This window comes from Erythrolamprus reginae, chromosome 2 (genome assembly GCF_031021105.1).
Source record: "Erythrolamprus reginae isolate rEryReg1 chromosome 2, rEryReg1.hap1, whole genome shotgun sequence".
Lineage (NCBI taxonomy): Eukaryota > Metazoa > Chordata > Lepidosauria > Squamata > Dipsadidae > Erythrolamprus > Erythrolamprus reginae.
In genome coordinates, this window is record NC_091951.1 from 35,976,306 (window position 1) to 36,264,663 (window position 288,358).

At 40.6% G+C, this 288,358-nt stretch overlaps 9 protein-coding genes and 1 long non-coding RNA gene across 24 annotated transcripts; 4 read left to right on the forward strand and 6 right to left on the reverse strand.

Annotated features, from left to right (window-relative positions):
- Positions 1-40,831: 40,831 nt before the first annotated feature.
- Positions 40,832-45,042, reverse strand: LOC139158351 (uncharacterized). The gene is made up of 3 exons (XR_011557682.1): positions 44,995-45,042; positions 44,607-44,697; positions 40,832-40,860 (listed from the first exon to the last, which is right to left on the reverse strand). It is a non-coding gene; the product is annotated as an uncharacterized lncRNA (long non-coding RNA).
- A 16,454-nt stretch (positions 45,043-61,496) lies between these two features.
- LOC139159359 (E3 ubiquitin-protein ligase TRIM7-like) lies at positions 61,497-65,505 on the forward strand. The gene is made up of 4 exons (XM_070736679.1): positions 61,497-61,532; positions 62,444-62,528; positions 63,673-63,747; positions 64,215-65,505. The coding sequence occupies exons 1-4, from the start codon at positions 61,497-61,499 to the stop codon at positions 64,736-64,738; spliced, it is 720 nt and encodes a 239-aa protein (XP_070592780.1). The 3' UTR covers positions 64,739-65,505.
- A 4,751-nt stretch (positions 65,506-70,256) lies between these two features.
- LOC139159360 (vomeronasal type-2 receptor 26-like) lies at positions 70,257-84,233 on the reverse strand. Its single transcript, XM_070736680.1, has 6 exons — positions 84,167-84,233; positions 83,246-83,534; positions 80,567-81,364; positions 74,823-75,035; positions 72,547-72,673; positions 70,257-71,161 (listed from the first exon to the last, which is right to left on the reverse strand). The coding sequence occupies exons 1-6, from the start codon at positions 84,211-84,213 to the stop codon at positions 70,257-70,259; spliced, it is 2,379 nt and encodes a 792-aa protein (XP_070592781.1). The 5' UTR covers positions 84,214-84,233.
- A 791-nt stretch (positions 84,234-85,024) lies between these two features.
- LOC139160180 (16 kDa beta-galactoside-binding lectin-like) lies at positions 85,025-164,691 on the forward strand. 2 transcript variants are annotated; one of them, XM_070737800.1, is made up of 4 exons: positions 85,025-85,028; positions 159,941-160,020; positions 161,828-161,999; positions 164,466-164,691. In XM_070737800.1, the coding sequence occupies exons 2-4, from the start codon at positions 159,944-159,946 to the stop codon at positions 164,613-164,615; spliced, it is 399 nt and encodes a 132-aa protein (XP_070593901.1). In that variant the 5' UTR covers positions 85,025-85,028; positions 159,941-159,943; the 3' UTR covers positions 164,616-164,691. The 2 variants fall into 2 exon arrangements, with proteins under 2 accessions (XP_070593901.1, XP_070593900.1); XM_070737799.1 differs by lacking the exon at positions 85,025-85,028 and adding an exon at positions 155,779-155,883.
- On the forward strand, positions 97,736-105,581 carry LOC139160179 (E3 ubiquitin-protein ligase TRIM7-like). Its single transcript, XM_070737798.1, has 5 exons — positions 97,736-97,790; positions 97,986-98,067; positions 102,314-102,400; positions 103,654-103,728; positions 104,269-105,581. Exons 1-5 carry the CDS (start codon positions 97,788-97,790, stop codon positions 104,790-104,792), a joined length of 771 nt encoding a protein of 256 aa, XP_070593899.1. The 5' UTR covers positions 97,736-97,787; the 3' UTR covers positions 104,793-105,581.
- Positions 111,340-126,843, reverse strand: LOC139159361 (vomeronasal type-2 receptor 26-like). Its single transcript, XM_070736681.1, has 7 exons — positions 126,770-126,843; positions 126,417-126,665; positions 125,488-125,776; positions 122,005-122,790; positions 115,571-115,783; positions 113,019-113,145; positions 111,340-112,244 (listed from the first exon to the last, which is right to left on the reverse strand). The coding sequence occupies exons 2-7, from the start codon at positions 126,635-126,637 to the stop codon at positions 111,340-111,342; spliced, it is 2,541 nt and encodes an 846-aa protein (XP_070592782.1). The 5' UTR covers positions 126,638-126,665; positions 126,770-126,843.
- On the forward strand, positions 136,944-147,808 carry LOC139158352 (butyrophilin subfamily 1 member A1-like). Of its 3 annotated transcripts, none has more exons than XM_070735655.1 (5): positions 136,944-137,005; positions 138,369-138,570; positions 140,428-140,514; positions 142,684-142,758; positions 145,774-147,808. In XM_070735655.1, the coding sequence occupies exons 2-5, from the start codon at positions 138,489-138,491 to the stop codon at positions 146,295-146,297; spliced, it is 768 nt and encodes a 255-aa protein (XP_070591756.1). In that variant the 5' UTR covers positions 136,944-137,005; positions 138,369-138,488; the 3' UTR covers positions 146,298-147,808. The 3 variants fall into 3 exon arrangements, with proteins under 3 accessions (XP_070591756.1, XP_070591758.1, XP_070591757.1); XM_070735656.1 differs by lacking the exon at positions 136,944-137,005 and adding an exon at positions 137,177-137,224; XM_070735657.1 differs by lacking the exon at positions 140,428-140,514.
- Positions 164,692-173,852: 9,161 nt separating the features above from the next.
- On the reverse strand, positions 173,853-236,558 carry LOC139160177 (uncharacterized). Of its 12 annotated transcripts, none has more exons than XM_070737797.1 (5): positions 236,350-236,555; positions 190,164-190,231; positions 188,845-188,964; positions 187,073-187,152; positions 173,853-180,465 (listed from the first exon to the last, which is right to left on the reverse strand). In XM_070737797.1, the coding sequence occupies exon 5, from the start codon at positions 177,902-177,904 to the stop codon at positions 176,498-176,500; it is 1,407 nt and encodes a 468-aa protein (XP_070593898.1). In that variant the 5' UTR covers positions 177,905-180,465; positions 187,073-187,152; positions 188,845-188,964; positions 190,164-190,231; positions 236,350-236,555; the 3' UTR covers positions 173,853-176,497. The 12 variants fall into 12 exon arrangements, with proteins under 12 accessions (XP_070593898.1, XP_070593887.1, XP_070593893.1 ...); XM_070737786.1 differs by having other exon boundaries at positions 188,845-188,950; positions 236,350-236,554; XM_070737792.1 differs by having other exon boundaries at positions 236,350-236,542.
- Positions 236,559-244,759: 8,201 nt separating this feature from the next.
- Positions 244,760-264,317, reverse strand: LOC139159362 (vomeronasal type-2 receptor 26-like). Its single transcript, XM_070736682.1, has 5 exons — positions 264,092-264,317; positions 255,637-255,796; positions 252,376-252,648; positions 250,087-250,196; positions 244,760-245,661 (listed from the first exon to the last, which is right to left on the reverse strand). Exons 1-5 carry the CDS (start codon positions 264,315-264,317, stop codon positions 244,760-244,762), a joined length of 1,671 nt encoding a protein of 556 aa, XP_070592783.1.
- Positions 264,318-277,013: 12,696 nt separating this feature from the next.
- On the reverse strand, positions 277,014-283,771 carry LOC139159363 (vomeronasal type-2 receptor 26-like). The gene is made up of 4 exons (XM_070736683.1): positions 283,665-283,771; positions 282,991-283,204; positions 280,144-280,270; positions 277,014-277,924 (listed from the first exon to the last, which is right to left on the reverse strand). Exons 1-4 carry the CDS (start codon positions 283,769-283,771, stop codon positions 277,014-277,016), a joined length of 1,359 nt encoding a protein of 452 aa, XP_070592784.1.
- Positions 283,772-288,358: the final 4,587 nt, after the last annotated feature.

Genomic DNA, 288,358 nt, shown 5'->3' on the forward strand with positions numbered 1-288,358 from the left:
CGCAACCCGCAATTTCCAGAGCAATGAGTCTACGCAGGCAAAGGCTCTCCCTGGCTATAATAGCCACTCCTCCCCCCCTTCCCTGGGGTCGAGGTTGATGCCATATCTGAAACCTGGCTGGGCAAATTTCAGAGAGAGGAACACCTCCCTCTGGGCCCAGCCAGGTTTCAGTAATACATGCCAGGTCGGCCTCCTCATCCAGGATCAGATCCCGGATGAGGAGAGCTTTATTTACCACCGACCTGGCACTAAGCAGCAGCAACCTGAGCCCAGGGCCAGAGTTACACTCATCACCAGTGCCCAAGATTGGGCTCACAGAGCCAGAACAAGGGACCGTTATTAAGCAACGGTCCGTCGTTCCCCTGGAACGGCTAACTCTGTGGCCCCCGCCATATCTGCCTCTCCCCAGCAACACAGGGATATTCCGACCCTCTGCCACCCCAGAGATCGGTGCCCCTTCCTCTCCTGTCTCCTGAGCGTCAGGTGGGCCAAATCTATCATTCACACTGCTATCAATCAACTCATCCATACCATAACCCCACCCATCCCCACCAACCCAATCATACCAATCATTCCATTCATACCCACAAGTATATTTACCCCTGTCATCCATTACTTAGAACCCCAATTATATTAAAAAAACAATTAAATTAATAGCAGTATAAAATAGCAATTAATAGCAATAGTAATATTAAAAACACCATTAGACTGAATAAAAATAACAATAAAAATACAGAAAATACAAATATAGGTAATAGTGAATAATTCAATTCATTTAGGAAATCCGGTCAGAAGCAACTAATAAAAGTGCAAAGTTTCTCAAAAGTCCCAATCCCTTGGGACTCAGAGCAGCTTACAAGTTTCTCAAAAGTGCCAAGTTTCTCAAAGTGCCAGGTTCTCAGGGGCAGAGGTAATTCAGAAGTCAAGGATCATTCAGCATCTCTCTCTCCCCCCCCAGCCTAGGGAGGGGGGCATCCATGTCTATAAAACTCTCCCCACCACCAGACCTTGATCTACCAGTCCTCCTCCCTTGGTTTCCTATCAGTCTCCTCTCTCCTATCGCAATGGTCGGTCCTCCATCCGCCAGGTCTCCTCCAGCACCGAGCGCACCCACCGCACATCTGCTCGGCATCCTGGTCTGCCTGGCTGGTCGCATTGCCCTCAAGAGCGTCCTCCTCCAACACAGTGCAACTCGTTCGGCTCACCCGACTCACCGGTTGTTCATTCGCGAGACTCACAGCAAAACCAAGGAGAGGACGCTGCACAGGAACAGGACACCGAGACAAGGAACTTTCGGTTCACTGAACATGTACACTGGCCTTCAAACTAATTCAAAATTACCTATATTATTAATGTGTGCTGCACACATAACATGATGATTTTTGCGTGTGCATGCTTGCTACACTCGTGTATGTGTACACACATCCCCTCACATGATTTTGCTTCTGTGCATGTGCAGGAAGCAAAAAAGCACTGAAATCTTGCAAGGGGATGCTCACAAATATGCAATTTTGATGATTTTTCAAAATTTCCGTGCATGCAGGGAAGCAAAAAATTGGCACAATTGTGTGCCCTCAAGTCTCCCCTTATGAGATTTTGCTTCCACACATGCATAGGAAGCAAAATAAAGGCAAAAATTCAAAAAACAATATGGCACCACATGATGGACTGGCAAAAACAGCACCAGAGCTGTCATGGGCAAATTGCACAATCCATGGGCCCCACTGGAATGGAGCTCCAGGGCACATCGGTAGGAACCCACCACTGGTTGTACCACTTCAAACAGAGCTGGTGTACTGTTTAGATGCCTTTCTGGACTCCTCTTTCTGGAGAGGAAATAGCAATCATGGCTAAGAAAGTCTGCACAGTTTAGTTTCTGGGCCACTTCTACCCATTCCTGGATCAGGAGGCCCTATGCTCAAACACATCTGCCCTAGTTATTGTTCAAACTGACTATTGTGATATACTATACATAGAACTTCCCTTAGAAAATATCTGGAAGCTTCAACTGGTACTATTTATTTACTTATTTAGTTACCTTGGTGCCTCTACTTAAGAACTTAATTTGTTCCGTGACCAGGTTGTTAAGTAGAAAAGTTTGTAAGTTAAAGCATTTTTTTCCCATAGGAATCATTGTAAAAGCAAATAATGCGTGCAAACCCAATAGGAAAGAAATAAAAGCTCGGAATTTGGGTGGAAGGAGGTGAAGGAAGAAGAGGAGGAGCACAGTCGCTGCCAAAGGTAAGGTGAAGTTAGGGGAATCAAAAAATTCAAAACTTTAAGGTTTTTTTAAAAAGAGGGACTCTGAGGCATTCAGGAGGAGCACATGCCTCCCATACACCTGGAGCGAGGCTGCCTCCCATACACTGTGCCAGAGAGAGAAACCCAGGCAGGTGAGAGGGGGGAACCTCCCACTCCTTTGACCAAAAGGTGGCTGCTGCTGCTGCTGCTGCTGCTACCTGCTTCCTCTTCCTTCCCATGCTGAAGGGCTCCCCTCTCTTCTCGCTCTCTCGCTTTGTAGCCGGCGCCTTTCCTTCACTGTGGTAACTCCTCAGTTTGGCTGAAGCCGAGTTGATCAGGCCAGGATGAAGTGCCCCCTTTTGCCTTTCCATGCCCAGATACTCCAGGGAGCAGCCTCGCTGTGGTCACCCGGAGTGACCCGGAGACCACAGCGAAGTGGTTTATTCCCTCTCCAGGCCCCCAGAGAAAGGAAAACACTCTGTTGTGTGCTGCCTAGAGAGAAGGAAGTGTTTCTTTTCTCTAGGTGCTGGCAGAGGTTTATTCCCTCTCCAAGCACCCAGAGAAAGGAAAATGCTTTGTTCACTATGGACTGTCAAAGCCTCCTTAAGTGCCACTGAAAGGCTCATCTGGCAGCCCCCTTTAATCCTGAGATGCTGGGACTAAAGGGGGAATGGCAGGAAGCTGGCCAGGCCTTCGTGCCACTCTAAAATTTCCTGGGGAATTTTTCCGGGCTTGGGTTCTTAAATATAAAATGGTTCTTTAGAAGAGGCAAAAAATTCTTGAATACCTGGTTCTTATCTAGAAAAGTTTTTAAGTAGAGGTGTTCTTAGGTAGAGGTACTACTGTATTTAGTTATTTAGATACTTACTTACTTACTTACTTACTTACTTACTTACTTACTTACTTACTTACTTACTTACTTACTTACTTACATACATACATACATACATACATACATACATACATACATACATACATACTTACTTACTTATTTCGACTTCCATGCTGCCCAATCCCTTGGGACTCAGAGCAGCTTACAACAATATATAATGCAATACAATGATAAAAAGAAGTCAAATCTAAATACAAAATTAAATGCTGCAGCCCAGACAATTTTGTGTGCTCAGAGAAATATGCATCATACCCCTTATTTCAGTGAGCAGCATTGGCTGCCAGTTTGATTCCAGATCTAATTCAAAGGGCTGGCTATGACCTTCAAAGTCATTCATGACATAGATCCAGGTTATTTGAGAGTTTGGCAAACCTTGTGAGGGAAGATTAACCAAACTCTTCCAGCCTTGTGGAAGGCTCTCAAATGTGTCTGCCTTTATGCTTTTGGATCCCAAGAAACCTGTGTGAAACCTGTTAAATGGTAAAACTGTATACAGTTAGCTTCGCATTTTATTTTTGTTGGCTATTGAATTCTGGGAGTTGATGTCCACAAAGTTTAGAGCCCTTCTCTAAATAATCAGCCAAATTTACCTGGTTAAATGACGTTGGCCATATGATGGCATTGCGGTCAATGGAGAGCTTGATTTTCAAAGATGCATCTCTTTCTGTATTTCCAATCTTCACTCCAGCAGAAGACAGGTTAGGAAATACTGCCCAGTTCATAATATCAAAGTCAGCAATAGGAATTCCATTTTCATCCAAATAAATGCCATCCGCAGAAAGATTATAAAGCTGGAAATTTCTGAGAAGAAGATGAAGCTAAAACACACAAACACACACAAATTAAAAATCAAGAAAATTAACCCTGTACCTTCCCTGTTTCCACTTGAAACTTAATTAAAGGTTCTATCTGCAAATATTGGGTGGCAGTTTGAAGTGGATGTGCTCTCCTTCCCTCCTTCTCCCTCTTTTTATTCTTTCCCATGCTCCATGTCTGCTACTTCTAAAATTCTAGGAGGTAATGCTGTCAGAACTCCCTTTATTGGGGTGAAATTCAGCAGGTTGTGACAGGTTCTGGAGAAACTGGTGCAGACATTTTGAGTAGTTTGGAGAACTGACAAATACCACCATTTGCTGCCCCAGAGTGGGGTGGGAATGGAGATTTAGCAGCATCCTTCCCCTGCCATGTCCATCAAGCTACACTCACAGAACCAGTAGGAAAAAAATTGAATTTCACCCCTGCTCTACATTTATTTATTTATTTATTTTTATTTTTTTAGATTTGTATGCCGCCCCTCTCCGAGGACTCGGAGTGGCTCACAACAAGGAAACAGTACAAATCCAATATTTAAAACAGTTTAAAACCCTTAACATAAAAACAACCATACATCGCATACAGACTATACATAAAATGGAAAAGGCCCAGGGGAATCAATTTCCCCATGCCTGACGACAGAGGTGGGTTTTGAGGAGTTTGCAAAAGGCAAGGAGGGTGGGGGCAGTCCTAATATCTGGGGGGGAGTTGATTCCAGAGGGTTGGGGCCACCACAGAAAGGCTCTTCCCCTGGGTCCTGCCAGATGACATTGTTTCGTCGACGGGACCCGGAGAAGGCCAACTCTGTGGGACCTAACCGGTTGCTGGGATTTGTGCGGCAGAAGGCAGTCCCGGAGATATTCTGGTCCAGTGCCATGAAGGACTTTATAGGTCATAACCAACACTTTGAATTGTGACCGGAAACTGATAGGCAACCAATGCAGACTGCGGAGTGTTGGTGTAACATGGACATATGCACCTGACATGGTATTCCTCTCTGAGCAATTGAGTAATGGTCTGAGGTTAAGGGGCTTAGAAGCATTGCCTTTGTCATGGCCAGACCATTTTCTACTACAGCTTGACTTCCTGGCTCCAATCCTTCCCCATAGGGAGGCGGAACCGATTAGGTTGTTCTGCCCCAGAAGCCTGATGGACCCAGAGGGCTTTCAAAAGGTGCTTGGGGTTATTCCAGATGCACTCATCCACAGTTCAGTGGAGTCTCTTCCTGAGGCCTGGAACAAGGCTGCAGCAGAGGCTCTTGACCGGATTGCACCGTCGCGACCTCTCCGTGGCACTAGACCCCATAGAGCTCTATGGTTCAACAAGGAGGTCTGGGAGTTGAAATGCCAGAAGAGACGTCTAGAGAAGCGATGGAGGAAGAGTAAGTGTGAATCTGATCGAACACTTGTAAGAGCTTTTATTAAGACTTACAAAGTGGCGCTCAAGGCGGCAAGATGCTCGTATCATGCCGCCTTGATTGCATCAGTGGAATCCTACCCGGCCGCTCTGTTTAGGGTGACCCGCTCCCTTCTTAACCAGGGGGGAGTTGGGGAGCCCTTACAGAGTAGTGCCGAGGATTTTAACATGTTTTTAACATACTCAGATCCAGGCGCACCTCGACTCCAATTGGATAACAGAGTCGACTGACAATGAGTCAGTTGAGGTGACCTGGGCCGATACTTGTCACACCTGTCTGGGAAGAGTTTGATCTGGTGACATGATGAAGTGGACAAGGCCATTGGAGCTGTGAGTTCCACCACCTGCTTACTGGATCCGTGTACCTCCTGGCTGGTCTCCGCCAGCAGGGAGGTGACATGGAGCTGGGTCCAGGAGATTGTCAACGCTTCTTTGGGGAGGGGGTCCTTTCCAGAACAATACAAGAGGCACTTGTGCGCTCCCTCCTCAAGAAGCCTTCCCTGGACCCAGACATTTTTAACAACTATCGGCCAGTCTCCAACCTTCCCTTTATGGAGAAGGTTGTTGAGAAGGTGGTGGCACTCCAACTCCAACGGCCCTTGGAAGAAGCCAATTATCTAGGCTTCTAGACTACCCAAGCCCAGTTCCTGTAACTGTTCATCGTATGTTTTAACCATTATTCAGCAACAGCCTTTCCTTCACATTCTCTTTCTCTAAGCCTCTAAGGTGAGAACTAATACTAGAGACTAGGCAACTGCTTTTGGGCATACCCACCCCATTTGTAGCCCAAGAGATAGGAGAGAAACTGAAGGAGCTCTATCAGAGGAACTTCAAAGGAGAAAGCTCACCTGCCATGGCTGTACTTTCAGAGATGTCTGATGATTTCCAACCCTCATTCTTCTATTCATTTGGGAGGAAGAGGCAACACTGAGGACTTGGGAGATAACATGGATTGCAGTGGAAATGCTAGAGCCATCCTGAGTCAGGATACTTTCAACCATATCCTGGGACAGCATATGCGACTTCTCTCGTTCAATAAATCTTACCCAAAACTTTTTAGATAACACAGGTCTTGAATAGAAGACCCAAAATGAGGAAATCACAAACTGTTTTATAGGAAGAAAAGATGTTTTTAAATCATAATTCTGTGCCCTTCTTTTTGCCTGGGATAAGAAGGATAATAGAAAATGTTTATGCTGCAAGTTAACAAATTCGTAAAAATATCTCACACTTCTGTCACTCAAAACAGTGGCAATCCACACTTTCTTCCCAAACTCTTTTTGAGTCTGTTCAAATTTTGATATTGCCGAGGTTAGGATTATTGCAGATTTTAAATCCAAATGATTTACAATAACTTTCACTTCCTTCGGAACAAAATGAAGAAGTTTCCTCATTTTTTCCTCCTCCTCATTTTGTGGGATGTTTTCTGAGAAAGCAACACAAACCCCTTCTATTATGGCTGCAGCCACAAAGGAATTTCTGAACTTTTCCCCATTTTCATTGTCTGGAACAAAGAGGCTGATCCACGTCCATCGGAAATACAGGAGCAGTTTAACCATTGCCAAGTGAGGAGGTTCTTGTTTTGAACTCAATCGATAGAAAAAAGGGAAATGGTGTTTCTGCTCAGGAATGTGACTGATGGCCCCATAGCTGATCTAGAAAGAAACAGAGAAGAGAGTTGGTTATAGGAGTGAAATTCAAAATTTTCCCCTATTGGTTCCGTGTGCATGGCTTAATACTGCAAAATCTCCATTCCCTCCCCATTCTGGGGCTAGCCAGAAGTGGTATTTGTCAGTTCTCCAAGCTACTCAAAATTTATGCTATCAGTTTTTCAGAACCTGCTGAATTTCACTCCAATTGGTTATCTTTCTCTTACAAACAAAAAGGAATGCTAACATCTGTGTTCTTTCCTCTAAGCCATGAAATTATTTCTCTCTGCCCTTTATTTGCAACCATGACTTGAGCTTTCACTGCTTTAAGAACTTGTCTGTGTTAATAATCTTAACCTCTGACCTGATTTGAAGGAAAGGGAAATGTGATATTTTTAAAATATCTTAACTTTTTAAGTCTTAATTCTAAAACACTGACTGTGTGGAAAGAACAGACAAGATACTGTAGTAATACCTGTCCAGCTTGTCATGTCTCTTCTAGATTGGACATGATGTAATATCATGGGATCTCAACAGAAAACAATGCACCAATTGAATATGGTTTTAATGTTTTTAGCTAGAAGAGGGGAACGATTCACTAAGTAATATTATCCCCTGTCATTTGTCATCTTATATTTGTGCTTCGCTGCTCTCGGACTGCCATGAACTGGGGGAGGGTGAATGGGAAACAAAAGTAAATGGTGCATTATTTATTTTTTAAATTTTATTTATTAATTAGATTTCTATGCTGCCCTTCTCGAAGGGACTAAGGGCGGTGTGCAACATTGTAAATGCAAACAATACCCGTATTGTATAAGCTCTCACCCTGTAGAGCTCTATGGTTCAACAAGGAGCTCTGGGAGTTGAAACTCCAGAAGAGACATCTAGAGAAGCGATGGAAGAATAGTAAGTCCAAATCTGATTGAACATTTGTAAGAGCTCATATTAAGACTTAAAAAGTGGCGCTCAAGGTGGGAAGATGCGCGTATCATGCTGCGTTGATTGCATCAGTGGAATCTCACCCGGCAGCTCTGTTTAGGGTGACCCGCTCCCTTTTTAACCAGGGGGGAGTTGGGGAGCCCTTGCAGAGTAGTGCCGAGGACTTTTAACACATTTTTTGCCGATAAAGTCGCTCGGATCCGGGGGGGACCTCGATTCCGATTGGATAACAGAGTCGACTGACAACGAGTCAGTCGAGGTGACTGGGGCTCATACTTGTCCATCTGTCTGGGAAGAGTTTGACACCTGATGAAGTTGACAAGGCCATTGGAGCTGTGAGTTCCGCCACCTGCTTACTGGATCCGTGTCCCTCCTGGCTGGTCTTGGCCAGCAGGGAGGTGACACGGAGCTGGGTCAAGGAGATTGTCAATGCTTCTTTGGGGAGAGGGTCCTTTCCGGCTTCCTACAAGGAGGCACTTGTGTGCCCCCTCCTCAAGAAGCCATCCATGGACCTAGCCATTTTTAACAACTATCGTCTAGTCTCCAATCTTCCCTTTATGGGGAAGGTTGTTGAGAAGGTGGTGGCGATCCAGCTCCAATGGTCCTTGGAAGAAGCTGATTATCTAGGCCCTCAGCAGTCAGTATTCAGGCCCGGCTACAGCACAGAAACTGCTTTGGTCGCATTGATGGATGATTTCTGGCGGGCCTGAGACAAAGGGGTTTATCCTCTGTCCTGGTGCTTCTCGACCTCTCAGCGGCATTTGATACCATCGACCATGGATCCTTCTTTGCTGGCTGGAGGGTTTGGGAGTGGGAGGCACTGTCCTTCAGTGGTTCTCCTCCTACCTCTCCGGTTGGTCACAGTCGGTGTTAATGGGGAGTCAAAGGTCGACCTCTAGGTTGCTCCCTTATGGGATGCCTCAGAGGTCGGTCCTCTCCCTCCTGCTATTTAATATCTACATGAAACCACTGGGCGAGATCATCCAAGGGCATGGGAAGAGGTATCATCAGTATGCTGATGATACCCAGTTGTACATCTCCATCCCATGTCCAGTCAACAAGGCAGTGGAAGTGATGTGCCGGTGCCTGGAGGCTGTTGGGGTCTGGATGGGTGTCAACAGACTCAAACGCAATCCTGATAAGATGGAGTGGCTGTGGGTTTTGCCTCCCAAGGACAATTCCATCTGTCCGTCCATCACCCCGCAACTTGAGCGTCCTCCTCGATCCACAGCTAACATTAAAAAACCATCTCTCATCTGTGGCAAGGGGGCCGTTTGCCCAGGTTCTCCTGGTGCACCAGTTGCGGCCCTATTTGGACTGGGAGTCACTGCTCACAATCACTCATGCCCTCATCACCTCGAGATTCGACTACTGTAATGCTCTCTACATGGGTCTACCTCTGAAGAGTGTTCAGAAAATTCAGATCATGCAAAATGCATCTGCGAGAGCAATCATGGGCTTCCCTAGGTATGCCCATGTTACACCAACACTCCGCAGTCTGCATTGGTTGCCAATCAGTTTCCGGTCACAATTCAAAGTGTTGATTATGACCTATAAAGCCCTTCATGGCATTGGATCAGAATATCTCCGAGACCGCCTTCTGCCACACGAATCCCAGCAACTGGTTAGGTCCCACAGAGTTGGCCTTCTCCGGGTCCCGTCGACTAAACAATGTCGTCTGGCAGGACCCAGGGAAAGAGCCTTCTTTGTGGTGACCCTGACCCTCTGGAACCAACTCTCCCCGGAGATTACAGTTGCTCCCACCCTCCTTGTCTTTCGTAAACTTCTTAAAACCCACCTCTGCTGCCAGGCATGGAGGAATTGAGACATCCTCCGCCGGGCCTACACAGTTTATGCATGGTATGTTTGAGTGTATGTTTTGCTTTTTAATAAGGAGTTTTTTAGTGACTTTTAATTATTAGATTTGTCTTACATTGTTTTTATTATTGCTGTGAGCCATCCCGAGTCTACGGAGAGGGGCGGCATACAAATCTAATAAATAATAATATTAATAATAATAATAATGACAATGACAATGACAATGACAATTATAATATAATATGTGAGAAATCTATTTTTAAAGGACATATATAAAATTAATAGAAATCTAAAACCCCTTATGCAGTAATCCACATTCATCCAATTCAATCATTCATATTGGCCAGGGACAATCTTGTGGCTCACGTTCCCCATGCCCGCCTGCAGAGGTAGGTCTTCAGAGCTTTACAAAAGACCAGGAGAAAGGGGGTGGTATGTATCTCTAGAGGGAGTTCATTCCAGAGAGCCAGGGCTGCCACAGAGAAGGCTCTTCTCCTAGGCCCCACCAGACAACATTGTTTGGCTGATGGGACCTAGAGAAGGCCAACTCTGTGGGACCTAACCAGCCACTGGGATACATGAGGCAGAAGATGGTCCTGTAGGTAGTCTGGTCCTAAGCCATGTAGGACTTATCACCTTGAGATGCTACATCAAGGTCACCCAGCTGGAAGAAAGAGGGGCCACATATCAAACTCCACTTGGACTGACCATTATGAAAATATCTTGCTTGAAACCAATTGGTACACTGTGGTAGACAATGAGAGACAGTTAAGGGAAGGAAAAGTAGAATTTGGGGATTTTGGCATGCAGTTTTCAGTTCTGGCTTTTCAATGCTGCAATATATTTGTTCTCTAATAAAGCTGTACCTTTCCTATCAAATGGAGCCTAGGATCATTTTTATTTAGTGGTCCAAGCTATGGGCAATCTGATACCCCCATTTTCAACCATTGTATTTTTTTTAGTCTTTCTATAAATCTGGATGGATTTTGATAAATAATTCTTTTGTGTTGGAAAACAGTCAGATGACTGCAGTGACTGGAAGACTGAGAGAAGAGACAGGAGGATTGCCAAGTGGGATCGGTATTTCATTCAAAGGCTGGGCTCCAATTATTCATTTGAATGCAATTCTGTTGCAATCATAGATTTATAAGCACTGCAATTAAGGAATAAGATATTGCTGGAGAGTGATGTTCTAGCCCTAATTATGTGCTGAATAAAATCTTAAATTCTTCCTCTATGGAAAGGCAGCAAAGTCTAGGCTGATTAAGCAAGCTGCAGACCATGTATGGACTTGGTATACAAGATGAAGAATAACCCATAGAAGTTCCATATAAGGAAATATATATATGCCTCACTCTCATTCCAATCCAGGAAAAAGGCAAAGAATGTAGCTTCCGTTATCCATAGGAAAGCCACAAGAAAAGTTTGCCTTATATGGTGCTGGTTTAAAATGTATGTGGCGTTCGCAATTGGTTATTCTGTACCACATGTCAGAACTGTGAAAATGCAATAAATATGAGATGTCTTGAGGCATTCAAGGTCGTCTCTACGAGAAAACTTTCTCTGTCATTTCATTCTGATGTGGCTATTACGGCACGCTGTGCCTTCTCCGAGGTCGACCCACTGAAGGAGGGCTGCATGCTTTCACAATTCAACAGCAAAAAAAAGGTATACATTTGTGAAACCAATATATATTTCGAAAACAATGCTGTAAAATGATACCACAAGAAACAAAGAATTATTTGGATGAATACTATAATAAGAAAAAATATTCCATTCTTTTTTTTATCATCTGACAAATCAATTTATTTCTTTATCTTTCTCATAGTCTACTACCTACTACCTAGAGAATGTACCCAGAGAAATTAGCATGAACCTCTCTTCATACCTGTGGAATTTTGTAGGTGCCCAGCATAGTTGAAACATGATTAAAGAGCACAGAATCAGTTCCTTCAAGCACAGCCAACAGATGTTTTTGTCTTCCACATCTGTAATTTGGCATAGTCTCATTCCCCGTGGAAAGAAAATCCAACATGGACTCATATGTCATTCTTCCATTGAAAAAGTTATCATAGATGTTGTAGCCCAGGGTGATGTTTGGTAACAGTCTTGGGTTCTGATTGATCTCACGAATGGTGAAAAAGAAGGGAAGGACATGCCACCAGGTCCGATGTTCACTGCAAGTTATGAAATATCAATAGGCCTCAGTTTGGATTTTCATTTTAGTTTCTAAATTCTTTTTGGTTCCATTCCCTTAAGGGAATTTATAATTCATCAGTTGCATTTCTATCTTTTCACTACATCTGATTAAGACATCCATAGACTGAAGTCAGCGGATGTGTGATAGAATCAATCATTCTAAAAGTTGTAAAGAAATCTCGATGGTCTTGTGAATAGTAAAAAAAGACAGAATCTCATTCTTACCAAATTGCAATTTTAGAGTTATTGCCTGTGTAAGTGGAGAACTTTAACTGACATACCATTTTTTTGTTCCCAGAGATGTTCCATCGGGTTTTGAAATAGAAGAATTTGGGGTGCCTTTTTTGAGAGAGTTGGTTGGATGCTGAGTAACTATGGTTAGAATTCTGTTAAGAATTACTTTAGAACAGTAGATGGATATTTTTCTTTCTCTCACTATTAATATACATGTAGGTTAGTTATTGGTTATATTAAGCATTTAGTGTTGTAATGCTTTTGTAATTCTGGGATCATATTTGTTTCAATTATTTAGTAAAGTTTCTTCATATTCTGTGAGGATCAGCATGAGATGATGTCATTTTCATTTTTAACATTAATTAATGAGCGGATTTGCTTTTTAATTGATTAGTTAATGAAGTTGGTGAAGTGATTGTGTGCTTGCTGGTTATATGTTTGAAATTATCCACATAATATTTCAGATCAAAACGCTCAGATTGTTTGACATAAAAAACATAGGTAATGTTGTAAAACCAGGATTGCACAGCACTAAATTCTCCCTGTCAAGTCAGGGATACATTTCCACCTCAAGATTACTCAAGATAAAATGATTACTTAGCAGAAATGACCTTTTCTTAGGGATACTTGAAACAGCTTTTCTGTGTTTGAATTTTCTTGCAAATGTGATGAAACTTTCAACGCGTCAGTATATTGGAACACCCATGGCCAGCTTCCCCTTCAAATTCTAACTTTAAAAACATGTATGATGTGCATAGAGTAGGAAAATCCTTTTTTCTTAAAATAAATAAAGAGGAAAACTGTAACATGATCAACAACAGCAAAGAACCAGGAAATGGGACTCTCTCTCTCTCTCTGCTAAAAAGAAGACAGTGGAAAAGATAAAATTAAACACCAGAGTTAAATACCTTGAATATCTGTGGAAGGGAGTCTGGGTGAAAAGATATGGTGCATAATTTCTAGCTGATGTAGACACTATTCCATTTATCAGGAAATCCCCTGGTTTGTAGAAATTGAAAACGAAGTTCTCTTTTAACATACTGAATTGACAATTCCTCATCGACTTCATACAAGGAAAATAGGAGACAAGGAGAAACAACTGCGGCAGCATTTGACACATCATGAGAGGATCTGCTGCCATAGTTCTCTTACACAACTGCCACTCTCTTTGTTCTGAGTTGCCTTATGGAGAAGCACAATTCTTTATTCCAAAGAGCACACCCACACTAACTCTAACAAGGGAAATTAAATGCACTCTGGCACATTGAAGATACAGCATTAAGTGCCAAGCTTATATAGTCTGGCCTATAAGATTCTGATCCTATGGTCAGCACAGAGCTGAAGGTATTTTGAAACTTTGGTTAACATGAAGTGTTATGGAATATTTATCAGGTGGGAAAGTATAAGCATTCTTTGCCTTGGTTACCAAGATAACTGGGAAGGCAGGTGGAGGGACAGCTCATAGGCCTCTGTGGAAATTAAAATAAATCACCATAATTTTAATAATTATAACAGAAAAGAGAGTCTCAGTGGATTTCATCTCTACAAGTGCAACTGGAGAAAAAGTTTTGTGACCAGAGTCATAATTCCAGTTGAAGAGATTAATAATCCCATCAAGGGACCAATTCTAGAAAATTTATCTTTTACTCACCAAATGTCTTCTTGAGATACTAAAAGAGATAACAAGTTAAGAGAACGGACTAGGTTGCCAATAGGATGTTTTAAATTGTTTCCCATCCTGTCTGCAGGTACCTACCTAGGTTCATGTCAGATGCCCCAAAATAATCACATCCAAGTGATAATATATATTTTTGATACCAGTTATATTCATTTCTACAGTCAGCATGGACATCTGCCCTATTTCCAGAAGTGATGATACGTAGCACAGAATCCCTTAGTGGGGGACTTCTTTTGACTCAGTGAACAAATTGAAAGCTTGTGAAGGCCATTACAAAATGGTTTCTTTGGAAGACATGAGCAGCTAGATATGTGGCTTTATCTCCAGGAATAGTAATATTACATTGTCTTACTATCTTACTGTGACAGAATCATGCCCCAAGAAAATTAATTTCACTCTCACCTCACAAGCATTTTGATTTTGTAGCCAAACCTCCTACCACTGACCCTATCCCATTGGGTTCACAACCCCTGGCTATCATAGAAAAGGAAGTGCAAGATCTATTTCACAGACAAAAGCCTGGAAAAGCATCAGGCCCAGACAAGATAACTCATTGCTTAAAAGTCTATGCTGACCAATTAGCCCCATCTTCACCCAAATCTTCACCAAATCACTAGAGATATACCATGTTCCTTCTTGCTTCAAACACTCCATTATCATCCCAGTGCTGAGGAAGCCCTCCATCAGGGAACTGAATGACTACAGACCAATTGTTCTAACAGCTGCAGTTATGAAAACCTTTAAAAGGCTAGTGATGTGCCATTTGAAAACCATCATGGATCTGCTGTTAGACCCCCTGCAATTTGCATATCAAGGAAATAGATCTACAGAGGATGCTGTTAATATAGCTCTGCACTACATCCTACAACATCTTGAATTTCCAAAGATCTATGTAAGGGTCCTCTTTGTAGACTTTAGTTCAGCATTCAATACCAGACATTCTTCTGACTAAACTAAACCAGCTAGCAGTACCTGAAAACAGTTGTAAGTGGATCATAAGCTTCCTAACAGACAGGAAGGGGCAGGTGAAGCTAGGCAAAATCACATCATACCCCCAGTGGTGGGCCTCAGCCTAAATGGTGGGGAACGCCATTCCGATGGCGGCCATGTCACGTGTAGGTTCTCGTAGGGCCGGGAATTGTACCCTCCTCCTGCATACACCTGTACAATTAGGACAGATGCCCCCTCAAAAGCTGTGTACTCTCTCCATTTCTCTTCTCTCTATATACCAATGGCTGCATCTCTAATGATCCATCTATTAAACTACTAACACAACAGTGATCAGACTCATTTGAGACAATGATGAATCCGCATTCTTTTGGCACCAAGTCAGAAAGCTCAAACTGCCCAAGGAACTGCTGATACAGTTCTACAGAGGAATTATTGAGTCTGTCATCTATAACTATTTGGTTTGGTTCTGCAACCCAACAAAACAGACACACATTTCAGAGGATAATTAGAACTAAAAAAACAACAACAATTGCTATCAACCTGTCTTCCATTGAGGACCTATATACTGTACGAGTCAAAAAGAGGGCTGTGAGAGTATTTACAGACACCTCACACCCTGGATACAAATTGCTTCAACTCCTACCCTCAAAATGACACTATATATTATGGTTCACTCACATCCAGCTCCTTTGGTCACAGCTTTGAATGAACTGGGTCCGTCTGGGTATTATAGGCAAGTGTGTTTATCAGAGGAATCTGATAGTAAGAATGAGGGAGAATTAGGGCCTCCAGAGGCTGCAGAATCTGCAGCTGTGGTAATGTCAGAGTCAGATGAGGAGGGGGATATTATGGACTCCAAATAAGACGTGAGAGTAAGAAGAATGCAAGGGAGACAAGAATACTTCCGGCAGTATAGCTCTAGGTGTAGCTTGTCATCACAGATAGAATAAAAGGGAAGAAGAATAGGAAGTTTGTTGCACAAAGTTCAGCAATCCTTTATGGAGAGAGAGAGAACTTGTAGCCGAAGTGTTTTCTCCCATTAAATCTTTTCTGCAATCTTGTAAACCTAGCCTTGAAAGACATTTGTGAGTACCTATTCACACCAAGAATTAATGGCTTGAATTTATATAGATTGTGGAGAGTAGGGGCAGGTTTCAAAAATGTTAGCAAGGCTGTAGTGCTACTATTATTCTCATCCTTCCTATTACCTATTTCCTTTCCTATTTATGACTATAACTTTGTTGCATGTATGTTTACAATTTATACAGTGGAACCTCGACATACGAGCAGCTCTACTTACGAGCTACTCGAGATAAGAGCTGGGAGGGGAGCGACATTTTTGTTCGCCTCCCGAGCTCACATTCAGGATACGAGCGCCAAGGAGCTGTCTCCTGAAGCCGAACGCTAACTTCCACGTTCGGCTTCAGGAGACAGCTCCTTGGTGCTCGTATCCCGCGCGCCGCTTCGCAGCTGTCTCCTGAAGCCGAACGCGGAAGTTAGCGTTCGGCTTCAGGAGACAGCTGCGAAGCGGCGCGCGTGTTTTAAAAGGTTGCAGCCGGCCTGAGGGGCTCGGGGGGTGCTGGCTAACTTCCGCGTTCGGCTTCAGGAGACAGCTGCGAAGCGGCGCGCATGTTTTAAAACATCGCAGCTGGCCTGCGGGGCTCGGGGGCAAGCCCCCGAGCCCCCCAGGCCGGCTGCGACATTTTAAAACACCCGCGCCGCTTCGCAGCTGTCTCCTGAAGCCGAACGCTAACTTCCGCGTTTGGCGGCAGCGGGGTTTTTTGTTGTTGCACGGATTACTTGACTTTACATTGTTTCCTATGGGAAACAATGTTTCGTCATACGAGCATTCCGACTTACGAGCCTCCTTCCGGAACCAATTAGTCTCGTAAGTCGGGGTTCTACTGTATTGGTTTTTTGCCCTCCATGAGCCTCCACACATGCCCTGTAATTATCTGCATCCAAAACTGGCTGCATGGGGACTCCTAGGAGGGTTGGGGCAGGGTGAGCAGGGCCAGCCAGGAGTGGGATTTGGGGGTTCTCCAAACTGTACACAATTTTAGCTAGAGGTTCTCCCAAATCCCTCAAACATCTAGCAGCCCACACATGGTGGGGAGATTATTCAGGGGAAAATTAAGAATGAAAGGGAGAGAGGCACCCTCAGGTTTCTCTCTCTCTCTCTCTTACACACACACACAAAGAACTTTGTAGAGTAACTAACTGGACCAAAGGAAGCCCTAAGGTTGTGTATGTGTTTGGTTTTGTGTGTGTGAGAGTCTGTGTGTGTGATAGGTGGATGGATGGATGGATAGATGGATAGATAGATAGATAGATAGATAGATAGATAGATAGATAGATAGATAGATAGCCTACAGATACTTGGGCATCTTGCAACTGGATAATATCAAGCATGGGCATGTGAAAACTGTGATCAGCAAAGAGTACATCCAGAGGACCAGGAAAATTTTGAAGAGCAAACTGAATGGTGGCAACACTATGAAGGCTATAAATACGTGGGCCATACCCATCATTAGATACACAGCTGGCATAGTGAACTGGACAACCTGGACAGGAAAACTAGAAAATTAATGATGATTCATCATGCACTACACCCCCGCAGTGACTTTGACAGGCTGTATTTACCAAGGAAAATAGGCGGCAGAGGACTTTTGCAAGTGAAGCAGACAGTGGAAGAAGAGAAGCATGTATTAGCTGACTACGTGAAGGAGAGCAAAGAGTCCTGTTCTTGTGCCATCAGTATTAGTCCTTTTGTCTCCTTTTTGAGTGTTCCACTTGTAAGCCATGACCAGGTCTTTTCTTTATCCACTTTGCCTTCAATCTTCTCCAAGAACTGGCCATGCAATGCTTTGTTCCGCCAACTGTCCATACAACATTTAGTTGCAGTTTTTCTGTACTGGTCCTTAGTTTGCTTCACCTTGAGAAGCTTCCTATTGTTGACCTCCATCAACACTGACTCTTTGCTCTCCTTCATATAGCCACCCCGAGTCTGCGGAGAGGAGCGGCATATGAATCTAAATAATAAATAAATAAATAAAATAAATATAGTCAGATAATGCATGCTTCTCTTCTTCCACTGTCTGCTTCACTTGCAAAAGTCCTCTGCCGCCTATTTTCCTTGGTAAATAAAACCTGTCAAGGTCACTGCAAGGGTGTAGTGCATGATGGACAGTCATTAATTTTCTGGTTTTCCTGTGTAGGTTGTCCAGCTCTGTTTGAGTCCAGTTCACTATGCCAGGTGTGTATTTAATAACAGGTATGACCCACGTATTTATAGCCTTGATAGTGTTGCCACCATTCAGTTTACTCTTCAAAATTTTTCTGGTCCTCTGGATGTACTCTTTGCTGATCACAGTTTTCACATGGCCATGCTTGATATTATCCAGTTGCAATATGCCCAAGTATCTGTAGGCCTCTGGCTGGTGGCACTTGATGGTTTGACTATTTGGCACTTCACGGTGAAGTACGGTCGAACTCACCGAACCCGAACTTCGTTGGGTTCACCCGTCACTAGTGCGGCCAAACCAAAGTGATAGCTGTTTGCATTAGGGGAATGTAGCTGCAGGTTGCACTCTGGGTAATGTAGTCCATGATATGTGACCTCATCTGTGTGTTCTTATTGACCATTGAGCTATACCTAGGCAGCTGGGTAATTGTGCCATGCTTGCCAATAGCCATTTTAAAGTCTTACAAAGTGCCATGCTGCAGTCTGCAGGTGGAAAAAATGAATCTCTTTTCACCTACATGCAGGGGTGGGCTGCTGCATGGACAGAGTGGAAATCAGTGGTGTAGTGAAAATGGAGTTCCACCGCAGAGCACACAATTTACCCCAAAAGATGTTGAAAGAACATGCAGGGTGTCCTCTTTGATAAGCCTCTGCGTTCTTCCCAAAGCCAGCGATTCTGCTACAAACAAAAGTGTCTAGGAAAAGTATAAGGAGATAAGATCTGGAATTAATTCTATATGTTCTGGGTTTTTGCCTCCCTCTCCATTCCAAATGACTATAGTATTCTTTAGAACAGAGGTCTTCCTAACTGGCTGGAGAATTCTGTGAGTTGAAATTCACAAGTCTTAAAGTTGCCAAGTTTGGGGATCCTTGCTCTAGATAATAAAACAAATAATGCTTAAAACCTAATGTTTTGCCAGAAACCTTGATTTTGTTTGGTAGTCTGAAGGAAGGAGGATTAAGACTTTTATGTGGAATGGAGCATTTTGGGATGTTCACTAAGTCTGTGAAAGTAGCAAGGAACACTTTAGATTGTTGCCTTTGAGTAAGTGATTATTTTGTGAGTGGCCATTTTAATCATGAAGGCATCTTCAAGACAATGTTCAAAATGTGCTTTCAAAATTCTAAGTGAGACGTTTCTGTCATTTCACTGTTCTACAGCTGCTCACTTCTAGTATGTGCGTGAATTCGATGTCCTGCTTGTCCATTGATATAGGTTTTGAGGTTCTTGGATGATCAAGCCACACCCACAAAATAAGCTACGCCCACAGTGTGGTAGTTAAAATTTTGGTAGACCTTCACTGCCTACATGTAATGGGATACATTATGGACATAAGATCTGAGGAATTTCATCTCTTAGTAATTCCCATATCATTCAATGAAGTTGACTTGGAGTGAAACAACTTTCCTTGTTCTCATGCTTCTCATTAATTGTCTGATAATTAAATTTGAGGCATAAATAATTGGGAATAAAGCACTTTAAAGAAATATGTGGTGTAATAAATTGAATAAACGTTTAGCTGATCAAAGACTCTTTATTGCTGCAAGAAAATAGGAGTTTCCCACAGGTAATCAGCTGGTTCTCTGTCCATGTAAAAAAGGCAATTCTTCCACATCTCATTTAAACCATCATATATTGGGAATAGTGCCTTCATGTCAACATTTTGTTTTCAAATTAACAATTTGAAATTTATTTATTTATTTTTATTTTATTTTATTTATTTATTTATTTATTAGATTTATATGCCGCCCCTCTCCGAAGACTTGGGGCGGCTCACAACAATAATAGAAATTCTATACATGATCTATAAGGATTTTCTTTTTAAGACATACTGGCTTCTTGGTACCTTAGTTTGTTTTATTGGATCTAAATCAAAGCTGACATAGAAGAAAGATAGACTGCTAAACAAAGAAATAAAATTATTTCTAGAGGAAAATAAGAAACAACCCACCTCAACTCAAATACTATGGGACACACTGAAAGCATATACTAGGGGAGTTACTATATCATATACAGCTAAAAAACAAAAAGAAGAGAAGGCAGAATATAATCACTACGTAAATAAAATAGCCAACCTGGAAAACCTCTTCAACAAAACCCAACTAACAAACAGACACAAATATCACTAAGGGAAGCTAAATCCAAAATAAATATATTAGAACAGCAAGAATTTATTAGAAATTTAAAACAAACGAAACAAAAATACTTTGAAACAGCTAACAAACCAGGTAGATGGCTTGCACAGAAAATCAAAAAAATGAGAAGCGAAAAATTAATTTATCAATTAGAGGATAAAGACGGGACAATACAACACATGGAACAACAGAAAAAGGAAATAATACAAGATTATTACAACAACCTATATATAGAAGAACCAATCGAAATGGTAAAAATTACTAAATACATACAAGAAAATAATACCATACAAATTGAAGAACTCGATTAACAAATTTTAAATGAAAAAATTACTTTACAAGAAATTCAATTAGCATTAAAAAAACAAAAAAACAATAAAACCCCAGGGACGGATGGACTCCCGGGGGAATTCTATAAAGGAAATAAAGATCTATTTGAACCCATATTACTGGAGACATACAATGAAATATTAGAACAAGCCAACATTCCAGAATCCTGGAGAGAATCATACATAACGATGATACCAAAGGAGGGGTTAGACAAACAGAAAATAAAAAACTACAGACCAATTTCTCTGCTCAACGCGGATTATAAGATCTTTATGGTAATCTTAGCAGACAGAATAAAAGAAATATTAAATAAAATCATCAACACAGACCAAAATGGTTTTCTACCCTCCAGACAAATTTTCAACTGCACCAGGACAGTTTTAGACGTCTTAGAATATGGTGAAGCCCATCCAGGAAAACAAATAGCTCTTGTCTTCCTGGATGCCCAGAAGGCATTTGATAATGTTAATTGGCAATACTTAAATGAGTTAATTAGAGAATTAAAATTAGGTAACAGATTTGAAAACATTATCAAAAATATATATACCACCCAAAAGGCCAGAGCAATAATAAACGGAGACACTACAAAACCAATGTTGATAGAAAAAGGAGTCCGCCAAGGCTGCCCAATGTCACCCTTATTATTTATACTGACACAGGAACTACTACTAAATAAAATAAGAAATAATAAAAATATACAAGGAATTAAAATTAAAAAAGAAGAATATAAATTACAGGCATATGCGGACGACATGGTGTTCTTTTTAGAAGAACCAACCAGCTCTGGCCCAGAGCTAATCAAAGAAATTGAAAATTTTGGGGAATTTGCAGGTCTAAAAATAAATAAACAGAAAACAATGTTAATGACAAAAAACATGAGTATACGACAAATTAGGAAATTAGAAGAAACTACTAAACTCCAAACTACAAAAAAAATGAAGTACTTAGGATTAATATTAACAAACAAAACAATTACACTTAAAAAAGACAATTATGACAAATTATTGCAAGATACCAAATTTTTTTTAGAGAAATGGAAAGACCTACAAATATCAATGTTAGGCAGAATATCTGTAATAAAAATTGATATTCTTCCCAAATTTTTATATCTTTTTCAGACAGCTCCGATTAACTTGGAACCAAACTTTTTAAAAGAAATCAATAAAATCATCTCCAAATTCATCTGGCAAAACAAAAGGCCAAGAATAAAATATGTGTATCTCCAAGATAATAGAATTAGAGGAGGCCTGGGGCTCCTGGATCTAAAATTATACTATAAAGCGGCAAGCCTAATTTGGATAAAAGAGTGGATTAACTTAAAAAATAAGAGAATACTTGTATTAGAAGGCCATGACTTACAAACAGGCTGGCATGCGCATTTATGGAAAGATAAATTGCAAAAACAAACTATATTTGACAGGCACTTGATCCGTAAATCACTACTAAAAACCTGGTATGAAATTAAAAATAAACACTACGACAAAATTCCAAGATGGCTTTCCACTATGGAAGCCATCATCTACCCAAATTTGATCGACATAGCCAAAACCATCCAGTACAGAGACATATTACACCCAAACGGGGAACTCAAATCTAGACAAGAACTGGAAAGCTTAAATCATAAAATGGATTGGTGGACATACGCCCAAATAGAATCCAGATTTAAAAAAGACAATCAAACACCCGGTATTCAAAAATCTATGAACCCATTAGATAAGATTCTGATAGGAAATGAAAACAAACAAATAAGCAGAATATACCAAATACTTTTAGAACAGGAAAGAATAAAAGATACGACCAAAACACCAATGATAGCGTGGGAAAAAAATCTGCAACACGCCATCCATATTGCCGACTAGGAAAGAACATGGACCACAATATCCAAAATAACCCTTTCGGCAGCATATAAGGAAAACTATTACAAATTATTCTACAGATGGTACCTCCCACCAGCGAGATTAGCAAAGATCCACCCAACATTATCAGACTCGTGTTGAAAGTGTAAAAAGGAAAGAGGTACGTTTTTCCATATGTGGTGGTCCTGCCCCATGATACAAAAAATTTGGACAATAACTCATACTTGGCTCACAGAGATTACGAAAGAGGAAATAGAACTCACACCGGAAGCTATGCTTTTAGGAGTTTGGAGAAAACATTATTCAAAACAAACAATGCTCCTCACAACACATATAAACACCGCCACAAGAATTGCGATAGCACAACTCTGGAAAAGTGATCAGATACCAATGGAAGATTTAATTATAGATAAGATATATGCATGTGTAGAGATGGACGAATTCACGAATTCAATTAAGGGAAATAAATTAATAGAATCAAAAAGAACATGGCAAAAATGGCATGAATGGTTCAAAAGAGAACATAAAAGCAACATAATATGAAACAACAGTACAATTGAAACGACCTGCAGTTACCGTGTATAATTAATGAACGTAATAGATTTTAGAATTTTAAAATATGAAATACAATGTATATAATGAAATGAAACCGGTCAAAACTTACTGTCAGAATGTTAACTGAGAATATGTATAATCTGTAATTCAAAATAATATGTGATGGGAATGATATAAGAAAAATTAATAAAGAGATTTTTTTTAAAAAAGAAAGAAAGATAGACTTCCTTCTAGATTACAAGACAATCTTGCTTATTTTATATTTCTAAATGTTTCTTGAGCCAAAGTGGCATAGTGCTAAGAGTACAGTAGTGCAGGCTACTTCTGCTGACTGCCAGCTGACTGCAATTTGGCAGTTCAAATCCTACCAGGCTCAAGGTTGACTCAGCCTTACATCCTTCTGAGCTGGGTAAAATGAGGAACCAGATTGTTAGGGGAAAGAGACTGACTTTGTAAACTGCTTAGAGAGGGCTGTGGAACACTATGAAGCAGTATATAAGTCTAAGTGCTATTGCAATTGCAATTGTGATTGCTAAAGATTGTGTCCCCCTCTCAATAAAACATCAAAATCAGAGCTCTCCTAGTTTCTCATCATCAGATGTGCCTTCAAATTCAGATGAGTGTTAACTATAATGATATAGCATTTGGGGACAAAGATGCATCCCAGTAAGCCCAGACTAGAGGCTAGGATGGAGAAGATTTGCACAGCTACCATGTATTTCCCATTGGTGCTTAAGTAAGTGGGGACAAAGGAGAGCCAAACACTGCAGAAGACCAGCATGCTGAAGGTGATCCACTTAGCTTCATTGAATGTCCCTGGCACCTTTCGGGCAAGGAAAGCTGCAAATAAGCAAATGGCAGCCAGAAAGCCCAGATAGCCAAGGGCAGAATAGAACATGGTGACCGAGCCTACATTGCATTGCAGCAGGATCTGTCCTTGTTGAGAATGTAAATCAGAATCTGGAAATGGAGGGGAGACTCCCAGCCATATAAGACAGATGCCCACCTGAACCCCAGAGCAAGACAAGACAATGGCATTGGTCAGAGTTTTCCCTAGCCATTTCTTCATTCTACTGCCTGGCTTTGTGGCTAGAAAAGCCACGACCACTAGAGCGGTCTTGGCCAGCAAGCAAGATACGGCAATTGAGAAAAGTATACTGAAGGAGATTTGTTGAAAAAGGCAGGTCACTTTCTTGGGGCGGCCAATGAATAAAAGGGTGGTCAAGAAGGAAAGCACAAGAGTAATCAAAAGAATGTAGGTGAGTTCCCGATTATTGGCTTTGACTATGGGAGTTTCTCGGTATTGAACGAAGATTCCCAAAATAAAGGCAGTAATTACAGATAAGACAATGGCAAAGAGGGACAGGATGAGACCCAGTATTTCTTTATAGGACAGGAAAGTTGCAATTTTGGGGATACATTTATCTCGCTTCTTATTGGAATGCTGATCATCTGGACACTTTTCACAATGAACTACATCTGGAAAAAAAAAGCAACCAAGGAAGTTAGTAGCACTTATCATTTTAGCGCCACAGTGGTGTAGTGGTTAAAGTGCAGTACTGCAGGCTACTTCTGCTGGTCACCAGTTGCCAGCAGTTTGCAGATTGAATCTCATCAGGCTCAAGGTTGACTCAGCCTTCCGTCCTTCCGAGGTGAGTAAAATGAGGACCCAGATTGTTGGGGGCAATATATGCTGACTCTGTAAAACACTTAATGAAGTCTGTATAGCACTGTAAAGTGGTATATAAGTCTAAATGCTATTGCTAAATGCTATTTATGACCAAGCAACTGCAATGTTGTAATGTGGCATAGCTAGAACATTATTTAGTTTAACTGTATCATCTCCTGCACTTTTCTTAAAGACTTGTTCAGTTTTCTGCTTCACTAATCATTGCAAATATCTGATTTCCCCACTCAGGAGTGCCCAAACACATCTCCAACACAAAAGTCTGCTTCTGAGGCATTTTGTGGGAGAGGAAACTGAAAAGATAGTAGCCATTGAGGTCCTTCAGATCATGGAAGTCTTTAACAGGCTTAGATTCAAAACAGGATGAGACCCAGGGTGGCGTCAACCCGGAACGGCGGGAATGCTGTTCCGCCAGTGGCAATGGAGTGCATAGGCTGGTGCGATTTCAGTAAAAATTACTTGTTTTTTGCTTCTGCCGCAAGGACATCAACATGAGATTTCAGCTGCTGCACATGTGCCACAGCCAAATCTCGCTACAGCACCTAGAGTAGCAGCTGAGGTGCCAAGCAATAGCCGCCTGCCCGAGCTCTGGCCGGGTGGCCTGCTCTCTGCTCTCCTACACCGCAGGCATCTCTTGGCACACGTAGGAAATCACAGAGCTCGGGCCCGCCTTCCTGCTCCCTATGACATGGCCCATCAACCAGGAGATCGAAAGTAAGTGCCGCGGTGTGGTGGAGCGGGCAGGCCACTTGTGGCAGTGTCAGGGAGCATGGGGCGGCGTGGCTGAGGCTAGCAATGCAGCAGGCGGATGGGAGCCAGCAGCTCCCATCGCTCATGCCTGCATCAGGGGGCGGGGGGCAGCATGGCAGAGGCTGGCAACGCGGTGCGGATGGGAGCCAGTAGTTCCCATTGCTCATGCCAGCATCAGGGGGTGGGAGGCGCATGACAGAGGCTGGCAGCGTGTTGGGCAGATAGAAGTTGGCAGCCAAGGGGTGATGGGCCAGGGGATGGCATGGAGATGCGGAGGCTGGCGGCACAGCTCTTATCTTATTTTGCCAGTCGCTCATGACTGGCAGCTCTTGTCTCCAATTTCTGGGTTTTTTTTGCTGCTGCCATGCATCTTTTTCTGCCGTCAGTCTTTTATGTTTCTATGTTTCTATGAAGTTGTGCACACATGTGTCTTCATGCGAGATTCGGATTCTGCGCATGCGCAGCAGCTGAATCATGTGGCAGGCATGGGCATACTCCCGGCACTCCAATAGGGCTGAAATTGGTAGCCCACCCCTGATGAGACCTCATGAATTTATATAGTGTTCCTTCTTTTCTCCTGAGCTACTTACCTTCCTTTGTGGAGATTGTTCCTTCCATACAGGGAGAACAGTCATAGCAGCAAACTGGGGCTCCCTCTCTCAGGAGTTTGTTGTGTCCTGGGAGACAACTTGGGGTACATCTAGAAACTGGCATCTTTGTAAATAAAGAATATCCTGGTTAACCAATTTTAGGGGTTTATTACATATCACAATTGGAAACTGCCCAAATCTCACACCCAGAAAAATCAAAATGGTACTGTATCTAAACTCATTAAATGTAATTCTATATGTCCATGACATATTTTGAAAATGTGGTGATCAAAAAATCATTTTCTTCTTTTTCTAAAAAATACCCAGAAGTAGTTCTAATTTAGCAAAATTTGACTCCAGAATTGGCTCAAGATTCATGTATAGCAGGGATCTTTAGCTTTTTGTTCTAAGAAGATATGGTTTGGATATCGTCCCATCAGCTTCAGCTTAAATGGTCAACTCCAGGGTGGGTTCCTCCTGGTTCAGACCAGTTCTATAGAACCAGTAGCAACTCATTGGTGACGTCATGATGATGTCACATATCCATATTGGGTGATGCCAGTTCATGGGCACAACCATGTTTTATTTATTTATTTATTTTTGAATTTTTTCCCCTTCTTCTGAGCATGTGCCAAAGCAAAGTTTCTAGCACTGTGGTCACCATCTTGTTTTTGGCTTTCTTTATTATTATTATTTTATTTGTTGATGCTGGGTGTGATAAGGAATGGCTGGGAGGGGAGGGCCGAGGCTAGGCATCCCTTGACGTAAGTGACATTGAGTTGACCACACACCCCCAGTCACATGACCACCAAGCTTAACCTGCCAGAGAGGGGTGGCATACAAATCCAATAAATAGATAGATAGATAGATAGATAGATAGATAGATAGATAGATAGATAAATAAATAAATAAATAAGTCACATGACCATGAATCCACTCCCACTCAGTCACATGACTGTAAAGCCATGCTCACAAAAGCCACACCCACAAAATCAAGCCATGTCCACAGAGTGGTAGTAAATGTTTTGGAATCCACCCCTGCCCTACTCCCTGTCTGCTTTTAACATACTGCAATGCTCTCTACATGGGGCTACCTTTGAAAAGTGTTCAGAAACTTCAGATCGTGCAGGATGCAGCCATGAGAGCAATCATGGGCTTCCCAGACATGCTCATGTTTCGTCAACACTCCGCAGCCTGCATTGGCTGCTGATCAGTTTCCGATCACAATTCAAAGTGTTGGTTATGACCTATAAAGCCCTTCATGACATCAGACCAGAATAACTCTGGGACCACCTGCTGCCGCTCAAATTCTAGTGACTGATTAGGTCCCACAGAATTGGCCTTCTCCCGTCGACAAAACAATGCCATCTGGCAGGACCCAGGGGAAGAGCCTTCTCTGTGGTGACCCCAGCCCTTTGGAATCAACTCCTCCCCGGAGATTAGGATTGCTCCCACCCTCCTTGCCTTTCGTAAACTCCTGAAAACCAATCTGTTGCCAGGCATGGGGAAATTAATATACCCTTAGCTGCTTTATTTTATGTATGGTTTGCTCGGGTTGTATGATTGTTTTTTAATAAGGGTTTTTAAAAGTGTTTTAATATTGGATTTGTACATGATGTTTTTGCTTATTGTGAGCCACTCCGAGTCCTCAGAGAGGGGTGGCATACAAATCTAATAAATAAATCTATCTCTTAAATATTTATTGCTATTTGTAAAGCATGCTCTAATTCAGAAGAAGTCTGTACTAGTAGTTAGTGATGGGCAAACCCAACAAAGTTTGGGTTCGGTGGATTCGGCTGAACTTTGCAAAAAATTTGGGTGATGTTACAGAACCCTGAACCCGAACCGAACTCCGAACTTTTTAAAAATAGAGCCACGGAAGGCAGTGCAGCCCTATGCTTGCCCACACAAATTAAATTTGCAGTAGGGTGAACAGGGACACAGAGTAGCAGGCATCACCTTTTTCACAGTAATCCCATGTGATGGAAGGCCATGCACTCTGTGATGCCATCGGTCTCTGGCCACTGTGACCAGTAGTAACAGCTTGAGACTTCAGCTTACACAGAAAAAGGAAAGGCAGAGAAAGGTGTCCCTGCGGTTGACCCAAAATTACACTTAGAAAGAGCGCTAGTGGTGGCTTTGGTCTTGCGTAGAAAAGGAAAGGCAGAGAAAGAAGGTGGTCCTGCGGTTGCCCCAAACTTACACTTAGAGAGAGTGCTAGTGGTTTTGTCTTGCATAGAAAAGAAAAGGCAGAGGAAGAAGGTGGTCCTGTGGGTGACCCAAATGTACATTACAGGTTCTCAGAACAAATTTGTGCAAAAAAAAAAAATAGGTTTATTGAACACAAACTTTAGTCAAAAACAAACTATATCCAAACGTTCACCATAAAAATATAACTGACTATATACATACATAACATGATGAATTTTACAACTGTCTGTAAGGGTGGTGTTGGTGGTGGTGGTAGCGAACGCTCTAACCACTCACTCAGGTGGTGGCACAGCAACATCCTCTGTGATCCATGACTGGTTCATTTTTAGAAATGTCAGTATATCCACGTTGACTGTGGATAAGCAGATCCTTCTGTCAGTGATGACCCCTCCTGCAGTGCTGAACACACGCTCTGACAGGACGCTTGCTGCAGGGCAGGCCAGCACTTCCAGGGCATAGAGGGCAAGCTCTGTCCATGTGTTCAATTTTTCTACCCAAAAATTGAAGTTGGTGGAGGCATCGCTAAGAACCATCATGCGCGTGGACAGGTATTCGTCCACCATGCAGGTCACGTGATGTCTTCTGCTATGGGGCATCACATCCGAGAGTGGTGCATCTGTGTGGAGGTCAAATAAGGTCTCATGCATATTTGCAACGTCTTCCAATGACCACCCCCCTGTGTTGCTGCCAGTGTCCCCACTGCGTTGCCGACTGCATCCTACTTTTGCTCCTACTCTGTGTGCCACCACTGGGTACTCCAATTGCTCTGGGAACTCCTCCAATAGTGGGTCCACGAGCGCACGCTTGTACTTGCCTATTCTGTGCTCCTGCTCAGCCGCTGGTATGAAGGAGGTGATGCAGTCCTTATAACGGGGATCCAGCAGGGCGGCCACCCAGTAACTGGCCGAGTCGAGGATGCGGGCTACCCTGGGGTTGTTCCACAGGCACTGGAGCATGTAGTGGCTCATATGAACTAGGCTGCCCGGAGTCAAGGCAATGTTTTCATCAACAGGTCTCTCCTCCTCCTCCTCCTCCTCCTTTTCCTCCTGCTCCCCCCTCCAGCCACGCTCCATTGGTGCCTGTGAGCCCCCTTGCTGCAAGTCCTCCTCCTCCTCCTCCTGCCCCAAAACTCTACACTGGCTGGACAGCAGAGTACCTGGCTGCTGTCGGCACAGTCCCCCACCCTGCGAGACATGGATTTTCTGTGAAAATGGGCCTTCCTTCGCCTGCTCCTCCTGTTCCGCCTGCCACTCTGTTTCCTCCTGTTGCACAACCTGCATGGCCTGAAGGGTTTTTTCCAGTAGGCAAACCATGGGGATGGTAGCACTGATGAAGGAATTGTCAGCACTGACCATATTGGTGACATACTGGAAGCCGTTCAAGATGGGACAAATGTCCCTCATTGGGGGTAAAGTGCTGTGGGTCTGCACTTCGACTTGAATGTGGGTTATGAAACTGATAATCCACTATTGCCTGCTGTTGCTCACACATCCTTTTAAGCATATGCAGTGTGGAATTCCACCTGGTTGGCAAATCACAGATGAGGCGGTGGGTGGGAAGGCCAAAGTTCCTCTGCAGGGAAGATAGGTGAGCAGCAGCAGGGTGGGAATGTCGAAGCTGCGTGCACACCCCACGCACTTTATCCAGCAGTGCTGACATGCCCGGATAATTGGCCAGGAACTTCTGCACCACCAGGTTGACCACATGCGCCATGCAAGGGATGCGAGTCAATCCCACTTGACCCAAGGCTGCCACAAGGTTCCGCCCGTTGTCGCACACCACCTTCCCTGGCTTCAGGTTCAGCAGCAGCAACCAATCATCTGTCTGCCCCTGGATGCCAGTCCAAAGCTCCTGGGCAGTGTGTGGTCTGTCCCCCAAACATATGAGTTTCAGCACCGTGTGCTGCCGTTTACCCACGGCCGTTCTGAAGTAGGTGGTTACCGGGCTGCGCTTATTGGATGCGGAGGAAGAAGACGGGGAAGCAGAGTAGGAGCAGGAGGCAACAGCAGGCACCGACTGATGTCCAGTAATCCTGGGTGGTGGAAGGATATGCGCTGAACTGCTTCCTGCCTCATTTCTGGCCGCCACTACATTTACCCAGTGGGCAGTGAGAGAGATGTACCGGCCTTGGCCATGTTTGCTGGTCCACGTGTCGGTGGTGAGGTGGATGCAGGAACTGACAGCATTTTGCAGCGCACACCGAATTTTCTCCACTACATGTTTGTACAGGGCAGGGATGGCCTTATGTAAAAAGTAATAGCGGCTGGGGACAGAATATTGTGGGACAGCCAATTTAAGAAATTTCCTGAAACTTGGTGTCTCAAATAGGCAGTAGGGTAGCATTTCAAATGCAAGCAGCTCTGAAATGCTGGCATTAAGGGCCAGGGCTCGTGGGTGGAATGGCCCGAACCTCCACTTTCTCTCAAAATTTTGAGGGATGGACATCTGATGAATGCTTCCCTGGGACGGTGTAGATATGCTTGGCGATGGTGGTGGTGGTGCTGCTGCTGCCGTTGCTGATGCTGCCGGTGGTGGTGGCGATCCATCAATGTCCCTTTGGGGACAGACAGGTGACCTTGTTGTTGGGGGGGGCATTGGCAGTGGCTGAGGTAGCCACAGCAGAAGAGGAAGACCCAGGCATTTGAATACTTTTAAGGTATTGTGCCCACCAAAGGTCATGTTTTCAAATCAGGTGCCTGGTCATGCAGCTGGTGCTGAGATTATTAAGATCTTCAGGGACTGGTGGCAGAGATTGCAAACAATCTTTTTCTTGTCTTCTGCTAACTGCTTGAAAAAAATGCCATGCTGGTGAGATTCTTTGTGACACATGAGGCGTGCTCGGCTCCTGGATACAGTGGGCAGTAGTACCAGGAGATTCAGCGCTGAGGGTTTGCAGCCTTCTCCCTCCACTTCTGCTGGCTGCCTGTGGCTGTGGGACTACCACAGCCTCTTCCTCCTCTGAACTTTGTCGGCCTTTGGTCCACATTGTGATCTAGCACCTCGTCATCTTATTCCACCGATGGACCATGAGGTCTTTTTCTGCCCTCAATCTTCTATGTTCCTATGTTTCTCCACAGTGCATAAGCTCTCAGTGTACATTAGAACAACAAGTACTAATAATCATGTTCATAAATAAAATTCATTACTTTGTGATAGTTTTTAACTTTTTGTTTTAAAGTTTTAATCAGATCTATGTATAAAAAATGGTTTAAAAATTTGAAAGTGGAAGTATAGGATAGAGAAATAAATAACCCAACCCCCCCCCAAATTAATATTGTTGTGCCCTTCCATGCATTTGTATACAAAATGAATGAAAGGAAAAACGTTTTAAAAATGTAAAAGTGGAAGTGTAGCAGAGAGCAACTGTCCCCATGCCTCCCCCCCATTTTTTTCTTCCATCTTCACTCACCAAAGTTTTCTTGTCTCTTCAACTTGCATGAAGTAGAAGAGTCTTTCAGGTCTCTCTTTCTGTTCAGCAGAAACAAAGTGGAAGCTAATCTAATGTATCTCTCCCTCTCCGTAAGTAACATTTACTCTCCCTAGCTGGTATCTCTCAGTCACAATGGGGCTGGAGAGCAAGGTGCTGCCTTTTATAGAGGCAGGTCAGGTGTCCTTGGGACCAATGCAAGCCATGCATACTGCTGGCCAATGGGCAGATGGCCAATCCCAGCCTTTCATTTACCTTGATGTCCGGAGACCGCATGGCTTCAGGTAAGAAGAAGGCTGTCCAATTTCGGGTTCAGATCCAGGATACCGAACACCACAAAATTTGGTATGGACCCGAATAGTGCGAGTTCGGTTCGCCCATCACTACTGGTAGTTCATCCTCCTTTATATAGATCTCCATTCCTGGTGAGCTATGTCACATTCTCTGGGTGCCTGGTGCTTGTGGGGATCTTGAAGGGGAACAATAGACTTCAAATCCACCCTGAATGGTTGAATAGCTTTGGATTTTACCATTTCTGTAGCAGGAAGGGGTTGCACCCAGGGTCAAGTTCCTCTTACCTGCCTATACCAGTGTGCTGCACACATATCATGATGATTCGTGTGTTTGCATGGTCGCTATGTTTGTGTGTGTGCACACACATCTCCTCACATTATTTTGCTTCTGTGCATGTGCAGGAAGCAGAAAAGCGTCGAAATCTTGTGATGGGATGCTTGCGCATGTGCAATTTAATAATTTTTTAAACTTCCGTTCATACGGGGAAACAAAAAAACCCTGCCAAAATCATGTGCACAGAAGTGTCCCCTTATGAGATTTTGCTTCCACATATGCACAGAAAGCAAAATAAAGGCAAAAATAATAAAAAAAAAGATATGGTGCCACGTGATGGCCCGTCAAAGACAGCACCGGACCTGTCGTGCGCAAATTTCGCAATCCACAGGCCTTACCAGAATGGAGCAGAGCTGGTGCACTATTTGGAGGTCTATCTGGACTCCTCTTTCTGGAGAGGAAATAGCAATCATGGCTAAGAAAGTCTTTGTACAATTTAGTTTGTGGGCCACTTCCACCCATTCCTCAATCAGGAGGCCCTATGCTCAATCACATCAGCCCTAGTTATTGTCCAAACAGACTACAGTATTGTAATATACTATGCATAGAACTCCCCTTAGAGAATACGTGGAAGCTTCAACTGGTACCATTTATTTACTTACTTACTTACTTACTTACTTACTTACTTACTTACTTACTTACTTACTTACTATTTTATTTTTTTATTTTATTTTATTTTATTTTATTTTATTTTATTTTATTTTATTTTATTTTATTTTATTTTATTTTATTTTATTTTATTTTATTTTATTTTATTTTATTTTATTTTATTTTATTTTATTTTATTTTATTATTTTATTTTATTTTATTTTATTTTATTTTATTTTATTTTATTTTATTTTATTTTATTTTATTTTATTTTATTTTATTTTATTTTATTTTATTTTATTTTATTTTATTTTATTTTATTTTATTTTATTTTATTTTATTTTATTTTATTTTATTTTATTTGTTTGTTTATTCAGTCAGTCAGTAAGTGACTGACTGACTGACTGACTGACTGACTTACTTACTTACTTTTGACTTCTATGCTGTCCAATCCCTTGGGACTCAGGGCAGCTTACAACAATATAAAATGCAATACAATAATAAAAAGAAGTCAAATGTAGATACCAAACTAAATGCAACAGCACAGACAATTTTGTGTGCTCAGAGAAATATGCAACCTACCTCTCATTTAAGCGAGCAGCACTGGATGCCAGTTTGGTTCCAGGTCTAATTCAAAGGGCTGGCTATGACCTTCAAAGCCATACATGGCATAGATCCTGGTTATTTGAGAGTGTGCCTCCACATTGATACATATATCGGCCCACTGGAATAGCAAACCGTCTGAGGGGAGATTAGCCAAACTCTTCCAGCCTTGTGGAAGACTCTCAAATGTGCCTGCCTTTATACTTTTGGAACCCAAGAATCCTGTCTGAAACCTGTTAAATTGTAATACTGTATACTGTTAGCTTTGCTTTTTATTTTTGCTGGCTGTTGAATTCTGGAAGTTGAGATCCACAAGGTTTAGGGCCCTGTTCTAAATAATAAGCCAAATTTACCTGATTAAATGACGTTGGCCATATGATGGCATTGTGATCAATGGAGAGCTTGATTTTCAAAGATGCATCTCTTTCTGTATTTCCAATCTTCACTCCAGCAGAGGAGAGGTTAGGAAATACTGCCCAGTCCATAATATCAAAGTCATCAATTGGAATTCCATTTTCATCCAAATAAACACCACCCGCAGAAAGATTATGAAGCTGGAAATTTCTGAGAAGAAGATGAAGCTAAAACACACACACACAAATTAAAAATCAAGAAAATTAACCCTATACCTTCCCTGTTCCCACTTGAAATTTAATTAAAAGATCTGTCTACAAATATTGGGTGGCAGATTGAAGTTAAGGATGTGCTCTCCCTCCCTCCCTCTCCCTCTTTTATTCTTTCTCATGCTCCATGTCTGCTACTTCTAAGATCCTAGGGGGTGATGCTGTCAGAACTCCTTTTATTGGGGTGAAATTCAGCAGGTTCTGAAAGGTTCTGGAGAAACCGGTACAGACATTTTGCGTAGTTTGGAGAACTGGCAAATATCACCACTGGCTGTCCCAGACTGGGGTGGGAATGGAGATTTAGCAGTATCCTTCCCCTGCCAGGTCCATCAAGCTACTCCCACAGAACCAGTAGGGAAAAATTTTGAATTTCACTCCTGCTCTATATCCACTATTCTGCTGTGATTGCAGAATATTTTCCTACTGACTGATGATGCATAAAAATGACAGATAGTAGAAATACTATCTAGTAGGCAAAGAAAACGGTGGTAGGGTCATATATGATTTGGAATCCGCAATCAGATGCAAATGAACTGACCTCTCTGTTCTCTAGAGATGTTCAGAAGTGACATACATTATTTCACACATTGTGATGATAGAAGCACAAGTGAAAACAAATTTCTTGGTTTACAAAGTCAATGTGCGATGAACAAGAGAAAAGTTGAACATGGCATTTTGGACAGAGGGTTTAATAAGCATTTAATACATTAACAGATTAGCAGAAACGGAAAACAGAAATATATTAACAGAGTTAGGAGGGATCTTGGAGGTCTTCTAGTCCAACCCCCTGCTCAGGCAGGAAACCCTACACCACTTCAAACAAATGGTTATCCAATATCTTCTTTAAAATTTCCAGTGTTAGAGCATTCACAACTTCTGAAGGCAAATTGTTCCATTGGATTAATTGTTCTAACTGCCAATAAATTTCTCCTTAGTTCTAGGTTGTTTCTCTCCTTGATTAGTTTCCACCTGTTGCTTCTTGTCCTGCCCTCAGGTGCTTTGGAGAATAGGTTTACTCCCTCTTCTTTGTGGCAACCCCTGAGATATTGGAACACTGCTATCATGTCTCCCCTGGTCCTTCGTTTCCTTAAACTAGACATACCCAGTTTCGGCAGCCATTCTTCATATGTTTTAGATTTGGCAGGGACCCTGTAGGCCATCTAGTCCAATCCCCACCCAAGTAGACCCTATACCATTTCTAACAGATGGCAATCCGGTATCTTCTTGAAAGCTTCCATTGATGAAGCTCCCACAATTTATGAAGGCAAAGCTGTTCCATTGGTTTATTGCTCTCACTGTCAAAAGTTTTCTCCTTATTTCCAGGTTGAATGTCTATTTGATTAGTTTCCATCCATTATTCCTTGTCTGGCCTTCGGCTGGAAATAGCTTGACACCCTCCTCTCTGTGGCAACACCTGAGATGTTGGAACACTGCTATCATGTCTTTCCTGGTCCTTCTCTTCTCTAGACTAGCCATGCCTAGTTCCTGTAATTGTTCGCCCTATGTTTTAGCCATAATTCAGAACAGCCTTTCATTCATAGTCTCTTTCTCTAAGCCTCTAAGCATAATGAGAACTAACACTATAGACTGGGCAATTGCTTTTGAGCATACCCACCCCATTTGTAGACCTTCCCTACTCAAAGACATAGGGGAGGAATGGAAGGGGCTCTATCAGAGAAACTTCAAAGAAGGAAACTCACCTGCCATGGCTGTACTTTCAGAGATGTCTGATGATTTCCAACCTTCATTCTTCTGTTCAATTGGGAAGAAGAGGCAATATTGAGGACTTGGGAGATAACCTGGATTGCAGTGGAAATGCTAGAGCCATCCTGAGTCAGGATACTTGCAACCATATCCTGGGACAGCATATGTGACTTCTCTCGTTCAATAAATCTTACCCAAAACTTTTTAGATAACACATGTGTTGGATTGAAGACCCGAAATGATGAAATCCCAAACCGTTTTATAGGAAGAAGAGATGTTTTTAAATCATAATTCTGTGTCCTTCCTTTAGCCTGGGATAGGAAAGATAATAGAAGGTGTTTATGCTGCAAGTTAACAAATTCGTAAAAATATTTCACGCTTCTGTTACTCAAAACGGTGGCAATCCACACTTTCTTCCCAAACTCTTTTTGAGTCCGTTCAAATGTTGATATTGCTGAGGTTAGGATTATTGCAGATTTTAAATCCAAATGATTTACAATAACTTTAACTTCCTTGGGGACAAAATGAAGAAGTTTTCTCATTTCTTTCTCCGCATTATTCTGTGGGATGTTTTCTGAAAAAGCAACGCAAACCCCTTCCATTATGGCTGCAGACACAAAGGAATTTCTGAACTTTTCCCCATTTTCATTTTCCGGAACAAAGAGGCCAATCCATGTCCATCGGAAATACAGGAGCAGTTTAACCATTGCCAAGTGAGGAGGTTCTTGTTTTGAACTCAACCGATAGAAAAAAGGGAAATTGTGTTTCTGCTCAGGAATGTGACTGATGACCCCATAGCTGATCTAGAAAGAAACAGAGAAGAGGGGTGGAATTCAAAACGTTTCCCTACCAGTTCTGTTGATAGGCATGGCAAGGGAAGAATACTGCAAAATCTCCATTCCCTCCCCATTTGGGGGGCAGCCAGAGGTAGTATTTATCAGTCTTCCAAACTACTCAAAATTTCTGGTACCGGTTCTCCAGAACATCTCAGAACTTGATGAATTTCACCCCGGTTGGTTATCTTCGTCAGGATTGGGGCCTACCTGATGCAATATTCCAAATTGTAGAGAGTAGAATTGTAGCAACTTTAACAATGTAAAACTGCTTAGTAATCTGATTGGCTGACAAAAGTATATTTACATAATGCACCTTTGCATTGGTGTGGCTTGTGGCTTGAAGGTATTGTGGCTTAGTGTGGTTTAGAGTGGCTTGTGAATTAATGTGGCCTGTGGTGGCTGAAGAATTGTAGCTGAATATTATAATGGAGAATAGTAGATAGAGAATTGTGAGTACTTTGTATAGTAACTGCTAGAGAGATAGCTCCAATGTAAATAGTTGGTGTAGGTTTGCTATGAAAGAAGTAAATATTTTCCTAAGAAACTCTGCAGTGCGTGTCTTCAATTATCTTCAAGACAAAGGTTCCTGATATCCTGGTCTGAGACAGGCTAATTAGCTGCTTTGGCTATCTGGGCGGGCTAACTTCTGCAAAACGTTACTACAACAATCTTTCTCTTACAAACAAAAAGGAGTGCTAACATCTGAGGATCTTTTCCTCTAGGCAGTGAAATTATTTCTCTCTGCCCTTGATTTTCAACCATGACTTGAGCTCTCTCTGCTTTAAGAACTTTTCTGTATTAATAATCTTAACCTCTCACCTGATTTCCCTCCATGTTGAAGGAAAGGTAAACAGACAGTGGTGGGCTCCTACGGGTACGGTCAGGTATGCAGTACCAGTAGCAAAATTTTGGTCAGGTACACAGTACCGGTATCAAAATTTTGATTTTTTTTTTTCTTTTTTCCCCTTCTGGGCTCTGGGTATGTTTTTCCTACTGCAGTAAATGAGTTTGAATGTGTATAATTTTAGAAGAGCTGGGCGTGCGTGTGTGTGTGTAGATAATCAGGATGGGGGGAATGCAGTGGGGTAGCGAAAATGGAGCTCCACCCCAAAACACCCAATTTGCACTGAAAGACATTGAAACAGAATGCATGAGCCATGCGCACAGTGTGGTAGTAAAAATTTTGGTAGCCCATCACAGGAAACACAATATTTTAAAAACATATTAACTTTTAAGTCTTAAGTCTAAAACACTTTGTGTGGGAAGAACAGACAAGATACTATAGTAACATCTGTCCAGCTAGTCATGTCTCTTCTTGATTGGACATGTTATAATATCATGGGATCTCAACAGAAAACAATGTACCAACTGAATATGGTTTAACTGTTTTTAGTTAGTAGATGTTGTGTGCCATTATTACTCAGACTGCAAATGCTCACACCACTCTTCTTTAATAAACTTTATTCATAGCAATTCTTTCCAAATTAACAAACATAATCTCAACTCTAGCTAACTTTGTTAGCTCCCGACAACATGACATTCCAATATAAGGTGTCTGATTTAATTGCTCCAGAAGCTGTGCCCAAACTACATCATTACTATCCCAGATAGATAACATTCCACATACATTACAAACACTGGCAACTCACCCCAAAGTCCAGAGAAGCTCACAGCTTTTCAGATAAGAATTCTTTCAGAGCTACAAGCCATGATTTCTGAGAAACTTCATCAGAGCACTCCATAAAGATAGCCTCCATAAAGAATAGTTGCACTTCACAAAGCATTTATCCAGACTCCCACTCTTATATACCTCTAGTGACAAATCAGCAACTCTAGAGTTACACACAGTACAGATCACTTCCTTTTTCCATACAGTTTCTGCTGTCTGCTCTGGCGTCTTCTAAATGTAGGGTCTGTTGTGGTTGGCTCTGGGCCAACTCCTGCAGCTGGGGATTTGGATGTAGATTTATGGGAATCCTCGGTTTATCAGAGACCTGTTTGATTGCCAGCTGAATCGGGCAGTGAAACTGGCTCACAGTCAGAGGCAGACAGAGGCAGACAGGGGGAGAGGACACAGACAGGGAGATGGGTGCAGCCAGCCCACCAGTCACTTCTCCAATTAGGGAGTCATTAGACTCTGAAGGGGATGCTGTTATGGAGGACCCCATTTTGGATCTCCGTGTGCGCAGGATTATGGCACGTAGGGAGCAGTTACACAGGCATCAAAGGAGATAAGAGATGACAGTTGTTCAAGAGGTAATTAAGCTAATGAGTTCATGATAAATAAGGTAGATTGGGACTGTTGGGGCATGGATGTTTATCTGTTTGAAGAGAGAGAGAGAGTTTCTGGAAGAAAATTAAAACAGCAAAAAGGGTTTGCTGTTTGTTCAAGGACTCTGGGGAACTTTGCATATCTCAAAGTCAAAGAGCTTTGAGGATTTTTCAGCATGTGAGCAGTGCTGTACTGCAGGTCACTGAAGCTGACTTGTAGATCTGAAGGTCAGCGGTTCAAATCTCATCACCGGCTCAAGGTTGACTCAGCCTTCCATCCTTCGGAGGTGGGGGCAATAGCCTAGCTCTGTTAAAAAAGTGCTATTGCTAACATGTTGTAAGCCGCCCTGAGTCTAAGGAGAAGGGCAGCATAAAAATCGAATGAATGAATGAATGAATGAATGAATAAATGAATGAATGAATGAATGAATGAATGAATGAATGAATGAATGAATAACTGCATCATTGATTCTTTTGTTTTGGCATGCTCCAGCATCAAAGGACTTTTGGGTGAGAGTAATTTGACTCCTCTGGAGGAATGTTTCTGCAAATCTGTCTATAAACTCAATTTATTACTCATGGTTGACTCAGCATTCCATCCTTCCGAGGTGGGTAAAATGAGGAGCCAGATTGTGGGGGTAATATGCTGACTCTGTTAAAAAGTGCTATTACTAACATGTTGTAAGCCTCCCTGAGTCTAAGAAGAAGGGTGGAATAAAAATCGAATAAATAATAAAATAAAATAAAATAAAATAAAATATCTAGTTCCTGGTTCTTGTTCATCATCATCCGACATTATCAAAGTTGATCTAGGTTCACTCACAACAGTAGAGGGGAATGACTCACTAAGTAATATTTTCCCCTGTCCACTGACACCTTATGTTTCTGCTTCGCTGCTATGAGACTGCCATGAACTGGGGGGAGGTGAATGGGAAACAAAAGTAAATGTTATATCTCCTTGAGTTGCAACCTCAAGGACACCCAGCTGGAAGAAAGAGGGGCCACATATCAAATTGCACTTGGACTGACAATTATGAAAATATCTTGCCTGAATCCAATTGGTCACACTGTGGTAGACAATGAGAGATGGTTAAGGAAGAAAAAGTAGAACTTGGGGGTGGTGGTTTGGCATGCAATTTTCAGTTCTGGTTTTGTAATGCTGCAATATATTTATTCTCTAAGAAAGATGTATCTTTCCTGTCAAATAGAGCCAAGGATCATTTTTATTTAGAGGTTCAAGCTATGGGCAATTTGATACCCCCCTTTTAAACCATTGTATTTTCTTTTTTTCTTTTAGTCTTTCTTTAAATCTGGATGGGTTTTGATAAATAATTCTTTTGTCTTGGAAAACAGTCAGATGACTGCAGTGACTGGAAGACTGAGAGAAAAGACAGGAGGATTGCCAAGTGGGATCGGTATTTCATTCAACGGATGGATTCCAATGATTCACTCAGTCTTCACTTGAATACAATTCAACAGCAAAAAAGGTATATATTTGTGAAACCAATATATTTTTCAAAAACAATGCTGTAAAATGATACCACAAGAAACAGAATTATTTCGATGCATACTCTAATAGGAAAAATCCTATTCTTCTTTTTATCATCTGAAAAATCAACTTATTTCTTGATCCTTACCATAGTCATTGTTTAGACTATCCAGAGAATGTACCCAGTGAAATTAGCATGAACCTCTATTCATACCTGTGGGATTTTGTAGATACCCAGCATAGTTGAAACATGATTAAAGAGGACAGAATCAGTTCCTTCAAGCAGGGCCAATGGATGCTTTTGCCTTCCACATCTGTAATTTGGGATATTCTCATTCCCCGTGGAGAGAAAATCCAACATGGACTCGTATGTCATTCTTCCATTGAAAAAGTTATCATAGATGTTGTAGCCCAGGGTAATGTTTGGTAACAGTCTTGGGTTCTGATTGATCTCACGAATGGCGAAAAAGAAGGGCAGGACATGCCACCAGGTCCGATATTCACTGCAAGTTATGAAATATTAATAGGCCTCAGTTTGGAGTTTCATCTAAGTTTCTAAATTCTTTTTGGTCCCATTCCTGGGAATTTCTAACTCATCAGTTGCATTTCTATCTTATGACTACATCTGAGATGGTTAAGACATCCAGAAGCTGAAGTCCGTGGATGTGTGGAAGAATCAATCATTCTATAAGGTGCAAAGAAATTTGCATGGTCTTGTGAAAGACCAGCGGTGGGCTATGAGCTAGAATGCTAAATTGCACTCACCACCGCGGCTCATAAGTTCTTGCAGGACCAGTGCAATTTTGTTGCTGCACCTGTGGAGGTATGTATTGCGCACGGAGCCGCAGGTAAAACCTCACCGAAACACGGGCACAATTTTGCGACCTCCACAGGTGCAACAGGAAAATTGCACTGATCCTGCAAGAACCTACAAGCCATGGTGGTGAGCGCAATTTAGCATTCCAGCTTGTAGCCCACCGCTAAAAAAGACAGAATCTCATTCTCACCAAATTGCAATTTTAGAGTTATTGCCTGCATAAGTGGAGAACTTTAATTGACATGCCAGTTTTTCCCCCCCAGAGATGTTCCATCAAATTTTATAAATCCAATTAAATAAATAAGTTTTGAAATAGAAGAATTTGGGCTGCCTTTTTTGAAAGAGTTGGCTAGAAACTGAGTAACTACGGATAGAATTCTGTTAGGGCTTTTAAAAAAAATTATCTCTCTTTATCTCTTGGTTGTGTGTTTAGCATTTATTGCTTAATTAAAAACTACATTATTTTTTAATCATTTATTTACAAGGCCTGTCAGGACTCATGTACATTCCTAAATGTTCCTATCAGAAGGGAAAGTCTCATTTACCCACAAAGCATGTTCTTGCCAAAAGGCACATGAGGAACCTTTTCTTTAGGGATTTTTTCTGAATGGTGTCTTAGACCTATTGCCCTCAGATGTGAAATGCGACCCTTATTGGCTTGCACATTTAGCTCTGTCCTGTAGGTCATTTTCTACATTAAAAAATCTCTTCAATGTTTCCCCCTCATTTAAGTTGCCAATTTTGCTCTATACCATAAACCACAAAGTTCCCCAGTGGACTGCACCAAGTTTCCTTTTTAATAAATATGTATCTTATCTCCATATAAGGAAAACTTTTTTAAAAAAAGAAAAGATGGAGGATAGATCATCCTAGAGAAGGACAATCTGTGTGGTTTTGAAGAGCCAACAATGAATTGATGGCCTTTAGTAACCTTATTATCATTAATTATTTATTTGTTTGTTTGTTTATTTGACTGGTATGTCACCCTTCTCCATGGACTCGGGGCGGCTCACAACACATAAAAAACCAGTTTTTAATATGCTGTTCACTTTGACATTTTTCTGATACGTTATAGTAACATAATGTTTCTAACTTTTGTGTATCAGTCAGCAAAATTCAGAAGGCACTCTGTAAGAATAAATTATTTGGACAAAGCCTGCATTTATATATTTGCATTGTTAGTTATTATCTTTGGCCTACTATTTAGTCAATTGGCATTGCACTTTTTACTGCTAAATATTCCTTTGGAATTGAATAAAATTTACCATTTAACTGTTTCTTCTTTTCAAATTATAAATGTTAAAGAATACTATCCTATATTATTTGGTTACTTTAGAACACTAGATGGCAATTTTTGTTTCTCTCACTATTAATATACATGTAGATTAGTTATCAATTATCATAATCACTTAGTATTGCAATGTCTTTGCAATTCTGGGATCATATTTGTTTCAATTATTTAGTAAAGTGTCTTCATACTCTGATGATCAGTATGAGATCATATCATTTTCATTTTTAATATTAATTAATGAGCGGATTTGCATTTTAGTTGATTAGTTAATGAAGTTGGTGAAGTGATTGACAATTGACATAAAACATAGGTAATATTGTAAAACCAGGATTGCACAGCACGAAATTCTCCCTGTCAAGTCAGGAATACATTTCTACCTCGAGGAATATAAAAAGATTACTTCCCCAAAATGACCTTTTCTTAGGGACACTTGCAACTGCGATGGAACTTTCATATTGTCAGGACATTGGAACACCCATGGCCACCCTCCCTCTAAAATTTAGAGTAGTAGATGCTTGGAACAAACTTCCAGCAGAAGTTGTTGGTAAATCCAAAGTAACTGAATTTAAACTTGCCTGGGATAAACATATATCCATCCATGGTATCCTTCTGCACCGGTTGGAGGGGTTGGGGGTGGGAGGCACTGTTCTCCAGTGGTTCTCCTCCTACCTCTCTGGCCAGTCGCAGTCGGTGTTAGTGGGGGGTCAGAGGTCGGCTCCGAGGTCTCTACCTTGTGGGGTGCCTCAGGGGTCGGTCCTCTCTCCCTTGCTATTTAACATCTACATGAAACCGCTGGATGAGATCATCCAAGGACATGGGGTGAGGTATCATCAATATGCCGATGATACCCAGCTTTACATCTCCACCCCATGCCCAGTCAACGAAGCGGTGGAAGTGATGTGCCGGTGCCTGGAGGCTGTTGGGGCCTGGATGGGTGTCAACAGACTCAAACTCAAACCGGACAAGACGGAGTGGCTGTGGGTTTTGCCTCCCAAGGACAATCCCATCTGTCCGTCCATTACCCTGGGGGGGGGGGAATTACTGACCCCCTCAGAGAGGGTCCGCAACTTGGGCATCCTCCTCGATCCACAGCTCACATTAGAAAACCATCTCTCAGCTGTGGCGAGGGGGTCGTTTGCCCAGGTTCACCTGGTGCACCAGTTGCGGCCCTATCTGGACCGGGACTCATTGCTCACAGTCACTCATGCCCTCATCACCTTGAGGTTCGACTACTGTAATGCTCTCTACATGGGGCTACCTTTGAAAAGTGTTCGGAAACTTCAGATCGTGCAGAATGCAGCTGCGAGAGCAGTCATGGGCTTACCTAGGTATGCCCATGTTCCACCATCACTCCGCAGTCTGCATTGGCTGCCGATCAGTTTCCGGTCACAATTCAAAGTGTTGGTTATGACCTTTAAAGCCCTTCATGGCATCGGACCAGAATATCTCCGAGACCGCCTCCTGCTGCACGAATCCCAGCGACCGATTAGGTCCCACAGAGTGGGCCTTCTCCGGGTCCCGTCAACTAAACAATGTCGGTTGGCGGGCCCCAGGGGAAGAGCCTTCTCTGTGGCGGCACCGGCTCTCTGGAACCAACTCCCCCCGGAGATTAGAACTGCCCCTACTCTTCCTGCCTTCCGTAAACTCCTTAAGACCCACCTTTGCCATCAGGCATGGGGAAATTAAACATCTCCCCTGGGCACGTTTAATTTATACATGGTATGCTTGTGTGTGTGTCTGTTAGTATATGGGGTTTTTTAAATCTTTAAATATTTTAATTAATTGGATTATTATGATTTGTTTCATTTGTTGTGAGCCGCCCCAAGTCTTCGGAGAGGGGCGGCATACAAATCCAAATAATAAATAAATAAATAAAATAAAATACAAGAAATAGTATAAGGGCAGACTCGATGGACCATGAGTCTTTTTCTGCCATCAATCTTCTATGTTTCTATGTTTCTAAATTCTAACTTTAAAAACATGGATGATGTGCATAGAGTAGGAAAATCATTTTTTCTTAAAAGAAATAAGGAGGAAAACTGCGACATGACCAACAACAGTAAAGAACCAGGAAATGTGACTCTCTCTCTGATAAAAAGAAGACAGCGGAAAAAATAAAATTAAACACCAGAGTTAAATACCTTGAATATCTGTGGAAGGGACTCTTGATGAAACGATATTGTGCATAATTTCGTGTTGATGCTGATACTATTCCATTTATCAGGAAATCTCCTGGTTTGTAGAAATTGAAAAAGAAGTTCTCTTTTAACATACTGAATTTACAATTCCTCATTAACTTCATACAAGGAAAATAGGACATAAGAAGCAGCAACAGCCGCAACATTCGACACATCATGAGGAGATCTGCTGCTGTAGTTCTCTTACACGGCTGCCACTTTCTTTGTTCTCAGAGTTGCCTTATGGAGAAGCACAATTCTCTTTCCCAACAGCACAGCCACACTAACTCTAACAAGAGAGATTAAATGCAGTCTGGTACATTAAAAGTACAGTATTAAATGTCAGTCTTACATAGTCTGGCCTATAGGATTCTGATCCTATGGTCACCACAGAGCTGAGGGTATTTTGAAACTTTGGTTAACACGAAGTGTTGTGGAGTATTTATCATGTTTGCTTGGTTGGGAAAGTATAAGCATTCTTTGCCTTGGTTACCGAGATACCTGGGAAGGCAGGTGGAGGGACAGCTCATAGGCCTCTGTGGAAATAAAATAAATCACCATAATTTTAATAATTATAACAGGAAAGGGACTCTCAGTGGATTTCATCTCTAAAAGTGCAACTGGAGAAAAAGTTTTGTGACCAGAGTCATAATTCCAGTTGAAGAGATTAATAATCCCATCAAGGGACCAATTCTAGAAAATTTATCTTTTACTCACCAAATGTCTTCTTGAGATACTAAAAGAGATAACAAGTTAAGAAAACGGACTAGGTTGCCAATAGGATGTTTTAAATTGTTTCCCACCCTGTCTGCAGGTACCTACCTAGGTTCATGTCAGATGCCCCAAAACGATCACATCCAAGTGATAATATATCTTTTTGATACCAGTCATATTCATGTCTACAGTCAGCATGGACATCTGCCCCATTTCCAGAAGTGATGATACGTAGCACAGAATCCCTTAGTGGGGGACTTCTTTTGACTCAGTGGACAAATAGAAAGCTTGTGAAGGCCATTACAAAATGGTTGCTTTGGAAGACATGAGCAGCTAGATATGTGGCTTTATCTCCAGGAATAGTAATATTACATTGTCTTACTATCTTACTGTGACAGAATCATGCCCCAAGAATATTAATTTCACTCTCACCTCACAAGTATTTTGATTTTGTAGACAAACCTCCTACCACTGACCCCATCCCATTGGGTTCACAGCCCCTGACTATCATAGAAAAGGAAGTGAAAAAGAACAGAAAAAAGCCTGGAAAAGCATCAGGCCCAGACAAGATAACTCATTGCTTAAAAGTCTATGCTGACCAATTGGCCCCATCTTCACCCAAATCTTCAACAAATCACTAGAGATATACCATGTTCCTTCTTGCTTCAAACACTCCATTATCATCCCAGTGCTGAAGAAGCCCTCCATCAGGGAACTGAATGACTACAGACCAATTGCTCTAACAGCTGCAGTTATGAAAACCTTTAAAAGGCTAGTGATGTGCCATTTGAAAACCATCATGGATCTGCTGTTAGACCCCCTGCAATTTGCATATTAAGGAAATAGATCTACAGAGGATGCTCTTAATATAGCTCTGCACTACATCCTACAACATCTTGAATTTCCAAAGATCTATGTAAGGATCCTCTTTGTAGACTTTAGTTCAGCATTCAATTCTAGACATTCTTCTGACTAAACTAAACCAGCTAGCAGCACCTGAACACAGCTGTAAGTGGATCATAACCTTCCTAACAGGCAGGAAGTGGCAGGTGAAGCTAGGCAAAATCACATCATACACCCAGTGGTGGGCCTCAGCCTAAATGGTGGGGAACACCATTCCGGTGGCGGCCATGTCGCGTGTAGGTTCTTGTAGGGCCGGGAATTGTACCCTGCTCCTGCATACACCTGTACAATTAGGACAGACCCCCCCTCAAAAGCTGTGTACTCTCTCCATTTCTCTTCTCTCTATATACCAATGGCTGCATCTATTAAACTACTAACATAACAGTGATCGGACTAACTTGAGACAATGATGAATCCGCATTCTTTCGGCACCAAGTCAGAAAGCTCAAACTGCCCAAGGAACTGCTGATACAGTTCTGCAGAGGAATTATTGAGTCCATCATCTATAACTATTTGGTTTGGTTCTGCAACCCAACAAAACAGACACAGACTTCAGAGGATAATTAGAACTCAGAAAAAAAACAATTGCTATCAACCTGTCTTCCATTGAGGACCTGTACACTGTACGAGTCAAAAAGAGGGCTGTGAAAGTATTTACAAACACCTCACACCCTGGACACAAATTGCTTCAACTCCTACCCTCAAAATGACACTATATATTATGGTTTACTCACATCCGGCTCCTTTGGTCACAGCTTTGAATGAACTGGGTCCGTCTGGGTATTATAGGCCAGTGTGTTTATCAGAGGAATCTGATAGTAAGAATGAGGGAGAATTAGGGCCTCCAGAGGCTGCAGAATCTGCAGCTGTGGTAATGTCAGAGTCAGATGAGGAGGGGGATATTATGGACTCCATATAAGACATGAGAGTAAGAAGAATGCGAGGGAGACAAGAGTATTTCTGCCAGTATAGCTCTAGGTGTAGCTTGTCATCACAGATAGAATAAAAGGGGAGAAGAATAGGAAGTTCGTTGCAGAAAGTTCAGCAATCCTTTATGGAGAGAGAGAGAACTAGTAGCCGAAGTGTTTTCTCCCATTAAATCTTTTCTGCAATTTGTAAACCTAGCCTTGAAAGACATCTGTGAGTACCTATTCAAACCAAGAATTAATGACTTGAATTTATATAGATTTTGGAGAGTAGGAGCAGGTTTCAAAAATGTTAGCAAGGCTGTAGTACTATTATTATTCTCATCCTTCCTATTACCTATTTCCTTTCCTATTTATGACTATAACTTTGTTGCATGTACAATTTATATTGCTTTTTGCCCCCCATGAGCCTCCACACTTGTCCTGTAATTATCTGCATCCAAAACTGGCTGCATGGGGACTCCTAGGAGGGTTGGGGCAGGGTGAGGAGGGCCAGCCAGAAGTGGGATTTGGGGGTTCTCCAAACTGTACAGAATTTTAGCTAGAGGTTCTCCCAAATCCCTCAAACATCTAGCAGCCCACATATGGTGGGGAGATTATTCAGGGGAGAATTAAGAATGAAAGGGAGAGAGGCACCCTCAGGTTTCTCTCTCTCTCTCTCTCTCTATCTTACACACACACACACACACAAAAGAACTTTGTAGAGTAACTAACTGGAACAAAGGAAGCCCTAAGAGTGTGTATGTGTTTTTGTGTGTGTGTGTGTATGTGTGATAGGTGGGTGGATAGATAGATAGATAGATAGATAGATAGATAGATAGATAGATAGATAGATAGATAGATAGATAGATAGATAGATAGAGGGGGTGGACCAAAAATGGAAACAATTGACTTTTTGGCATCATAATGTTTGAATATTTAAGGAAATTGCTTATAACCTTCTAGAAATGGCAGACCTCTCAGACTTTCAAAGAGACCAAATTGTTGGTGCTTGAATGGCAGGCGCTAGAGTAACAGAAAGTACCCGAATGTTTGGCGTTTCAAGAGGTAATGTCTCAAAAGTAATGACTGCTTTTGAAAGAGAAGGGAAAACGTCTTCAGCCAAGCACAGGTCTGGTCAAAAGTTGAAGTTGTCTGAGAGAGACCGTCGGACTCTAAAGCGAATTGTTAGAGCGGATCTCAAGACCACAGCTCCTAAAATTACCGCAGAGCTCAATAGATACATACAGAACCCAGTTTCCACAAAAACTGTTCGAAGGGATCTTCACAAATCTGGATTCCACGGAAGAGCTGCAAGGTGTTTCCATTTCTTTCTCCACCCCCTGTAAATAGATAGAGACATTGCACACCTGAACAATTAGTACAATTTTGCCCCCATGCCATCACTCTGCTAAAAAACTAATTCCCACAACAATCAAACTATTTATTAAGGCTATACAGTACTATTATTATTCTCCTCCTTCCTATAACCTATTTTCTTTTCTACTTATGACTATAACTTTGTTGCTTGTATCTTTATGATTTACATTGTTTTATTTAGTGTCTTAGTATGATTTATGTCGATTATTTATTTACTATCCTATGAATAAGCGTTGTATCTTATGATTTATGGTGAATGTACTTATGAGGAATATGTTTATGGTTTATCACTTTTATCTTTTATGTACACTGAGAGCTTATGCACCGAGGACAAATTCCTTGTGTGTCTAATCACACTTGGCCAATAAAGAATCCTATCCTATGCTATCCTATGCTATGCTACCCTATGCTATCCTATCTTATCCTATCTTATGGTATATCTGACAAGCAAAGTCAATGGAGAAGCCAGATTCACTTAACAACTGAGTTACTAATTTAACCACTGTAGTGATTCGCTTAAAAACTGTGGCAAGAAGCGTCATAAAATGGAGCAAAACTTAACAAATGACTCACTTAGCAATACAAATGTTGGCCTCAATTGTGGTCATAAGTTGAGGACTACAGGTATTAGTTCTTCGTATATGGATCCTGCATTGGCTACTGACTGCTTTCTAGATACAATTTAAAATTCTGGCTTTAACCTATAAAACTCTTTATGGCTTGGCAATCAGAACAAATACAACTGATCAGATCAAAGAGAGAGAAATTGTTACTGGTGTCTGTGATGTTTGGGTACTTGAAGAATGAAAGCTCTGCTTTGGGTGGCAAAATAAATTTTGTTGAATACCACCCAGTAAGAGATCAGGTTATTTGACAAATTTGATGCTGCCACCAGTAGAGGTCAGATTTGCTCCTTCTGTGCTGATGTTACAGAAGCTACTAAAACCAGAGTTCTTTCAAAGAGCTTACCATAGTATCATCAACATCTATTTTACTCGTTGTTTTTATGGAAGTTTGCGCTGTAAGTGTTTTACTGGGTTTTAATATTCTGTGTAAAGTTGCCAAGAGTCTTTGGGTTGTAATACTAATAATAATACTAATACCAATACTACTAGTGTTAATAATAAGTGGTTGAAAATAAGCAAGCAAAACTACTGTGGGACTTCCAACTTCAGATTGACTGAATTTTGAAACATAATATACCAGACATCATGATTGTGGAGAAAAAGAAAGTATGGATCATTGACATCGCAATCCCAGGAGACAGCAGAATTGAGGAGAAGCCGCTAGAGAAATTTGCGAAATACGAAGATCTGAAAATAGAGCTGCAACGACTCTGGCATAACCCAGTGAAAGTGGTCCCAGTGGTCCTTTGAAAACATCAGAATTGACAAAATCTCCACCTGTCAATTTCAAAAGGCTGCTTTAATGGGATTTGGCACAGATAATTTGCCGCTACATCACTCAGTCCTAGGTGACAAAATACAAAATCTGGCATAGTAATCTCATTTGCTGTGTTGTATTGTTGAAATAATAATAATGCAGAATTGGAAGGTACCTTGGAGATCTTCTAGTCTAATGCCCATCTCTCTTCTGCTGTCACTTGGGGAAGGATGAGCCCCCAAGTCAGGAAACCTCTCCCCACTTTCAAACAGAGCAACCACCTCTTCCAACTGGACTATTCTGAACTGGCTCTTCCTGCTTCCAAGCAGCTTTCCCAACTTGGTGTTTCTCTATAAACAGCCTGAGCAGGATGAATGCTGTAGCCCTACCAACACTTGGCAAAAAGCCAAAGCCAAAAGCTTTACCTTCTACACAGTGAAGGCCTGCTACCGGAACAGTATGATGATCCATCTCGGTAGCGATTTTGGGAATGCGTGTGCAGCTTTCAATCCTGGGCCTAGAAAGTTTAGAACTAAGACGCCATAAACAAGATCTAAGTATTGCCCACAAGATCATATGCTGCAACGTCCTGCCTGTCGGCGACTACTTCAGCTTCAACCACAACAACACAAGAGCACACAACAGATTTAAACTTAATATTAACCGCTCCAAACTTGACTGTAAAAAATATGACTTCAGTAACCGAGTTGTCGAAGCGTGGAACTCATTACCGGACTCCATAGTGTCATCCCCAAACCCCCAACACTTTACACTTAGATTATCTACGGTTGACCTATCCAGATTCCTAAGAGGTCAGGAATGGGCGAGTACAAGTGCACCAGAGTGCCTTCCGTCCCCTGTCCTATTGCTCTCCTATATCTCCTATACCTTTCCTCTATTCCTATATCTCTTCTTCTGTTCTTTCATTGATATATTCTATTCCTATATCTTCTTTTCTATTATTTCTTAGATATATTTTACTATGAGTATATCCTCTATAACCTTCATCATGTATTTTACTATGTGTATAATGATATATACCCACTAAAACCCTCATTGTGTATTGGACAAAACAAACAAACAAACAAACAAACAAACAAATAAATAAATAAATAAGCAAGCAAAATCTTGTGTTGACTGGTGCCACTTGGCAAGGCAGGGAAGCCAAAAGCTTTTTCCTTCTACCCAGTGAAGGCCTGCTACCGGAACAGTAAGGTGCTCCATCCCGGTAGCGATTTTGGGAATGTGTGTGCAGCTGCATGCTCCTGACACACAAATGCACATGCAGAGCAAGCAAAATTTCACGTAAAGATGCTCATGGAAGTAAGATTTCAGCAACTTTGGGTATTTTTTTTTGCTTTTGCACATGCTCGGAATCAAAAATATTGGCGAAAATTGCCAAAATCTCATTTGTGAAAGCATCTTCACATGTGACTTTGCTTGCTGTGCATGCACAGAAGCAAAATCTTGTGCCAACTGGTGCCCGCGTGCCGACGAAGGCATGGGAGGGCACATAGGTAGCCCCAAAGGTGGCAAGCTTTCCCTCCTTCCACCCTTTCCTGGGTCAGTGAACTCTTCAGACTTTCAGTGACATGATAGCAGTGTTCCAATATTTCAGGGATTGTAACAAAGAAGAAAGAGTCAAACTATACTCCAAAACACCTGAGGGTTGAACAAGAGGCAATGGGTAGAAACTAATCAAGGAGAGAAGCAACTTAGAACTAAGGAGAATTTTTCTGATAGAACAATTAATCAGTGGAACAGCTTACCTCCAGAAGTTGTAAATGCTCCACCACTGGAAATTTTAAAGAAGAGGTTGGATAGCCATTTGTCTGAAATGGCACAGAGTTTTTTCCCTGAGCAGAGGACTGGACTAGAAGACCTCCAAGATCCCTTCAAACTCTGTAATTCTTTATTTTCTATATTCTATATGAAAGATGAGAAGAATTAATGGCAAATAACGCAATTACAATAGGAATGAGAGCATCTTAGTGGCTCATTAGGTCCCACAGAGTTGGCCTTCTCCAGGTGCAATTGGCCAGACAATGTCGTCTGGTGGGACCTAGGGGAACAGCCTTCTCTGTGGTGGCCCCAGCCCTTTGGAAGAAACTCCCTCTGGAGATATATACCGCCCCTTCCCTGTTGGTCTTTCACAAAGCTTTGAAGACCTATCACTGCCAGTGAGCGTGGGAGCTGTGAGTGTTGAGATTGGCTCCAGCCGATGCTGTGAGTGATTGGATTGGATGAATGTGAACGATTGTGTTGCGATAGATGGAGCTTTTAGAAAATTTTTAGCTTTGTAGTATTTTTTAAATTAGATTTCTATACATTGTATTGCATTATATTATTATGTTGTATGCCGCCCTGAGTTGGTTGAGAAGGGTGGCACAGAATTCTAAATCAATCAATCAATCAATCAATCAATCAATCAATCAATCAATCAGTCAATATGAAAGAAGGTTCTTAGGCTTCCAGATCAAGCCTAAATACAGATAGTCCTTGACTTATGACCACAATTGAGCCCAAGATTTATGTTGTTAATTGAGACATTTGTTAAATGAATGTTGCCCCATTTTATGATTTTTCTTGCCACCGTTATTAAGTGAATCACTGCAGTTGATAGACTAATAACCTGGTTGCTAACTGAATCTGGCTTCCCCATTGATTTTGCTTGTCAGAAGGTTGCAAAAAGTGATCACGTGACCCAATTGTCAAATGTCCAAATTTTGATCCCATGATTAAGGGAATGGTGCAAAGGCCATAACCATGAAAAATGGTTATAAGTCACATTTTTTTTCAATGCCGTTGTAACTTTGGTCACTAAATGAACTGTTGTAAGTCAAGGACTACCTGTGATTAAATTAAGTTGGAGTTTAAAGAAGCTGTCCCATAGGCTATGGACTGCCTCTGTGTACAAAATAAAAAGAGAAATGTACCAGGAAGCCTTCAGAATCACTTTCATGATATTTTTGCTATCATGCTCTTTGGGCCTAGTTTTCCAACTTCCAAACTTTAAAAGCCCTATGCCCTGGTGGTCTCTCATTCAAGTACAAGGTAGTGGGTAGCCGTGGTGGCCTTTCCATTGCATATGGCTCATATATAATGACAAACACAATCAGATATAGTGAGAATTTTAATACTCATTAATTATAGCAGATTATTTCTGTTTCAAATAGCAAACTAGAGCAAGAAACCCATATTGCCGTCAAGAATAGGCATGTTAATAAAGGTAGCTACAAAGCATATCTCTGCTAACAATCAACTAATATAGTATAGTATACTGCATTGTAACCACTGTGCTCAACCAAAACCCACCAATAGGTTGCCTAAACACCATTATACAACAATGGCAAGCCGAAAGAGACTAGGACAATTAAGGTTGACCTTTTGACAGAATTACACACAAGAACCAGCAGTTCACACACCAGTGCCCCTTAAGCTCTCACCAAGGACCAGTCCCCTATAAAATTACCTCTCTGGACCCCATTTTCCCTGTAAAAAATCCTTCTGCTTTGGGGAATAAACAAATCTCCTGTCCTCACAGTATGCCTGGGTTTTGTTTCGATTGGTTCCTACACAGCCCTGCCTCATGTTGCAACCCCAGGTTAATTATTTGACAAAAGGAAGGATGCATTACTCACATCAGATTGTGACAGGCTTCAGATGATGTTGCTGACAAACTTGGAAAGTTCCATTGGCTGGATATAGGGCTGATCCTATATTTTAGGAGTGGCTTGACAAATCCCAAAAAGCTATTCCACCTTTAGAAGATACTAGGGTTTTCTCAAGCTGGTGCAGCCAGACAGTAATGGGTTTCTCTTATCTTTTGTACAGGTACAAGAACAGGAGTGCACAGGTGTGGGCATGGACACTGCACATGTGCAATGCTTCTGTGCATGCACAGAGTATTTTTGATATGTCCAGGTAGGTGGGTGGAGCCTCCCACTGCCACTGCCACTACAAGTTCGTCCAAACCAGTGTGAACTGCTAGCAACCCACCACTGGAGCCAGAGACAGAAAGACTTGGCTTTAGTTTTGTTCCATTGAGGTAGTTTAATTATTCTAAAAAAAAAATTTAATTAAAGTACAACTCTTTACTTTTAATCATATTGCTAACTCTATGGCTGTGCCTGTTTCCAAGTTATTTGCTTTGTGTTCCTTAATGGAAAGTTGTGCAATTGCTAGAATTTACACTTAGTAGTCTCCCTCATCCAATCTATGAAAGTCCATCTGTTCTGTTAAGTCTACTGTATGTTTGTATTCTTGTATTCTTAGCTTCATATTTTCCTATCTTGAAAGCCTTTAAGTCTTTCCCATTTCCCCAGATCATCAGCTCTTGCAGCAAAACAAGTCCATTTGCATTTGAAAATCTCTTTTTATTTTTTTCTATGTACTTGTAGGATGGGCTTTTCTCTCCATTCCTATCCTTTCCTTGTGCAGCTGTTTGGTGAAACTCTACACTTTTTTTCCCCACTGTAGAATTGTTGTGGTGGCTTCTTTGCAGATGCTGGTAGGAATCTCCTCCTTTCCCCCTGTTTTGGCTCAGACCCAGCAGGTGATTGCTGTTAAATTGCACTCCTTTGAATTAAAGGCATTTTCTCAGTCTAGTAGACTTGCAGATTTAACTTCCTTTTTATCTACACACAGGCTGGGTTTGTGGTTTATGGTGAGAGGCATTTGCCAATTAGGACCAATTTAAAATTCTTTGCCAGATGTCACTGAAGCTTTGGATTGGGGAAGGAAGGAAAAGTGCCCACTCATTCTGGGGCAGTTCCACTGAAGAGGAATTGACAACTAGTATTTTGGTTTAATGTTCAAGAATTACCTTATTTGTACAACTTACTTCCTGTGGATTGCTTAGATTATGGAAGATGCAGAGGGTTACATGGTGTAATGATTGAAGTTTCTATTGGCTTTAGCTGGCTATTTAATGATATAGATACCATTATACAGATCTTAATAAAGAGAGATCACTTGAGATGAAGAGTTTCAGTAGCCTTTCCGATTTATTTAGTTTCCTTCTGGGTATGTTGTGATTACACTATGACTTGGAATGTGGGCAGGGTAACTTAGAGAGTGGAGAAAAGTATAAAGATGCAAGTTCATGACTGTCTCTTCCATGAAGCTCAGCTTATGCTAATTCTGCAAGCAGCACTAAAATATACAAGCAATGTATGAAGCAGATTGAGACTGGAGTTTCATGATAGGGCTGTGGATCAGTTTATCAAATAGTCTGAAGCTTACATTAGGCTATCAAGGGAGGGTGAAGCCTTAATATACAATCCATAATTGTGGATTGTTTCTTTTTTCAATATATTTTATTAATTTTCTTAAAATAGACAAGACTGACAAACATACATTTAACATAGAAATGGGGTTGTATCTTCCCCGCTTATTCTAGAAGTAAAATTTCAATACAGAAAAAAGAATACATTCAAAAAATACTTAAATTCAACTTATTACTTTAAATGAAAAGAAGAAATTTGTTTTACCTTATATAGTAAATCTTCATACGTAAACTAATTCTAACGTAACTCTTAAATCATATCCCTACTAATACAATTCTCTTTTTTTTTTACTTTTAGTATTTCTTCTTATTTATCCATATATACACTTTGTTCCATATCTCATAAAATTCTGTTTCCTCTTGATCTTTTAACCGTCTTCTCATCATATCCATTTCAGCGCAGTCTAATATTTTCTTAATAAGTTATTTATTATTTATTTATTTAGATTTGTATGCCGCCCCTCTCCGCAGACTCCCTCTTCTTTGGGCATAATTGTGGATTGTTAATGTTTATCTAATCTTAGTCATAGTCTAGTATGTAATCAGAACCCAGGTGAATAGCTATTGGCTCCCAGTGTTGGAGCATTCACAACTTGAAAATACATTTTTCTCAATCCTTTGACATAGTTGTGGGTGTCTATTTTGGCGGTTTTTGTCAAAAAGACAAACAGAGCACTGTGTCATTTTACCACAAACTCTGCAAATCGTTTTCTGTAAAAGACAAGCAGAACTTGTGCTCCAACAGCCCGGCATTTTTTCATCAGATGAATCCTCTTGCCTAGCCATTCCTTTGCCTCCATCCAACTCTAGTATGATTCACACTATACCCGTTCTGGTTTGCTGCTGCTATCTCTGGGATACTTATTCAAAACAGAACAAAAAAATGGCGGGAAGGGACCTTGGTGGCTTTTTAGATTAGATTTATTGATTAGATTTATTGGATTTATATGCCGCCCCTCTCTGCAAACTCGGGGCGGCTCACAACAAGGTAAAAACAATACATAATAACAAATCCAATACCCACCAATCCATTTACAATTTTAAGCTAAAAGAAATTCATAAAAAACAACCCCAGAATATTAAAAAACAAGAACACAATCAATCTAACACCAAAACAACATGAGCAAGGGGGAGATGTTTCAGTTCCCCCATGCCTGATGGCAGAGGTGGGTTTTAAGGAGTTTGCGAAAGGCAAGGAGGGTGGGGGCAATCCTAATCTCAGGGGGAGCTGGTTCCAGAGGGTCGGAGCCGCCACAGAGAAAGCTCTTGCCCTGGGTCCCACCAGACGACATTGTTTAGTCAACGGGACCCAGAGAAGGCCAACTCTGTGGGACCGAACCGGTCGCTGGGATTCGTTTTTAGTTCTTACAGATTAACGTATTTGGAAGGGACCTTGTAGGTCATCTAATCCAACTCCCTGCTCAAGCAGGAGACCTTACACCATTTCTGACAAATGGCAATCCAGTCTCTTCTTCAAAGTCTGAAAGGATGAAGCTCCCTCCCACAACATTTGAAGGAAGCTGTTCCATGGATTAATTGTTCTCACTGACAGAAAATTTCTCCTTATTTCTAGGTTGTTTCTCCCCTTGGTTAGTTTCCACCCATTCTTTCTTGTCTTGCGTTCAGGTGCTTTGGAGAACAGGTTGACTCTTTCTTCTTTGTGGCAGCCCCTCCAATACTGCTATCAAGCCACCCCTAGTCCTTCTTTTCTCTAGACTAGACAAATCCATTTCCTGCAACTGTTCCTCATATGTTTTAGCCTCCATTCCCATAATTTTCTGAGAAGGGTGGCATACAAATCTAATTACTACTACTACTACTACTACTACTACTACTACTACTACTAATAATAATAATAATAATAATAATAATAATAATAATCACATTTGTTGCTCTTCTCTGCACTATTGAGTTCTGTCCCATTTTATGACCTTTCTTGCCTGAGTTTTAAGTGAATTACTCCAGTTGCAAAAAGCAATCACATGGATTTGTGGCACAGAAATGGTCACAAGTATGAACCAGCTGCCAAGCATTGAATTTTTATCACATGATCATGGGGATGTTGGAAAGGCCATAACTGAGAAAAACGGTCATAGGTCATTTTTTAAATTGCCATTGTATCAATAGCCCTTAGACTTATATACCGCTTCATAGTGGTTTTACAACCCTCTCTAAGTGCTTTTACAGAGTCAGCACATTGCCCCCAACAATCTGGATCCCCATTTTACCCACTTTGGAAGAATGGAAGGCTGAGTTCAACCTTGAGCCTGGTGAGATTTGATCTGCCAAACTGCAGAAGTAACCTGCAGTACTGCATTCTAACCACTATGCCACCACAGTTCTTTAAACGGTCACTAAACAAGCTGTTGTTGAGCCAAGCATCACCTGTACAGAAGTACAGAATGCAAGTACAGTTATTTAATTGGTACATAATGCAAGTGCAGCCCTTTAATGCAAAAAGAATATTAAGACTCCAGGAAAAGTGCAGAGAAGACCAACAAAGATGATTAGAGGACTGGAGGCTAAAACATATGAAGAACGGTTTCAGGAATTGGGCATGGCTAGTTTAAAAAGAAGGACAAGGGGAGACATGATAGCACTGTTCCCATATCTCAGGAGTTGCCACAAAGAAGAAGGAGTCAAACTATTCTCCAAAGCACCTGAGGGTAGAACAAGAAGTAATGGGTGGAAGCTGAACAAGGAGAGAAGCAGCTTAGAACTAAGGAGAAATTGCTTGACAGTCAGAACAGAATCAGTGGAACAGCTTGCCTCCAGAAATGGTGAATGCTTCAACACTGGAAGTTTTTAAGCCGATGTTGTATAACCATCTGTCTGAAGTAGTGTAGGGTTTCCTGCCTAAACAGGGCGTTGGACTAGAAGACCTGCAAGGTCCCTTCCAACTCTGTTATTTATTTGTTTATTTTTATTTTTATTTTTATTTTTATTTTTATTTTTATTTTTATTTTTATTTTTATTTTTATTTTTATTTTTATTTTTATTTTTATTTTTATTTTTATTTTTATTTTTATTTTTATTTTTATTTTTATTTTTATTTTTATTTTTATTTTTATTTTTATTTTTATTTTTATTTTTATTTTTATTTTTATTTTTATTTTTATTTTTATTTTTATTTTTATTTTTATTTTTATTTTTATTTTTATTTTTATTTTTATTTTTATTTTTATTTTTATTTTTATTTTTATTTTTATTTTTATTTTTATTTTTATTTTTATTTTTATTTTTATTTTTATTTTTATTTTTATTTTTATTTTTATTTTTATTTTTATTTTTATTTTTATTTTTATTTTTAATTTTTATTTTTATTTTTATTTTTATTTTTATTTTTATTTTTATTTTTATTTTTTTTATTTTTATTTTTTTTTATATTTTATTGTTATTATTATTATGAATGGATTGATGGATTTCTATGCTGCCTTTCTGAGATGTTGAGAATCTAGAAAGAGTGCAAAGAAGAGCAACAAAGATGATTAGGGGACTGGAGGCTAAAACATATGAAGAATGGTTGCAGGAACTGGGTATGTCTAGTTTAATGAAAGGAAGAACCAGGGGAGACATGATAGCAGTATTCCACTATCTCAGAGGTTGCCACAAAGAAGAGGGGGTCAAGCTATTCTCCAAAGCACCTGAGAGCAGAACAAGAAGCAATGGGTGGAAATAATCAAGGAGGGAAGCAACTTAAAACTAAGGAGAATTTTCCTGACAGTTAGAACAATTTATCTTGCCTCCAGAAGCTGTGAATGCTCCTACACTGGACATTTTAAGGTAGATGTTAGATAACCATTTGTCTAAAGTAGTGTAGTGTTTCCTGCCTAAATGGGGTGGTGGACTAGAAGACCTCCAAGGTCCCTTCCAACTCTGTTGTTGTTGTTGTTGTTGTTATTGTTGTTGTCATTGTTGTTGTTGTTGTTGTTGTTATTATTATTATTATTATTATTATTATTATTATTATTATTATCTCAATACAACACAGCAAACGAGATCACTCTGCTGTATTTTTTATTTCATCACCAGTCGGGTGCTTCCCAAGCACCTAGGACTGCATGATGTAGTGGCGAATTATGTTTGCCGATCCCAGTAAAGCGGCCATAGAGTGGAAATGGTTAAGCAATTCTCCAAAGCACCTGAAGGACAGATAAGGAATAATGGATGGAAACTGATCAAGGAGAGATTCACGTAAAATAAGGAGGAACATTCTGACAGTGAGAACAATCAACCAGTGGAACAGCTTCCTTCAAACATTGTGGGAGGGAGCTTCATCCATTGACACTTTCAAGAAGAGACTGGATTGCCATTTGTCAGAAATGGTGTAGGGTCTCCTGCTTGAGCAGGGGGTTGGATTAGATGACCTACAAGGTCCCTTCCAAATCTGTTAATCTGTAAGAACTAAAAAGCCTCCAAAGTCCCTTCCAGCTATTTTTTAATTCTGTTTTGAATAAATAGCCCAGAGGTAGCAGCAGCAAACCAGAAAGGGTATATATAGTATGAATCATGTGGGCAATGAAGAGTTGGATGGACGCAAAGGAGTGGCTAGGCAAGAGGATTCATCTGATGAAAGAATGTTGGGCTGTTGGAGCACAAGTTCTGCTCGTCTTTTGCAGAAGACAATTTGCAGAGTTTGTGGTAAAATGACACAGTGCTCTGTTTGTCTTTTTGACAAAAACCACCAAAATAGACACCCACAACTATGTCAAAGGATTGAGAAAAGTGTCTTTTCATAGCTGCATCCTCTTCTTGCCTAACTTTCCAGGAAGCAATGTACCCAGTTATGCAATGTTAAGAGAAACCTGAAAGTCTGTCAAACCTTAAATGATTTTGTCAGAACTGTTTCTTCGTTGACTAATCATTTTCAGTTCTTCCAAAAGTTTCCTTCCTTTATAGAAGAAGCTTCTGCTTTTTAAAGCTAATTCTCAAGGGGATGAATATATATATATATATATTTTAATTTTCAAATTCAGCAAAAAAACATGACACACACACACACACACACATATATAAATTATTCATCCCCTTGAGAATACATACACACCCACCCATGCGCACACACACGTGCGTGCACACACACACACACTCACACACATAAATAAAATATACGTATTCTTCATCCCTTTAAGATTTTATATATATAAAATACTGTATGTGCATATATTGACAAAACAAATAAAATAAAATAAATGCTTTTCTGAGGATTTCTTTTAAAAGGAGCGTGAATAAGTGCATCCGAGTGCCTTCCGTCCCCTGTCCTAATGTTTCTTTTTTACTAGTATCATGTATATAAATATTACATCTTTGTATACCACCAATACGTACGTGACAAAACAAATAATAGATAGGGAGGGAGGGAGGGAGGGAGGTAGATAGGTAGGGAGGGAGGTAGATAATAGATCCTAGTCTCCCTTAAAAACATTTGACACACAAACACACACAAACATGTATGTATGTATGTATGTGTGTGTGTGTGTGTGTGTGTGTGTGGGTGGGTGGGTGGGTAGGTAGGTAGATAGATAGATAGATAGATAGATAGATAGATAGATAGATAGATAGATAGATAGATAGATAGATAGATAGATAGATAGATAGATAGATAGATAGATAGACTGAAGACTCATAGCTTTTATTTAACAAATCATGTTTAAGCATGCCAAGGATTAGAACATAGTGAGAACCTGCTTACTGGGAGGGATATTTTATGACTGTTTGCACTCTTTGTAACTACAAAGCCTTGGTGGAAAGCCAGATAGATAGATAGATAGATAGATAGATAGATAGATAGATAGATAGATAGATAGATAGATAGATAGATAGATAGATAGATAGAGACAGACTGACAGACAGACAGACAGACAGACAGACAGACAGACAGACAGACAAAGAGAGACAAAGACTGAGAGAGACAGATTTTGTAGTTAAGCCATCTATCTTATTGTTGGAGATGGCCATAGAGACTTCCAACAGCACTGCCCTATGTTATAATGCATTTGTAGTACAGGTAGTCCTTGACTTATGACCACAACTGAGCCCCAAATTTCTGTTGCTAGGCAAAATAGTTGTTAAGTGAGTTTTGCCCCAAATTTATGACTTTTCTTGCCACAGCAGTTAAGTGAATGACTGTAGTTGTTAAATTAGTAACACAGTTACTAATATGTCTTCCCCATTCACTTTGCTTCTCAGAGGGTCAGAAAAGGGGATCACATGACCCTGACACCCTGCAATCATCATAAATATGAGTCAGTTGCCAAGGACCTGAATTTTGATCACATGACCATGGACAGGAGTGAGTTCCACTTACCTTCGCTACTGGTGCGCATTGCGACATTATTAATTCTTAAATAAGCATTGCATTTTCACATAGTTGCAGATAGATAGATAGATAGATAGACAGACAGACAGACAGACAGACAGACAGACAGACAGACAGACAGACAGACAGACAGACAGACAGACAGACAGACAAACAAGTCAGTCTGTCAGTCAGTCACAATATAATGTTTTGGGCTTGTGATAGGGGTAGAAATATAGTGAAGACCATGAGCTTCAGGTCTTCAGTCTTTAGCAAAGCAATTAGGGTCAGCTACAATAGTGTCTCTGTGTACCCATAGAGTGGTACAACAGATAGAAATAGCTGGCAGGTAGGAACTGAGAAGATAAGTGCCAATGGCCAACATTGCTATATTAGAGAATATATTTTCACCAATATAGCTATAATCACCAGATATATCCTAAGTCTTTGTATGTACAACCAGGGGTGGGCTACTGCCTGGATGGGGGGGGGGGAATGCAGTGGGATAGCAAAAAATGGGATTCCACTCCAGAACATCCAATTTGCCCTGAAAAATGTTGAAAGAAAATGCAGGGCGTCCTGCATAAGCCACGCCCACAGCATGGTGGTAAAAATTTTGGTAGTCCTTCACTGTGTACAACCTTAATGTTTTGTAATAGACTACAAAGGCTTAGCATGTTGGGTGAGGCCAGCTGTTGGGGCATACAAATCACGGTTTACAGCCTGTTGTGATAGGAAATAATTTATTAGATTTGTATGCCGCCCCTCTCTGAAGACTCATAGCTTTTATTTAACAAATCATGTTTAAGCATGCCAAGGATTAGAACATGATGAGAACCTGGTTACTGGGAGGGAGATTTTATGACTGTTTGCACTCTTTGTAACTAAAAAGCCTTGGTGGAAAGCCCATGATGAAAGATTAATTCCATAGGTCCTTCGAAATGCTGCAAAATCACACTGGATCATACTGGGAGGAAGCATTGCTTTGAATGTGGCCGTAATTGTTCTTCTGATAGGTAAGTATCTGAGGTCAGGAAGGGTTACAGAGATGGGTTGCAGAGTGAGTAAGAGATGAGTAATAAGGTAGAGAGGGATTTCAACTGGGGAGATAAAAGTTCAAATCTCTACTAAGCTCTAGAACCCAGCCCCTCTCTTTCCACCAAACCCACTTCCAAGAATTGGCATTGTGGGAAGAAAATCTCTTGTAGTCATCATTAGCTCCAAGACTGTTCCCCATCCAATCTCTTAGTCCTCCAATTTCTCAAACGACAACAGGTGAAGCTTTGACCATCAATGATTCCATGTCATTGTTGGTTGCATTTCTGGGTGTTAAGCTGATTCCACCAGTGGCATTCCTTCATGTGATCTTGCTGTTTCCCAAAAAACCACTGTTGTATAACTGTGCTTTGAGCTCCACCCCTTTTACAAATGCTGTTGATGACATATTGTCTGTACAAAGTGGACAGCATTTACAATGAAATGGCAAAATGCCGCTTTGTGAATATACAGTATATATCTCACCACCCACCACCTTCCATTCTGATACCACTGGCTGATTCCCACCAGGTACCAACCACTTCTCCTGTTAATATCTTCCTTTTTAAAGGTTCCTATTGCTGGGAAGATTATATTTCCCTGAAGATTCGGGGGGGGGGGGAACCAATCATTGGCCTTTAAACAGAATAGAGCACCGAAGTTTTGAATGCTAATATTACTTTTATTATATAGTTACAGTCATGGAATTTTGCAAAACTGAATGAGCTTTCTCCCTTTCCTCCCTTTATTTTCATAAGAAATAGAAAGGGTTCCATCTGAGATGTTTTCTCAAATTGCATTTATGCCTGGGTTTTAGATTTCTTTATGTGACCATTTCTTACTTACCTCTGTTTAATAGCTTCCAAGTCGGGGCTGCATTTTTTATTTTTTTACTGTTTCAATTATTGGCATCAATTTCAGATTTGTAAAATCTCTTTTTTATGATTGGGCATTTTTTGTAATCTTGTAAACCAAACCAAACCAAATTTCTATTTTGTATTTTTGTTTTATGTACAAATTGAATAGCTCATGTTCTACTTCTCAACCGAAATAACAATTGCACACACACACACACACACATATCTATTGATATTCCTATCATATAACCTAAGCTTTTTACAAAAGTATTTCAGACACAAAGTGCTTTGAACCCATCGACTTCAATCAATTCATGTGAACTGATCCCAGGTAGCTTAACAGGTAATTTAAAATTATTTATTTATTTATTTATTATTATTATTATTAAAATTTGTATGCCGCCGTTCGTCATAGAGAACTGAATCAGTCTTTTGTTCTATCTTATGGACAAATTAGATTGATTTACTGTGGCTATCGGTATTGTAAATCCTGACTTCAGAAAATTAAACAATATCCCCCTTCCAAATAAATATATGCCTCCCAACTCCTCAACAATTCTGGGAGGCTTTTTGTGGCAATTTATATAATTTACACCAATTATGGATGAACTGCTACCCTTCCCCCACTGCAAACAAAATAATGGACACAACAGCTCTGGAAATAATTTTTTTAGCAGTTGGAGAGCCCGCCAGAACTGCTGCCTCCAGAGTCTGCTGAACAGAGAAGTGAGACTGTATCATGCAGATTTTGAAATGAAAAAAGTACAAAACGACTGCAAATAAGATCACCATTTTGCTTTTGTCTTGTAGCCTCCGTGACCTTTGACCCAGACACTGCTCATCGCCGCCTTGTCATTTCTAGGGATCGGAAAACTGCAACATGGGGAAGAGACGAAAGATCACTTCCTGACAGCGATAAAAGATTTAGCTCACGGGTGTGGGTTCTGGGCCAGAATGGGTTTAAGTCAGGAAAACACTGTTGGGAGGTGGAAATAAAACATGATGGAGAATGGGCTGTGGGAGTTGCCAGGGAGTCAGTGAAGAGAAAAGGATTGACTGATTTTAGCACCAAAGAAGGCATCTGGGCCATTGCAGAATATTGGGGAAAAGGAAATTATGTAGCTTTTACAGAACCACAAGACACCAAGCTTCATTTTGGAAAGAAGCCCCGGCGAATTCGTGATTTTCTGGATTACCTCTATCAACAGGTTGAATTTTTGAATATAGAAACAAAGACTAGCATATTCCTTTTCTCAAACACATCCTTCTCTGGAGAAAGAATCTACCCCTGGTTCCGGGTTTGGGAGGGAACTGAGCTGACACTTCATCCCTAATGCCCAGCACTTAATTAAAAAGAGAGCTCCTTCTCAAACCCACTGTAATGGCTGGTATGGCAAGACATTTGGAAGATGGACCTGTGGAATGTATTACTTGGGATTGTGAATGTTATGCAATCAAGGCTCCTGCAGAAATGCTTACTTCCACCATCCATACCTGACAGTCTAACCTCCTTTCACCTACCTAATATCTTAACGAAGTTATGTCACCAGATGGAGGAAGCCTAGTCTTAGGCTGTAGCTACCTAGTTAATTCTGGGCAGTCATAAGTGTAAGAGATGCAGATATCCCTCCAGATATGAGTAAGGTTTTATAATTTCAAAGTGTGAGTCTTTCCAACAGAAGTCCATTGTATTCCCACAGTATTCCCAGCCCTATGGTCCATGATATGCAGGCTGCTTATGCCACAAACAGTGCTTGAAATCTCATAGTATTTTGGAAAAATTGCTCAGGATTTCAGTGAGCGACGTTACGAGTTCCGTGCATCACACTAGTAGTTGGCATCCCACTACCAAGTTGCTTATGTAACAATTTGTGATCAGGTTAAAGTTTGCATAGAGACAGAAGGGCTAGGAATTGCAAGCTATTCAATTTTCAGCACTTGAGTAGTCAAGATAGAATTCCATCCTTGAATCCTAGTGTGTGAAGATTCCTAAAGCTATGAGCCATGTCTGGTTTTTCTTAAATTTGGGCAGATACGTATTTGAAATACTTTGTCAAAATACAATAAACCACATCATGACTTAGATGATTTGAGAATTCAACCATGTTCTAGTATTGCAGTGATTTTAATGGCTTGAACCCAATTTTTGTCCTATTTGTAATGTTTTTCCTTGGGGCATGTCCACTACATGTGGTATTGGATAAGAAGACCTCCAAGGTCCCGTCCAACTCTGTATTGTGTTAAAAGGGCAGTGGTTTGAGATTCAAAATCCAGCCCCAAACTGAAGAATGACTTTATTCTCCTGAACCCTCATACATACAAGTGAATGAGATCTATCACATTTCCATATCACTCAGGAATGGGAGTTGAAGTCTGAAGACCCCTGGGCTGGGGTGCAAGAGTCTTCAAACTTGGCAACTTTGTGGACTTCAACTCTGATTCCCTGAGCTAGCATGACTGGAAGGGGAATTCAGGTAGTTTTACTCCACAAGTCTTAACGTTGCCAAGTTTGAAGATCCCTGGGTTAGGGGTGCAAGGGTCTTCAAACTTGGCAACTTTACGATTTTTGGCCTTCAACTCCCAGAATCACCCCTCCAGTCATGCTAGCTCAGTAATAGGTGTTGAAGTCTATGAGTCTTAAAATTGCCAGATTTGAAGACCCTTGCACCACTAACCCTTAACCAGTGACGGGCCACCATTCCCGATGCTACTGGAATGGGGCTGGGAGTACACGCAAGGAGTTGCGATTTCCAGCTTTTTGCTTCTGTGAATGCTCAGAAGAAAAAAAGGTGAAAGTGAAAAGCAGGTAAGTAATCCCCCACTGCCTGCCTTGCCCGTTTGCCCACCCACTGCCTCCCCTGCTGCGAGCAGCGACTCTGCCATGAGTAGCCTGAGCGCACCCTGCCCTCCGCCTCGACTGCCATGAGTGGTGGTTCTGCCACTCACGGCCTGACCACTTCCCTGCTTGCCACTTACCCTGCCATGAGTGGTGGCTCTGCTGCTTGTGACTTGAGTGCCTTCCTCCCCATTGCCTGCCTTACCTTTCTCGGTGCTTGCATGCGCCGTGGTGAGGAAGATGGCATGCAGCGTGCTTTGGCCCCGAGCTCCAGCCATGTGGCTTTTCTGTTCTCTCTGCACCGCAGGCATCTGACTGTGGTGTGGGAGAGCAGAAAGCAAGCCATGCGGCTGGAGCTTGGGCAGGCCGCTGTTGCTGGTGGCCCCAGCTGCTGCTCTAGGCACTGCAGCAATATTCAGCTGCTGCATATGTGCAGCAGCTGAAATCGCATGCAGACATCCTTCCAGCAGTGAGATTTGGGCAAAAATTGCCATTTTTTTGCTTCTGCACATGCATGGAAATAAAAAACCCAGTAATTTTTACTGGAATTGTGCCCGTTGCACATGCATGTCTGGCAGAAATAGAGCTAGGCTATGTGCTCCATTTCTGCCACTGGAACAGGATTCCCCACCATTCTGGGCCAGGTCAATCCCTGCCCCTAACCCTTTTCAAACTTGGTTACTTTAAGATTTGTGGAATTCAACTCCCATTCCTGAGCTAGTCCTCCTCTAACTGTGGCCACTTTGCTCTTTGAACTTCACAGCTGTATTTACAAACAGCCATAACGATTATCACCGGAGATTCGGGAAAAGAAGATCAAAGGGGGAGATAGTGAAATTATGGTACTTCTCTTGTCTATTGGAACTGGTGGAGCAGAAGAGATAGAAATGGCAGCTTCACCAGAGAAAAAGCAAGGATGCAAGCAAAGAAAACAGTTTCCTTCCTTCCTATTCACCCATGTGCCAGATATGTACCGATAATCCAAATGAGTGTACACATGATGATACTGCTGTTGACTCTTGCTGCAGCTCAGGGAATTGTCCTGTCACCTGCATGTCTTTCCTCCTTCCTTCCTACCCTGTCAGGTGGCTCGCTAGGGCAGTAACAGTGGCAGCATCTCCTCAGGCAGTCTGCGAGTAGGCTTTGTGCAGGAAGGACAACAGTGTTTTTTAGGCAGTAGTAGTGAGGAAGGCTTGCTTCAGGCAGCAACAGTGGTGGCTCTTCCTCAGGCAGGTGAGGGACGGTGGGGTGGCTTAGGCAGCAAAGTGTGGCAGGAGTCCTTGATCCTAAGATAACGTTACACAAACTCCTTTCATCTTTCTGATTGGTGAATGGCTCAATCTCCTGGAATACTGCCAATCAGCTGTCTGTGGCCACCCATTGCTGCCATTGCTGCTATTATCACCATCATGCCTCTTATGTCTCTGCCCAGCAACCAGGGTTTGCCTACAGATAACTCGTATTGGTGGACAATCAAGAAGCCCTAATTGGTTGTTACCGCTTGGGTGGTTACAGCCAGAGCGGGAAAAGTTAATGAAGTTTATTGGTTGTTCCCTCAACCAGCTGAACCTATTTAAGGTCTCAAGAAAATGTACGAGCTGTCTTCTGTCATCTGTATTGTGAACTGTTTTCTTCTCTGCCATTCCGGAAATAAAGTTTTGTGTTGATCCAGTGATTCTCCGACTTTTCAATGCCAATTCCCTCTCCCTCTCTCCTCAGGTATGTCTGATGCAGCATTAAGTGTATAAGATGCATCCAGGTTTTGACCCTCATTTTGGGAGTAAAAAGGTCTGAAAAATATGGCATTTATCCAAATATAAAAAGAAATGAGGAAGGCTTAGAATTTCTCTCTCTCTCTCTCCCTTCCTTCTTTCTTTTTTTCTTTTCTTTCCTTTTTTTTTTTGGCTTGGAAAGAAGGTTTAATGGTGGCATGAGTTCCTGAACAGAAAAGGTGGATCACATCCTACCAGATGTTGAGTGAAGTGAAAAGGGAAAAGCTGAGAGTCACTGAGTACTTTATTATTTGTTTGTTTGTTTGTTTGTTTGTTTGTTTGTTTGTTTGTTTTATTTATTTATTTATTTATTTATTTATTTATTTATTTATTTATTTATTTATTTATTTATTTATTTATTTATTTATTTATTTATTTATTTATTTATTTATTTATTTATTTATTTATTTATTTATTTATTTATTTAATTAATCTCTGTTGGGCCCTCAGAGTCTCCTGTTCCTGTATAAGAAATGTACTCTGATTGGTGGTCAGACTCCTTGCCATGCAGGGGCAACTCTTTTGACTTGTATGCCGCCCCACGGAGAGGGGCGGCATACAAGTCCAATTAATAAATAAATAGCTCTGTGTTTTTTAATTCAAGTTTGGCTGAGCTTTGCTGGGTGGTTATGTAATGAAAGGGTTGTGGGCAAATCCTACTATGGTTCTGTCTGAATGAGGTAGATCCTTGTTATGTAGAATAGATTCATCCAGGCTATTAACAAAGGTGGGGAGGATGAGTGAGCTTGGCCATTCCTTGATGGCACATTGACAAAGGTGGGGGCTACCAAGAGTGAGTCTTTTTTCTGCCTAAAAGCATGTTTCCAGGGATATTCTATATTATATTCTGCCCTTTTAATATTTCCTAGGATATTTCCTTTTTCTAGGAGTTCAGTGGATGCTAATTTCCCACAATCCCTCTTTTTTCAAAATATGTGACTGCAACGCACATGTTTTGACAAAAGATTCAAGTTGATGAGATCAGGGAGACTTGATGGGTGCTTTTAATTTTCTGGTGTAAAGGGAAGGCATGAAAAGAGGCAGCAAAATTTCTTGAATGCTAAGAAGATATAGCCAAGAAAGGTGACATACCCAACCACACATATTTTTGCTGAATTTGAAAATGTGATCCAGGTTGTGATAATTTCAGGAGGAATTCTTTCTTTGGATAAGTTCTCCTTGCACACTTCAAATTTGAAGAAGCTAAGAATAGATTATCTAGATAACGCAAGGGTCTATCTTAATTTCCCAGTGACCACCCAAGTAACTTTGGAATGTGCACCATCAGAATAAAAAAATAATGAACTATTCCAACTTCTGACTGGGTATTTCCAACCAATCTCACCTGCCTCTGTAGGGATTATTTTATAGAGATCTTTGAAACTATATTTTAGCTCCCCTCTTGTTTAACTTCTATATGAATTCATTAATGAGTTACATTATCCAGATTGTCCTCCTCCTCCTAATTTGGCTGGAGGAGTCTTTTCCATTTAGTGATGATGCTGAGATCTTGAATACTGTACTACAGATAAACTATGATAATGTGCGGCCGGTGAATCATCCCCGGCCCCGATTTGCCGCAGGGCCAGGGAGACACGGCCCTTGGCGTAGCCGCCATCTTGAGGCTGGGATCTCACGAGATTTTGCGAGATCCTGGCCATCTTTGGTCATCGGCCCTGGCCGATGATGTCATTGGGGGGCGGGGCCCTTCACCTGGATCATCATGGAGCTACGCCCATAAGTTGCCCCGGAAGCTTTTCTGACGTCATTTTCCGCCCCGGAAGTAATTGTTTGACCCTGTGGGTCCTTGTTAGGTTTAGTTAAATTTATGCTAATTTAATGAATAAATTATGCAAATTTAATTAATAAAAATGACCCAGTTTTAAATCCAGCTCTCTGTGTCCGTGTCATTACTCCGCCTCTGCTGCGAAAGTAAAACTTTGAGAAAAAGTTCCAAAAATTATTTCTGATATATAAACAAGACTCTGACATACTGTACAAACAAGAATCATATTGCACAAGGGTCATGTTTCAAATATTTGAGGTGTGGTATTTCAAGCCACAGGCTAAGGGTACTGGTAATCCAACTTCTCAGGAGAGCTCAACACTCTATTTACAATTCTACTGGACAAGGGACATTTTCTTCCAACCACACTTCAAAGATTTCAAGCAAAATGGTGGTACCAATTCCTGTCTCAAAACACACAATTTTCTACTTTTGGACTGTTATAACATTTCTAATATCTATACATTTCTTCTGGCTTTAAGCTGCTCTTTTGTATTCAGGTCTGGCCTCAGAATCATAATGTAGCACTTGGGGATCAAGATGCAGCATAGCAGTCCAGCACTGGAGACCAATATGGAAAAGACCTGAACAGCTACCATATACTTCCCTTTGGTGCTCAGGTAAGTGGGAACAAATGTCATCCAGACACTACAGAAGACTAGCATGCTGAAGGTGATCAGCTTGGCTTCATTGAAGGCCCCAGGGAGATTCCTGGCCAGGAAAGCCACTGTGAAGCAAAGGAGAGCCAATAATCCCATGTAGCTGAGTGTGATGTAGAACATGACAACAGAGCCTTCATTGCATTGCAGGATGATTACTCCAGGCTGGGAGTGGAAGTCAGAATCAGGGAATGGAGGAGAAACTGCCAGCCAGATGGAACAGATGATAATTTGGGCAGTAGAACAAGAAAGGATAACGGAGTTGACCAAGCTCTTCCCCAACAATCTCTTCACTTGGTTTCCTGGTTTTGTGGCCAAGAAAGCCAGCACCACTGTGATTGTTTTGGCCAAGAGAGAAGAAATGGCAATTGAGAAGATGATGCTAAAAACCCTTTGTCGGAGAAAGCAGGTGGCTTTCCTTGGTTGACCAATGAAGAAAAGAGGAATCAAGAAGCAAAGTAGGAGGGAGACCAGAAAGATATAAGACAGATGTCGGTTGTTGGCTTTGACAATGGGAGTTTCTCTGTATTGAATGAATATAATTAAAACAAAGCCTGTGGTTAGGAACAAGAGCAGCCCAAAAGATATGAGGATGAAGCCCATATGATCTTTGTAAGACAGGAAGGTTTTAACCTTGAGGATACATTGTACTCGGCCCTCATTTGGATACCGATCATCTGGACACTTGGTGCATTTTTCTGTATCTGAGAAAATAAAAATGCAATACTTCTTTAAATTTCAAGGAATACCTTCTTGCGACAACAGCTGATACCTGCAGCATTTTTCAAGATGTGTTTCTTAATATCTACTCAAAAAGAAGGTAGGAAAAACATTCGATAAACTATATAGAGCTAAGGTCTATGAAATTGGAGAAAATTATTGGATCAATGTGATTTCCTGTGTAATCTGCAGAATTTATGGGGGGGGGGAGAGAACATTGTTGGGAGTCAGGTTGGGTCTCTGAAGTAACCGGCCCTTGTTCTTATAGGGTCCAACTAAGTGACGGACGGACCTGGTGCCGGCACATAGACCAGCTTCGCCGCCGAACCTTAGAAGCTGCCACGCCGGCGTCACAAGCACCATCCGTCCCGCCAACCTGTACCACACCACCCAACTATACAGAGATCACTTCCTCCCTGGACAATCAATATCAAAGTCTGATACCGCAGCCATTACTCCAGGAAATACACACAGAAGATCAACCACAACCATTGTCTAGAGAAACAGAATCATCATTGCCCCTACCAGGGGCCGAACCCCGCCGTTCATCAAGGTCACACAAGCGTCCCGCTTATTTAGAGGATTTTGTGTGCACCAACCAGGTGGGAAGGGGTGTTGTGTCCAGAGGACAGTTAGGTTTTGTACCCACCCCACATTCCCTGGGCGGGAAAATATTGTATCCTGATTGGTTGGCTCAGCCTGGCAGCCCGGGATATATATAGCTGCCAGGCATGGCCATGTTTGTCTTGTTCTATTCTGTTAACCATTATATCCTGTTAATAAAGAATCGTTCTTACTCAAGTCTGCAATCTTTCAATCCGCTAAGGATCTAACAGTACCCAAGTTATTAGAGTTAAATAATGAATCAACTCACCTTACAAGGCACATTTTTGGGTTCCTTTTACATGGTACTTACTCACAATCATACTGGACTCCAAGAAGGCCTATCTTCTGAAATCTAGTTGTCTGGCAGAGAAAGGGAGTCTGGCAAATAATAGTGTCAGCTCCGGCATGCCGGCTGGCCAGGAGCTGCCATTCGTGGGGAGCAGCCACCCAAGTTCAAAGGCCCAGCCACCCTCCCAGAAGCAGCCTGGAAGCTGCCAGCATGCTGAATCTCACTGTTCTGAGTGGCAGAGGTGCAGAATGAACACCTGGAGAAGCTTGCCAGGTAGCAAGGAGGCTGTGTGCACATCAAACAGCTGAGAGACAATTGAGTGGTAATGACTTGAGTGGTAATGGCACAAAAACCCAGGGGAGCAACCACTGCTTTCTCTGGCCATCCTGGAACTCCATTCAGGACTAGACACTCCATCGATCTGGATGAATTCACTTCTACTTTCTTTCTACCCTCTTCTTTGAGGTCACCCACCTTCCTGATTGGAGATTGTCCCATCTGGGCAAGGAACACAGTCATAAGAGCAAATTGGCTCTCCTTCTCGCTTCAGCTTCACAAATCCAAGAGTGCATTTCTCCACACATTTGGACTGAGGAAGTGACTAAGTAAAAAAATAATGAATTCCAAAGAATATAAGTTAGCACCAACTCTCCTGACATGGTGGCATGTTCTTGAAATAAGAGTAAAAGCCCACTTTCTAGAACTGTAATGTTATGGGATAGAGGTAAAGTAATAAGAACCTGTCCCCCCAAAATTGCAATTCAGGAATCTTTTGCTGCAGCACATATGAGCTGTGTGGGGGAAAGTCATATTTCTAAGGCCCAATTAAGGTCCTTTCTGCTGAAGAACTACAATTAGGTAACAGCTCCTGGCATAGAAGAACAAACATATATTTATTGTTAGCTAAATTTGGAAGTTCCATTTCCCTCCCCAGAAAGACTAACAATCAAGATCAGCAATTGCAATCAAGAGTTTTTAGATGAGGTGTTCCTTAAAAGCCAAAGGCCAAATCTAAATAGCAATTCCTTTCGAATTGTCCCTCGTTGTTTCAGATATCAAAAAGGTTTTTCTTTGAGTTAGAGTCATGTTTCAGTGCTTCAGTTTCCTGGGCGAGGGAATATCAGAACAAGTTGTTAGGATTCTATGTGAACTGAAAGCCTTGGACTTCCTTCCAAGGAGCAAAAACCGAGTGCAGTGTGGGAATGGATAACTCATGTCTGGTGTTTGGTATTTCTTAAAACCTTCTTGCCCTACTCTTTAATGAGACACCGGCCCCAATCAGTGCAAGGTAAATCCTCATTCCAAAGCTTATTTCCCATTGGAACCAAATCCAGTCCTGATTCAGTTGTATTGAATATAGTCCAAACCTGAACTCATATACCGGTCAACGAATGTGTTGTTTGTTGTCTGAGGACAAACAATAAGCTGACCACGATCCTGAATACTTGAGGGCATCTCTTGTCACTTACATGCAGCTTCTCCAGTTCAACACTTTATTTATTTGTTTGTTTTTTTGTTAGTTTGTTTCTCAAAACATATACAAGATAATATGTATAAATATAAACAAAAGCAAAATAGGTATAGGTAAATTTCAACAATAGGACAGTAGGATAGGGATGGTAGGCATGATGGTGTGCTTATGCACACCCCTTACAAAGCTCTTAGGAATGGGGTGAGGTTGACTATAGACAGTCTAAGGTTAAAGTTTTGGGGGCTTCAGTAAGAAACCACAATGTCAGGTTGTGCAATTACAGGCATTGATCACTCTGTTGCTGAACTTGTATTTTCTGCAACCGGGTTTTGAGTGGTTTACATTACGTTTGAATCTATTGTGTGCTTGTGTGTTGTTACGGTTGAAGCTGAAGTATTCATTGACAGATAGAACATTGCGGTAGATGATTTTCTGACCTACATTCAGATCAGGTTGAAGGCGATGTAGCTCTAAATTTCCTAAGCCCAAAATTTCAGGTCTGGTGGAATAAGGTATTCTGTTTCAAGGAGAGGAGTGGAGGACTCTTCTTGTGAAATATTTCTGGACTCTCTCAATTGTGTTAATGTTCGATGTGCAGTGCAGGTTTCAGACAGGTGAGCTGTATTTGAGGATAGGCCTGGCAAATTTTTTGTATGCTCTGGTTAGCAGTGTAATATAGCCAGAGAAGCAGCTATGTAAGATTAAGTTAACAACTCTTAGTGTTTTTTTGGCAATGTTGATCCATAGTCCATAAACTGATCCATATTCCGTAGGCTTAGCCCAGTGATGGTAAACCTATGGCACAGTGCCACAGATGGCACGTGGAGCAATATCTGCTGGCACATGAGCCATTGCCCTAGCTTAGCTCCAACATGCATGTGTGTGCCAGCCAGCTGATTTTTGGCTCCCACAGAGGCTCTGGGAGGGTGTTTTTAGCTTCCAGAGAGCCTCTGAGGGATGGGGGAGGGCATTTTTACCCTCCCCACTTCAGGGAAGCCTTTGGAACCTGGGGAGGGCAAAACACAAGCCTACTTGGCCCACCAGAATTTGGGAAACAGGCAGTTTCTGACCTCCAGAGGGCCTCCGGGTGGTGGGGGAAGGTGTTTTCGCCCTTCCCAGGCATTGAATTATGGGTGTGGGCACTCGCACATATGTGATATGGCACACGTATGCTCTTTCGGCACCCAAGGAAAAAAAAGTTAGGCATCACTGGCTTAGCCCAATGAAATGGATCAGAACTCTATGGAAAGCAAAGAAAAGACATGAATATTTATCCTACCCTGTTGTGCAACTTTAGCCACGATATAGTATCTTGGTTGAATATAATTCTCTCTCTTTCAAAAGTTGCCAGATGCTTTCTGACAAGACGCTTCTTGGGGATAAACACCCAGCTAATGATCTTCAGATCAGCCATCAAGTCTCCATTTTGATCCACATACAGTTTGTATTGAGAGAGATTACGAAACTCATTCTTCTCCAGAAAAGGATGGAACTAGAATGGGAACATCAGGAATTTCAAAAGCAGTAAACTTAGTAACTTATCCTTTTCATCTGTTGTAATTTGAATCTTTCTTAAAAATATGAGGTACTGCATGAGCATTTGTTTAAAGGTTGTTTGATCTACTTGGATGACATTTTAATATACTCAGAGACACTAGAGGAACACATGGCTCTGGTCAGGGAGATCCTAAAGAAACTTAAAGCAGCTGAACTGTATGCTAATTTGGCAAAGTGCGAGTTTCACCAGAGCAAAATTAACTACTTAGGTTATTGCATTTCACACCAAGCGGTGGAAATGGATCCGGAGAAAGTGCTGGCGGTTCTGGAGTGGGAAGCTCCACGAACTAGGAAGCAGTTGCAAAGCTTTCTAGGGTTTGCTAACTTCTACCAACAATTTATTCCAGCTTTTTCCCAGATAGCACTGCTGATCACCAGCCTGCTGAAAACCAAGGGAGAGGGTAAGCCCAAGCCCAACGGTCCATTATCATGGTCCATGGAGTGTCAAGCAGCTTTTGAAAAGCTGAAAAGACTGTTTGCGAGTGAGCCAATTCTCAAACACCCTGATTTAGAGCGGCCGTTTGTGATACAAGTGGATGCAAGTGATGTGGCCGTGGGAGCGGTATTATTACAAAAAGATGAGGAACAGCAGTTACGCCCCTGCGCGTACACGTCTATAAAGTTAACTGAAACCAAACGGAGATGGGCTGTGTGGGAAAAGGAAGGGTTTGCAGTACACTGGGCCTTTCTCTCCCTGCCCCATTACTCATTGAGGGTGAGCAACATTTTGAGGTTAAAGAAGTGCTGGACTCCAGAAAGCACAGGGGGAAAACTCAATATCTGGTAGCTTGGAAACATTTTCCTGCATCTCATGCTGAATGGGTTGATGAGAAACACATGAATGCCCAGAGGGAAATTGACCGTTTTAGAATGAAATACCCTGATAAGCCCGAATGTTGAAATGTATATATTGGTGTTGTCTGTTTTTGTTTTCTAGGACTAAAGTTCCTGTTCCAGGGGGGGAGAATGTCAACCTTTGCTGTGCTGCTGCATTCTTTCGCTTGGTTGTCATAGAGACGTGGAGGGGTAGAGATCAAAGGGGGGTTGGGAAGTGTGCAGGAGGAGAGTTAAGTTTCGATTTCCCAGGTGCCAGGAGGAGACCGTTAGATGGAAAATTCCTGAAGAGTGACAGGAGGAACAACTTGTGCCACCTTATGCATCTGGACAATGGAGATTGGGTGAATGCCCAACAGGGGGTGGAAAGGGGTTTTTGTTATGTGTGTAACGCGCCATTTCTCCTCAGACTTTTCTTTTCTTTCGATGCTTCAAGTTCTGATTTTGATAAATTCACTTTTGAACCTTTATAAAAGGACTCTGAATTTTATTTGTCTGAATTCTGACTGGCAGCTTGACAGTGACATTCAGCAAGATTCCCCAGCTACCAAGAAATTGGAACTTCAAGACGTGAGTTTATATACAGTACCTTTTCTACTTTTTAAGTCAAAAGCTGCTTCTGGTGATGTTGAAAAATATGATTTCAACAATTGAGTTATCGAAACGTGGAATTCATTACCGGACTCAATTGTGTCATTCCCTAACCCCCAAGATTTCTCCCTTAGACTCTCCACGATTGACCTCTCCAGGTTCCTAAGAGGCCAGTAAGGGGCGTACATAAGTGCACTGGTGTGCCTTTCGTCCCCTGTCCAATTGTCTTTCCTTTCTCTCACTTATCATATATATTTTCTTTCTTTCATATATCCTCTCCTCTAAGTTCACTTTACCCTTATATATACAGTGGTCCCCTGATTATTGCGAGGGTTCCGTTCCAGGACCCCTCGCAATGATCGGTTTTTCGCGAAGTAGCGCTGTGGAAGTAAAAACACCATCTGCGTATGCGCAGATGGTGTTTTTACTTCCGCCGCAGCAGCGAGGAGCCGAAGATTGGGGTTTCCCCACCGCCCACGCAAACTCCTCGCTGCCGCTCGCCCGCCCTTCACCCGCCCACGCCGTTCGCTCGCTTCAGGACTCAGCTGGGAAGCGGCGCGAGCGAACGGCGTGGGCGGGCGAAGGGCGGGTGAGCGGCGGGCGCGCGGGCAAGCAGGCGGTGGACAAGCCGTTCGCTCGCGCCGCTCGCTCGCACCGCTTCCCAGCTGAGTGAGTCCTGAAGCGAGCGAACGGCGTGGGCGGGCGAAGGGCGGGCGAGCGGCGGGCGAGCGGGCAGGCAGGCGGCGGACAAGCCGTTCGCTCGCGCCGTTTCCCAGCTGAGTCCTGAAGTGAGTGAACGGCGTGGGCGGGCGAAGGGCGGGTGAGCAGCAGCGATGAGTTTGCGTGGGCGGTGGGGAAACTCCTCGCTGATGCCCGCCGCTCGCCCTCCCGCCAGCAAGAGGGGGAAGACCCAGGAAAGCCGCCCAGCAGCTGATCTGCCCGGCGCCATCTACGCATGCGTGCCCATAGAAAAAAGGGCGCGCATGCGCAGATGGTGTTTTTACTTCCGGGTTGAAAAATCGCCATATAGCCGTTTTGCAATGATCGGGATCGCAATACCCGGGGGATCACTGTATTACCATATGTCTATTTTTCTTCCTATGTATTTTGTATATTGGACAAATGAATGAATAAATGAATGAATGAATGAATGAATGAATGAATGAATGAATGAATGAATGAATGAATGAATGAATGAATAAATGTTTAATCCTGTGTCTATTGATGGGACAGTTTTCCCTGTTCAGCCTTGCTTGGGAGAGGAAAGGTTAACCTCTGTTCCAGAGCTGAAAAATCTGGCCAGTTTTTGTGCATTTTGTTTCAATCCTGTCAGCCTTAATTGGGTTTTGCTACCTGCAGCTGGGCTATACCTGCAGCTTGGGGTCAGGCTTATCTCAAATGTACATTCTTGTAGGTTCACAGCTTGCCTGGGGATGTAAGCTCTGGCAGTGAGCCAGACAGGTTTTTTTTTTCCTTCTGAGGCTTTATTTTAAGAATTTAAAGGATTGTGAATCAATTATTTCCTAGGGTGATTGGATTATTTGCTGTCTCATGTCTTTTTCCTTCACCTGGACAACAGTAACAACTGATGAAGAAACAAACCCATATTTGGGTTTGTTAAATTAAATTTGGAGTTTTCTTCCTAAATGATTTAATTCCCAAATCATTTCGGAAAATGATTTCCCAAATGATTTGGGAAGTCATCTTCCCAAATAACAAATAGATTCTGACTGAATAAGAGGAAAATACCTCTTTAAAAGAAGAGGAGTTTTAGTGCTGAGCCAGAGAACCAAAGAATTTCAATCTCCCCTTCTCTGCCTTAGTGAAAAGACATGGCAGCTATTGGTCAGAGAAGCTTTAAACGGAGACTGCCACCTGCTCTATTATTCTATTCTATTCTGTTGTGTTCTATCATATCCTATGCCTATGCCTATGCCCATGCCTATGCCATTCCATTCCACTTGGCCAATAAAAAAAATTCCTATTCTAAACTGAAATTTAAAGGGAGACTGCCACCTGCTAACAAAAGAGGAAACTACAAGTACATGTTTTAATTAAAGAGACACTTGAATACTATACTAGAGGATTAAATTTGCAAAGAACATATAAAGGTTTTTTTTAATAACCTCTGGGGCTACCCAAATGGAACTCAGTGCTAATGTATGGGACATAAATAATTGGAAACAGTGCACTCCTTGAAGGGAATTATAAAGACTAAATAAAGTGTACTCCTTGAATGGAATTATAAAGACTAAATAAATAATTCTTGGAATATTGGACAAAATCAACTTACTTTGTAAAAAATAAAAAATAAGATACTGAAGAAAGAGAAATGAGTGGAATTGTCCAGGAGATGGACTTTTATTTTATTTTTATTTTTTGTTATTAGATTTGTATGCAGCCCCTCTCCGTAGACTCGGGGTTGCTCACAACAACAATAAAACAATTCATGACAAATCTAATAATTTGAAGACATTAAAACCCCATTATTAAAGCAGACATACACACAAACATACCATACATAAATTGGAGACTGGCCAATAGTTGTTAAGAATGGCTGGGTCCAGGGAAGGCTTCTTGAGGAGGGGGCACACAAGTGCCTCCCTGTAGGAATCTGGAAAGGACCCCCTCCCCAGAGAAGCATTGATAATCTCCTGGACCCAGCTCCATGTCATCTCCCTGCTGGCGGAGACCAGCCAGGAGGGACACGGATCCAGTGAGCAGGTGGCAGAACTCACAGCTCCAATGGCCTTGTCCACTTCATCAGGTGTCACCAGATCAAACTCTTCCCAGACAGGTGGACAAGTACGGACTTACTTTTTCAAAATAGGAAAGACATTATGGACCAAAGATTTAAGGACATTATGGAAAAAATGGAAGACACTATGCAAGGGATGATGACTACAGACCAAGATGCTCAGGAAAAGGAGGAATCAAAAGAAGAAATAAAAAGGAAGAAGAGGAGGAGATTATAATAAAATATTAATGATTGATGAATGAAACCAGTGGGAAAACATACTAAGAGGGTTCGAATAAATGTTTGGAATGGATGCAGGGGCCTTGGTAAAATTTTTAGAATATAGGCAGTGGAAGAGGGTAGAGGTGGGAAGAACGCTTAGATTGGACATCCAAGAAATAGATATAGATGGAGACCTAACAGAGGAAAGGACAAGACAAGTAAAAAAAAAGCATAGCAATTAAAGTATGAAAGTGGAAGAGAGATGATGGGTAAATGATTTCTTTTCTTTCTTTCTTTCTTTCTTTCTTTCTTTTTTTCTTGTTGCTTTCTCTTGCTTTTTCTTTTTTCCCTCTTTCTTTTAAAGCAAACTAAAGTATAAACCAGGCAAAAGATGATGGATGAATGATTCCTTTTCTTGGTTGCTGTTTTGCATTGTCTTTCCCTCTCTCTCCATCTCTATGACATGATTAGAAGTTAGATAGGAAAGAAAGAAAAGGTTTTTTTTCAATATAGGGTGATATGATTGAAAGCTGGAACAATTGATAAAAATAAAGGGAATATTAATGTAATACATTTTATTTGATAAAATGAAAGTAATAATGAAAAATATGTGGAATAACTGAATAATGATAGACTAACATATGTGTGTACTGTGGTGGGAATTACATACTGGTAAGTTGATTGAATGTAATAATAACATTTAATTTGATAAGTTTTCTTTATATTGGAATGTATGGTGCACAGGTACTACACTGTTCATGCATTGATTTGACATTTTTATATTAAAAAACCCTTTAAAAATAAAAATAATAAAGTAAATTTTTAAGATGCTAATTACAAACCTACACATACAGGAATTTATTTAAAAATGTGCACTTCATTTAAAAAATAGCAGGGTTTAATATCAAACATTCTGTGTCATAGTTCCTGTTCTTGGAAACATTCTTGCTTAAGTGATTAGATTGGCCGGACTTGTTGGAATTCTGAAGCATAAGTAAGTTGAGATGGTTCCTCTCCTTCTCCTTTGAATTCCTATTCAACAAAGGAACTATGTTGAATGAATCTGTGTCAGGACACCATACCTGCCATGGCTGCAGCCTTGGAGCCCACAAGCCCTCTTTGTTCTCCTTCATTATCCTCTTAGATCTGGAGGCATATGCCGCATTCAAGGCATGGGCCAGAGTATTAATGGCACTGTAAAAACGGTGGTTATTTATGATCCGCACTTTGTTCTTTTTCTTTTGGGTATCCAGTGGTGATTTCTCAGTGCATCTTTTCCGGCCTTTGACAGAAAAGACATGTTTTGAAAAAGAACAGATATATGACTGATATCCAAAGGGTGGATCCAGAAAGAAACTAGTCACAAAGGCATCCTTCATTTCCCCCACTTTTTTTGTCTCAAAATCAAAAATCCAGATAAGATTCACATATTGAAGAGCTGGGTTCTCCTTCAGTGGACATATCGAATCGAGTGTTGTGATCCAGATTTTCCCTTCAATGGGTCCTGGTAAACTCCTAAGTATGAAATGAAAAGGAAGAATTTTCTCCAAAATGCCACCATATTCTATGTAGTGAACGTAGACATTGACTTGTCTCCACTTAGAGAGGGCATCAAAGAGGGGTGGTATAAGCCAAGATCTTGGTAATTGTTGTGACATAACAACACAAATCCCATTCATGCTAAGCATAGGAGTAAAAGTCTTCATGAAATTATCTCCGTTCTCTGTATCTAAAGCGAAGAGACCAATCAAGATCCATCTGAAATGGAGAAGCACTTGTACAATTCCTTGGTAGAGGATCCCCTTTTTTGGGAAAAGCTGGTGATAAAAGGGCAATTCACTTTTATAATACAGTGAATGTGGAAATAATTTGAAATTGATCTGAAAAAGCAATGAAGAATACTGTGTTATATTTATGGTGAGATCAATTCCAAAATATTAGCTTTAAAGATTTGATGCACATAGACATATTCAAATATTTATTCATTATTTATTGAATAATATATATTCATTATTTATTCGTCATTATTTATTTATTTATTTATTTATTCATTCATTCAATACACAATACATATTGAAGAGAATAGACATGTAGTAATATATATAAAGAAAAGGATAGAAGAAAAGATATAAAAATAGAGGAGAAGATATATGAAAGGAAGAAAAGATATATGAGATAAAGGAGAGACAATTGGACAGGGGACAAAAGACACACTGGTTCACTTATGCCCACCCTTTACTGACCTCTTAGGAACCTGGAGAGGTCAATCGTGGATAATCAACCCAAATGAAAATAACATTAACAAGACTCAGATTAGCAGAGTGGAAAGGGACCTTGTAGGTCTAACCCCCTGCTCAAGCAGGAGACCCTACACTATTTCTCATAAATGGCTCTCCAATCTCTTTTTGGAAGTCTCCAGTGATGAATCTCCCACAACCTCCAAAGGCAAGCTGTTCCATTGAGGAGATATTATTCTCACTGTCAGAAAGATCCTCCTTATTTCTAGGTTGGATCTTCCCTTGATCAGTTTCCAGCCATTATTCCTTGTCTGACCTTCAGTTGCATGCCCCCCCCACCTCTCTGCGGCAGCCCCTCAAATATTGAAACACTGCTACTATATCTCTTCTGGTCCTTCCCTTCCTTAGACTATGCCAAGTCCCTGTAATTGTTCTTCACATGTTTCAATCTCCAGTCCCATTATCATCCTGGTTGCTCTCCTCTGCACTTTTTCTAGAGTCTCAACATCTTTTTTATAGCGTGGTGATCAAAACTGAATGCAGTCTAGCTAAGGCTTTGTAGAGTGGTATTACTATCTCACTTGATCTAGATTGTATCCTTCTGTTAATGCAACATAGGATTGCACTGACTTTTTTGACTGCCACTACACACTGCTGGCTCATGTTTAGCTGGTTGTCCACTAAAGCTCAAAGATCCTGACAACAAATATATTGGATAACTATTTGTCTGAAGTTGTGTACGATGGGTGGTTGGACTAGAAGACCTACAAGGTCCCTTCCAACTGTTCTGTTCTGTTCATTTACATTAGTTTGAGTTTGAGTTTTATTGGATTTATATGCCGCCCCTCTCCGAAAACTCGGGGCGGCTAACAACAATAATAAACAATGTACAATAAAATCCAATACTAAAAGCAGATTTAAAACCCCTTAATATATAATTATCCAGTTGCCAAATCCCATGCACCACATATATAGCTCAAGAGAAAACTGAAATATTTTATTTCTTTATTTGTATCCTGCCTTTATTATTTGTAGAAACAACTTCAGCAGTGAACAGATTTTACATATCTTCCTCCTCCTATTTGGCCCAAGGTCACCTAGCTGATTTTGATGGCAAAGATGGCTGATTTTGATGCAATCACACTTAGCCAATAAAGAATTATATAGTATTCTATTCTGTTCTGTTCTGTTCTGTTCTATTCTATTCTATTCTATTCTACTGTACTCTACTCTACTCTACTCTACTCTACTCTACTTTATTATATTCTATATAAAGAGTGGTTGCAGGAACTGGGCATGAATAGTCTAGTGAAGAGGAGGACTAGGGGAGACATGATAGCAATGTTCCAATGTTTTAGGGACTGCCATAGAGTGGAAAGGGTCAAGCGATTATCCAAGGCACCTGAAGGACAGATAAGAAATAATGGATGGAAGTATTTCTTCAATTCCTAATTGAAAATATGGTTAGATCTATCACATACCAGCCCACCACCACATTCAATTTATCTAGCAAAAAATAAAAACCTGTGGGATTTTGTAGGTGTCTCCTAATTTTGACATCTGGATGGAGATGTCATCAGCAGCTCCATCAACAAGAGCCAAAATATTGTCCTTCCTTCCACAGCTGTAGTTGGGAACATTGGCTTCTCCAGTAGAAAGCATGTCCAGCAAGGATTCTGAAGTCATAAGTGTGTTCAAATAGTTGTCATGAATGTTGTAGCCAAGTGTAAGATTGTAAAGAAGACTGGGAATCTTGTTGACCACTTGAATGTTAAAAATGTAGCGTAGGGCTCTCTCGGTTTCAAAAACTAAACTAATGTAAAAAATGTTCAAGTTATCATCATCATCATTAACAGCAATAACAAAATATTTTTTTTAATTTAATCTTTGTTTCCACAAGCCTTCTGAATCTTAATACAATACCAATCTGTAACCAAAGAAAAATGATAGTTTACCATTAGAGTCCAGTAACCAGGATTCAAAATTACTCAATCATTAAAGAAAAAGCATCATAAGGGGAAGACGCTGTTTCATAAGCTACCCAGAAAAGCAACACTAAAATCAAGTCATTCTCTCTTCCTATGAGAATCAGGCACTGCATATGAAAGAGCAGTTACAAAATTGTGGAAGTCGGCTGGGCAGAAATAGCTACAACCTATTCAATAACTACTTTAAACCAAAGTTGATATTAATCCTCATCAGGATTAGATCAGGAAAGTGGACTTTTTTCAGGTTTTTTTCCCTATCCTAACCCATTTTTGGATTTGAGATATTTTATATATACAATAAGACGTAAGAGAGCAATGGGAAACAGAAGCAATGGAAATCAAAATGACTGAAGAAGTTATGGCTACAAAACACACATCAGTGAAAAAAGAAGAAACTAATGAGAATGTTAGAACTGAAGATAGAGGGAATTCAACTCCATTCCTGCGAATGACTTACAAGTCAAACTGGCAATGAGGAGCTGTGTTGAAAGGCAACATTGCCATATGCAATATTTTTGTTCCAGTGTTCATGAAACTAATGAGATGGTCTCCTGGCTTGTAATAGCTCCATGGTTTTTTTTTATCTTGGTGCTCAAAATTCAGTGGACACTTCATTCTAATCTTCCCAGGGATTGTCTGGGACACCAGGTGAATCAAAAACAGAAGCAGAATATCCATAAGGAAAGCAGCTGGATCAATCTCCTTCCTGTTTTTCAAAAAAAAAGAACAACAAGAAGAGTTAATTTATTCAAAGCACCTTCACAATACAGTCTAGTGACTTTCCTGATTCAGACAGAGACAAACCAAGCTTTACCTGTAAAGGAAAAGAAACTATATTCAAGAGTGCAGTCTCTGCCTGTCCCAAAACCATGTGCCACAATGTACTGTATGTTGCTGAGGCTTTTATCCTTTTCTGATGCAAGATTTCCTTCCATGTTGTTTCAGCCTGATGTTCACCTCAAAGACAGTCACTGAAGAAGTTGACAAAGAGGTCCCATAAGAAACAACTTCTCTGGAGATCCAAAAATTCTTCAGGCCTCCATTTGCAGAGGAGTACCTGGAGAAAAACAGTTAAAAATCATAAATCCATCCTTTGGGACAGTGTTCTGTAGTGGTTATCAGCCTACCTGTCAGGTCTTGTCCAGAAATCGATGCTGTGTAAAGATGGTTGAACAACAAGATAATGACTTCTGCTGTTCCGTGGTGTAGTAACTTGTCTTCAGAGACCACTGGGGAAGGTCATTCAAAAGTACATATTAGGTGACATTCTAGATTGGTGGCACTTACTTCAAGGCCTGTAAAAGCCAATTAAACAATCAGTACCTTGAACCCTGTCTATTGTTAAAGAGTTGGAGCGGTTTGTGGTATTTTTTCCATTAGATCTTCATATATGAATCCTGATTGGAGCTGATTTTAAAATTCCTTGTGACAGATGCCAAATTTTCTTTCCCATCTTTTCTAGAAATACCAATTTTGAGATGACACTTGATTAATAGCAGGAAAATGACACCTTGAGAAACTACTCCCTTTGCTTAATAGGGAGAAAGTTATAGAAGGGTTTGGTCTTTTTATTTTTTATTTTTTATTTTATTTTCTATTCATTCATTCATTCATTCATTCATTCATTCATTCATTCATTTTACTTATATGTCGCCCCTCTGCATGTACTTGATTGTTCTCTACTGTCCTTCCATATCTGTGTAAACACAGTGAGAAACTTTATATTTAAACTTTTTTTTTTCACTAAGCATACAGCAGACCTACAGCTATGATGGCAGCATTTCCCACAGGTCTGTGATATGATGAACATTATCTCTTGCCACATCCTTCCTGAAACTAGTTGAGGGGGCTTATAGCCTGTGATGTTCTTAAGAATACCAGGCTTGGGCAGAGTTATGCATGCCTTTCTTCTACCCCATTGAGAACTTGGGGACTTGCCAACACAACTGCCTTTTTCTTTGCTACTTTTGATCAGCAGCATAATCCCCAGGATTTCATGGCATCTGTAATTTTTTATGGAGTTGTTTTTTTAAAATAAAAAATAAAAAATGGAGAACCCAAAATTACCTCGATCTTTGTCGTACGATATATCTGTGGTGGGATTAAAATAATTTAACAACTATTTCTCTACCCTAATGACTGGCTGGGTAGGCATAGTTGGGTGACTGTGGGCGTGGTCAACTCAATGTCACTCACTTCAAGGGGCACCTTGCCTGCCCTCTCCTTCCTACACCCTTCTCTCCCAGCCACTCCTTCTCATGCCTGGCCTGTCTCATCTCACTTGGCCTCATCTCACTGGGCAGCTCACCTCACCAGCCCCTTCCCTCCTGGCCACTTGCCTCAAGGGCCTCAATGTATCGATACTTCTATAAAAATATTCCCATTTTTTCAACTTTATTATCTGCATCCAAAAATCTCAACTGAGGCACTCTGTGCCTGAGTCGAGGAGAACATTGCCTGAAGCACTGCTGCCAAGCCAAAGTGGTCCATCGGTGTTGGGAAGATGGAAGGCTGGGGTGGCAGAATCAAAGATGTCACCCTCACCAATGGGAGCCAATGACTTGGTTGGAAGCAGGAGATAGGAGACCTTTACAACAATGATGAACTTGAAGGAACCCCAGACCAGTCCAACCAACTGCTGAGGGAAGCCATGAACATCATTAGAAAGTGCATCTATGGCATGCAGATCCAGGATGCCTAGGCTGGCACTGCAGGCCAGTGAAGGAACTTTATTGTCCCCAAAGCAAAACTTTATTGAATATACCATTTCAGTATTGAAAAAACAAAACCAGCTCTATTTTTTTCTGTGCAAGCTTGCATAGTTAAACAATGACTTATGTTGTCCCTACCCATTTGTTGATCACACTGTTGTATTATGAATTGTCCTTTTGTTATGAGAATGGTTTGCTTCTTTGGAAGACACCTGCATTGGAGACCTTGGCTCTCACATTCTGCCTCTGAAATGTATGCATTGTTTTCTCTCCTTCCTTCCCCCCACCCCCAAGTTGAATAGCATTACTTTTCAAATGTTTCAAAAAGCATTCCTACCTCTCCGGTCGGTCGCAGTCGGTGTTAGTGGGGGGTCAGAGATCGACCTCAAGGCTTCTCTCTTGCGGGGTGCCTCAGGGATCGGTCCTCTCCCTCTGCTATTTAATATCTACATGAAACTGCAGGGTGAGATCATCCAAGGGCATGGGGTGAGGTATCATCAGTATGCGGATGATACCCAGTTATACATCTCCACCCCATGTCCAGTTGGTGAAGCAATGGAAGTGATGTGCCGGTGCCTGGAGGCTGTGGGGGTCTGGATGGGTGTCAACAGACTCAAACTCAACCCTGACAAGATGGAGTGGCTGTGGGTTTTGCCTCCCAAGGACAATACCATCTGTCCATCCATTACCCGGGGTGGGGGGGTGGGTAGGTTATGTTATTATGTTATTAATGTCTTTTAAACAGATTTAATTTTTTTATTGTTTTATTTTATTGTTAGATTTGTAATGTATTGTATTACTGCTATGCTGTGAGCTGCCCCGAGTCTTCGGAGAGGGGCGGCATACAAATCTAATAAACTAAACTAAACTTCAATCTTGACATGCCGACTCTGTTGACAAAACCCTCCTTGGCTTTCATCACCCCTCCCTTTGCTTTTGTGGGTGCATAGCATGGAATCTTTCCATAAATGTTTTGGCTCTAACAAAATGTGCTTTAGCACACACTGGCTCTGTTATTGGGTACCCTTTCCACTGCACTAGATACTTTCCTTTAAAATACCTTGAGTCTAAGATTATCTTGATAATCTTCCTCTCTTTTCCAACACTTCAAAACTACAGGACATGAAATTGATTTTGACAGTACCAAATTAATTTCCAAAACAAAACACTACAGCAAAAGAATAATCATGGAAGCCATCGAGATAGAAAAACATCCCCAAAATATGAACAAGCGGGATGATACCTCTCGCTTACCAGACATCTGGAAACCAGCCCTCAAACGTATCCCAGCCATAGAAACCAGACTCAGAACACACATTGTAAAACAATCAAGTAGCCTGCAAGTTCCAATTACTCAGGATATCACGCCTAATCTACAACCATTAACTAATCAGCATACCTCAGCTACATCAATGACCCCAATTGTTACCCCACTGACTCACCAGGAAGTTTCTACACAGCAGGCAATTGCTGAGCCATCAAACCACACCCAGCCACCAGTATTTATAGAAGGAAGGCAGCTCAGATCTCGCAGTGTTCACCTTAGAACAAGGACAGAAACACCAGCCTGAAGATGACGAGTGAGACCTCATTGAAACGTCGCCAGAAATTTCCAAATCCTACACGTGAAGAAACCCGAATATACCAAGACTGTCATATATATACATACATACATATATGTAGATTGTTCTGAGTTCGGGTTTTGCCCCGTGTAATATTTTGAGTGTCTAGATCTAACCAACCACTGTCTGACTAATACATACTTCATCTATAATGAACAAAGATATAAACAGATAGAGGGAGCCCCCATGGGATCACCCCTCTCACCTGTCATCGCCAATCTCTATATGGAATATTTTGAAAATAATGCATTAGAGCAATCTAAACACAAACCTAAACTTTGGCTGAGATATGTTGATGATACTTTTGTAATTTGGCCACATGGAAGGGAAAAACTAGACAATTTCCTCACACATCTCAATAGCCTACACCCCAAAATACAATTTACTATGGAAACAGAAGTCAATGATCAACTTCCCTTTCTAGATGTACTAATCTATAAAAAACCCAATGGCACCCTAAGACACACCATCTACCAAAAGAAAACCCATACCAACCGTTATCTAAATGCACACTCCCACCACCACCCCGCACAGATCACCTCAGTAGCCAAAACTCTCATCACCAGAACCAAACGCCTACCTGACCATGAGCACTTAAAAACTGAATTGAACAAACTCAAAGATGTATTAATTTCTAATGAATTCGAAAGGAAAACAATCACAAACCTAATAAAAAAAGAGACACCCCCCAAAAATCAAGATCAAGAACAGGACAATGGTACCACCCTCCTCCATTATATCAAGGGCACCACAGACAAAATTAGTAAAATTCTGCAGAAACATAATATCAAAACTTCATTTGTCACCAACCAAAAAATATCAAACATCCTAAGGAACCCAAAAGATAAAATCCGACTAGAACACCAAGGAGTCTATGAAATCCCTTGCAAAACATGTGCAGCCACATACATTGGACAAACCAATCGAAGAGTGAGCACACGCATTGAAGAACATAAGAATGCAGTTAAAAAAGAAGAAAAGACTTCCTCCCTTGTCCAGCACATTAAAAAAACAGGGCACGAAATTGACATTGAAAAAACTAAACTACTTTCCAAAACAGAAAATTTATATAAAGAAGAATTACTTTAGAAGCTATAGAGATTGAGAAACACCCCCTCTGCATGAATAAAAGAGATGATACGTCCCGCCTACCAGAGATTTGGAAACCAGCCTTAAACAAAAAAACATTTCATAATAATCACCATGTCAATCCTTCAAGTAATTGTGATTCCACCAACCAATCAGATCACTAAAACATAGTCACCCAATCTATTTGCTACATTCAAACCAAATCTCCACCCCTAACACTATATATAAGGAAGAAATGGCAGTTGCAAACATTCCATATTTACAACAGCACGAAGCTTAAAACTTCAGCCTGATGATGGTGAATGTGATTTCACCGAAACGTCGCATAGACACTCAAAATATTACACGAGGCAAATCCCGAACTCAGAACAATCTACATACATATACCCGTGAAAATCTACGAATATATATATAGATCTATCCTAGTCTCCCTTAATTTTCAAATTCAGCTTAAACATGTGACACATACAGATAGAATTGTCGGCTATCAATAAAATTAACTGCCTTGGAAATGGCCCTGGGTTGGGCCGAGAGGCAAAAAAGGAGCTGTGATGTTCCTTCAATATACCAGGGTGATTCGACACAAAATGTAACCCTTCCCTGGTACAGAGCTGAAGGGATTGGATACTGTAGCCTAGAGGATAATTCTCTGCCTTACAAGGCAAAGGTTGCAGGTTCAAGTCCCAGTGGGTATGGCTAGCTGATGAGGCCAAAATAAGGCCGAAATAGATCTCTCCTAGTCTCCCTTAATTTTCAAATTCAGCTTAAACATGTGACATATATATATATATATATATATATATATATATATATATATATATATATATATATACATACATACATACATATATACATACACAGACACACACACACATATCCTACACGGGAAGAAACCCGAATATACCAAGACCGTCATACCTGCACCCGTGAAAATCTACGAAAACAAATATATCACGGGTACAGGTATGACGGTCTTGGTATATTCGGGTTTCTTCCCGTGTAGGATTTGGAAATTTCTGGCGATGTTTCAATGAGGTCTCACTCATCATCTTCAGGCTGGTGTTTCTATCCTTGTTCTAAGGCGAACACTGCGAGACCTGAGCTGCCTTCCTTCTATAAATACTGGTGGCTGGGTGTGGTTTGATGGCTCAGCAATTGCCTGCTGTGTAGAAACCTCCTGGTGAGTCAGTGGGGTAACAGGCCAGCCAGGAGTGGTATTTGGGGGTTCTCCAAACTGTATAGAATTTTAGCTAGAGGTTCTCCCAAATCCCTCAAACATCTAGCAGCCCACACATAGTGGGGAGATTATTCAGGAGAGAATTAAAAATGAAAGGTAGAGAGAGGTTTCTCTCTCTTTATCTCTCTCTCTCTCACACACACACACAAAAAAACTTTGTAGAGTAACTAATTGGAACAAAGGAAGCCCTGAGGGTGTGTATGTGTTTGCTTGTGTGTGTGTGTGTGTGTGTGTGATAGGTGGACAGATAGATAGATAGATAGATAGATAGATAGATAGATAGATAGATAGATAGATAGATAGATAGATAGATAGATAGAGGGATAGATAGATAGATAGATAGATAGATAGATAGATAGATAGATAGATAGATAGATAGATAGACAGACAGACAGACAGACAGACAGACAGACAGAGGGGTGGACAAAAAAATGGAAACAATTGACTTTTTGGCATCATAATGTTTGAACATTTAAGGAAATTGGTTATAACCTTCTAGAAATGGCAGACCTCTCAGACTTTCAAAGAGACCAAATTGTTGGTGCTTGAATGGCAGGTGCTAGAGTAACAGAAAGTACCCGAATGTTTGGCATTTCAAGAGGTAATGTCTCAAAAGTAATGACTGCTTTTAAAAGAGAAGGGAAAACGTCCTCAGCCAAGCACAGGTCTGGTCGAAAGTTGAAGTTGTCTGAGAGAGACCGTCGGACTCTAAAGCGAATTGTTAGAGTGGATCCCAAGACCACAGCTCCTAAAATTACTGCAGAACTCAATAGACACATACAGAACCCAGTTTCCACAAAAACTGTTCTAAGGGAGCTTCACAAATCTGGATTCCACGGAAGAGCTGCAAGGTGTTTCCATTTCTTTGTCCACCCCCTGTAGATAGATAGATAGAGACATTGCACACCTGAACAATTATTGTTATTATTATTTATTGGATTTGTATGCCGCCCCTCTCCGCAGACTCGGGGCGGCTAACAACAATGATAAAAAACAACATGTAACAATCTAATTTAATAAAACAACTAAAAACCCTTATTATAAAAACCAAACATACACACAAACATACTATACATAACTTGTAATGGCCTAGAGGAAGGAATATCCTAACTCACCCATGCCTGGCGACAAAGGTGGGTCTTGAGTAATTTTCAAAAGACAAGGAGGGTGGGGGCCATTCTAATCTCTGGGGGGAGTTGATTCCAGAGGGCTGGAGCCGCCACAGAGAAGGCTCTTCCCCTGGGTCCCACCAAGTGACATTGTTTATTTGACGGGACCCAGAGAAGACCCACTCTGTGGGACCTAACTGGTCGCTGGGATTCGTGCAGCAGAAGGCAGTCCTTGAGATAATCTTCTCCAGTGCCATGAAGGGCTTTATAGGTCATAACCAACACTTTGAATTGTGACCGGAAACTGATCGGCAACCAATGCCGACTGCGGAGTGTTGGTGTAACATGGGCATATTTGGGAAAGCCCATGATTGCTCTCGCAGCTGCATTCTGCACGATCTGAAGTTTCCGAACACTTTTCCAAGGTAGCCCCATGTAGAGAGTGTTACAGTAGTCGAGCCTCGAGGTGATGAGGGCATGAGTGACTGTGAGCAGTGACTCACGGTCCAAATAGAGCTGCAACTGGTGCACCAGGCGAACCTGGGCAAACGCCTCCCTCACCACAGCTGAAAGATGTTTCTCTAATGAGAGCTGTGGATCGAGGAGGACGCCCAAGTTGCGGACCCTCTCTCAGGGGGTCAATGATTCTCCCTCCAGGTAATGGACGGACAGATGGGATTGTCCTTGGCAGGCAAGACCCACAGCCACTCCGTCTTGTCTGGGTTGAGTTTGTTGACACCCATCCAGGCCCCAACAGCCTCCAGGCACCGGCACATCACTTCCACTACTTTGTTGACTAGATATGGGGTGGAGATGTATAACTGATTATCATCGGCATATTGATGATACCTCACCCCATGCCCTATAGTACTATTATTATTCTCATCCTTCCTATTACTTATTTTCTTTTCTACTTATGACTATAACTTTGTCGCTTGTATCTTTATGGATTTATATTGTTTTATTTAGTGTCTTAGTATGATTACTTATTTACTATCCTATGACTAAGTGTTGTATCTTATGATTTATGGTGAATGTATTTATGATTAATATGTTTATGATTTATCACTTTTATCTTTTATGTACACTGAGAGCTTATGCACCGAGGACAAATTCCTTGTGTGTCTAATCACACTTGGCCAATAAAGAATCCTATGCTATGCTATGCTATGCTATGCTATGCTATCCTGTCCTATCCTATCCTATCCTTTCCTATGGTATATCTGACAAGCAAAGTCAATGGAGAAGCCAGATTCACTTAACAACTGAGTTACTAATTTAACCACTGTAGTGATTCGCTTAAAAACTGTGGCAAGAAGCGTCATAAAATGGAGCAAAACTTAACAAATGACTCACTTAGCAATACAAATGTTGGCCTCAATTGTGGTCATAATTTGAGGACTACAGGTATTAGTTCTTAGTATATGGATCCTGCATTGGCTACCGACTGCTTTCTAGATACAATTTAATATTCTGGGTTTAACCTGTAAAACTCTTTATGGCTTGGCAATCAGAACAAATACAACTGATCAGATCAAAGAGAGAGAAATTGTTACTGGTGTCTGTGATGTTTGGGTAGTTGAAGAATGGAAGCTCTGCTTTGGGTGGCAGAATAAATTTTGTTGAATACCACCCAGTAAGAGATCAGGTTATTTGACAAATTTGATGCTGCCACCAGTAGAGGTCAGATTTGCTCCTTCTGTGCTGATGTTACAGAAGCTACTAAAAACAGAGTTGTTTCAAAGAGCTTACTATAGTATCATCAACATCTATTTTACTCGTTGTTTTTATGGAAGTTTGCACTGTGGGTGTTTTACTAGGTTTTTATATTCTGTGTAAAGTTGCCAAGAGTCTTTGGGTTGTAATACTAATACTAATACCAATACTACTAACGTTAATAATAAGTGGTTGAAAATAAGCAAGCAAAACTACTGTGGGACTTCCAACTTCAGATTGACTGAATTTTGAAACATAATATACCAGACATCATGATTGTGGAGAAAAAGAAAGTATGGATCATTGACATCGCAATCCCAGGATACAGCAGAATTGAGGAGAAGCCACTAGAGAAATTTGCAAAATACGAAGATCTGAAAATAGAGCTGCAACGACTTTGGCATAAGCCAGTGAAAGTTGTCCCAGTGGTCCTTGGCACACTGGGCACAGTGCCAAAGGATCTCAGCAGACATTTGAAACCATCGGAATTGACAAAATCTCCACCTGTCAATTTCAAAAGGCTGCTTTAATGGGATTTGGCACAGATAATTTGCCGCTACATCACTCAGTCCTAGGTAATGAAATACAAAATCCGGCATAGTAATCTCATTTGCTGTGTTGTATTGTTGAAATAATAATAATGCAGAATTGTAAGGGACCTTGGAGATCTTCTAGTCCAATGCCCATCTCTCTTCTGCTGTCACTTGGGGAAGGATGAGCCCCCAAGTCAGGAAACCTCTCCCCACCTTCAAACAGAGCAACCACCTCTTCCAACTGGACTATTCTGAACTGGCTCTTCCTGCTTCCAAGCAGCTTTCCCAACTTGGTGTTTCTCTATAAACTGCCTGAGCAGGATGGATGCTGTAGCCCTACCAACACTTGGCAAAAAGCCAAAGCCAAAAGCTTTTCCTTCTACACAGTGAAGGCCTGCTACCGGAACAGTATGATGATCCATCTCGATAGCGATTTTGGGAATGCGTTTGCAGCTGCATGCACAGAAGCAAAATCTTGTGTTGACTGGTGCCACTTGGCAAGGCAGGGAAGCCAAAAGCTTTTCCTTCTACCCAGTGAAGGCCTGCTACCGGAACAGTAAGGTGCTCCATCCCGGTAGCGATTTTGCGAATGTGTGTGCAGCTGCATGCTCCTGACACGCAAATGCACATGCAGAGCAAGCAAAATTTCACGTAAAGATGCTCATGCAAATAAGATTTCAGCAACTTTCAGTATTTTTTTTTTTTGCTTTTGCACATGCACGGAAGCAAAAATATCGGCGAAAATTGCCAAAATCTCATTTGTGAAGGCAGCTTCACATTTGAATTTGCTTGCTGTGCATGCACAGAAGCAAAATCTTGGGCTGACTGGTGCCTGCGTGCCCACGAAGGCATGGGAGGGCACACAGGTAGCGCCAAAGGTGGCAGGCCTTCCCTCCTTCCACCCTTTTCTGGGTCAGTGAACTCTTCAGACTTTCAGTGATATGATAGCAGTGTTCGAATATTTCAGGGATTGTAACAAAGAAGAGAGAGTCAAACTATACTCCAAGGGTAGAACAAGAAGCAATGGGTAGAAACTAATCAAGGAGAGAAGCAACTTAGAACTAAGGAGAAATTTTCTGATAGAACAATTAATCAGTGGAACGGCTTGCCTCCAGAAGTTGTAAATGCTCCACCAATGGAAATTTTAAAGAAGAAGTTGGATAGCCATTTGTCTGAAATGGCCCAGAGTTTTTTCCCTGAGCAGAGGACTGGACTAGAAGACCTCCAAGATCCCTTCAAACTCTGTAATTCTTTATTTTCTATATTCTATATGAAAGATGAGAAGAATTAATGGCAAATAACACAATTACAATAGGAATGAGAGCATCTTAGTGGCTCATTAGGTCCCTTCTCCAGGTCCAATTGGCCAGACAATGTCATCTGGTGGGACCTAGGGGAAAAGCCTTCTCTGTGGCGGCCCCGGCCCTTTGGAAGAAACTCCCTCTGGAGATACATACCACCCCCTCCCTGTTGGTCTTTCGCAAGACCTATCACTGCCAGTGAGTGTGGGAGCTGTGAGCGTTGAGATTGGCTCCAGCTGATGCTGTGAGTCATTGGATTGGATGAATGTGAACAATTGTGTTGGGATAGATAGAGCTTTTAGAAATTTTTTAGCTTTGTAGTATTTTTTAAATTAGATTTCTACACATTGTATTGTATTGTATTTTTATGTTGTACACCGCCCTGAGTCGGTTGAGAAGGGTGGCATAGAAGTCTTAATCAATCAATCAATCAATCAATCAATCAATCAATCAATATGAAAGAAGGTTCTTAGGCTTCCAGATCAAGCCTAAATACAGATAGTCCTTAACTTATGACCACAATTGAGCCCAAGATTTATGTTGCTAAGTGAGACATTTGTTAAATGAATGTTGCCCCATTTTATGATTTTTCTTGCCACCGTTATTAAGTGAATCACTGCAGTTGATAGACTAATAACCTGGTTGCTAACTGAATCTGGCTTCCCCATTGATTTTGCTTGTCAGAAGGTTGCAAAAAGTGATCACGTGACCCAATTGTCAAATGTCCAAATTTTGATCCCATGATTAAGGGAATGGCGCAAAGGCCATAACCATGAAAAATGGTTATAAGTCACATTTTTTTCAATGCTGTTGTAACTTTGGTCACTAAATGAACTGTTGTAAGTCAAGGACTACCTGTGATTAAATTAAGTTGGAGTTTAAAGAAGCTGTCCCATAGGCTATGGACTACCTCCATGTACAAAATAAAAAGAGAAATGTGCCAGGAAACCTTCAGAATCACTTTCATGATATTCTTTCTATCATGCTCTTTGGGCCTAGTTTTCCAACTTCCAAACTTATTCCTTCATTCCTTCATTCATTCCTTCATTCATTCCTTCATTCATTCATTCATTCATTTATTTATTTATTAGATTTGAATGCTGCCCCTTTCTGTAGACTTTAAAAGCCCTATGCCCTGGTGGTCCCCCATTCAAGTACAAGGCAGTGGGTAGCTGTGGTGGCCTTTCCATAGCATATGGCCCATATATAATGACAAACACAATCAGATATAGTGAGAATTTTAATACTCATTAATTATAGCAGATTATTTCTGTTTCAAATAGCAAACTAGAGCAAGAAACCCATATTGCCGTCAAGAATAGGCATGCTAATAAAGGTAGCCACAAAGCATATCTCTGCTAACAATCAACTAATATAGTATAGTATACTGCATTGTAACCACTGTGCTCAACCAAAACCCACCAATAGGCTGCCCAAACACCATTATACAGCAATGGCAAACTGAAAGAGACTAGGGCAATTAAGGTTGACCTTTTGACAGAATTACACACAAGAAACAGCAGTACACACACCTGTGCCCCTTAACCTCACACCAAGGACAAGTCCCCTATAAAATTACCTCTCTGGACCTCATTTTCCCTGTACAAAATCCTTCTGCTTTGGGGAATAAACAAATCTCCTTTCCTCATGGTATGTTTGGGTTTCATTTTGATTGGTTCCTACACAGCCCTGCCTCATGTTGCAACCCCAGATTAATTATGTGACGCAAGGAAGGATGCATTACTCACATCAGATTGTGACAGGCTTCAGATGATGTTGCTGACAAACTTGGAAATTTCCATTGGCTGGTCCTATATTTTAGGAGTGGCTTGACAAGTCCAAAAAAGCTATTCCACCTTTAGAAGATACTAGGGTTTTCTCAAGCTGGTGCAGCCAGACAGTAATGGGTTTCTCTTATCTTTTGTACAAGTTCAAGAACAGGAGTGCACAGGTGTGGGCATGTACACTGCACATGTACAATGCTTCTGTGCATGAACAGAGTATTTTTGATATGTCCAGGTAGGTGGGTGGAGCCTCCCACTGCCACTGCCACTACAAGTTCATCCAAACCAGTGTGAACTGCTAGCAACCCACCACTGGAGCCAGAGACAGAAAGACTTGGCTTTAGTTTTGTTCAATTGAGGTAGTTTAATTATTCTAAAAAATAATAATAATAATTAAAGTACAACTCTTTACTTTTAATCATATTGCTAACTCTATGGCTGTGCCTGTTTCCAAGTTATTTGCTTTCTGTGTTCCTTAATGGAAAGTTGTGCAATTACTAGAATTTACACTTAGTAGTCTCTCTCATCCAATCTATGAAAGTCCATCTGTTCTGTTAAGTCTACTCTATGTTTGTATTCTTGTATTCTTAGCTTCATATTTTCCTATCTTGAAAGCCTTTAAGTCTTTCCCATTTCCCCAGATCATCAGCTCTTGTAGCAAAACAAGTCCATTTGCATTTGAAAATCTCTTTTTGTTTTTTTCTATGTACTTGTAGGATGGGCTTTTCTCTCCATTCCTATCATTTCCTTGTGCAGCTGTTTGGTGAAACTCTACACTTTTTCCCCACTGTAGAATTGTTGTGGTGGTTTCTTTGCAGATGCTGGTAGGAGTCTCCTCCTTTCCCCCTGTTTTGGCTCAGACCAGCAGGTGATTGCTGTTAAATTGCACTCCTTTGAATTAAAGGCATTTTCTCAGTCTAGTAGACTTGCAGATTTAACTTCCTTTTTATCTACACACAGGCTGGGTTTGTGGTTTATGGTGAGAGGCATTTGCCAATTAGGACCAATTTAAAATTCTTTGCCAGATGTCACTGAAGCTTTGGATTGGGGAAGGAAGGAAAAGTGCCCACTCATTCTGGGGCAGTTCCACTGAAGAGGAATTGACAACTAGTATTTTGGTTTAATGTTCAAGAATTACCTCATTTGTACAACTTACTTCCTGTGGATTGCTTAGATTATGGAAGATGCAGAGGGTTACATGGTAATAGAACCTTCAAGACAAGTCTACACGGAGGCTGTTTCCAAGAAGATGGAAGGTAATGATTGAAGTTTCTGTTGGCTTTAGCTGGCTATTTAACGATATAGATATCATTATATAGATCGTAATAAAGAGAGATCACTTGAGATGAAGAGTTACAGCAGCCTTTCCGATTTATTTAGTTTCCTTCTGGGTATGTTGTGATTTCACTATGACTTGGAATGTGGGAAGGGTAACTTAGAGAGTGGAGAAAAGTATAAAGATGCAAGTTCATGACTGTCTCTTCCATGAAGCACAGCTTATGCTAATTCTGCAAGCAGCACTAAAATATAAAAGCAATGTATTAAGCAGATTGATGACTGGAGTTTCATGACAGGGCTGTGGATCAGATTATCAAATAGTCTGAAGCTTACATTAGGCTATCAAGGGAGGGTGAAGCCTTAATATACAATCCATAATTGTGGATTGTGTTTTTTCCCCAATATATTTTATTAATTTTCTTAAAATAGACAAGACTGACAAACATACATTTAACATAGAAATGGGGTTGTATCTTCCCCGCTTATTCTAGAAGTAAAATTTCAATACAGAAAAAAGAATACATTCAAAAAATACTTAAAATCAACTTATTACTTTAAATGAAAAGAAGAAATTTGTTTTACCTTATATAGTAAATCTTCATACGTAAACTAATTCTAACATAACTCTTAAATCATATCCCTACTAATACAATTCTCTCTTTTTTTTTACTTTTAGTATTTCTTCTTATTTATCCATATATACACTTTGTTCCATATCTCATAAAATTCTGTTTCCTCTTGATCTTTTAACCGTCTTGTCATCATATCCATTTCAGCGCAGTCTAATATTTTCTTAATAACTTGCTCTTCTTTGGGCATAATTGTGGATTGTTAATGTTTATCTAATCTTAGTCATAGTCTAGTATGTAATCAGAACCCAGGTGAATGGCTATTGGCTCCCAGTGTTGGAGCATTCACAACTTGAAAAGACATTTTTCTCAATCCTTTGACATAGTTGTGGGTGTCTATTTTGACGGTTTTTGTCAAAAAGACAAACAGAGCACTGTGTCATTTTACCACAAACTATGCAAATCGTTTTCTGGAAAAGACAAGCAGAACTTGTGCTCCAAAGGCCCGGCATTCTTTCATCAGATGAATCCTCTTGCCTAGCCACTCCTTTGCCTCCATCCAACTCTAGTATGATTCATACTATACCCTTTCTGGTTTGCTGCTGCTATCTCTTGCATACTTGTAGACCTCACCTACAAAAAGTCCTCACCTTGTAGACCTCACCTACAAAAAGATATTGACAAAATTGAACGGGTCCAAAGATGGGCTACAAGAATGGTGGAAGGTCTTAAGCATAAAACGTATCAGGAAAGACTTAATGAACTCAATCTGTATAGTCTGGAGGACAGAAGGGAAAGGGAGGACATGATCGAAACATTTAAATATGTCAAAGGGTTAAATAAGGGTCAGGAGGGAAGTGTTTTTAATAGGAAAGTCAATACAAGAACAAGGGGGCACAATCTGAAGTTAGTTGGGGGAAAGATCAAAAGTAACATGAGAAAATATTATTTTACTGAAAGAGTAGTAGATCCTTGGAACAAACATCCAGCAGACGTGGTTAGTAAATCCACAGTAACTGAATTTAAACATGCCTGGGATAAACATATATCCATCCTAAGATAAAATACAAAAAATAGTATAAGGACAGACTAGATGGATCATGAGGTCTTTTTCTGCCGTCAGTCTTCTATGTTTCTACTTATTCAAAACAGAACAAAAAAATGGCAGGAAGGGACCCTGGTGGCTTTTTAGTTCTTACAGATTAACGTATTTGGAAGGGACCTTGTAGGTCATCTAATCCAACCCCCTGCTCAAGCAGGAGACCCTACACCATTTCTGACAAATGGCAATCCAGTCTCTTCTTGAAAGTCTCAAAGGATGAAGCTCCCTCCCACAACGTTTGAAGGAAGCTGTTCCATGGATTAATTGTTCTCACTGACAGAAAATTTCTCCTTATTTCTAGGTTGCTTCTCTCCTTGGTTAGTTTCCACCCATTCTTTCTTGTCTTGCCTTCAGGTGCTTTGGGGAATTGGTTGACTCTTTCTTCTTAGTGGCAGCCCCTCCAATACTGCTATCAAGCCACCACTAGTCCTTTTTTTCTCTAGACTAGACAAATCCATTTCCTGCAACTGTTTCTCATATGTTTTAGCCTCCATTCCCCTAATTTTTGGAGAAGGGTGGCATACAAATCTAATTAATTATTAATAATAATAATAATAATAATAATAATAATAATAATCACATTTGTTGCTCTTCTCTGCACTTTTGAGTTCTGTCCCATTTTATGACCTTTCTTGCCTGAGTTTTAAGTGAATTACTCCAGTTATAAATGAATTTGTGGCACAGAAATGGTCACAAGTATGAACTAGCTGCCAAGCATTGAATTTTGATCACATGATCATGGGGGTGTTGGAAAGGCCATAACTGAGAAAAACAGTCATAGGTCATTTTTTTAAATTGCCATTGTATCAATAGCCCTTAGACTTATATACCGCTTCATTATGCTTTTACAGCCCTTTCTAAGTGCTTTTACAGAGTCAGCACATTGCCCCCAACAATCTGGATCCCCATTTTACCCACTTTGAAAGAATGGAAGGCTGAGTTCAACCTTGTGCCTGGTGAGATTTGATCTGCCAAACTGCAGAAGTAGCCTGCAGTACTGCATTCTAACCACTGTGCCACCACAGTTCTTTAAACGGTCACTAAACAAGCTGTTGTTGAGCCAAGCATCACCTGTACAGAAGTACAGAATGCAAGTACAGTTATTTAATTGGTACAGAATGCAAGTACAGCCCTTTAATGCAAAAAGGATATTAAGACTCCAGGAAAAGTGCAGAGAAGAGCAACAAAGATGATTAGAAGACTGGAGGCTAAAACATATGAAGAACGGTTGCAGGAATTGGGCATGGCTAGTTTAATGAAAAGAAGGATCAGGGAAGACATGAAATCAGTGTTCTCATATCTCAGGGGTTGCCACAAAGAAGAAGGAGTCAAACTATTCTCCAAAGCACCTGAGGGTAGAACAAGAAGCAATGGGTGAAAGCTGAAGAAGGAGAGAAGCAGCTTAGAACTAAGGAGAAATTGCTTGACAGTCAGAACAGTTAATCAGTGGAACAGCTTGCCTCCAGAAATTGTGAATGCTTCAACACTGGAGGTTTTTAAGCCGATGTTGTATAACCATCTGTCTGAAGTAGTGTAGGGTTTCCTGCCTAAACAGGGGGTGGGACTAGAAGACCTGCAAGGTCCCTTGCAACTCTGTTATTTGTTTTTTTGTTTTTGTTTTTGTTTTTGTTTTTGTTTGTGTTTGTGTTTGTGTTTTGCTTTTGCTTTTGCTTTTGCTTTTGCTTTTGCTTTTGCTTTTGCTTTTGCTTTTGCTTTTGCTTTTGCTTTTGCTTTTGCTTTTGCTTTTGCTTTTGCTTTTGCTTTTGCTTTTGCTTTTGCTTTTGCTTTTGTCAAAAAGACAGTCTGTCAGTCAGTCACAATATAATGTTTTGGGCTTGTGACAGGGGTAGAAATATAGTGAAGATCATGACCTTCAGGTCTTCAGTCTTTAGCAAAGCAATTAGGGTCAGCTACAATAGTGTCTCTGTGTACCCATAGAGTGGTACAATAGATAGAAATAGCTGGCAGGTAGGAACTGAGAAGATAAGTGCCAATGGCCAACATTGCTATATTAGAGAATATATTTTCACCAATATAGCTACAATCACCAGATATATCCTAAGTCTTTGTATGTACAACCAGGGGTGGGCTACTGCCTGGATGGGGGGGGGGGGGGGAACACAGTGGGTTAGCAAAAATGGGACTCCACCCCAGAACATCCAATTTGCCCTGAAAGATGTTGAAAGAAAATGCAGGGCGTCCTGCATAAGCCATGCCTACAGTGTGGTAGCAAAAACTTTGGTAGTCCTTCACTGTATACAACCTTAATGTATTTTAATAGACTGTGAAGGCTTAGCATGTAGGGTGAGGCCAGCTGTTGGGGCATACAAATCACGGTTTACAGCCTGTTGTGATAGGAAATAATTTATTAGATTTGTATGCCGCCCCTCTCTGAAGATTCATAGCTTTTATTTAACAAATCATGTTTAAGCATGCCAAGGATTAGAACATGGTGAGAACCTGGTTACTGGGAGGGAGATTTTATGACTGTTTGCACTCTTTGTAACTAAAAAGCCTTGGTGGAAAGCCCATGATGAAATATTAATTCCATAGGTCCTTCGAAATGCTGCAAAATCACACTCTGGATCATACTGGGAGGAAGCATTGCTTTGAATGTGGCCGTAATTGTTCTTCTGATAGGTAAGTATCTGAGGTCAGGAAGGGTTACAGAGATGGGTTGCAGAGTGAGTAAGAGATGAGTAATAAGGTAGAGAGGGATTTCAACTGGGGAGATAAAAGTTCAAATCTCTACTAAGCTCTAGAACCCAGCCCCTCTCTTTCCACCAAACCCACTTCCAAGAATTGGCATTGTGGGAAGAAAATCTCTTGTAGTCATCATTAGCTCCAAGACTGTTCCCCATCCAATCTCTTAGTCCTCCAATTTCTCAAACGACAACAGGTGAAGCTTTGACCATCAATGATTCCATGTCATTGTGGGTTGCATTTCTGGGTGTTAAACTGATTGCACCAGTGGCATTCCTTCATGTGATCTTGCTGTTTCCAAAAAAACCACTGTTGTATAACTGTGCTTTGAGCTCCACCTCTTTTACACATGCTGATAATGACACATTGTCTGTACAAAGTGGACAGCATTTAGAATGAAATGGCAAAATGCTGCTTTTTGAATATACAGTATATATCTCACCACCCACCCCCTTCCATTCTGATACCACTGGCTGATTCCCACTAGGTACCAACCACTTCTCCTGTTAATATCTTCCTTTTTAAAGGTTCCTATAACTAGGAAGATTATATTTCCCTGAAGATTTGAGGGGGGGAGGACCAATCATTGGCCTTTTAACAGAATAGAGCACCAAGGTTTGAATGCTAATATTACCTTTATTATATAGTTACAGTCATGGAATTTTGCAAAACTGAATGAGCTTTCTCCCTTTCCTCCCTTTATTTTCATAAGAAATAGGAAGGGTTCCATCTGTGATTGATTGATTGGTTGGTTGGTTGGTTGGTTGGTTGGTTGGTTGGTTGGTTGGTTGGTTTGTTTGTTTGTTTGTTTGTTTGTTTGTTTAGTATGCCGCCCCTCTCCAAATACTTGGGGCGGCTATGTTTTCTCAAATTGCATTTATGTCTGGGTTTTAGATTTCTTTATGTGACCATTTCTTACTTACCTCTGTTTAATAGCTTCCAAGTCGGGGCTGCAATTATTTTTTTTTACTCTTTCAATTATTGGCATCAATTTCAGATTTGTAAAATCTCTATTTTATGATTGGGCATTTTTTGTAATCTTGCAAACCAAACCAAATTTCTATTTTGTATTTTTGTTTTATGTACAAATTGAATAGCTCATGTTCTACTTCTCAACCGAAATAACAATTGCACACACACACACATATCTATTGATATTCCTATCATACGACCTAATCTTTTTACAAAAGTATTTCAGACACAAAGTGTTTTAAACCCACCGACTTCAATCAATTCATGTGAACTGATCCCAGGTAGCTTAACAGGTAATTTTAAATTATTTATTTATTTATGTATTTATTATTATTATTACTATTATTACTATTATTACTATTATTATTATTATTATTATTATTATTATTATTATTATTATTATTATTATTAAAATTTGTATGCCGCCGTTCGTCATAGAGAACTGAATCAGTCTTTTGTTCTATATTATGGACAAATTAGATTGATTCACTGTGGCTATCGGTATTGTAAATCCTGAGTTCAGAAAATTAAACAATACCCCCCCTTCCAAATAAATATATGCCTCCCAACTCCTCAACAATTCTGGGAGGCTTTTTGTGGCAATTTATATAATTTACACCAACTATGGATGAACTGCTACCCCTCCCCCACTGCAAACAAAATAATGGACACAACAGCTCTGGAAATAATTTTTTTAGCAGTTGGAGAGCCCGCCAGAACTGCTGCCTCCAGTGTCTGCTGAACAGAGAAGTGAGACTGTATCATGCAGATTTTGAAAGAAAAAAGTACAAAACGACTGCAAATAAGATCACCATTTTGCTTTTGTCTTGTAGCCTCCGTGACCTTTGACCCAGACACTGCTCATCGCCGCCTTGTCATTTCTAGGGATCGGAAAACTGCGACTTGGGGAATAGACGAAAGATCACTTCCTGATAGCGATAAAAGATTTAACCCACGGGTGTGGGTTCTGGGCCAGAATGGGTTTAAGTCGGGAAAACACTGTTGGGAGGTGGAAATAAAACATGATGGAGAATGGGCTGTGGGAGTTGCCAGGGAGTCAGTGAAGAGAAAAGGATTGACTGATTTTAGCACCAAAGAAGGCATCTGGGCCATTGCAGAATATTTTGGGAAAGGAAATTATGTAGCTTTTACTGAACCACAACACACCAAGCTTCATTTTGGAAAGAAGCCCCGGCGAATTCGTGTGTTTCTGGATTACCTCTATCAACAGGTTGAATTTTTGAATATAGAAACAAAGACTAGCATAATCCTTTTCTCAAACGCGTCCTTCTCTGGAGAAAGAATCTACCCCTGGTTCCGGGTTTGGGATGGAACTGAGCTGACGCTTCATCCCTAATGCCCAGCACTTAATTAAAAAGGGAGCTCCTTCTCAAACCCACTGTAATGGCTGGTATGGCAGGACATTTGGAAGATGGCCCTGTGGAATGTATTACTTGGGATTGTGAATGTTACGTATCAAGGCTCCTGCAGAAATGCTTACTTCAACCATCCATACCTGACAGTCTAACCTCCTTTCACCTACCTAATATCTTAGTGAATTTTTAGGAATTACAGTTATGTCACCAGATGGAGGAAGCCTAGTCTTAGGCTGTAGCTACCTAGTTAATTCTGGGCAGTCATAAGTGTAAGAGATGCAGATATCCCTCCAGATATGAGTAAGGTTTTATAATTTCAAAGTGTGAGTCTTTCCAACAGAAGTCCATTGTATTCCCACAGTATTCCCAGCCCTATGGTCCATGATATGCAGGCTGCTTATGCCACAAACGGTGCTTGAAATCTCACAGTATTTTGGCAAAATTGCTCAGGATTTCAGTGAGTGACATTACGAGATCCGTGCATCACAACAGTAGTGGGCATTCCACTACCAAGTTGCTTATGTAACAATTTGTGATCAGGTTAAAGTTTGCATAGAGACAGAAGGGCTAGGAATTGCAAACTATTCAATTTTCAGCACTTGAGTAGTCAAGATAGAATTCCATCCTTGAATCCCAGTGTGTGAAGATTCCTAAAGCTATGAGCCATGTCTGGTTTTTCTTAAATTTGGGCAGATATGTATTTGAAATACTTTTTACCTATGTCAAAATGCAATAAACCACATCATGACTTAGATGATTTGTGAATTCAACCATGTTCTAATATTGCAGTGATTTTAATGGCTTGAACCCAATTTTTGTCCTATTTGTAATGTTTTCCCTTGGGGCATGTCCACTACATGTGGTATTGGATAAGAAGACCTCCAAGGTCCCGTCCAACTCTGTATTGTGTTAAAAGGACAGTGGTTTGAGATTCAAAATTCAGCCCCAAACTGAAGAATGACTTTATTCTCCTGAACCCTCATACATACAAGTGAATGAGATCTATCACATTTCCATATCACTCAGGAATGGGAGTTGAAGTTTGAAGACCCCTGGGCTAGGGGTGCAAGAGTCTTCAAACTTGGCAACTTTGTGGACTTCAACTCTCATTCCTGAGCTAGCATGACTGGAGTGGGGAATTCGGGGAGTTTTACTCCACAAGTGTTAAAGTTGCCAAGTTTGAAGATCCCTGGATTAGGGGTGCAAGGGTCTTCAAACTTGGCAACTTTACGATTTTTGGCCTTCAACTCCCAGAATCACCCCTCCAGTCCTCCTAGCTCAGGAATAGGTGTTGAAGTCTATGAGTCTTAAAATTGCCAGATTTGAAGACCCTTGCACCACTAATTCCTAACCAGTGACGGGCCACCATTCCCGATGCTACTGGAATGGGGCTGGGAGCATGCGCAAGGAGTCGGGATTTCCAGCTTTTTGCTTCTGTGAATGCTCAGAAGAAAAAAAGGTGAAAGTGAAAAGCAGGTAAGAAATCCCCCACTGCCTGCCCTGCCCGTTTTCCCACCCACTGCCTCTCCTGCCACAAGCGGCAGCTCTGCCATGAGTGGCCCAAGTTCTTCCCCATCTGCCACTTCCCCTGCCGCAAGCAGTGGCTCTGCCGTGAGCGGCCTGAGCACGCCCTGCCCTCCACCTCGACTGCCATGAGTGGTGTCTCTGACACTCATGGCCTGAGCACTTCCCCGCTTGCCACTTACCCTGCCATGAGTGTTGGCTCTGCTGCTTGCGACTTGAGTGCCTTCCTCCCCATTGCCTGCCTTACCTTTCTTGGTGCTTGCATGCGCCGTGGTGAGGAAGATGGCATGCAGCGTGCTTTGGCCCCGAGCTCCAGCCACATAGCTTGTTCTGTTCTCTCTGCACCGCAGGCATCTGACTGTGGTGCGGGAAAGCAGAAAGCAAGCCATGCGGCTGGAGCTTGGGCAGGCCGCTGTTGCTGGTGGCACCAGCTGCTGCTCTAGGCACTGCAGCAATATTCAGCTGCTGCATATGTGCAGCAGCTGAAATCGCATGCAGACATCCCTCCAGCAGTGAAATTTGGGCAAAAATGGCCATTTTTTTGCTTCTGCACATGCATGGAAATAAAAAACCCGGTAATTTTTACTGGAATCGCGCCCATTGCACATGCATGTCCGGCAGAAATAGAGCTAGGCTATGTGCTCCATTTCTGCCACTGGAACAGGATTCCCCACCATTCTGGGCCAGGTCAATCCCTGCCCCTAACCCTTTTCAAACTTGGTTACTTTAAGATTTGTGGACTTCAACTCCCATTCCTGAGCTAGTCCTCCTCTAACTGTGGCCACTTTGCTCTTTGAACTTCCCAGCTGTATTTACAAACAGCCATAACGATTATCACTGGAGATTCGGGAAAGGAAGCAAAGGGGGAGATAGTGAAATTATGGTACTTCTCTAGTCTATTGGAACTGGTGGAGCAGAAGAGATCGAAACGGCAGCTTCACCAGAGAAAAAGCAAGGATGCAGGCAAAGAAAACAGTTTCCTTCCTTTCTAGTCACCCATGTGCCAGTTATGTACCGATAATCCAAATGAGTGTACATATGATGATACTGCTGTTGACTCTTGCTGCAGCTCAGGGAGTTGTCCTGTCGCCTGCATGTCTTTCCTCCTTCCTTCCTACCCTGTCAGGTGGCTCGCTAGGGCAGTAACAGTGGCAGCGTCTCCTCAGGCAGTCTGCGAGTAGGCTTTGTGCAGGAAGGTCAACAGTGTTTTTTAGGCAGCAGTAGTGAGGAGGGCTTGCTTCAGGCAGCAACAGTGGCAGTGGTGGCTCTTCCTCAGGCAGGTGAGGGACGGTGGGGTGGCTTAAGCAGCAAAGTGTGGCAGGAGTCCTTGATCCTAAGATAACGTTACACAAACTCCTTTCATCTTTCTGATTGGTGAATGGCTCAATCTCCTGGAATACTGCCAATCAGCTGTCTGTGGCCACCCATTGCTGCCATTGCTGCTATTATCACCATCATGCCTGTTATGTCTCCGCCCAGCAACCAGGGTATGCCTAGAGATGGCCCGTATTGGTGGAGCATCAAGAAGCCCTAATTGGTTGTTACCGCTTGGGTGGTTACAGCCAGAGCGGGAAAAGTTAATGAAGTTTATTGGTTGTTCCCTCAACCAGATGAACCTATTTAAGGTCTCAAGAAAATGTACGAACTGTCTTCTGTCATGTGTATTGTGAACTGTTTTCTTCTCTGCCATTCCGGAAATAAAGTTTTGTGTTGACCCAGTGATTCTCCGACTTTTCAATGCCAATTCCCTCTCCCTCTCTCCTCAGGTATGTCTGATGCAGCATTAAGTGTATAAGATGCACCCAGGTTTTGACCCTCATTTTGGGAGTAAAAAGGTCTGAAAAATATGGCATTTATCCAAATATAAAAAGAAATGAGGAAGGCTTAGAATTTCTCTCTCTCTCCCTTCCTTCCTTCTTTCTTTTTTTTCTTTTCTTTTCTTTTTTTTGCTTGGAAAGAAGGTTTAATGGTGGCATGAGTTCCTGAACAGAAAAGGTGGATCACATCCTTCCAGATGTTGAGTGAAGTGAAAAGGGAAAAGCTGAGAGTCACTGAGTACTTTATCATCTCTGTTGGGCCCTCAGAGTCTCCTGTTCCTGTATAAGAAATGCACTCTGATTCGTGGTCAGGGGCAACTCTTTTGACTTGTATGCCGCCCCACGGAGAGGGGCGGCATACAAGTCCAATTAATAAATAAATAACTCTCTGTTTTTTAATTCAAGTTTGGCTGAGCTTTGCTGGGTGGTTATCTAATGAAAGGGTTTTGGGCAAATCCTAATATGGCTCTGTCTGAATGAGGTAGATCCTTGTTATGTAGAATAGATTCATCCAGGCTATTAACAAAGGTGGGGAGGATGAGTGAGCTTGGCCATTCCTTGATGGCACATTGACAAAGGTGGAGGCTACCAAGAGTGAGTCTTTTTTCTGCCTAAGAGCATGTTTCCAGGGATATTCTATATAATATTCTGCCCTTTTAATATTTCCTAGGATATTTCTTTTTTCTAGGAGTTCAGTGGATGCTAATTTCCCACAATCCCTCTTTTTCCAAAATATGTGACTGCGACACACATGTTTTGACAAAAGATTTGATGAGATCAGGGAGACTTGATGGGTGCTTTTAATTTTCTGATGTAAAGGGAAGGCCTGAAAAGAGGCAGCAAAATTTCTTGAACGCTAAGAAGATACAGCCAAGAAAGGTGACATACCCAACCACACATATTTTTGCTAAATTTGAAAATTAATGTGATAATTTCAGGAGGAATTCTTTCTTTGGATAAGTTCTCCTTGCACACTTCCATTTGAAGAAGCTAAGAATAGATTATCTAGATAACGCAAGGTGGTGCCGTGGATATTGCCTACCTGGACTTCAGCAAAGCCTTTGATACGGTTCCACATAAAGAGCTGATAGATAAATTAGTGAAGATTGGACTTAATCCCTGGATAGTTCAATGGATTTGCAGCTGGCTGAAGCATAGACACCAGAGGGTTGTTGTGAATGGCGAGTATTCTGAGCAGAGTCAGGTTACAAGCGGTGTGCCACAAGGGTCTGTTCTGGGTCCTATTCTTTTTAATATGTTTGTGAGTGACATAGGGGAAGGTCTGGTAGGGAAGGTTTGCCTATTTGCCGATGACTCTAAAGTGTGCAATAGGGTTGATATTCCTGGAGGCGTCGACAATATGGTAAATGATTTAGCTTTACTAGATAAATGGTCAAAGCAATGGAAACTGCAGTTTAATGTTTCCAAATGTAAAATAATGCACTTGGGGAAAAGGAATCCTCAATCTGACTATTGTATTGGCAGTTCTGTGTTAGCAAATACTTCAAAAGAAAAGGATTTAGGCGTAGTGATTTCTGACAGTCTCAAAATGGGCGAACAGTGCAGTCAGGCAGTAGGGAAAGCAAGTAGGATGCTTGGCTGCATAGCTAGAGGTATAACAAGCAGGAAGAGGGAGATTATGATCCCGCTATATAGAATGCTGGTGAGACCACATTTGGAATACTGTGTTCAGTTCTGGAGACCTCACCTACAAAAAGATATTGACAAAATTGAACGGGTCCAAAGACGGGCTACAAGAATGGTGGAAGGTCTTAAGTATAAAACATATCAGGAAAGACTTAATGAACTCAATCTGTATAGTCTGGAGGACAGAAGGAAAAGGGGGGACATGATCGAAACATTTAAATATATTAAAGGGTTAAATAAGGTCCAGGAGGGAAGTGTTTTTAATAGGAAAGTGAACACAAGAACAAGGGGACACAATCTGAGGTTAGTTGGGGGAAAGATCAAAAGCAACATGAGAAAATATTATTTTACTGAAAGAGTAGTAGATCCTTGGAACAAACTTCCAGCAGATGTGGTAGATAAATCCACAGTAACTGAATTTAAACATGCCTGGGATAAACATATATCCATCCTAAGATAAAATACAGAAAATAGTATAAGGGCAGACTAGATGGACCATGGGGTCTTTTTCTGCCGTCAGACTTCTATGTTTCTATGTTTCTATGTTTCTATGTCTATTTTAATTTCCCAGTGACCACCCAAGTAACTTTGGAATGTCCACCATTAGAATAAAAAAATTATGAACTATTCCAACTTCTGACTGGGTATTTCCAACCAATCTCACCTGCCTCTATATTGAAACTATATTTTAGCTCCCCTCGTTTAATTTCTATATGAATTCATTAATGAGTTACATTATCCAGATTGTCCTCCTCCTCTTAATTTGGCTGGAGGAGTCTGTTCCATTTAGTGATGATGCTGAGATCTTGAATACTGTACTACAGATAAACTATGATAATGTGCGGCCGGTGAATCATCCCCGGCCCAGATTTGCCGCAGGGCCAGGGAGACACGGCCCTCGGCGTAGCCGCCATCTTGGGGCTGGGATCTTGCGAGATTTTGCGAGATCCTGGCCATCTTTGGTCATCGGCCCTGGCCGATGATGTCGTTGGGGGGCGGGGCCCTTCACCTGGATCAGCATGGAGCTACGCCCATAAGTTGCCCCGGAAGTTTTTCTGACGTCATTTTCCACCCCGGAAGTAATTGTTTGACCCTGTGGGTCCTTGTTAGGTTTAGTTAAATTTATGCTAATTTAATGAATAAATTATGCAAATTTAATTAATAAAAATGACCCAGTTTTAAATCCAGCTCTCTGTGTCCGTGTCATTACTCCGCCTCTGCTGCAAAAGTAAAACTTTTAAAGAAAGTTCCAAAAATTATTTCTGATATATAAACAAGACTCTGACATACTGTACAAACAAGAATCATATTGCACAAGGGTCATGTTTCAAATATTTGAGGTGTGGTATTTCAAGCCACAGGCTAAGGGTACTGGTAATCCAACTTCTCAGGAGAGCTCAACACTCTATTTACAATTCTACTGGACAAGGGACATTTTCTTCCAACCACACTTCAAAGATTTCAAGCAAAATGGTGGTACCAATTCCTGTCTCAAAACACACAATTTTCTACTTTTGGACTGTTATAACATTTCTAATATCTATACATTTCTTCTGGCTTTAAGCTGCTCTTTTGTATTCAGGTCTGGCCTCAGAATCATAATGTAGCACTTGGGGATCAAGATGCAGCATAGCAGTCCAGCACTGGAGACCAATATGGAAAAGACCTGAACAGCTACCATATACTTCCCTTTGGTGCTCAGGTAAGTGGGAACAAATGTCATCCAGACACTACAGAAGACTAGCATGCTGAAGGTGATCAGTTTGGCTTCATTGAAGGCCCCAGGGAGATTCCTGGCCAGGAAAGCCACTGTGAAGCAAATGAGAGCCAATAATCCCATGTAGCTGAGTGTGATGTAGAACATGACAACAGAGCCTTCATTGCATTGCAGGATGATTACTCCAGGCTGGGAGTGGAAGTCAGAATCAGGGAATGGAGGAGAAATTGCCAGCCAGATGGAACAGATGATAATTTGGACAGTAGAACAAGAAAGGATAATGGAGCTGACCAAGCTCTTCCCCAACAATCTCTTCACTTGGTTTCCTGGTTTTGTGGCCAAGAAAGCCAGCACCACGGTGATTGTTTTGGCCAAGAGAGAAGAAATGGCAATTGAGAAGATGATGCTAAAAACCGTTTGTCGGAGAAAGCAGGTGGCTTTCCTTGGTTGACCAATGAAGAAAAAAGGAATCAAGAAGCAAAGTAGGAGGGAGACCAGAAAGATATAAGACAGATATCGGTTGTTGGCTTTGACAATGGGAGTTTCTCTGTATTGAATGAATATATTTAAAACAAGGCCTGTGGTTAGGAACAAGAGCAGCCCAAAAGATATGAGGATGAAGCCCACATGATCTTTGTAAGACAGGAAGGTTTTAACCTTGGGGATACATTGTACTCGGTCCTCATTTGGATACCGATCATCTGGACACTTGGTGCATTTTTCTGTATCTGAGAAAATAAAAATGCAATACTTCTTTAAATTTCAAGGAATACCTCCTTGCGACAACAGCTGATACCTGCAGCATTTTTCAAGATGCGTTTCTTAATATCTACTCAAAAAGAAGGTAGGAAAAACATTCGATAAACTATATAGAGCTAAAGTCTTTGAAATTGGAGAAAATCCTTGGACCAATGTGATTTCCTGTCTAATTTGCAGAATTTTCATCGTACCCAAGTTATTAGAGGTAAATAATGAATCAACTCACAAGGCACATTTTTGGGTTCATTTTACATGGTACTTACTCACAATCATACTGGACTCCAAGAAGACCTATCTTCTGAAATCTAGTTGTCTGGCAGAGAAAGGCAGTCTGGCAAATAATAGTGTCAGCTCCGGCATGCCAGCTGGCCAAGAACTGCCATTCATGGGGAGCAGCCACCCAAGTTCAAAGGCCCAGCCACCCTCCCAGAAGCAGCCTGAAAGCTGCCAGCACCCCAGGATCTGCCAGCCCAGTCCCCATGCTGAATCTCACTGTTCCATGTGGCAGAGATGCAGAATGAACACCTGGAGAAGCTTGCCAGGTAGCAAGGAGGCTGTATGCACACCAAACAGCTGAGAGGCAATTGAGTGGTAATGACTTCACCGGGGATGGCACGAAAATCCAGGGGAGCAACCACTGCTTTCTCTGGCCATCCTGGAACTCCATTCAGGACTAGACACTCCATCAATCTGGATGAATTCACTTCTACTTTCTTTCTACTCTCTTCTTTGGGGTCACCCACCTTCCTGATTGGAGATTGTCCCATCTGGACAAGGAACACAGTCATAGCAGCAAATTGGCTCTCCTTCTCGCTTTAGCTTCACAAATCCAAGAGGGCATTTCTCCACACATTTGGACTGAGGAAGTGACTAAGTAAAAAAATAATGAATTTCAAAGAATATAAGATAGCACCAACTCTCCTGACATGCTGGCATGTTCTTGAAATAAGAGGAAAAGCCCAGTTTCTAGAACTGTAATATTATGAGATAGAGGTGAAGTAATAAGAACATGTCCCCCCAAAATTGCGATTCAGGAATCTTTTACTGCAGCACATATGAGCTGTGTGGGGGAAAGTCATATTTCTAAGGCCCAATTAAGGTCCTTTCTGCTGAAGAACTACAATTAGGTAACAGCTCCTGGCATAGAAGAACAAACATATATTTATTGTTAGCTAAATTTGGAAGTTCCATTTACCTCCCCAGAAAGACTAACAATCAAGATCAGCAATTGCAATCAAGAGTTTTTAGATGAGGTATTCCTTAAAAGCCAAAGGCCAAATCTAAATAGCAATTCCTTTTGTATTGTCCCTCGTTGTTTCAGATATCAGAAAAGGTTTTTCTTTGAGTTAGAGTCATGTTTCAGTGCTTCAGTTTCCTGGAGGAGGGCATATCAGAACAAGTTGTTAGGATTCTATGTGAATACGCAGCTTCTGCTCTGGCAATCTCACACTACTCACCAGAGCCTACAAAACTTTTGCCAGACCCATCCTTGAATACAGTTAATCTGTCTGGAACCCATACCACATCTCAGACATCAACACCCTTGACAATGTCCAAAGATACTTCACCAGAAGAGCCATTCACTCCTCCACATAAAACAGAATACCCCACGAAAGCAGACTATCAATCCTTGGTCTTGAAAGCTTAGAACTACGATGCCTAAAACACAATCTAAGTATTGCCCACAAGATCATATGCTGCAACATTCTACCTGTCAATGACTACTTTAGCTTCCATCGCAACAACACAAGAGCACGCAACAGATTCAAACTTAATATTAACCACTCCAAACTTGACTGTAAAAAATATGACTTCAGCAACCGAGTTTGGTATTTCTTAAAACCTTCTTGCCCTACTCTTTAATGAGACACTGGCCCCAATCAGTGCAAGGTAAATCCTCATTCCAAAGCTTATTTCTCATTGGAACCAAATCCAGTCCTGATTCAGTTGTATTGAATATAGTCCAAACCTGAACTCATATACCGGTCAATGAATGTGTTGTTTGTTGTCTGAGGACAAAGAATAAGCTGACCACGATCCTCAGTACTTGAGGGCCTCTCTTGTCACTTACATGCAGCTTCTCCAGTTCAACACTTTATTTATTTGTTTGTTTGTTAGTTAGTTTGTTTCTCAAAACATATACAAGATAATAGGTATAAATAAAAAGCAAAATAGGTATAGGTAAATTTGAACAATAGGGCAGTAGGGTAGGGATGGTAGGCATGATGGTGTGCTTATGCACACCCCTTACAAAGCTCTTAGGAATGGGGTGAGGTTGACTATAGACAGTCTAAGGTTAAAGTTTTGGGGGCTTGAGTAAGAAACCACAAGGTCAGGTAGTGCAATTACAGGCATTGATCACTCTGTTGCTGAACTTGTATTTTCTGCAGCTGGGTTTTGAGTGGTTTACATTGCGTTTGAATCTATTGTGTGTTGTTCCGGTTGAAGCTGAAGTATTCATTGACAGATAGAACATTGCGGTAGTTGATTTTATGACCTACATTCCTAAGCCCAAAATTTCAGGTCTGGTGGAATAAGGTATTCTGTTTCAAGTAGAGGAGTGGAGGATTCTTCTTGTGAAATATTTCTGGACTCTCTCAATTGTGTTTATGTCCGATATGCAGTGCAGGTTTCAGACAGGTGAGCTGTATTTGAATATAGGCCTGGCAAATGTTTTGTATGCTCTGGTTAGCAGTGTAATATAGCCAGAGAAGCAGCTATGTAAGATAAAGTTAACAACTCTTACTGCCTTTTTGGCAATGTTGATCCATAGTCCATAAACTGATCCATAGTCCATAGGCTTAGCCCAGTGATGGCGAACCTATGGCACAGGTGCCACAGATGGCACGTGGAGCAATATCTGCTGGCACATGAGCCGTTGCCCTAGCTTAGCTCCAACGTGCATGTGTGTGCCAGCCAGCTGATTTTTGGATCCCACAGAGGCTCTAGGAGGTTGTTTTAGCTTCCAGAGAGCCTCTGGGGGGATGGGGGAGGGCATTTTTACCCTCCCTGCTTCAGGGAAGCCTTTGGAACATGGGGAGGGCAAAACAAAAGCCTACTTGGCCCACCAGAATTTGGAAAACAGGCTATTTTTGACCTCCAGAGGGCCTCCGGGTTGTGAGGGAAGGTGTTTTCACCCTCCCCAGGCATTGAATTATGGGTGTGGGCACTCGCACATACGTGATATGGCACACGCATGCTCTTTTGGCACACGAGGAAAAAAAAGTTCAGCATCACTGGCTTAGCCCAATGAAATGGATGGAAAGCAGAGAAAAGACATGAATATTTCTCCTACCCTGTTGTGCAACTTTAGCCACGATATAGTATCTTGGTTGAGTATAATTCTCTCTCTTTCAAAAGTTGCCATATGCTTTCTGACAAGACGCTTCTTTGGGATAAACACCCAGCTAACGATCTTCAGATCAGCCATCAAATCTCCATTTTGATCCACATACAGTTTGTATTGAGAAAGATTACAAAACTCATTCTTCTCCAGAAAAGGATGGAACTAGAATGGGAACATCAGGAATTTCAAAAGCAGTAAACTTAGTAACTTAACCTTTTCATCTGTTGTAATTTGAATCTTTCTTAAAATATGAGGTACTGCATGAGCATTTGTTTAAAGGTTGTTTGATCTACTTGGATGACATTTTAATATACTCAGAGACACTAGAGGAACACGTGACTCTGGTCAGGGAGGTCCTAAAGAAACTTAAAGCAGCTGAACTGTATGCTAATTTGGCAAAGTGTGAATTTCACAAGAGCAAAATTGACTATTTAGGTTATTGCATTTCACACCAAGCGGTGGAAATGGATCCGGAGAAAGTGCTGGCGGTTCTGGAGTGGGAAGTTCCACGAACTAGGAAGCGGTTGCAAAGCTTTCTAGGGTTTGCTAACTTCTACCAACAATTTATTCCAGCTTTTTCCCAGATAGCACTGCCGATCACCAGCCTGCTGAAAACCAAGGGAGAGGGTAAGCCCAAGCCCAACGGTCCATTATCGTGGTCCATGGAGTGTCAAGCAGCTTTTGAAAAGCTGAAAAGACTGTTTGCGAGTGAGCCAATTCTCAAACACCCTGATTTAGAGCGGCCGTTTGTGATACAAGTAGATGCAAGTGATGTGGCCGTGGGAGCGGTATTATTACAAAAAGATGAGGAACAGCAGTTACGCCCCTGCGCGTACACGTCTATAAAGTTAACTGAAACCAAACGGAGATGGGCTGTGTGGGAAAAGGAAGCATTTGCAGTACGCTGGGCCTTACTCTCCCAGCCCCATTACTCATTGAGGGTGAGCAACATTTTGAGGTTAAAGAAGTGCTGGACTCCAGAAAGCACAGGGGGAAAACTCAATATCTGGTAGCTTGGAAACATTTTCCTGCATCTCATGCTGAATGGGTTGATGAGAAACACATGAATGCCCAGAGGGAAATTGACCATTTTAGAATGAAATACCCTGATAAGCCCGAATGTTGAAATGTATATATTGGTGTTGTCTGTTTTTGTTTTCTAGGACTAAAGTCCCTGTTCCTGGAGGGGCCAAATGTCAACCTTTGCTGTGCTGCTGCATTCTTTTGCTTGGTTGTCATAGAGATGGGGAGGGGTAGAGATCAAGGGGGGGGGTTGGGAAGTGTGCAGGAGGAGAGTTAAGTTTCGATTTCCCAGGTGCCAGGAGGAGACCCTTAGATGGAAAATTCCTGAAGAGTGACAGGAGGAACAACTTGTGCCACCTGATGCATCTGGACAATGGAGATTAGGTGAATGCCCAAAAGGGGGTGGAAAGGGGTTTTTGATATGTGTATAATGCGCCATTTCTCCTCAGACTTTTCTTTTCTTTCGATGCTTCAAGTTCTGATTTTGATAAATTCACTTTTGAACCTTTATAAAAGGAGTTTTATTTGTCTGAATTCTGACTGGCAGCTTGACAGTGACATTCAGCAAGATTCCCCAGCTACCAAGAAATTGGAACTTCAAGACTTGAGTTTATATACAGTACCTTTTCCACTTTTTAAGTCAAAAGCTGCTTCTGGTGATGTTGAAAAATATGATTTCAACAATCGAGTTATCGAAGCGTGGAACTCATTACCGGACTCAATTGTGTCAACCCCTAACCCCCAACATTTCTCCCTTAGACTCTCCACGATTGACCTCTCCAGGTTCCTAAGAGGCCAGTAAGGGGCGTACATAAGTGCACTGGTGTGACTTTCGTCCCCTGTCCAATTGTCTTTCCTTTCTTTCACCTATCATATATATTCTCTTCCTTTCATATATCCTCTCCTCTAAGTTCACTTTTACCCTTATATATATTACCACATGTCTATTTTTCTTCCTATGTATTTTGTATATTGGACAAATGAATAAATGAATGAATGAATGAATGAATGAATGAATGAGTGAGTGAGTGAGTGAGTGAGTGAGTAAATAAGTAATTAAGTAAATAAATAAATAAATAAATAAATAAATAAATAAATAAATAAATAAATGTTTAATCCTGTGTCTATTGATGGGACCTCTGTTCCAGAGCTGAAAAATCTGCCCAGTTTTTGTGCATTTTGTTTAAATCCTGTCATTCTTAATTGGGTTTTGCTACCTGCAGCTGGGCTATACCTGCAGCTTGGGGCCAGGCTTATCTCAAATGTACATTCTTGTAGGTTCACAGCTTGCCTGGGGATGTAAGCTCTGGCAGTGAGCCAGACAGGTTTTTTTTTTTCTTCTGAGGCTTTATTTTAAGAATTTAAAGGATTGTGAATCAATTATTTCCTAGGGTGATTGGATTATTTGCTGTCTCATGTCTTTTCTCCTTCATCTGCACAACAGTAACAACTGATGAAGAAACAAACCCATATTTTGGTTTGTTAAATTAAATTTGTAGTTTTCTTCCTAAATGATTTAATTCCCAAATCATTTCGGAAAATGACTTCCCAAATGATTTGGGAAGTCATCTTCCCAAATAACAAATAGATTCTGACTGAATAAGAGGAAAATACCTCTTTAAAAGAAGAGGACTTTTAGTGTTGAGCCAGAGAACCAAAGAATTTCAATCTCCCCTTCTCTGCCTTAGTGAAAAGACATGGCAGCTATTGGTCAGAGAAGCTTTAAAGGGAGACTGCCACCTGTTCTATTATTCTATTCTATTCTATTCTATTCTATTCTGTTCTATCATATCCTATGCCTCTGCCTCTGCCTATGCCATTCCATTCCACTTGGCCAATAAAAAAAATTCCTATTCTAAACTGAAATTTAAAGGGAGACTGCCACCTGCTAACAAAAGAGGAAACTACAAGTACATGTTTTAATTAAAGAGACACTTGAATACTATAGAGGATTAAATTTGCAAAGAAGATATAAAGGGTTTTTTAAATAACCTCTGGGGCTACTCAAATGGAACTCAGTGCTAACGTATGGGATATAAATAATTGGAAATAGTGCACTCCTTGAAGGAAATTATAAAGACTAAATAAAGTGTACTCCTTGAATGGAATTATAAAGACTAAATAAATAATTCTTGGAATGTTGGACAAAATCAACATACTTTCTAAAAAATAAAAAATAAGATACTGAAGAAAGAGAGATGAGTGAAATTGTCCAGGAGATGGACTTTTATTTATTTTTATTTTTTTTAATTAGATTTGTATGCAGCCCCTCTCCATAGACTCGGGGCGGCTCACAACAACAATAAAACAATTCATGACAAATCTAATAATTTAAAAACATTAAAACTCCTTATTAAAGCAGACATACACACAAACATACCGTACATAAATTGTATAGGCCCGGGGGAGATGTCTCAATTCTCTCATGCCTGACGGCAGAGGTGGGTTTTAAGGAGTTTACGAAAGGCAAGGAGGGTGGGGGCAATTCTAATCATGGGGAGCTGGTTCCAGAGAGTCGGGGCCGCCACAGAGAAGGCTCTTCCCCTGGGACCCACCAAATGACATTGTTTAGTCGACGGGACCTGGAGAAGGCCAATTCTGTGGGACCTAATCAGTTGCTGCGATACGTGTGGCAGAAGGCGGTCCCGGAGATATTCTGGTCTGATGCCATGAAGGGCTTTATAGGCCATAACCAACACTTTGAATTGTGACCGGAAATTGATCGGCAACCAATGCAGACTGCGGTGTGTTGGTGTAACATGGGCATACTTAAGGAAGCCCATGATTGCTCTCGCAGGTGCATTCTGCACGATCTGAAGTTTCCGAACACTTTTCAAAGGTAGCCCCATGTAGAGAGCCTTATAGTAGTCAAATCTCAAGGTGATGAGGGCATGAGTGACTGTGAGCAGTGAGTCTCGGTCCAGATATGGCCACAACTGATGCACCAGGCGAACCTGGGCAAATGTCCCCCTCACCACAGCTGAAAGATGGTTCTCTAATGTGAGCTGTGGATCAAGGAGGACGCCCAATTTGTGGACCCTCTCCAAGGGGGTCAGTAGTCTCCCCCCCCCCCCTGGTGATGGACAGACAGATGGAATTGTCCTTGGGAGGCAGAACCCACAGCCACTCTGTCTTATCTGGGTTGAGTTTGAGTCTGTTGACACCCACCCAGACCCCAACAGCCTCCAGGCACCGGCACATCACTTCCACTGCTTTGTTGACTGGACATGGGGTGGAGATGTACAACTGGTATCATCTGCGTACTGATGATACTTCACCCCATGCCCTTGGATGATCTTGCCCAGCAGTTTCATGTAGATATTAAAGAGCAGGGGGGAGAGGACTGACCCCTGAGGGACTGCACAAGGGAGAAGCCTAGAGATCAACCTCTGATCCCCCACTAACACCGACTGCAACCGACCGGAGAGGTAGGAGGAGAACCACTGAAGAACAGTGCCTCCCACTCCCAACTCCTCCAGCCAGCGCAGAAGGATACCATGGTCGATGGTATCAAAAGCCGCTGAGAGGTCAAGAAGCACCAGGACAGAGGATAAACCCCTGTCCCGGGCCCACCAGAGATCATCCATCAATGCGACCAAAGAAGTTTCCATGCTGTAGCCGGGCCTGAATCCTGACTGTTGAGGGCCTAGATAATCGGCTTCTTCCAAAGACCATTGGAGTTGGAGCACCACCACCTTCTCAACAACCTTCCCCATAAAGAGAAGATTGGAGACTGGCCGATAGTTGTTAAGAATGGCTGGGTCCAGGGAAGGCTTCTTGAGCAGGGGGCACACAAGTGCCTCCTTTTAGGGATCTGGAAAGGACCCACTCCCCAGAGAAGCATTGATAATCTCCTGGACCCAGCTCCATGCCACCTCCCTGCTGGCAGAGACAAGCCAGGAGGGACACGGGTCCAGTGAACAGGTGGCGGAACTCACAGCTCCAATGGCCTTATCCATTTCATCAGGTGTCACCAGATCAAACTCTTCCCAGACAGGTGGACAAGTACGGACTTACTTTTTCAAAATAGGAAAGACATTATGGATCAAAGATTTAAGGACATTATGGAAAAAGTGGAAGACACTATACAAGGGATGATGACTACAGACCAAGATGCTCAGGTAAGGGAGGAATCAAAAGAAGAAATAAAGAAGGAAGAAGATGAGGAGATTATAATAAAAATATTAATGATTGATGAATGAAACCAGTGGGAAAACATACTAAGAGGGTTCGAATAAATGTTTGAAATGGAGGCAGGGGCCTTGGTAAAATCTTTAGAATATAGGCAGTGGAAGAGGGTAGAGGTGGGAAGAACGCTTAGATTGGACATCCAAGAAATAGATATAAATGGGGACCTAAGAGAGGAAAGGACAAGGCAAATTTAAAAAAAGCATAGCAATTAAAGTATGAAAGTGGAAGAGAGATGATGGATAGATGATTTCTTTTCTTTCTTTCTTTCTTTCTTTCTTTCTTTCTTGTTGCTTTCTCTTGCTTTCTCTTTCTTTCTTTCTTTCTTTCTTTCTTTCTTTCTTGTTGCTTTCTCTTGCTTTTTCTTTCCCCCCTCTTTTTTTAAAAGCAAACTAAAGTATAAACCAGGCAAGAGTTTTCGGAGAGGGGCGGCATACAAATCCAAATAATAAATAAATAAATAAATAAATAAAATAAGAGATGATGGATGGATGATTCCTTTTCTTGGTTGCTGTTTTGCATTGTCTTTCCCTCTCTCTCCATCTCTATGACATGATTAGAAGTTAGATAGGAAAGAAAGAAAATGTTTTTTCAATATAGGGTGATATGATTGAAAGCTGGAACAATTGATAAAAATAAAGGGAATATTAATGTAATACATTTTATTTGATAAAATGAAAGTAATAATGAAAAATATGTGGAATAACTGAATAATGATAGACTAACCTTATACGTGTGTACTGTGGTGGGAATTACATACTGGTAAATTGATTGAATGTAATAATAACTTTTAATTTGATAAGTTTTGTTTATATTGAAATGTATGGTGCCCAGGTGCTACACTGTTCATGCATTGATTTGACATTTTTATATTAAAAAACCCTTTAAAAATAAAAATAATAAAGTAAAATTCTAAGATGCTAATTACAAACCTACACATACAGGAATTTATTTAAAAAGGTGCACTTCATTTAAAAAATAGCAGTGTTTAATATCAAATATTCTGTGTCATAGTTCCTGTTCTTGGGAACATTCTTACTTAAGTGATTAGATTGGCCGGACTTGTTGGAATTCTGTAGCATAAGTAAGTTGAGATGGTTCCTCTCCTTCTCCTTTGAATTCCTATTCAACAAAGGAACTATGTTGAATGAATCTGTGTCAGGACACCGTACCTGCCATGGCTGCAGCCTTGGAGCCCACAAGCCCTCTTTGTTCTCCTTCATTATCCTCTTAGATCTGGAGGCATATGCCGCATTCAAGGCATGGGCCAGAGTATTAATGGCACTGTAAAAACGGTGGCTATTCATGATCTGCACTTTGTTCTTTTTCTTTTGGGTATCCAGTGGTGATTTCTCAGTGCATCTTTTCCGGCCTTTGACAGAAAAGACATGTTTTGAAAAAGAACAGATATATGACTGATATCCAAAGGGTGGATCCAGAAAGAAACTAGTCACAAAGGCATCCTTCATTTCCCCTCCCTTTTTTGTCTCAAAATCAAAAATCCAGATATGATTCACATATTGAAGAGCTGGGTTCTCCTTCAGTGGACATTTCGAATCGAGTGTTGTGATCCAGATTTTCCCTTCAATGGGTCCTGGCAAACTCCTAAGTATGAAATGAAAAGGAAGAATTCTCTCCAAAATGCCACCATATTCTATGTAGTGAACGTAGACATTGACTTGTCTCCACTTAGAGAGGGCACCTATACGCCAAGATCTTGGTAATTGTTGTGATATAACAACACAAATCCCATTCATGCTAAGCATAGGAGTAAAAGTCTTCATGAAATTATCTCCGTTCTCTGTATCTAAAGCGAAGAGACCAATCAAGATCCATCTGAAATGGAGAAGCACTTGTACAATTCCTGCGTAGAGGATCCCTTTTTTTGGGAAAAGCTGGTGATAAAAGGGCAATTCACTTTTATAATACAGTGAATGTGGAAATAATTTGAAATTGATCTGAAAAAGCAATGAAGAATACTGTGTTATATTTATGGTCAGATCAATTCCAAAATATTAGCTTTAAAGATATCCAATTTGATGCACATAGACATATTCAAATAGTTCATTATTTATTAGTCATTATTTATTTATTTATTTATTTATTTATTTATTTGTTTGTTTGTTTGTCTAATACACAATACATATTGAAGAGAATAGACATGTAGTAATATATATAAAGAAAAGGATAGAAGAAAAGATGCCCAGTCAACGAAGCGGTGGAAGTGATGTGCCGGTGCCTGGAGGCTGTTGGGGCCTGGATGGGTGTCAACAGACTCAAGCTCAACCCGGATAAGACGGAGTGGCTGTGCGTTTTGCCTCCCAAGGACAATCCCATCTGTCCGTCCATTACCCTGGGGGGGGAATTACTGACCCCCTCAGAGAGGGTCCGCAACTTGGGCGTCCTCCTCGATCCACAGCTCACATTAGAGAACCATCTTTCAGCTGTGGCGAGGGGGGCGTTTGCCCAGGCCCGCCTGGTGCACCAGTTGCGGCCCTATCTGGACCGGGACTCATTGCTCACAGTCACTCATGCCCTCATCACCTCGAGGTTCGACTACTGTAATGCTCTCTACATGGGGCTACCTTTGAAAAGTGTTCGGAAACTTCAGATCGTGCAGAATGCAGCTGCGAGAGCAGTCATGGGCCTACCCAGGTATGCCCATGTTTCACCATCACTCCGCAGTCTGCATTGGCTGCCGATCAGTTTCCGGTCACAATTCAAAGTGTTGGTTATAACCTTTAAAGCCCTTCATGGCACTGGACCAGAATATCTCCGAGACCGCCTTCTGTCGCACGAATCCCAGCGACCGATTAGGTCCCACAGAGTGGGCCTCCTCCGGGTCCCGTCAACTAAACAATGTCGGTTGGCGGGCCCCAGGGGGAGAGCCTTCTCTGTGGCGGCACCGACTCTCTGGAACCAACTCCCCCCGGAGATCAGAACTGCCCCTACTCTTCCTGCCTTCCGTAAACTCCTCAAAACCCACCTTTGCCGTCAGGCATGGGGAAACTAAACATCTTCCCCTGGGCACGTTGAATTTATATATGGTATGCTTGTGTGTGTGTGTGTATGTTAATATAGGGGTTTTTCTTAAATTTATAATATTTTAATTAATTGGATTATGTATTGGATTGTCTTTTCACTTGTTGTGAGCCGCCCCGAGTTTTCGGAGAGGGGCGGCATACAAATCCAAATAATAAATAAATAAATAAAATAATAAAAATAGAGGAGAAGATATATGAAAGGAAGAAAAGATATATGAGATAAAGGAGAGACAATTACACAGGGGATGAAAGGCCCACTGGTGCACTTATGTACGCCCTTTACTGACATCTTAGGAACCTGGAGAGGTCAATCGTGCATAGTCAACCCAAATGAAAATAAAGAATAAAAATACATGACATTAACAAGACTCAGATTAGCAAAGTTGAAAAGGACCTTGTAGGTCCAACCACCTGCTCAAGTAGGAGACCCTACACTATTTCTCATAAATGGCACTCCAATCTCTTTTTGGAAGTCTCCAGTGATGAAGCTCCCACAACCTCCAAAGGCAAGCTGTTCCATTGGTTGATTATTCTCACTGTCAGAAAGTTCCTCCTTATTTCTAGGTTGGATCTCTCCTTGATCAGTTTCCAGCCATTATTCCTTGTCTGACCTTCAGTTGCATGCCCCACCACCACCACCTCTCTGTGGCAGCCCCTCAAATATTGAAACACTGCTACTATATCTCTTCTGGTCCTTCTCTTCCCTAGACTATCTATGCCAAGTCCCTGTAATTGTTCTTCACATGTTTTAATCTCCAGTCCCATGATCATCCTGGTTGCTCTCCTCTGCACTTTTTCTAGAGTCTCAACATCTTTTTTATAGCGTGGTGATCAAAACTGGATGCAATCTAGCTAAGGCTTTGTAGAGTGGTATTACTATCTCACTTGATCTAGATTGTATCCTCTGTTAATGCAACATAGGATTGCATTGGCTTTTTTGACTGCCACTGCGCACTGTTGGCTCATATTTAGCTGGTTGTCCACTAAAGCTCAAAGATTCTGACAACAAATATATTGGATAACTATTTGTCTGAAGTTGTGTAGGGCGGTGGTTGGACTAGAGGACCTACAAGGTCCCTTCCAACTGTTCTGTTCTGTTCATTTACATTATCCAGTTGCCAAATCCCATGCACCACATATATAGCTCAAGAGAAAACAAAAATATGTTATTTCTTTATTAGTATCCTGCCTTTATTATTTGTAGAAACAACTTCAGCAGTGAACAGATTTTACATATCTTCCTCCTCCTATTTGGCCCAAAGTCACTCAGCTGATTTTGATGAAATCACACTTAGCCAATAAAGAATTCTATTCTATTCTATTCTACTCTATTCTATTCTAATCTATTCTATTCTATATAAAGAGTGGTTGCAGGAACTGGGCATGGATAGACTAGTGAAGAGGAGGAGCAGGGGAGACATGATAGCAATGTTCTAATGTTTTAGGGGCTGCCATAGAGTGGAAAGGGTCAAGCGATTCTCCAAGGCACCTGAAGGACAGATAAGAAATAATGGATGGAAGCATTTCTTCAATTTCTAAGTGAAAATATGGTTAGATCTATCACATACCAGCCCACCACCACATTCAATTTATCTAGCAAAAAATAAAAACCTGTGGGATTTTGTAGGTGTCTCCTAATTTTGACATCTGGATGGAGATGTCGTCAGCAGCTCCATCAACAAGAGCTAAAATATTGTCCTTCCTTCCACAGCTGTAGTTGGGAACATTGGCTTCTCCAGTAGAAAGCATGTCCAGCAAGGCTTCTGAAGTCATAAGTGTGTTCAAATAGTTGTCATGGATGTTGTAGCCAAGTGTAAGATTGTAAAGAAGACTGGGAATCTTGTTGACCACTTGAGTGTTGAAAACGTAGCGTAGGGCTCTCTCGGTTTCAAAAACTAAACTAATGTAAAAAATGTTCAAGTTATCATCATCATCATTAACAGCAATAACAAAATATTTTTTTAATTTAATCTTCGTCTCCACAAGCCTTCTGAATCTTAATACAATACCAATCTGTAACCAAAGAAAAATGATAGTTTACCATTACAGTCCAGTAACCAGGATTCAAAATTACTCAATCATTAAAGAGAAAGCATCATAAGGGGGAAGACGCTGTTTCATAAGCTACCCAGAAAAGCAACACTAAAATCAAGTCATTCTCTCTTCCTATGAGAATCAGGCACTGCATATGAAAGAGCAGTTACAAAATTGTGGAAATGGGCTGGGCAGAGACAGCTACAACCTATTCAATAACTACTTTAAACCAAAGTTGATATTAATCCTCATCAGGATTAGATCAGGAAACTTATAGAATCTGGACTTTTTTCAGTTTTTTTTCTTTCCTAACCCATTTTTGGATTTGAGATATTTTATATATACAATAAGACGTAAGAGAGCAATGGAAAACAGAAGCAATGGAAATCAAAATGACTGAAGAAATGATGGCTACAAAACACATATCAGTGAAAAAAGAAGAAAATAATGAGAATGTTAGAACTGAAAATAGAGGGAATGCAACTCCATCCCTACGAATGACTTACAAGTCAAACTGGCAATGAGGAGCTGTGTTGAAATGCAACATTGCCATATGCAATATTTTTGATCCAGTGTTCATGAAATTAATGAGATGGTCTCCTGGCTTGTAATAGCTCCATGGTTTTTGTTTATCTTGGTGCTCAAAATTCGGTGGACACTTCATTCTAATCTTCCCAGGGATTGTCTGGGACACCAGGTGAATCAAAAACAGAAGCAGAATACCCATAAGGCATGCAGCTGGATCAATCTCCTTCCTGTTTTTTCAAAAAAAGAACAAGAAGAGTTAATTTATTCAAAACACCTTCACAATACAGTCTAGTGACTTTCCTGATTCAGACAGAGACAAACCAAGCTTTACCTGTAAAGGAAAAGAAGCTATATTCAAGAGTGCAGTCTCTGCCTGTCCCAAAACCATGTGCCACAATGTACTGTATGTTGCTGAGGCTTTTATCCTTTTCTGATGCAAGATTTCCTTCCATGTTGTTTCAGCCTGATGTTTACCTCAAAGACAGTCACCGAAGAAGTTGACAAAGAGGTCCCATAAATTATAGCAAGAAACAACTTCTCTGGAGATCCAAAAATTCTTCAGGGTTCCATTTGCAGAGGAGTACCTGGAGAAAAACAGTGAAAAATCATAAATCCATCCCTTGGGACAGTGTTCTGTAGGGGTTATCAGCCTTCCTGTCAGGTCTTGTCCAGAAATTGATGCTGTGTAAAGATGGTTTAACAACAAGATAATGACTTCTGCTGTTCCGTGGTGTAGTAACTTGTCTTCAGAGACCACTGGGGAAGGTCATTCAAAAGTACATATTAGGTGACATTCTAGATTGGTGGCACTTACTTCAAGTGTTGCCTGTAAAAGCCAATAAAACAATCAGTACCTTGAACCCTGTCTATTGTTAAGGAGTTGGAGCTGTTTGTGGTATTTTTTCCATTAGATCTTCATATATGAATCCTGATTGGAGCTGATTTTAAAATTCCTTGTGACAGATGCCAAATTTTCTTTCCCATCTTTTCTAGAAATACCAATTTTGAGATGATTAATAGCAGGAAAATGACACCTTGTAAACTACTCCCTTCACTCCTCCACTCGAAACAGAATACCCTACGAAAGCAGACTAACAATCCTAGGTCTAGAAAGCTTAGAACTACGTCGCCTAAAACACGATCTAAGTATTGCCCACAAGATCATATGCTGCAACGTTCTACCTGTCAATGATTATTTCAGCTTCAATCGCAACAACACAAGAGCACGCAACAGATTCAAACTTAATATTAACCGCTCCAAACTTGACTGTAAAAAATATGACTTTAACAATAGAGTTGTCGAAGCGTGGAACTCATTACCGGACTCAATAGTGTCAACTCCCAACCCCCAACACTTCTCCCTTATACTCTCCACGATTGACCTCTCCAGGTTCCTAAGAGGTCAGTAAGGGGCGTGCATAAGTGCACCAGTGTGCCTTCCATCCCCTGTCCAATTGTCTCTCCTTATCTCATTTATCTTTTCTTCCTTTCAAATATGTTCACTTATACTTTTATATCTTATCTTCTATTCTTTACTTATATTATTACATATCTTTCTCTTCAATGTGTATTATGTATTGGACTAAATAAATGAATGAATGAATGAATGAATGAATGAATGAATAAATAAATAAATAAATAAATAAATAAATACTCCCTTTGCTTAATAGGGAGAAAGTTATAGAAGGGTTTGGTCTTTTTATTTTTTCTTTTCTTTTCTATTCATTCATTCATTATTCATTCATTCATTCATTCATTCATTCATTATTTTACTTATATGTCGCCCCTCTCTATGTACTTGATTGTTCTCTACTGTCCTTCCACATCTGTGTAAACACTGAGAAACTTTATATTTGAACTTTTTTTCCCACTAAGAATACAGCAGGCTGTGAGACATACAGCTATGATGGCAGCATTTCCCACAGGTCTGTGATATGATGAACATTATCTCTTGCCACATCCTTCCTGAAACTGGTTGAGGGGGCTTATAGCCTGTGATGTTCTTAAGAATACCAGGCTTGGGCAGAGTTATGCATGCCTTTCTTCTACCCCATTGAGAACTTGGGGACTTGCCAACACAACTGCCTTTTTCTTTGCTACTTTTGATCAGCAGCATAATCCCCAGGATTTCATGGCATCTGTAATTTTTTATGGAGTTGGGGTTTTAAAAAAAAAAATGGAGGACCCAAAATTATCTCTGTCGTACGATATATCTGTGGTGGGATTCAAATAATTTAATAATCATTTCTCTACCCTAATGACTGGCTGGGTAGGCATAGTTGGGTGACTGTGGGCATGGTCAACTCAATGTCACTCACTTCGAGGGGCACCTTGCCTGCCCTCTCCTTGCTACACCCGCTGCCCAACCCTTCCCTCCCAGCCACTTCTTCTCATGCCTGGCCTGTCTCGTCTCGCTTGGCCTCATCTCACTGGGCAGCTCACCTCACCCAGCCCCTCCCCTCCTGGCCACTTGCTTCAAGGGCCTCAATGTATCGATACTTCTATAAAAATATTCCCCTTTTTTCTTTTTTCTTAAAAATGTTTTTATTGAATATATACATTAAAAACAGGGTACAGAAAAGCAAAGGGAATATATATAATGTACATTCTAACATTTATAATTTACTTATATAGTACACGTAGCTGGGGAAGGAGAAAAGAGAAAGGGTTGGGGAAGAAGGGAAAGAGATATAAAGGGAAGGGGGATAGGAAATTGGAGCAAAAGAGGAGTAGTAAGAAGAGTGTAGAGGGCCAGCGTTAGAGCTGGGGCTTTCATGCTTTGCGGTCTGTGGTTTAAGCACATAGGTGGTATAGATTTCCCTAAAGTTTTTATCCATAGGTTTTTGATGTAATTGTTAGTGCCAACACGTATCAGTGGTTTAAAGGTTTGTTCATTCAGTTTCTTTGTAATTTAAAGTTTGTGTCAATCAATGTTTACAATTTATCATTTCAATTTGATATTATGATTTGTGACGTAGATTGCTAGTTTTACAAGTTGTTTTTGTTGGATATTTTTCTTGATGAATAATTTTTAAGTAATTTCTTTTTTTTAACCAATGGTACCATTTGTCCCATGCTTTTTTCAACATTATTATTTGCATCCAAAAATATCAACTGAGGCACTCAGTGCCTGGGTCGAGGAGAACATTGCCTGAAGCACTGCTGCCAAGCCAAAGTGGTCCATCGATGTTGGGAAGATGGAAGGCTGGAGTGGCAGAATCAAAGATGTCACCCTCACCAATGGGAGCCAATGACTTGGTTGGAAGCAGGAGATAGGAGACCTTTGGAAGACACCTGCATTGGAGACCTTGGCTCTCAGACTCTGCCTTTGAAATGTATGCATTGTTTTCTCCCCTTCCTTCCCCCCAACCCCAAGATTTTGGTAAGTTGAATAGCATTACTTTTCAAATGTTTCAAAAAGCACTCCTACCTCTCCGGTCAGTCGCAGTTGGTGTTAGTGGGGGGTCAGATATGGACCTCAAGGCTTTTCCCTTGTGGGGTGCCCCAAGGGTTGGTCCTCTCCCCCCTGCTATTTAATATCTACATGAAACTGCTGGGTGAGATCATCCAAGGGCATGGGGTGAGGTATCATCAGTATGCGGATGATACCCAGTTATACATCTCCACCCCATGTCCAGTTGGTGAAGCAGTGGAAGTGATGTGCTGGTGCCTGGAGGCTGTGGGGGTCTGGATGGGTGTCAACAGACTCAAACTCAACCTTGACAAGACAGAGTGGCTGTGGGTTTTGCCTCCCAAGGACAATACCATCTGTCCATCCATTACCCTGGGGGGGTATGTTATGTTATTATGTTATTAATGTCTTTTAAACTGATTTAATTTTTTATTGTTAGATTTGTAATGTATTGTATTACTGCTATGCTGTGAGCCGCCCCGAGTCTTTGGAGAGGGGCGGCATACAAATCTAATAAACTAAACTAAACTAAACTTCAATCTTGACATGCTGACTCTGTTGACAAAACCCTCCTTGGCTTTCATCACCCCTCCCTTTGCTTTTGTGGGTGCATAGCATGGAATCTGTCCACAAATGTATTGGCTCTAACAACATGTACTTTAGCACACACTGGCTCTGTTATTGGGTACCCTTTCCACTGCACTAGATACTTTCCTTTAAAATACCTTGAGTCTAAGATTATCTTGATATTGTAATGCTGCTGCCCTCTCATATAAATAGGGGAGGAAGGATTGCTTTCCAGGGATCTTAGCTTAGAAGTCTGGGCTGGTTTCAATAAGCTACAGTGAATACTGGATGGACCTTTCCCAGTGTTTTGGCAATTTCATCTCCACTGTAACAGGGTTTATGATGCTTACCACTTGAAAAGGTCCTATGTAATTGGGATCTAGTTTTCTGCAAGGTAGTCTTAAGTATCTCAGATACTTTGTGGATATAAATATATACAGTAATACCTCGTCTTACAAACCTAATTGGTTCCAGGGGGAGGTTTGTAAGATGAAAAGTTCGTAAGACGAAACATTGTTTCCCATAGGAAACAATGTAAAATCTATTAATCCGTGCAACGAAAAAAAAAACGCAAAAAAAAGGCGCCACCTGGCTTCTCCTGAACCCGAACGCCAAACCTGAACATCTGGGTTCGGTGTTTGGGAGGCCGCCAAGAAGCCCTCCCCGGCTGTTTTAAAAGGTGACCGCCGGGCGGTGGGGCTTCCCAGCGGCCTCCCGAACGCCGAACCCGGAAGTTTGGCAAAAGTTCGGGTTCAGGAGGCCACTGGGAAGCCCCGCCACCCGGCTGTCACCTTTTCAAACAGCCGGGGGGCTTCCCAGCGTCCTCCTGAACCTGAACGCCAAACCTGAACGTTCAGGAGGCCGCCGAGAAGCCCCCCGGCTGTTTTAAAAGGTGACAGCCAGGTGGCAGGGCTCCTGAATGCCGAACCCGGAAGTTCAGGTTTGGCGTTCGGGTTTGGGAGGCCGCTGGGAAGCCTCGCCGCCCGGCTGTCACCTTTTAAAGCAGCTGGGGGGCTTCCCAGTGTCCTCCTGAACCCGAACGCCAAACCTGAACTTCCAGGTTTGGCATTCGGGAGGCCGCCGAGAAGCCCCCCGGCTGTTTTAAAAGGTGACAGCCGGGTGGCGGGGCTTCCCAGCGGCCTCCTGAACGCCAAACCCACATTCAAGTACAAGGCAATGGGTAACTGTGGTGGCCTTTCCATAGCATGTGGCTCTTATGTAAATGACAAATCCAATCATGTAGAGTGAAAATTTTAATAATTTAATAAATTTAATAATCATTAATTATAGCAGATTCTTTCTGTCTCGAATAGCTGACTAGAAGATACAGACTAACGATGAGAATAAACAAAAAGGAGGATACAGAGTATTTTAAAATATGGGACAAACTGTATAACTGGTTAAATAAAAAGAGGATAATTCAAACTAAGCACATCGCATAGGGATGAGTTATGGGAAATATACTGGGGTAGGAAGATTTAACAGAGAATAAAAGAGTGAATAGATAGAAAAGATTAGAACTAAGGTTGAGCGAATTTATATAGGCGAAGTATATTAACTACAGTTTAAATTATTTTAAATTAAGAACTTCTATTAATATTACAAAATCACAACACACCAAATGTGTGAGACTGTAAATAAATATATGACATGATATATATAATGGCATAAGATATAGAAAAATATTAGTAAAAATAAGATAGTGAAAATAAAGATATCTCTCTTGTTTTTAAATGTTTTTTTCTTTTTCTTTTTATTTGATCATATATGTATATTTGTAATGATACTGTAGTGATACTATTATTATTATTATTATTATTATTATTATTATTATTATTATTGATTAAATTTGTATGCCGCCCCTCTCTGTAGATGCAATGATATTGTAGCGATACTACGTGTATTTGTTTTTTCTTTTAAATAATAAACTTTATTTAAAAAGAAGATACATTTTAATAAAGATAGCCACAAAGATTGCTGAAAGCATATCTCCACTAACAATCAACTAATATATAGTAATTACTTAGGCAAGCCAAAATTAACTAAACTCCTCCACCAAAAAAGTCCAACACCTGTCCAGTCACACATTTATTTATTTATTTATTTATTTATTCAGTCAGTCAGTCAGTCAGTCAGTCAGTCAGTCAGTCAATCAATCATTGCTTGCTTGCTTGCTTACTGACTTGAGCAGAAAGAGAAGGCAAAACCCTTCCTTTCCCTTGACCATCAACAAATGGTACTCAAGGGAATCCTGCCTGCCTCAACCAACATAGAGGCGGCACATGGATATCCGTTTCAATTACCACCAATACACTTGGCATCCATGAATGTGTCCAATCCTGCCTTGAAACTATCAAGGCTGACAGCTGTCACAACTTCTTCTGAAAGTGAATTCCATAAACCAAAGACTTTCTGGGTGAAGAAATATTTCCCTTTATTTGTCCTCACTTTCTAACATATGAGCTTTAGGGAGTGCCCCCTCATCCTAGTATTGTGTGATAGAGATAAGAATGTTCCTCTATCCACTTTTTCTATCCCATGAATGATTTTATAAACTTTGATCAAGTCACCCCTTAAACACTGTCTTTCAAGGCTGAAGAGATCAAGGCGTTGCAACCTGGTTTCATAAGGGAGTTGCTCCATTTCCTGGATTCCCTTTTTTTGCACCTTTTCCAGTTCCATTATATCCTTCTTGAAGGGCGGTGACCAGAACTGTACACAGTACTTCAAGTGTTTTTGACAGAGTTACACACTAGAACCAGTAGTAAAGACACCTGTGCCCCTTAAGCTCACACCAAGGACCAGTCCCCTATAAAATTACCTCTCCAGGCCACATTTTCTCTGTAGAGAACCCCTCTGATTTTGGGAATAAACAAATCTCCTGTCCTGACAGTATGTCTGGGTTTCATTTTGATTCGTTCCTGCACAGCCCTGACTCATGTTGCAACCCCAGAATAATTATTTGACGCAAGGAAGGATGCATTGCTCACATCAGATTGTGACAGGCTTCAGATGACATTGCTGTCAAATTTGGAAAGTCCCAATGGCTGTATATAGGGCTGGTCCTATATTTTAGGAGTGGCTCAACAAGTCCAGAAAAGCTATTCCACCTTTATTTATTTATTTTTATTTATTTATTTATTTTGTCCAATACACAATGAGGGTTTTAGTGTGTATATATCTGTATACACATAGTAAAATACATGATGAAGGTTATAGAGGAAATACTCATAGTAAAATATATCTAAGAAATAATAGAAAAGAAGATAAAGTAATAGAACATATCAATGAAAGAATAGAAGAAGAGATATAGGAATAGAAGAAAGGTATAGGAGATATAGGAAAGCAATAGGACAGGGGACGGAAGGCACTCTAGTGCACTTGTACTCGCCCCTTACTGACCTCTTAGGAATCTGGATAGGTCAACCATAGATAATCTAAGGGTAAAGTGTTGGGGGTTTGGGGATGACACTATGGAGTCCGGTAATGAGTTCCACGCTTCGACAACTCGGTTACTGAAGTCATATTTTTTACAGTCAAGTTTGGAGCGGTTAATATTAAGTTTAAATCTGTTGTGTGCTCTTGTGTTGTTGTGTTTGAAGCTGAAGTAGTCGCCGACAGGCAGGACTTTGCAGCATATGATCTTGTGGTCAATACTTAGATCTTGTTTAAGGCGTCTTAGTTCTAAACTTTCTAGGGCCAGGATTGAAAGTCTAGTCTCATAGGGTATTCTATTTCGAGTGGAGGAGTGAAGGGCTCTTCTGGTGAAGTATCTTTGGACATTTTCAAGGGTGTTAATGTCTGAGATGCGATATGGGTTCCAAACAGATGAGCTGTATTCGAGGATGGGTCTGGCAAAAGTTTTGTAAGCTCTGGTAAATAGTGTGAGATTGCCAGAGCAGAAGCTACGTAGGATTAGGTTTACAATTCTTGAAGCCTTCTTGGCTATATTGTTGCAATGGGCTTTGGCACTTAAATCTTTTGTTTTTAGTATACCAAGATCTTTAACCGAGTGGGGATTATTACTAGAGTTTTCTCAAGTTGGTGCAGCCAGACAGTAGTAGGTTTCTCTTACCTTTGCTACCAGTTCTGGAACAGGAGCACACAGGTCTGGATGTGCACATTGCACACGTGCAACACTTTTGCGCATGTGCTGAGCATTTTTGGTGCACCCAAACCAGTGCAAACTGCAAGCAACCCACCACTGGAGCCTGAGACAGAAAGACTTAGCTTTTCTTTTGTTCCATTGAGGTAGTTTTATTATTCCAAAAAAAAAAAAATTAAAGCTGTTAGTGTCTGGATGGGAGGCAATAGGCTCAAGCTCAACCCAGACAAGACCAAGTGGCTCTGGGCATTCCCTCTGACGGACTGTTCCATTTGTCCCTCCATTGCTCTGAGGCGGGTGGGGGGAGGTTTTGACTCCATCAGATAGGGTTCGTAAGCTAAATCTTGAACACCATCTTTCGGCTGTGGCCATGGGACCTTTGCCCAGGTTTGCCTGGTGTACCAGTTACAGCCCTATTTGGACCAGGAGGCTTTGCACACAGTCACTGAGGCCCTCATTACCTCCTATCTTGATTATTACAATGCGCTCTACATGGGGCTACCCTTGAAGAGTGTTCAGAGACTGCAGATAGTCCAGAATGCAGCCGTGCAAGCTGTTATGGGTGTACTTCAGTACAAGCATATAACACCAACACTCCGCGTGCTGCACTGGCTGCCAATCAGTCTCCGGTCACAATTCAAGGTGTTGGTTATCACCCATAAAGCCCTACATGGCTTAGGGCCTGACTATTTATGGGACCGTCTCCTGCCACATACCTCCCAGAGGCCTATTAGATTGCACAGAATTGGCCTCTTCCAGGTTCCATCAACTAAACAATGTAGGTTGGCGGGACTTCAGGGGAGGGCCTTTTCTGTTGCTGCCCCAGCTCTATGGAACCAACCCCAGATGTTTGCACTGTTCCCAGTTTACTGGCTTTTCGAAAAGCTGTTAAGATCTGGCTTTGTCGACAGCCTTGGGAACGATGCACTCTAACATCAGACATGACTGAATTATGTTTGGCTGGATGTTTGCCCAGGTTCGCCTGGCGCACCAGTTGCGGCCCTACTTGGACAGGGGGTCATTGCTCACAGTCGCTCATGCCTTTCATCACCTCAAGGTTCGATTACTGCAACACTCTCTACATGGGGCTACCTTTGAAAAGTATTCGCAAACTTCAGATCGTGCAGAATGCGGCCGCGAGAGCCATTGTGGGGCTTCCTAGATTCGCCCACGTTTCTACAACACTCCGTGGCCTGCACTGGCTGCTGATCAGTTTCTGGTCACAATGTTGGTAATGACCTTTAAAGCCCTACATGGCATTGGACCAGAATACCTCCGGAACCGCCTTCTACCGCATGAATTCCAGTGGCCGATAAGGTCCCACAGAGTTGGCCTTCTCCGGGTCCCGTCGACCAAACAATGTCATTTGGCAGGCCACAGGAGAAGAGACTTCTCTGTGGTGGCCCCGGCCCTCTGGAATCAACTCCCCCCAGAGATTAGAACGGCCCCCACCCTCCTTGTCTTTCGCAAGTTACTCAAGACCCACCTATATTGCAAGGCATGGGAGAACTAAGACATCTCCCCCAGGCTTTTTATATTTCATGTTTGGTGTGTCTGTATGGTTTTTAATTATTGGGGTTTTAATATATTTTTATTATTAGATTTGTCCCATTGTTATACTGTTTTTATTACTGTTGTGAGCCGCCCCCAGTCTTCAGAGAGGGGCGCCATACAAATCTAATTAATAATAATAATAATAATAATAATAATAATAATGATGTGTTGGTTAGATTTATTTTTGAGGTTTTATAATGGGTTCATTTGGGTTATAATGGGGTTTTAATCTACTGTTGATGTTCAACTTCTTTTTATTATTGTGTTATTTTATATTGTTGTAAGCTGCCCTGAGTCCTATGGGATTGGGTGGCATAGAAGTCGAATAAATTAAATTAAATTAAATTTTAATCACATTGCTAACTCTATGGCTGTGCCTGTTTCCACATTATGTGCTTTCTGCCTGCCTTAATCAACAGTTGTCCTATTGCTAGAATTTACACTTAGTCTTCTATCTCATCCAATTTATAAAAGTCCATATGTTCTGTAAAGTCTACTGTATGTTTGTATTTTTGTATTCTTAGCTTCATATTTTCCTATCTTAAAAGCCTTTCAGTGTATTACATTTCCCCAGATCTTCAGCTCTTGTAGCAAAACAAGTCTGTTTCCATTTGAAAATCTCTTTTTAGTTTTTTTTTCTATGTACTTGTAGGATGGGCTTTTCTCTCTCTTCCTATTCTTTCTTTGTGCAGCTGTTTGGTGAAACTCTACACTTTTTTTTTACATTGTAGAATTCCTGTGCTGGCTTCTTTGCAGATGCTGGTAGAAATCTCCTCCTTCTCCCCTGTTTTGGTTCAGTCCCAGCAGGTAATTGCTATTGAATTGCACTCCTTTGAATTAAAGGCGTTTTCTCAGTCTACGTAGAATTGGAGACTGCACTTCCTCTTTCTTTACACATGTGTGAGAGGCATTCGCCAGTTAACAAGAAGGTAGGACTAATTTTAAATTCTTTGCCAGATGTCTCTGAAGCTTTGGATTCGGGAGGAAAGGGAAAGCACTCATTCATTTGGGGGCAGTTTATTTGTTTATTTATTTTATTATTTGGATTTCTTTTTTTTTTTACTTTTAATATTTATTGAGTTTTTTAATTATAAACAAACCACATATAAACAAGATATACAGAAATACATGAAATATAAACAAATAAAGTAAATACTAACCACTTTTTACAACTATTTCATTTCCAGATATATTTACACTTCACAATATTATTTCTTCTAGCTTTACATACATACATACATACATGCATACATACATACATACATACATACATACATACATACATACATATATATATATATATATATATGTATAAACATATATCCATACTTCTCTATCCTACACCTATATTATTTACTATTTTCATTACATTTGTTAATCTGATTTTAACAATTTTCCCTGTTTATTTAACTTGTTTGTATTATCTTGTTTGTATTATCTCTTGTATTATTTCTAGTCACTTGTAAAAGTTTTCCCATACGGTAAAAAAATCTCTTTCGTGTTTCTTTTGCAATTCATAAGTAAGCCTGGTCATTTCAGCACAAACCATTATTTTATTAATTAGATTTATTAGATTAGATTTATTGGATTTATATGCCGCCCCTCTCCGTGGACTTATCATGTTATAAAAACATAGAAACATAGAAGACTGATGGCAGAAAAAGACCTCATGGTCCATCTAGTCTGCCCTTATACTATTTTCTGAATTTTATCTTAGGATGGATATATGTTTATCCCAGGCATGTTTAAATTCAGATACTGTGGATTTACCAACCACGTCTGCTGGAAGTTTGTTCCAAGGATCTACTACTCTTTCAGTAAAATAATATTTTCTCATGTTGCCTTTGATCTTTCCCCCAACTAACTTCAGATTGTGTCCCCTTGTTCTTGTGTTCACTTTCCTATTAAAAACACTTCCCTCCTGAACCCTATTTAACCCTTTAACATATTTAAATGTTTTGATCTTGTCCCCCCTTTTTCTTCTGTCTTCCAGACTATACAGATTGAGTTCATTAAGTCTTTCCTGATATGTTTTATACTTAAGACCTTCCACCATTCCTGTAGCCCGTCTTTGGACTTGTTCAATTTTGTCAATATCTTTTTGTAGGTGAGGTCTCCCAACTGAACACAGTACTCCAAATGTGGTCTCTGATGGGAGGTTTTGTTCTTTCTAGTTTTGAACATATGCCAATCTCACAGAAGTTAATATATGGACAATAAAGTAGTATATTGTTTTAATATAATGTTCTCTAATTATTTGGATTTCTATGCTGCCCTTCTCCGTCTTCTCAGGGCACCTGAATCTATGGAATAGATGGCTGAGCTCCACCGAAGAGGAATTGACAACTAGGATTTTGGTTTAATGTTCAGAAATTACTTCATTTGTATGACTTCCTGTGGATTGCTCAGATTATGGAAGATGCAGATGGTTACATGGTAATACAACCTTCAAGACAAATCTACACGGATGTTATTTCCAAGAAGGAAGGAGAAGGTAATGATTGATATTTCTGTTGGTTTTAACTGGCTATTTAATGATATAGATACCATTATATAGTTCTTAATAAAGAGAGAGAGCATTTGGGATGAAGAGTTACAGTAACTTTCCAATCTATTTAGTTTCCTTCTGTGTATGTTGTGATTACAGTATAACTCTGGAATGAGGGCAGGGTAGATTAGAGTTTGAAGAAAATTGTGAAGACACAAGTCCATGACTGTCTTTCCCATGAAGCTAGGCTTATGATAATTCTGCAAGCAGCATTAAATTATACAAGTAATGTAAGCAGCAGATTGATGACTGGAGTTTCATGACAGGGCTGTGGATCCGTTTATTAAATAGTCTGAAGCTTACATTCGGCTATCACGGAGTGTGAAGCCTTAATAAACAATCCATAATTGTGGATTGTTAATGTTTATCTTATCTTAGTCATAGTCTAGTATGTAATCAGAACCCAGGTGAATGGCTATTGGCTCCCAGTGTTGGAGCATTCACAACTTGAAAAGACAATGGAGGCAAATGAGTGGCCAGGCAAGAGGATTCATCTGATAAAAGAATGTCGGGCTTTTGGAGCACAAGTTCTGCTGTCTTATATTTGCACAGTTCATGGTGAAATGACACAGTGCTCTGTCTTTTTGACAAAAACTACCAACATAGACACCCACAACCAGTGTTCTCTCTAATTTTTTGGGGGGGTGGGCGGAAAAGTATAGTGTCTGAGCGGCAGTCCCTTCGGGACTGGGCGGCAGAGAAATATTAAATAAACAAACAAACAAACAAACAAACAAACAAACAAACAAACAAACAAACAAACAAATAAAAAACCCACCCTGTTTTGCCTCAGAGAATTTCAAAATAAAATACTGTACTGTGTGTCTATAACAGTGAGCTCATAATAGGGCAACTTTATCAATATCAAAATGCCACTTAAATAGTTGAGCTAGTTTCAAACTAGATTTTGATTTACTTTCTCTCTTCCTTACTCCCATTCTTTTTCTTTCTCTTTTCCTTCCTCTCTTTTTTCAATCTGTTTCTCTCTCTTCCTCTCTTCCTCTCTCTCTCCTTCCCTCTCACTCTTTCCCTCTCGGCTTCTGGGCAGGTTTGGAAAACTCTGAGTTAATGATGATTTTTAAGTGAGCGATTGCTCACTGCTCAGCTTAGAGGGAACTATGCCCACAACTATGTCAAAGGATTGAGAAAAGTGTCTTTTCATGGCTGCGTTCTTCCCTAACTTTCCAGGAAGAAATGTACTCAGTTATGCAATGTTAAGAGAAATTTGGAAGTCTGTCAAACCTGTCAGAACTGTTTCTTCGTTGACTAATCGCTTTTGGTTTTCCCCAAAGTTTCCTTCCTTTATAGGAGAAGCTTCTGCTTTGAACTCTGCCTTGTAAGGCAGAGAATTAGCAGTTGAGCTATCAGATCAGATCCCTTCCAGCTGTGGCTATATGGGTTTTTTTTTTGGTTTTTTTAATGTCGGATCACCCTGGTATATTGAAGGAACGTCACAGCTCCTTTTTGCCTCTAGGCCCAACCCAGGACCATTTCAAGTCAGTTAATATATTTATAGCCGACAACTATATTCTGTATGTGTCAAATGTTTTTTTAGCTGGAATTAAAAAAAAACAAAAAAACAAAAAAAACCCCATATAGTCGGGGCATACAAACCATGGTTTACAGCCGATAGGTAATCCCAACCAATCATAGCTTTTATTTAACAAATCATGTTTAAGTATGCCAAGGGTTAGAATATGGTGAGAACCTGGTTACTGGGAGGGAGATTTTATGACTGTTTTCACTCTTTGTAACTTTGCAAAGCCTTGGTGGAAAGCCCATGATGAAAGGTTAATTCCACAGGTTCTTCGAAATGCTGCAGAATCACACACTGGATCATACTGGGAGGAAGCATTGCTTTGAATGTGGCCCTAATTGTTCTTCTGATAGGTAAGTATCTGAAGTCAGGAGGGGTTAGAGAGATGGGTTGCAGAATGAGTAAGAGAATGAGTAATGAGTTAGTGAGATGGATTTCAACCGGGGAGATAAAAAGTTCAAATCTTAACTAAGCCCTAGAGCCCAGCCTCTCTCTTTCCAACAAATCTACTTTCCGGAGTTGGCATTTGTTCTATCCCGTGCCTACACAGATTGAAAACAAAGGAGGAATCCACTTGCTGATATTTCAAATCAACCTTTTTATATAGAAAGCATCATTTATACAAGCCAAATTCATGCATTTGAGTTCATCTTGGCAGCTTCTCAGTGAGAGGAGTTAAAAGATAACAGTCCATTGGCTAGGCTGCTGCCAAAGATAAAAGATAACTGCACATTCCTTTATGAGATAAAGATTCTTCCGTTTCACTGACTTACAGTTACAGCTTTCTAGATTCTCCGCAAACAGGGCAATTCTACTCCAAGGATGGCCGAAACCCCAAACCTCAGTGGACTCCATTACAAAATGTTGAAACTCCACCCCAAATTTCACAAGAGCCAACCTTAAATACCTATGGTGAACAATTCCCCAGAGTTAAAAAAAACTACAGACTACTTCTTTTTCCCATACAATTATTCTTAGTCTTATTCTGAGACTTATAAAGTGGGCCTCTAACAAAGGCTCATGGTCTTGTTCCTCCTTCTCTAAGTCAGACCCTACTGTCATTGGCATATCTACCACTCCAGTGGTCCCTCAGGTTCATCCAAGTCCATCTCTCCCTCACTCTCACTCTCTGCATCAGCTGGAAAAACCACTGGCCCAGAGTACCAAGATAGCCCTAGTTCATCCTTCTCAGAATCTGCCATTATCAGAGTTGGTTGAGGACAACTCACAACAGCATTGTGGGAATAAAATCTCACATAATCCTCATTAGCTCAAAGACTGTTCCCAATCTAATCCCTTAGTCTTTCATTTTCTCAAAAGATAACAGATGAAGCTTTGACCATCAATGATTCCATGTCAGGAAATGCATTGTTGGTTGCATTTCTGGGTGTTAAGCTGATTCCACCAGTGGCATTCCCTTACATGATCTTGCTGTTTTCAACAAAACCACTGCTGTATAACTGTGCTTGGAGCTCCACCCCTTTTACACATGCTGATGATGATACATTATCTGTACAAAGTGGACAGCATTTACAATGAAATGGCACAGTGCCGCTTTGTGAATATACAGTCTATATCTCCCCACCATCACCTTCCATTCTGATACCACTGTCTGATTCCCACTAGGTACTAACCAACTCCCCTGTTAACATCTTCCTTTTAAAGGTTCCTATAGGCAGGAAGATTATATTTCTCTGAAGGTTTGGCAGAAACCAATCATTGGCCCTTTAAGGTAGAGCAGAATAGAGCACTGAAGTTTTGAATGCTAATATTACTTTTGTTATATGGTTACAGTCACAGAATCTTGCAAAACTGAATGCGTTTCTTTCCTCCCTCTATTTTCATAAGAAATAAGAATGATTCTGTCTGAGATGTTTTCTCAAATTGCATTTATGCCTGAGATTTAGATTTCTTTATCTGACCATTTCTTATTACTTACTTACTTACTTACTTACTTACTTACTTACTTACTTACTTACTTACTTACCTACCTACCTACCTACCTACCTACCTACCTACTTACCTACTTACTTATTTGATTTTTATGCCGCCCTTTTCCTTAGACTCAGGGCGGCTTACAACATGTTAGCAACAGCATATTTTAACAGAGCCAGCATATTGCCCCCACATTCCGGGTCCTCGTTTTATCCACCTCGGAAGGATAGAAGGCTGAGTCAACCTTGAGCCGGTGATGAGATTTGAACCGCTGACCTACAGATCTACAGTCAGCTTCAGTGACCTGCAGTACAGAACTCTACCTGCTGCGCCACCCCGGCTCATTCCCTCTATTTAATTGCTACCAGACCTGGGCTGCAATTTTAAAAAAATGTTTCAACTACCTTTATTGGCATCAATTTCAGATTTGTAAAATCCTTTTTTTTTTAATTGGACATTTCTAGTAATCCTGCAAACCAAACTTCTATTTTGTATTTTTATTGTATATGCAGATTGAATGATTCATGTTCTACTTCTCAACCAAAATAAAAATTACTATCATATAACCTAAGCTTTTTTAAAAAAAGTATTTCAGAAACAAAGCGTTTTGAACCCATCGACTCCAACCAATTCATGTGAAATGATCCCAGGTATCTTAACAGGTAATTTAAAATTATTTATTTTGAGATAGGGGGTGGGGTTTGTTTAATTTTCTGAAATCTGCTTTTTCAATACCGAGAGTCACAGTAAATTAATTTAATTTGTCCACAATATTGAACAAAAGACTGATCCAATTCTCCATGAATGTCCTGGAAAATCATAGCAACTTACACTTTACAATATCATAGTAAAAGGGCTGTAATCACATTACATATGGTTTTACTAAGATACCCTAATCTTTAAGTTTCCACAACACACACAAATCAAAAAATTCATATTAGGGCAAAAGTTTTTACATCATGCAGAGGTTCTGTGAACTCTGAGATATCATGATCCCAAGAATGATAAATGGATTTGTGAAATGCCTTTGGCCCCATTAACACAATGATTTCATTGGGATTATTAGGGCTGGACAAGAAATAAATCTTTTTAATACCATAGATCAGTGATGATGAACCTTTTTTGGCTTAGGTGCCAAAAGGTGTGCGTGCAAGCGATAGCATGAGCGTTTGTGCCCACACCCATAATGCAATATTCTCCCCCTCACTTACTTGTTTGTTTGTTTGAAAGGGACCCACAGGTCATCAAGTCCAACCCCCAGCCTGAGCAGGAAATCCTATAGCACCCCAGCCAAATGGCAGTCCAATCTCCTCTTGAAAGTATCCAGAGTTTGGGAGTTCACAACCTCCACAGGCAGGCCGTTCCACTGGTTGATCGCTCTGACCATCAGGAAGTTCTTCCTTATTTCCAGGTTGAATCTCTCCATGGTCAGCTTCCAGCCGTTGTTCCTCATCCAGCCCTCTGGTGCCCTGGAGAATAGAGTGACCCCCTCCTCTCTGTGGCAACCCCTCATATACCTGTATACTGCTATCATGTCCCCCCTGGCCCTCCTTTCCTCTAGGCTATCCATGCCCAGTTCCTGCAATCTCTCTTCGTAAGTCTTGGTTTCAAGTCCCCTAATCATTTTGGTTGCACTTTTCTGCACCTTCTCCAGAGTTTCAATGTCTCTTTTGAAGTGTGGTGACCAGAACTGGACGCAGTACTCCAGATGTGGTCAGGACTCACTGAAGCCTCCAGACTCCTAGTAGGCCAATTCGGCTGTTTTTCACTGTCCCCAGAGGTCAGGAAAACCTCCTAAAACCTGTCAAAAGCGAAAAACAACCCAACCAAAAGTTCAGAAACTAACTTCTGGTTGGCCCATTGGCTCATTTTTTTTGCCATCGCCAGGTTTCAAGAGGCTTTCCTGAAGCCTGGGGACAGCGAAAACAGCTGAAAATCAGCTGTCCAGTGCATGCATGCATGCTTGAGATGACCTAGGGGAACACCTTGCATGCCCTCAGATATGGTTCCGCTATCACTGCCATAGATCATTTCTTTATTTTATTTCTTTATTGTTTGTGTTGGAAGGGACTCTGTGGATCTTCTAGTCCAACATCCTGCTGGTATAGGAGATCCTATTCCACTGATGGCAAACCTTTTTCCTCTCAGGTGCCGAAAGAGCATGCGTGCATGCTATTGCGCATGCGTGAGTGCCCACACCCACATTATTCAATGCCCCGGGAGGGCAAAAACAGCTTCCCCCATCCCCCAGAGGCCCTTTGAAGGTAGGAAAATAGCCTGTTTCCTAACTTCTGGTGGGCCCAGTAGGCTCATATTTTGCCCTCTCTAGGCTGCAAAGGCTTCCCTGGAGCTGGGGGTGGGTAAAAATGCCCTCCCCCCCGGCGGGGCTCTCTGGAAGCCAAATACACCCACCCAGAGCCTCTGTGCGAGCCAAAAATCAGCTGGCTGGCATACACATGCACATTGGAGCTGAGCTAGGGCAACGGCTCATGTGCCAGCAGATATGGCTCTGTGTGCCATCACTTCCCTATACCATCCCAGACATATGGCAGTCCAATCTTATCTTGAAGGTCTCCAAAGTTGGGGCGTTCACAATCTCTGCAGGCAGGCCATTCTACCGGTTGATCACTCTCACTGTCAGAAAGTTCTTCTATCCTTAAAGAGAGTTCTGAGACTACAATTAGTCCAGAATTTATCTATCTATCTATCTATCTATCTATCTATCTATCTATCTATCTATCTATCTATCTATCTATCTAATCTATTTATCTATTTATTTATTTATTGGATTTGTATGCCACCCCTCTCCGCAGACTCGGGGCAGCTAACAACAGTAATAAAACAGTATATGACAATAATCCAATACTAAAAACAGTTAAAAACCCATTATATAAAAACCAATCATACATACAGACATACCATGCATAAAATTGTAAAGGCCTAGGGGGGAAGTGTATCTCAATTCCCCCATGCCTGGCGGCAGGGGTGGGTTTTAAGCAGTTTACGAAAGGCAAGGAGTCATATGCAGTCATATGAGCTGTTGTGTGTTCCTAAGTACACCCACATAACTCCTTCACTCTGTGAGATGCACTTGCTCCTAATCAGTCTCCGGACACAATTTAGGGTGTTGGTTATCAACTATAAAGCCCTATATGGCTTAGGACTAGATTATTTATGGGACTGTTTTCTGCCTCAAACTTCCCAGCCAATTAGAATCCACAGAGTTGCCCTTCTCCGGGTCCCATTCACCACTGTCGATTGGAAGGACCGCAGCGGAGGGCCTTCTCTGTGGCAGCTCTGGCTCTCTGGAACCAATTATCCCTGGCAATCCGCACCGCCCCTACCCTCCTGGCCTTCCAAAAGGCCCTAAAAACATGGCTTTTCTGGCAGGTCTGGGCTGTTGAGCTATGGTATCTCGTTCCGGCCTAGCAGGGAAGAATGTTTTATACTGGGGTTCTAATTGTTTCATTGTTCTATACTGTTTAACAGCCCAGAGTCTGTCTGGAGTTGGGTGGCTTATAAATCCAATAAAATAAATAAATAAATTATATTGGCCAAGGCATGCTGCCTCCATTGTCTGCTGAATAGAGAACTGAGATTGTATCATGCAGATTTTGAAATGAAAAAAAGTGCCAAAGGACTGCAAATAAGTTCGCTGTTTTACTTTTCTCTTCTAGCCCCTGTGTCCTTTGACCCAGACACTGCTCATCGCCGCTTGGTCATTGCTAGGAATGGGAAAACTGCATCATGGGGAAGAGACGAAAGATTACTTCCTGATAGTGATAAAAGATTTAAGGAACGGGTGTGGGTTCTGGGCCAGAAAGGGTTTACATCAGGAAAACACTGTTGGGAGATAGAAATAAAAAATGATGGAGAATGGGCTGTGGGTGTTGCCAGGGAGTCAGTGAAGAGAAATGGAATGACTGATGTTAGCACCAAAGAAGGCATTTGGGCCATTGCAGAATATTGGGGGAAAGGAAATTACGTAGCTTTTACTAAGCCAGTAGACGTCAGGATTCGTATGGAAAAGAAACCCCGGCGGATTCGTGTTTTTGTGGATTACCATGATCAAGAGGTAGAATTTTTCAACATAGATTCAAGGACTAGCATATTCGTTTTCTCAAACGCATCCTTCTCTGGAGAAAGAATCTACCCCTGGTTCGGGGTTTGGGTTGGAACTGAGCTGACACTTCATCCTTAATGCCTGGCACTTAATTTAAAAGGGAGGTCTTTCTCAAGCCATTCTGCTGGCTAGGTATGTTGGGAGTTGTGTAGTCTCACATGTTTGGAAGGTGGCCCTGTGGGATGTAATACTTGGGATTGTGAACGTTATGCAATCGTGGCTCCTGCAGAAATGCTTACTTCAACCATCCATACTTAACACTCTAACCTCCTTTCACCTACCTAATACCTTTACGAATTTTTAGGAATTACAGATATGTCACCAGATTGGGGAAGTCTAGTCTAGTCTGTATTAAAGAGGGCAACCTTGTTAATTCTGGGCAGTCATAAGTGTAAGAGATGCAGATATCCCTCCAGATATGAGAAGCCTTTGTAATTTCAAAGTGTGAGTCTTTCCAACAAAAGTCCATTGTATTCCCACCCCTATGATCCATGATACACAGGTTGCTTGTGGTGCAAACGGTGCTTGAAATCTCACAGTATTTTAGCAAAATTGCTCAGGATTTTTGGGTAGAACATAAATGTTCCATGTTCCCATGAGCGACATCATGAGATCCATGCATCACAGCAGTAGTGGGCATTACACTACCAAGTTGCTTATGTAACGATTTGTGATCAGGTTAAAGTTTACATAAAGACATAAAGGCCATGAGGTTTAACATCAGACATGTCCAAATTATGATTGTTTGGTATGCATGTTTGTTAGATTGTTTTTTGGGGGTTTATAATGGCTGTTAGAGTCTTGGGGTTTTATTTACTTTAGTTGTCCGACTTCTTTTTATTATTGTATTGTTTTTATTGTTGTAAGACGCCCTGAGTCTTACGGGATTAGGCAACATAGAACTCAAATAAATTAAATTAAAAGGGCTAGCAATTGCCAACTATTCAATTTTCAGCACCTTGAGTAGTCAAGATAGAATTCCATCCTTGAATCTTAGTCTGTGAAGATTCCTAAAACTATGAGCCAGGTCTGAGCGGATATGTATTTAAAATGCCTTTTACCTAAGCCAAAACTTAGATGATTCATGAATTCAAACATGTTCTAGTATTGCTGTGATTTCAATGGCTTGAACCCAATTTTTGTCCTATTTTTTAATAATTAGTTTAGGGTAGTTAATAATAAAACCCTACCATCCCCTTCTCCAATCATTGTATCATTTACTTAAATTAGTTCAGATTGCTCAAGATTCAATGGAGATTTCCCCAGAATTGACAAAACTGTTTCTTTGAATCCTTCAGGTGTCAGTTGTGATAGTCCAGGGAGAGGGGCAGCATATAAGTCCAATCAATCAATTAATCAATCAATAGTATTTAGCCAACTTGTATCTGTTGGCCATTTCTCTATTGATTGCCTTCCGTTTTTCCAAACATCAGGAAATACTTCTGTGAATCTTACTTTTGTGTGATGTGCCCCACCAAACTCTAACACAACCCTTCTAGTATTGAAACATTATTGCAGTCCAAGGTGTTATCAACAATTTTCTCCAGCAAAATGTGGGTTCCTGCAAATGTATTAGAGAGTGCATAATATAAAGTATATAATATAATATAATATAATATAATATAATATAATATAATATAATATAATATAATATAATATAATATAATATAATATAAAGAACACCACTGAAACTGAATATGTTCTATATGTTGTTTAAGTTTATATGTTCATTTGTCTTTTATCTTCTTCTTTTCTTTGAGTGTTCTGTTTAATTTTATCCTTTTCTTTCTATTTTTATATGTAGAAACTTAATAAAAATTATTTTTTTAAAAAAGAAAAATAGAGAGTGTATAATTCTACCATTCCAAAAAGCTACTGAAATCTTTCAGTAAGTGTGTGTGTATAATCATGCCACTGTTGGAATTTGAGATGAAAGATGAACAGATGAAGATGAACAGATGAACACCACATTTGGAATACTGTGTTCAGTTCTGGAGACCTCACCTTCAAAAAGATATTGATAAAATTGAACGGGTCCAAAGCAATGTTCCCTCTAATTTTTTTCCGGTGTAATGTCTGAGCGGCACATTTTCATGCCTGGGCGTGGATTGGTTAGAAACCCTGTCGTTAAGAGAATCTGACTTCTCCCTCCCCTCCCCCATTGTCTTTGCTTGTGAGACGGTCGCAAAAGGGGGGTCACATAAATGAACCATTGTAAGTCAAGGACAACCTGCCTTCCCCCCTAGATGTTTTCTGTGGAGCTTCAAAATCTGCTGATCTGCTTCTAAAAGAGTGCACTGGTCAGACAGATAATCCTCGATTTCTATTCTAACCCCAATGGAGGCCAACGTTTCTATCTCCTGAGTAAGATGGTTATTAAGTGAGTTCTGCCTCACTTTACCACCTTTCTTGCCAGTCATTAAGTGAACCCCTGCAGTTGCTTGTCAAAAGATCCCAAAAGATGTTCACATAACCCTGGGACATTGCCACCATCATAACTACGGACCATTTGTAACGTGTCCAAAGTTTCATCCAGTAACCCCTTTATTTTTCTAACAAAGTCCTTTCTTCCTAGAAGGAAGAATATAAAGAATAAAATGGAAAAAGGGATTAAAAGGGGATACCAAAAAAAGAAAGAAAAAGGTTTGGTTCAAAGTTCTGCTCAGATTAAAGAAATGGGACTTTGAGAAAGGTTGATTAAGCTTGGAGTATTGTTTTGTTTGCTCTTATAACTTTAATTATTTTTTCTATATAGTTACCGTATTTTTCGGTGTATAAGACACACCGGTGTATAAGATGCACCCAGATTTTAGAGAAGGAAAACAAAGAAAAAATATTCTGAACCAAATGGTGTAGTATTATATTGTTTAATAAAATACCAGTGTAGCAAAAGCCGCCTTCAATCCTCCTCTAGCTCCCTCGCCCATGGCAAATGGTTGCTTGAAAAAAACCAAGATGGGAGAGCCAACAGACGTAGAGGGAGATGGAGAAAAGTAGATTGTAAATAAAGAGTTTCTTAACATTTTGATGGGTGTTTTTGTTCATGACAAAAGTAGTGCTAGCTAAACAAGTATTTATTTCCTAGACCAAATTTTTAACCAAGAACAACCCCCCCCTGCCCCCCGCCAGTGTTGTTCTGTTTTACCCATGTTAAAATCTGGTCACTTTATCTTAATAGAAAAATGAACACAAGAACAAGGGGGTACAATCTGAGGTTAATTGGGGGAAAGATCAAAAGCAACATGAGAAAATATTATTTTTCTGAAAGAGTAGTAGATGCTTGGAACAAACTTCCAGCCGATGTGGTTGGTAAATCAACAGTAAATGAATTTAAACATGCCTGGGATAAACATATATCCATCCTAAAATAAAATGCAGGCAATAGTATAAGGGAAGACTAGAGGTCTTTTTCTGCCATCAATTTTCTATGTTTCTATGTTTCACACAGACACCCCACAATCTGAAAGGAAACCTCATAAAACTCAAGGCATTATAAAGTTGTATTAACACTTCACTATTTTGGATGCAGCAGGCCTCTTATTATTACAAGGTGATGCAAAATGGTTTGATCTGCTGCATCCAAAGTTCTTTAAATGAGATTCATTGAATTCACGTCTCGGTTGTATACAGTTCCGTGTGCCTGACTGACTTTGCATTTCCTTGAAGCAGGCGGCATTCACCAATGAATATACGCAATAAATTCAGTTGATTTCTTAACTCTAGGCTGCAAAGCAGCTGCTCACAGGCAAGCCTAAGCATGTATTGTATTTCAGCCAATTGCTGATACTGTGCCATCTGGGTAGCAAAGAAGATGAGGCAATGTAACTCTTGTGCAATGTGAAACGTTTGGCCCTTTGCCATTGTTTGTTTTAATTTCACCCATATTTCCTTAAGACTTTGTGTCACCTCTCGCAGCTTATTAAGAAGTCCATATACCCTTAGAAGGGGGAATCTGGAGAATCAAAGAAGCAACCACTTAATTATTACAATTATAAGTGTCTCAACTTTCTCAGGGAGAATAAAAGAAAGTTGAAAAAGAACAGAGCAATCAGCTGCCCCAGGCAACTTTGGAAGCAGCTAGGCCCCCCAGGGATTGCTTTAAGCATCAGGTTCTTCATTTCAGTCATTATATTGTCATTAGTGCAGGTGTCAAAGGAAATTACTGCAGTCGGAATCAATCCCTGGGGAATGTCAGTTTGAGAGCACAGATGCAGAATGAGGATCCTTATTATTTTTTAAAGGCCTTAAAACACCTCATTGGTGTCTGCTCAACTTTTGTTAATATAGTTTGTTAATGTAGGTAATGCAGCTGAACAATCAGGCTTACATAATCATAAAAAATATAGTGATGGATCTCTGGAAAGACAGGTATTTAGTTCCCCTTGGAGCCACTCAAGATCTGCCTAGGAAATCTATGGATGCTCAATTGTGCCTCCTGCTGATGTACTCCAGAAAGTGCACCACAAGGCAAACATCCTTTTGCTAGAGTAAAATACAACAATCATAAACAGAAAATACTGAGAGTCACAATGGATTTATCTCTTCGAGGTTTCATGCAATTCCAGAAAGAATTGAGCCATTTCTGATAGCACCTCCAAAAATGCCTGTAAAACTGTAATTTTTTTAAACTAAATCACATTAAATTTTCATCCTGCTCTTGCTGCTTTTTGGAATTCATCCCTCACTACCACAAGAAAACCAGAAAAAAGTTTAGTTTTAGCCTGAACATTAACCCTTTGCCTTGTCTGCAAGAAGTATAAATCCTTCCATTCACCACCATCCAGTCAGAGCTGAAGAAGCTTCTTGGATGACAAGCGAAACGTCTTCAAAAGAAAAAGCAGAAAGTCTAGTTGTCTCTTGAAAAAGGCACCTTTGGGACAACCATGACCTGGATGACTGAGAATCTCCACAGACATTTAGCCTAAGCTGTAGACAGTGAATGGCTGCAATTTTTTTTACTACCACACTATGGTGGTAGTAATGTGGCTTATTTTGTGGGTGTGGCTTGCTGGCCATGTGACCAGGTGGGAGTGGCTTGAGGGATATGTGACCAGGGGGGTGGCTTAAAGGTCATGTGACTGGCTTAAAGGGGGGCAAAACCTGATGTCACTCACGGCAAGGGTTTGGTTAGGGTTAGGGTGCCTGGCCTCTCCTCGCCTCAAAGAAATACATTTTCCCCATCTATTTACTATTACTGAACATCCAAAATATACTATTTAATTCTATATATATATGCCACATGTTTACAAACATATTAAACACAGGCACACAAAAATATACATTATCTACTATATAAAGTGCATGTGTATAATTTTATTTTATATTTTATTTTTATTTGGCTTCATGCTGTCTGCTGCCAACATTTTTAGATACAGTAAACATATCGGTCTTTTCTCGTCTCCCACTGTAGTCACAGTGAAGGCAATCGCTACATTTAGGTATGTATATGGTATATTGTTTTTGAGATGTTATGAGCCTCCCCCGAGTCCTCGGAGAGAGGCAGCATACAAATCCAATTAATAATAATAATAATAATAATAATAATAATAATAATAATAATAATAATTATTATTATTATTATTATTATTATTATTACTATTATTATTATTATTATTATTATTTATTAGATTTGTATGCCGCCCCTCTCTGAAGACTTGGGGTGGCTCACAACAATAATAAACAGTCTACAAATCCAATATCTAAAAAACAATTTAAAAACAATAAGTAATAATAAGTTATAAAATAATAATAAATAATAAGTTATAAAACCATTAATTCAAACCCTAACAACACAATAATTAATCCAGCATGCATACTAAACATTCATACAATTTGACTATTATTGTTGTTGGTTCATGGCCCCCAGGCCTGTCAGCAAAGCCAGGTCTTCATGGTCTTACAGAAGGCCAATAGGGTGGGAGCAGTACAGACATCAGGGGGGAGTTGATTCCATAGAGCCAGGGCAGCAACAGAGAAGGCCCTCCTCTGTGGTCCCGCCAGCCTGCAACTATTTCTTCAGTGAACTTAAAGTTCTGGACAGAAATGAAAAAAAAAATCCCTATGCTTTCAGCAGGGGCGAAATGCTCCCGGTTTGCACATGCCTGTTGGTCGTCAGAAGGCAGGTCACGGAGGGACTGCGAGGCCCCACCCACCCAAAAAACAATAATAAACAATACAAATGCATGAAAGACATTAACAAATCATTCCATTAACTGTTTGCTTTGCATTTCTGTAGCATCAGCATAACCATTTCAATGCATTGTTATCCAACCATCTTTACATAATATTTACACGAATCTCTTATAACTGCTAATTTCTAATTATTTATATACAGTGGTACCTCTACTTAAGAACTTAATTCGTTCCATGACCAGGTTCTTAAGTAGAAAAGTTTGTAAGTAGAAGCAATTTTTCCCATAAGAATCAATGTAAAAGCAAATAAGGTGTGCAAACCCATTAGGAAAGAAATAAAAGCTCAGAATTTGGGTAGGAGGAAGAGGGAGACAGTCGCTTCTGAAGGAAGAAGGTAAGGTGAGGGGAATCTGAAAAATCCAAATCTTTAAGGCTTTTTTAAAAAAAGAGGGACTCTGAGACAGCGAGGAGGAGCATGTGCCTCCCATACACCCGGTGCAAGGCTGCCTCCCATACACTGTACCAGACAGAGAAACCCAGGGGGAATGGCAGGAAACTGTCCAGGCCTTCGTGCCATTCTCAAGTTTCCTGGGAATTTTTTCCAGGCTCGGGTTCTTAAGTAGAAAATGGTTCTTAAGAAGAGGCAAAAAAATCTTGAACACCCGGTTCTTAACTAGAAAAGTTCTTAAGTAGAGGCATTCTTAGGTAGAGGTACCACCGTACATATTTATTTATTATCATTCTTGTTTTCAAGCCATGGTGTAAAAGTATTTCCTTTGCTCGTACTGCAAATCTATAGTAAGCCTAATTTATGCACAATCAACTATTGTCTCTGTAGGGGGGGGGGGTTCATTCTTCCATGTTTGTGCAAGTGCTAACCTGGCAACTGTTAATATATGTGTTATAAAGTAGTAGTTCGTTTTTGTATGTTGTCTCCCAATTCCTAGAACGTAAGTTTCCAGCTTTACTTCTAATTTATCCAGTTGCTAATCTTGTTCCAAGTTTTCTTAATTACTGATCATAGGTGGCAATATGTTCCGTGATCAGTTTCCATTTAGGTTCTTTTACCCTCTGCACATGAAAGAGAACCCAAATGGTGACATCCGGGTGGGTGGGCAGAGCCTCGTGCTCCCTTCATGACTGGCTCTCCGAAAACAGACAGGCACGAGCAAACTGGGAGCATTTCATCCCTGGATTGCAAACATTGCAGCATCCCCATAATCATTTGACCAAAATCTGGGTGCTTGGCAAAATACAACTAATGTATTTACAAAAGTTTCAGTGTTCGGGGCTCATGGAATTGTCCTTTTGCAACCCTTTGAACTGGCTTCTGATGAACAAAACAATTTAATGACAGCATGATTCACTTATCAACCATGACAAAAAAGACCACAAAACTGGGCTCAACTTACTGAACAACTTCATTGCTTAGCAAATGTGGTTGCCAAATATGATTGTAAGTCGAGGACCACCTGGGCTTTATTTATGAGATTTGCCTCCTGTTTTATTTAACAGCTCTCCTATAAAACACAACACAAAAATAATATAATCATTAAAATAGGAAGTCCAGTCTAAGTGGCTGCTACATTCAAAAGTAAAAGCTACCAGCTAAAATTTGTTTGATAGGGTAGGGACAAAGAAGGGCTACCAAAATTTTTACTACCACACTGTGGGTGCAACTTATTCAGGACGCCCTGCATTTTCTTTCAATATCTTTCAGTGCAAATTGGGTGCTCTGGGGTGCAGCTCCATTTTCGCTACCCCACTTTGTTCCCCCCCATCTGGGAAATAGCCCACTCCTGTGTAGGGACATAATAATAATATAATAGAATACTTATTCTAGAATAGAATAATAGAATAGAATAGGTAAGAATTACTGCAACATAATAATAACTTGCTGGTTTGCTTCTGTAAGAAATGCACGATCGGCGGATTAAACCGCCGGTCGAAATTACCTGCGGAGCCGGGGGACGCTGCCGGCAGCTCTTCGGAGCTCTGTACTTCCGGGTTCCTTTGGAGCCCGGGAGTTCGGCTTCTGGCAGTGCGCCAGGAAAGCGCACTGCCTGCTGGTCCGGGGGAGGTCCGAGATCGCCCTATTTAAGGGCGATCCGGATAGAACCTCCCCCTTGCTTTGGTGAACTTCGAAGTGAACACCCGCCCACCCTCCGCTATTATCAGTGTGTCCTGAGGAGGTTGCCTCGGGGCCAAATAGGAATTTTTTGCGGCCTCCCCTTTAGAGGTGGCCGTTTTTTCGCCTATTCCACACTGGCGGTGCAGACTGGATTGATTAGGGGGTGCGGCGCACTTAGATATCGGTATAGGCCTCCCTTTGGTCACTGGGGTTTGGCAGGTTAGGGGCGGAAATGGGCAATTAGAAGCAACTACATATGCTCCTTTGAGCATCCTTAAAGGGTGATGGACCACCTCTCTCCAGGAACTAGAGGTTGGAACAACTTCGGGGATTGGAGAGAGGATGTCCATGGGAATCATCGGATCCAATTTCCCACGGGGATTGGAGGGTGAACTCCTCCCACACGACAAAGGGGCGTAGCTTGGATCCAGGTGAAGGTGGTACCTTCACCTGGTTCAGCAAGGAGTTTTTGCCCAATGTTGCCAAGGAATTTTCTGGTAGGAATTTCCACCCCGTTACTTTTGGCCTCTGCAGGTCCTTAGTTCGTTTTGATTTAAATATTTAAATTGATGTATGCAAATTTATTTAAATTTATGTTAATTTAATAAAAATGACCCTTATTTAATCCACAATATGTTTCAGCGTCTTTACTCCGCTTCCGGGGGGTAATTGCTTTGCTAAGAATTGGAACTGCCATTTGCTCTTATCCAGGGGTTGATTGCACTTACCGCTGCTACTGGGGTTGTGCAGAACAAGCCAGCATGTCTAGTTTAGGTTTCAGTGCAAACTCGGAATTAACACTGATTTAAATAAAGGTCAGTTGTGTGCACTGTGGAAAGATACGGTAGCTATAAGAATAGTCATTGAGTCCCTGCTCAAAAATATCACTGAAAAACATGTGGGTCACATCTATTTTCTTTTTTAACGGCTTCACTTCCTTGTTCTGCACTTGACTTGTATCTGCCCTTATGTCAGGCATAAAAGACCAGGAATATATGTGAAGTCCAATTAAACTGATTTATCATTAATCATGCCTATGCATCAACTAATAGGGAGCACTATCTTGGCATTAAATAAGAATCAATAAAATTCAACAGCAGTTGGACTTTGTCCGTATATGGGTACTTACTGATTGTAAGTTGACTCCTTTTCTGACTCCACCCAGGCTCCATCACTCCTTCTTCCACACCTTGTCTGCCAATGACACAAACCATTAAGCCGTATGGTATAATGAGTTCAGTTTTTCAAGGATCAGCCCATTTTCTCCTGATTATCTATGGATGTATACCTGATTGGCTGGGGAAATGGCAATGCCCCTTCAAGCCAATATTTTAAAATTTAGACAGGGACACACCTTGATCATTCTAGCCCTCTTCTGAGAACTGAATCATCAAACAATCAGTAAGTTTTTCTTTAACTAGGCCGATAGGCTGTTGGGTATAAGAGACTGTGAGTACTTAGTAAGCTTTCCTTCCCTTAATATATTTGTATAACGATAGGATAGATCGCATGCATTTGATATTATACCAGGGGGCCTGGAGATCATATGTTCTTGAGTCAAAGTTTCATGATTATTCAGATTTCAGGGGCATAGAAAATAATAGCTTTTTGTAGCTCATTATAAGAATTCATTTTTAAAAAATTATAATGTATTATTTTAGGATGATGTGGTAGTAAAATCTCCTTATTAAATAGCTAAAAATCCTACTAGAAAAATACAAATAATTGATATTCTCTTAGTGGTAGGTGTATTTTAAGGACACTTCAAGCATAATGTAATAAACCATATTGTTTAACTAACTTGTACTTTGTACATAATGCGTAGGAAAAAACCATGGTTCACAAACCATAATAGTCTTAATAATTATCACCATATTGGTGATACTGTCCTTGGGATTCGAAATTAAGAACTTTGCACGCTAAAGTTACATCTGGGTGTTTTTGCAAGTTGAGTGAAATAAATGAGTTGATAGATCTTGCCAGACATTCTTGCAGTTGGCAGAGGTGTCTGTCATGAAAGGACAGCAAAATGTTCATTCATTATTGGAATAATTGAGTCAATAGTTGACTCAACCAGCCAGCCCTGGATGTTATAATATTTGGGATGATTTAAGTGCTAATGGTCTCATTTCCCTCAGGGCAAAATATCTGACCTAACCCAGCTCAAATTTACTTTTGTGTTTAAGATGCATTCCCCCATATCAATGATGTTTTTCTAAGTCATTAACTCATACCCAGCATCTGCCTCCTAGTTGGAATGAAGATTGTCCATGTGAAGGGTAACCTTATCTGAAGATAAATATTTAATCCTGCTGTTCTGTTCGAGTCTGTGCAACACGAAATCGAAGTTTGAGACCCTGTAAAAAATTTTCCCTGCATTTCTGAAACTTGAAATTTTATGACTTTTCATCATTTCAGGGGTTCTCTCTATGAGAATTTTTTTTGGGGGGTGGGGGGCTTAGTTTTTGCTGGGCAAAAAAGGTCACATTTGTACTGTTTACGAGTCTGTGTGACTTGCACCGAAAATTCTTTATTTTAAGTGCTTATATTTGGTCAATTTGAAATCTTTTTTATTTCAATTTTTCTTTCATTGTGTGCATATATGTTCAACCTAGTTTCCAAGGGAAAGACGTTTTCAAATTGACCAAATATAAGCACTTAAAATAAAGAATTTTCGGTGCGAATCACAGAGACTCGTAAACAGTACAAGTGTATAGTAGTTTTGAACAGAGCAACAGGGTTAAGACTTCTAAAAGATGTGGCTCTAACTAGGATTCCCATAACTGGGCTATAAAATTCTTGATGGACAATAGATGATAGCAAGGAGTTAGATGATCATTAAGCAATCCTACTCAAACATACTTTGCATGACATGTAAGAGATTCCAGAATTTTCAAACTGAGTAGTCCTTTTGTCTAGTGGTTGCACAAGGCTGTATTGGCATATATTAACAAACTTGACCTTGTAGGTATAACTCTGAATTTCAAGCTTCAATAACTTCAAAGACCAAGCTAAACATTTCTTGAAACAAGGTCTATTGTGTGAGAAACCTTGGTGATGATGAGTAGTGTCAAAGAACATTGAACAAATTGCTGGTTTACTTATTAACTATTTGGAGATAAGGTTTATTACAAAGACCATCTGGAGATAAGGTTAATTGCAAAGTCCAAATAGGAGTTGGAATCTTACCCAGATAGGCAAATTTCACTCCTCAAATTTCAAATTAATCCAATTCACACATTTACAAAGATTAGATTCCCTTGGTTGGGTTTACTGCTTGATGCATGAATTCATTATAATTACAAGGTTTTCAAAAAACCATGGGTAATAAAACATGCTTATTATTATGGGTAGTCCTCACTTAACAACCACAAGTGAACCCAATATTTCTGCTGCTAAGCGAGAACAGTTGAGTTGTGCCCCGTTTTACAATCTTCCTTGCCACAGTTGTTAAGTAAATCACTGTGGTTCTTACAATAGTAACACAGTTGCAAACTGAATCTGGTTTTCACATTGACTTTGTCTCTCAGAAGTTCACAAAAAGTAATCACGTGACCCCCACACATTGCAACTGTCATAAATATTAGTCACTTGCCAAGTGTCCAAATTTTGATCTCATGATTATGGGGATACTGCAATAGTTGCGTGAAGAACAAACGTAAGTCAATTTTTAAGTGCCGTTGTAAATTCAGTCACCAAACAAACTGTTGTAAGTCAAGGACTACCTGTACGGTACATACTTCACACATTACACAAGTACTAGTATACAGTATGGTACAATACATTATATAGCTGTAGAGATTATGGATGTAATCTGGCTTCATACATTACCAAGGCAGGGGTGTCAAACTTGATTTCAAAGAGGGCCACATCAGGGTTGTTTGACCTCAGGAGGCTGGGATGGGTGGGGCCAGAGTCGTTGTGGCCTACTCGACATCACTTATGTCAGGGGTGCTTGTGGTGGCCCAAGCGTTCTGCCAGTGAAAACAGGCTCCCAAGCTATGTTTCTGGCTGTGAAGGCCTCCTGCTATTTTCTGTGGGCAAAAACAGAGCTCGGGAGGGCCACACTGTGGGCAGAGCCCTTCACTGTTTCCAAGATGAGATCTAATGGCCAAATCTAAGCACCTTGAGGGCCAAATCTGGCCTTCGGTGTCATGGCACCAGACCAGGGTATCTATGAGACCGCCTTCTGCCGCACAAATCCCAGCGACCGGTTAGGTCCCACAGAGTGGGCCTTCTCCGGGTCCTGTCAACAAAACAATGTCGCTTGGCGGGGCCCAAGGGAAAAGCTTTCTCTGTGGTGGCCCCGGCCCTCTGGAATCAACTCCCCCCAGAGATTAGAATTGCCCCCACCCTCCTTGCCTTTCGTAAGCTCCTTAAAACCCACCTCTGCCATCAGGCATGGGGGAATTGAGATATTCTTTCCCCCTAGGCCTTTACAATTTATGCATGGTATGTTTGTTTGTATGGATGTTTAGTTTTATAATAAGGGTTTTTTAGTTGTTTTTAGTATTGGATTTACATGATGTTTTTTATTACTGTTGTTAGCCGCCCTGAGTCTACGGAGAGGGGTGGCATACAAATCCAATAATAATAATAATAATAATAATAATAATAATAATAATAATAATAATAATAATAATAATAGCTTGATTTGGAGACTTTGGTCTCTACATATTATAATGTAGAATGTATTAGTGCTGTGGGAATTAGGGAGAGGCTGCTGCATAAGGGAAGTAGAGATGTAGCCATAACAAATTCCTTCTAGATTCTCAAGGTTATCCTTTGTTCGACACCTGCCTGGAAGCTGATGGGAGTACCAGACATGTTGGCAGATGGAAACTGGTCAACATGGTAAACTTGTGGGCATGGGAACAAGGGAATGAACTTTAAACTGGGTAGAGAAACCCACAGGTCTTCAGATTTGGGTTTCTCACAGATATGCCAACATGGCTCTGCTAATAAATTGGAACTTTGAGGAGCACTATGCCTCGGACTCTGATACAATTTTGGATGCTATTTGGAACCTGATACATGGGCCTTGAGTTTGACACCCTTGTGCTAAGCTATGAATTGTTGAATAGGTGGGATTCGGGTATTTCAGTAATATAGTGAAGAATCTGAAAGTTTGAAAGTTTACATGGGCCTTTCACTTTCATTAAGGCCATTCTGAACCTAAGGATCTGGGGATGAGGCAAGGAACATTGCACCATTATTTGTATGACATGATTTTGACATCATGAAATTTAGCAGATCTATCAATGCTCAGCATTTGTTGACAGTTCTTGTAACAAAATCTGGGTGGAGATGTCCCAACACAACTGAAGATAGGCAGGGGATTTCTTGGTAGAGGATTCGTAGTGGAGAATGTGTCCTATCCCATTGAGTTTGTAGGGATCGTTTTGGTCTTAAAAGCCATGGCCATCACAACAGAAACACTTGTTCATTTCTCTTTCAGATCATGAGAATCTTCGACTTGTCATTGAAACCTGGTGACTGCATCAAATTGAAGGTGAAAATACATCATGGGGCCAAGAGGTCTGTATTTTGGCTTTAGGATTTAGGCAGATCTGAAATGACATTAGGTCCTTTCTGGCTATGGTCAGATTTAAAAGTTTTCCTTCTCCACTTCTATTGCTCATATAAATATCATTCATGCAGTGTTTCCATTGGCACTCAGATTAAGAAATTCAATTTGTGAACAGAATATCCTAAAATAACCAACAAATGATATGAAATGACTTTGAAATGATTGAAGTTGGATTCTAACACCTTGACAGGCAACATGGTTTGCTGGTGTGGAGTTGGATAATGAGCCACCTTCAAATTGTTTTCAACACTGCAGCCTTTTTTAATATCCCCAGAGTTCCCCAAAATCATTTTTGTCTTACAAATCCTTGTAAGCGTGGTGGTGGGTAAGAGAATGTGGCTGTGATGAGCAAATAATGTGACTGGGTTCTTTGGTGGAGGAACCACAATAGCAGTGGTGAAATCTACTTACCTTCCCTAACAGTTCGGAAGCGCATGCTTCGCGTGCCCGCATGCTTTTTCACCTGTGCTCCACTCACGCACATGCTTTGTCACCCTCCGCGCATGCGCAGAATGCTTTGTGCATGCACAGAGGGTTAAAATCAAGAAAATGGCAATGTCCAGGCAGGTTGGAGGAGCCTTGCACTGCCACCACTACCAGTTGTCCAAACCACCAGCCACCACCGCTATCAGTACACCCGGACTGGTAACATTTTACCCCTGCACAATACTGTACTCACAACATTGGTCTATCTTCATCAGGATGCTACCCAGTAAATTAATTTTGGCCCTTCCACTGCAATAAACGCTGAAATTTCTGAAGTTGGCTTAAGAAAACAGCTAGTAGTACAGTGTTTCTCAACTTGAATAATTTTAAGAGTGGGTTTCCTATCAATGATTCTCAACCCTGTCTAAAATCTCTATTCAGCATCCCCAGTGGGCATTCTTTCAGTTTTAGGTCAGAGCTTCAGTCCCAATATTTTCCTTTGGTTTTGCAATTAAGAAGTTGGTTCAATGTAGGCTTGATGCGAGGAGGCTGGGGAGGAACACGGGCCACTCCTGGAGTCTGGGGAAGGCTCAGTGTCAGAAGCAGAGATCCAGTCCAGGATATCTGGGAGGTTTGTTCTGGCACCAGAGCCTCCAGAGACTAACATAAGTGAGGCAGAGGAACAGGGAGAGCCTGTTCCAAAAAGCGCATGTGCAGAGCTGCCAGAAGGCAAGAACAGTTACAGATGAAAAGGACTACTTGGGAGTAAGGCTTGGAGATGATTGCCCCTCTCCCATAGGATATAAAAGTGGAGTAAACTGATATGCTCATTACAGGACGCAACGTGGTTCAATTCTGATCGGTGTAACTCAGCATTTCAGTTCATTTGGCCTTGCAAAGCTCCTGGCCAATTAGGTCTATGGCAGCATGTCAAGAGAGATAAAGGTTGGTGCTTATCAGCCTTCTTCCAAAAGCTTTGGTAGACTACTGTAAGGGTTAATTAACATGATTTGGGACTTATTACAACTGGGAATGAACATAATACACAGCCAGTGAAATAAAAAGAATTTTGGGGGGGACTACATTTGTGTTTTGTGATTTATCATGAAGCCTAGGTCAGAACAGAGTCAACCCCAAGGCTTGCCTTCCCTAAATGAATGGGAAAGGAAAGGAATAGAGAAAGAACTAATCAAACCTTTTCATGGACAAAGTCCAGACTGAGCATCAACCCAACCTTGCTGCCAAATCGCTGAAGATGAGACTGCAATTTTTCAAATTGACTGTAAAAAAACCCCCTTGTGTTTAACATGTCTCCCTCCCCTTTGCCAGTTTTTCCATCAACTTAGGTCGGGATGATTCCAATCTGGCCATTCACTTCAACGTTCGCTTTGAAGCCCATGGAGATGTCAAGAAGATTGTGTGCAATTCCAGATCGAATGGCCAGTGGGGTGCGGAGGTTCGGCCATCAATATTCCCGTTCCAGGAAGGAGCTGATACCAAGGTCAGGAAGAACATTTAAGGCACTGAAGTGTCAATTCAAAAGATGTAGGATCTCTTTAAAAAAAAATGTGGCTGGGCATTAGACAGTTATCCTGTCTCTGAACCTGATCTTCCTGACTTGCTCCACGTGCAATGCCACCAGGAGCACCATATTGGAAGGAATGTTAACTGCTGCTACCAATTCACTTTCTCAATTACTTTTTTTCTCCTAAGCTAGTGAGGACTCTCAGGTTGCATCCACTGCTTAGATTAAAATGAAATATGCAGAAAAAAAACTCTCTCCACAGAACCGGTCCCTGTTGCCCAAAAGATTGAGGGCCGCTGTCTTAGCATGTTATATGAACCAGAATATTAAGATGGTTTGTTCATGTATTTGCATCAGAGGTGGGTTGTTCCCAGTTCGTACTGCTTTTATAGACCTGGTAGTGGGAATTTCCTCCCATTCGCTGAACTGGGAGTGATTGCCAGCTGGCCACACTCCTGAACTAGCTCCAGTTTGTTTTTGGCTTCTGAGCACTGCGCATAGGCATGCGTGCACACAGCACATGTGCAGCCACATGACATGGGAGGAAGCGAACCGGCATTGAGGTAAGTCAGAACCCACCCAATTTGCTTATCTATGCTCAAGCAAGCTTGTTAGTTATGGCGATATGCTCAACACAGCTTTGCACGAACTTATCCAAGAAGTTTCTTTGGCTCTTTAGCATATTATCAGATAAATTTAATAAAGACAAAATATACTCAATTGTGCATATAGTAACAGCTGCCAGAATACTGTATGCTCAAAACTGGAAATTGAATAGAATACCAACTGAGAGAGAAGTACTTAAGAAGACAATGGATTGTGCAGAAATGAATAGATTGATAATGAAAATTAAAGATAAGATGGACTCAGAATTTTACAAAGTTTGGGTGAAATTTTATGAATGGTTTGAAAAAAGAATACAGATAAAGATTTCACTATTTAATTTACTATGAATGGGATGGAAGGAAATGAGAAATGTGATTGTTGAAACCCAGGTGACATAAATAGATAAAGGAGGCAGCATTAGACAAATAGCATACTGTATACCTAAAGTTAAAATATAATAGAATAAATATGGAAATAAGGATTTAAGATTATGACTATAAAGGGTAAAAATTGAGAAAGGTTTTTTCAGTTTGTCATTTAATAGAATTAGAATTATCCATTTAGGGAAGGACTTAGAGGGCATAGGAAGAAGTAGGAAAGGAGAGAAAGGAGAGTGGAAGTGGAGGAAAATGGGAAAGAAAGGAGGAGGAGGAAAAGGAGAGGGTAATAGAAAAGAGGAGAGAAGATATAAGAAGGTAAGTAGCAGAGGTGGAATAGCCACCTTAGATAGAAAGAAGGCAGTGAGGAAAGCAAACATGGGGACTGAATAGCAGAAATTAAAATCTGGAGTGTAATTTAGATTATTGTATTATTGTTTATAGGATATGTTATACACATATGCATTGGTATTGAAAGTATATGTGATGTTATATATGTCTTTAATGTGGATTTTTGTTTAAAAAAAAGAATCACTGCGTGTGTTTAGTTAGTAACACAGTTGTGAAGTAAATCTGGCTTCCCCATTAATGTTCTTTATCAGAAGCTTACAAAAAGTGATCACATGACCCTTGGACACTGCAACCATCATAAATATGAGCCAGTTGCCAAGCGTCCACATTTTAATCATATAAACACGGGGATGCTTCAATGGTCGTTAAGTGTGAAAGACGACCATAGGTTACTTTTTTTCCAGTGCTATTGTAACTCTGGTTTCTAAACAAATGGTTGTAAGTCAAAGATTATCTATATATTTATTACTATAACTGGAGCGATGAATGAACTATGTATTTGGTCATCCATAGACAAAAATGTGTATATATTTCAAATACAGTGATACCTCATCTTACAAACTTAATTGGTTCCAGGATGAGGTTCTTAAGGTGAAAAGTTTGTAAGACGAAACAATGTTTCCCATAGGAATCAATGGAAAAGCAATTAATGCGTGCAAGCCCAAAATTCACCTCTTTTGCCAGCCGAAGCACCCGTTTTTGCGCTGCTTGGATTTTCCTGAGGCTCCCCTCCATGGGAAATCCTACCTCCGGACTTCTGTGGTTTTGCAATGCTGTAGGTGAATCCCAGCAGTGTAAAAACGGGTGATCCGCTGGCAACAGAAATCCGGAAGTGGGGCATCCCAGTGGCGGCGGTGGGTTTGTAAGGTGAAAATAGTTTGTAAGAAGAGGCAAAAAAATCTTAAACACCAGGTTTGTATCTCGAAAAGTTTGTATGATGAGCCGTTTGTAAGATGAGGTATCACTATATATGAAGGGGTGGTTGCTCTGGCTCCAAACCTAACTCACCTTTATTTAGGCTATAATTATTGATGGGTGGGGGGAAGAAGCTGGATTTTCACGTTCTGTAGCTCATCAAGGAATTAACTTGATGGCCTGTTCTTAACAGATCTGTCTCTGCTACCAATCTGGGGAGATAAAGGTGAAGACCGATGGACAGGAAATCAGCTTCCCCAATCGTCTTGGTCTGAATTCTGCCCAGTACTTCTCAGTGGATGGAGACGTCACCATTGCGTCTTTCAAGCCTTTCAAATGTTGATGAAACATAGTCTTGCTTCCACCCTGTGGATTTCCCCAAATACGATTTGAAAAAGGCGAATAAATAAGTCATCTGACTTCTAAGTTTCTTTTTTTACTCCTTTTCAAATAATAATATAAAAGAAATAACGCATTAATATAATTATTGCAAAAATGCATACATTGTCAAAAAGAAAAAAAATGCTTTTAAAAAGTGCGGGGAAATACAGTAGAAAAAACATAAAAGGTATGTATCATAACAAAATTATTACTCTAAATATACATACTTATCTAATTCCAATATTCAAGTCTATAGTCTATATTTCTAATATATACCTACTTATATATGTTCGTGTATACACATATATCTATCTGTATGTATGTGGGGTGTATGTGTGTGTCTCTGTGTGTGTATGTTGGTTTGTTCTCTGTTGAATCCTGGTAAGGGTATGTCTAACTGATGAGAGCATAACTAGCTCAATATAGATCTATACTAGGCTCCCTTCCTTTTCACATATCAGCAAAAACATGTAAGTCTCCCCTCCCCTCGCTCTCTCTCTATACGCGTGCGAGCACGTGCTCACACACAGACACATTTTCTAATTATGAAAAGGAAGGGAGACAAGTGTTTGCCCTAGGACAAGGACAAAAGCACCAGCCTGAAGATGATGAGTGGGACCTCATCGAAACATTGCCAGAAATCTCTGAAACTTACAGGGGAAGAAACCTGAATATGCCAAGATCTTCACACAGCTTTTATTATAGTATAATAAATTCCGGAGATCGTGTTGTCTATCATTTGTTCATCTATCAATCTATCTCTATCTCTATTTCTCTCTGACGGTCGGTCGGTCTGTATGTATATATAATAATAGCAATATTACTTAGACTTATATACCGCTTTAGAGTGCTTGACAGCCTTCTCTAACCAGTGTAGAGAGTCAGCATATTGCCCCCAACCATCTGGGTCCTCATTTTATTGACTTTAGAAGGATGGAAGGCTGAGTCAACCTTGAGCCTGGTGAGATTTGAACTGCCAATTTGCAGTCAGCTGGTAGTCAGCAGAACTAAACTATAATATCTATAGCTTACTGTGTTTTATATAAATGAATTCCATATTTCATATATTTATCTAATACAAGATCTACATATACAGTCAATGCACTCAATAAGAAGTAGGTGCAATCAAGTCTTTGTTGCATTGAGTTAATGGGGGTCATATATTCTTTTCGATATTGTAAAATCAGTCTTTTGGCCATAGTAAGGGCAATCAGAATTCATTTACATTATCTAGTTGTCAAATCCCATGCACCACATATATAGCTCAAGAGAAAGCTGAAATATGTTATTTCTTTATTTGTATCTTGCCTTTATTATTTGTAGAAACAACTTCAGCAGTGAACAGATTTTACATATCTTCCTCCTCCTATTTGGCCCAAAGTCACCCAGCTGATTTTGATGGCAAAGATGGCTGATTTTGATGCAATCAAACTTAGCCAATAAAGAATTCTATTCTATTCTATTCTATTCTATTCCATTCCATTCTATGGTGGGATTTGAACTTAGAGTCTCCTGCTTTCTAGCCTGGTACCTTAACCTTAATCATTTTTTGTCACTCATTCAAATTTATATAACCCACCACTTTTCCCACAAACCTAGCAAGTTTAGAACATTGTAAAAAAAGAAGTTTGAAAGGAGCATAATCCTTATTACTTCTGCAACAAAAAAAAAAATGCAGTGCTGACAATCCTTTTTATATATATCAAACAAAGTTCAACAAAATTCAATAAATAAATTTTGTTCTATAAGTCATACGTTAGGACTCACTGACACTCTTTTACAGGTATCATCAACTTACTGTCACAACTAGAGCCAAAATCTCGGTCATTGAGCAAACCGCTTGTTAAGCAATTGTGCAGGAGTGCCAGGTTAGGGAGAGATCCTGGAGGCCTGAAAACTGTCACAAGCTGTTTTTTGTTGGCTAGAGGGTCCACTGAAAACCATATGAGATGGACTTTGCACATTTGAAATACTGAAGTCTCAGGATGGAATTAGGGAAGTTTGTTAAAGGAATAGCCAAGGCAGAAAGTTACAACCGGGATGAGTGCCAGCAAAAAAGCTATAAAAGTTAGAAAGACGCTATTAGAAGGATGCTAGGTAAGCAGTGGAGGGCTACGAGCCGGAACGCTAAATTGGGCTTGCCGCCATGGCTCGTGAATACTTGTGGGGCCAGTGCGATTTTTCTTCTGCACTTGTGGAGGTAGCAAAATCGCGCACGGAGCCACAGGTGCGCCCGTGTTTCAGTGAGGGTTTTTTGCTTCTGTGCATACCGAAACACGGGCGCACCTGCAGCTCCATGTGCAATTTTGCTACCTCCACAGGTGCAGAAGCAAAATCACGCTGGCCCTGCAAGCACTTATGAGCCGCCGCGGCGAACGCAATTTAGCATTGTGGCTCGTAGCCCACTGCTGCAGCTAAGGCACGTAGACATAAATGTTGCTAACTCTAGAGCTGTGGTGACCCAGTGGTTAGAATGCAATACTCGAGGTTCGACTACTGTAATGCTCTCTACATGGGGCTACCTTTGAAAAGTGTTCGGAAACTTCAGATCGTGCAGAATACAGCTGCGAGAGCAGTCATGGGCTTACCTAGGTATGCCCATGTTTCACCAACAATCCGCAGTCTGCATTGGTTGTCGATCAGTTTCCAGTCACAATTCAAAGTGTTGGTTATGACCTATAAAGCCCTTCATGGCATTGGACCAGAATATCTCCGAGACCGCCTCCTGCCGCACGAATCCCAGCGACTGATTAGGTCCCACAGAGTGGGTCTTCTCTGGGTCCCGTCAACTAAACAATGTCGGTTGGTAGGCCCCAGGGGAAGAGCCTTCTCTGTGGCGGCCCCGACTCTCTGGAACCAGCTCCCCCCAGAGATTAGAACTGCCCCTACTCTCCTTGCCTTTTGTAAGCTCCTTAAAACCCACCTTTGTCGTCAGGCATGGGGGAACTGAGACATCTCCCCCGGGCATATACAATTTATGCATGGTATGTTTGTAGGTATGTTTGTTTAGTAAATGGGTTTTTTAAAATATTTTAAATTATAATTTAGATTTGTCACGAATTGTTTTGTTTTGCTGTGAGCCGCCCCGAGTCTGTGGAGAGGGGCGGCATACAAATCTAAATACTGTAATAAATAAATAAATAAATAAATAAATAAATAAATACTGCAGGCTACTTCTGCTGCCTGCTGTCAGAAATTTGGCAATTCGAATTTTGTCAGGCTCCAGGTTGACTTACATCCTTCTGAGGTTGGTAAAATGAGGACCCAGATTGTTGGGGGCAATATGTTGACTCTATAAAACTGCTTAGAGAGGGTATTAAAGTACTGATAAGCAGTATATAAGTGCCATTGCTATTATTGTTGCTTCTAGAAACTAGGACTTGGCCAAGGTTAAAAATGTGCAGCAGTGTAACTGTGTTTATTAGTCCTATGTAGAAATACTTTAATGGACAGAATGCTAAAACATATTATAAATTTAAAAAAATCCATATTGCTGCTCCTTATTTCCCCAAATTATAGAGATCAAAAGTGCTGCACATATTTATCCGTTTTTGATGCTTGTCTAAGTACAAAAATGTTCCTATTGATTTTACAGCCAAATACTGGTGTGCTGGACACCTGTGTAGCTTAGAGGTTAGGAAATTGGCCTATGAAACCATCTACGATTGTCTTGAATTTCATTAAGTAAATTGGATGCAAAACCTTCCTATTTGCGGGCAATTTATTTCTCATGAAAGCCAAATTCAGCATTAATGAACCTTTACTACCTTTATCAACAGAGACTGCCATCTACTGGGAAGAATTTAGAACTGTGATCATTCAAAAAGCTTTCCCCCCAAAATGATCAAACCTGCCAAAAAAAAAAGACAGAGAACATAATTATGCCATAAAAACATTAATTCAGAAGAATATGCAAAGTGTGTTCTCTGGATGGTTTAAAGTAAAATATATATTACCTGAACATTCCTCAGATCCAGTGAAGGGCTACCAAAAAATTTACTTCCACACTTTGGGCTTGACTTATGCAGGACACCCTGCATTTTCTTTCTACATCTTTCAGTGCAAATTGGTTGCTCTGGGGTGGAGCTCCATTATCGCTACCCCACTGCATCCCACCCCCTCTGGGCAGTAGCCCACTCCTACTCAGATCTGAAGGACCTAATTTGATTAGCTTTTATGGCTTGCCTTTCCTGCAGAAGTAAAATATCTCCAACAAAACACCTCTTTATTTTTATCCTAACAATTAATTGGGTGCAATATATTAAACTGGAAGATATTCTCTTCCTCTTTCTCATGTGTATATTTTCTTCCCCTTTCATAGCAGTTGATTTACACTGCCATCTCCTTTATTTTATTCCCATAAAAGCAAATAGAGAAATTATGGACAGAGGCCACCCAGTGGGTTGCTAAAGTACAAATGCTCCTTTGAAATTGTGACCACAACTGAGCTCAAAATTTCTGTGGCAAAGCAAGAAAGTTTAAATGAATTATGCTGTCCCACACTGTAAAGAGCCTCATCAATCAGTCAATCAATAAACCAAAAAGGAAAGTTTTAAAGTCTTCTCATGAGCTGAAATATAAAATAAATTGTGTAGGGTTCTCAACTTCTGGTCCTTTTTTAAAGTTTTTATGCTATTACACATTGCATTAGAGAAAAGGGGGAATAATATACGTTATACATAATATTAATTTAAATTAATGATATATTAATTCTGATCCATTATATAATCATGTGTATCCTGGATCTTATTCATAAATATTACTGTTGAACTACGGTTGTAAAACAATCTATCTAATATTTAGTGTGTTTATTATCTGTACGACTGCAATAATCTGGAATGGAATAATTCTACCAGTACTTACAACGCAGCTGCCTGCATTTGCATAAAGTACACGTACATCCTCAGAACCTAACTCTCTGAGAATCTCCAAGATCCGCCTGCAAAATCAGGCAAGCAGGTATTGAGTATCTAGATCATTGAACTTCATTGAACATTCCAGCTTCGAAATGGAACTGAGCATGCGCTCCATGCCGGTTAGCATTGGCTGATAGACGGAGATGACATTTGGAACGTAAGGGGAATTATAGAGACAGGAAACAATGGTCGTCCGCTGAAATTTCTCCTCTCTAGGAAGTAACGCTCTTTTATTTTAACACTTCGAATGACGGCCCGTGAGAAAAGGGAAAAGTGCGAAATGACGCCGATACCAGGCGTATCTTTGCTCTCAGAACAAGTGACTGTTGTATTGGTTGTCCGGAAAGAAAATCCCAACCTTGAGTTAAAGGCGAATATTTAAAGGGAATCTGGGTAGTGGGAAAGCCTGGGAGGGGAGAAATCCTCTAAGTTATCTTTCCATGTTTGGCGCAAGAAAGAAAAACGCACGGTGTAAAGTTAAAATCTGCACTGCAGCCCCAATAGTAGGGAGAGGATGCCTCCGTTTTTTAGGAAAATAGGGAGAAATCTGGTCGTTGCAAGGAGGAAGGGCAGGTCATACTTTTCCCTTGCAAAGCCCCCGAGCTTCCTCTCCAAGCTGCTTGTGACTTCAACTAATTTGCAGGCTTCTTAGTAAGATCATTAGAAACACAAGAGTTGGAAGGGACCCTGGAGGTCTTCTAGTCCAACCCCCTGTTTAGGCAGGAAACCCTACACCACTTCAGACAAATGGTTATACAGTACAACATCTTAAAAACTTCCAGTGTTGTGTGGAAAGGAAATTCCTGGTTTGTTCCAGCTGGGAAGAAACCCTCTGCAAACGTTAGAAACGACTACTTCATGTTCAACCACAAAAACACACATGAGCATACAACAGATACAAAATTAAAGTGAACCAATCCAAATTCGATTGCGGGAAATACAACTGTAGTAACCGAGTAGTTAATACATGGAACTCACTACCTGACTGTAATATCACCTAACCAGCAAAACTTTACTTAGATCAGTGATGGTGAACCTTTTTTTCCTCGGGTGCCGAAAGTGTGTGTGTACATGCTATCCTACTTGGGCACGTGCCCACACCAATAATTCAATGTCTGAGGAGGGCAAAAAAAACTTTTCCCGCCCTCTGGAGACCCTCTGGAGGCCAGAAACAGCCTGTTTCCCAACTTCTGGTGGGCCCAGTAGGCTTGTGTTTCACCCTCCCCAGGCTCCAAAGATTTCCCTGGAGCAGGGAAAGAGTAAAAACGCCTCCCCCATCCCCCTGGAGGCTCTCTGGAAGCCAAAAACGGCATCCCAGAGCTTCTGAGAGCCAAAAATCAGCTGGCCGGCACACATGTATGTTGGAGCTGAGCTAGGGCAACGGCTTGCGTGCCAGCAAATATAGGTGCCATAGGTTCGCCATCACTGACATAGACTATCCACTGTTGACCTCACCTGATTCCTAAGAGGTCAGTAAAGGGCGTGCATAAGTACACCAGAATGCCTTCCGTCCTCTGTCCTAATGTTTCTCCCTTGTATCATGTACACTGCTCAAAAAAATAAAGGGAACACTTAAAAAACAGAATATAACTTCAAGTAAATCAAACTTCTATAAAATCAAACTACCCACTTAGAAATCAATTCTGATTGACAATTTTACATGCTGTTGTGTATGTGGAAGTTGTGGAAATAAAATATTCAATGAGAATATTTCATTCATTCAGATCTAGGATGTGTTATTTGAGTGTTCCCTTTATTTTTTTGAGCAGTATATATAAACATTATTATATCTTTATATAATACTAATATGTACTTGACTAAATAAATAAATAAATAATAAAATAATAAATTGGAGGAAAACAAATAGTGACTGGATCAGCTCAAGTGTTCCTGGCAAGCAAGCAACTTCTTACTGCAGACTTTACTGTTTTTATTAAGGTGACCAGTCATCCTCCTTTAGGGAGGACTGTTTTGTAGATTCTGTCCTTATTTGAAAAGTGTCCTCCTACCTGTCCTGCTTTTCGATATTTTAAAATTAATCTGTAGGTCTCTGTATTCAGAGATGCCGCACAGAACTGTTACAGTTCGAAAAGACGCAATTACAAAACGCATGCACAGGGCACAGGAGAACTTCATGCATCTCGCACTTCTCTCCCACCATTGCCTCTATGTTATACTTCATGCTTACTTCTAGCGGAAATATGAAATTATTTCTTTCTCAGTGAATATTATACTCAGGTAAGTACAATTCATGTTTTATTCATTCATTAATTCAATTTTATACAACTCTGTTTTCAACAAAAGTGTAAAATAATTTAAATATAGATTTAGAAAGTTTTATCACTTTTGTTATTAAAGTTTTAGTGTTAATTATTTTATTGATTCATAATGACATGAATGTTTCATTTATTTATGTTGTACTTTTTTCTTAATTTTTTCCCCCTCCTTTTCATTGTAAAACAATTGGTCACCTTCTTTTTATACTCTTTCCTCGTATGGCCTGGTCTCTAGTCCCCTTATCCTTTTAGTTGCTCTTTTCTGCACCCTCTCCAGAGTCTCTATATCTCTTTTGAAGTGTGGTGACCAGAACTGGATGCAATACTCCAGGTGCGGTCTGACCAGGGCCTTATAGAGTGGATGGGAAGCGGCGCTGGTGTTTTAAAAGGTCGCAGCCGGCCTGGGGGGCTTGCCGGAAACCCCCCCGAACCCCGAACCCGGGTTCGGGGGGTGCTGGCAAGCCCCCCAGGCCGGCTGCGACCTTTTAAAAGAGCCGCGCCGCTTCGCAGCTGTCTCCTGAAGCCGAACGGCAAAGCCGAACTTCCGCGTTCGGCTTCAGGAGACAGCTGCGAAGCGGCGCGGGTGTTTTAAAAGGTCGCAGCCGGCCTGGGGGGCTTGCCAGCACCCCCCGAACCCCGAACCCGGGTTCGGGGGGGTGCTGGGAAGCCCCCCAGGCTGGCTGTCACCTTTTAAAACAGCCGGAAAGCCGTTTTTTTGCGGGGGGTGGGGGGGTTTGGTTGCACGGATTAATTGACTTTACATTGTTTCCTATGGGAAACAATGTTTCGTCTTACGAACTTTTCGTCTTACAAACCTCCTCCTTGCACCAATTAAGTTCGTATCATGAGGTATTACTGTATATATGTATATGTATATATGTATATATGTATATATGTATATATGTATATATGTATATATGTATATATGTATATATGTATATATGTATATATGTATATATGTATATATGTATATATGTATATATGTATATATGTATATATGTATATATGTATATATGTATATATGTATATATGTATATATGTATATATGTATATATGTATATATGTATATATGTATATATGTATATATGTATATATGTATATATGTATATATGTATATATGTATATATGTATATATGTATATATGTATATATGTATATATGTATATATGTATATATGTATATATGTATATATGTATATATGTATATATGTATATATGTATATATGTATATATGTATATATGTATATATGTATATATGTATATATGTATATATGTATATATGTATATATGTATATATGTATATATGTATATATGTATATATGTATATATGTATATATTATGTATATATGTATATATGTATATATGTATATATGTATATATGTATATATGTATATATGTATATATGTATATATGTATATATGTATATATGTATATATGTATATATGTATATATGTATATATGTATATATGTATATATGTATATATGTATATATGTATATATGTATATATGTATATATGTATATATGTATATATGTATATATGTATATATGTATATATGTATATATGTATATATGTATATATGTATATATGTATATATGTATATATGTATACAGTATATGTATATATATATATAAAATGTGTTGCATTTATGTAATCAATGAACTGCTAGAGAGAAAACTTTTTTTTTTATTTCTGCATGCAACAAAAACATTTTGAACTCTGAAAAAATAAGAGTTGAAACGCTCAATAAATCACGTGCCAACAGGTGTTGCACTTTGGCAGTTATGATGCATGTTTTCAGCAACAGGGAGCCACACCAGAAGAATGAAAGAGTCACATGTGGCTCCAGAGCTGCAGGCTGTAGACCCCTGGACTTGGCATACCCAATTCCTCCAACTATTCTTCATTTGTGGTTCAAATAAGCCAACTACTTTTTCAGATCTTGGCAATATAACCAATTCAGTTCTGAGCTTAGAGGAAGGATGAAATTAAAACCGAAACATTTGGAGATAGGTTCAATGAAGTATACTTTATTAAAATACACTTACAGCAGGATAGAGAGCTTAGAGCAAAATATTGCTGAGATTATATAGGTTTGCTTAATTAACATTTGAATCAGTAAGATAAAAAGAATGCAACAAAACTGTCTTCTTCTGAATGCTTTGATGATGTATTGAAATGATTTATTTGTTATTCTTCATACTTCTTGATACTCTTTAAAAAATATTTCATTAAAATTTTTAAAATGCAAAAAAAAATGTCTTAAGGAAAAATTTAAAAAGTACAAGAGAAAAAAAGGGGGAAGGGAAAAATGTATACATAAGTTTGCTTTTTTAGTATCCTTGATATTATCTATGTGTACCTTAAACAGCAATGTTGCGATCTCTTGTGATATTTTATTACTCCTTCCTAGAAGGATAACTGTCGGGATTAGGTTATAGCACTGGATATTAGTAAATATAAATAAATATTTCTTTTAAATACCACTGCCTCTTAAACTGCAATGACACAGTGGTTAGAATACAGTATTGCAGGCTAATTCTACCAACTGCGAGCAGCTTGATTATCACCATCTCAAGATTGACTCAACCTTCTATCCATTTGATAAAATGAGGACCCGGATTGTTGGGAGGCAATATTCTGACTCTTAAACTCTTAAATCAATATTCTGACTGTTAATCTTTTAATCAATATTCTGATTCTTAAACTCTTAAACACTGGGAAGCGGTAAATGAGTCTACGTGCTATTATTGCCATGTTAAGCATCATACCTAGCAATGGGTGCATGTATTTTAGCAGATTATATATATTACTGCAGATAAACTAATCCACAATAAACTGAAATTTTCATGCTTTAATTTTGACAATTGCCTAATCTGGGGGAGCTGGTGTATTTTTCATGATTATTTGGTTAAAAATGTGAAGGTTGATTTGCCTGCAGATGGGCTTTTCCTGTCAATCCTGTCTTTTCTTGGCAAGTTTTTTTTAGAATTAGTTTGCATTGTCTCCTTCCTAGGGCTGAGAGAAAGTGATTGGACCAAGGACCAAAACCCATGCAATTGGGATTAGAATTTGCACCTTCTAATTTATAGCCTAATGCCTTAAGAACTAAATCAAACTGCTCACTGCAGATGAGCTTATATTTAAGTATATATGCAAACCTTTTTTAAAAAAAAGTATCATGGTATTTACTCACAGATGAAGCTCAATCATGGATAAGTCAAATCCAATTTTGGGAGTCTATTTTGACTCTCAAATTCTTGACTTATCTGTGACTAAATACAGTCCAGCTACAGTTGTCTTACCGACAGCTAATTTCCCGACATTTACTTGTATTGATTCATCTTCCTTTATTGCGTAACTGTGTTCTTTGACCTTGTGTGCATATCAAACATTGGTAAGGAGGCACAGAAGCAGAAGGGAGATCATGGTAAATGGAATGGTTCAGGGCAGGGGTCTCCCTGGCAACTTTAAGACTTCTGGACTTCAACAGCCAGAGTAAGAAATATAAATGAATAAAAGTTTTTCCCCAAAATTATATGGTGGAGGCTGGGTTTATTTTGTTTACTCGTGAAATCACTCTTATAACCCTTAACAGCTGAAAACTAGTTTTTGTGTTGCTGAAGAAAGCAAATAAAAACTTTACCTTAATGGAAATGTTTTTGTTTGTATGTGTGTTTCCCTTAAAACCTTGTGGTCCAATCCATCGAAGAGTGACTATGCTATAACACCGCTAAATCACGGCATAGAGGCACGCAGAGCCCTCTCTATAGGCAGCACACCATTGTCAGCTGCTGTTCCAGATTCCACATGTATCCAATGTGTATGCGCTCTGACCAGCTGCTCTTTTCTGGGTTTCCATGCATGTGTGCATGCACTGGAACACAGAAAAGAGCAGCTGGCCGGTGTGCAACCACACAACAGAATGCAGAACAGCAGCTGGCTGCTACACACATGTGCACCAACCAGTTGTTCTCTTCTGAGTTCTGGTACTCTGGTGTGCACACACACATTTATTTATTTATTATTTATTTATTTTTTACAAAAATTAAAATATATTTAAAACAACAACAAAGTAAACAATGCAACAAATCTAATATTAAAAAATAATCTAAAAAACCCCCAATTTAAAAGACCAATCATACAAACAAGCATACCATGTATAAATTCTATAAGCCTAGGGGGAAGGGAAAAAATTTCAATTCCCCCATGCCTGACGACAGAGGTGGGTTTTAAGGAGCTTGCGAATGGCAAGGAGGGTGGGGGCAACTCTGATATCTGGGGGGAGCTGGTTCCAGAGGGTTGGGGCCGCCACAGAGAAGGCTCTTCTCCTGGGTCCCGCCAAATGACATTGTTTAGTCGACGGGACCCGGAGAAGTCCAACTCTGTGGGACCTAACCGGTCGCTGAGATTCGTGCGGCAGAAGGCAGTCCCGGAGATATTCTGGTCCGATGCCATGAAGGGCTTTATAGGTCTTAACCAACACTTTGAATTGTGACCAGAAATTGATCGGCAACCAATGCAGACTGCGGAGTGTTGGTGTAACATGGGCATACCTTGGGAAGCCCATGATTGCTCTCGCAGCTGCATTTTGCACGATCTGAAATTTCCGAACACTTTTCAAAGGTAGCCTCATGTAGAGAGCATTACAGTAGTCAAACCTTGAGGTGATGAGGGCATGAGTGACTGTGAGCAGTGAGTCCCGGTCCAGATAGGGCCGCAACTGGTGCACCAGGCGAACTTGGGCAAATCTCCTGGACCCAGCTACGTGTCACCTCTCGACTGGCCGAAACCAACCAAGAGGGACACGGATCCAGTAAACAGGTGGTGGAACTCACAGCTCCAATGGCCTTGTCCACTTCATCAGGTGTCACCAGATCAAACTCTTCCCAGACAGGTGGACAAGTATGTGCCCCAGTCACCTCGACTGACTCGTTGTCAGTCGACTCTGTTATCCAATTGGAGTTGAGGTCCGCCCGGATCTGAGCTATTTTATCAGCAAAAAACGTGTTAAAATCCTCGGCACTACTCTGCAAGGGCTCCCCAACTCCCCCCTGGTTAAGAAGGGAGCGGGTCACCCTAAACAGAGCAGCCGGGCAGGATTCCGCTGATGCAATCAAGGTGGCATGATACGCGCATCTTGCCACCTTGAGTGCCACTTTGTAAGTCTTAATGTGAGCTCTTACAAGTGTTCGATCGGATTCGGATTTACTCTTCCTCCATCGCTTCTCTAGACGTCTCTTCTGGCGTTTCAACTCCCGGAGCTCCTCGTTGAACCATGGAGCTCCACGGGGTCTAGTGCCATGGAGAGGTCGCAACGGCACAATTCGGTCCAGAGCCTCCGCTGCAGCCTTGTTCCAGGCCTCAGCCAGAGACTCCGCCGAGCTGTGGACGGGTGTATCTGGAATAACCCCAAGTGCCATCTGAAAACCTTCTGGATCCATCAGGCGCCTGGGGCGGAACATCCTAATCTGTTCCGCCTCCCTGCGGGGAAGGATTGGAGCCAGGAAGTCAAGCCGCAGTAGAAAATGGTCCGACCATGACAAAGGCAATACTTCTAAGCCCCTTAGTCTCAGACCATTACTCAATTGCTCAGAGAGGAATACCATGTCGGGTGCATGCCATCCCTCGTGAGTCGGACCCTGTACTACTTGGGTCAGGTCCATGGCTGTCATGGTGGCCATGAACTCCTGTGCCAGTCCAGAGGCTTCGCCGAGTGACGGCAGGTTGAAGTCCCCCAAGACAATAAGTCTGGGGAACTCCACCGCCAACCCGGCTACCTCCTCGAGTAGCACAGGCAGGGCCTGTGACATGCAGCTGGGAGGCAGGTATGTGAGAAACAGGCCCACCTGAACCCCTAAGTTGAACTTCACAAGGAGGGACTCGCAACCCGCAATCTCTGGAGCAATCAGTCTACGTAGGCAAAGGCTCTCCCTGGCTATAATAGCCACTCCTCCCCCCCTTCCCTGGGGTCGAGGCTGATGCCATATCTGAAACCCAGCTGGGCAAATTTCAGAGAGAGGAACTCCTCCCTCCGGGCCCAGCCAGGTCGGCCTCCTCATCCAGGATTAAATCCCGGATGAGGAGAGCTTTATTTACCACCGACCTGGCATTGAGTAGCAGCAGCTTGAGCCCAGGGCCAGAATTACACTCATCACCAGTACCCAAGGTTGGGTTCACAGAGCCGGAACAAGGGATCGTTATTAAGCAGCGATCCCTCGTTCCCCTGGAACGGCTAGCTCTTTGACCCCCGCCACATACATTCCACTTTTGGCATTCGGTGCTGAAAAGGTTAACCATAACGGGCATAGCGTGGGTTTGGTTAAAAAGGGGAAATATGAAATAAGCAGAACACATAGACAGTAACCACATACAAGCATGAAGGGACCTACTGAATTAAACTATAAGTAACTATGAATTGACAGATCTCAAGTTGATCCAACCTGGTCCTTATCAAAAGGGAAGGAAAAACTATCCACAGAGATCACAATTACAAGGAATTCTATGTACATGCATATTTAGCTACTCATTATTTAAAGCCAGTTTGCTGCAGTGTTAAGACATCAGACTAGAAATCTACACAGTGAGTTTTATTCCTGCCTTGGGCACAAAGCCAGCTGAGTGGCTTTGGGCCACTCACTATTTCTCAGCCTTGGGAAGAAGACAATGACAAAGTACCACTGAAATCTTGTCAAGAAAACTTCAAGGATTAAATCCAGGCCTTATCCAGGAGTCAAAACTGACTCCGTGGTACATAGACACATTCATCAGTTAGATGAAAATTAGTGCAATATATATACTGTACATAAAGGGCTCTTCCCTGAAATGAATTTCTCCAAAGCTAAGGTTTTAGTTTTGTCCAGAATGTACCGTAAAGTTCAGCCTTAAAAGAATGGTTAAATTGATCAGGTCAATTTGAAATATTTTAGTACCTCTGCCTACTGGAAGAATCAACTGAGCAAGTTCCTGTTTAAAAAAAAAAACACGTTTCTAATGCAGATTTAAAACACATAGCAATGATGATGTTCCTACAGCAACTGTTCAATACAATTTAACCCTCTTTGAAATGGCTTTACCCCAAGTAATGGCCTCAATGAAAGGGAAGTCCCAAAAATGGAGTTGATGGTGGGATTAGCTTTAAAGCAGTTAGTAAGATTTTAGCCAATCCTTTCCATATGAACCTCAAGAAGCCCATTAACCGAGTACGAGATATCTCAAACTGGACAACATCATTAAGGCAGAACATATCGATTCTGTTCTGCCCTTTGCCAGAGATGAAAACCATCTCTCCTTGGTCACATTCAATAATAAGTTGAGCATTCTTTTGCAAACATGATATTTGCTCACTAAATATGGCTATTGCTTTGTTGATTATGTTCATGACATGCTTAGGTACTTCCTTCAGATATCTGAGTGTTTTCCGCATGGCAACCAGTTTTTCCACACTGAGCTCATGTTTTTTGCCATTGTCCTCTTTTAAAAACAGCTCCCAAGTTTCTGGGTTGAAGTTAAAATCTACTTTTCCATCATTACTCTGTGCAGTGATCTCCCAATCTTTGGATTTTATATATAGTTGTTGCTCTTTGCAGGTGAAATCAATTTGGAGATTCTCCTTAATTATATAAGAATATTTAGGCAATTCATCCACTATGCGACTAAAACATGATTTTAGGCTGTCGGTGAGCAAATCCAATCGGGCTAATTCATTTTTAATTTCCCTCAAATGATCAACATCCAGTGTCTGAAGGGAACCCGAGAATTTCTCTAGTTTGTTGCCTGAACTTACATGTAATTCACGATACTGAAGTTGCTCGTTGAGATGAGTAACATCCAATTTGTAATCTCCGTTCCCTGAGGTGAATAGATATTTCACATTTTCTCCATCCATATCAAAGGTGAATTTTATCTGGGTATTATTTTGTATTTCACTCGTTTTGTTGCAGAAATACTGGAGTACCAGCCTGAAGAAACTTTTCTCAGCCTGAGTCAATGGCCCGAATGTCTTCAAGTCTTCTTCCACCTTTTTTAAATGTGCAATACTAAGGGGTTGCTCCTGAAAGCTTAATCTGGCCACATAAGCAGATTTTGATGGGGCTTTCACACGGAACTTGTAGTCTCCAGCAGAAACATTGATTTTCCATTCTTTTTTTCCTGAAGCAAAAGAAAGCTCTTTCCCATCATCTCCCTTGAGAACCATCTGGGCATTTTCCTTTACCCATGAAGGCTCATTGGGAAAATTCTTCATTACTTCTTCAAAACATTTTCCCATCCCGTTATCCATTTCTAAATTCTCCCATTCATTCTTCACCTTGTTTAAGCTTTCAATATTCAGGCAATGTGTCTTTGACAGTAATAGTTCCTTCTTGCAAAATAATAAAATATTGGCCATCGTCTTCCCGTTCTGAAATAGCTCCAAATTGTTTGAATGCACTACACTCAAAAATTACTCTTTTTTTAAAGGCTTGGTTGTTTGGGGCTCATTAATCTGTATCAAAATATTTATAGTCTCTTTTGTCTGAGATTTCAGGCCTTAGGTTTCAAAGGATAACCCTTTATATTGAATGCAGATTAATGTTCACAGTTCAGGATGAACATTTAGCATGCTGTTTATCTGGAATTGTTTCTTTAAAGGAAGAAAACAATATTTTATTATATGTATATATATTTAAAATATATGTTTATTTAACTGCTTACTTATACACTTATTTAGCTGCTTAGTGATTGATTGAATGAAAAATAGATATGCAGACAGTAGTTATAGGTATTGGTATAGATATATGTTGATTATGCTAGATAGATAGATAGGTAGGTAGGTAGGTAGGTAGGTAGGTGGGTGGGTGGGTGGGTGGATGACAGACAGACAGTAGATATAGTTTTGGCATAGATGTAGATGATGATGATAGTTGTGATGACAATGATAGAAGGAGAGATAGAGATCAAAGGTGGGTTTCTCCTAGTTCAGACCAGTAGTAACCTGCTTATGACATCATAATATGCTTCAGAACCTGATTGGTTGGTGCTGGTTCATGGAGGCCACCATCTTTTTTTGGATTTTTTTCCCTGATTTTTTTTTTTGGGGGGGGTGTGGGGGAATGTTTTTCTTCTGCACATGCCATCCTGTTTTCAGGTTTTTTGGGGAGGTTTTTTTCTTTTTTTAGTTTTTTTCTTGTTACTGTGCATGTGCGCATGCACCCAAGAGGCATGGCCATATGGCACGGGAAGAAGCAAAACGGCATCAAGGTAAGTTAGAAACCACCCCTAATGTAGATAGATAGATAGATAGATAGATAGATAGATAGATAGATAGATAGATAGGTTAAAGTGCTTCTTTCAACAGTTCATTTAGTGACTGTTCAAAGTTACAACAGCACTGAAAAAAGTGATTTACAGTTTCCACCATTGCATCATCCTCATAATCATGTGATCAAACTCCAGATTCTTGTCAACTGGTTCCTATTTATAACCTTTGTTGTGTGCCAAGGTTCCATGATCGCCTTTTGTGACTTGACTTGAAAGGATGCCCCCCAAAAGAGAGCGAGCAAGAATGTAATCGATCTTAAACTCAATCAGAACAGAGATGGACAGGACCTTGGAGGTCTTCTAGCCCAGTCCCCTGCTTAAGCAGCAAGCACTATACCTAGAAGTGGTGTTCTGCCAATTCAGACCGGTTCGACCAAACTGGTCATGGAAATCGCAAGTGCATCCACCTGCCCTGGCTCTGGTATGTTTTTTTAAGCTTGGTCACATGCACAGAAGTGTGTGCACATGCACAGAGTTGGTGCTTGCGAGTGAAGAGTGTGTGTGTATGTTTACGCTCACATTTGGCACCAGTAGGGAAGGGAATGCCACCCCTGCCTATACCCTTTTATACAAATGACAGTCCCATCTCTTCTTAAAAACCTCCAGTGATAAAGCATTCACAACTGCTGAAGACAAGCTGTTCTTCACTATTGGTTATTTATTTATTTATTTATTTATTTATTTATTTATTCATTCATTCATTCATTCATTCATTCATTCATTCATTCATTCATTCATTCATCTATTGGATTTGTATGCCGCCGCTCTCCGGAGACTCGGGGCGGCTAACAGCAATAATAAGACTGTACAATAATAATCCAATAGTAAAAATGATTAAAACCCATTAATATAAAAACCAAACATACATACAGACATAACATGCATAAAACTGTAAAGGCCTAGGGGGAAAGAGTATCTCAATTTCCCCATGCCTGACGGCAGAGGTGGGTTTTAAGTAGCTTACAAAAGGCAAGGAGGGTGGGGGCAATTCTAATTTCTGGGGGGAGTTGGTTCCAGAGGGCCGGGGCTGTCACAGAGAAGGCTTTTCCCCTGGGTCCCGCCAAGCAGCATTGTTTAGTTGATGGGACCCGGAGAAGACCCACTCTGTGGGACCTAACTGGTCCCTGGGATTCGTGCAGCAGAAGGCGGTCCCTGAGATAATCTGGTCCGGTGCCATGAAGGGCTTTATAGGTCATAACCAACACTTTGAATTGTGACCGGAAACTGATCGGCAACCAATTCAGACTGCGGAGTGTTGGTGTAACATGGGCATATTTGGGAAAGCCCATGATTGCTCTCGCAACTGCATGGTTAATTATCCTCATTGTTAGGACTTTTCTTCTTAATAATTTTATGGAGTCCCTTAATATGTTCAGGGATGTGAATCAGTGGTGTAATCCATTTTTTTTACTACTGGTTCTGTGGGTCTAGTTTGGTGGGCGTGGTGGGCATGGTATGCGTGGTATGGGGGAACTGAGATATTCCCTTCCCCCTAGGCCTACACAATTTATGCATGGTATGTCTGTATGTATGTTTGGTTTTATAATAAGGGTTTTAACTGTTTTAATATTGGATTTCTATATGCTGTTTTAATTACTGTTGTTAGCCGCCCTGAGTCTACGGAGAGGGGTGGCATACAAACAAACAAACGAATGAATGAATGAATGAATGAATGAATGCCTGGTGGGCATGGCAAGGATGGAGATATAGAAAGCATGAGCTTATTGGTGGGCACAAGATAACAGTGTATTGAAAAAGTGCCCCTAGAATAAATAATAATTGTGACTGATTGAGGCCTGGCTGAAAAACATACTGTATTTTTTTTAACTATAAGATGCACCGGTATATAAGATGCATCAAGATTTCAAAAGGTACATAAATAAGGGAGGGGGAGTTGTCCTCCCAGCCCCAGGAGCACTCTGCAAGCTTCCCCAACCCTATGTGCACCCTGTGTTTTGCCTGGTTTTCATCCATTTTGCAAAAATACAGTGGGTAGAGGATTTGGGAGGCCTGCAGAGTGCTCCTGGGGGCTGGGGGAAGGCAAAAACACCCCTGATTTTGGTAAAAATTGCCCTTTATTTCTCCAATTTTTTGCAAAAAGTGGAATGTTTTGCCTTCCCCCAGCCCTCAGAAGCACACTGCAAGCCTCCCAAACCCTCTACGCACCTCATTTTTGCATAGAATCGGCCCACTTTTTGCAAAAATGGGATGTGGGGCGGGGCTTTGGAAGGCCAAAAAATGCCCATATTCAGTGTATAAGATGCACCGACATCTCTCTTTTTTTGGGGGGGGGGCATCTTATTCTCTCATAACATGTACAGTTACTTTGGAAGACATGGTAAAGGAATGCAATCAATTCACCACAAAAGGGATTTGAGGGTTTATATATAAAAAAGATTAAGTAATTAAAATTGACTAATTAAAATGTGAGGGTGATAAGAGATTCTGAACGAAGGAAAAACAACTCTTTTCTCAACTTCTGAATTTCCAATACTTCTCAAAGTCCTTGCTGAGCTCTAAAACCACAGTCTGTTCCACCAGCCAGTTCATTCTGTAGATGACCCTCTTGGCTTGTGGACTTCAACTCCCAGAATCCCCTAGCCAACTATATTGAAGTTCACATATATTTAAGCTGCCAAAGTTGAGAAACACTGTTCTTGGCTCTCTTTGGCACCTGCTGAACCTCCCACTGCAAATTCCAGGCTGTTCTATAAGGCAGGCACTAAAACACAGAAGGCATACCTCCTGGATTCCATTAGATGGTGCTGTTTACTGCTTAACAGAAGGAACACAGAGAATATATCAGACTAGGACAGTGCTTCTCAATCATTTTCTGTTACCCCCACCCCCAAAGATGTAAACATTTTGCCTGCTCCCAATTCTCCACTGGGACAATTGTTTGCAATATTCGGCACATTTTTGCTGAAAAACTCAAATGGCTTATCAGCATGATTGTGGTATAATGATTGAACTTGTGCTTAAACCACGTTTAAGTGATGCCTTAATTTATTTGGCTTCATGCTGTCTGCTGCCAACATTTTTAGATACAGTAAACATATTGGTCTTTTCTCGTCTCCCACTGTAGTCACAGTGAAGGCAATCGCTACATTTAGATATGTATATGGTATATTGTTTTTGAGATGTTATGAGCTGCCCCCGAGAGGGGCAGCATACAAATCCAATTAATAATAATAATAATAATAATAAAATAATAATAATAATAATAATAATAACAACATACATACATACATACATACATACATACATACATACACTTCATCATATTTCATCGTCTTAGCTTTCTGGGAGACTTACGTTTGTCTCATTATCTCCGTCTCTCTCCTCCTTTCTTTTCATCCCTGTTAAATATTTTGCCATGGTGTCTCTTAAGGGTTTGTTATCTGCACTTCATATCTCCTGCTCTGTGCTGTGTACTATTATTCGGTGGAAACAACCCCTACTCCCTACAGCAAAAAAAAGCACATTCCCCAGGATCACAGCCCCCCCATCACTCCTGTTCCCTCCAGCCCCGGGGGGGCTGCCTATTTGAGAAGCACTGGACTAGGATGAAGTTTGCATACCTAAAAATGAAGCAGGGAGGTAAGCAAGTCGAATAAAAGGAAAAATTCCTGTAAAAACCCTCCCTCCCCACTAAAATCCCAACAGCAACTGCCAGTCCTGACAATCAATTTACCCACAGCCTTCTGCACTAGGCTGCCAAGCACTAGTCACAGCAGCAGTCCCCAAACTATGGCCCGCAGGACAGATGTGGCCTGCTGAGGCCATTTATCTGGCCCACGGTAGCGCACAGGATTTTACCAATAGATATAATGAGCTCCCGAATCTCCTGTCCACTCACCGTGGTCTGCTGCTGAGTGAGGAGGAAGTGGAGAGCCAAGGGGCGGGGAGGAAAGCGGGCCTGCAATTGGCCCCTTTCTTTACTGCCTTCAGGGAGAGACAGTGTTGCTGCCTTATGGCACAGCAGCAACAGTTCCTCTCGCTAAAGGCGAGAAAGAAAGGGGCCAATTGCAGGCCCGCTTTTCTCCCCGCCCCTTGGCTCTCCACTTCCTCCTCCTCCTCCCCATCTCCTCTTCTGTGGTGAGTGGATGGGAGATTCAGGAACCCTCCCGAATTCGCTCGGACAGAGGTGGCAGCGGTGGTTTCAAGGGACCAACAGCTGGTCCTTCTCGGTGCTGTGTTGCTGCAGCCTCCGAGGCCACTGCCGCAGCCTCCATTCCAGTGAAGGGTTCTCGGTGGGCAGCCTCGGAGGCTGCAGCAATGCAGCGCCAAGAAAGGCCAGCTGTTGGTCCTTTGAATCTGCCGCCGCCCACTATGGAGATCCCCTCGCGGCGGTGACAGCTTCAAGGGACCAACAGCCAGTCCTTCTTGGCACTGCATTGCTGCAGCCTCCAAGCTCCGCTGCTGTCCCCCCGGGTTGTTGTAAGTGTAATTGGAGAGAGAGAAAGAGAAAGCCATTGCTGGAGAGAGAGAAAGGGACAGAGAGAAAAAGAGTGAGAGAGAGAGAAAGAGAAAGAAAGCAAGAGAGAGATGGGGAACAGAGAGAAAGAAAGAGAGAGAAGGAAAGGAAGAGGGAGAGATAGAGAGGGAGAGAGAAAGGAAGAGAGATAGAGAGAGAGTGCTAGAGAGAAAGAAAGAAAGAGAGAGAGAGAGAGATAGAGAGTGAGAAAGCAAAAGAGAGAGGGACAGAAAGAAAGAGAGAAAGAGAGAGAGATGGAGAGGGAGAGAGAAAGGAAGAGGGAGAGAGAGAAAGAGAGAGAAAGAAAGAGGGAGAGAAAAGAGAGGGAGAGAAAGAGAGGGAGAGATAGAGTGAGTGAGTGAGAGAAAGAAAGAAAGAGAAAGAAAGAGAGAGAGAGAAAGGGGGAGAGAGAAAGAGAGAGATAAAAAGGGAGAGAGAGAGAGAGAGGTAGAGACAAAGGAAGAGGGAGAGAGAGGGAGAGAGGGAGACAGAGATACAAAGAGGAGGAGAGAAAGGAAGAGGGAGAGATGGAAAGAGTGAGAGAGAGAGAAAGAAGAGGAAGGAAAAAAGAAAAAAATGATGGAGGGAAAGAATGAGAGGAAAATGAAACAAATGAGAGAGAAGGAAAAAAGGGAGAGGGAAGAGGGAAGTGGAGAGGAAGGAGTGAGGGAAGGAAGTAGAAATGGAGGGAGTTTGTTGATTTAAGTTTACATTTACTTGTTAATAAAGAGGTATAAATTACTTTATTACTTAATTACTTTATTACTTCTTCTTTATTTTAAATATTGTATTTGTTCCCATTTTGATTTTTACTCTAAATAAGGTATGTGCATAGGGATTTGTTCATAGTTTTTTTTAATAGTCCGGGCCTATTTTAACCTCCAAATCCATGCTCCTGTGCAAGTAAGGAAAATCAAATCTATATTGGTAACCAGTAAGCTTTTGCCATTACTTTAAATTTACTGTGTTTCTGGGTATTCCAAATACAGGTAGTCCTCAACCTAAAACCACAATTGAGCCCAAATTTTTTTGTTGCTTAGTGAGGCATTTATTGAGTGAGTTTTGCTCCATTATATGACCTTTCTTGCCAGGGTTACTGAGTGTATCTGCAGTTGTTAAGTAAGTAACAGTTGTTAAGTGAATCAGGCTTTGACTTTGACTTTAAAGAAAAAAGGGCCTTGAAGCAAGCCTTTGCTTGTTAGAAGGGATCATTTGACCACAGGAAACTGCACCCGTTATAAATATGAGTCAGTTGGTAAATGTTTGAATATTGATCACATGCCCATTAGGGATGCTGCAATGATCTTGTGTATGAAAAAGAGTCATAAGTTACTTACTTACTTACTTACTTACTTACTTACTTACTTACTTACTTACTTACTTACTTACTTACTTACTTACTTACTTACTTACTTACTTACATGCTTACATACTTACATACTTATTTACTTACTTGATGGATTGATGGAAAGATGGAAAGATGGAAAGATGGATTGATGGATTTCTATGCCGCCTTTCTGAGATGTTGAGAATCTAGAAAGAGTGCAGAGAAGAGCAACAAAGATGATTAGGGGACTGGAAGCTAAAACATATGAAGAATGGTTGCAGGAACTGGGTATGTCTAGTTTAATGAAAGGAAGAACCAGGGGAGACATGATAGAAGTATTCCACTATCTCAGTGGTTGCCACAAAGAAGAGGGAATGAAGCTATTCTCCAAAGCACCTGAGAGCAGAACAAGAAGCAATGGGTGGAAATAATCAAGGAGGGAAGCAACTTAAAACTAAGGAGAATTTTTCTGACAGTTAGAACAATTTATCTTGCCTCCAGAAGCTGTGAATGCTCCTACACTGGACATTTTAAGGTAGATGTTAGATAACCATTTGTCTGAAGTAGTGTAGTGTTTCCTGCTTAAACGGGTGTGTGTGTGTGTGTGTGTGGACTAGAAGACCTCCAAGGTCCCTTCCAACTCTGCTGCTGCTGTTGTTATATTATTATTATTATCTCTCCCTCCCGGCCAAAAGAGTGCCCACTGTAGAAAGAACAGGGAGAACAAGAACAAGAGCAAGCAAGAAGCAGGTGCGCACACTACCCACGGGACTGGCTCTGCTCCTCTGGGCTGCCTCCAGCAGCATATGGAAACATGCTTCTGCCTGCGAAGAGGTGGTGAGGCCAGTTGGGTAAGCCAAGCCCACAAATGCAGGGCTTGAGTAGCAGATGGGTGCATGTAGTCCATACCTGTCACTACGCATACAGTGGCTGAGGCTTTCCAGGCACCTGCTGGGGGAGCCGTGTGTTGGCCTGGAGCTGCTGCCACTGTTCCCTGCAGTGGAGGGGCTGGTGTACAGTGACTCTCAGGCACTGGTTGCTTGTGCCTCTGCAGCTACTGATGTTGCACATCCCTTCAGTCAGATAGAGAGCGCCGGGCTGTGGGTCGGCCTCGCCGCCCCTTTGGGTCTGCCTCCTGCCTCCGCCTCCCTTCCTCGCTCACCTCCTTGGACCACTCATCCTCCATCTTCCCTCCCCACCTCCTTCAGATGGGGGATGCAGGGGAGGGCAGTGAGTTGGAATCCCTTGTAGGAACCGGCACGTATCCACTGACCCTCCCCTGCCCCTGGCTTCCAAGCAAAGCGGGAGGGGAAGAAACTCCCATGGCAAAGGCAACTGCCTTTCCTCCTTTCTCTCCCCAACCTCCTGGCAGGAACCTTTTGGCTGCACGCAAGAAATCTTTGTCTCTTCCAGACTTCACCAGAAATGAGTCAGTGAGACTCATCAGGCCTGCACAGCCTCTTGGAATGAAAGGAGAGAGAGATTTCTTGCGTTCAGCATGCAGCCAAAAGGTTCCTTCTTCTGGTGCTGTGTCTTAAGTGTACTCTTTCCTATCCTTGCCAAAAGAGAGTGGGGGGGTATATTTAGAAGGTTGCCCCTCTCCCCAACAATCTGGGTTCTCATTTTACCCATCTCGGAAGGATAGAAGGCTGAATCAACTTTGAGCCTGATGGGATTTGAAGTGCCAAATTGCAGGCAGGCAGCAGAAGTAGCGTGCAGTACTGCACTCTAACCACTGTAACACCAAGGATCATGAATGTCTTGTGATGACTGTGCCATACACTTCAGGGAAAAGGATAGTACTTCTTGTCTGGTTTGCTGGTTCTGCTGCTGATCACTTTTATCAGCCAGTAAGGAAAAGATCTATAAGTCAGGGTCAGGCTGGGGTTTCTACTTACCACCGCTACTGGTGTGATGTGCACACAGCTTCGGGTGACTTCCCGTTGAGATTTTGCTTCTGTGCATGCAATGTATTAAAATTGCTAAAAGTTGGAGACCCCTGGTCTAGAGAGAAATTACTATTAAAATGAGTATGATCATTATGGAAAGAACTCAGCACTAACCTGAAAGGTGATTTTTTAAAAGGCAACCAGACTTTCTGCTTAAAAAATGTTTCGGTTCTCATCTGAGAAGGTTTTTTTTTTTGCATTCTTCTTCACTGAAGAAGCTTCTTGGATGAGAAGCAAAATAAATTCAAGAAAAACCAAACAAGAAACAAAAGAAACAAAAGCAAAACACCCTTCTTGCCCACAGTCCTATAACAGGTCAGTGGACTCATCTCCAAGAAACAAGTGAGATATTTTAATGTCTTGATGTTGTGGTGGGATAAGATAAAGGCAAGTCATGGAAGCAAGGATAATAATTGACAAGATGACACAACAACCATTTGTTTGGAATGGTACAGGGTTGGACTAGAAGACCTCCAAGGTCCCTTCCAACTCTGTTGTTCTAGTCTCTTTGATTCTGTTCAGTTTTACTTCTATTCCTATTCCTACTCCAACTTCTACTCTACTCAACTTTATTCTATTCCCCCTACCCTAGCCTACCCTAACCTATCCTTCCCTTCTATTCTATTCTATTCTATTCTATTCTATTCTATTTCCCTCAACACTGTCAGACTTTTTACTAAATCTGCACTTCTATTTCTACTAGTTTTTCTCATCATTCCTATCATCCTTTTCCTCCCACTTAGGACTGTATGACTGTAACTTGTTGCTTGTATCCTAAGATTTTTATTAATATTGATAGTTTCTTCATTGCTTATTTGACCCCTATGACAATCATTAAGTGTTGTACCACATGATTCTTGACAAATGTATCTTTTTCTTTTATGTATGCTGAGAGCATATGCACCAGGACAAATTCCTTGTGTGTCCAATCATACTTGACCAATAAAATACTATTCTATTCTAAATGGTAGGAATGGATCAGTAGGGTTATTTCACTGTTACCACCATTCTATTCTATTCTATTCTATTCTACTCTACTCTATCTATTCTATTCTATTCTATTCTACTCTTCTCTTCTCTTCTCTTCTCTTCTCTTCTCTTCTCTACTCTACTCTACTCTATTCTATTCTATTCTATTCTATTTTATTCCATTCCATTCCCTTCCATACTGCATTGTGCCATAATTAAACTGGGGGTGGTTTAATTCACAACTTCAATAAACACAAAAACTTTGGACTTTGCTACAAAAGTAAATTGTGGTTACATACCTGAATTGGTTATCTAAATTTACTCTCCTTCCAGAATTGGACAAGAAAATTATAGTCTTTGCCTTTTTCTGCAAAAGGAAAAGCAAAAGAAGAAAAGACAACTAATTTATAATGCATTTCACAGAGCTTTCATGGGAAGTAAGAGATTAAGCCTCCTGCTGAAATGGTAATCAAATAGCCTGTTTCCTAAATATTATCATATTTATACAGCACAACACAGAACAGGACATCTGTTTCCTGCAAGAAATTGCATTATTTTCCCTTTCTTTTCTCAGCTCCAGGCAGCAAATATCTTTAGCCAAATGAGACAGTAGACAAATAAATATAAATCATCTATGTATTGTATTTACTAATCCATCCTTCAATATCACAATAATTCAAACTATCCTGGAATGTAACAATTAAGCATGCAAGTCATTTATGCAAGATGGACAACCATACACATTGAAGCAAACAAAATTTTTACATCAAGTATATTTAAATGTAAGGAGGTACTTTTAACTAACTAATAAAAAACACAAAGAAGAGGGAGTCAAGTTATTCTCCGAAGCACCTGAGGACAGGACAAGAAGCAATGGATGGAAACTAATCTAGGAGACAAGCAACTTAGAACTAGGGAGAAATTTCCTGACAGTTAGAACAATTACGGTAATCAATGAAACAACTTTCCTCCAGAAGTTGTAAAGGTTCCAACACTGGAAGTTTGCAAGAAAATATTAGATAACCATTTATCTGAAGTGGTGTAGGGTTTCCTGCCTAAGCAGGGAGTTGGACTAGAAGACCTGCAAGATACTTTTTGACTATGCTATGCTATGATATTCTTCTATTGAATACCTTTGGTTAATCTTGTCTGGAAAAACCTGCCTTTCGTAAAGTTCTTAAGACCCATCTCTGCCTTCAGGCATGGGGGAACAGAGACATCTCCCCCGGGCCTATACAGTTTATGCATGGTATGTTTGTGTGTATGCTTGCTTTTAATAATAAGGTTTTTAGTGCTTTTTAAATTATTAGATTTGTTCTTACATTGTCTTTGTTATTGTTGTGAGCCGCCCCAAGTATACAGAGAGGGGCAGCATACAAATCTAATAAATAATAATAAAAAATAATAATCTCCCATCCTTACCTTACATACACATTAATTCTGTTTAACAGGAATTATTTTTGCACAATATGCAAATAGAGAAAAAAAAATACTTGCCTCCAAGTGCCACAGAAGGAAGTTTAGGAATCCAATCTGAGTTAAAAATAAAACCACTTTCTGAAGAGATGAACAAAATATGTATATAGTGATGAGTGTTCATTTCATACTCCAAGTATTCCGAATAGAAGTGAAATGAATATGCTATGAATAGTTTTATAAGCATTCCTTTTCCCCTCCTTTCTTTTTCCCCTCCCCTGATGGTGTCATTTACAGACTCACACTAATTATTGTGTTTATTTTAACTCTTAGTTCACTGCAAAACGCCCTGGTGTTTTTAGAAGGCCAAGGGTATTGTGCCTTCTTGTGTGGTTGCTTGCCTTTCTGTCAAAAAAGGGACTCATTTATCCTCTGAAGTGATTTGATCATGGATATTGGATCTAAGAAAGGGTGACAGGGTAGTAGCTGCAAGGGACATTGGAGGTCTTCCAGTCCAACCCCCTGCTCAAGCAGGAGATCCTATACCCTTTCAGACAAGTGGCTGCCTAATGTCTTCTGAAAAACCCAAAACTTCTGAAGGGAAGCTGTTTCACTGGTTAATTGTCCTCACAGTTAGGAAGTTTCTTCTTAATTCCAGGTTACTTCTCTCCTTCATTAGTTTCTATCCATTCCTGCCCTGCTCACTGATGCTTTGGAAAATAAGTTGCCCCCCACTTCTTAGTGGCAACCGCTCAAATACTGGAAAACTGCTATCATGTCACCCCTAGTCCTTCTTTTCTCTAGACTAGCCAAATCCAAATTCTACAGCTGTTCTTCATAGTGCAATCTCACCTTCTCTTTTTGCACAGCTGTGTCTTTTGAACAATTTGTATCCATCCTTCAGTACCATCAGGTTTCTGTAATGGCAACTATGCCATACCTACTCTTGTGTACTATTGCTTCTCTCACCTTCAAGACTATGAAGGACGAGTCTACGGAGAGGGGCGGCATACAAATCTAATAAACAAATAAATAGACCTCTATAGAAACCACAAAAGATTAATTGACCCCAATCGGCCTATTCTTTCTCAACCATCTTTTGACCACCAGATATGTAATGACTCCATTTTGATCTCCCCAGTTATTCATCAACCTCTTGGATAGCTCCACCAACCCTTAGAGGTCAATATTGTCCACATTTGGAACCCTGGTCTTGCCTTTCTTCAGGGCTCCACATTCAACAGAGGTGGGCATGAGAAAAATAACCATTTTTTTTTTCTCCAGGCACAACCAGAGAGGTTACTGGGCACTGACATTATGGTTTTTTCCACTGCCTCATGAAGACCATTTCATTGTCTCAGGTTCTAATATATTAAGAGTTGGAAGGGACTTTATATGTCATCTAGTCCAACCCACCACTCAGGTATGAGAACCTAAACCAGTGATGGTGAATCTTTTTTGATTGTGTGCTGAAAGAGCATGTGTGCACTCTATTGTGCATGTGTGAGTGCCCATACTCATAATTCAATGACTGGAGAGTGTGAAAACAGCTCCCCCTCCCTGGAGGCCCTCTGGAGGCCAGAAATGGCCTGTTTCCTAATTTCTGGTGGACCCAACAGGTTGTGTTTCACCCTCCCCAGGCTCCAAAGGCTTCCCTGGAGCTGGTTGAGGGTAAAAATGCCCTCCCTCATCCCCCTGGAGGCTCTCTGGAAGCCAAAAACACCTTCCCAGAGCCTCTTTGTGAGCCAAAAATCAACTGGTCAACACACATGTGCACATTGGAGTTGAGCTAGGACAACAGCTTGCGTGCCAGCATATATGGCTCCATGTGCCACCTGTGACACCCATGCCATAGGTTCGCCATCACTGCCCTACACCCATGATGGTGAACTTATGGCACTTGTGCCACAGGTGGCAAGTGGAACCATATCGGAGGGCAGGCGAGGTGCCCTATGGTAGCTGCAGTGTGCATGCGTGCACTAGCCAGCTGATTTTTGGTCTTGGGGAAGGCCGTTTTATCTTCCAGAGGCTTTGAGGTAAAATAAACAGTACAACACGCAAACTGGAAGTCTGTTTTTCCGAACCTCTGGTTTTTCTGTTTGGCTGTTATTTCATTATCCCAAACTTCAGTGAAGCCTATATTTGTGTGTGGGGACTCAGGAGGGATTGTGAGCATGCACAAGGCAGTATGGGGGGGTATGCATGGGTGTGTGGGGAGGGAATGAGTGTGTGCATGTGCGCGCGTGCTAGCACATGTACTTTCATCCTTTTGGCACACAAAGCAAAAAAGGTTTCCAAGAGATTCGCACTGCCCCCACCCTCCTCACCTTCCGAAAGAGCTTAAAAACTCATCTTTGCCGCCAGGCCTTCTCCTGACCAATGAACCTTTAAAGTATGCTTGTTGAATGATTAGTTTGATAGGTTTCCTTTTTTAATTGATTTTAATAGTTCTTTTTTATGTACTATTAATGGGATTCACATTATTGTTCTGTTTTGTATATGCTGTGAGCCGCCCCGAATCCTTCAGAGAGGGGCGGCATACAAATCCAATTAAATAAATCATTGCCCTACACCATTTCTGACAAATGGCAGTCTAATATCTTCTTGAAAGTCTCAAGTGATGAAGCTCCTACAACTTCCAAAGGCAACTTCTGTTCCATGGGTTGATTGTTCTCACTGTCCTCTTGTTTATCAACTTTTTATCTATCATCTCCATCAGTTTTGTTCCATGGTGTGACTCTTTTGTTATTTTGTGATATTTAACTCATAGTATTTCTTAACTCATTCTTAACTCATAGTACAATGGTACCTCTACCTAAGAATGCCTCTACTTAAGAACTTTTCTAGATAAGAACCGGGTGTTCAAGATTTTTTTTTGCCTCTTCTTAAGAACCATTTTCTACTTAAGAATCCAAGCCCCCAAAAATTTCCCAGGAAATTTGAGAGCGGCACGAAGGTCCAGCCAGTTTCCTGCCATTCCCTCTGGGTTTCTCTCTCTGGCACAGTGTATGGGAGGCAGCCTCGTGCCAGGTGTATGGGAGGCGTGTGCTCCTCCTCACTGCCTCATAATCCCTCTTTTTTTTTTAAGCCTTAAAATTTTGAATTTTTTTATTCCCCTCACCTCATCTACTTCCTTTGGCAGTGACCGTCCTCCTCCTCCTCTTCCTCCTCCCCCCACCCAAATTCTGAGATTTTATTTCTTTCCTAATGGGTTTGCACCCATTATTTGCTTTTACATTGATTCCTATGGGAAAAATTGTTTCTATTTACAAACCTTTCTACTTAAGAACCTAGTCACGAAACGAATTAAGTTCTTAAGTAGAGGTTCCACTGTTCATGTATTTCCTGAATATGTCTTCTCTGCTGCCTTCTGCTGTTTTATTTTCTTAGAATATGTTTTTAGAGATTCACAGAAGGGGAAAGTCATCCCTTGAAAATATTTGACAGCTCACAATAGGAGAGCAGCTCTCCCTTGTTCAACTAATTTGGGAATATGAAACGTTTCAGTGATGGGTACTGCTCCTCAGATATAGGGGTGTGTGGTTCGCAACAGCAACATTTGGTTCCAAAAATGTTTCCCCCACTCTCCCAGCTGCATTCAGCTTCAGAATAGAAATTCCTAAGATTGAGATACTCAGTGTTCCATCTGATAAAACTGCAAACTTAGGCCAACTTTCGTTTTAAGGCCATCAAAAGAAAAATGGAATTTTTCAGTGGGAACTTTGCCAAACCTTTTGTTTTTAATACCATGGAGAAGCAGCTAGGAAACAAAATGAAAGGGAGACACAGGAAACTCCCTCAGAGTAGGTAAGAATGCATTCTTTACCCACCCCTATTTTTCCTTTTTTTGCTAAACATTAATCTCTGGCAACACACTCCATGCTTACAGTATCGCTACATTCTTTATTATAAAAGACAGGCGTTTGTTTCAGAAAGCTGTCCTTTAAATTCATTTAATTTCAGTATTTATAATCTTGATTTTGGTCTTGAATTTTCTTTTGTTAAAGCAAAACTAAAAAACCCCCACAAGTGATCAATGTTTCTGTTAACCCTTATGATCCTCTTTCACCTTTTTCAGGTTTCTCCTTTACTTTTCCAAAGATGATACGGTCACTGTACCAGGGGTGGGTTCCACTTATCTTCGCCACTGGTTCGCATCATGACATTTTGCACACATATGCTTCCCTGCTCATGTGTCACAATCCGCGCTGTAAAACAACTATGGGAAGCCCCATCCTGAGCCCAGAAGAAAGAAATATTTTGGGAATGTGTTTTTTAAAAAATACATTTAAAAATATTCTATTTCCCTAAAGGAGAAATGGACAAATATATTTTGGAGACAGAAAGCAGCCCCACCAGTCTTTCTTAGTAGTCCACAGCAGCTGCCAGCGCTTAAGAGATATAGAATTTATTGAATGAGGAAGAGAACTATTTAGATGGCTCTATTCATAAGCAAAGCAAATACTTTCAGCAGAAGCCCATTTAAGACAGGATATTTTGGAACTCCTTGTAGCAAAGTTTGACAGCTAACAAAGGCCACCCCGAGTCTACGGAGAGGGGCAGCATACAAATTTAATAAATAAATAAAATAAAGGCAAAATGGTAGGATTAGTAAGCATCCTCTCAACCAAGATCCAGCACAGCACATTGCATCACCCCCAGAACAGTTCAAACTTCAAGGTCACAGAAACCTAATTCAGACCCATCCACTCATTCAATCATTTGTTCAGCTAATCCAGAACTGCTGTTGGTTCTGTTCATCATTAAACTTTCCAATCAACCTCCAGCTTCCATTTTGTTTCCAGCGTCTTTCTCCCAGTGTCAAGCTGAAGCCATTGTTTGAGTTTGCATGTGGGAATAAAGGATGAACTTTAAATTGGGTGGAAATTTTTCCTTCCAACACAACCAGTAAAGGCAAACAGAGCACTGGCCAGTTTGTCTTTCATTTCAACTTCCTTTTAGAGGTTCATTGAACTTTTCCAATAAGGAAGACCTGATAAGTGAAGCCTATAGGTTTAATAATGCAAAAATAATGCTTTGCAGTACTGTGGGCAGGAAGCGATAGAATATTCTTTGGCATTGTTTATCAACCACAAAACTATATAACTTGAGAACGATTATTCCCAGTCTGTCACACTCAAATATAAAATATAAATCAGGAGTGAAATGCTACCAGTTCGTACTGGTGGTGGTGGCCGCCGATGGTTTGGAGAACTGGTAGTGGCGGCCGCACGAGGCTTTGCCCACCCACCCAGATGTCACCATTTTCTTTTTTTAACCCTTTGCGCATGCACAAAGCCTTCTGTGCATATGCAAAGGATGAAAAAGCAAACACAATGTGAAGCACATGCGCAAAATGCGAAGCACACACATTAAAAGCACGTGCTTCCAAACCAGTAGGGAAGGTAAGTAGATTTCTGGGCTGATATAAATATATAACTATGAATATATATTACAGATATATTAGTTACGCTAAACCAATCTTAGAGTATTGTTCAACTGTTTGGAATCCCTACCATATATCTGACAATGAAGCAGTGGAAGTAATGTGCCGGTGTCTGGAGGCTGTCAGGATCTAGATGGGCATTAATAGGCTCAGACTCAACTCCGACGAGATGGAGTGGCTGTGGGTTTTGCCTCCCAAGGACAATATCAGCTGTACGTCCATCACTGGAGGGGGAAGTCTTTTCTCCCCCTCTGAGAAGGTCCACAACTTGGACATCCTCCTTGATCCACAGCTGAGCTTGGAAGACCATCTTTTGGCTGTGATGAGGGGGGAGTTCGCATGGGTATGCCTTGTGCGCCAGTTGTGTCCCTATTTGGACAGGGAGTCACTTCGCACAGTCACTTATGTCCTTATCACCTCAAGCTTTGATTACTGCAATACACTCTACATGGGGCTGCCTCTGAAGAGTGTTCAGAGACTAAAAATTGTGCAAAATGCAGCCGCAAGAGCTATAGTGGGGCTATCAAGGCCTGCCTACATTTCAACATCGCTCGGTGAGCTGCACTGATTGCCAATTGGTCTCCGGGCCCAATTCAAAATGCTGGTTACGACCTAAAAAGTCCTACATGGCTTAGGACCAGATTATCTTTGGGACCATCTTCTGCCTCATGTATCCCAGCAGCTGGTTAGGTTCCGCAGAGTTGGCCTTCTCCAAGTCCCATTGGCCAGACAATGTCATTTGGTGGGACCTAGGGGAAGAGCCTACTCTGTGGTGGCCCCAGCCCTCTGGAATAAACTCCCTCCGGAGAAACATACCGCCCCCTCCCTCCTGGTCTTTTGTAAAGCTCTTAAGACCTACCTCTGCCGGCAGGTATGGGGGCTGTGAGTGATGAGATTGTCTCTGGCTGATACTAAGTATGATTGAATTGGATGAATGTGCATGACTGTATACAGGATTTTTAATACTTTTTCGTAATTTGTATAATTATTTTATAGTAATTTAGATTTCTTTACATATTATTGTATTTATAATATTGTACGCCACCCTGAGTTGCCTCAAGAAGGACGGCATAAAAATCTAATTCATAAATAATTAATAAAAAAAAAATTCAGTACAATTGAGCAGGTTCAGAAGTACTTCACAAGAAAGGTCTTGCATTCTTCTGTACGCAATAGAATTCTCCATGCTACTAGGCTTGAAATTCTCAGTTTGGATAATTTGGAACTGTATGGGTTGCTGTCAGATCTAGGTATTGCAAACAAAATTATACATTGTATTGTTTTACCTGTATATGACATTATCTGTATTTGATCACAATAATACACAGTCTAACAACTATTTTGAACTTAATGTAAGTCATTCTAAACTTGACTGTAAAAAATGAAATTTCTGTAATAGAGTTGGCAAACTCTGGAATGCTCTACCTGATTCAGTTCTCTCAACTACAAATTTCCACAGTTTCAGTCACAAATTGACTTCAGTTAACCTTACTTCACATTTAAGTGGTCAGTAAACGGAGCGTGCATAAGCGCACCAATGTGCCTATAGTCCCTGTATTTTTCTATTTTTATCCTTGTTCTCATTTTTGTTTGACAAATTCTAATAAATAACTATAAAAAATATTTGATAGATGAGAATAGAAGTGTCTGTCTACCTTGTTTGACTAATTTGGGAATATAAAAAGTTTTAGCAATGGATATTTCCATCATATGTCAGAGTATCTGCTCTTTTACAGCAACAGTTGATTCCAAAAATGCTTCCTCCAAAATGTATCCAGCTTTGGAGTAAAAAGTCCCAAGGCTGAAATGCTAAAGGTTGCATCTGGTGTAACTTCAGAGTTTTGCCAACTTTCACTTTTAGGCCATAAACAGAACACTGGGATTTTTTCTCTGGGAACTTTGCCAGAACTTTTGTTTTGATACCATGGAGAAAAAGCTGAGAAACCAAATAAAAAAAATGTTCCACAATTATAGTGGAAATCCCCTTAGAGTGGCAAGAGTTCATTCTTACCGCACATCCATTTAGCTACTTTGATACACATTAATCCCTGGCAATGCAGCCCATACTTTAAAAAAACCACACAGAATATTATGTTTCCCTAAAGAAGAAATGGAGAAGTGACTTTACATCCTCCTCTTCCCTGAAGCTGGCAGCTCCCTGTGCTGATATTTGTTTGGTGCAGCTGCAGCCGAGCCAGGAGAAAGTGGGATGAAGGGGCCGGTGCATTGGAATCGCCTTTGCCTCCCCCATGCCTCTGCCTCCACACCTTGTGCTGGTGCCATCACGCATGCCTCCCAGGAGGAAAAAAAGGGGAAAAGCATGTTTTTATTAATTTTTTTGCATAAGACATATTTTAATGAATTTTATGTATGAGCAGCGTTTTACAGCCAACACGCTTTATAATTTATATAAATGACCTTTGCGATCATAAAACAATTGTATCTTCTTTTCTGATGATGTAAAATTATTTAACACCACCAACAATGCTGCTACCCTTCAAAAAAAATTGACTATTTGTCAGAATGGTCAAGCAAGTGGCAACTTCAAATCTCCTTCCTAAATACCGATTGTGATAAATTCAATTTTTATGCAGCCCTTCTCCTTAGACTCAGGGCGGCTTACAACATGTTAGCAATAGAACTTTTTAACAGAGCCAGCATATTGCCCCCAGAATCTGGGTTCTCATTTTACCCAGCCCGGAAGGATGAAGGATGAATGTTATTAAATCAGTCATGATTGAAAGTTCATATGAAATAGAGTTTTTAACATAAGAGATTTCACTTCCTAGAAATCATATTTTATCTTAAATAATTTGGGTAAGGAAAAAAACCCTTCCAAATTGAAGAGCTCTCATTGGTTTTTTTTTTTTTGCCTCTTCTTAAGAACCATTTTCTACTTAAGAATCCAAGCCCCCAAAAATTTCCCAGGAAATTTGAGAGCGGCACGAAGGTCCAGCCAGTTTCCTGCCATTCCCTCTGGGTTTCTCTCTCTGGCACACTGTATGGGAGGCAGCCTCGTGCCAGGTGTATGGGAGGCGTGAGCTCCTCCTCACTGCCTCATAATCCCTCTTTTTTTTTTAAGCCTTAAAATTTTGGATTTTTTTATTCCCCTCACCTCATCTACTTCCTTTGGCAGTGACCGTCCTCCTCCTCCTCTTCCTCCTCCCCCCACCCAAATTCTGAGATTTTATTTCTTTCCTAATGGGTTTGCACCCATTATTTGCTTTTACATTGATTCCTATGGGAAAAATTGTTTCTATTTACAAACCTTTCTACTTAAGAACCTAGTCACGAAACGAATTAAGTTCTTAAGTAGAGGTTCCACTGTTCATGTATTTCCTGAATATGTCTTCTCTGCTGCCTTCTGCTGTTTTATTTTCTTAGAATATGTTTTTAGAGATTCACAGAAGGGGAAAGTCATCCCTTGAAAATATTTGACAGCTCACAATAGGAGAGCTGCTCTCCATTGTTCAACTAATTTGGGAATATGAAACGTTTCAGTGATGGGTACTGCTCCTCAGATATAGGGGTGTGTGGTTCGTAACAGCAACATTTGGTTCCAAAAATGTTTCCCCCACTCTCCCAGCTGCATTCAGCTTCAGAATAGAAATTCCTAAGATTGAGATACTCAGTGTTCCATCTGATAAAACTGCAAACTTAGGCCAACTTTCGTTTTAAGGCCATCAAAAGAAAAATGGAATTTTTCAGTGGGAACTTTGCCAAACCTTTTGTTTTTAATACCATGGAGAAGCAGCTAGGAAACAAAATGAAAGGGAGACACAGGAAACTCCCTCAGAGTAGGTAAGAATGCATTCTTTACCCACCCCTATTTTTCCTTTTTTTGCTAAACATTAATCTCTGGCAACACACTCCATGCTTACAGTATCGCTACATTCTTTATTATAAAAGACAGGCGTTTGTTTCAGAAAGCTGTCCTTTAAATTCATTTAATTTCAGTATTTATAATCTTGATTTTGGTCTTGAATTTTCTTTTGTTAAAGCAAAACTAAAAACCCCCCACAAGTGATCAATGTTTCTGTTAACCCTTATGATCCTCTTTCACCTTTTTCAGGTTTCTCCTTTACTTTTCCAAAGATGATACGGTCACTGTACCAGGGGTGGGTTCCACTTATCTTCGCCACTGGTTCGCATCATGACATTTTGCACACATATGGTTCCCTGCTCATGTGTCACAATCCGCGCTGTAAAACAACTATGGGAAGCCCCATCCTGAGCGCAGAAGAAAGAAATATTTTGGGAATGTATTTTTAAAAAAATACATTTAAAAATATTCTATTTCCCTAAAGGAGAAATGGACAAACATATTTTGGAGACAGAAAGCAGCCCCACCAGTCTTTCTTAATAGTCCACAGCAGATGCCAGCGCTTAAGAGATATAGAATTTATTGAATGAGGAAGAGAACTATTTAGATGGCTCTATTCATAAGAAAAGCAAATACTTTCAGCAGAAGCCCATTTAAGACAGGATATTTTGGAACTCCTTGTAGCAAAGTTTGACAGCTAACAAAGGCCACCCCGAGTCTATGGAGAGGGGCAGCATACAAATTTAATAAATAAATAAAATAAAGGCAAAATGGTAGGATTAGTAAGCATCCTCTCAACCAAGATCCAGCACAGCACATTGCATCACCCCCAGAACAGTTCAAACTTCAAGGTCACAGAAACCTAATTCAGACCCATCCACTCATTCAATCATTTGTTCAGCTAATCCAGAACTGCTGTTGGTTCTGTTCATCATTAAACTTTCCAATCAACCTCCAGCTTCCATTTTGTTTCCAGCGTCTTTCTCCCAGTGTCAAGCTGAAGCCATTGTTTGAGTTTGCATGTGGGAATAAAGGATGAACTTTAAATTGGGTGGAAATTTTTCCTTCCAACACAACCAGTAAAGGCAAACAGAGCACTGGCCAGTTTGTCTTTCATTTCAACTTCCTTTTAGAGGTTCATTGAACTTTTCCAATAAGGAAGACCTGATAAGTGAAGCCTATAGGTTTAATAATGCAAAAATAATGCTTTGCAGTACTGTGGGCAGGAAGCGATAGAATATTCTTTGGCATTGTTTATCAACCACAAAACTATATAACTTGAGAACGATAATTCCCAGTCTGTCACACTCAAATATAAAGTATAAATCAGGAGTGAAATGCTACCAGTTCGTACTGGTGGTGGTGGCCGCCGATGGTTTGGAGAACTGGTAGTGGCGGCCGCACGAGGCTTTGCCCACCCACCCAGATGTCACCATTTTCTTTTTTTAACCCTTTGCGCATGCACAAAGCCTTCTGTGCATATGCAAAGGATGAAAAAGCAAACACAATGTGAAGCACATGCGCAAAATGCGAAGCACACACATTAAAAGCACGTGCTTCCAAACCAGTAGGGAAGGTAAGTAGATTTCTGGGCTGATATAAATATATAACTATGAATATATATTACAGATATATTAGTTACGCTAAACCAATCTTAGAGTATTGTTCAACTGTTTGGAATCCCTACCATATATCTGACAATGAAGCAGTGGAAGTAATGTGCCGGTGTCTGGAGGCTGTCAGGATCTAGATGGGCATTAATAGGCTCAGACTCAACTCCGACGAGATGGAGTGGCTGTGGGTTTTGCCTCCCAAGGACAATATCAGCTGTACGTCCATCACTGGAGGGGGAAGTCTTTTCTCCCCCTCTGAGAAGGTCCGCAACTTGGACATCCTCCTTGATCCACAGCTGAGCTTGGAAGACCATCTTTTGGCTGTGATGAGGGGGGAGTTCGCATGGGTATGCCTTGTGCGCCAGTTGTGTCCCTATTTGGACAGGGAGTCACTTCGCACAGTCACTTATGTCCTTATCACCTCAAGCTTTGATTACTGCAATACACTCTACATGGGGCTGCCTCTGAAGAGTGTTCAGAGACTAAAAATTGTGCAAAATGCAGCCGCAAGAGCTATAGTGGGGCTATCAAGGCCTGCCTACATTTCAACATCGCTCGGTGAGCTGCACTGATTGCCAATTGGTCTCCGGGCCCAATTCAAAATGCTGGTTACGACCTAAAAAGTCCTACATGGCTTAGGACCAGATTATCTTTGGGACCATCTTCTGCCTCATGTATCCCAGCAGCTGGTTAGGTTCCGCAGAGTTGGCCTTCTCCAAGTCCCATTGGCCAGACAATGTCATTTGGTGGGACCTAGGGGAAGAGCCTACTCTGTGGTGGCCCCAGCCCTCTGGAATAAACTCCCTCCGGAGAAACATACCGCCCCCTCCCTCCTGGTCTTTTGTAAAGCTCTTAAGACCTACCTCTGCCGGCAGGTATGGGGGCTGTGAGTGATGAGATTGTCTCTGGCTGATACTAAGTATGATTGAATTGGATGAATGTGCATGACTGTATACAGGATTTTTAATACTTTTTCGTAATTTGTATAATTATTTTATAGTAATTTAGATTTCTTTACATATTATTGTATTTATAATATTGTACGCCACCCTGAGTTGCCTCGAGAAGGGCGGCATAGAAATCTAATTCATAAATAATTAATAAAAAATAAAAAAATTCAGTACAATTGAGCAGGTTCAGAAGTACTTCACAAGAAAGGTCTTGCATTCTTCTGTACGCAATAGAATTCTCCATGCTACTAGGCTTGAAATTCTCAGTTTGGATAATTTGGAACTGTGTGGGTTGCTGTCAGATCTAGGTATTGCAAACAAAATTATACATTGTATTGTTTTACCTGTATATGACATTATCTGTATTTGATCACAATAATACACAGTCTAACAACTATTTTGAACTTAATGTAAGTCATTCTAAACTTGACTGTAAAAAATGAAATTTCTGTAATAGAGTTGGCAAACTCTGGAATGCTCTACCTGATTCAGTTCTCTCAACTACAAATTTCCACAGTTTCAGTCACAAATTGACTTCAGTTAACCTTACTTCACATTTAAGTGGTCAGTAAACGGAGCGTGCATAAGCGCACCAATGTGCCTATAGTCCCTGTATTTTTCTATTTTTATCCTTGTTCTCATTTTTGTTTGACAAATTCTAATAAATAACTGTAAAAAATATTTGATAGATGAGAATAGAAGTGTCTGTCTACCTTGTTTGACTAATTTGGGAATATAAAAAGTTTTAGCAATGGATATTTCCATCATATGTCAGAGTATCTGCTCTTTTACAGCAACAGTTGGTTCCAAAAATGCTTCCTCCAAAATGTATCCAGCTTTGGAGTAAAAAGTCCCAAGGCTGAAATGCTAAAGGTTGCATCTGGTGTAACTTCAGAGTTTTGTCAACTTTCACTTTTAGGCCATAAACAGAACACTGGGATTTTTTCTCTGGGAACTTTGCCAGAACTTTTGTTTTGATACCATGGAGAAAAAGCTGAGAAACCAAATAAAAAAAATGTTCCACAATTATAGTGGAAATCCCCTTAGAGTGGCAAGAGTTCATTCTTACCGCACATCCATTTAGCTACTTTGATACACATTAATCCCTGGCAATGCAGCCCATACTTTAAAAAAACCACACAGAATATTATGTTTCCCTAAAGAAGAAATGGAGAAGTGACTTTACATCCTCCTCTTCCCTGAAGCTGGCAGCTCCCTGTGCTGATATTTGTTTGGTGCAGCTGCAGCCGAGCCAGGAGAAAGTGGGATGAAGGGGCCGGTGCATTGGAATCGCCGTTGCCTCCCCCATGCCTCTGCCTCCACACCTTGTGCTGGTGCCATCACGCATGCCTCCCAGGAGGAAAAAAAGGGGAAAAGCATGTTTTTATTAATTTTTTTGCATAAGACATATTTTAATGAATTTTATGTATGAGCAGCGTTTTACAGCCAACACGCTTTATAATTTATATAAATGACCTTTGCGATCATAAAACAATTGTATCTTCTTTTCTGATGATGTAAAATTATTTAACACCACCAACAATGCTGCTACCCTTCAAAAAAAATTGACTATTTGTCAGAATGGTCAAGCAAGTGGCAACTTCAAATCTCCTTCCTAAATATCGATCGTGATAAATTCAATTTTTATGCTGCCCTTCTCCTTAGACTCAGGGCGGCTTACAACATGTTAGCAATAGAACTTTTTAACAGAGCCAGCATATTGCCCCCACAATCTGGGTTCTCATTTTACCCAGCCCGGAAGGATGAAGGATGAATGTTATTAAATCAGTCATGATTGAAAGTTCATATGAAATAGAGTTTTTAACATAAGAGATTTCACTTCCTAGAAATCATATTTTATCTTAAATAATTTGGGTAAGGAAAAAAACCCTTCCAAATTGAAGAGCTCTCATTGGTTTTCTATCATTAAATGTTGCTTAGTGTTCATGTCAGGTCTCAGGACAATGATGTAACATTTGGGGAGAAAAATACAGCCTAATAAACCCAGGCTGAAAACCAGAATGGAGAAGATTTGCACAGCCACCATGTATTTCCCTTTGGTGCTCAAGTAGGTGGGGACAAAGGAGATCCAAACACTGCAGAAAACCAGCATGATGAAAGTGATCCATTTGGTTTCATTGAAAGTTCCTGGAAGCTTGCGGGCCAGGAGAGCCACCAAAAAGCAAATGGCAGCCAAAAAGCCCATGTAACCAAGGGCAGTGTAGAACATGATGACTGAACCTTCATTACATTGCAGGAGTTTCTCTCTTGGTTGAGAATGCAGGTCAGAATATGGAAATGGGGGAGAGATTTCCAACCATGTAAGGCAGATGCCAACCTGAACTCCAGAACAGGACAAGGCAATGGAGTTAGCCAGACTTTTCCCCAACCATTTCCTCATCTTGCTGCCTGGTTTTGTGGCCAAAAATGCTACCACCACCATGATTGTCCTGGCCAGCAAGGAAGAGACAGCAACTGAGAAAACCACACTGAAGGTGATTTGTTGAAGAAGGCAAATCACTTTATGGGGCTGACCAATGAATAGAAGGGAGGTCAAAAAGGAAAGCAGGAGAGAGACCAGGAGAATGTAGGTGAGATCCTGGTTGTTGGCTTTGACTATGGGGGTTTCTCGGTATTTAATGAAGATTCTCAGAACTAAGGCAGTGATTAGAGACAAAAGTAAAGCTGTGATAGCCAGCATAAGACCTAACATTTCTTTGTAGGACAGGAAAGTTATGATTTTGGGGACACACTGATCTCACTTCTTGTTGGAATGCTGTTCATCTGGACACTTTTCACAATAAGCTGCATCTGGAAAAAACATATTGCTGTTTATCTATTGATTTAATGACATTCTATAGCTCAAGAGCAATTGGACTGATAATGCAGGGGGTGGATAAAACAAGGATTTTTTTATTTTTATTTATGAAACCATTTTTATTACTGGAATAATGAAATATAAAGGAAGAAATTATCTACATTGAATAATGACAATTGAATAACACAAAATATAACTACTCAGCATGAATAAAGTGATAATAGGAAAACTTTTCCATCATCCATTCTCTTTATTTTCCAAATGTTGAATTGTGTGTGTGTGTGTGTTTGTGTGTGGTATTTGTGTGTATGTGTGTGTGTCTATCCATATTCTCTGGGCATGTGTGTTTGTGTTTACTTTTAAATAATTCTTACTAACATCTATTTGAATACTTTCGGTTTCTGCTAAGCTAAGGGTGCGCTAAGGGTGCGCGGGGTTGTTTTGGGGTGCGCGGGTGCAGGCGTGCAGCCCAAAACACCCCCCCACCCTTTTCCAAGGGCGCACTAGGATCTGTGGCCGCCCCCGCCCCACCCCACGCCTCCACGCCCCTCGCGCCCCTGGCTTCTTGCCGCTTTGGGCAGCGCGCTGCCATATGGGTGCAAGGGGAGGTCCTTGATTGCCCTATTTAAGGGCGATCTGAACAGGACCTCCTCCTTTCTTTCTGCTGCCCTGAAGCGAACACCCGCCCACCCTCCGCTATTAACAGTGTGTCCTTATGAGGTCGCTTTGGGGCCGAATAGGAATTTTTTGCGGCCTCCCCTTTAGAGGCGGCCGGTTTTTTGCCTATTCCACACTGATGGTACGGACTGGATTGGTTAGATGTCAGTATAGGCCTCCCTTTGGTCACTGGGGTTTGGCAGGTTAGGGGCGGAAATGGGCAATTAGAAGTGACTGTGCATGCTCCTTTGGGCACCCTTTTAAAGGGATAATGGACTGCCTCTCTCCAGGAACTAGAGGTTGGAACAACGTCGGGGATGTCCATGGGAATCACCAGATCCAATTTCCCACAGGGATTGGAGGGTGAGCTCTTCCCACACGACTAAGTGGCATGGCTTGGATCCAGGTGAAGGTGGATACCTTCACCTGGTTCAGCAAGGAGTTTTTGCCCAATGTTGCCAAGGAAGTTTATGGTAGGAATTTCCGCCCCGTTAGTTTTGGCCTCTGCAGGTCCTTAGTTATGTTGAATTTAAATATTTAAATTTACATATTTAAAGTTATGTTATTTAAATTTATGTTAATTTAAAAATGACCCTTATTTAATCCACAATATGTCTCAGCATCTTTACTCCGCTTCCGGGGCAAATGGGGAACTATCTGTAATCTCATGTCACAAACATGTTTTAGGGTTGTTTCCCCACTTCTGGTATTGATGTTTCCCAAAATACCCATGTCCCATTTTTACTTTTGCACAGTGGCAAAAAAAAATCCCAAAAAAGTACCCCCCAAAAGACCGAAAACAATTGAAGTCTGGAGGAGTAAGGTAATTTGTTGCGTGAGGAAGAGTGGAGGACTCTTCTTGTGAAGTATTTCTGGACTCCTTCAATTGTATTAATGTCTGTTATGCAGTGTGGATTCCATACAGGTGAGCTGCATTCAAGAATTGGTCTGACAAATGTTTTGTATGCTCTGGTTAGTAGATCAGTGCTTCTAGAGAAGAAGCTGCGTAGAATTAAGTTTGTGACTCTCAGTGCTTTTTTGGCAATGCTGTTGCAGTGGGCTCTGGCACTTAGGTCATTGGAAATGAGTACTCCAAGATCTTTGACTGAGTGAGGGTCTTCTGCAAGTTCAGTTTGTCCAAGTGTGTATTTAGTATTCAGATTCTTTTTACCAATATGTAGGACAGAGCATTTGTTGGATGAGATTTGCAGTTGCCAGTTGTTAGACAATTCAGCTACATGGTCAAGGTGCTTTTGAAGGGTAGAAGTATTATCAGAGGTATTAAATAGCTTAACATCATCAGCAAAGAGAACCCAATTGCTTGTAATATTGTCACAGAGATCGTTTACGTAGAGTGTAAAGAGAGTAGGTCCTAGGACACTGCCTTGGGGAACACCACTGTTAACTGGAGCAGGATTAAATATGGCATTACCTATTTTGACCTGTTGCCTGTTTGACAGGAATGCTGATATCCAATTGTGCAGTGGTCCTGAGATGCCATAAGATTTTAGTTTCATAAGAAGTTTGTCGTGAACTACTGAATCAAAGGCTTTGCAAAAGTCTATGTAGATTGTAAATTGTGTAGAGTTCTCAACTTCTGGTCCTTTTTTTTATAGCTCTTATGCTATTACACATTGCATTAGAGAAAGGGGGCAATAATATACATTATACCTAATATTAATTTAAATTAAAGATATATTAATTATGATCCATATTATAATCATGCATATCCTGGATCTTACTCATAAATATTACTATTGAAATACGGTTGTAAAACAATCTAATATTTAGTGTGCTTATTATCTGTACGACTGCAATAAACTGGAATGGAATAATTCTATCAGTACTTAAAATGCTGTTCACACAACGCAGCTGCCTGCATTTGCATAGAGTACACGTACATCCTCAAACCCTAACCCTCTCTGAGAATCTCCAAGATCCACCTGAAAAATCAGGCAAGCAGGTTCTCACTGAGTATCTTAGAACATTGGGCATTAGTCCAGCTTCAAAATGGAACTGAGTATGCGCTCCCTGCTGGTTAGCATTGGCTGATAGACGGAGGTGACATATGGGACATAAGGGGAATTATAGAGGCAGGAAACAATGGTTGCCCACTGAAATTTCTCCTCTCTAGGAAGAAGGGCTCTTTTATTTTAACCCTTCGAATGACGGCCCAGGTGTATCTTTGCTCTCAGAACAAGTCACTGTTGTATTGGTTGTCCAGAAAGAAAATCCCAACATTGAGTTAAAGGTGAATATTTAAAAGGGAATCTGGGTAGTGGGAAAGCCAAAAAAAGGGGGATCAATCCTCTAAGTTCTCTTTCTGTGTGTGGTACAAGAAAGAAAAACGCATGGTGCAAAGTTAAAATCTGCACTGCAGCCCCATAAAAGGGAGAGGATTCCTCCATTTTTTTTTAGGAAAATAGGGAGAAATCTGGTCGTTGCAAGGAGGAAGGGCAGGGCATACTTTTGCAAAGCCCCGGAGCTTCCTCTCCAAGCTACTTGTGACTACACCACTTCAGACAAATAGTTATACAACATCTTAAAAACTTCCAGTGTTGTGTTGAAAGGAAATTCCTGGTTCGTTCCAGCTGGGAAGAAATGATTCTGCAAACGTTAGAAACGATTACTTCATGTTCAACCACAAAAACATACATGAACATACAACAGATACAAAATTAATGTGAACCACTCCAAACTCGATTGCAGAAAATACGACTTTAGTAACCAAGTAGTTAATATATGGAACTCACTACCTGACTGTAATATCATCACCTAACCAACAAAACTTTACCTAGACCAGTGATGGGGAACCTTTTTTTTCCTCGGGTGCTGAGAGTGTGTGTGCACATGCTATCCTACTTGGGCAAGTGCCCACACCAATAATTCAATGTCTGTGGAGGGCAAAAAAAGCTTTTCCTGCCCTCTGGAGACCCTCTGGAGGCCCTCTGGAGGCCAGAAACAGCCTATTTCCCAACTTCTGGTGGGCCCAGTAGGCTTGTGTTTCGCCCTCCCCAGGCTCCAAAGACTTCCCTGGAGCCGGGAAAGAATGAAAACACTTCCCCCATCCCCCTGGAGGCTCTCCGGAAGCCAAAAATCGCATCCAAGAGCCTCTGAGCCAAAAATCAGCTGGCCGGCAGACATGTACGTTGGAGCTGAGCTAGGGCAATGGCTTGCGTGCCAGCAAATATAGAAATATAGAAACATAGAAACATAGAAGTCTGACGGCAGAAAAAGACCTCATGGTCCATCTAGTCTGCCCTTATACTATTTTCTGTATTTTATCTTAGGATGGATATATGTTTATCCCAGGCATGTTTAACCCTGCTGTTCTGTTTAAGAAAAGTAACAAATCTTCTGTTCCCGGGTCACCCTGACCCGGACCGAAAACTCTTCATTTGCAGTGCTTATGTTTGGTCTTTTTGAAAGCTTTTTTCACTTGGAAAGTAGTCTGAACATTTCTGCACACAATGATATGAAAATTGAAATGAAAAAAGTAAATCTTATTGGTTTATTTTGCGGATATAATGCACGCCCCCCCCATTTTTGTGAAATTTTTTTCAATTTATGGATAGTTTTGCTTGCAAAATGCATTCTATTTTACTAAAGTTGGTATGGGATTGGTAGCTTGAACATTTCTGAACATAATGATATGAAAATTGAACTTGAAAAATTGATGCATATTGGTTTATTTTGTTGATGAAATGCATGCCCCCCCGTTTTTTTTAAATAGTCTTCACTTTATGGATAGTTTTGCTAGCAAAATACATTCTATTTTACTAAAGTTTGTGTGGGATTGGTAGCTTGAACATTTCTGAACATAATGATATGAAAATTGAACTGGAAAAATTGATGCATATTGGTTTATTTTGCACATAAATGTATGCCTCCCCCCGTGTTCAATTATTTCAATTTATATAAAAATTATGCTGTTAATTTCAAACTTACATACTTTTTTTTAGTAAAATGGATTTGTTTCATAAAATTAGTCCTCTGGCTACAATGTGGTTGATTTTCAAAAGGATATTCCAAATATTTCTAGACAAATATGTATAAACAGTGACAATAATGGCACATAGCAAGGCCGGGGGTGGGGGGTGGCCTTTTTGTGGCAAAAATAAACCAATAAGAACCATTTTTTTCAGTTCATTTATATTTTTCTTATATTCAGAAATGTTCAATTTAGTATATCAAACCTTTTGGGGGGAAATTCCTTAGGGATTTGTAGCCTTAAAAAAATAGAAATTGACACGAAATTAAAAAAGGATGGGGGGGAGGGGCTTTTTGATCAAAATAAAAATATAAGTCTCAATTTTTCCAGTTCAATTTTCATATCATTATGTTCATAAATGTTCAAACTAGTTTTCCAGTTGAAAAAGTTTTCAAAAAGATCAAATTCAAGTACCTAAAAAAATTATTTTTGGTCCGGTCATATACGAACAGAAACAGACTCGAAGTTATGATTTTTTTTTGCCCAGAAAACAATTAGCCACCACCCCAAAAATATTTTTTGATGATCAGCATTGTTAAATTGAGTAAATGAATGCCTAAGATTTTAAAGAATATTTCGGATTTGGAGGATAAAAAAATAAAAAGTGAAAATGGTTGCAAGCAGCCGAGGGGGGGGGGAGGCCTTATTTCTGATATTAAAAAACCAATAAGAATCATTTTTTTCAGTTCCTTTATATTTTTCTTATATTCAGAAATGTTCAAGCTACCAATCACACACCAACTTTAGTAAAATAGAATGCATTTTGCAAGCAAAACTATCCATAAATTGAAAAAAAAATCACAAAAACGGGGGGGGCGTGCATTATATCCGCAAAATAAACCAATAAGATTTACTTTTTTCATTTCAATTTTCATATCATTGTGTGCAGAAATGTTCAGACTACTTTCCAAGTGAAAAAAGTTTTCAAATTGACCAAACATAAGCACTTCAAATGAAGAGTTTTCGGTCCGGGTCGTATGTGACCCGAACAGAAGATTTGTAACTTTTTTTGCCCAGCAAAAACTAAGCCCCCCACCCCCCAAAAAAAATTCTGAACCCCTGAAGTGATGGATAGTCATGAAATTTCAAGTTTCAGATATGCAGGGAAAATTTTTTACAGGGACTCAAACTTGGCTTCGGGTCACATACGACCCGAACAGAACAGCAGGGTTAAATTCAGTTACTGTGGATTTATCTACCACATCTGCTGGAAGTTTGTTCCAAGGATCTACTACTCTTTCAGTAAAATAATATTTTCTCATGTTGCTTTTGATCTTTCCCCCAACTAACTTCAGATTGTGTCCCCTTGTTCTTGTGTTCACTTTCCTATTAAAAACACTTCCCTCCTGGACCTTATTTAACCCTTTAATATATTTAAATGTTTCGATCATGTCCCCCCTTTTCCTTCTGTCCTCCAGACTATACAGATTGAGTTCATTAAGTCTTTCCTGATACGTTTTATGCTTAAGACCTTCCACCATTCTTGTAGCCCGTCTTTGGACCCGTTCAATTTTGTCAATATCTTTTTGTAGGTGAGGTCTCCAGAACTGAACACAGTATTCCAAATGTGGTCTCACCATCATTCTATATAGTGGGATCATAATCTCCCTCTTCCTGCTTGTTATACCTCTAGCTATGCAGCCAAGCATCCTACTTGCTTTCCCTACCGCCTGACTGCACTGTTCACCCATTTTGAGACTGTCAGAAATCACTACCCCTAAATCCTTTTCTTTTGAAGTATTTGCCAACACTGAACTGCCAATACAATACTCAGATTGAGGATTCCTTTTCCCCAAGTGCATTATTTTACATTTGGAAACATTAAACTGCAGTTTCCATTGCTTAGACCATTTATCTAGTAAAGCTAAATCATTTACCATATTACAGACGCCTCCAGGAATATCAACCCTATTGCACACTTTAGAGTCATCGGCAAATAGGCAAACCTTCCCTACCAAACCTTCCCCTATGTCACTCACAAATATATTAAAAAGAATAGGACCCAGAACAGATCCTTGTGGCACACCGCTTGTAACCTGACTCTGCTCAGAATACTCGCCATTAACAATAACTCTCTGATGTCTACGCTTCAGCCAGCTGCAAATCCATTGAACTATCCAGGGATTAAGTCCAATCTTCACTAATTTATCTATCAGCTCTTTATGTGGAACCGTATCAAAGGCTTTGCTGAAGTCCAGGTAGGCAATATCCACGGCACCACCTTCATCCAACACCTTTGTGACATAGTCAAAGAAATCAATGAGATTAGTCTGACATGATTTGCCTTCAGTAAAGCCATGCTGATTTGGGTCTAATAAGTTATTGTTTTTTAGGTGCTGATTTATCTTCTTTTTGAGTAGAGTCTCCATCATTTTAACTACAACTGATGTCAAGCTAACTGGCCTGTAGTTACCAGCTTCTTCTCTACTGCCCTTCTTGTGAATAGGCACAACACTGGCCATTCTCCAATCCTCAGGAACTTCTCCTGTTAACAAGGATTGGTTAAACAAATCAGTCAGGGGAGTAGCAATGACAGATCTGAGTTCTTTAAGAACTCTGGGGTGGATGCCATCTGGACCCATTGCCTTATTTATCTTTAATCGTTCAAGTTCTTCTAAGACATCGGCTTCTAAGATCACTGGAGCTGAATCCGTACAGCTGGAAGCAATGCTATATCCCTCTATAGTATTATTTTGTAAGGTGTCTTTTGAGAAAACTGAACAGAAGTAGCTATTGAAATGGTCAGCGATCTCCTTATTCCCATTAATGCATGTATTATTCCCGGTACTAAGCTTCGTGATGCCGCAGTTTTTCTTCTTCTTATCATTAATATATCTGAAGAAGGTTTTATCCCCCTTCTTTACAGATTTGGCAATTTCTTCCTCTTTTGTGCTGTAGATTTGCGATCACTGACCTAGACTATCCACTGTTGACCTCACCTGATTCCTAAGAGGTCAGTAAAGGGTGTGCATAAGTACACCAGAGTGCCTTACATCCTCTGTCCTAATGTTTCTCTCTTTCTTGTATCATGTACACTGCTCAAAAAAAAATAAAGGGAACACTTAAAAACAGAATATAACTTCAAGTAAATCAAACTTCTGTAAAATCAAACTATCCACTTAGAAATCAATACTGATTGACAATCAATTTCACATGCTGTGCAAATGGAATAATTGTGGAAATAAAATATTCAATGAGAATATTTCATTCATTCAGATCTAGGATGTGTTATTTGAGTGTTCCCTTTATTTTGTTGAGCAGTATATATAAACATTGTTATATCTTTATATAATACCAATATGTACTTGTCTAAATAAATAAATAAATAAATAAATAAATGAATGAATGAATGAATGAATGAACAAACAAACAAACAAATAATAAATTAAATAAATAATAAAATAAATAATAAAATAATAAAATAATAAAATAATAAAATAATAAAATAATAAAATAATAAAATAATAAAATAATAAAATAATAAAATAATAAAATAATAAAATAATAAAATAATAAAATAATAAAATAATAAAATAATAAAACAATAAAACAATAAAACAATAAAACAATAAAACAATAAAACAATAAAACAATAAAACAATAAAACAATAAAACAATAAAACAATAAAACAATAGCACAATAACACAATAAAACAATAACACAATAAAACAATAGAACAATAAAATAATAAAATAATAAAATAATAAATTGGAGGAAAACAAATAGTGACTGGTTCACCTCAAGTGTTCCTTGGAAGCAAACAACTTCTTACTGCAGACTTTACTCTTTTTATTAAGGTGACCAGTCATCCTCTTTTAGGGAGGACTGTCCGTCTTTTGAAGATTTCTTCCTTCTTTGAAAAGTGACCTTCTACCTGTCCTCCTTTTCCATATTTTAAAATTAATCTCTGTATTCAGAGATGCTGCGCCAAACTGTTACAGTTTGGAAAGACGTCATTACAAAACACATGTGCAGGGCACAGGAGAACTTCATGTATCTCACACTTGTCTCCCACCATTGCCTCTATATTATACTTCATGTTTACTTCTAGCGGAAATATGAAATTATTTCTTTCTCAGTGAATATTATACTCAGGTAAGTACAATTCACATTTTATTAATTTATTAATTCAATTTTATACAACTCTATTTTCAACACAAGTGTAAAATAATTTAGATATAGATTTAGAAAGTTTTATCATTTTTGTTATTAAAGTTTTAGTGTTAATTATTTATTTATTCATAATGACATGAATGTTTCATTTATTTATGTTGTACTTTTTTCTTATTTTTTTTCTTAATTTTTTTCATCTTGTAAAAAAATTGGTCACCTTATTTTTATACTCTTTCCTTTTGGCTTTAATTTCTATGGTTTTTGTGTGGTAGTTAATAGTCCTCCTCCTGGTTTGTATTTGTTTTTTCCTCCATATAGGGAATAATCTCAGTGAGAGAAGGAAAGGTGAATGTAAGCCTGTTTGAATCTGCGGAGAGGTGTGGATGGGCCTTAAGTATCATTTTTTAAAATTATTCCAAACTCCATATCTGCTTTTTCCCCAAAAGTTATATTTTACAGCTAATCTCTTCCTGGTGCCATGTCTCAGTTTTTTGTTTGTTCCTCTTTTGGAGTTTAATTATTTAATAATTATTTAATTATTTCTTCCTACACGTACTGTATATTTACAGCAATTTTGGCATTTTCTTTTCCGGTGTGTTTGGCTTTTTTAATTACTTTGGCTTGGTTCTTATTTTAGGAATATCTGTTTTTATATTTCTATTTTTTATTCTAATTTATTCGACAGTTTCTAGTTTCCCTATTCCCTATTTATTTAGCAGTTTCTAGTTTCCTCATGACTTTGGTTTGGCTTTGTCTGGTGACATCACTTTTAGAGGCTTCTGGTCTTGCTTTTCTGCGGAGTTCCCACTGGAGGAAAGTTGTTCCACTGATTAATTGTTCTAACTGTCAGGAAATTTTTCCTTAGTTCTAAGTTGCTTACAGCGTCCTTGAAACTGGGGGGGGGGGGGGGGGGGAATCCTTCCCAAACTACTTTGGCATTTTCAGCTAAACTAACTTTTGTGGATAAAAGAATAAACACTGCATTGTTTATTCTTTCCTGCCATAAACTTTTTTAAAAAATTCATAAAGCTATACATATGGATCCCTTGATTGTCTCTAACCAGTAGGTGGCAGGCAAAGAATTAAAGAGTTTGTATCTCTGCCACATAGAACAGATTTTTTTTAAATGTCCCTGAATCTTAAAGAGTCCTTTGGTCTTCCCCCTCCCACCTTTTATGGATGTTTATCTCTATGTTGACAATGTAAATGTTCATGGAATGAGAGAAGAGGAGGAAACCATGGGGCCAGAAATTATTTTGCAAAACTCTTTTAAGTTTTAAATCTGAATGGGTTGATCGTTGAATTTTTTTTTAATATTGGGGAAGACTTATCACCATAATAAATCTATTAATTATTTGCAGCTATTGAATACTACAGTGGTACCTCTATTTAAGAATTTAATTCGTTCCGTGACCAGGTTCTTAATTAGAAACGTTCTTAAGTAGAAGCAATTTTTCCAATAGGAATCAATGTAAAAGCAAATAATTCGTGCAAACCAATTAGGAAAGAAATAAAAGCTTGGAATTTGGGTGGGAGGAGGAGGAGGAAGAAGAGGAGGAGGACAGTCGCTGCTGAAGGAAGAAGGCGAGCTGAACGCCCCCTTTTGCCTTTCCGCTCCCAGACGCTCCGGGAAGGAACCTCGCGCCGGATGTATGTGAGGCAGTGGGAGAGAGTCACCACAACGAAGTGGTTTATTCCCTCTCCAAGTGCCCAGAGAAAGGAAAATGCTCCGTTCAGTCTGGGCTGCCAAAGCTTCCTTAAGCGCCACGGAAAGGCTCCTCTGGCAGCCCAGAAAAGTCCAAGATGGCAAGGATTAAAGGGAATGGCAGGAAACTGGCCGAGCCTTTGTGCTGCCCTCAAATTTCCTAGGAATTTTTTTCTGGGCTCAGGTTCTTAAGTAGAAAAGGGTTCTTAAGTAGAGGCAAAAAAGTCTTGAGCACCCGGTTCTTATCTAAGAAAGTTCTTAAGTAGAGGCGTTCTAAAGTAGAGGTACCACTGTATTTGAATTTAAACATCCCATATGACAACCCTCCCCCCCCCCAAAAAATACCAACTTGTTTGTTCCCCAAATATGCTTTTTCAACAGGCAAGTGGAAAAAGCCCTTTGGGGACAACCATGACTTGGATGACTGAGAATCTCCATTGACATTTACCAACTCGTTTCGCTTTTAATGTAACTAAACTGAATAAAAAGTCCTGGGTGCGCAGCTTTCGATCTCTTGTGTGCATGCGCATGTAACCCAGCATGTTTTTGCTTCTGCGCATGCACAGGAAGAAAAAATGTGCTGAAGTCTCATGGGGGGACATGTGCACACATGAGATTTTAATAATAATAATAATAATAATAATAATAATAATAATAATAATAATTTATTAGATTTGTATGCCACAATAATAAAAACAATGTGCAATGTAACAAATCATATATATATATATATATATATATATATATACATACATACATACATACATACATACATACATACATACATATATATATATATATATATATATATATATAAAATTTATTTATTAATTACCGTAGTTAGATTTGTATGCCGCCCCTCTCCGCAGACAGGGCGGCTCACAGCAAAGTGAGAAAACAATTTAAACAAATCTAAATTTCTATTTAAAAATATTTTTAAAACCCCATTTTCTCAACAAACATACCAACAGACATACCATTCATAAATTGTAAATGCCCGGGGGAGATGTCTCAGTTCCCCCGGGCATTTACAAACCCCTGTCCCAGGCCCGCCAGAGATCATCCATCAACACAACCAAAGCAGTTTCCATGCTGTAACCGGGCCTGAAACCCGACTGCTGGGGACATAGATAATCGGCTTCTTCCAAGGACCGCTGGAGCTGAAGTGCCACCACCTTCTCGACAACCTTCCCCATGAAGGGAAGGTTGGAGATTGGACAGTAGTTATTGAGTAGGGCTGGGTCCAGGGAGGGCTTCTTGAGGAGGGGGCGCACGAGCGCCTCTTTATAGGATGATGGAAAAAATCCCCTCCCCAAGAAAGCGTTGACAATCTCCTGGACCCAGCTCCGTGTCATCTTCCTGCTGGCCGAGACCAGCCAGGAGGGACACGGGTCCAGTAAACAGGTGGCGGAACTCACAGCTCCAATGGCCTTGTCCACTTCATCAGGTGTCACCAGATCAAACTCTTCCCAGACAGGTGGACAAGTACGTGCCCCAGTCACCTCGACTGACTAGTTGTCAGCCGACTCTGTATTCCAATTGGAGTTGAGGTCCGCCCGGATCTGAGCGATTTTATCAGCGAAAAACGTGTTAAAATCCTCGGCACTACTCTGTAAGGGCTCCCCAACTCCCCCCTGGTTAAGAAGGGAGCGGGTCACCCTAAACAGAGTGGCCGGGTGGGATTCCGCTGATGCAATCAAGGCGGCATGATATGCGCATCTTGCCGCCTTGAGCGCCACTTTGTAAGTCTTAATAAAAGCTCTTACAAGTGTTCGATCGGATTCAGACTTACTCTTCCTCCATCGCTTCTCTAGACGTCTCTTCTGGCGTTTCAACTCCCGGAGCTCCTCGTTGAACCATGGAGCTCTACGGGGTCTAGCGCCTCGGAGAGGTCGCAAAGGCGCAATCCGATCAAGAGCCTCCGCTGCAGCCTTGTTCCAGGCCTCAGCCAGAGACTCCGTCGATCTGTGGACGAGTGTATCTGGAATAACCCCAAGTGCTGTCTGAAAACCTTTTGGATCCAACAGGCGCCTGGGGCGGAACATCCTAATCGGTTCCGCTTCCCTGCGTTGAAGGACTGGAGCCAGGAAGTCAAGCCGTAGTAGAAAATGGTCTGACCATGACAAAGGCAATACTTCTAAGCCCCTTAGTCTCAGACCATTGTTCAATTGCTCAGAGAGGAATACCATGTCGGGTGCGTGCCATCCCTCGTGAGTCAGACCCTGTATTACTTGAGTCAGGACCATGGCTATCATGGTGGCCATGAACTCCTGTGCTAATCCAGAGGTTTCGCCGAGTGACGGCAGATTGAAGTCCCCCAAGACAATAAGTCTGGGAAACTCCGCCAACCCGGCTACCTCCTTCAGCAGCACATGCAGGACTTTTGACACATAGCTGGGAGGCAGGTACGTGAGAAACAAGCCCGCCTGAACCCCTAAGTCCAACTTCATCAAGAGAGACTCGCTGCCCGCAATCTCTGGAGCAATGAGTCTACGTAGGCAAAGGCTCTCCCTGGCTATAATAGCCACTCCTTCCCCCCCTTCCCTGGGGTCGAGGTTGATGCCATATCTGAAACCCAGCTGGGCAAATTTCAGAGAGAGGAACTCCTCCCTCTGGGCCCAGCCAGGTTTCAGTAATACATGCCAGGTCGGCCTCGTCATCCAGGATTAAACCCCGAATGAGGAGAGCTTTATTTACCACCCATCTGGCATTAAGCAGCAGCAACCTGAGCCCAGGGCCAGAATTACACTCATCACCAGTACCCAAGGTTGGGCTCACAGAGCCAGAACAAGGGATCATTATTAAGCAACGATCCCTCGTTCCCCTGGAACGGCTCAATACTTATTTATTCATTCAATCATTCATTCATTCATTCATTCATTCATGTATTTATTTATTTATTATTTATTATTTATTTATTTATTTACTTATTTACTTATTATTAGAGTTGAAAGGGACCTTGCAGGTCATCAAGTTCAACTCCTTGCTTGAGCAGGAAATCCTACAGCACCCCAGCCAAATGGCAGTCCAATCTCCTCTTGAAAATGTCCAAAGTTGGGGAGTTCACAACCTCCGCTGGCAGGCCGTTCCACTGGTTGATCGCTCTCACTGTCAGGAAATTCTTCCTTATCTCCAGGTTGAATCTTTCCTTGGTCAGCTTCCAACTGTTGTTCCTCGTCCGGCCCTCTAGTGCCGTAGAAAATATTGTGTCCCCCTCCTCTCCGTGGCAACCCCTAAAGTACCTGTATACAGCTATCATGTCCCCCCTAACCCTTCTTTTTACTATACTATTCATGCCCAGTTCCAGCAACCTTTCCTCGTATGGACTGGTCTCTAGTCCCCTTATCATTTGAGTTGCTCTTTTCTGCACCCTCTCCAGAGTCTCTATATCTCTTTTGAAGTGTGGTGAAAAGAAGTGGATGCAATACTCCAGGTGCGGTCTGACCAGGGCCTTATAGAGTGGTATTATTACCTCTCTGGTCTTGGAGTGTATCCCCCCGTTCATGCAGTTTAGGATTGTGTTGGCTTTTTTAGCCACTGCTGCACATTGCTGGCCCATGTTTAGCTGGTTTATTTATTTTATTATTTATTTTATTAGTTGGACTTGTATGCCGCCCCTCTCCGAAGACTCGGGGCGGCTCACAACAAGTAAAAACAGTCACAACAATCCAATTAATTAAAATATTTAACGATTTAAGAAAAACCCCATGTAATAGCAAACACACATACAAGCATACCATGTATAAATTAACATGCCCAGGGGAGATGTTTAGTTTCCCCATGCCTGACGGCAAAGGTGAGTCTTAAGGAGTTTTCGGAAGGCAGGAAGAGTAGGGGCAGTTCTAATCTCCGGGGGGAGTTGGTTCCAGAGAGCCGGCGCCGCCACAGAGAAGGCTCTTCCCCTGGGACCCGCCAACCAGCATTGTTTAGTTGACGGGACCCGGAGAAGGCCCACTCTGTGGGACCTAATCGGTTGCTGGGATTCGTGCGGCAGGAGGCGGTCTCGGAGATATTCTGGTCCGATGCCATGAAGGGCTTTAAAGGTCATAACCAACACTTTGAATTGTGACCGAAATTGATCGGCAGCCAATGCAGACTGCGGAGTGATGGTGAAACATGGGCGTACCTAGGTAAGCCCATGACTGCTCTCGCAGCTGCATTCTGCACGATCTGAAGTTTCCGAACACTTTTCAAAGGTAGCCCCATGTAGAGAGCATTACAGTAGTCGAACCTCGAGGTGATGAGGGCATGAGTGACTGTGAGCAATGAGTCCCGGTCCAGATAGGGCCGCAACTGGTGCACCAGGCGAACCTGGGCAAACGCCCCCCTCGCCACAGCTGAGAGATGGTTTTCTAATGTGAGCTGTGGATCGAGGAGGACGCCCAAGTTGCAGACCCTCTCTGAGGGGGTCAATAATCCCCCCCCCAGGGTAATGGACGGACAGATGGAATTGTCCTTGGGAGGCAAAACCCACAGCCACTCCGTCTTATCCGGGTTGAGTTTGAGTCTGTTGACACCCATCCAGGCCCCAACAGCCTCCAGGCACTGGCACATCACTTCCACCGCTTCGTTGACTGGTTATCCATCAAGACTTCAAGATCCCTTTCACAGTCACTTATAGTGAGTGTGGTTTCGCCTAATTTGTATGCATGTTTTGGGGCTGTTTTGCCTAGGTGCAGGATTTTACTCTTCTCTACATTGAACTTCATTTTGTTCATTTCGGCCCACTGTACAAGTCTGTCTAGATCTTTCTGTATCCTGTGTCTATCCTCTGGGGTGTTGGCCACTCCTGCCAGCTTGGTGTCATCTGCGAATTTAATAAATTCCACCTCTATTCCCTTGTCTAGGTCGTTGATAAATATGTTAAAGAGTACTGGGCCTAGGACTGATCCCTGTGGTACCCCGCTGCCTACCTCTTTCCATGTGGACTTAGTTCCATTGAGGGCTACTCACTGGGTGTGATTGGCCAGTTTTCAATCCATCTTGTTGTGGTAGTATCGATCCCACTCTTCTTAACTTAGAAGGTTGTGGTCCACCTTGTCGAATGATTTGCTAAAGTCTAAGTATATTATGTCCACTGCTTTTCTCTGGTCAATTGATTTGGTCACAGTGTTGAAGAATGAAAAACCATCATTTAGAAACCATAAAACAGAAGTATACTATACATAAAACTGTATAAGCCTGGGGGAGATGTTTCAATTCCCCCATGCCTGGCAATATAGATGGCCTTAAGCAATTTACGAAAGAAAAGGAGGGTGGGGGCAGTTCTCATCTCTGGGGGGAGTTGATGCCAGAGGGCCGGGGCCACCACATGTGTAGAAGCAAAAGATCGCCAACATCTTTCTGTTGTTTGCATTCCCTCGTGAGATTATGCTTCTGTGCATGTGCAGAAAGAAAAAAAATATGCTTGGATTTGCGTGCAGGCACTGAAGTTGTGCACACAGCACACTGTACACTACCGGTACGCCATTCTCTACCATACCGTTAGCAACCCACTAGTTGTCGACAAACTTAAACAGTCAAAGAGCCATTTGGACTCATTTCCCACAGAAAAAAAAACACCGGGAGCCACAAAAACCTTTTGATATCCAAAATAAAGATAACACTGCATGCATTGTTTTTATGCTATGTATATATGTTGCATTTATGTAATCAATGAGCTGCTACAGAGAAAACATTTTTTTTTAATTCTGCATGCAACAAAAACATTTTGAAATGCTCAATAAATCACTTGCCGACAGGTGTTGTACTTTGGCAGTTATAATGCATGTTTTGAGCAACAGGGAGCCACAACAGAAGAATGAAAGAATCACATGCAGCTCCAGAGCTGCAGGCTATAGACCCGTAGACTTGACATACACAATTCCTCCAACTATTCTTCATTTATATGAAGCCAACTACTTTTTCAGATCTTGTCAATATAACCAATTGAGTTCTGAGCTTAGAGGAAGGATGAAATTAAAATTGAAACATTTGGAGATAGGTTCAATGAAGTATACTTTATTAAAATACATTTACAGCAGGATAGAGAGCTTAGAGCAAAATATTCCTCAGATTATATAGGTTTGCTTAATTAACATTTAAAACAGTAAGATAAAAAGAATGCAACAAAACTGTCTTCTTTTGAATGCTTTGATGATGTATTGAAATGATTTATTTGTTATTCTTCTTGATACTATCTTTTAAAAATATTTTATCAACATTTTTAAAATGCAAAAAAATCCCCTGATACAAAGAAATTTTTTTAAAAGTACAAAAGAAAAAAGAGGGAAGGGAAAAATGTATACATAAGGTTGCTTTTTTAGTATCCTTGATATTATCTATGTGTACCTTAAACATTTCTTTTAAATGCCACTGCCTCTTAAGATGCAATGACACATTGGTTAGAATACAGTATTGCAGGCTAATTCTACCAACTGCGAGCAGCTTGATTATCACCATCTCAAGGTTGACTCAACCTTCTATCCATTTGATAAAATGAGGACCTGGATTGTTGGGAGGCAATATTCTGACTCTTAAACTCTTAATCAATACTCTGATTCTTAAACTCTTAAACACTGGGAAGCGGTAAATGACTCTACGTGCTATTATTGCTATGTTAAGCATCATACCTAGCAATGGGTGCATGTAATCTATTTTAACAGATTATATATATTATTGCAGATAAACTAATCCACAATAAACTGAAACTTTCATGCTTTACTTTTCACAATTGCCTAATCTGGGGGAGCTGGTGTATTTTTCATGATTATTTAGTTAAAAATGTGAAGGTTGATTTGCCTGCAGATGGGCTTTTGCTGTCAATCCTGTCTTTTCTTGGCAAGTTTTTTTTTAGAATTAGTTTGCATTGTCTCCTTCCTAGGGCTGAGAGAAAGTGATTGGACCAAGGACCAAAACCCATGCAATTGGGATTAGAATTTGCACCTCCTAGTTTATAGCCTAATGCCTTAACAACTAAACCAAACTGCTCACTGCAGATGAGCTTATATTTAAGTATATATGCACACGTGTTTTTTTTTAAAGTATCATGGCATTTACTCACAGATGAAGCTCAATCATGGATAAGTCAAATCCAATTTTGGAGGTCTATTTTGACTCTCAAATTCTTGACTTATCTGTGACTAAATACAGTCCAGCTAAAGTTGTCATACCGACAGCTAATTTTCCCCCATTTACTTGCATTAATTCATCTTCCTTTATTGCATAACTGTGTTTCTTTGACCCTGTCTGCATATCAAACATTGGTAAGGAGGCATAGAAGCAGAAGGGAGATCATGGTAAATGGAATGGTTCAGGGCAGGGGTCTCCCTGGCAACTTTAAGACTTCTGGACTTCAACAGCCAGAGTAAGAAATATAAATGAATAAAAGTTTTTCCCCAAAATTATATGGTGGAGGCTGGGTTTATTTGTTTACTCGTGAAATCACTCTTATAACCCTTAACAGCTGAAAACTCGTTTTTGTGTTGCTGAAGAAAGCAAATAAAAACTTTACCATAATGCAAATGTTTTTGTTTGTATGTGTGTTTCCCTTAAAACCTTGTGGTCCAATCCATCGAAGAGTGACTATGCTATAACACCGCTAAATCACGGCATAGAGCCATGATGGCAAACCTATGGCACGTGTGCCAGAGGTGGCACGCAGAGCCCTCTCTATAGGCAGCACACCATTGCCATCTGCTGTTCCAGATTCCGCAAGCATCCAATGTGTATGCGCTCTGACCAGCTGCTCTTTTCTGGGTTTCCATGCATGTATGCATACACTGGAACACAGAAAAGAGCAGCTGGCTAGTGTGCAACCACACAACAGCATGCAGAAGAGCAGCTGGCTGCTACACTCATGTGCACCAGCCAGCTGTTCTCTTCTAAGTTCTGGTACTCTGGTGTGCACACACACATACGTTCCACTTTTGGCATTTGCGAAAAGGTTAACCATAACGGGCATAGCGTGGGTTTGGTTAAAAAGGGGAAATATGAAATAAGCAGAACACATAGACAGTAACCAGATACAAACATGAAGGGACCTACGGAATTAAACTATAAGTAACTATGAATTGACAGATCTCAATTTGATCCAATCTGGTCCTTATCAAAAGGGAAGGAAAAACTATCCACAGAGATCACAATTACAAGGAACTCCATGTACATGCATATTTAGCTACTCATTATTTAGAGCCAGTTTGCTGCAGTGTTAAGACATCAGACTAGAAATCAGGACACAGTGAGTTTTATTCCTGCCTTGGGCACAAAGCCAGCTGAGTGGCTTTGGGCCACTCACTCTTTCTCAGCCTTGGGAAGAAGACAAGTACAAAGTATCTCTGAAATCTTGTCAAGAAAACTTCAAGGATTAAATCTAGTCCGTTTCAGGCTCATAGACACATTCATCAGTTAGATGAAAATTAGTGCAATATATAAACTGTACATAAAGGGCTCTTCCCTAAAATGAATTTCTCCAAAGCTAAGGTTTTAGTTTTGTCCAGAATGTACTCTAAAGTTCAGCCTTAAAGGAATAGTTACGGTAAATTGATCAGGTCAATTTGAAATACTTTAGTACCTCTGCCTACTGGAAAAATCAACTGAGCAAGTTCCTGATTTAACAAAAAAACCACGTTTCTAATGCAGATTTAAAACATGTAGCAATGACGATGTTCCTACAGCAACTGTTCAAAACAATTTAACCCTCTTTGAAATGGCTTTACTCTAAGTAATGGCCTCAATGAAAGGGACATCACAAAAATGCAGGTGCTAATAATGATTATTATTGTTTATTAGATTTGTATGCCCCCCCCCTCTCCATAGATGGGATTAGCTTTAAAATATTTCGTATGATTCCAGGCCATCTTTTCCATATGAACCACAGGATGCGCATTAACGGAGTACGAGATACCCTTAACTGGACAACATCATTAAGGCAGAACATATCGATTCTGTTCTGCCCTTTGCCAGAGATGAAAACCATCTCTCCTTGGTCACATCCAATAATAAGTTGAGCATTCTTTTGCAAACATGATATTTCCTCACTAAATATGGCTATTGCTTTGTTGATTATGATCATGAGATGCTTAGGTACTTTCTTCAGATATCTGAGTTTTTCCCCGCATGGCAACCAGTTTTTCCACACTGAGCTCATGTTTTTTGCCATTGGCCTCTTTTAAAAACAGCTCCCAAGTTAATGGCATGAAGTTAAAATCTACTTTTCCGTCATTACTCTGTGCAGTGATCTCCCAATCTTTGGATTTTATATATAGTTGTTGCTCTTTGCAGGTGAAATCAATTTGGATATTCTCCTTAATTATATAAGAATATTTAGGCAATTCATCCACTATGTGACTAAAACATGATTTTAGGCTGTCAGTGAGCAAATCCAATTGGGCTAATTCATTTTTAATTTCCCTCAAATGATCAATATCCAGTGTCTGAAGGGAACCCGAGAATTTCTCTAGTTTGTTGCCTGAACTTACATGTAATTCACGATCCTGAAATTGCTCGTTGGGATGAGTAACATCCAATTTGTAATCTCCGTTCCCTGAGATGAATAGATATTTCACATTTTCTCCATCCATATCAAAGGTGAATTTTATCTGGGTATTATTTTGTATTTCACTCATTTTCTTGCAGAAACACTGGAGTATCATCCTAAAGCAACTTTTCTCAGCCTGAGTCCATGGCCCGAATGTCTTCAAGTCTTCTTCCACCTTTTTAAAATGTGCAATACTAAGGGGTTGCTCCTGAAAGCATAATCTGGCCATATAAGCAGATTTTGATGGGGCTTTCACATGGAACTTGTAGTCTCCAGCAGAAACATTGATTTTCCATTCTTTTTTTCCTGAAGCAAAAGAAAGCTCTTTCCCATCATCTCCCTGGAGAATCATCTGGGCATTTTCCTTTACACATGAAGGCTCATTGGGAAAATTCTTCATTACTTCTTCAAAACATTTTCCCATCCCGTTATCCATTTCTAAATTCTCCCATTCATTCTTCACCTTGTTTAAGCTGTCAATATTCAGGCAATGTGTCTGTGAACATAATAGTTCCCTCTTGATAAATAATAACATATTGGCCATGGTCTTCTCGTTCTGAAATAGCTCCAAATTGTTGGAATGCACTACACTCAAAAAATTACTCTTTTTTTAAAGGCTTGGTTGTTTGGGGCTCATTAATCTGTATCAAAATATTTATAGTCTCTTTTGTCTGAGATTTCAGGCCTTAGGTTTCAAAGGATCATCGTTTATACTGAATGCAGATTAATGTTCACAGTTCAGGATGAACATTTAGCATGCTGTTTATCTGGAATTGTTTCTTTAAAGGAAGAAAACAATATTTTATTATATGTATATTATATATATTTAAAAATATATGTTTATTTAACTGCTTACTTATACATTTATTTAGCTGCTTATTGATTGATTGAATGAAAGATAGATAGGCAGACAGTAGGTATAGGTATAGGCATAGATATATGTTGATTATGATTAGATAGATAGATAGATAGATAGATAGATAGATAGATAGATAGATAGGTGGGGGGGTGGGGGGGTGGATAGATAGAAGATAGATAGATAGATAGATAGATAGATAGATGATAGATGGATGGATGGATGGATATATAAATAGATAGATGATAGATAGATGATGGATAGATGGATGGATGGATGGACAGATAGATAGATAGATGATAGATAGATGATAGATGGATAGATAGATAGATAGATGAATGGATAGATAGATGATAGATAGATAGATAGATAGATAGATAGATAGATTCTTACAACAGTTCATTTAGTGACTGTTCAAAGTTACAACAGCACTGAAAAAAGTGATTTACAGTTTCCACCATTGCAGCATCCTCATAATCATGTGATCAAACTCTAGATTCTTGGCAACTGATTCCTATTTATAACCATTGCTGTGTGCCAAGGTTCAGTGATCACCTTTTGTGACTTGAATTGAAAGGATGCCCCCAAAAAGAGAGCAAGCAAGAATGTAATCGATCTTAAACTCAATCAGAACAGAGATGGACGGGACCTTGGAGGTCTTCTAGCCCAGTCCCCTGCTTAAGCAAGAGGCACTATACCTAGAAGTGGTGGTCTGCCAATTCAGACCAGTTCGACCAAACTGGTAGTGGAAATTGCACGTGGATCCACCTGCCCTGGCTCTATTTCGTCCTTTCTGGTATGTTTTTTAAGCTTGGTCACATGCACGGAAGTATGTGCACATGCACAGAGTTGATGCTTGCAAGTGAAGAGTGTATGTGCATGTTCACGTTCACATTTGGCACCAGTAGGGAAGGGAATGCCACCCCTGCCTATACCCTTTTATACAAATGACAGTCCAGTCTCTTCTTAAAAAGCTCCAGTGATAAAGCACCCACAACTGCTGAAGACAAGCTGTTCCTCACTATTGATTAATTATCCTCATTGTTAGGACTTTTCTTCTTAATTATTTTATGGAGTCCCTTAATATGTTCAGGAATGTAAATCAGTGGTGTAATCCATTTTTTTTACTACTGGTTCTGTGGGTCTGGTTTGGTGGGCATGGCAAGGAAGGAGATATTTTGGTAGAAAGCATGAGCTTATTGGTGGGCACAAGATAAGAGTGTATTGAAAAAGTGCCCCTTGAATAAATAATAATTGTGACTGATTGAGGCCTGGCTGAAAAACATACTGTATTTTTTTAACTATAAGACACACCGGTATATAAGATGCACCAAGATTTCAAAGAGGTACATAAATAAGGGAGGGGGAGTTGTCCTCCCAGCCCCAGGAGCACTCTGCAAGCTTCCCCAACCCTAGGTACACCCCGTGTTTTGCCTGGTTTTCATCCATTTTGCAAAAATTGGGTGGGTAGAGGGTTTGGGAGGCCTGCAGAGTGCTCCTGGGGCTGGGGGAGTGCAAAAACACCCCCGGTTTTGGTAAAAATTGCCCTTTATTTCTCCCAATTTTTTTGCAAAAAGTGGAATGTTTTGCCTTCCTCCAGCCCTCAGAAGCACACTGCAAGCCTCCCAAACCCTCTACACACCTCATTTTTGTGTAGAATTGACCCATTTTTTTCAAAAATGGGATGTAGGGCGGGGCTTTGGAGGGCCAAAAAATGGCTGTATTCGGTGTACAAAATGCACCATCTCTCTTTTTTTTGGGGGGGGGGGGGGCATCTTATTCTCTCATAGAAAGTACAGTAACTTTTGAAGACATGGTAAAGGAATGCAATCAATTCACCACAAAAGGGATTTGAGGGTTTATATATGAAAAAGATTAATTAATTAAAATTGACTAATTAAAATGTGAGGCTGATAAGAGATTCTGAATGAAGGAAAAACAACTCTTTTCTCAACTTCTGAATTTCCAGTACTTCTCAACGTCCTTGTTGAGCTCTAAAACCACAGTCTGTTCCACCAGCCAGTTCATTCTGTAGATCAGCGTTTCCCAACCGGTGTGCCGCGGCACACTAATGTGCCACAAGACACGGTCAGGTGTGCCGCGAAGCTCCTCGGGACGAAAGCGCTCCCAGCCAGGGGGCTGCGAGAGGGGCGGGGCGGGCTTTCCCGAAACGGACCGAGAAAGCCCTCTCTTGCAGCCCCCTGGCTGGGAGCGCTTTCGCTGTGAGAGAGGGCTTTCTCCATCCGTTTCGGGAATGCCCGCCCCGCCCCTCGTGCGCGCCGCTCCCCTTTTCTCTCAGCCCTCCCTGGCTTCGCTTCTCAATCCCTCCCTCCTTCCGTCTTTCCTTCCCCTCAGCCGTTCTGTCTGGGAGTCTCCCACTCTTCCCTTTCCCACCTCCCAGGCTTTGCCTTCGCCACCCCCACCCCTTTTTTGGTTGGCAAGGAGTCCTTTGCCGCATCCCGCAGTTAGCACTCAGCTCGAGGCCGCTTTCCCTGGCTGCGCTCGGAACCGACAGGGCGCTGCTCTTTCTCTCTCTCTCTCTGTCTCCCATGAGGCGGGGGAAGGAAAAAAAGCAAAAAACCCCTTCTTGCAGCGGGCCCACGCGTGCGCTCGTGCCCGCGCTCATCCCTTCAGCAGCGAGGGAGGGAAGTCAGAGGGCGAGGGAGCGAGCGAGCGCTCTTGTCCTCGGTGCCCTCTGCAGCCTACCTTCCTTCTTCTTTGCCACTGCTGAGGGACGGAGAGAAAGATAGAAAGGAAAGAGGGAGGGAGAAATAGAAAGGAAAGAGGGAGGGAGGAAAGAGGGAGGGAGGAAAGAGGGAGGGAGAGATACAATGGAAAGAGGGAGGGAGGAAAGAGGGAGGGAGAAATAGAGTGAAATGGAGGAAGAGATATTTTTTTTGGTCCAAACTTTTCTTTAGCCCCCCCACCCCCCCCCGCACCCTCGTTCAGTGTTCCCCAGGATTTTGAAAATATGAATAATGTGCCGCGGCTCAAAAAAGGTTGGGAAACACTGCTGTAGATGACCCTCTTGGCTTGTGGACTTCAACTCCCAGAATCTCCTAGCCAACTATGTTGAAGTTCACATATATTTAAGCTGCCAAAGTTGAGAAAAACTGTTCTTGGCTCTCTTTGGCACTTGCTGAACCTCCCATTGCAAATTCCAGGCTGTTCTGTAAGGCAGGCACTAAAATACAGAAGGCATACCTCCTGGATTCCATTAGATGGTGCTGTTTACTGCTTAACAGAAGGAACACAGAGAATATATCAGACTAGGACAGTGCTTCTCAAATATTATCTGTTACCCCCACCCCCAAAGATGTAAACATTTTGCATGCTCCCAATTCTCCACTGGGACAATTGTTTGCAATATTCAGCACATTTTTGCTGAAAAAACTCAAATGGCTTATCAGCATGATTGGGGTATAATGGTTGAACTTGTGCTTAAACCATGTTTAAGTGATGCCTTAATTTATTTGGCTTCATGCTGTCTGCTGCCAACATTTTTAGATACAGTAAACGTATCGGTCTTTTCTCGTCTCCCACTGTAGTCACAGTGAAGGCAATCGATACATTTAGATATGTATATGGTGCATTGTTTTTGAGATGTTATGAGCTGCCCCCGAGTCCTCGGAGAGGGGCGGCATACAAATCCAATTAATAATAATAATAATAATAATAATAATAATAATAATAATAATAATAATAATAATAATAATAATAATATGCATCCATCCATCCATCCATTCATCCATCCATCCATCCATCCATACATACATACATACATACATACATATATGCATACACTTCATTGTGTTTCATCGTCTTAGTTTTCTGGGAGACTTACGTTTGTCTCATTATCTCCATCTCTCTCCTCCTTTCTTTTCATCCCTGTTAACTATTTTGCCATGGTGTCTCTTAAGGGTTTGTTATCTGCACTTCATATCTCCTGCTCTGTGCTGTGTACTATTATTCGGTGCAAACAACCCCTACTCCCTACAGCAAAATAGCACATTCCCCAGGATCACAGCCCCCCCATCACTCCTGTTACCCCCCCCCCCCCTCGGGGGGCCTGCCTCACTATTTTGAGAAGCACTGGACTAGGATGAAGTTTGCATACCTAAAAATGAAGCAGGGAGGTAAGCAAGTCGAACAAAAGGCAAAATTCCTGTATAAACCCTCCCTCTCCACTAAAATCCCAACAGCAACTGCCAGTCCTGACAATCAATTTACCCACAGCCTTCTGCACTAGGCTGCCAGGCACTTGTCACAGCAGTGGTCCCCAAACTACGGCCCGCAGGACGGATGCGGCCAGCTGAGGCCATTTATCCAGCCCGCAGCAGCGCACAAGATTTTACCAATAGATATAATAAGCTCCCGAATCTCCTGTCCACTCACTGCGGTCTGCTGCTGTTTTTAAATAGTTTTTAACTGTTTTTAGCTAATTTATTGGGGGGTCTTTTTAATTGATGGATGAGTATGATTATTGGAATGAATGGGGCTATATGCATTGGGTGGATGATTCTGGGATGAATGGGGGTGGGTGGGATGGATATGGAGGGTGGGACTACGGTGTGAGTGAGATAAATGGAAATAGTATGAATGATATATTTGGCCAACCTGATGCTGGCGAGGAAGGAGGGGGGGGAGTACCAATCTCTGGGGTGGCAGAGAGTTGGAATATCCAGGTGTTGCTGGGGAGAGGCAGATATGGTGGGAGCCACAGAGTTCGCCGTTCCAGGGGAACGAGGGATCGTTGCTTAATTTATTTTTTATTTTTATTTATTACTTGGATTTGTATGCCGCCCCTCTCCCTTGTTCTGGCTCCGTGAGCTCAACCCTGGACACTGGTGATGAGTGTAACTCTGGCCCTGGGCTCAGGGTTGCTGCCTACTCAATGCCAGGTCGGTGGTAAATAAAGCTCTCCTCATCCGGGATTTGGATCCTGGATGAGGAGGGGCCAACCTGGCATTTGTAACTGAAACCTGGCTGGGCCCGGAGGGAGGAGTTCCTCTCTCTGAAATTTGTCCAGCCGGGTTTCAGATATGGCATCAACCTCGACCCCAGGGAAGGGGGGGGGTGGCTATTATAGCCAGGGAGAACCTTTGCCTACATAGACTCGTTGCTCCAGAGATTGCGGGTTGTGAGTCCCTCTTGGTGAAGTTGGACTTAGGGGTTCAGGTGGGCTTATTTCTCACGTACCTGCCTCCCAGCTACGTGTCAAAAGCCCTGCCTGTGCTACTCGAGGAGGTAGCCGGGTTGGCGGTGGAGTTCCCCAGACTTATTGTCTTGGGGAACTTTAACCTGCCATCACTCGGCGAAACCTCTGGACTGGCACAGGAGTTCATGGCCACCATGACAGCCATGGACCTGACTCAAGTAATACAGGGTCTGACTCATGATGGGGGATATGCACCCAACATGGTATTCCTCTCTGAGCAATTGAATAATGGTCTGAGACTAAGGGGCTTAGAAGTGTTGCCTTTGTCATGGTCAGACCATTTGCTACTATGGCTTGACTTCCTGGCTCCAATCCTCGGAGGCTGCAGCAATGCAGTGCCAAGAAAGGCCGGCTGTTGGTCCCTTGAAGCCATCGCCGCCCACTGTGGAGATCCGCTTGCAGCGGCGGCTTCAAGGGACCAACAGCCAGTCCTTCTTGGCGCTGCATTGCTGCAGCCTCCAAGCTCCGCTGATGTCCCCCAGGTCATTGTAACTGTAATTGGAGAGAGAGAGAGAGAAAGCCATTGCTGCAAAGAGAGAAAGGGACAGAGAGTGAGAGAGAGAGAGAAAGAGAAAGAAAACAAGAGAGAGAGAAAGCAAGCAAGAGAGAGATAGAGGAACAGAGAGAAAGAAAGAGAGAGAGGGAAAGGAAGAGGGAGAGATAGAGAGGTAGTGAGAGAGAGAAAGAAAGCAAGAGAGAGAGAGATACAAAGAGAGTGAGAAAGAGAAAGAGAGAGGGACAGAGAAAGAAAAAAGAGAAAGAAAGTAAGAGAGAGAGAGGGGGGGACAGAGAGAAAGAAAGAGAGAGAAAGAGTGAGAGAGGGAGAGGGAGAGAGAAAGGAAGAGGGAGAGATAGAAAGGGAGAGAGAGAAAGAGAGAGAAAGAAAGAGGGAGAGATAAGAGAGGGAGAGATAGGAAGAGTGAGAGAGAGAAAGAAAGAAAGAAAGAGAGAGAGAGAAAGAGAGGGAGAGAGAGGGGGAGAGAAAGAGAGAGAGATAGAAAGGGGGAGAGAGAGAAAGAGGGAGAGAGAAAGGGAGAGGGAGAGATGGAAAGAGTGAGAGAGAGAGAGAAAAGAGGAAGGAAAAATGAGAAAATGATGGAGAGAAAAAATGAGGGAGAGGAAAATGAAACAAATGAGAGAGAAGGAAAAAAGGGAGAGGGAAGAGAGAAGTGGAGTGGAAGGAGTGAGGGAAGGAAGGAAGGAAGGAAGGAGAAATGGAGGGAGTTTGTTGATTTATGTTTAAATTTACTTGTTAATAAAGAAATATAAATTACTTTATTACTTAATTACTTTATTGCTTCTTCTTTATTTTAAATATTGTATTTGTTCCCATTTTGTTTTTTACTTTAAATAAGGTATGTGCATAGGGATTTGTTCATAATTTTTTTATAGTCCGGGCCTATTTTATCCTCCAAATCCATGCTCCTGTGCAAGTAAGGAAAAGCAAATCTATATTGGTAACCAGTAAGCTTTTGCCATTACTTTAAATTTACTGTGTCTCTGGGTATTCTAAATACAGGTAGTCCTCAACTTAAAACCAGAATAGAGCCAGAATTTTTTTGTTGCTAAGTGAGGCATTTACTGAGTGAGTTTTGCTCCATTTGATGACTTTTCTTGCCAGGGTTACTGAATGTATCTGCAGTTGTTAAGTAAGTAACAGTTATTAAGTGAATCAGGCTTTGACTTTGACTTTAAAGGAAAAAAAGGCCTTGAAGCAAGCCTCATTTGACCACAGGACACTGCACCTGTTATAAATATGAGTCAGTTGGTAAATGTTTGAATATTGATCACATGCCCATTAGGGATGCTGCAATGATCCTGTGTATGAAAAAGAGTCATAAGTTACTTACTTACTTACTTACTTACTTACTTACTTACTTACTTACTTACTTACTTACTTACTTACTTACTTACTTACTTACTTACTTACATACTTATTTACTTACTTAATTGATTGATGGAAAGATGGATTGATGGATTGATGGATTTCTATGCCGCCTTTCTGAGATGTTGAGAATCTAGAAAGAGTGCAGAGAAGAGCAACAAAGATGATTAGGGGACTGGAGGCTAAAACATATGAAGAATGGTTGCAGGAACTGGGTATGTCTAGTTTAATGAAAGGAAGAACCAGGGGAGATATGATAACAGTATTCCACTATCTCAGAGGTTGCCACAAAGAAGAGGGAATGAAGCTATTCTCCAAAGCACCTGAGAGTAGAACAAGAAGCAATGGGTGGAAATAATCAAGGAGGGAAGCAACTTAAAACTAAGGAGAATTTTCCTGACAGTTAGAACAATTTATCTTGCCTCCAGAAGCTGTGAATGCTCCTACAATTTTAAGGTAGATGTTAGATAACCGTTTGTCTGAAGTAGTGTAGTGTTTCCTGCCTAAACAGGGGGGGTGGACTAGAAGACCTCCAAGGTCCCTTCCAACTCTGCTGCTGCTGCTGCTGTTGTTGTTATATTATTATTATTATTATTATTATTATTATTATTATTATTATTATTATATTATACACTAGGTTTTTTTACATGATCTTTTGTAGTACTCATCTTTTCTGGCAACTCAAAAATACAAAGCATTGTAGTCCTTCCCTGTAAAATTGCACTCTATTTTCAAATCATTTTATGTTGATAAACATTATTTGTTGCTCTACAAGAAATGTACCATCCCCTAGAGCTAAACCTTCACATGGTGACTGCAAATGTACATACCTCAAACATCAGATCAGCACTGCAAGTATGGCAAAAAACATGTGAATAGATGAACACGCTAACTTATTGAAGTTTGCCCAGCAATACCTAACCTGCACAACTGCATACCTGCACATTGAGATTTACAGGGAAAGCACTCTTGGACTGTGGTTTCGTTTCTGCACAAAGGGCTGTGTTTATATAAACCAAACAAAAAATTCCCCCCTGGGCTTTATCATAGTAGAGATCATATTTATTTTAAATTTTCCTCAATGTTCAGAACAGAAAGCATGTATGAATCAGTCCACACGCTGCTACACTTACTTTGGAAATTTCCAAGGAGCAGATTTTCAAATTTGATAATGTTGCATACAGCAGCAGAGAGCAGGCACCTCCTGACTGTAACTTGTTGCTTGTATCCTAAGATTTTTATTAATATTGATTGTTTCTTCATTGCTTATTTGACCCCTATGACAATCATTAAGTCTTGTACCACATGATTCTTGACAAATGTATCTTTTTTCTTTTTTGTATACTGAGAGCACGAGGACAAATTCCTTGTGTGTCCAATCACACTTGACCAATAAAATTCTATTCTATTCTATTCTATTTCATTCCATTCCATTCCATACTGCATTGTGCCATAATTAAACTGGGGGTGGTTTAATTCACAACTTCAATAAACACAGAAACTTTGGACTTTGCTACAAAAGTAAATTGTGATTACATACCTGAATTGGTTGTCTAAATTTACTCTCCTTCCAGAATTGGACAAGAAAATTATAGCCTTTGCCTTTTTCTGCAAAGGGAAAAGCAAAAGAAGAAAAGACAACTAATTTATAATGCTTTGAGCTTTCATGGGAAGAAAGAGATTAAGCCTCCTGCTGAAATGGTAATCAAATAGCCTGTTTCCTAAATATTTTCATATTTATACAGTACAACAAAGAACAGGACATCTGTTTCCTGCAAGAAATTGCATTATTTTCCTTTTCTGTTTCTCAGCTCCAGGCAGCAAATATCTTTAGCCAAATGAGACAGTAGACAAATAAATATAAATCATCTATGTATTGTATTTACTAATCCATCCTTCAATATCACAATAATTCAAACTATCCTGGAATGAAACAATTAAGCATGCAAGTCATTTATGCAAGATGGACAACCATACACATTGAAGCAAACAAAATTTTTGCATCAAGTATATTTAAATGTAAGGAGGTACTTTTAACTAACTAATAAAAAACACAAAGAAGAGGGAATCAAGTTATTCTCCGAAGCACCTGAGGACAGGACAAGAAGCAATGGATGGAAACTAATCTAGGAGACAAGCAACTTAGAACTAGGGAGAAATTTCCTGACAGTTAGAACAATTAATCAATGAAACAACTTTCCTCCAGAAGTTGTAAATATTCCAACACTGGAAGTTTGCAAAAAAATATTGAATAACCATTTGTCTGAAGTGGTGTAGGGTTTCCTGCCTAAGCAGGGAGTTGGAGTAGAAGACCTCCAAGATACCTTTTGACTATGCTATGCTATTCTTCTATTGAATAACTTTGGTTAATCTTGTCTGGAAAAACCATCTCCCATCCTTACTTTACATGCACATTAATTCTGTTTAACAGGAATTAGTTTCTCACAATATGAAAATTAAGAAAAAAAATACTTGCCTCCAAGTGCCACAGCAGGAAGTTTAGGAATCCAATCTGAGTTAAAAATAAAACCACTTTCTGAAGATATGAACAAAAATATGTATATAGTGATGAGTGTTCATTTCATACTCAAAGTATTCCGAATAGAAGTGAAATGAATATGCTATGAATAGTTTTATAAGCATTCCTTTTCCCCTCCTTTCTTTTTCCCCTCCCCTGATGGTGTCATTTACAGACTCACACTAATTATTGTGTTTATTTTAACTCTTAGTTCACTGCAAAACGCCCTGGTGTTTTTAGAAGGCTAAGGGTATTGTGCCTTCTTGTGTGGTTGCTTGCCTTTCTCTCAAAAAAGGGGACTCATTTATCCTCTGAAGTGATTTGGATCTAAGAAAGGGTGACAGGGTAGTAGCTATTAATGGGATTCACATTATTGTTCTGTTTTGTATATGCTGTGAGCCGCCCCGAGCGCTTCAGAGAGGGGCGGCATACAAATCCAATTAAATAAATCATTGCCCTACACCATTTCTGACAAATGGCAGTCCAATCTCTTCTTGAAAGTCTCAAGTGATGAAGCTCCTACAACTTCCAAAGGCAACTTCTGTTCCATGGGTTGATTGCTCTCATTGTCCTCTTGTTTATCAACTTTTTATCTATCATCTCCATCAGTTTTGTTCCATGGTGTGACTCTTTCGTTACTTTGTGATATTTAACTCATAGTATTTCTTAACTCATTCTTAACTCATAGTACAGTGGTACCTTTACCTAAGAATGCCTCTACTTAAGAACCGGGTGTTCAAGATTTATTTTTGCCTCTTCTTAAGAACCATTTTCTACTTAAGAATCTGAACCCCAAAAAATTTCCCAGGAAATGTGAGAGTAGCACGAACGTCCAGCCAGTTTCCTGCCATTCTCCCTGGGTTTCTCTCTCTGGCGCAGTGTATGGGAGGCAGCCTCGCGCCAGGTGTATGGGAGGCGTGTGCTCCTCCTCACTGCCTCACAGTCCCTCTTTTTTTTAAGCCTTAAAATTTTGGATTTTTTTATTCCCCTCACCTCATCTTCTTCCTTCGGCAGTGACCGTCCTCCTCCTCTTCTTCCTCCTCCTCCTCCCCCCATCCAAATTCCGAGCTTTTATTTCTTTCCTAATGGGTTTGCACCCATTATTTGCTTTTACATTGATTCCTATGGGAAAAATTGTTTCTATTTACAAACCTTTCTACTTAAGAACCTAGTCACGAAACAAATTAAGTTCTTGTTCATGTATTTCCTGAATATGTCTTCTCTGCTGCCTTCTGCTGTTTTATTTTCTTAGAATATGTTTTTAGAGATTCACAGAAGGGGAAAGTCATCCCTTGAAAATATTTGACAGCTCACAATAGGAGAGCTGCTCTCCCTTGTTCAACTAATTTGGGAATATGAAACGTTTCAGTGATGGGTACTGCTCCTCAGATATAGGGGTGTGTGGTTCGTAACAGCAACATTTGGTTCCAAAAATGTTTTCCCCACTCTCCCAGCTGCACTCAGCTTCAGAATAGAAATTCCTAAGATTGAGATACTCAGTGTTCCATCTGATAAAACTGCAAACTTAGGCCAACTTTCGTTTTAAGGCCATCAAAAGAAAAATGGAATTTTTCAGTGGGAACTTTGCCAAACCTTTTGTTTTTAATACCATGGAGAAGCAGCTAGGAAACAAAATGAAAGAAAGACACAGGAAACTCCCTCAGAGTAGGTAAGAATGCATTCTTTACCCACCCCTATTTTTCCTTTCTTTGCTAAACATTAATCTCTGGCAACACACTCCATGCTTACAGTGTCTCTACATTCTTTATTATAAAAGACAGGCGTTTGTTTCAGAAAGCTGTCCTTTAAATTCATTTAATTTCAGTATTTATCATCTTGATTTTGGTCTTGAATTTTCTTTCGTTAAAGCAAAAGTAAAAACTCTCCACAAGTGATCAATGTTTCTGTTAACCCTTATGGACCTCTTTCATCTTTTTCAGGTTTGTCCTTTACTTTTCCAAAGATGATACGGTCACTGTACCAGGGGTGGGTTCCACTTATCTTTGCCACTGGTTCGCATCATGACATTTTGCACACATGTGCTTGCCTGCTCACGTGTCACAATCCAAGCTGTAATACAACTATGGGAAGCCCCATCCTGAGCCCAGAAGAAAGAAATATTTTGGGAATATATTTTTTTAAAAAGCAAAATATTATATTTTCCTAAAGGAGAAATGGACAAACATGTTTTGGAGACAGAAAGCAGCCCACCAGTCTTTCTTAATAGTCCACAGCAGATGTCAGCGCTTAAGAGATACAGAACTTATTGAATGAGGAAGACAACTATTTAGATTCATATTCATAAGCAAAGCAAATACTTTCAGCAGAAGCCCATTTAAGACAGGATATTTTGGAACTCCTTGTAGCAAAGTTTGACAGCTAACAAAGCCTGCCCTGAGTCTACGGAGAGGGGTGGCATACAAATTTAATAAATAAATAAATAAAATAAAATAAAATAAAGGCAAAATGGTAGGATTAGTAAGCATCCCCTCAACCAAGACCCAGCACAGCACATTGCATCACCCCCAGAACAGTTCAAACTTCAAGGTCACAGAAACTTAATTCAGACCTATCCACTCATTCAATCATTTGTTCAGCTAATCCAGAACTGCTGTTGGTTCTGTTCACCATGAAACTTTCCAATCAGCCTCCAGCTTCCATTTTGTTTCCAGCGTCTTTCTCCCAGTGTCAAGCTGAAGCCATTGTTTGAGTTTGCATGTGGGAATAAAGGATGAACTTTAAATTGGGTGGAGAATTTTTCTTCCAGCACAACCAGTGTTGTGGTTAGTTCTGGCCCAGCTCCTGCCCCAAGGACTGTGGATGTGGGAGAGACATCCACATGCTGCAGTCCTGTTTTGCCCCCGTTGGGATCTGCTGATGAAGGCTCCTCTGACCAAGAAGACATGAGTGACAGGGAAGAGGAGAGTGTGGCAGACAGCTCAGAAGGAGATCAATTTTCTAGCTCCTCCTGGATTCAGAACAAGAGTTCAGCCATGCATGCAGAGAGCGATGCATAGGCAACAACAACTGAGAGATTATTATCAAAGAAAATGAGGCCACCTGTGGTTGGGTGGGGCTGTGGTAATTAGTAAGGCTGCTATAAATAGCAGACTGTGTGTTTGGCCATTGTGGAGGATTATCTGATCATTGTGTTTCGTGCCTGCTTTGCTGACTTTGACCATTGTGTGTTGATTTTTCCCTGCTTTGAAACTAAACCAGAGCAAAGTGTGTTTCACTTTGTGAAAGAAGAAGGACTGTGAATTGCCTCACAGCTGCAAGCTAAGTATCACAGAACTGATAAGGGACTTGTACAAATTACCAGTTTGTTTGGAGACAAGTGCTCCTTGCTATACAAAAAGAGGGCTTAGTTTAAGTGAATTTTCATTATAAAGAACATTGTTTTGAATTTTCATGTGTGTGTCTGAAATTTGTACCTGTGAATTTTCGGGAGGAGTCTACCAGCGAGCCCGACAGAACAACCAGTAAAGGCAACCAGAGCACTGGCCAGTTTGTCTTTCATTTCAACTTCCTTTTAGAGGTTCATTGAACTTTTCCAATAAGGAAGACCTGATAAATGAAGCCTATAGGTTTAATAATGCTAAAATAATGCTTTGCAGAACTGTGGGCAGGAAGCGATAGAATATTCTTTGGCATTGTTCATCAACCACAAAACTATATAACTTGAGAACGATAATTCCCAGTCTGTCACACTCAAATATAAAATATAAATCAGGAGTGAAATGCTACTAGTTCGTACTGGTGGTAGTGGCCGCCAATGGTTTGGAGAACTGGTAGTGGCAGCCGCACGAGGCTCTACCCACCCACCCACCCAGATGTCACCATTTTCTTTTTTTAACCCTTTGCGCATGCACAAAGCCTTCTGTGCATATGCAAAGGATGAAAAAGCAAACACAATGTGAAGCACATGCGCAAAATGCGAAGCACACACATGAGAAGCACATGCTTCCAAACCAGTAGGGAAGGTAAGTAGATTTCTGGGCTGATATAAATATATAAATATGAATATATATTACAGATATATTAGTTATGCTAAACCAATCTTAGAGTATTGTTCAACTGTTTGGAATCCCTACCATATATTTGACAATGAAGCAGTGGAAGTAATGTGCCGGTGTCTGGAGGCTGTCAGGATCTGCATGGGCATTAATAGGCTCAGACTCAACTCCGACGAGATGGAGTGGCTGTGGGTTTTGCCTCCCAAGGACAATATCAGCTATACGTCCATCACTGGAGGGGGGAGTCTTTTCACCCCCTCAGAGAAGGTCCGCAACTTGGACATCCTCCTTGATCCACAGCTGAGCTTGGAAGACCATCTTTCGGCTGTGATGAGGGGGGAGTTTGCATGGGTATGCCTTGTGCGCCAGTTGTGTCCCTATTTGGACAGGGAGTCACTTCTCACAGTCACTTATGTCCTTATCACCTCAAGCTTTGATTACTGCAATACACTCTACATGGGGCTGCCTGTGAAGAGTGTTTGGAGACTACAAATTGTGCAAAATGCAGCCGCATGAGCTATAGTGGGGCTACCAGGGCCTGCCTACATTTCAACATCACTCCGTGAGGTGCACTGATTGCCAATTGGTCTCCAGGCGCAATTCAAGGTACTGGTTATGACCTAAAAAGTCCTACATGGCTTAGGACCAGATTATCTTTGGGACCATCTTCTGCCTCATGTATCCCAGCAGCCGGTTAGGTTCCGCAGAGTCGGTCTTCTCCAAGTCCCGTTGGCCAGACAATGTCATTTGGTGGGACCTAGGGGAAGAGCCTACTCTGTGGTGGCCCCAGCCCTCTGGAATAAACTCCCTCCAGAGAAACATACCGCCCCCTCCCTCCTGGTCTTTTGTAAAGCTCTTAAGACCTACCTCTGCCGGCAGGTATGAGGGCTGTGAGTGATGAGATTGTCTCTGGCTGATACTAAGTATGATTGAATTGGATGAATGTGCATGACTGTATACAGGATTTTTAATACTTTTTCGTAATTTGTATAATTCTTTTATAGTAATTTAGATTTCTTCACATATTGTTGTATTTATAGTATTGTACGCCACCCTGAGTTGCCTCGAGAAGGGCGGCATAGAAATCTAATTCATAAATAATTAATAAAAAATAAAAAAATTCAGTACAATTGAGCAGGTTCAGAAGTACTTCACAAGAAAGGTCTTGCATTCTTCTGTACGCAATAGAATTCTCCATGCTACTAGGCTTGAAATTCTCAGTTTGGATAACTTGGAACTGTGTAGGTTGCCGTCAGATTTAGGTATTGCAAACAAAATTATACATTGTAGTGTTTTACCTGTATATGGCATTCTCTGTATTTGATCACAATAATACACAGTCTAACAACTATTTTGAACTTAATGTAAGTCATTCTAAACTTGACTGTAAAAAATGTAATTTCTGTAATAGAGTTGGCAAAGTCTGGAATGCTCTACCTGATTCAGTTCTCTCAACTACAAATTTCCACAGTTTCAGTCACAAATTGACTTCAGTTAACCTTACTTCACATTTAAGTGGTCAGTAAACGGAGCGTGCATAAGCGCACCAATGTGCCTATCGTCCCTGTATTTTTCTATTTTTATTCTTGTTCTCATTTTTGTTTGACAAATTCTAATAAATAACTATAAAAATATTTAATAGATGAGAATAGAAGGGTCTGTCTACCTTGTTTGACTAATTTGGGAATATAAAAAGTTTCAGCAATGGATATTTCCATCATATGTCAGAGTATCTGGTCTTTTACAGCAACAGTTGGTTCCAAAAATGCTTCCTCCAAAATGTATCCAGCTTTGGAGTAAAAAGTCCCAGGGCAGAAATGCTAAAGGTTGCATCTGGTGTAACTTCGGAGTTTTGCCAACTTTCACTTTTAGGCCATGAACAGAACACTGGGAATTTTTCTCTGGGAACTTTGCCAGAACTTTTGTTTTGATACCATGGAGAATAAGTCGAGAAACCAAATTTAAAAATGTCCCACAATTATAGTGGAAATCCCCTTAGAGTGGGAAGAGTTCAGTCTTACCACACATCCATTTCCTTACTTTGATACACATTAATCCCTGGCAATACAGCACATACTTTAAAAAACCCACACAGAATATTATGTTTCCCTAAAGAAGAAATGGAGAAGTGACTTTACATCCTCCTCTTCCCTGAAGCTGGCAGCTCCCTGTGCTGAAATTTGTTTGGTGCAGCTGCAGCCGAGCCAGGAGAAAGTGGGATGAAGGGGGCAGTGCATTGGAATTGCCTCCGCCTCCCCCATGCCTCCACACCTTGTGCTGGTGCCATCACGCATGCCTCCGAAGAGGAAAAAAAGGGAGAAAGCATGTTTTTATTTATTTTTTTGCATAAAACATATTTTAATGAATTTTATGTACAGGCAGCGTTTTACAGCCAACACGCTTTATAATTTACGTAAATGACCTTTGCGATCATATTAAAAACAATTGTATCTTCTTTTCTGATGATGTAAAATTATTTAACACCACCGACAATGCTGCTACCCTTCAAAAAGACTTTGACTATGTGTCAGAATGGTCAAGCAAGTGGCAACTTCAAATCTCAACCAACTAATGCTCTGCCTTACATATTCGCAAAATAATAATCAGAATACAAGCTGCATGGACATGACCTTGTAGACAATCTTCACTCTGTTAAGGATCTTGCAGTATTCATCTCTAACGATCTAAGTGCCAGAGCCCATTGTAACAATAGTGCCAAAAAAGCATGAATCAACATTGAGCCTGGTGGGATTTGAACTGCCAAATTGCAAACAGATGGCAATCAGCTGAAGTAACCTGCACTACTGCACTCTAACACTGCATCACCACGGCTCATTTCTTTTTGGCAAAGGATTTTTTTATTTTTCTCTCCAATCACAAATGTAATTTAAAATACCATCCACATCGAGTTACAATACAATTAATAAAAATTTAAAATTACGGTATACAAATCCAAATCCAATACTACCTCCATTGCTTTTAACATCTGAACAAAAATGGCTACTCAGATTTCTTATATAAAATTAAAATGCTATTAACTAATACATCTTTTAAGCTGTTTTGAATTTTAAACACCTCTAATCCATAAGGCTCTATTATTTCAAATTTTTGCCATATCTCCTCCGACTCAATTTAAATGTATAGTTTTAAAAAAACCATTTTTAATAGGAAATGCCCTTTAAAAATAAAAAGAGGAAAAGTGAACCTAAACAAAAAACCCAAATACTTCTAATATCAAATTCAAGGGGGGGAGAGCAACTCCCCCAACTAATAAATATCTGAATTCAACACCTTAATAAACCAAATTAGTAAACCCAATTAATTATTTTACATCCTTTTAATAAGTAACATGTGTATGTATGTATGTATGTATGTATGTATGTATGTATGTATATAATAATATATATAATATTACCCGATCCACATATAGTATTTAAAAAAAAAAGAAATGAGGAAAGCATGAAAAATGAAGAAAAAAGGGGAGGAAATAAGGAAATAAGGAAACAGAAGAGGGAAATAAGACAGAGAATACACAAAAGAAAAAGATACAAAAAGAAAAAAAGAAGAGAAGGGGGAAAAGTAAAAGAAAAAAGAAAGGATGCCCTTCTTCTCAGCTATATTCTCCCCAATATAACTATTATGATCTATAATTTTTTATATATTCAGGAATACACCCATGAAATCATCCACTCTGCACCAATCCAAATCATACCTTATGCCCTATTCTAAATAAATCGCTGCATACCCAGCATAATCCTCCTGCCCTACACTAGTTGTATTGCTGCAAACCCAGCAAAATCATCATAACCTACTTTAATAATGTCCCTGTGTAACCAGTGAAATCATCATGCCTTATTCTAAGAATAAAGAGGAAACTAATTAAAAAGAAAAAGAAAACACAAAAAATCACTTAGAACCCAGTGAAATTAGCCTCACCATATCCTATAGGGCCACCACGGCTCATATCACGATTCTTTCTAAATATGGATTGTATAGAGTAATGATTCAAAAGAAAATGATCTCTTACACATCTCTAATATATCTTACTAAATATTTATTTATTTGTTTGTTTGTTTATTTATTCTAATTTTTTTATGCTGCCCTTCTTCTTAGACTCAGGTGGCTTACAACATGTTAGCAATAGCACTTTTTAACAGAGCCAGCATATTGCCCCCACAATCCGGGTCCTCATTTTACCCACCTCGGAAGGATGGAAGGCTGAGTCTTACTAAATCAGTTATGATTGAAAGTTCATATGAGAGTTTTTAACATAAGAGATTTCACTTCCTAGGAATCTTATTTTATCTTAAATAATTTGGGTTAGGAAAAAAACCTTCAAAACCCAAGAGCTCTCATTGGTTTTTTATCATTAAATGTTCCTTAGTGTTCATGTCAGGTCTCAGAACAATGATGTAACATTTGGGGAGAAAAATACATCCCAGTAAACCAAGGCTGGAGACCAGAATGGAGAAGATTTGCACCGCCACCATGTATTTCCCTTTGGTGCTCAAGTAGGTGGGGACAAAGGAGATCCAAACACTGCAGAAAACCAGCATGCTGAAAGTGATCCACTTGGCTTCATTGAAAGTCCCTGGAAGCTTGCGGGCCAGGAAAGCCACCAAAAAGCAGATGACAGCCAAAAAGCCCATGTAACCAAGGGCAGTGTAGAACATGATGACCGAACTTTCGTTACATTGCAGGAGTATCTCTCTTGGTTGAGAATGCAGGTCAGAATATGGAAATGGGGGAGAGATTCCCAACCATGTAAGGCAGATGCCCACCTGAACTCCAGAGCAGAACAAGACAATGGAGTTAGCCAGACTTTTCCCCAACCATTTCCTCATCCTGCTGCCTGGTTTTGTGGCCAAAAATGCTACCACCACCATGATTGTCTTGGCCAGCAAGGAAGAGACAGCAACTGAGAAAACCACACTGAAGGTGATTTGTTGAAGAAGGCAAGTCACTTTATGGGGCTGACCAATGAATAGAAGGGAGGTCAAAAAGGAAAGCAGGAGAGAGACCAGGAGAATGTAGGTGAGATCCCGGTTGTTGGCTTTGACTATGGGAGTTTCTCGGTATTTAATGAAGATTCCCAGAACTAAGGCAGTGATTAGAGACAAAAATAAGGCTATGATAGCCAGCATAAGACCTAACGTTTCTTTGTAGGACAGGAAAGTTATGATTTTGGGGACACACTGATCTCGCTTCTTGTTGGAATGCTGTTCATCTGGACACTTTTCACAATAAGCTGCATCTGGAAAACATATATTGCTGTTTATCTTTTGATTTAGTGATATTCTATAGCTCGTGAGCAATTGGACTGATAATGCAGGGGTAGATAAAACAATGAATTTTTTAAAATTATTTTTAAACCATTTTTATTACTGGAATAATAAAATATAAAGGAAGAAATTATCTACATTGAATAATGACAATTGAATAACACAAAATATAATTACTCAGCATGAATGAAGTGATTATAGGAAAAGTTTGCCATCATCCTTTCTCTTTATTTGCCAAATGCTTAATTGTGTGTCATGTGTTTGTGTGTGTGTGTGTTTGTGTGTGTGTATCCATATTCTCTGGGCATGTGTGTTTGTGTTTACTTTTAAACAATACTTTTAAACATCTATTTGAATACTTTCATCTATTAGTTTTGATTACTCTCAAATCTTTCTTTCTAAAAGCTATGTTCAAAAGGTCTAAATTTGCTTTGCAGTATGCAATATGTACAGTACCCATTATTGTTATTTTTCTCATAAATAGTATAAGGTAAATGTTCCCCTTTCACATACATGCTAGTTGTCCTCAACTCCATGGGGTGGTCTATTTCCAGTGGTGGGCTACTTCTCAGACAGGTGGGGGGATGCAGTGGGGTAGCAAAAATGGAGCTCCACCCCAGAGCACCCAATTTGCACTGAAAGAGGTTGAAAGAAAATGCAGGGCATCCTGCATAGGCCACGCCCACAATGTGGTAGTAAAAAAATTGGTAGCCCTTCACTGTCTGTTTCTAAGCTGAAAAGCCAGCGCTGTCTGATCACAATTCCATGGTCATGTGGCAGGCGTGACTAATTGCTGAAGGGATACGGAATGCTGTTACCTTTCTAGCAAAGGTAGTCCCTATTTTTCTACATGCTTTCAAACTGCTAGGTTGGCAGAAGCTAGTGCAAGTAACAGGAGCTCACCCCATTATGCGGTGCTAGGGATTTGAACTGCTGAACTTCGAACCTTTATGATCAACAAGCTCAGTTTCTTAGCCCCTGAGCCACCGCATCCCTGTATAAATGCTATAGATATTGTCAATTTTTCCATTGCTCCATATTTTTCAATTTCATCTCCCAATCTGACATCCCTGACAAAAAGTGTCTTTCCAATTTTATGCCAAAATTATAGAACCATGTTATTTCAATTTTTTATGTTTAGGATCCCACCCCCACTGTTCTGATATCTGTCGTTTCAATGCTTTTAAAATTGTTGATTCTAGCCAGAAATGATAAAACCATCCTTCCTTATTATGGCCTTTCCAATAGCTATTGTTAAACAATTTATCTATTTTAAAATTGTTGATTGAGTTATAGGAGTGAATTTTCTGAATTTGGTATCCAATAGTTGATATTGGCTTTGTATCTTTCTGAAGCTTCTTCCAATGATGATTAAATAGCTGACCAGCTGCTTTAATGCTATAATACTATAATGATGACAAAATGGTAGGAATGGATCAGTAGGGTTATTTCACTGTTACCACTTTAAGATATATAATAAGTAGTAATGGGCGAACCCAACGGTGTTCGGGTTTGGCAAGTTCGGATGAACTTTACACAAAATTCGGCCGAAGCCGAACCCGAATGGGAAATCCAGGAAGTGATCACCTTGGTGTCATTAGCAACCTGTCGGTGATGTCAAAGCTCCAAACGCCGAACACAACCCCGAACTTTGCCCGAAGTTTGAAAAAAATCCGTGTTCGTGTTTGGCGTACCGAACACCACAAAATTCAGTACGGACTTGAATTGTGCAGGTTTGGTTCGCCCATCACTAACAATAAGAGAGGCCCTGTTGGGGTATATATTTATTTATTTATTTATTCGACTTCTATGCTACCCAATCCCGAAGGACTCAGGGCGGCTTACAACAGTGATAAAAAATACAATAAAATAGATACAAAGATAAAAAAGTCGAACATTTCTAAACTAAAACATTAAAAAATGAAACCTCATAAAGATTTAAAAAAACAGTCACTATCATACACATGCACACCATTCACAAAATTGGCCATCTAGAATGTAAAATTTATGGCCCCCAAGCGTGCCAGCACAGCCAGGTCTTCGTGGCCTTACAAAAGGCTAGCAGGGTGGGGGACTAATAGGAAGCCAGTGCAGCTCACAGAGCAAAGGTGTTATATGGGTGTACCCATGATACCTCTTGTGGCTGCACTCTGGACTAATTGCAGTCTCCGAACACTTTTCAAGGGTAGCCCCATATCTCTCTCCTTGTGTGCTTCCCTGCTGAAGCTGCTGATTGATAGTTTGACCTTTCCCTAGTAGTATAGAACTTCTGGTCATGACCATAATTAATTCCATTACTTTGGTCACAGCACAATTTAGTCGTGACCTGAACCTAACCAAAATTAATGCAGCGGCCACACATGAGTCGCTGTTTTGGTGTTTACAAAACCCCCCAATTTGGTTGTGGTCAGAAGCATTCATGACCAGTACTGTACTACTGTATGCTGTATGTATATCCTTTTGTAGAGATAAACCACTATTTATTATATTAGGAGCCAATGTGGGGCACTGGTTAGAGTGCAGTACTGCAGGCTACTTCTGCTGATTACCAGCAGTTTGGCAGTTCAAAGATCATCAGGCTCAAAGTTGACTCAGCCTTTCATCCTTCTGAGGCCGGTAAAATGAGAACCCAAATTGTTGGGGGCAATATACTGACTCTGTAAACCACTTAGAGAGACAATTCACCCTGCCCACAAAAGTGCATGTAGTCAAGGCTATGGTTTTCCCAGTTACAATATATGACTGTGAAAGTTGGACCGTAAGAAAGGCTGAGCGCCAAAGAATTGAGGTCTTTGAACTATGGATTATTATTCTGATTATTTATTATTGATTAGATTTGTATGCCGCCCCTCTCCGAAGACTCGGGGTGGCTCACAACAGTAATAAAAACAATATAGTAGTGGAACAAATCTAATATTAAAAAACATATAAAACCCTATCATTCTTTAAAAAACCAAACAGCACATTCATACCAAACATAAAACAAAGTATAAAAAAGCCTGGGGAAAAGGTGTCTCAACTCCCCCATGCCTGGCAATATAAGTGAGTCTTGAGTAGTTTACGAAAGACAAGGAGGGTGGGGGCAGTTCTAATCTCCAGGGGGAGTTGGTTCCAGAGGGCCGGGGCCACCACAGAGAAGGCTCTTCCCCTGGGGCCCGCCAAACGACATTGTTTAGTCGATGGGATCCGGAGAAGGCCAACTCTGTGTGACCTTATCGGTCACTGGGATTTGTGCGGTACTCTGGTCCAATGCCATGTAGGGCTTTAAAGTTCATGACCAACACTTTGAATTGTGACCGGAAACTGATCGGCAGTCAATGCAAGCCACGGAGTGTTGAAGAAACGTGGGTGAATCTTGGAAGCCCCACGATGGCTCTCACGGCTGCGTTCTGCATGATCTGAAGTTTCCGAACACTTTTCAAAGGTAGCCCCATGTAGAGAGCATTGCAGTAATCGAACCTCGAAGTGATGAGGGCATGAGCGACTGTGAGCAATGACTCCCTGTCCAAATAGAGCCGCAACTGGTGCACCAGGTGAACCTGGGCAAACGCCCTCCTCGCCACAGCCGAAAGATGATGTTCCAATGTCAGCTGTGGATCAAGGAGGATGCCCAAGTTGCAAACCCTCTCTGAGGGGTACAGTAGTTCCCCCCCCCCAGGGTAATGGACTGACAGATGGAATTGTCCTTGGGAGGCAAGACCCACAGCCACTCCATGTTGTCTGGGTTGAGTTTGAGTTTGTTGACACCCATCCAGGCCCCAACAGCCTCCAGGCACCGGCACATCACTTCCACTGCTTCATTGACTGGACATGGGGTGGAGATGTATAAATGGGTATCATCAGCATATTGATGATACCTCACCCCATGCCCTTGGATGATCTCACCCAGGGGTTTCATGTATATATTAAATAGCAGGGGGGAGAGCACCGACCCCTGAGGCACCCCACAAGGGAGAGACTTAGAGGTCGACCTCTGACCTCCCACTAACACCGACTGCGACCGACCGGAGAGGTAGGAGGAGAACCACTGGAGAACTCCTGCAAGCCTGTTATACTGCAATGTGATCAAATAGTCAGTCCTAGAGGAGATCTACCCTGAATGCTCTTTAGGAGACCAGATTCTGAAGATGAAACTTAAATACTTTGGCCACCTAATGAGAAGGAAGGACTCACTGGAGAAGAGCCTAATGCTGGGAGAGATTCACTGAAGCAGTAGGCATGAGCTTAAATGGGTTCCAGAGGTTTGTAGAGGACAGAAAGGCCTGGAGGAATGTTTTCCATGGCGTCATTATGGGTCACGATGGGTCAGACATGATTTCACAACTAACAACAACAAAATATATAATTGTCGCTAGAATAAAATGCAGATGTTTCTTCCTTGTCTTTGAGCAACCTACCTTCTTGAGTGGAGATTGTTCCTTCCATACATGGAGAGCAATCATAGCAGCAAACTGGTTCTCCCTCTCTTGTGAGCTTTGTGTATCCTGGGAAGCAACTTTTAGTACACCTAGAAAAGGAGGCATTCTAAATAGAAAGAAAATCAGGCAAATGTATGAATATGTAGATTCCTTTTATAAATGGAAGTCATTGCCAAGATGGATTCATAAACTCAAGAAGGGAGTTTCAAGATATTTTCCCCAATATAACAGAAATACATTTGTTTTGGTTGAAAACTTTCCACTTGCAGTTTGATTTCAACAGGATGTAATCCTAGAGGGTACTCAGGGCTGATCTATCCAGACATCATTATCTTTCTGAGGTTTTTCAGGCAATGCAAGGTAACATGCCTTTGGACTCCCATTCTTATCAGCTTCAGCATGAATTGACAATAGTAATACAAGATGGGAATAACTAACCAAAACATAAGAAGCAGAAGATTGCTTATTATTATTAGTGCTATCACCAGGCATTGATGATGTTATCAAGATGGGTAATAAAATATCTGCAGTAAACAAACAAGCTCATAGTCCATCAAGGACTCCACTGAATAAGACATCCTGTAGAACCTTCAGGCTCTAAGGATTTTGTGTGGTTCCTTCGTATCCTTACTGACACAAGCACCATTGGATTAGCCAACATGATTTCCATGTTACATAGAACAATGCTGGCATTCCCACAGCAATGTTCCCTCTAATTTTTTTTCGGGGTGGGAGGAAAAGTATAGTGTCTGAGTGGCAGTCCCCTTGGGACTGGGCAGTATAGAAGTACAAATAAAAAATAAATAAATAAATAAATCCCTTCTTTTTTATTAAAAGAAATTAATAATAAAACAAAACTAAACTCTATTACTATTAAAACTAAAACAACCAGCAAATCCAAAAACATAACTATTAATAAAAACAGGTGAGGGCTGGGGGGTTTTCTCTCTGTTATTATTTAAGTGCTTTTACCATATGCTTTAAATCAAGAGTCACTTCTCTCTCTGTTTCTCTCTCTTTCCTGTTATTCTCTGCCTCAATCATTTTCTCATTTCTCTTTCCCCCCTTTTTTCTATCATTTCTCTCTCCCTCTCCCTTCCTTCCACTCCTCTCTCTCTCTTGCTTTCTTCCTCTCTCTCTCTCTCACTCTCTTCCTTCCTCTCTCCTCTCTCACTCTTTCTTTCTTGCTCTCTCTCACTCTCTCTTCCTTCCTATCTTCTCTCTCTCTCTCTCCCTTCCTTTCTTTCCTTCTCTCTTCCTTCCACTTTTTTCTCTTTGTCTCTCTCTTTTCCTTCCTTCCCCTCTTCCCCTCCCTCTCTTTCTCCCTCTCTCCCTTTATATTTATCTCTTCCTTCCTCTCTTCCTCCCTTTCTCTCTCCCTCTCATTCACTTTTTTCTCCCTTCCTTCCTTACCTCCCTCCTTCTTTCCTCTCCTCTTTCCCTCCCTCTCTTTCCCTTCTTTCTCTCCACGTCTCCGGCAGGCAGCTGGCTTTGCTGACTGGCACAAGGCTCAAGCCAACTGCCCAGGAAAGCCAGGAAGGTCCTCCTGCCCCCCCCAGCCAAAAACACAACGGAGGTCTGCTGCCACCAGCTTGAGCCTCCCGTTGCTCCACCCCGCTTTGCCTGTCATCCTGGACCTTCATTGTGTTTTCGGGGGGGAGTGGCAGGAAAGCCCTGTGCCGGCCAGGGCTTTTCAAATGTGCTGCTTTCTTGCAACTCTTTCCTGGGCAGGGGGAGGGAGGAGGCCACTCCCCTCCAGGAAACAGGTGCAGGAAAGCAGCATATTTAAAAGGCGTGCTGCTTTCCCAAAAAGCCGGCTTTCCTGCTGCTCCCCCAAAAAAACACAACAGAGGATGACAGGCAGGGCAAAGTGGGGTGGAGCTACAGGAGGCTCAAGCAGGCAGCCTCCGCACTTTTCTTTCGGCAGAAGAGGAGGAGAGGGGGCGGATCGGGCGGGTGGGGGGGCAGCGCCTTCTACTGCCAGTGCCTCCCCCCCCACCCCCACCCCCACGGGCTGGCAGGGGGATGGGGAGTGCACGCCCATGGAAAAGGGTGCACGGGGGGGGGTATTTTTGGGCGTGCGCGTGCTCACACGCGCAGCTTACGGGAACAGTGTTCCACAGTATGCAATAAGTCTTTGTGGAGATCTAGAACAAATAGTAGTTTGATCTTCAACCTGTCATTTTGTTATCAAAGAGCTTCTATCAGAGTGCGAAGACTGATAAACCACAAAAGCAGATGAATATGTAGGAATGAATGAATATACACAAACAGGCAGACCTGGTTACCTGGTTAAATGAAGTTGGCCATATGATGACATTCTCATCGATAGAGAACTTGATCTCTGAAGACACTTCTTCTTTTTCAATATTCCCTATTTTCACACCAGCAGAAGACTTGTTAGGAAACACTGCCCAGTCCATGATATCAAAGTCAGCAATAGGAATTCCAGCCTCATCCAAATAAACATCATCCACAGAAAGATTGTAAATCTGGAGGTTTTGTAGAAAAGGATGGAGCTGAAAGGAAATGGGGAATGACCTGTAATCTCAGGTCACAAACATATTTTAGGTCTAGAAATCTCACCATCTCTGTAGGGTTGTTTCCCCACTTCTGGTATTGATGTTCCCCAAAATACCCGCGTCCCATTTTTACTTTTGCACAGTGGCAAAAAAAAATCCAAAAAAATTACCCCCCAAAAGACTGAAAACAAGAAGGCAATACATGTACAGTGCTGGAAACACAGCTTCTGCACATGTGAAGAAGAAGAAAAAATGGGAGATATGGTAGCGCCCACAAACTGGCACCAACCAAACCAGTTTTGTGACATCATCACCAGCGGTTTGCTACCAGTTTGGGTGAACCGGTCTGAACCGGGAGGAACCTCTCTCTGAACTGATGGATAAAATTGCTTGGATTCACTGTCAGTTTTAAGCCAAGCATGGAGTAGGATTGTTAGAAATGCCAGGGGAATAGTTTGATCATGTTGGTCCTGAGGAAATGGACACAGTCCTTGGGACTATCAATGTAACTACCTGCTTAGTAGATCTTTCTCCCTCCTTGTTGGTGAAAACCTATAGGAGGGTGACTATAGGTGGGTCCAGGTGATAATTAATGCATTGCTGTGGGAGGGAGCATTCCCAGGACCATTTAAGGAGGACTTGGCCTGTCCCCTCTTTATGAAATCATCATTGCACCCTACCTAACTGGACAATTTCAATGCACTCTCCCACCTTTCCTTCTTAGGGAAGGTGGTGGAAAAAATGTTGTGTTGCAACTCCAGAGTGCCTTGGATGACATGTGTTACATGTGGCCTTTCATTCACGTTTCAGTTATGAGATAGAAATGGCATTGAATGCTTTTGTAAATGATATACAGCAAGAGTGGGATGAATTTAGTTCATCCATCCTTACTCTGTCTGACCTCACAGTGGCTTTCATTACCCTTGACCATTGCATCCTTTTTGATCAGAAGTGGGATTTGTGTCTAGGAGAATGAGTTAAAATAGAGAAAATTTTAGTAAGAAAGTGAGAAGGGAGTTATATAGTAAGAGAGAAAAAGAAATTAGAAATTTAGGGCATTTAGAAAATTAAGGGAGAAAAAAATGAACAATGAGTTCATATTCAGTGCGGGGAGGAAGCAATATGGTTTAGAATTAAGAGGCATGAGAGACAGTAAATATTTTGGAAAGTTAAGCTATAGTGGTTAATCTGGGGAAAAAATAGAAAATTAATTAGATACAGGAGACAAATGAGGTTTGGAAGAGGCGGCATCAGATGAGTAACATATACCCAGAGTAAAGAGTTATATATGCAGAAAAGATAATGATAACTTTAGAAGAGGCACCGCTAGTTAAATGTATGGATTATGTTAACAGTCTGTTAAATACGAGATGAATTAGGATAAGAAGCACTCAGGGAACTATAAAAAGGAAGAAAGACGAAATAGAAGGGTGAAGAAAGAAAAGAAGAAGTGGAGAGAGAGTGAAAGAGGGGAGGGAGGAAATGAATTTTGAATGCAGACTAAGGTGGAAATAAAGATTTAGAAATGGAAAATATGGACTAATGTACTATTTGTAATATGTATGTAAGGCAGTGATTTTCAACCTTTTTTGAGCTGCGGCACATTTTTTACATATACAAAATCATGGGGCACATTGAGCGAGGGGGGAGTGGGGGGGCTAAAAAAAGTTTGAACAAAAAAATTATCTCTCTCTTCCTCCCTTTCACTCTATTTCTCTCCCTCTTTCTCTCTCTTCCTTCCTTCCTCTCTCTCTCCATCCCTTTCTTTCTCTCTTCCTTCCTTCCTCTTTTTTGCTCTTTCTATCTCTCCCTCCTTCCCTGCCTTTCTTTCTCTCTCTCTCTTTTTTTCTCTCTCTTGCTTTTTTTCTCTTGCTGAGCTTCGCGGCACAACTGACCATGTCTCGCGGCACACTAGTGTGCCCCGGCACACTGGTTGAAAAACACTGATGTAAGGTATATGCATATACTTTTAACCAGAACATATAAAATATTTGCTAGACCATTCTTCAATAAAGGTCATCTGTCTGGAATCTGCACTACATATCAGACATTAATACAATTGAGAATGTCCAGAGATATTTCATTAGAAGAGTCCTTCACTCCTCTGTTTGCAACAGAATACTTTATGCAACCAGACTTGAAATTTTGGGCTTAGACAATTCAGAACTACGCCACCTTCAGTCTGATCTAAGTGTAGCACATAAAATTATCTGCTACAATGTCCTACCTGTCAATGACTACTTCAGCTTCAATTGCAAAAATGGCACACAATAGATACAATCTTAATCTAAACCAGTCCAAACTTGGTTGCAAAAAGTACGACTTCAGCAACAGGGTGATCAATGCCTGGAATACACTACCTACAGTACCTCTGTTTCTTCCACAGAGAACCCACAAAATGTTAACCTTAGACTGTCTACCATCGACCTCACCCCATTCCTAAGAAGTCTGGAAGGAGCATGCATAACCTCACCAATGTGCCTACCATCCCTGTCCTAATGTCCCCACGTATTCATAATCATCTCATGTACTCATAACCATGTTTATATATATATTTATGTATTCACAATCATGTTTATACTTTTTCTGTAATCATGTATACCCAGTTGCCCTGCTGCCTTCCTCCCTCCATGGGGAGGGGCAGCCACACCTGCCTTTCTACCATGCTCTTCTCAGAAACGGTGTGGTCCCAGCATCCAACCACCTCTCCTGCGTGGCTCCAGTCCATTTTTTAAAAAGAAATAAAGCAGATAAAAAGCATTTTTCCCCAAATGTTAAAAGCATAAAATTTGAAGCATGAGGTTCAAATTATAACAGCTTTCAACTAATTGTGTGGTTTGATATTTTGATATCTAAAGAAGGTAGCGTGGGTCCCACCTGACTCAGAAGAAACTTCCAAGGGCAAAGCTTTTGTCAGTGGACCCGAGCAGCACAGGAGGCTGAGATCGAACTGCCTCCATCCACACTGAGCAACCTGGGACTGGGTGGCAGGCCCGGCCCTTCTGACTCCTCAGGAGGCAGCAGGCGTGGCTGACTGGACTGGTGGCCGCACGTGCCAATGGGGGAGTCCCAGCACTGGATGATCAGCTGCAGGAGTCGAAGAGGTGAGCACACCCCTGCCTCATCCTCTGCAGCGCCCTCACCACCCTGCTTGACCTGCTTCTCACCTGCAGGAGGAAAGAAGAGGAAAGAGAAGGACAAGAAAGAAGGAAAGGACATTTTTTACACTCTACTTATGTAGTAATTGGGGAGTGGGAGAAGGGGGTTGTGAAGCGAGGGAAGTAGATATAGAAGGAAGGGGGATAGGGAAAAGAAGGAGGGGGGGATAGAGAGGCGAAAACCAGCGTTAGAGCTGGGTCTTTCATGATTTGCGGCCTGTAGTTTGATCTCGTAGTTGGTGTGTTTTACCCTAAGGCTTTATCGATATGTTTTGAATGTAGTTTTTAGTGCCAATATATATAATTCATTTAGGGGTTTATTTTCTTTGTAAAGTTGGAGTTCGTGTCGATCGATGTTTACAGTTTGTTGTTTCAGTTTGATGTTATGATTTGTGATGTAAATTGCTATTTTTTCAAGTTGTTTTTGTTGGATATTTTTCTTGATGAGTAATTTTTAGATAATTCCTTTTTTTTAACCAGAGGTACCATTTATCCCAAGCTTTGTAGAAATCTGTCTCATCCTTGTCTTGCAGTTCCATTGTTAGTTTGGACATTTCTGCGCATTCCATTATTTTAATCAAGAGTGATAGAGTAGTTGGGGTTTTTTCTTGCTTCCAAAATTGTGCATATAAAATCCGTGCGGCTGTAATAATATGTATTATAATATATCTGTTTTCTTTACTAAAATTTTGTCTTGTGATTCCTAGTACAGTGGAACCCCGACATAAGAGCTGCTCTACTTAAGAGCAACTCGAGATAAGAGCTGGGAGGGGAGAGATATTTTTGTTCTACTTACAAGCCCAAATTCGAGATACAAGCGCCAAGGAGCTGTCTCCTGAAGCCAAACGCTAACTTCCGCGTTCGGCTTCAGGAGACAGCTGCGAAGCGGCGCGCGTGTTTTAAAAGGTTGCAGCCGGCCTGGGGGGCTCGGGGGGGTGCTTGCAGCTTTCTTTCTTGCTCTTTTTCTTTCTCTCTTTTACCTTCCCTTCCTCTATTTCTTCTTTTCTTTCTCCTTCCCACCTTCTTCCCTCCCTCCCTCCCTTCACTCATTCCTCTCTTACTCTCCCCTTTCATAAGTTTCCTTGCTTCCTTCCTCTGTTCCTGTCTCTTCCCTCTTTCCTTCCTTCCTTCCCACCCTCCGTCCATTCATTCACCCATTCCTCTCTTGATCGCTTAAAGCCGGTCCCTGGTGCAAAAAGGGTTGGGGACCTCTGTCCTACAGGATTGGGTGGCAGAGAAGTTGAACATATGTAAATTTAAAAGTTTAAGAAAGTTTACAAGTTAAGTGAAAGAAACTTCATTATTCATTTATATGTACATGTACATTTATTCATTAAAAACATGTCTTTCTGCATAATTTAGACTAACTTTGTGAGTTTTTTGAGGGCTGGAACCAATTAAAATTATTTACATTAATTCCTATGGGGAAAAGTCGTTCGAGATAAGAGCTGCTCGACTTAAGAGCCCAGGTCTGGAACGAATTAAACTCGTATCTCGAGGTACCACTGTAGAAATAATTTGGGTTTCGCATGGATAGTCTGAGAAGTAATTTGTTCTAGTATAGTTTTAATTTTTTCCCAATATTTTTGGGTGGTTTCACATGTCCACCAGATGTGGTAATATGTACCTGGTTTTTCTCTGCATTTCCAACATAATGGTGATAGATTTGGATACATTTTTGCAAGTCTAGCAGGTGGCAAGTGCCATCTGTAGAACATTTTTTAATGGTTTTCCTTATATGAGGTTGCCATCGTTAGTTTATAGTTAGCAGTCCAAATTTTTTCCCATTCGTTTAAATAAATTGTGTACCCAAAGTTTTGTGACCACGCTATCATAGATCCTTTAACTATTTCTTCAACAGTATCATGTTGAAGGAGGATATTGTATATATTTGATATTTGCTTTTTTTGTGGACCAAAAATTATTTTATCGAGGGGGTTATTTTTTTGGAAGTCTGATTTGTTCTTATCTTCATTATATTTTGATTTTATTTGTAGGTAGTGTAGCCAATCTACTTTAATACCTTTTTCCATGAGTTTTTCCTTAGGGATTAGCTCATTATTTTCGTTTAGTAGTTGGTCGTATGTTATAATTTTATCAGGGGTTAATGCATTCGGGTATATAATGGCTTCTGTTGGTGAAATCCATTTTGGGATGCAGAGGTAGTGGTTTTTTTTAATGAAGTGCCAGGTGTTAATTAAGGTTTTTCGGATGTAGTGTAATCTGAAATATGTTGGTATTTTATCTATGTCTGTCATCAGAAACTTGTGCCACCCGGATTGAAGGTCATAGCCTTCAAGTGTTAATATTCTAGAATTTTTAAGTATTATCCATTCTTTCAGTAGGTTTACAATTGAGGCATGGTAGTATAGTTCCATGTTTGGTAACCCAAATCCACCCCTTGACCTATGGTCTTGTAGGTCCTTAAGTTTTATCCTGGCCTTTTTTTTTGTCCATATGAATTTGCGAATTTTTTTGTGTAAATTTTTGAAAAAGGTCCTATTTAGTTTAATGGGTGCAGTTTGGAAAAGGTATAGAAATCTAGGAAGTATATTGCTTTTAATTACAGCAATTTTCCCCATTATAGAGAGTGGGAGTTTCGACCATCTGCAAAAATCTTTGTCCATTTCATTGATTAGTTTATCGTAATTGTCTTTCTTGATAGTGCTGCAATTTGCGGTAATCCATAATCCTAAGTATTTAACTTTTTTGGCCGTTTTTATTTTAGTGGATTCTTCTAATTTCAATATCTGCTGTTTTGTCATATTTTTTGTTATCATTTTTGTTTTTTCTCTATTAATTTTTAATCCAGCAATCTCTCCAAATTTATTTATTTCATTAATTAGGATAGGTGCAGATTTTAAGGGGTCTTGTACAATGAACACCATGTCATCAGCAAAAGCTTGAAGTTTATAATGTTCATTTTTAATTTTTAATCCTTGGATTTCCTTATTGTGTCTCATTTTATTTAGTAGAACTTCTAGTGCAAAGATAAAAATCAGGGGGGCTAAGGGACAGCCCTGCCTCACTCCTTTTTTTATACTTATTGTTTCTGTCATATCATTGTTTATCAGTATTTTGGCTGTTTGTATTGAGTATATAGTTTTAATGAGTTCTGTAAATTTATTACCAAATTGCATTGACGCTATTTGTGTTGTAAAGAATTGCCAGTATAAACTATCAAAAGCTTTCTGTAGATCTACGAATAGGAATGCTACTGGTTTATCTATGTTTTTATCGTAGTATTCTAAAGAGTCCAAAATAATCCTTGTGTTTGTTGTTATGTTTCTTGCCGGAAGGAAGCCATTTTGGTCTGTATGTATTCTAACAGTTAATATTCGTTTAAATCTTTCGGCTATGATGGATGCAAAGATTTTATAATCTGAGTTAAGCAGGGATATTGGACGATAATTTTGAATGTGAGCTCTATTTTGTGTATCTTTAGGTATTAAAGTTATGTAGGCCTCGTTCCAGGAGGAAGGAAGTTTTGAACCTTCGAGAATTTCATTAACAAGGGGTAACATTATAGGCTCCAGAATTTCTTGAAATTGTTTATAGAATTCGGCAGGTATACCGTCTGTGCCCGGGGTTTTATTATTTTTTTGTTTTGTAATTGCACTAGTTAGTTCCATTGATGTTATTTTGTCATTTAGCATATCCTGATCTTCCTTATTTATTTTTTCTGTATTTTCTAAGTTCTTGAATAGATTATTTATTAATTGTTCATTTACGTCATCTTTTTTATATAATTCCTCAAAGAAAGATTTAATTATTTGTTTTTTATCGCTAAGTGTTGTTTTTAAAGCATCTGTATGATCATATAATGCCTCTATAATTTTATCTGCTTTTTGGTGAGCGAGTTTTGAGGCTAACCATCGCCCAGGTTTGTTTGCAAATTCAAAGTGCTTTTGTTTGGCAATCCTTAATTTATGTGAGAGTTCTTCTTGAGTTTGCAGGTTTATGTAATGTTTTGTAATATTCAATTCTCCTAAAATTTCGGCGTTGTCTGGTTTCATTTGTAGGGTTTTTTCAAGGTTCTGAAGTTTTATTTTTAGTGTGGATAGGCTGTTTTGTTTCTGTTTTTTCTTTTTATTTTGGTATGCGATATAGGTTCCTCGCACATAGGCTTTCATTGTGTCCCATACGTTTTGTGTGGAAGTGTTACCATCATTGTTAATTTGGAGAAACTCACCCAATTGTTGTTTTAACATTTTTTGAAAGTTTTCTTCTTTAAATATTGTTTGGTTCATAGTCCATCGTCTTGAATGGTTATTAGTTGAATCTCTCCATTTCAACAATATGGGGTTATGATCTGGCCAGGAGTTTGGAAGTATTTGTATGTCTGTTACTTCATTGATAAATTCTAAATCAGCCCAGGCCATATCAATGCGGGACCATGACTTGTGAGGAAAAGAGAAAAAAGTATATTGTCTATTGTTTGGATTAAAGTGACGCCATATGTCTTTTAGTGCTAATTCAGTTGTAAGTTGTTCAAAAGTTGTCGGTAGTTGTTTTCTCTTTTTCATTTGCTTAGTGCTTTTATGATCCTTTTTCCTGTCTAATATTGCATTGAAGTCGCCTGTTATTATTATATTTGTTAAGTTTAATTCCGTGATTTTTTGATGTAGCTTTACATAAAAAGTGGATTGATTTATTGTGGGAGCATAGATTGCGATTATATGTATTTTTTTTGTTCCTGATGTAATTTGTACTATTAATATCTGTCCGTTGTCGTCTGTGTAAATTAGTTTAGGGTTAAGTTTAGGTTTAATGTATAGTACTACTCCTCTTTTCTTGACTTCAGCAAGGGATGAAAAGATTTCTCCAAGCTTGGGATGGTTTAAGATTAATTGGTCTTGTTTTTTTACATGCGTTTCTTGGAGACAGATTATATCTGCTTTTTGTTGTTCAATTTTGTAGAATGTTTTTTTTCCTTTTACTAGGAGAGTTGAGGCCATTGATATTGATAGAGAATAGTCTTATTTCATTATTCGGTAAGGGTTTTTTGTGATGTAAGTTAGTTTGCTGGTTCTCTTATTTTCTCCTTTCTCGCCTCCGCTTGAGATCTTGTTGTTGGGCCGTCTCTGCCATATTCTTCCGTTAATTTAAGTCCAGTTTCCTTATCTGCGAGAGTGTCTTCAGAGCTGATTTCATCCAGGCTAGATTTATCTTTTGATTCTTGCTCCCTAATACATTCCTCATCTACCTTTTTGATGACTTGATCGTAAAAGTCTCTTGCATCTTCTGTCGAAGTTATTTTGTATTTTTTGTCAATTAAGGAGATAAGCATGCCCTCAGGTGTCAGCCATTTAAATGGTATCTTGTTTCTGTTGAGTTTATTAGCTAGGGTTTGATAGGGTTTCCGCTTTTCACGCACTCGTCTAGGAACTTGACGAAGGACTATGATCTCTTTTCCTTTATATGATGGAGGATTTTCCTTTGACATATTGTAGATTTCATCTCTTATAGTACGCTTAGTGAATCTAATATGTACTTCCCTGGGTAGGCGATTTCTTTTTGCGTAACTTGTAGATAATCTGTAAATTTCATCCATTTGTTGATACATTTCCTGTGGGGTTTTATTTGTGATGCGTGCAAGAATTTCTGACATAATCTGAGGCAGGTTCTCTTCACTTGATTCGCTAATATTGTGGAACCTCAAGAAGAATGCTGATTTTTCAAGCTCAAGATTTAAAATGGCCTCTTCCAGATTTGTATTGATGTATTCTGTCCTACTTTCTGCGTATTGCAACCTGGTTTCCATTCTATCATTTTGTTCCTCAATTTTTTGAATTTTTTCATCATTCTGTGTGAGGGTTCCATGCATCATCGCTATCTTCTCATCAAGCTGTCCAACATGATCGTCAATTTTCTTGATCTCTTCCTTGATATAGTATAGTAAGAATATAGTAGAGGCCTTTACAGGAGCAGCTCTGGCACAGCTGGTTAAGACACCAACTAGAGGGGAGAATATTCTAGATTTAGTTTTTACGAATGGGAAATGGGTTTCAGATGTCAAGGTGGGAGAAAATTTAGGTTGCAGTGACCATCTATGTTTGTGGTTTGATGTAAAAACTCATTGTGAGCAATCCTATAATGCAACCAAAGTATTGGATTTCAGAAAAACAAATTTTAATGCAATGGGAGAATATTTAGATAATGAATTAAAGGGGAGGGATAAAATGGCAGGAGCGAGCATCCAGTGGACTGTATTTAAAAAGGCCATCTTAAAAGCCACTGGACTGTATGTAAGACAAATAACTAAAGGTAAAAGGAAGAAGAAACCGCTATGGTTTAGCAATGATGTAAGGGCTATAGTCAATGAAAAAAAGGCTGCCTATAGGAGGTATAAAGAGTCTGGAAGTATAGCTGATAGGGAGGTATATAAAATGAGACAGAAGGAGGCGAAACAGATAATATATGCTGCTAAAGCCTCAAAAGAGGAAGAAATTGCCAAATCTGTAAAGAAGGGGGATAAAACCTTCTTCAGATATATTAATGATAAGAAGAAGAAAAACTGTGGCATCACGAAGCTTAGTACCGGGAATAATACATGCATTAATGGGAATAAGGAGATCGCTGACCATTTCAATAGCTACTTCTGTTCAGTTTTCTCAAAAGACACCTTACAAAATAATACTATAGAGGGATATAGCATTGCTTCCAGCTGTACGGATTCAGCTCCAGTGATCTTAGAAGCCGATGTCTTAGAAGAACTTGAACGATTAAAGATAAATAAGGCAATGGGTCCAGATGGCATCCACCCCAGAGTTCTTAAAGAACTCAGATCTGTCATTACTACCCCCCTGACTGATTTGTTTAACCAATCCTTGTTAACAGGAGAAGTTCCTGAGGATTGGAGAATGGCCAGTGTTGTGCCTATTCACAAGAAGGGCAGTAGAGAAGAAGCTGGTAACTACAGGCCAGTTAGCTTGACATCAGTTGTAGTTAAAATGATGGAGACTCTACTCAAAAAGAGGATAAATCAGCACCTAAAAAACAATAACTTATCGGACCCAAATCAGCATGGCTTTACTGAAGGCAAATCATGTCAGACTAATCTCATTGATTTCTTTGACTATGTCACAAAGGTGTTGGATGAAGGTGGTGCCGTGGATATTGCCTACCTGGACTTCAGCAAAGCCTTTGATACGGTTCCACATAAAGAGCTGATAGATAAATTAGTGAAGATTGGAATTAATCCCTGGATAGTTCAATGGATTTGCAGTTGGCTGAAGCGTAGACATCAGAGAGTTATTGTTAATGGCGAGTATTCTGAGCAGAGTCAGGTTACAAGTGGTGTGCCACAAGGGTCTGTTCTGGGTCCTATTCTTTTTAATATATTTGTGAGTGACATAGGGGAAGGTTTGGTAGGGAAGGTTTGCCTATTTGCCGATGACTCTAAAGTGTGCAATAGGGTTGATATTCCTGGAGGCGTCTGTAATATGGTAAATGATTTAGCTTTACTAGATAAATGGTCTAAGCAATGGAAACTGCAGTTTAATGTTTCCAAATGTAAAATAATGCACTTGGGGAAAAGGAATCCTCAATCTGAGTATTGTATTGGCAGTTCAGTGTTGGCAAATACTTCAAAAGAAAAGGATTTAGGGGTAGTGATTTCTGACAGTCTCAAAATGGGTGAACAGTGCAGTCAGGCGGTAGGGAAAGCAAGTAGGATGCTTGGCTGCATAGCTAGAGGTATAACAAGCAGGAAGAGGGAGATTATGATCCCACTATATAGAATGCTGGTGAGACCACATTTGGAATACTGTGTTCAGTTCTGGAGACCTCACCTACAAAAAGATATTGACAAAATTGAACGGGTCCAAAGACGGGCTACAAGAATGGTGGAAGGTCTTAAGCATAAAACGTATCAGGAAAGACTTAATGAACTCAATCTGTATAGTCTGGAGGACAGAAGGAAAAGGGAGGACATGATCGAAACATTTAAATATATTAAAGGGTTAAATAAGGTCCAGGAGGGAAGTGTTTTTAATAGGAAAGTGAACACAAGAACAAGGGGACACAATCTGAAGTTAGTTGGGGGAAAGATCAAAAGCAACATGAGAAAATATTATTTTACTGAAAGAGTAGTAGATCCTTGGAACAAACTTCCAGCAGACGTGGTAGATAAATCCACAGTAACTGAATTTAAACATGCCTGGGATAAACATATATCCATCCTAAGATAAAATACAGAAAATAGTATAAGGGCAGACTAGATGGACCATGAGGTCTTTTTCTGCCGTCAGACTTCTATGTTTCTATGTTTCTATGTTTCTATGATATCTTCCTTCATTGCACCCATATTTTCCATCATTAATTCATACTTCCGATCCATTGATTTCTGCATATTAATCATTATCTCTTGTAGGGAAGCTAGGGTAATGGGTGCAGCTTGGTCTGATTGTACAGCTGATGTTTTGTCAGTAGAAGAGTTTTCTAAGTTACGCTGGATGGTCGGGGTTGAAGATTGAGGTGCTGCCTTCTTCCAAGCTTTAGTACTTGTATTTGTATTAGTAGATGACATTTTGAATATTTATGGGAAAGTCAGACAGGGTATAGTAAGAGATACAGAAATATGGGTTTAGCTTATACTCAAAATGTTCGATACTATTGATTTATATCAATCTTAATAGAATAACTTATAGTAAACTTATAGTAGGATAGCTTATAATAATATTATAATAGGCTCTATAATCCAATTCTTAAGACTCAAAAATGTCAATATACAGTTCTATATCAATATCTAATAAGTATTATTAATGTTCTAGATATGGGTATTCAAGAAGGTTAGGGTAAGTTAGAAGAATTGAGTAAGTAATAGGTAATGAAAAATAACTTTCAATTAATATATAATAATTAATAGTTATAATAGTTAAATACAGTTGTTTGACAAATTGTAGTGTTTATATTGATAGATAGGTAAATAAGTATATAATAAGTAGATAGGTTAACACATCAGCATATATGTATATAGGTCAATAAATAAATAAATTATTAGTTTAGATATAAATCTGTAAGTAAATCTAGCTCAGTAATCCAATTAATTCATAGATTCAATAGATCTCTAGTAGTGATGATAATATAACAGTATAAAGTATTATCAATGACAGTATAAAGATGTAATGGCAATATATCAATGTAGAATGTTTTCAAAAATCTCCCACTCCCCAATTACTACATAAGTAGAGTGTAAAAAAAATGTACAATATCCATATCTCTTTTGTCTTTCTGTATTTGGTTTTTATTGTATATATTTAATAAATTTATTTTCAAAAAGAAAGAAGGAAAGGAAAGGAAAGGGGAGGAGAGGAGAGGAGAGGAAAGAAAAGAAAAGGAAGAGAGAAAAGGAAAGAAGAGGTGCAGATGTCCTGGTTGATCCCAAGGGGGTCTGGGAGTGGATGTGAATTTCCCCGGACAAAACATCCTACAGCCCTCTCCATCCGCTCTTCTGTGACATTGCTTTCTTCCATTCGCTGGTGGTCAGAAAATTCAAAAGGAACCCTCAGCTGAGAATCACTGCTGTAGATTGGTTGATTCAGGGGGTTTCTTTAGTGCTAACTAATGGTGTTAGCTATATCTGGTACAGGGATAGATTTGTATTGGATGCCTCATTATTTTTTTAAATTGTGTTTTTGTAGAATCCAAGTCTTGAATACCCCAGAAGGAGTGAAGCAAAAAAAAGTGAAAGCAGATAATGGAAGATTATTCCAAGAGGCTTGGACAGAATTATTTGGACTGATTGAATGCAGTGGGAAAGCATTATGTACTTTGTGTAATGAAAGTGTTGTGTGTCACACATCAAGTGTCAGAAGGCACTTTGAAATCAACCACAAAAATGTTGCTGAACTTGGCGCAACTGAAAGACAGGAGTTTATTGCAGGAAAAGTGAGGAACTATGGTGAGGGCAATATCTGGTTTCATATAGTTAATTGTTAATGAGATAAAGCGTAAAGTTATTCAGTTCCATTGTGTTATACATCAAGCAGTTCTTTGTGCCAAGGGAAAAAAATTAAAGATGTCCTCAAGGATGTCACAAAAATTGTGAATTTCATCATGGCTTGTGCTCTGAATTATCAACAGTTTAAAACACTTCTTGAGGAGGTTGAGGCACAGTATAATTGTTTACTTATGTACAGTAATGTCTGGTGGCTGAGCAGAGGATGAGTGCTGCAGAGATTTGTAGCGTGCTTGACTGAAATGAGGCTGTTTAGGAATGAAAAAGGGCAGAAATATCCACAGCTCATTGATATGCCTAGTTCACCAACTTCATGTTTTTTTACAGATTTTACAGTACACTTCAATGTACTGAACAAAAAACTACAAGGTTATGGGAAAACAGCAGAAAAGATGTTTGGAGAAATCAAAACATTTGAGATAAAACTGCAAGTTTTTTAAACAGACCTTGAAAGTGGGCAGCTGAAATACTTTCTGTTGTGGTTGGTTTATGGCCAGCTCCTCTGGTCACTGATTTTGAATTAGAGGAGCCGGGTCTGTCGGATCATCGGAGACCTGTTTGGCTTGCAGAGTAGTCAGAAAGTGAGAGGGAAGGAGAGGTGGAAGTGGAGGGTGCCTGAGAGACAGAGGCTCCTACAGAGTGTAGAATCCTCAGTCAAAGCCTCATCTGGGTCAGATGAGGAGGGGGGTGATGGATGACCCCATCCTCAATGTTAGGGTGCCAGGAGCAGCTACGCAGATGCAGACAAAGATTCTAAAGCACATCTAGAAGCAATTAGGAAAGCTTGCAGCAGGCTTCAAAAAGGGAGGGCTTGTGAGAAGCTGCGTTGGAGTTATCCTTTGGCAGGTAACAGGGACGAGGATACAAGAATTCCTCAGCTGACTTTTGAATCTTGAGACATTTAAGCGTCGTTGTTGAACATTTGATCTGAAACCCAGTCAAGTGAATACTTTGCAGAAGCTCATTTAAAAGACATTTGTTGCCGGCTTGAGCCGTTAGCCCTAACCTTTGGATCGTAAACCATCATTCCTCTGCAGTCATTGTGGCTCTAAGCCAATTTGTACAGCAATATAATTTCGAGTTTCGTAATCCTCACTCTCTGTGTGTTTGTATACTACCTTGTTGCGTGGCCAGCCTGTCAGGCCAAACACTTTCCAAATCTAAACATGCATTTAGAAAATTCTACAATATTTGCAGACAATCTTACAAGCCATCAGGAAATCTACAAGGCATTTTCTAGCATTGTAGCAGCTCCAGGGGTGAATTTTAGTAAAAGATTTTTACAGTTCTATAAAATGGAGATAACCCTGTGTTTCCTTACTTCTCCAGGTAAAGCCAAATTTAAAGAACTTAATCTTTCCTACTTAAATTGGTTAGATTTTAAAAAATCTGGAAATGGCGCTATTGTAATTTTAAGAAAGCGCTACCTGGAAAAATAAATTCTGTGACCTGCATGAAACATTTGAAAAGATAGAAAGGGATGACACAGGACAGTTCATTCTAACACAGTTACCTGTACTTAAATCCTTAAATCCTTAAAGCATGGAATCTTTGGCAAATGATTTTAAGTCAATGAAAGCAATTAGGATTGCTTTCCTTACTTTGTTTGGATCATCTTATGCTTGTGAGTAGCTGTTTTCTGTTTTGAATCATATAAAAATGACACCAAAAGCAGACTTATAGATGACCTGAGTAATGCATGTGTTGCTCTCAAATTTATAGAATATGAGCCAAGATTAGACAAATTATCAGCGGGCATACAACAGCAAAAGTCACATTAATAAAAAGCATGCCAAATGCAAAGTTTTACATTTTAATAAAATGTTTGTTCAATTGAAAGCGCAGTTATTGTGGTTTTTTTCCCCAGAGAAAAAAATGTTAATCACATATAAGTTATTTTTCTAAACTGAAACCTCTATTCAGATTACCATACTTTTCAGAGTATAAGATGCACCATTTCCCTCCCTAAAAGAGGGAATGTTAGTACATCTTATATACTGAATGTAGCCATTTTGGGCCTCCTAAAGTCCCACCCTTGCACCTATTTTTGGAAAAAAAACAGCCTGTTTTTCACAAAAACTGAGGTGTTTGTCCCTTCCCCCAGCCTTCAGAAGCATTCTGTAGACCTCCGAAACCCTCTGCATGCCCCATTTTTTGCAAAAATGGGCCTGTTTTCACCCGTTTTTGCAAAAATCAGGGTGTGCAGAAGGTTTGAAAGGGTTGCAAAGTGCTCCAGGGGGGAGGGGGCTGGGAGGATAAAAACTTTTTTCTTACTTACCTCTTCATGATCTTGGTGTGTGTTATAGTCTGAAAAATATGGTAAATTTCCCTGTTGGCACTCGAAGATAAATCACCATCACTGATATGCTTGATAAGATAGATAGATAGATAGATAGATAGATAGATAGATGGATGGATGGATGGATGGATGGATGGATGGATGGATGGATGGATGGATGGATGGATGGATGGATGGACGGACGGATGGACCGACGGACGGACGAACGAACAAACAAACAAACAAACAAATAAGTAAGTAAGTAAAACAAACAAACAAACAAATAAATACAAAAAAAAGATCTAGTTTGTGGGATAGAAGAAGAACTCCCTTCCAAACCTATTATTTTATGTTCTAAGTTTTACCTTCCATGGTTGTATCATCTGTTGTGTTGGATGGTTCCCAACACGCATCCTCATCTTACTCATTTGGGAGAAAAAGGCAGCACTGAGGACCAAGGCCAGAACCTGGACTGATGTGGAAATACCTGAGCCATCTTCAGATAGGATTATTTCAACCAGATCCTGGGGAGGAATTTCCCAGCTCTCTTTTTCCAGGCACATATTCCAAACTTTCTTAGACCACAAGGGGCTTGAATATGAACACTGAAATGCTGCCTCCCCAAACTGTCCACTAGCAATGTAATGTGATTTAAAATCATAATATCTTGTCTTTTTCTTTCTCTGGGTTGAGAAGGATAACAAAATATGGTTATGCTGAAGGTTAACTATTTGATAAAAAAATCTCACACTTATATCTGACAAAGCTGTGGCAATCCATATTCTTCCCCCAAAATTGATAGCGCTATTTTCAATGTTTCGTATCATCATAGCTAGTGTTAATGTGGCCTCAAAGTTCAGTTGACAAACAATAGTTTTTACTTTAGTGTCTCTGAAATATTGAAGGGTGTGCTTTTTGGCCCCTCCATCCTGAAGCCTGGGTAAGCTTTCTGAGAAGGCAACACAAGCACCTTTCTTTAGGGCTTCAGGCACAAACATTCTTCTGAACTTTTCCCCACTTTCATTGTCTGGAGCAGCGAGGCCAATCCACGTCCATCGGAAATGCAGGAGCAGCTTGACAATTGCCAATTGAGGAGGTTCTTGTTTTGGAGTCACCCGGTAGAAAAAAGGGAAATGATGTTTCTGCTCTGGAATGTAGCTGATGACCCCATAATTGATCTAAGATGGAAGAGAAAAAAGATAGAAACATAGAAGATTGACAGCAGAAAAAGACCTCATGGTTCATCTAGTCTGCCCTTATTATTTCCTGTATTTTATCTTAGGATGGATATATGTTTATCTCAGGCATGTTTAAATTCATTTACTGTGGATTTGCCAACCATATCTGCTGGAAGTTTGTTCCAAGCATCTACTACTCTTTCAGTAAAATAATATTTTCTCACGTTGCTTCTGATCTTTTCCACAACTAACCTCAGATTGTGCTCCTTGTTCTTGTGTCCACTTTCCTATTAAAACACTTCCCTCCTGAACCTTATTCAACCCTTTAACATATTTAAATGTTTTGATCATGTCCCCCCTTTCCCTTCTGTCCTCCAGACTATACAGATTAAGTTCATTAAGTCTTTCCTGATAAGTTTTATGTTTAAAATCTTCCACCATTCTTGTAGCCCATATTTGGACCGTTCAATTTAATCAATATCTTTTTGTAGGTGAGGTCTCCAGAACTGAACACAGTACTCCAAAGATGGTCTATTGCTTTGCTATGAAGGACAAAAATAGGGGCTTACCTCTAATGGCTTTTGCCTCATAGAAGAAATTTCTTCCACGTGTCCTTGAGCTATAAAATGTAGTCTCTTATCAACTTTCTGCCAAGATCACAGATCAAAGTACTGATGTGAAATGTACCAAGAGGTGTGTGTGTGTGTGTGTGTGTGTGTGAGTGTGTGTATCTGTCTATCTGTCTGTCAAGGAAGGGAGGACCTCTGGCATGTATGTATGTATGTGTGGCCACATCCTTTTACTGGGTAGCCACACCCTTTTACTGGGATTTGTCTGGTAATCGGGAGGTATCAATTTCACGTCCAATTTCATGACTTTGACAGAACTAAATTAATTTCCAAAACTGAACACTACAACAAAAGAATAATCGTGGAAGCCATTGAAATAGAAAAACACCCTCACAATATGAATAAATGTGATGATACCTCCTGCCTGCCAGACATCTGGAAACCAGCCCTCATCAACAAATGGATCCCAGCCACGCAAACTGAAACCAGACCCAGAACAACACAGGACACTACCACCAATCACCCCCACCAGACCCTAACCCACACCCACCCTACAGACCAAATACAACCACCATCCAAAAACCAAACCACAGCAGCACCCCCAACTGCTGCACTCCCTTCTAACATGCACACAAAGCAAACTGACAAACACCATAAGCCCATGACCAGACCATAAAAACACAGCCAAACCAAAACCCAGGATGTTACATCACAGACACACATTACAAAACAGCTGAGTAGTCTGTAGGCTCCAACTACTTAGGATATCACTCCCAATCCACAAACATCAACCAATCAGCATACATCAATTACATCAATGAATCCAGGTGTTACCCCACTAACTCACCAAGAAGTTTCAACACAGCTTGCAGCTTCTGAGCCAGCATTCCACACCCACCCATCAATATTTATAGAGGGAAGGCAGCTCAGGTCATGCTATGTTCATCCTAGCACAAGGCCAAAAACACCAGCCTGAAGATGACAAGTGGGATCTCGTCGAAACATCACCAGGGATCTCTGAAACTTATACAGGAAGAAACCCGAATATGCCAAGATCTTCATACCTGTACCCATGAAAATCTACAAAAACAAATATATATGTGCTTCTGGCATACACACATGCACACACATACACAGTGTGTGTGAGAGAGAGGGGGGGGAGAGAGAAAATTGATGTCAGAACAAAGTAATAATTATTTGAAGGCCTGGTGGAAATATGCTATTTCATATGTCCTTTACATACAATGGCATTGTACAGTGTGTATTCTTTTTGGACTATTGGAAGATTTTGCAAAATGAAATTATTTTCACTTTCAATATTCATTCGTACCTGTGGGATCTTGTAGATGCCCAGCATGGCTGAAATGGAATTAAAGAGTTCAGAATTCATCCCTTCAAGAATTGCCAGCAAGTTCTCTTGTTTTCCACATCTATAGTTTGGAACATTGTCTTGCCCTCTAGACAGCAAGGCCATCATAACATCATGTGTTATCCTCGCATTGAAATAGTTCTCATAGAGGCTATAGCCCAGGGTGATGTTTGGTAACAGCTTTTGATTCTGGTTGATCTCATGAACGGTGAAAAAGAAAGGTAGGATGTGCCCGAAACTCATCATCTCTATGCTGCAAGTTAAAAGATTTCAGTTGGACTTCATCTTCCAGTTTCTGGCGTGTGCATGCGCACTGACCAACTGGTCTTTGTTTGCCCATGCTCCTCTTCTGGTTTCTGGTGCTCTTGCATGCATGAAGACCAGCTAGCTGGTGCACCAGAACCTGGAAAGGCAATGGGAGAGATATCTCGCGTACCTGGAGATATGGCTCTGCATGCCCCCATTTCATTACCCAGTGCCAAAAAGGTTCACCAACCCTGTCATATAATAATATTAACCGTATACGGTATAAAGCCTGGGAGAAATGATTCACTTGGGTAGAGCAAAAAAAGACTCCAAAAACTTGATTGAACAACAAAAGAACTTACTATTTAAATTTCCATTTCTACAACCTCATCAAATATAAAGATCTAATAGTAGGACAGAATTTTCTATTTACGATGTTGAAACCATACACAAGTGACTCACTAGATATCAACAATGGGATAAAACTTCCTATATAAATCAATGACCACAAAAATATCAGTAATTAACAGAAATATAACAAGTCTATAATGGCTGTGATATATGATAGCCAACAAAGAAAAGAGGTTGACTTGTTTCTGTTGTACATATGTACAGTTTCTTTCTCTTTTTCTTTCTTCTTTTCTTTCTCTTTTCTTCTTCCTCTCTTTCCTCTTCTCTTCTTTAACTCTTCTTTACTTTTTCTTTTTTATTTTATTAATGCGTTGTACTGTTCTCTCCTTTCTATTTAATTAAGATGTTAACTACTTATAATGATAGAGGTTCAATGCAAAAACTATATATTTGTACTTGTTTTTATATTCCTCAAGCTCTAATTTCTCTTTTGTGACACATATACATATTGTGGTGTTGTTCTTTCTTAAATAAAGAAATTAAAATAAAAAATAATATTAACCATATGCTAGAAATGGATTTTTCTTGGAAACAGATTAAATGAATGCTGCTAAAATTAATTCCTCTTTAAATCAGAATGCTTTCACAATCTTTAGATATACCACAGCCACTTGCTGAGGTTCCTGACACGGTATTTGGATTTTTTAAAATCCTTTTTAATGGATAAAAAGTAAGTGTGTTTATTTATTTACTCGAATTTATAAGCCCCCCTTCTCCAGTGGACTCAGGGTGGCATACAGAAGAAATACAAAATCTTAAAACCCCAAACATTAAAAGAAATCCATTCATCCAAAATTCATCCAATACCAGTAACATACTACTGGTCAGAGCAGAGTGTTAATACTCAATGGTTCCAGGTCTGCTGGCAAAAGCGTGTTTTTAAATAGGAAGAGAGTGCACCTGCCACAGAAAGCAAAATTTCACTCTCAACTTTTGAGAGGCCAAGTTGCACAGAAGCCACCTTATGAAAGAAAGCATTTGAGGGGAAAATGATAGATAGATAGATAGATAGATAGATAGATAGATAGATAGATAGATAGATAGATGGATGGATGGATGGATGGATGGATGGATGGATGGATGGATGGATGGATATAGATAGATAGATAGATAGATAGATAGATAGATAGATAGATAGATAGATAGATAGATAGATAGATAGATGATAGATAGATAGATAGATAGAGACAGACAGACAGACAGACAGCAAGCAAGCAAGCAAGCAAGCAAGCAAACAAACAAACAAACAAACATTGAAGAGAATGGGAATGTAAAATGGCACAGAACCTCACTTCTTTACCTTCAACTAAAAGGGGATCTAGGGATTATCTATGGCTTCACAGAAGACTATTTTGTGAAGAGTCTACACCTTAAGCATAAACTTTTTCCTTGAAGCAAATGAAGAGAGTGAATGTGATTGAGACCAGGTATTGGAAAATGGGAGCCATCCATATTAAAAAGAAGGAAAGATAAAATTAATCACCAGGGTTAAGAGCATTTCAGGAGTTACCTACGAAATCTGTTCCTTGGAGGTTGAAAGAAAATGTATGATTGAAATACAGTACTAGATGTAGATATGATTCCACTAATCAGGAAGTCTCCTGGTTTGTAGTAATTGAAATATTCTTTCTCTTTTCGCACACTCAGTGGGCATTTGGTCAACATTGTGCCACAGGGAAAGAGGGACACCAGAAGAAACAGCATCAGCAGTATTTCAGATATCATGTTGGAGATTTTCTGTAGTTCCCTGAGACAAGCACTGCTGTCTTTGGTCTCAGAGCTTTCTAAGGAAAAGCATAGTTCTCTGTGCCAAAGAACACAGATCCACTGTGAGATGAAGTGAAGTCTGACACATTAAAAGAGCAGCATTACGTTAGTGGTTTGCGCAATCCTGACTTCAAAATTCCTATCATATGCTCTCCATCATCCTTGAAGTCCTGTTGAACCAGATCTTCAAATCTTTTATCAGAGTTATTAAATATTAATAAAATCTATTGATGAGAGTTAGTTAGTATTGATCCATAGGTTTCAAAATGATCAGGAGGAGTCCCTAGAAAGAAAAAGAAATAATTATAATTTTGATAATTGTAGGGATCACAGTTGACTCTCCTGATGACTTTATTTACTTGTATGCATTGGGAAGGGGAGGGAAACTCATGACTCATTGGCATAATTCTTATTTAACCATCATGAAAATAACAGTTCAGGAAATGCTTTATTTCCTTTACTGAAAAAACCTATTTTTGAAATACTAAAGTTGCAATTTTTTTATTTTTTATTTTACTAATAGGGAGGTGAAATGGGATCAATAATGTCACTTTCCTCCCCGGGACATCTAACAATAATAATAATAAGAAAAAAAGTCCTACCTGTAATTGTGAAGTCTGTACAGATACATGACACAGTACCATAGAACCTTTACACAATATTAAATACTGAATGAAGAATCCAGGAACCAAATTCATTCTCTATTAGGCACCCATTCCAAATGTGTTCATTTTGCTATTTATTCCAGTATCTTATGGAATTGGCTGTTTTCCTTTCCCTTATGGATCAGGTCCTCCATAGTATCATCTCTTCCTCTAGGCCAGGGATGTAAAACTCTTGTTGTCATGTGACGTATTGTGCCTTTCACCACTTCACTAAAATGGCATGGCCAGCAGGCAGTGAAGAGCTACCAAAATTTTTACTAGCACACTGTGGGCATGGCTTATGCAGAACTCCCTGCATTTTCTTTCAACATCTTTCAGTGCAAATTGGGTGCTCTGGGATGGAACTCCATTTTCACTACCCCACTGCATTACACACACCCCATCCGGGTAGTAGCCCACCCTTGCCAACAGGTGACTCACCTGGCCCATGGATCGCAAGTTTGACATCCCTACTCTAGGCTAAAATAGAAGGATGAACTGTCCTAAAAAGTGTTACCTGTGAACATCAAGGTCAAATTTATTCATTTCACATATGGCACATCATACATACATATATACATACACATATATATCTATGTCTATGTACCCACACACACATTATAGGGATCATACACACACACACACACACACACACACACACACACGTATGCATCATAGGACTGTGTTGGCTGAATTGTGCTGTCTAACTCCCCTAGAAATCTAGAAACTAACAACCTACTCTCTAGCAAACAATTTGGTTTCAGAAAAAAATTATCTTGTTACCTGCAACTCCTTCGCTGCAAAAACATATGGACTACACATCTCGATCAGGGCAAATCAATAGATGTAATTTACATTGACTTCAGTAAAGCCTTTGACTCAGTGGTTCATGACAAACTACTTCTAAAACTAATGTTATTGTTTTTTAGGTGCTGATTTATCCTCTTTTTGAGTAGAGTCTCCATCATTTTAACTACAACTGATGTCAAGCTAACTGGCCTGTAGTTACCAGTTTCTTCTCTACTGCCCTTCTTGTGGATAGGAACAACACTGGCCATTCTCCAATCCTCAGGAACATCTCCTGTTAACAGGGATTGGTTAAACAAATCAGTCAGGGGGGGGGGTAGCAATGACAGATCTGAGTTCTTTAAGAACTCTGGGGTGGATGCCATCTGGACCCATTGCCTTATTTATCTTTAATCGTTCAAGTTCTTCTAAGACATTGGCTTCTAATAGACAGTTATATCTTTGTATACTACCAATATGGACTTGACATAATAAACAAACAAACCTTTTTCTATCTGGCAACTGTAACTCATCAGGGACTAATACCTAAGTAGGTGTTCACAATTTTATTTTTCACTAGGTGTTAATGGATTCATTGCTTCATTATCTTTTCCAGGATCTATGACCGGTGAAGGGCTACCAAAAATTTTACTACCACACTGTGGGTGTGGCTTATGCAGAATGCCCTGCATTTTCTTTCAACTTTCAGTGGAAATTGAGTGCTCTGGGATAGTATTCCATTTTTGCTACCACACTGCGTCCCACCCCCCACACACCCCCGCCGTCCAGGCAGCAGCCCACCTGTGTCTATGACTATGTGTCTATGATAGTGGCTATGACACTGGGAAATATATATTTGTCTTGTTGCAGCTCTTTTAATTTAGTCAGGATTTCACTGTGCATGCACACCCACTTCATGTGCATGCAATTGTGTGCAGCAGAAGCAAAATAAAAAATGGTGGTGCCCACAGAGACATTGACATAACCTGCCCTGTGACGTCATTGCTGAACTACTAACAGTTCTAAAGAACCAGTTAGAACTGGTAGAAACCCACCTCTGATTCAAATGGTCAATTTGAATATATTTAAAGGGCAGTTGGAGAAAAGGGCTGCAGAGTTCAATGACCATGCTGGCAAAAAACAAGAGACCTCTTAAGCATAAACTGTCTTTTTTTACATAAAGTGCCTTAGGCTAGTTATCTTATTCCAGAATATAATACAATATTACATATGCACATTTATGGTTGCAAGCTAGGCCAAATTATTTTAAGATGGGTGGCAATAACCATCTTTTAAAATAAAAAGTAATTAAAAGAAATAAACTAATGTCCTAGAGAAATGAGAATCATACAGTATCAACTTGTGCTAATCAGAAACAGACACACAGCACAAGAAGCCAGACTCTGAACAGGATAAGATAGGGCAAAATGAAATAATTCCATGATGGTAAAGAAGTGAGACAAGCAGCATTACACTGTTCTTATTTATTCATGCTCTTTACTGAAAGGATATTAAAAGAATTTGGATTAGAAGAAACTTCTACATTGGTTGAACAAATATCAATAACCTCCTCCATGCTACTACACTCCATCACCCCCAAATCAACTATCAGATTGGCCCAGTTAATCTGGGGAAAATAAGTGGTGGCATAAAATAAATCATTGCCCAGGCAGAGGAAGAAAACATCAACCCATAACATTAAGATATGAAAAGAAAGAAAACTAAACACATCAAAACTTCATAAAGATTACCAAACAATTGTATCTTCTAAACATTAGATAAATCTAAGGTGTTTCTATAATGCTCTCTAATATATTTAAATTTTCCTTTTAATAATTTTTTAAAAATGACCTCTTATACATCTCTAGTATATCTTATTACATTACTCAGAAATGAGACTTCATATGAGAGAAAGAGGTTTTAAAATCTATAAAACAAATAAATCTATAACAAAGCTTTTACTTCCAACTATCCTATTTTATCTTAAAAATAATTTGGGTAACAAATAATTTGAAAATCAAGGTCCCTCATTGTTTTTTGTTATTAGATGGCCCTTAGTGTTCATGTCAGGTCTCAGAATAATAATGTAACATTTGGGGAGAAAAATACACCCCAGTAAACCAACGCTGGAGGCCAGGATGGAAAAGATCTGCACAGCCACCATGTATTTCCCTTTGGTGCTCAAGTAGGTGGGGACAAAGGAGATCCAAACACTGCAGAAAACCAGCATGCTGAAAGTGATCCACTTGGCTTCATTGAAAGCCCCTGGAAGCTTGCGGGCCAGGAAAGCCACAAAGAAGCAGATGGCAGCCAAAAAACCTATGTAGCCAAGGGCAGTGTAGAACATAATGACTGAACCTTCGTTACATTGCAGGAGGATCTCTTTTGGTTGAGAATGTAAGTCACAATGTGGAAATGGGGGAGAGATTCCCAACCATGTAAGGCAGATGCCAACCTGAACTCCAGAACAGGACAAGACAATGGAGTTGGCCAGACTTTTCCCCAACCATTTTCTCATCCTGCTGCCTGGTTTTGTGGCCAAAAATGCTACCACCACCATGATTGTCTTGGCCAGCAAGGAAGAGACAGCAACTGAGAAAACCACACTGAAGGTGATTTGTTGAAGAAGGCAAGTCACTTTATGGGGCTGACCAATGAATAGAAGGGAGGTCAAAAAGGAAAGCAGGAGAGAGACCAGGAGAATGTAGGTGAGATCCCGGTTGTTGGCTTTGACTATGGGGGTTTCTCGGTATTTAATGAAGATTCCCAGAACTAAGGCAGTGATTAGAGACAAAAATAACGCTGCAATAGCCAGCATAAGACCTAAAATTTCTTTGTAGGACAAGAAATCTGTGACTTTGGGGACACACTGATCTCGCTTCTTGTTGGAATGTTGTTCATCTGGACACTTTTCACAATGTGCTGCATCTGTAAAACATGAATTGCCTTTTATCTACTGATTCAGTAACATTTTACATCTCATGACCAACTGACTAGAGTCAGGGTGTAGATTCACTGTCTAGTGAAGGTGTTCTTTGCTTCTTTATTGCATTTTTTAAAAACATAAAAATATATTTGCCATTAGAATAATGAACTTTAGAGGGAAATGATTTACATTGGATATTGACAATTGAATAACACATAAAGATATTATTGAACATGAATTAAATAGAAAATGATTATAGAAAAACATTGCCACCATCCCTTCTTCTTTATTTACCAAGCAAAAAACTATCTCTCCAGAAACCATGTTCCAAAGTTCTAAATTCTCTGTGTCATGTGTGGTATGGATGGAAGCCATTCTTGTTACTTCTGACGTATTTACTTTTATATATTTTAAATTTTACCATTGTGGCAAATTCTCTAATTACACCTTCCAATGTGACAATCACTGACAAAATGTGTTGTTCCAATTCTGTATCCGATTTGTAGAATTATACTTCAAAAATATTTGGGGTTTCAATTCTATGTTTGTTTAATTTTTTTGTGAATTTTCTAATGCATTAAATTCTCAGAATTCTTATCATACAGTTGATTATTTGTTCCATCTCCATGTCTTATTTCAAAATTTATTTATATATGCCTCCTAATGGTTGACCTTGGATTTATATACATGTTTCAAATTCTGGCATCTCTCTAGCTTTTACCATCTTTTTCAATATTACTTTTTACTGTTTCACCATGGTAAAACCCTACTTTTTTGGAATAACTTTATTCTATTTTAATTTATTAGATTTGTATGCCACCCCTCTCCGAAGACTCGGGCGGCTCATAACAACAACACAATATACAAAGTACAAATCCAATATAAGTTTAAAAAAGAATTTAAAACCCATAAATATTAAAAACGATCATTACTACACAATCACACCATTCTCATATATTATAGTCAAAAAAGTTGGTGGTGGGGAAAAAGATAGTTATTCCCCCCTTGCCTGGCGACATAGATAGGTCTTCAACATTTTGTGGAAGGCGGGAAGAGTGGGGGGCAATTCGAATCTCTGGGGGGAGTTGATTCCAGAAGGCTCATCCCCTGGGTCCAGCCAAACGGCGTTGTTTAGTCAATGGGACCCGGAGAAGACCAACTATGTGGGACCTGATTGGCTGCTGGGATTCATGTGGCAGAAGGCGGTCCCGGAGGTATTTTGGTCCGATGTCATGTAGGGCTTTATAGGTCATTACCAACACTTTGAATTGTGACTGGAAACTGATCGGCAACCAGTGCAGACTGCGGAGTGTTGGTGAAATGTGGGCAGATCTTGAAAGCCCCATGATAGCTCTCGTGGCCGCATTCTGTACGATCTGAAGTTTCAAAGAAAGTCCCATGTAGAGAGTGTTGCAGTAGTCGAACCTCGAGGTGATGAGGGTGTGAGTGACTGTGAGCAGTGACTCTCGGTCCAAATAGGGCTGCAACTGGTGCACCAGACAAACCTAGGCAAACGCCCTCCTCACCACAGCTGAAAGATGGTGCTCTAGTGTTAGCTGTGGATTGCGGAGGATGGCCAAGTTGCAAACCCTCTCTGAGGGGGTCAGTAATCCCCCCCCAGGGTAATGGACGGACAGATGGAAATGTCCTTGGGAGGCAAAACCCACAGCCACTCTGTCTTGTCAGAGTTGAGTTTGAGTCTTTTGACACCCACCCATCCAGACCCCAACAGCATCCAGGCACTGACACATCACTTGCACTGCTTCACTGACTGGACATGGGGTGGAGATGTACAGTTGGGTATTATCAGTGTATTGATGATACCTCATCCCATGCCCTTGGATGATCTCACCCAGTGGTTTCATGTATATATTAAATTGCAGGGGGGAGAGGACCGACCCCTGAGGCACCCCACAAGGGAGAGACCTAGAGGTCGACCTCTGACTCCCCACTAATACCGACTGCAACCGACCAGAGAGATAGGAGGAGAACCACTGCAGTACAGTGCCTCCCACTCCCAACCCCTCCAGCCGGCACTGAAGGTTACCATGGTCGATGGTATCGAAAGCTTCTGAAAGGTCAAGAAGCACCAGGACAGAGGACAAGCCCCTGTCCCGGGCCTGCCAGAGATCATCCATCAGCACGACCAAAGCAGTTTCCGTGCTGTATTTGTCTCTAGAACAGAAGGCTGTTGTATCTTTTTTATCCTTGAACCACCTACCTTCCTGCATAGAGATTGTTCCTTCCGTGCATGGAGAACAGTAATAGCAGCACACCGGTTCTCCTTCTTTTGTGAGCTTGGTGTGTCCTGGGAGGCAACTTTTTGTACACCTAGAAAAAGGGGCCTTCTAAACAGAATGAAAATTATGGAAACGTATGGTTTGGGAATTCATTTTAAAAGTGGAAGACAATGCAAAGATGAGTTCATGAACTCAGAAGTTACTTTTAAGACCTTTTCTCAAACATAATGAAAATATTTGTGTTTGGGTGATTTCTGCAGCATATGATCTCAAAGTCCTTTCAAAATGCAGCAAAGATTCTCCTGTCAAAACATTTGTATGCTTCTGTTTGCAGACCATGAAATGGTATGGATATAGTATACTTAGATCTCAGCAAGATACTTAGCAAAGTAGACCACAACCTACTTCTTGTACGCTTAAAACTGTGAGATAGACAGCATCATCAGTTGATGGATTTGTCTGATCAACCACACTCAACAAGTAGTACAAGTAATGATGCAACATTTACATGGAAAAAAGTAAGCAGTGGGGTTTCATAAGGTTCCATCTAAGGCCCGGTACTCTTCAATACCTTTATAAATGACTTAGATCAGGGAGTAGAAGGGAAACTCATCAAATTTGCAGATGACACTAAACTGGCAGTAATAGCCAACACTTCAAAAGACAAGCTCAGCATCCAAAAGGACCTTGGGCAGGCTTGAACAATGAACCCTATCCAACAAAATAAAATTTAATGTGAAGATAATCAAGGTTTTACATCTGGTCACCAAATTACAAAAAAGATGTTGTGATTTTGGAAAAATGCAGAGAAGAGCAATTAAGAAGATTAAAAGTCTGGAGACTAAAACATATGAAGAACAGTTTGCAGGATTTGGGTTTGGCTAGTCTAAAGAAAAGAAGGATCAGGGGGGACTTGATAACACTATTCCAGTGTTTGTTTGTTTGTTTGTTTGTTTGTTTGTTTGTTTGACTTCTATGCTGCGCAGTCCCGAAGGACTCAGGGCAGCTTACAATATAAAAATACAATACAATAAAAAAGAAGAAATAGAAAGTCAAATAAGGAAAATCTAAAACTTTAAACCGCAATTTAAAAAACCCATAACTCAATCAATCCAGGTAAGTATAATTGGCCATGACAGATGTAAGTTTCATGGCTCCCCAGGTCTTTGTGGCCTTTCAGAATGCCAGTAGGGTGGGAGCAGTATGGACATGGGGGGAGAGTTGGTTTCATAGAGCTGAGGTGGCCACAGAGAAGGCCTTCCCCCATAGTCCTGCCAACCTGGATTACTTAGTTGACAGAAGGAGGCCAACCCTGTGTGATAACCAATACCTTGAATTGTGATCGGAGACTAATGGGTAGCCAGTGCAGCTCATGGAGCATAGGTGTTATATGGGTGTACCGAGGTACACCCATGATGTCACGCGTGGCTACATTCTGGATTTGAGGGGCTGCTAGATAGAAGAGGTGGTCAAATTATTTTCTAAAGCACCAGAGGGCAGGTCAAGAAACAATGGATGAAAACTAATCAAGGAGAGAAGCAACCTGAAATTAAAGAAAAAACTTCCTAATAGTGAGAACAATTAATGGAAGAGGCTGTCTTCAGAAACGGATGCTTCATCAAAAAAAAAAAATAAGAAGAGACTGACAGCCACATGTTTGAATGGTATAGGGCTGTGATGACAAACCTATAGCATGCAGAGGTGGCACGCAGAACCCTCTTTGTGGGCACATGCGCCATTGCCATCTGGTCTTTTGGTTTCTGTCATGTGCATGCATGCTGGCCAACTGGTCTTGTGTCAGAAACCTGAAGACCAGTTGGCTGGTGCATCATTGCCTGGTCTTTGAGTTTCCGGTCTTTGGATTTCCAGTGTATTCCTGTACGCTGGCCACCTGGTCTTCAGCTTTCCGGCACTCTGGAATGCATGCACATTCTGGTTTGGGCGCTCATTGCCAAAAAGGGTCACCATCACTAATATAGGGTCTCTCACTTAAGCAGGAAATTAGACTGGAAGAAACTCCAGCTCTATTCTGAATTTGCAATTTGAACAAGCACTGAAAAAGATCCAACAGAATAAATATGTGTAGTTCAAGGTTGAAATGTGGAGTCCTTGGTGTACTTTGATATGGTTGTTTCCTTGCAGACATTTCATTATCGGACTAGATAACATAATCTTTGGCACATGATGCTATCATCAGTGCACTGAGAATGCTATCAACCTGGATAATAAAATATATGTAAGCAATCATGCTGATAGAGCTCCAAGGACTGTACTGAGCTACCTGCCCTGAGATAAGTTCCTCAGGATCCAAGGGTTTTGTATGGTTCCTTGGCTTCATTACAAGGAACAAGCATCATTGGACTAGCCAAAATACTAACCTAGAACAATGCTAGCATTTCCACAGTTAGCGATCCAGGAGACATCTAGGAGAAATAATAGCAGTGATGAAATCCATTTTTTAAAACTACTGGTTCTATGCGTGTGGCTTGGTGGGCATAGTGTGCCCTGGTGGGCTTGGCAGAGGAAGGATACTGCAAAATCCCCATTGGCTCCCCACTTTGGGGCCAGCCAGACTTGGCATTTGCCAGTTCTTCAAACAACTCAAAATTCAACTACCAGTTCTCTGAAATATTCAAAATTTCCACTACTGGCACTCCAGAACCTGTCAGAACCTGCTGGATTTCACCCCTGAACAATAGCATCTCCTTCCACCAGTTTTTTTTTCATTAGCATAGAGACTGCATCAAAGTGGGAAGACTGATACAAAAGCAGATGGATACATAGGAATGGACAAATAATAACATCCACATACAGGCAGATCTGGTTACCTGGTTAAAAGAAGTTGGCCATATGATGACACTCTCATCAATAGAGAACTTGATCTCTGAAGACACTTCTTCTTTTTTAATATTCCCTATTTTCACCCCAGCCGAAGACTTGTTAGGAAACACTGCCCAGTCCATGATATCAAAGTCAGCAACAGGGATTCCAGCCTCATCCAAATAAACATCATCCACAGAAAGATTGTAAACCTGGAAGTTTCTAAGAAAAGGATGGAGCTGAAAAGACACGGAGAATCACACTTGCCATGTATACATTCTCTTCTGAGCCCCGTCAGAAGAGGATATTCAGCTCTGTGCCTCTGTCTGTCTGCGACAGAAAGATCATTTTCTTTCTCACTCTTTTCTTCCCTCCTTCTCTAAATCTCCCTTTCCCTCACCCACTCTCTCCCATTCTTTTTGTCTCTTTCTCTCTCATACATAAACACGTATACATATTTTTTTTCTGTTCATTATTTTTGCCTGCTCTGTTTTATGAAATTTTTAATTTAATGAACCCATAATCCCTTGAAGTGTGGACAGGGGCAGGCTGCCCACAGTACGCCTAGGATCACCTTTCCAGTAGAAGCAAATAACATCACTGAAATGCACCTGGACATGCGTCATTGTGTGCGATTTTGCACAGGTGCAGAAAGCATAATTTCACTCGATCCCACACTCACATTCCAGAGCTGCAGAGCTGCACCCAATTAGGCATTCTGCAGCTGCCAACCTCTGAATCAGAATGAGGACTGAGCCTGTCAATCATTTGTGAAACTCCATATGCCATCTTAGAAACATAGAAGACTGACGGCAGAAAAAGACCTCATGGTCCATCTAGTCTGCCCTTATACTATTTCCTGTATTTTATCTTACAATGGATATATGTTTATCCCAGGCATGTTTAAATTCAGTTACTTTGGATTTACCAACCATGTCTGCTGGAAGTTTGTTCCAAGGATCTATTACTCTTTCAGTGAAATAATATTTTCTCACATTGCTTTTGATCTTTCCCCCAACTAACTTCAGATTGTGTCTCCTTGTTCTTGTGTTCACTTTCCTATTAAAAACACTTCCCTCCTGAAACTTATTTAACCCTTTAACATATTTAAATGTTTTTATCATGTCCCCCCTTTTCCTTCTGTCCTCCAGACTACACAGATTGAGTTCATTAAGTCTTTCCTGATACGTTTTATGCTTAAGACCTTCCACCATTCTTGTAGCCCATCTTTGGACCCGTTCAATTTTGTCAATATCTTTTTGTAGGTGAGGTCTCCAGAACTAAACACAGTATTCCAAATGTGGTCTCACCAGCGCTCTATATAAGGGGATCACAATCTCCCTCTTCCTGCTTGTTATACCTCTAGGACTGCAGCCAAGCATCCTACTTGCTTTTCCTACTGCCCGACCACACTGCTCACCCATTTTGAGAGTGTCAGAAATCACTACCCCTAAATCCTTCTCTTCTGAAGTTTTTGCTAACACAGAACTGCCAATGCAATACTCAGATTGAGGATTCCTTTCCCCCAAGTGCATTATTTTACATTTGGAAACATTAAACTGCAGTTGGCCCCAGTTCAGACTAAGTCCTCAGAGGGAACAGACGTGGTTTTTTGCTTTCACCCATCTGAATTTTTAGCTCTCTTGGACTTGAACATCAGACCAATATTGGAATTTAAGACAGAATACAATGGTTACTGTGGCATCGGATACTTATTTTTTTCACAAATACAGGTAATTTTGACATGATCACAATTGAGCCCAAAATATATGTTAAGTGAATGTTACCCCAATTTATCACATTTCTTGTCACAGATGTTAAGTGAATCACCGCAAGTGATAAGTTAGTACACTGGTTATTATGTGAATCTGGCTTATCCATTGACTTTGCTTTTCAGGAGGTTGCAAAAAATGATCACATGACCCTGGGATGCTGCAATGGTTGTATGTATGAACCAGTTGCCAAGCATCTGAAGCTTGATCATATGATCATGAGGCTTCTGCAATGGTCATAACTGTGAAAACTGGTCATAAGTCACTTTTTTCAGTGCCGTTACTACATCAGACCAATATTGGAGTTTAAGATAGAATACACTGGTTACTGAGGCATCTGGTAATTATTTATTTCACAAATACAGTGGTAGCTCTATCTAAGAATGCCTCTACTTACAAACTTTTCTCAATAAGAACCAGGTGTTCAATTTTTTTTGCCTCTTCTCAAAAAACATTTTCCACTTACAAACTCAAAGCTCCAAAACTGTAACCAGAAAAGGCCAGGAGAAGCCTCCATTGGGCTTCTCTAGGTATCTCCCGGGAGCAAATAGGGCTAGAAACGGCAGGGAGAATCCTCTGTGGGGCCTCTGTAGGAATCTCTTCGGAGGAAACAGGGCTAGAAAAGGCCAAAAAAAGGTTGGGAATCACTGGTCTAGAAGATTCAATTTTAAAAAATTGTCTCTTTCTCTCTAAACCTCCAGAAAAGGTATTAGAAACTGATAGTTGTTATTAGAATTCCCCTTTATCCCCCATCTATCCCTGCTTACATCTAACATAACATTTAAGAACTGAAAGGAAACTATTAGTGGTCTTTTGTAATAGAAATCTTGCCTGCCATGGCTGTATCATCTGTTGTGTTGGATGGTTCCCAACACGCATCATTGTCTTACTCATTTGGGAGGAAAAGGCAGCACTGAGGACTGAGGCCAGAACCCGGATTGTTGCGGAAATACTGGAGCCATCTTCAGATAGGATTTTTTCAACCAGATCCTGGGGTGGGGTTTCCCAACTCTCTTTTTCCAGGCATATATTCCAAACTTTCTTAGAAAACAAAGGACTTGAATAAGAACACTGAAATGCCGCTTCCCCAAAATTCATTGTAGCAAAGTAATGTGAATCAAAATCATAATATTGTGTCTTTTTCTTTGTCTCAGTTGTGAAAGATAATAAAAGATAGTTATGCTGGAGATTAAGCAATCGGTAAAAAAATCTCACACTTATATCAGACAAAGCTGTGGCAATCCATACTTTTTCCCCAAACAGGATTTCACTATTTTCAATTTCTCTTATTACTACTGCTAGTATTAATGTGGCCTGAAAGTTTAATTGACAAACAACACATTTTACTTTAGCGTCGCTAAAATATTGATGGACATTCTTGTTCTTCCCCACTTCAATAACTATGGGTAAGCTTTCTGAGAAGGCAACACAGACCCCTTTTGTTATGGCTGCTGGGATAAAAGTTCTTCTGAACTTTTCACCACTTTCATTGTCCAGAGCAGTGAGGCCGATCCACGTCCATCGGAAATGTAGGAGCAGTTTGACAATTGCCAAGTGAGAAGCTTCTTGTTTTGGTGTCACTCGGTAGAAAAAAGGGAAATTATGTTTCTGCTGTGGAAAGTGGCTGATGATCCCATAATTGATCTATTTAAAAAAAGATGGTTGATTGCTTTTTTTTAAGGACAAAATTAAGTGCTTATATATTAATAAACAAGACAGTATAGAAATGGAAGAAATTAAGAAATGTTTAAGAGCAAAACTAAAAAATCCAGTTTATGTATTTATTGGATTTATATGCGGCCCCTCTCTAAAGGTTTGTGGTGGATTATTATTATTATTATTATTATTATTATTATTATTATTATTATTGTTGTTGTTGTTGTTGTTGTTGTTTAGATTTGTATGCCACCCTTCTCCAAAGACTTGGGGCAGCTCAGATACTAAATCCAGATACTAAAGTCTTAAAAATTAAAGAAGAAGAATATAAATTACATGCATTTGACGATGATGTTAAATAAATTCATTGCTATGACAAAATTAGAAATTATATTGAAAAAACAAAACAAAAAATAAACCTCCTGGACCTGATGGCATTCCAGTGGAAGTCTATAAAAATACTCTAGAATCAATAGAACAAATTTTACTGGAAACAAATAACAAGACACTGGAGGAAGCAAAAATTCCATCATCCTGGACAGAAGCTATAATCACACTTATCCTGAAATTAAAAAGATTTTAAATAAATACATATATTTGGATCAAAATTGTTTTCTCTCTAATAGACAAATCAAACCCAACACAATCATTTAAACATACTGGAATATTATGAAGCACACCCAGAGAAACAACTTGCATTCGACAACTCTCATCTGCCATAGCTGAACCTCTAAGCATTATCTTCCAAAATTCCTTCATGACCAGCACTCTCCCCAAACTGTGGTCAAAAGCAGTAGTCATCCCCATCTTCAAAAAAGGAGACCCATCACTAGTTGACAACTACAGACCCATATCACTATGCTGTGTACCTTGTAAAATCATGGAATCAATTATAAATCGTTCAATCACTCTCTACTTAGAATCTAACAACCTACTATCAAAAAAACAATTTGGATTCCGTAAGAAACTATCCTGCAACCTACAACTACTCCACTGCAAAAACATCTGGACTACCCACCTTGATCAAGGAAAATTCATCGATGCAATTTATATCGACTTCTGCAAAGCCTTTGACTCAGTGGTTCACGACAAACTTCTCCTAAAACTCAAATCCTACGGCATCTCAGGACTCCTCCACAACTGGATTACCGCATTCTTGTCAAACAGACAACAAGTTGTCAAAATCGGAAGTGCCATTTCCTCCCCTGTCCCTGTCAAAAGCGGCGTTCCCCAAGGCAGCGTACTAGGTCCTACTCTTTTCATCCTATACATCAATGACCTCTGCGATAATATCGTAAGCAACTGTGTACTTTTTGCCGACGATGTGAAACTCTTCAACACCACCGACAACACACTCACTCTTCAAAAAGACCTTGACTTCATTTCAGATTGGTCCAACACCTGGCAACTTCAAATATCAACCAACAAATGCTCTACCCTCCACATCGGCAAAAAGAATCCAAACCACTTATATGAACTGAATAAACAAATCCTCACTACCAACCAACACTCAGTAAAAGACCTCGGAATACTCATTTCAAATGACCTAAGTGCTAAAGCCCACTGCAACAATATCGCCAAAAAAGCCTCCAGAGTTGTTAACCTGATCCTACGCAGCTTCTGCTCCGGCAATCTCACACTACTCACAAGAGCCTACAAAACCTATGCCAGACCCATTCTCGAATACAGCTCATCTGCCTGGAACCCACACCGCATCTCAGACATCAACACTCTCGAAAACGTCCAAAGATACTTCACCAGAAGAGCCCTCCACTCCTCCACTCGAAACAGAACACCCTACGAAAATAGACTAACCATCCTGGGCCTTGAAAGCCTAGAACTACGGCGTCTAAAACACGATCTAAGTATTGCCCACAAGATCATACGCTGCAACGTCCTTCCGGTCAACGACTACTTCAGCTTCAACAGCAACAACACAAGAGCACAC

What these genes read in the sequence shown, in the direction of transcription:
- LOC139159359 (XM_070736679.1), top strand. Translation starts at nt 61,497, where the DNA reads ATGGACAGGAGTGAGTTCCACTTACCTTCGCTACTG. An exon ending in TCCACTTACCTTCGCTACTG is followed by an intron (nt 61,533 to 62,443) that starts GTGCGCATTGCG and finishes TTAATTCCATAG; the next exon opens with GTCCTTCGAAATGCTGCAAA. An exon ending in GATCCCAGGTAGCTTAACAG is followed by an intron (nt 63,748 to 64,214) that starts GTAATTTAAAAT and finishes TTTGTCTTGTAG; the next exon opens with CCTCCGTGACCTTTGACCCA.
- LOC139159360 (XM_070736680.1), bottom strand. Translation starts at nt 84,213, where the DNA reads ATGGCAATGTTGCCTTTCAACACAGCTCCTCATTGCCAGTTTGACTT. An exon ending in CAAGGCTGCAGCCATGGCAG is followed by an intron (nt 75,036 to 80,566) that starts GTATGGTGTCCT and finishes TTCCCATTCTAG; the next exon opens with TTCCATCCTTTTCTGGAGAA. An exon ending in GACAATCTCCAATCAGGAAG is followed by an intron (nt 71,162 to 72,546) that starts GTGGGTGACCTC and finishes TTATTTTCTCAG; the next exon opens with ATACAGAAAAATGCACCAAG.
- LOC139160179 (XM_070737798.1), top strand. An exon ending in CGTAATTGTTCTTCTGATAG is followed by an intron (nt 102,401 to 103,653) that starts GTAAGTATCTGA and finishes TTTTTACAAAAG; the next exon opens with TATTTCAGACACAAAGTGTT. An exon ending in GATCCCAGGTAGCTTAACAG is followed by an intron (nt 103,729 to 104,268) that starts GTAATTTTAAAT and finishes TTTGTCTTGTAG; the next exon opens with CCTCCGTGACCTTTGACCCA.
- LOC139159361 (XM_070736681.1), bottom strand. Translation starts at nt 126,637, where the DNA reads ATGGGTATTCTGCTTCTGTTTTTGATTCACCTGGTGTCCCAGACAATC. An exon ending in CAAGGCTGCAGCCATGGCAG is followed by an intron (nt 115,784 to 122,004) that starts GTACGGTGTCCT and finishes TTCCCATTCTAG; the next exon opens with TTCCATCCTTTTCTGGAGAA. An exon ending in GACAATCTCCAATCAGGAAG is followed by an intron (nt 112,245 to 113,018) that starts GTGGGTGACCCC and finishes TTATTTTCTCAG; the next exon opens with ATACAGAAAAATGCACCAAG.
- LOC139158352 (XM_070735655.1), top strand. Translation starts at nt 138,489, where the DNA reads ATGGAAGATGCAGATGGTTACATGGTAATACAACCTTCAAGACAAATC. An exon ending in TTCCAAGAAGGAAGGAGAAG is followed by an intron (nt 138,571 to 140,427) that starts GTAATGATTGAT and finishes TTAATTCCACAG; the next exon opens with GTTCTTCGAAATGCTGCAGA. An exon ending in GATCCCAGGTATCTTAACAG is followed by an intron (nt 142,759 to 145,773) that starts GTAATTTAAAAT and finishes TTTCTCTTCTAG; the next exon opens with CCCCTGTGTCCTTTGACCCA.
- LOC139160180 (XM_070737800.1), top strand. Translation starts at nt 159,944, where the DNA reads ATGAGAATCTTCGACTTGTCATTGAAACCTGGTGACTGCATCAAATTG. An exon ending in ATACATCATGGGGCCAAGAG is followed by an intron (nt 160,021 to 161,827) that starts GTCTGTATTTTG and finishes CCCCTTTGCCAG; the next exon opens with TTTTTCCATCAACTTAGGTC. An exon ending in AGGAAGGAGCTGATACCAAG is followed by an intron (nt 162,000 to 164,465) that starts GTCAGGAAGAAC and finishes TGTTCTTAACAG; the next exon opens with ATCTGTCTCTGCTACCAATC.
- LOC139160177 (XM_070737791.1), bottom strand. Translation starts at nt 177,904, where the DNA reads ATGAGGAGGCCGACCTGGCTGGGCCCGGAGGGAGGAGTTCCTCTCTCT.
- LOC139159362 (XM_070736682.1), bottom strand. Translation starts at nt 264,317, where the DNA reads ATGTCATCTACTAATACAAATACAAGTACTAAAGCTTGGAAGAAGGCA. An exon ending in GTAACCAGGTCTGCCTGTTT is followed by an intron (nt 250,197 to 252,375) that starts GTGTATATTCAT and finishes CTCCTTTTCTAG; the next exon opens with GTGTACTAAAAGTTGCTTCC. An exon ending in AACAATCTCCACTCAAGAAG is followed by an intron (nt 245,662 to 250,086) that starts GTAGGTTGCTCA and finishes TATGTTTTCCAG; the next exon opens with ATGCAGCTTATTGTGAAAAG.
- LOC139159363 (XM_070736683.1), bottom strand. Translation starts at nt 283,771, where the DNA reads ATGGCATATGGAGTTTCACAAATGATTGACAGGCTCAGTCCTCATTCT. An exon ending in GGCCAACTTCTTTTAACCAG is followed by an intron (nt 280,271 to 282,990) that starts GTAACCAGATCT and finishes CATTCTGTTTAG; the next exon opens with AAGGCCCCTTTTTCTAGGTG. An exon ending in AACAATCTCTATGCAGGAAG is followed by an intron (nt 277,925 to 280,143) that starts GTAGGTGGTTCA and finishes CATGTTTTACAG; the next exon opens with ATGCAGCACATTGTGAAAAG.